General features: G+C 42.6%; 2 protein-coding genes and 1 pseudogene across 8 annotated transcripts in view; 2 read left to right on the plus strand and 1 right to left on the minus strand.

The window, feature by feature from the left end:
* Rab3gap1 (RAB3 GTPase activating protein catalytic subunit 1) overlaps positions 1 to 16,192 on the plus strand; it is a 61,973-nt gene extending 45,781 nt beyond the window's left edge. Inside the window, exons 18-25 of one of the 3 annotated variants that reach the window (XM_015986496.3) lie at positions 1,271 to 1,408; positions 4,306 to 4,533; positions 10,241 to 10,337; positions 10,432 to 10,535; positions 10,810 to 10,925; positions 11,332 to 11,434; positions 13,896 to 13,916; positions 14,644 to 16,192. In XM_015986496.3, coding sequence (XP_015841982.1) covers positions 1,271 to 1,408; positions 4,306 to 4,533; positions 10,241 to 10,337; positions 10,432 to 10,535; positions 10,810 to 10,925; positions 11,332 to 11,434; positions 13,896 to 13,916; positions 14,644 to 14,880 — 1,044 coding nt within the window. In that variant the 3' untranslated portion in view covers positions 14,881 to 16,192. The remainder of the gene's footprint in view (positions 1 to 1,270; positions 1,409 to 4,305; positions 4,534 to 10,240; positions 10,338 to 10,431; positions 10,536 to 10,809; positions 10,926 to 11,331; positions 11,435 to 13,895; positions 13,917 to 14,643) is intronic. The other 2 variants (XR_013043212.1, XM_006992979.4) reach the window with 2 other exon arrangements.
* A 12,542-nt stretch (positions 16,193 to 28,734) lies between these two features.
* Zranb3 (zinc finger RANBP2-type containing 3) lies at positions 28,735 to 192,768 on the minus strand. Of its 5 annotated transcripts, none has more exons than XM_042258049.2 (21): positions 191,819 to 192,768; positions 183,003 to 183,170; positions 133,935 to 133,953; positions 118,598 to 118,776; positions 116,071 to 116,302; positions 106,549 to 106,634; positions 88,453 to 88,624; positions 86,194 to 86,310; positions 73,424 to 73,543; positions 69,884 to 70,003; positions 66,558 to 66,737; positions 62,223 to 62,375; positions 54,148 to 54,538; positions 50,872 to 51,069; positions 49,038 to 49,129; positions 44,502 to 44,603; positions 43,160 to 43,302; positions 36,107 to 36,217; positions 34,892 to 35,288; positions 30,756 to 30,887; positions 28,735 to 29,655 (listed from the first exon to the last, which is right to left on the minus strand). In XM_042258049.2, exons 2-21 carry the CDS (start codon positions 183,161 to 183,163, stop codon positions 29,545 to 29,547), a joined length of 3,216 nt encoding a protein of 1,071 aa, XP_042113983.2. In that variant the 5' UTR covers positions 183,164 to 183,170; positions 191,819 to 192,768; the 3' UTR covers positions 28,735 to 29,544. The 5 variants fall into 5 exon arrangements, with proteins under 5 accessions (XP_042113983.2, XP_076403400.1, XP_076403401.1 ...); XM_076547285.1 differs by having other exon boundaries at positions 54,130 to 54,538; positions 191,819 to 192,747; XM_076547286.1 differs by having other exon boundaries at positions 54,130 to 54,538; positions 191,957 to 192,642.
* Positions 100,262 to 100,756, plus strand: LOC121821196 (COX assembly mitochondrial protein homolog pseudogene; annotated as a pseudogene).
* Positions 192,769 to 230,434: the final 37,666 nt, after the last annotated feature.

Below are 230,434 nucleotides of genomic sequence, written 5' to 3' on the forward strand. Positions count from 1 at the left end.
TCAGAGAGCAGTCAATTGAAACAGCTTGACTCCGTGGCCTCAGCTTCAGTTTCTGCCACTAGGTTCCAGCCCTGAATACCTGCCCTGACTTGCCTCAGCCATGGATTTTGACTTGAGAATTATAAGATAAAATAAACTCTTTCCTCCTCAAGGTGGTTTTGGTCAGCATTGCTACAGCAAACCTAACTAGGACAGAAATATTCTTGGCTTTTGATGTGGGGAGAAAGGGATAAAGTTGAGTCAGGTTTCATGTAGACCCCGTTGGTGTTAAATTGTCGGTGAAGATCTTTTAGCCTCCATCTCCCAAGAGCTAGGATTACAGGCGTGTACCATCATGCCTAGCTACACGTGTGTTTATATGGCTAACCCTTTCAGCATAGTTTTATTTTGGATTCATGTATATTATTGTACTAGTGGTTCATTCATATTTATTATTTTGTATTTTTCTAAACCTTCTCTTCCCTCCTGTGACTTCACAGCTATAAAAATAGCTCCGTAATAGCAGGAGTGAAGACCTCTGCTCTGAAGTGTGGTGTTTCAGTAGAAGCTCATGTAATTTGTAAACCTGTCTGCTTAATAATCATACTTAGAGAGAGAGAATGAGGTTTATATGTATTTTTCTTACAACTGCTAGTGTTTACTAAGTGTGTACCAGGACTTAGCCTTCAGAAAGAGCCTCTGAAAGGAATGAGGTCCCATAATGGGATTCCAGTATAGACTTACTGCCTTGGGGACTGTTTATGTGAACCACTATGCCATCCTGCCTCACCAGCCATTGTCCACCCTGTGTGTCAGCGAGGCTTACCTGGTACTTAATTGTTGTTAATTAAAAGTGGTGGATGGTAGCTCTAGAACAAAGAAACAGACCTTTGTGACCTCCCATCAGGACTGGTCATTCTAACAGTGATCAGTCTCAGCCCATTTTTTGCACTAAAACCTTTTGTTGCATTTGTGATGACATAATCATTAGGACTTCATTTCTCCACCATTAATAGGCAGAAACGTATGCAGTAAAGGCCAGTCCCTGTCTTAGCTTTGAGTTCTTGACAGGGGAAACTTGGTAGTCTTGTCCATCAGGGATAGGACACCAGAGAGTCATTTATTCTTAATTTGTTACTTTTTAAATGGAGGGTTGTTAAGTTTTGCATTTCTCTGAATTCAATGTGTATGCTGTGGTGACATGAGCAGAAATAACTCTTTATTCTATTTTTATGGTTCCACTTTGTCTAAACGGGGCCACTGGTAACTTTTGTCCTTTGGTGCTTCACAGGAACCAGCACCCATGACAGAAGACCTGCTGGAAGAGCAGTCTGAGGTCTTAGCTAAATTAGGGACATCTGCTGAGGGGGCGCACCTCCGCGCACGCATGCAGAGTGCCTGTCTGCTTTCCGACATGGAGTCCTTCAAGGTGGGCCACACTTGAGAGCGCTGGGGCTACTGTCAGCTATTCTGGGATGAAACTGTGACATGGAGGCCGTGTCTTTTTTAAGTGTTTGGATTTATTACTTGTTACAAAACGCTATCTCAGCCCCCAAAGGACATATCAGACACAACTTCTTAGGTTTGAAAAAAGAAAATTAACCTGCTTTCCAAAATTGAGAATTGAATAAATTCTCTTTGTGGTAGGGATGTTTTTTTATTTATGTGTGCTTAACCAATTTAAGGCTTTTTGTTTTGTTTTGTTTTGTTTTTTTGTTTTTCGAGACAGGGTTTCTCTATGTAATTTTGGTGCCTGTCCTGGATCTCACTCTGTAGACCAGGCTGGATGGCCAATTTAAGGCTTTTAGGAAACTCTTGGGGTTTAATGTGAATTTTATTACTCAACAAACATTTGGGCGCCACACACGGAGTAGGTAGAGGGAGATACAGTATTTAGTCTATTGAGCTTATGAGAGGAGATTTATGTCTTATTAGTCATCAAAGACTGTGGGGTCAGAGACGTAACTGACTTGTTGACCAGTTATGGGAAGTTTCTCAGAAGAGTCAGTATTTGCTACCTGGAGGAGGTTATGGTGGGCCTGGATGAATGCTTAGATGTACAACACCCAGCATTCGGGTAACAGTGACGTTTGATTTGTCCTTAACTGTAAGATACTACGTGATCCAATATCTGAAACTTTTTAATTTTATGTGTGTAGCTGTTTTGCCTGCATATATATCTGTGTACCATATGAGAGCTGGGAATTGAACCAGTGTCCTCCGGAAGGGCAGGTGGTGCTCTTAATTGCTGAGCCGTCTCTCCAGCCCTCAGCATCTGACACTTTAAAGTGCTGGCCTAACACCAGAAGTAGAAATTCCACACTGTGAAACTTCCACACACAAAATTATCGTAGTGTGTGTAGATATATGTGGTGTACATTAAAAGTAAGTGAATTTCATGTTTAGACATGATTCTAAGCTCATTTTGTGTCTGTAAAAATTCACAAATCTAAAACAAGTTCAAAACACTTCCAGCCCCATGTATTTTGGATTACAGAATGCTCAACCTGAATGTGAACAAGAACTCAGACGGGGAGGCCAGTGGGCCAAAAGCTTCCCTATCTACTCGTGAAGTTCTGAACTTCTCTTCCATCACAGTGGCCTCTGTCTCCCCAGTTCATAGCCCGTCTCAGTCCACATCTGTCCTGCAGGATGGCCTGAGTTTGGTTTCTTTCTGAAATACTTGTGTTTTCTTTTTAAACATAAGCACCACATGACTGCCTTTCCCACTTTCTTCCCTACCTGCTAGAGGTCAGTGACAAGAAAAGGGGGCCTTTTCTTCTCGGCTTATTTTTCCATAAGAGCTTGAAAATAACAGAAATTGGTGGCTTTTATTCTGCTGTGCAGTATTGAAAATAGTTGACAAGGTGGATAAGAGAAGCCAAATTTCTCTCTGGATAAGACCAAGAAGAAGGGAGTCAGCTGGTGTGGATGGGTACAGCAAGAAATGTGCACCCCCGCTGCAGTTTTCCTCCCGACCTCCAGCTGTCTTCTAGCTTAGTTTCTCTGTGCAGAGGTATGCACAGGAAGATATTACAGACTGGGACTGTGCAGTTCTTTCTGCATTGTGCAGGGACAGAACTGCGGCTGTTCTGTCCAAAGCCAGGCACCTCCAAATCTATGACATTGTTTTAACCAGTAGGTAGAGGTACACGTGTAAGGGGGTTCTTAGAAACACAGCTATGTGGGAGAGATGCTTTTAAAAGTAAATAGTTGCTCTAAATATATGGATTGCCTTTCTCTTTCTGCATAGGAGCAATTTATTATTAAAGCTGCTTAGAGATTCCAGGGTGGAGCTGGATATGTGCCACAAAGCAGCCGTACATCATAAGGATGTACTCTGGGCCACCCCTTGTGATAAATCCTTTAACGGCTAAGAGAAGATAAGCCATGGCTGTCGTGTCGTCCGCCTGGTGTATTACTAAGAACTTAGGGCAGGGGAGGGCTGTAACACAGGAGTTGAATATTGTTTTCTATTAAGCTTACTTTGTGTATGAGTCAGGGTTCAAAGATAGCCACCACACTGTCTTTACTCAGATGCGTGTGCCGCCTGGGTAGGATCCAGACCTCTGTGCATAAATCCCTAGTCACTGTTACAGACTGTGGCGCTGCCTTACAAGAATAGATTCTAGAATTAGTGAAGAACTCCTTAGTTGAGGGATGCTCAGGCTAGACTTTAAACCCCATAAGTTTAGCCATCACATTTGAAACAGACCGTTCTCACCATCAGTGCTTACCATGCCCATCCTTAGTGCTCTGTGAATAATACTGGACACTTGACCACAAGCATTGTGAGGTTCTTTTATCTTCGAGGCTTGAAAGTAGAATTGCTGAAAGGAGTTTGGCATAGATAATTGTTAATTCTAGGTACTTGTGCAGTGATTGGAACTTTAATGTTTGCTTTTAGAAGCCTGAACAATGGTAGTGGGATTTCAGTTCCTTAACAGCATGGAAGCTTAGATGCTGGTGTTTTTCCACGAAACCATAGAGTTTGGTTGCATAATAGAACATGGGTAAGGCTAGCTGATATTTTTTGCAGTGCTGGTGTTGACTAACTGGGATGAAAAATACAGTGTCTGTCACTGTGGTATTCTGATTGAGCTGTGCATTATTTAATTTACCACCCTTGAGTACATTAACTGCTTTGTTAAGTACTGAGTAGCTATACTACAAAGTCATCATATGAAAATGTTCCTCCTGTAAACATCTCCCATTTTAAATGTGCTTATTCAAACTTAAAGTGTGAATATGATTTTGCAAATAGGCTTGTCAGTAAATGTTGATTTTTTTTTTTTTAAACTTTCTTTTGCTGAATTTCGGTCTTAGGCAGCTAATCCAGGTTGTGTTCTAGAAGATTTTGTGAGGTGGTACTCGCCCAGGGACTACATTGAAGAGGAGGTGACTGACGAGAAGGGCAATGTGGTACTAAAGGGAGAGCTGAGTGCCCGCATGAAGATCCCCAGCAACATGTGGGTGGAAGCTTGGGAAACGGCTAAGCCCATTCCAGCGAGACGCCAGAGGAGACTGTTTGATGACACCCGAGAGGCTGAAAAGGTAATAGGAAATTATTACTAAATCTTAGACATGAGAGTTTGCACACACTTAACCAGCAAAACACTGAAATTCTATAAGCTTTTGGGCACCTAATATCATAGTTAATGTTTTAGAGCTAGTTGTAAAGACAGTTGTGGTTTATATAGAACTCTTGCATCATAGTGTCTCATACTTTATATCAGAAGTGATAAAAATGAGCATGTCCTAAGAAATTCATTGAAAATTACTAGGGAAATATTGAGACACGGGGATCTGAGTACACGAGTCTTGTTCAAAGTCTTTAGTTGAAAAGGGAAAAACAATCAAACTTTATGTGTATAAAAATGCTTTCAGGCTGGATGGTGGTGGCACACGCCTTTAATCCCAGCACTTGAGGGGCAGAGGCAGGAGGATCTCTGTAAGGTCGAGGCCAGCCTGGTCTACAGAATGAGATCCAGGACAACCAGCGCTATGGAGAGAAACCCTGTCTCAAAAAACAAAACAAAACAAAAAATGCTTGTACTTCTAAAGAATAGTGGGCCTCCCTAGTTCCTGATTGACCCTTCCATCATCCCCATGGGTAAATTTAACAGTGAGTAAATCCATGCCTCCAGCATTATTAGAGATAGAAATGATAGAGATCTTCAGACTGACAGTGAGTAAGGAAATAAGCCAGATCCCAGTGGTGCTGCCTCTCCTGTAAGCTTGTGGATGCAGGAAGAGGGGCAGCAGTCCTCAAAGTCAAGAGAGGGACAACAGTGGAGCCTTGGAGAGAATCCATCACTGTTAGATTACTGCAGGACCCCAGAGGTCAGGATGGTCACAGAAGATAAGACCTTGTTGCCCCATTGTGTCTTAGTTATCAGAACATCAGAGGGCCAGGCTCCTACACACCTGTGTGAGGTTCTGCCAGCTGTGTGAAAGTATTGCACATCCAGCCTTGTGTGTACATGATACTTGGTTATAATAGTAGACAACTGTGTTACTGGGGTGCATTTCCTGTAGTGAACTAAGCCATGATATCGTGGCCCCAGCCTCAGATATCTGTTGTTCACGTGCCTTGGTTGATCAAGAGGCTGGACTGTGTCCAGTGATTGACACATCCTTTGGGTTTGTCCTAAGTGGTCTTTCATGTTCATGCATAATGAAGTCAGTGGTGAATTTCTCAGGACCTGTTTCCATCTTTAAGTAATACATGGCTGTCTGTAGAAAAGAGAGGGTACCCCTTAGGGACAGAGAAAGAAGTAAATAAGGGGAAATTAAGTACTCTACAGAAATGAAAGGTGATGGTCCACCTCCCACTGCTTACTTTGTTAAAGAAACCGCAGAAGATGGCACTTTCCGGTTGTGATGTTGCCAGAGTAGAGAAGGGCAGGGCACACATGTATAAAACATGTTTAAAAGCAAAAATGCAGCATTGGTATTGGAAGCACCACATATACATAGTTTCATTTTACGTAAGCATCATAGCAGACAAGGTCTGTAGGCCGGCACAGGCCTTTTAAAGAAGAAGAGGGAGGAGTGACAGGCTCGAGTCGTCTCTGCCTGAGACTTACCCTGGGCAAATCTCACTCTTGGGAAATTCGGAGCAAGTGTTCAAGTGTTACGTTCATACTGCAACCTGCCAGTAAGATGCCTCTTGACTGTGGGAAAGGAACTCTGCATGAGAACCCCACAGTGCTAAGGTGAAATGTAATCAGAAACGATCTGTAAAGAAATTAGACAAGCCGGGCGGTGGTGGCGCACGTCTTTAATCCCAGCACTCGGGAGGCAGAGCCAGGTGGATCTTTGTGAGTTCGAGGCCAGCCTGGGCTACAGAGTGAGATCCAGGAAAGGCGCAAAGAAACCCTGTCTCGAAAAACCAAAAAAAAAAAAAAAAAATTAGACAGGTTTCGAATGGTGTGCTAACATCAGAGTGACAGCTCAGAGGTGCAGCCGTCATTCTCCCCCAGGCAACTGTATGACTGTTCAGAGGAAGGAGCAGCATCAGTCACCTGACCTGTGGAGGTCACCCACCGACCGATCCAACATCAGTTACCTGAACTTGACCTTGAAAAGATTACAGACACAGTCCAGTCCCTCCAGATTTGTTCAGGGCTGTGACCAGCGATCTGTGAACTGATCTGAGAAGGCTTACCCAGGGGTATGACAAGCCTTGTGGAGCCCAGAAGGGAATGGCAAAAGAATCCAGGTTCCAATGAGCAGTCACAGTATTCTCTTTTCAGGGACATACGGGGGGCTGGGCCTCGTGCCTTGAACACCACTCTAGCAGAGAAAACCCTCCAATAACCTAGTCTCTCTTTAACATTGTAAACACGTCAGTGAGCAAATAAGGGTATTTAACTCCAGATGCATAAATCTCAACACAAAACACAAGAAACAGGAAGAAACCATAGCAACCTGAGTGCTTAAAAAATCATGAATCCAGTAGTCATGTCCTCCAACATGAGTGAATTAGGTGAGATCTGAAGTAATTAAAAAGAATGATTGTAAGTACGTTTAAAGAAGTCTTAAAGCTGGTGCTGGCGGCTCAGCTGTTAGTGGCACTTGCTCTTTAAGAGGACTGGATTTGGCCGGGCGGTGGTGGCGCACACCTTTAATCCCAGCACTCGAGAGGCTGGGCTACAGAGTGAGTTCCAGGAAAGGCCCTAAAACTACACAGAGAAACCCTGTCTCAAAAAAAAAAAAAAAAAAAAAGAGAGGACTTGGATTTATTTCTACCATTCACATGGTGGCTGACAGCCGTCTGTGACTCCAGTGGTGCACATATACACATAAAGTCAGAGGTCACAAAGTCCTAAATGAATTCCAAGACACCGCTAAAGAGCTGAATGAACTAGGAAGATAACAAAAGATAGGAAATTGAAATTCAGTAAAGGGAAAAAATGCTGGAAACAAAAATTTAGTAAGAAGGTGCTAACAGAAAAGACCACATCTATGAATTATTCATAGACGAAGAATTTCATGCTAAAGGCACAGAAAATACTTTCATTAAAAGTACAGCAGAAATTTCCCCAAATATAGGTGAAGAGGTGCCCACCCATAAACAGGAGGCCTTTAGAATTTCAGACAGACAACACCAGAGAACAACTGCTTTCCATGTTGTATGATAATCCAGATGTAAACGTGCAGGACCAAGAAGGGACATGGAGAGCTGCAAGAGAGAAATGACACGGTGCGTGTAGTCAGGCCCGTCAGTCACGCTGACTCTCAACAGAGGCCTTCAAGGCTAGCGTGGCTGGAAGAGTGTGTTTGAAGCTCTGAAAGGACAGCTGCCAACCCAGCTGCTGTACCCACAAAACTGTCTTTCATAATTAAAGGAGAAATTAAAACTCCACATGGAAAATCAAATTAAAGGGGACATGAAGTCAGGAGGGATAGACTTGGTGGGTCCTGAGTTGGAAGGAGGGAGTAGGGGTGGATGAGATAATAAATTGTATACATAGATAAAATTTTCAAAGAATTTTTTTTTTAATCAGTCTGAAGGAATTCATGGCCTCCAAACTAGTTCTATAGGAGATATTTGAAAGATTCATTTTGACTGAAGAGAAAGAAACACACTCATGGGGCTCCAAGAAGAATAAACCACACGTTAGTGATACCATAGAGAGGACTAGGAAACTACCACTCATCACGTAGTGCTGGGAAACCTGGATATCAGCATATGTAACAATGAAACTTGATCCTTGACTTTGACTATGTATAAAAATCAACTCCAAGCTGGGTGGTGGTGGTGCATGCATTTAATCCCAGCACTCAGGAGGCAGAGCCAGGCAGATCTCTGTGAGTTCGAGGCCAGCCTGGGCTACAGAGCAAGTTCCAGGAAAGGCGCAAAGCTACACAGAGAAACTCTGTCTTGAAAAACCAAAAAAAAAAAAAAAAGAAGAAGAAGAAGAAGAAAAAGAAAGAAGAGAAAAGTTAAGGGGAAACAGTTCAGGATAGAAGCATAAGTAAGGACTTCCTGACAAGGACTCCAGTCACTCAAGAAAGAGGCTAGCAGTTGGCTATTGAGACCTCATGAGAGTGAAGAGCTTCAGAAGGTCTTCATGTTTCAGAGAATTCATGTCTAGAATGTACAAAGAACTCAAAACAACTTAAACAGTAAATCAAACAGCCCAATCAGAACACGGGCCCATAACATAGTTGTCTGTATAGCAATTAGTAGAACTTCTGTATACAAATAAATAGCCACTCAGAAGATGTATATTAATTTTCTCATCATTATATAAGTGAGAGGAATATAAAATAACTAGTCATAAACTTAACAGGAAATACTTAAAATCTGAAGAAAACCATAAAAACACTTAATACATAGAACATCATTAAAATCTTCTTACTGGGCCAGACATGGTGGCGCTTGCCTTTAATCCCAGCACTCAGGAGGCAGAGCCAGGTGGATCTCTGTGAGTTCAAGGCCATCCTGAGTTCCAGGACAGGCCCCAAAGCTACAGGGAAACCCTGTCTCAAAAAAGGTCATTTTACCTTCAATTAATCAGTAAGTTCACCATAATTACAACAAAAATACCAAAAGATGTTATTATGTAGCCAGTTTAGTTGATACTAATGTTCATTTGGGAAAGTAAACATAACAGCCTCAGATGTGGAGTTGATACACAGTTGGCCTTAAATGGATTTCTTTTGAGAGTAGTGTTTGGCTGTCCTACTGACTGTACAGTGTTGAATTGTGTTAAGTGAGTGAACTCTTTTTAATAAGCATGTAAAAACAGCTCAAACTTGATTGAAAAGGAAGAATCATCAGGGAACAGGACTGGGTTTGTATTTAACAGTGTGGTATTTGTGTTTCAATATTCTAATGAAACAGACTACTAAATTTGCCAATCCATGTAGAAATCTAGTATGCAGTAAAGATGGCTTCTCGGCGTCTCTGTGACACATAGTAGTTGGTGCAACTAGATAGCTGTTTGTGGAAGGTCACATGGCATCCCGTCAGGAAGCAGAGGGTGAATGCTGGTGCTCTGCTCACTTCTTCAGCCCATGGGATGGTGCCGCTTACAGTTAGGTCCAGGCTCACACCTCAGTCAGCCTAGTTGAGATAGACAACCCTCACAGACGAGCCAAGAGGTTTGTCTTCTGAGTGACCAACAGTAATAAGAGTAATAAAAGATCATCATTAAATGATCAAACTATAAAAAGTACAATCATTATTCTTTAAGGGAGAAATTCCATCTGTATTTCTGTTTGAGTGGACGTAAGACAGAGGGTCCGCACGTTCTGGGAGATGCCTGTTTTGTGGTGAAGCCCATGAACATCTTCATAGCCCCACTGTGAGATGATGCCTGTATTTCCTGCTGCCAACTCAAGGGAGGGTCCATGTATTACACATGTCTCTATGTTTACAAGAAGAAATGATAGAGTTTCTGTTAGAAAATAAGCAGCTTGTGGGAGGCCACTGACAATGTTTAGAAATACTGAGAAAACAGTTACAAGATAGTATTGACACATTCAGCATTAGTGGCTATATCTGATGCCCTCAAAACTCCTAGGTTGGAAGCACTCTGCTGTTAGCTGTCGTGTCGTGTTGTGATTACAGACAGATCGTCCTCATCTCTCTGCATGGTCCTCGTTTGCACGCATACCATACAGACACAGGAGCTGTATGAAAGTAGTCACTACGTCCCCAGGTGGTTTAGCGCAGACCCTCGCCTCTGCCAGGCCGCCGTGCCCTGGGGACGCCACCGCAGTTTCTGTGTCCTTGCGTCTCCTGCAGGTGCTGCACTACCTGGCCATGCAGAAGCCTGCAGACCTGGCTCGGCACCTCCTGCCGTGTGTGATCCATGCAGCTGTTCTCAAGGTAAAGGAAGAAGGTAAATGTCGCCGCAATTGATTAGTCCCTAAGTGCGTTTCCAGAGAAGTGTTTTTGGTTTCCATTTTGACTGTCTCTTTATCTTTCCATAACAGAAAGTCTGGAAAACATTCCTTCAGTTAAGAAGATTATAAAGCAGATCATAGCCCATTCCAGCAAAGTTCTGCACTTTCCCAGTCCCGAAGACAAGAAGTTGGAAGTAAGTGTTGTGTCAGGGTCTTGCCAAGAGTTCTCTCCCCACCTAGCAGTAATTACTTTACAATTTTCTTTCTACATTTATTTATGGGATGGTGAAGATGGTGTGCGTACATGTCATGGAGGTCAGAGGTCAGGAAGGAATTGGTTCTCTCCTTCCACCCTTGACGTGGGGTGGTGAGTGCCTTTCCCTGCTGAGCCGGCTCCTTGGCTCCTAAAGGTTTTTAAAGGCGCCGCATCTCTGTTGTCCTCAGTGCTTGTGCCTCTCTCTCCACTAGGAAATCATTCTGCAGATCACTAATGTGGAAGCCATCATAGCCCGAGCCCGGTCCCTGAAGGCCAAGTTTGGAACTGAGAAATGTGAGCAAGAGGAAGAAAAAGAAGACCTTGAGAGGTACTGTTCTTTGTGTGCCTCAGGCTGTCTGCAGGACAAGCTGCTAGTCTACTAGAAAAAATATAAAAATTCTGAGGTGTGATGGCATGGTGACTCTTGGCTATAAACCCAGCACTTGGAAAGCTGAGTCAGCAGGAGGTTTACTTTGAATTTAAGGCCAGCCTGGGGTACATGGTTAGCTGTCCAGGTTAACCAGGGCTATTGATGGAAACCCAGGAGTGAAAGAACAAAATGAAGAAGTCCTGCCCCTCTGACTAGAGACAGAGACACTCAGTTCTCTTAGGATCAGGCATTTCTGTCATTCCCGCTTTCCATGGGTGGGTTTAGGAGTTGTCATTGGAATCCACCCGGATGAGGCTCAGGCCGCCTCACGAGCACCCACTTCCTTCCCATCTGCCTCCTCTAGGTTTGTCAGCTGCCTGCTGGAGCACCCCGAAGTGTCCGTCACCGGAGCTGGAAGAGGCCATGCGGGCCGCATCATCCACAAGCTCTTTGTGAATGCTCAGCGGGTATGTGAGTCCCTTGCCTGCCTTTGCCAGGATGACATTCTGAGTCCCACAGCAGGCTGACAGCACACAAGAGTCAGACTCCGGGGCTTCCAAGGCTTTGAGATCCACTGAGTTAAGGAAAAGGACAAGTGTGTTCAGACCTAAACTTTGGAGATTAGGAGGATCTCACACTCATTGTTCTAGAAGCTAGTGGGGACTTAGTTAGCAAGGGCAGAGCTATGGTATGGGAAACTGTGTTTATACCTTCCCGTTTCTAACTAGTCTGTGGTAGAGATTGACTTGAGAGGAAAAGGATTTCAGACTGTGAGGTCTGTGGAAACAGGCTTTAGCCCAGAAGGAAATCCAGTTTAGAAAATTATCTTCATCATCCCCTCCACTCATGAAAGTAGGAGGTTAAGATATGTAGCTACTCCACTACTGATTAAGAGGTAGTGGTCACACACACTTGCACACATATGCACATGCATACACACATACATGCACATGCATGTGCTGGTACCCACAGGTGAATACAGAGACCCAGGTGAAAATATTATGATGTGCACTAAATATAATTCTGGAACGTGACGACACTAGAAAAAAGAACACCAGCTCAGCTTTGAGACAGTCATTCTCTACCAAGTAGAATTGTCTTTGGTGCACACATAGGCTGTCTGAAGGTTGCTATTGCTGTGATAAAACACCGTGACCAAAAAAAGCAAGTCAGAGCAGGAAGGAGCTCAAGCAGGGCAGGAACCTGGAGGCAGGAGCTGATGCAGAGGCCACGGAGGGGTGCTGCTCACTGGATTGTTCCTCATGGTGTGTTCAGCTGCTTTCTTGTAGAACTCAGGACCACCAGCCCAGGGATGACACCAGCCATAGAGGGCTGAGCTCTCCTCACCAATCATTAAGAAAATACACCACAAGGTTGCCTGCAGCCTGACCTTAGGGAGGCATTTTCTCAATTGAGGCTCCCTCTGATGACTCTAGCCTGTCTCAAGTTGACATAAAAAAACAACACAAAAAACAAAACAAAACAACTTAGCACATGGGCTAAGAGTTGCCAGTCCGAATTGAGAAACTCAGAATTATAGTCAAATACATTACATTGTTCTGAGTTTATAGTAGTTGAAAGTTAATATTATTTATGGGGGTAGTTTAAGTTTTCAAGTTAAAGACCAAATTACTTGATTTGCTTATAAATGAATGACTTCTAGGAGACAGTAATGCCTGCCTTTTGTCCCTCCCCGGCACCTCTGCTCACATGCTGTGCATCTCCACCAGTGAAACACTTAATACCCAGAGGTGGACAGGCAGCATCCTCAACAGGGAAGACTCACTCTCCAGTGATTTTAAGAAGATCACGAGTTAAGGAGCCTTAAAGCCAGAACTGTCCAGATTTTCAGTGCTCGTCAGAGTGATTCCCCTAAACTGGAGTGGTCTCCTTAGTCTCCCCTAACCTCACAGAGGCTAGAAAAACAGGCCAGTCCTTCTTTCCTCCTGTCTGCATTCATTGCTGACATACCGACATGCGCTTCGTCACTCAGGCTGGAGACCCTGCTCGTCAGATCTCAGGAGGACGCTGGCTTGGCAGGTCTTCCTCATGACTAAGGTGACAAAGTCTCCAGGGTCCAGCCTGGTAGGGAGTGCTCTCAGGGGCCGTGTGATGACGAGCACATGGCTGCGTTTTGACTCAGCTCCAATGAACTGTCGCGTTTTATTCATGTAACTTTTCATGATGAGCTGATACTTTGTACCAATTTTACTAATGAAGATTTAATTATATGGAAGACTTAGCTAAATTGTTATAGCATATATTAACTTACATATTAGAACTTTTCTTCACAATTATAAACTGTAGGGACGGTGAGATGGCTCAGTGTGTAAACACTTGCTGCCAAGTCTGATGACCTTAGTTCAGTCCCCAGAACCTCCATGGTAGAGAAAAGCCACTCCTGAAAGTTGTCCTCTGACTACCAGATGCTGCTGTGGTGTAAGCATGTGCACGCACACACCCCAAAACAATTGTAAATATGAAAATCTGAACTGTTTGTTATAGAGTTGGCCCTGACTCTGTAGGTTTGGGTCTGTACACATTTAAATGGAATTCAGCAGAATTATCCAACTCTGCTCCAGTTTTGCTAAGTTGAATTGTTCCTAGACCCCAGTTCTTAAATTCATGGTTTATCTGTCAACTCACTTTTTAAACAGCATCTTCTTCAGAAAGAGTGAGGTTTTGAGTCATTTCCTCATAACCGATCCTGCACATCACCCATCGGGCCATCAGGTGCATGAGCCTGAGGCACTGACCACGTCGGCAGTCTGGTGTCCTTGTGGTGTGGCTCTGTGCACCTTCAGTGTCCCCCAGTGGAGTCTTGCCCACACAGTGCATGCTGTCCCCTCAGTGACCTGGAGTCGCCCAGCTCCTTAACCACCTCACCCGCTCCCTTTCATCACTGTTTCTTTTCTCACTTTTCTCAAGCTGACTGAGTCTTCTGATGAGGTAACAAAATGGCCTTTGTCCCTCATAGTTCCTCGTCCGTCCCCATCCCTCTAACTTCATAAGGTCATCTTAACTAACCGGCTGGATCTGGCATCCCCTGGCTGTGCAGCTTAAGGTGACTTCATGTTTCCATTGCCCAGAGAACTTCCTGAGCAATGGCATCATGAGTGGAGGACAGTACTGAGTCACGAAGGCTCTGTTGGGCTGCACTTGGTGCAGTGGATGTCAAAGCGGATGCCCTCAACCAACTTTTCCTTTGTGGCCATTGCCATGGGCATCTGTCAGCTCACGGTCACATTAGTGCCCAGCAAACAAAGCCAGTGTTTCTGGTTCTGATTTGGCAAGAGAATCTAAAAAGAACTTACTGAGAGAGGAGAGATTAAAAAAAAAAAAATCAGCTTTTCAGACTTGAGCAAGTCTGGCCTGTTAACCTCTGCCTGAAGAAATGCAGACCCCAGGGCAGCTCCACCATTGCTGAGGCGCCATGATGCCCTCGCTTTTCAGAGCAGAGTGCCCAGCCCCCCGCCTCTGCCTGCCTCGCTAGTGCTCACGCTGCCTCCAGCTTCCTGCTTCTCCATTTTGTTCTTTTGAGCAATCATAACACACAGTGGACATGATGCATTTCCAAGTCCCGCAGGACATTGTGTGTTTCTCGTGTTTACTCATCCGCCCTTCGGTAGTGTGGCTTCCAGCTGGCTCTTGAGTTTGGCATTTGGTTCTGTTCAAGGCTGCCGCAGTGGCTCTGCCAGAGGAGGAGCTGAAGAGGTCAGGCTGCCCAGAGGAGAGGAGACAGAACTCGGTTTCAGACTTCCCGCCTCCTGCAGGCCGGGAGCTCATCCTGAGGGCCACTGTGCCGCGGCCTGCGCCCTACTCCAAAGCCCTCCCACAGCGCATGTACAGCGTGTTCACCAAGGAGGACTTCAGACTTGCAGGTGCCTTTTCCTCAGACACCTCCTTCTTCTAGTGGGGAGGAGGAGAGGCAGCTCCTGCCATGGACACCTGAGGGCCACCAAGAGGACCTCGTCCAGCCAGCAGCAGGAGTCACACCAGCATTGAGGGCCATCTCCAGCACCAAGCTTGAGCCAGAGGGGCAGATTTGAGGTATCACAGACTTCTGCCTGGGGGAGATGGCCTGTGTGGAGGAAACCACACACAGTGGGCCTCACTTTGGGGGACAGAGTTTGTTCACTGTCCTGCGACAGTCATCTGTGTAGACACTTAGTGGTTGTCCTCTGTAGTATCACATATGCAAAATAGAGTATCTGTTAGCTCAGGTTCCGATAGTGCGGAGGTAGCAGTTAGTCCCAGGGTCTGTTCTCAAGCTGCCATGTGACAGTCTGTTTATCCAGTCACCGGAGGTCAGCTTATTATGCTATGTGATGAACATTGGAACATTCTAGTAGAAAGACTAGAATTGCAGCTTGGTTTTCCACGTCACTGTAGCCAAATGTATTCCTTCTGATCAATCTGTACCTGAGATGTGGCTGCAAATTAGCTCTGTGCGTGTGTCCGTGTGTCCATCCGTCCGTCTGTCCGTCTGTCTGTCTGTCGGGATCTCTCCTCCGCTGCACCCCTGCCTTTGCACTTTACTTCTGTGTCCTGCCTGGGGCGGTATTTAATGGCGTCCTATGAGCACATGCTAACCACACAGCCTGGGAACGTTGATCTCCCTGCAGTGAGCGAGCCCTGGTGTATGTGCTGACGCCAGAGGGCAGGACGCCATGGCGGCTTGGCTCCTGGAGCTGTGAGCGCTGGGGGCTGCAGCGGCCGGCACAGGGGGATGGCCCATCCCGCGTGCGGCTCAGCACGCCTGAGTGTCACTGCAGGACCTCTGTCTGGTGATTGTAAATTATTCGGGGACCTAAAATTCCCACTGGAATCCAAAGTAAAAATGGTTATGCTGAAGTGTAAATTCTGCCTGTGTGATTTTTAAAAACTGATAGAACTGCACAAACCCTGTGTTATTTTTGTAAAAAACAAAACAAAAAGCTATTTACATTTATCGGTTTAGTGTTCGCAGACACATCTGTGTGTGAATAGGGGCCTGTGTGAGGGGGCCAGGTGCTGACCCCTAGGCTTCACAGCACTTTTCTCTGAGGTGCTGGACTTTGCTTCTTAGAAACCCATAGATACTGATGAGGCCTGAGTGTCGGGCCAAGCAGAAGATGGTTCCCGAAGGACAGTGGCGTCTGCTTTCCTGGGTGTAGACGGAACTCTACGGGGAGGGTTGGTCTGAAGTGGAATTGTTTATCTAATAAAAGGACTGCTGTCTATGGCGTGCTGTGTTTCTCTCTCCAGGGCATTCCTGCCGCCTCACTCGGTTCCCACTGCTTCAGCTCTTCCTGGGTTACAAGGCACTGTCTCAGAATGTTCTTTATGCCTTTTGAAGTGTGGGTATCTGTTCATCTGGGACATTAGAAAATACCTACTGGGGGGGGGTGAGAGGGGGATCTGTGGTTGGCATGTAAAATGAATAAAAAAGAAAAGACCTCCCGTATCAGCAGCGCACTGCGGAATGACATGCAGGCAAATGCCGCAGTGTGCACAAAGCTTCAGTCGGGGACTGAGTTAAGGTCACCCAAGCACAGTTCGTGAGTCCACGGCACGTGGGGCACAGTCCGCTCTGAGGTGTGGTTAGAGATCCCTTCATGTATCACATGAGCCCAGCAGATACCACACAGTGGTGATCATGGGTGTAAAGTTGAGGGGGCTTCAAAGGCTTGGGACCGAGACCTCCTGAGAAACAATACCTGAGGCTGAAATCGCAGAGCGGCACTGCTGCTCTGGTGGAGGGCCCAGTCTCCGGCCCCAGCACCCATACGGTGGCTCGCACCCACCCCAATGCCGTTCCAGGGACCTGACACCCTCTTTCGACCTCTGTGGGCACCAGACACGCATGTGCACATATATGCAGGCCCTCACACACACGAAGTGAAAACATCTGTTAAACAGGTAATGTTTCAAAGTGTTTCGGAGGGTAGTTAGTTATCAGCAAAGACAAGTGTAAAACTAGGAAGGGCTGGAGCTCAGTTGTGGAGTGCTTGCCTACCAAGCACGAGGTGCAGAGTCTGTTCCCAGCACCAGAAAAGAAGAAAAGGCAAAGTGCCCCAGTGGCACAGTCCAGGAGGAGGAATGCCATGCGGGAGCCAACCTAGCACCCAGGGTCTGTATTTGCAGCTGCCCAGATGCTCAGTTCCACCACCTCAACAACCCGTCATCTCTACCCGCGCTGGCCTTTAAGCAACAGGGGGCTCGTTGATGGCAGTAGAGGGGTCTCAGCCCATCCTGACAGGTGGGCGGGGTGTGGTACGAGTCCATCCTGACAGGCGGGGTGTGGCTCACGCTCACACAGCTGACAGGGAAGGGAGGGAGGGAACAAGAACGTCTGCTCACAGGCTGTCTCCTTTTCCTCTCCATTCCTTGGGCCCCTGGTCTGTGGAACGGTGTCACACACACACATACACACACACCATTCACATTCTTGTCCTATTGGCCCTTCTGTAAAATCCCCCTAAACACACAGTCTCGTCACTTCTCAGTCCACTCATGGAGAATTTACCACCCTGTCCTCTCCCCCAAGCATCCTGAGCCTCCGTAGTCATGCTGTGGGGCAGGGCATGGGTGACCATGCTGTGATCTGTCCTTCAGTAGCTGACTCTGAACAACTTCTGCTGATGGCAAGAGACGGGTGTCTTCTTCCAGCCACAGCAGGGACTCAAGGAACACGTGACTGGAGGTTGACCAGAACTCCAGGTTCCCTCGCCCCTGGGCAGTTTCAGTAAGCAAAGACTTACAAGGACTATTGATCGACCTTTCTGGATTCTGATTTTGTCCCAGAACAGGTTTTACGTCTGCCAGTTATGTAAGAAGGAACTGTATTTTTTTTTTTTTTTTTTTAAGATTTATGTGTATGATTGCTCTGTCTGCTGTTGGGGGATATTATTTTAGGTGTGTTACTTTTGTTTGTGTTGTCCCAGTGGCACTGTCCTCTACGCAGAGCCCGGGGATTCACTTCTGTCTCCCCTTAAAAGAGACAGGGTCTTGCTATGTTGCCAAGGCTAGCCCAGTACTCTTGGGCTCCACAGACCCTCCAGCCTCAGCCTTTGAGGACTGGAGACAACAGGTAAGCCAGCACACCCATGTACTTCACCTTTCTTTACTCCTGTTACTCCAGGGGAGGACCGTAAACAGTGCCTTTTGTCCCATCCCCTCAAATCCTTGTGATTCACACAAGAGAAAGTCCTGGGCCGAGCCAGGGCAGGGTCAGCTCTATTCAGTTGTAGGCACTGGATGAAGCGTGTTACATCTGTAGCAAATGATCATGTCATTTGGCTAACAAAACTGGTCAGAGGCAGAAGGCTGCCCAGTGAATCCGGCTGATGCTCCAACGTGGGGTGGGTGCTTGGTGTCCACAGCAGCATCTCTCCAACAGGATCTATACAAAGACAGGCCCTTAGGCTGTCCAGATCTCAAAGCTGTGACTGCTTACTGCAGACCAGTGCACCTGGGAGATACCACCTAGCTAGAATATTAACCACCCCAGGGTGACCTGGTATGAATCGGGAGGGCAGGAATACCTGCTCAGCTAAGTGTTGCCAGCAGAGGCCGCTCTGGGGGGCATCACTTGTCCAATATACGTCAACACCAGCATAAGCCACAGGAAAGACATCTCATCTCTTTCTTTTTCTTTTCATATGAGATCCTGAAGCTGCCAGATGAGAGCATAAGCTTTAAAGCACTCAAGATACAGGCATATGCCAGGATTTCTTTTTTTTTTTTTTTTAAAGATTTATTTATTGTGTATACAGTGTTCTGTTTGCATGTAACCCTGCAGGCAAGAAGAGGGAGCCAGATCTCATTATAGATGGTTGGGAGCCACCATATGGGTGCTGGGAATTGAACTCAGGACCTCTGGAAGAACAGCCAGTGTTCTTAACCTCTGAGCCGTCTCTCCAGCCAGCCATGATTTCTTAGGACTTGAACATCACAAAAAAAAAAGATCCTAACCAGGCAGTGGTGACACATGCCTTTAATCCCAGCACTTGGGAGGCAGAGGCAGGCTGATCTCTGAGTTTGAGGCCAGTCTGGTCTGCAGAGCTAGTTCCAGGCCAGGTCCCAAAACTAAACAGAGAAACCTTGTCTTGAAAAAAAATTATCCTGCCGGGCGGTGGTGGCGCACGCCTTTAATCCCAGCACTCGGGAGGCAGAGCCAGGCGGATCTCTGTGAGTTCGAGGCCAGCCTGGGCTACCAAGTGAGCTCCAGGAAAGGCGCAAAGCTACACAGAGAAACCCTGTCTCGAAAAAACCAAAAAAAAAAAAAAAAAAAAAAAAAAAAAAAAGAAAAAAAATTATCCTAAGAATTGACATATAGAATTATATGTAACCAAGAAGTTTCTGCACCACAAAGCAAGCACTCAGCAGAGTAAAGAGGGCCTATAGTGCCTATGTCTGGTTTTTGTTGTGCTGGAGATGAAATCCAGGGCCTCGGACATGCTGGGCAAGCACTGTACCACTGAGCTAGGCCCCAGAAAAGAGGTTATGGGTTAGAAATCACTGGCTGTTCTTGCAGAGGAAGATTAAAGTCTACAACAGAAAATTTAGATCCCTCCTCATATCACCAAGAAAAACTGAACAATTCATGAGCCAGGCAGGAGGAGATTCCACCTCACACACAAAGGAGGCAGGAGCCGTGCACACAGGCAAGTCAGATGGCACTCCAGTGTGACAGCTTTCCACGGCTGGCTGAGGTGTAGTTGGTACAACTCCCAGAATGACTTTGTATTACCGAAGATGTCAAACAAGCACGCACACATCCCTGAGACTGGGCTGTGATTCTAAAGCCAGGGTCCTAGGCCAGCGGTCAGTATCACCTGGGTGCTTACGAGCAAGGGGAGATGGCTCTGTTGATAGTTTCTGCTGCTTAAAGACAACCCAATAAAAAGCTAGGTGTGGCGGTCGTGCTGGTGAGACTGAGACAAGCAGATGCTCACCCTAGCTCCAGGTTCAATGAGAAAGCCTGTCGCGAAAGGTGAGCGGGAGAAATGGCTTTTGGTTTTGTTTGGGGTTTTTGTTTGTTTTTTTGTTTTTTGAGACAGGATTTCTCTGTGTAACAGCCCTGACTGTCCTGGAAATCACTCTGTAGCCCAGGCTGGCCTCGAACTCACAGAGATCTGCCTGCCTCTGCCTCCTGGGTGCTGGGACTAAAGGTGTGCACCACCACGAGTCTTTATTCCCAGCACTCAAAAGGCAGAGGCAGGCAGACCTCTGAATTCAAGGTTAGCCTGGTCTATATAGTGAATCCAAGCCAACAAGGGCTATATAGTGAGACCCTGTATCAGGGAAAGAAAAAGGTGGAGAGTGATTGAAGAAGACACCCAGCATGGACTTCTGGTCTCCACACCTGTGTACACACACCCACACTAACAAGTACAAACACCCACAGAGGCAAAAGAAAAAAAAAAAAGAAAAAAAAAGGAAGGAAGGAAGAAGATACCAATTCCTCAGTCACCCAGCACTCCTGAGCAGGAAGCTCTGGACTAGGGCCCGATGTCTGGGTAAGCCCTCTGGAATGTAGGCTAGTCTGGGAGCCTCTTTGTTACAGATCAGGACAGCTCCAATACACTACATGACGTTCACAGTCTGAAAACCCTGACATCCTTGGACTGTGGCAAAGGTAATATCTACAAAGCAACAAAAAATAAAATCAACATGATATTAAAAGCATAGCCCTGGGCTGGAGAGAGGGCTCAGCAGTTAAGAGCACTGACTGCTCTGGAGGACCCAGTTTTGACTCCCAGCACCCACATGGGTCTGTAACTGACGCCCTGTTCTGGCCTCCAAGGGCACTGCATGCACAGTGCACAGCCATACACACAGAACACCATGCACATAATAACAAAGCAGAGCGCTGAGAGGAAAACAGTTTGTCAGTGGAGTCATGCCCAGAGGCCGTCCATCTGCGGGGACCCTCCACAGGAAGTTGCTTAGCAACATTGAAGGAGAAAATTCCTCCAATCAATTTATTTGAGCAAAACTGAATCAAACTGCAAATCTGGAAATTCCCTGCACCAGAGCACTGTGGGAACTCCAACCAGCAACAGGTTCACAGCCCTTAGAGAAACAGAGGTGAAGCCAATATGCTTCACACCTGTATAATCCTCACACTCAGGAGGCCACAGCGGGGTGGGGGTGGGGGGCTGGAGGCCAGTCTGCACTATCTAGCAAGACCCTGTTTCAAAAAGAAAACAAACAAAGCCCAGAAACAGTCACAACAAAAAGCAGCGTTGAAACTCAGAACAAAACTAGTGAGATGAGGAATTCAAGTCCAGCCCCCATCTGTGCAGCGATGGACCCTCTCCACGCCCCCGACACAACTGCTCAGTTCTGCACGCCTGTGGCACGCTCCTCCAGGGGAGGGGCTGCACTTATGCCCTCTGTCACCGTGTTCCTGACTCTAGCATCCTCAGAACACCGTGAGGTGACTATCTGTCACCTCAAGTGACTCAGACCACGGCTCAATATTTTAGTCAGGACACAGTCCACATTTCACACGAAGGTGGTGAACAGTTTTCCTTACACGGTTAGAGGGCGTGGCCTGTCCTGCTCATTAGGCGGTGAGGAAACCCTTTGCTGAGAACCACGTTTATGCCGTTATGAGTTTAACTTAAAAAAACGGCTCCTGTGCTGGTTCCAACATGAACAACCTTAAAACGTCAGGATGCTGAGAGATTTCCCCAAATTGTGAGCCGCTCACTTTGGTCGGCATCCGTTCACATTCACCTAATTGATGCATGAGTCGCTGGCTAAGTCAGTCAGTGGGCTTCGGGTAGAGCTTAGTGGTAGAGCATCCATTTGGCAAGTCTGAGGCATTGGGTTGACCGGCCCCCTCCCCTGCAGAGCATTCCAGGAATTCACAGGAATTATGCTGACACCGGAGAATGCAGCCCACTACAAAAATCATAAACTGAGAACATCACAAGTCTTTTTGCAATTTTTCTTTCTTTCTTTTTTTTTTTTTTTTATAACTGTGAGTCCTCAAGTGTGAACTTTTGTAGATGACAATACTTACTCCAACGCTCAAAGGCTGGACACACTTGCTTTACACCCAATACCCTCAGGACACACCAGAATCTAAGGTTCTGCCTTCTGCATGTACTTCCGATGGGTCTGGCCTGTCAGTCCTGTGAAGGCTCCTCAGAGGAGTCCCCCACGCCTCTGTGTCCAGCGTCTGTCCCCAGGCCTGTTCACTTGCTGATCAGATGCCATTCCTAAGCACGTTTTCCTCACTGCCCACTTCACAGTGCTGACTCGAAGGACACTCACCTCAGTCCTCCAGCCTGCTGCCCACCAAGACATGGCAGCATAACCAGGAAGCTGCGCCAGACTCCGGTGAGGCTCATCCGAGCCTATCCTCTTCCCACTGCAGTGGCTGCCCTGATTCCTGGTGCAGACCGGGACCCCTCCCTCCACCGGTGAAGCTGCCTCACCAGAAACACGCCAGTTAACAGGCAGCAGCAGCCAGTGCAGGGCTGTCCGGGCGTGCCATTCGAAGACATGATGGGTCCAAGTGCAGCGTTTTATTTGCAGAGAGGAGCTTGCTAAGCCGATTCCAAATTCCTGAGCTCAAGTGTTTTCAGTCAAACAGCTTTGCCTCAAAATTTTGTTATTTCTGCCAAGGTTAACCTATTTCTGTAAGTCAAGTGCAGGTTTGGATGCTTTTTTTTTTTTTTTTTTTTTTTCTGAGACAGGGTTTCTCTATGTAGCTTTGTGCCTTTCCTGGAACTCACTTGGTATCCCAGGCTGGCCTCGAACTCACAGAGATCCAACTGGCTCTGCCTCCCAGTGCTGGGATTAAAGGCGTGCGCCACCACTGCCCATTGATGCTTTTTAATTTTGTGTGTTTGTGTGTGTGTGTTTAAGACAGGATTTCTCTGTGTAGCTCTGGCTGTCCTGGAACTCACTCTGTAGACCAGTCTGGCCTTAAACTCAGATATCTGCCAGCTTCTGCTTCCTGAGTGCTAGAATCAAAGGCATGTGCCACCACTGCCTGGCTTGCGCTTTTTAACTTTTATTGTTTTATTTGTTTTTTGTTTTGTTTTGTTTTTTGTTTTGGTGGTGGTGGTAGGTTGTTTTTTTTTTTTTTTTTTTTTTGAGACAAAGTCACATATAGCCTAGGCTGGCTTTGAACTCTATATGTGGCTAAAGATGACCTTGAACTTCTGATCCCCCTGCCTCCACTTCTGCTAACGAGGCTGTAGGTGTGTTCTACCTTTTTTATGCAGCCTGAGGATCAGACTCGGGGCTTCATGCTTGCTGGAGAAGCTGCTTACACTCAGCTGCATCCTCAGCCAGCGTCTGGGGTTCAGGGAGAGTCAACCGTGGGGCTCCAGACAGCCTGGACACAGGCTAGTTTCTGCCCGGCAGGGCAAGTCACTGAAAATCCCTCAAGGCCTACTCACAGCATAGGGTGGCCTCTTCCCGCCCTTCCGTGTTCTTTGGCACCGTGAGACAGGCTGGGTGAAGTGGCGGGCAGTAGGCTCGCAGCTCCCTGGCTGCGGCTCACACTGGAGTTCTGTCTAGAGTAGTCTCCCCTTCTGAACCCGGGAGGTTCATTTTTTATCTGACCCCCATCAGACACCACGGCCTCTCTACAGATCAGGCCTGTTCCTGCTGCTCCCTATTCAAATTGCGTGTGACCCAGACAGCTTTTGTCCAGACCAAGATGGCACCTTAAACTCAGTTTAAAAACCCAGATCCAAAGAACACTTACCCATGCCCCCAGATAGGCAGGAAAACTGGGCCTCGCCTGGCAGGGTCCACGCCTGTGACCGGATGCTCATGGTTTGCCTCAGTCCTGCTTCAGAACCTGGTGATAATGTCGAAACTGTGAAGGGGGAAAACCTGGAGCAGCTAACCTGGGTAGAGTTGCAGCGAACCAAAATGGATCTGTGAACCCAAAAGCCGGCAGAGCGGATCCCGAGCATCTAACCAACGTGCTCAGAGAACACTGGCGGAAACCAGTTCAAGAGGCCACAGCTGGCCGACCAGCCAGCTGGAGATGGCTCAGCTGGGGGTTTCACAGCTTAATTAGCCACAGGCTCTTCTCCAGCCCCCCAGGCTCAGCCACTGAGAATAAGCTGCAGGGGTTCGGACATTCAGTTAAAACCCATGGCTTCCGCCACTAAGAGGAGCGCGTGCCTACGTAGGACTCAGCTGCAAATAATCAAGGAAAGACGTTCTCTTCCAGGACTGTGGTCTTTGTACAAGAGGAAAGAGGAGGTGACGGGAGAGCATTTGTGTGTGTGCGTGTGTTTCTGCATGTGTGAGGGTCCGTGGGGGTGGGGGTTTATGCACCTGTATGCATGTATAGGGATTGGTGGAATTTTGGCCACTTCTTTCTTTCTTGTGATCCTGGTTGATGAGGTGAGTGTTTGGCTCTGTCACATGAGTACCATGGTTACTATGGTTACTGTGTGGTACTAGGATTTCCGTGATGTTGTGTGCTGTGTCTCAAAACAAAGGGGCCAAGTGAGCATGATCTAGAAACTACAGCGTGATGGGCGGAGAATACTTTTGTTCCAAAGCTGATTACTTCAGGTTTTTTGTTTGACAGGAGGCTGACTAACCCGGTTACTGTAGAGATTGGTGTTTGAAGTTCTGCAATCTAACACTGAAATGTGGTTATATGTAACTGCAGAAAGGCTGTAAAATATACTAGTCATACGTGCATAATTATATTCATTCACCTACCGACTTAGCTACCCATCTCTCTTTTTGAGACAGGGGCTCACTATATATCCCTGGCCATCCTGGAACTCACTCTGTAGACCAGGCTGGCCTCGAACTCACTGAGATCCGCCTGCCTCTGCCCCTTGAGTGCCTGGCCATTCCCCACCCACCTCTGTTTGTGTGTTCATAGGTTCACGGGTGTCATGGCTGTCAGTACAGGTAGGTCGGAGGACAATCACCTTCCACCGAGTTTAGGACTGGGTCTCTACTGTTTATGCCTAGGTACACCACGCTGGCTTGCAAGCTTCTCCTGTCTTTACCTCCCTATTGCTGAAGGAGAGCTGGGATTATAGGTGTGCACTACCTCATTAAACTTTACCTGGGTTCTGGGGACCCGAACTCAGGTCCTTACACCCATTTCCCCAGCCCCACAGTGCTATTTTTGTGTTCTAATGGCCGGTTTCCAGGAAGCATCCTTACTGACTCCTGGAAAGACATTAGTCAGTGGCCTGAGAGTGAGGAGGAAAACTCGAAGGCAGAGAAGCAGATGGTTAGAACCCGGAATACGAGCGGAGACAGTGGCGTTTCTAGTTGCTAGATAAGAACATGCCACGGCTGGGAGCGCCCCCCCTCCCCCCACCCCACCCCGCTCCCAGCAGAGAGCAGCTGAAAAGCAGAGGAGACAGCAGAATGGTACCCCAGTGAGAAGCTTGAGTTTTCCAGTTCATAAGAATAAAAGGTGGCGAGTGAGAGGCTGGTAAAAACTGCCCCAGACCACGAGCTGCTGTTCGCGGTCTATTTTTGATGGCCGATTTCCATGGAACACCCTTTCCGTTTTACTCAGCACTGGCTTCCTCCACATGTGATCTCAAGTGCTTCTTCACACCTTTATTTCTGAAGCCTCCGTATTTTAGATGTTTCACTGAAGGGCCGGAAGAAGAGGTCTGATTTGTTAGGGGGATGTGTGGGCGGGAAGCTTTCCCATATGGGTGCTTATTCATTTGTCAAAAAGAAGATCTCCGAAAATGCCCCTTGGCTGTCACTGACTCTGAGCAGAAGCCTTTTTTTTGGGGGGGGGGCACGGGGGAGGGTGTCCATGGTCTCACTGTGTAGACCAGGCTGGCCTTGAACTCACGTAGATCTGCCTGCCTCTGCCTCCAGAGCACTGGCGTAAAAGTGTGACTTCCTTCCTGCCACAGGAGGGTTCCGAAGAGAGGCTTCATAATCACCCGAGACTCGGATTCATGTCGCTCAGACGCGGCAGCAGGCCGGTGTGACACCAGGCCTGGGGGGCTTGGGTGTGAGCCCACCTGGCTCAGGAAGTTCGCTCCCCTAGTCCACAGCAGCCCCACGTGGCTGAGCATCCACGCCAGGCCAAGGCCACACAGTTCGCACGGCAAGTGGGTTCGCTCCGCGGCTACCACGTCCCTTTCTAGTCCCGGGTCCCAGACGTGTTTCGTCTTCTTTTCTCAGGGTCCGGGGCCTTTCAGAGCTGAGCCATCCCTCTATACGGTTTGGTTTGGTTTTGAAGTCCCCGCGGGTTTGGCTCTTTCGGCACTGACTGGGCGGCCACAGCTGTCCCCTTCCACTTCTGCACACGGGTGTGCCCCCTTCCACGCTTTCCTGCTCTCTCTCGGGCCCCCCTCTCATTCTTTGTTAGTAGTTTCTTTGGGAGACAGAATCATGCACCACAGGCTGGCATCGAATCCGCTATGAGGTCAGAGACGACCCTGACTCCTGATCCTCTGCCTCGGGCTCTCCAGTGCTGGGATTACAGGTCTGCACCCCTCCGCCCCCGGGTCTGTGGTACTAGGGACGGACCCCAGGGCTCTGTGCCTTCTAGGTAAGCATTCTGCCGATGGAACTGCAATCCCAACCGTAAACAGGAATCCATTTTTCTCCCCCGCCGCCGCCCGCAGTCCTGGGGACTGAACCCAGGGCCGCCTCACACATCCTCCGCACTTCCTCTTCCAGTCCCAGCCCCCCAGTGCTCCCCTTGGAATACATGCAGGGCAGCTTTTGTTCAGACGGACAGGACATCCCTGGGGTCCCCCTCTCTGTATTTTCAGTCTCCCAACCATCCCTATCAGTGCACCTGGTGGGAAAAGCAGAGCAAACCAGCGAGGGGAAGCAGCTTAGCTGTGTCAGGGAGACGCAGAGCTGAGCAGCCGGGCGCCTGCAGGGCAAATGTTCCTCCTGGGTATTTCCCACCACAGAAGAGAGCAAGTCCCTGACTAACCCACTCAGACCCCATGCTGGAGGGGAGGGGCGGTGAGTTGGGCTTTCACCTATGAACCCCATGATGCCCAGGTTACTGGAAATGAGGCAGAAAACTGCCAATAGTCAAGTGTGTGAAGCAGAAAAGAGGCCAGACAACACCGGATCTCATTTACAAGAGAGAGGGCCACTTGATCTCTCAGTGAGTCCGTTATAGACTTGATAACAGCCTTCTAAAAATAAGGTGTAAACTACTAGCTGCTAATTAAGACGGTAAAATGCTGGCACTAAGCATTTTACATGGGTTTGCATCCCAACGGCATTTATAAACAGGAGCCTTGGGGATGTATTCTTCCTAGGACCTGAAGGTGATGTTCTTCCGACTCTTCCTTCGCTTTTCCTGATAGTGACATGCGGCAGGGATGGCTTCTCTGTTTCATTTCATTATCACTGTTTCCTTTTATTTTTGTTTTTAAAGGTTACTTTTTAATTCTATTTTATTCTTACGTGCATGGGTGCTTTGCCTGTATGTATGTCTATGCGCCATGTGTGTATGTCTATGCGCCATGTATGTATGTCTATGCGCCATGTGTGTATGTCTATGCGCCATGTGTGTGCAGTGTCCAAGATCAGAAGAGGGAACTGGATTCACGGAACTGGAGCGACAGATGATTGTGAGCTGCCATGTGGGGCTAGATTCAAACCCAGGTCCTCTGGAAAAGCAGCCAGTGCTCTTCCCACTGATGTCTCCTGTCCATCATTATCACTTATTTCTTTAATGTTACCATTGTAGTTTGTGTGTTTAACCTTCTGATTGTGTTATTATATAGTGGATTTTATCACAGTACTCCATTATGACATCATAGTGCTCCATTGTGACATCACAGTGCTCCATTATGACATCATAGTTCTACATTGTGACATCACAGTTCTCCATTGTGACATCACAGTTCTTCATTTTAATATCACAGTGCTCCATTGTGACATCATAGTTCTCGATTGTGACATCACAGTGCTCCATTGTGACATCACAATTCTCTAATGTGACATCATGGTGCTCCATTGTGACATCACAGTTCTCCAATATGACATCATAGTGCTCCATTGTGACATCACAATTCTCTAATGTGACATCATAGTTCTCTGTTGTGACATCATAGTGCTCCATTGTGACATCATAGTTCTCCATTTTAATATCACAGTGCTCCATTGTGACATCACAGTGCTCCATTGTGACATCACAGTTCTCCATTGTGACATCACAGTTCTCCATTTTAATATCACAGTGCTCCATTGTGACATCACAGTGCTCCATTGTGACATCACAGTGCTCCATTGTGCCATCACAGAGATCCTTCTGTTTCAGTCTACTCAGCATGGGGTTTTAGGTACACCCCACACCCAGGTTTTCACACAGGTTTGGTGGCTTAGACTCAAGCTATCATGCCTGTGTGGCCAACACCTATCAAGTGAGCCATCTTCCAATTCCATCATCACTTCCTTTTGGAGACAGGGTCTTACTACATTCCCTGCCTGGCCTGGAACTCAATATATAGATCAATCTGGCCTCAAACTCACAGAGACCCACCAGCCTCTGCCTCCTGAGGGCTGGATTAAAGGTGTGCATCCCCATGACTGGGTTGTCATCTTTTTAAAAGAGTACCAGAAATAAACTTAACAAAAGAGGATTCAGAAATGGAGAGATGGCCCAGTGGTTAGGAGCGCTTGCTGTTCTTCCAGAAGACCTGTTTCCAGAGCCATGCTGAACGGCTCGTAGCTCCCTGTAACTCCAAGTCTGGAGATAAAAGGCCTCTGGCCTCTGCAGGCACCTGCACTCATGTGCACATATCCCACACAGGGACACACATACACATAATTTTAAAAAGTTTATTTAAAAAACAAAACAAGATATACCAGGATTTTAAAACCAGAATGAAGACCAGGAGACAATTAGCCTGGTTTTACACATTAAAAAAAAAAAAAAAAAGAAAAACCAAACAGAGAACCAGACCCCAAGGCTTTGGTGGCATTATACTTTATGGTATATCATTTGTTCTCACGATTGCCCAGAGCACACAAATTCTACACGGATCCCATGGTTACAATTAGTTTATTTATGAAAGTATCTTTTTATTTTTTTTTTCTTTTTCTTTTTTTTTTTTTTTTTCTTCTTTTTTTTTTTTCTGAAAGTATCTTTTTAATAAAGATGCCTGGCCCAGAAGGAGGCAACATCCAAAACACACACCCAAGGTCATTTTGGAGGCTCTTGTACAGGAAGCAGGCTGGTCGTGGTCTGCCCAGAATTCCGTAGTAATGATGGCTTACCTCCAAAATTTCCCTGACTTTTCTGGAATGTTCCACACAATCCAGAAGCAAGACAAATCAAGAGGCAATTGTCCGGTGATTGGGAATAGATTTATCACATGTTACTGTGCACAATGCAGGGATGAAAGTGTATTAGGGAAAACAAAAGCTGAACAAAATCTTGCTGAAACATAATTGACAATCTGCATGAAGTTACAAGAAGCGCTTCCGGTCACACCTCAGTATCTGCTAGGTACTTAAGCACAAAATCTAAATTTCAGTTCTTGATTATGCTTAAAAGCTTTTCACTATTGGAATACTAGAGAAACATGAAGAGACGTCGTGTCGAATCCTTCTACCTGCAGGCCATTCGCTCTGTTTACACCTCGCTCTGCTTCTTCACCAGGAACCGAGTGATGTCTGACCCGTGCTTCGATGCCAGGGAGCGTCGTCTCGCCTGACTCCTTTCCCTGGCTTGTCGGGCAGTTCTCTAGAAGTCAGCAAATGCAAGGTGCAGGTTAGGGGAAGACTGTGCTGTAGTCTGGGAAATGTGCATTATCCACATGTGCAGAGTTGAACCCAGAGGAGGTGCTCCATGCCATGGGTGGAGTCTGCAGCACTGGCCAGCGCCCTGAGATCCTGGGTTTACTGGTCTCCAGAGAAAGCGGGTTTTCTCACCAGGTGAGAAAACGTATTCTTGTGGAGAATGTCTCACTGCCCAGTAGACTACGAATCCTGCGTTTGGGAACTAAGAGAAGCCATGCATCTCCTCATCTAACTAAGTAGATGCTTATAACACATCTAAACATCCCCAGCATTCAGTGGGTAAAAAGTTTGTCCTCTTATCATCTGGGCCCAGCTCAGAAAATTCATTCCCAACTCAATACTTAAGACACTGTAGAAAGCCAAACAGGATAGAATCAATTCTTCTGCTAAGTCTAAGTAAAAATTTTCACGAGAATCCAAAAAACACACAAACACAGGAGAGACAGCATCCCTTTTGGTGATGTCTGTATGCCTTTAGATACAGTCTCATGTAGCCAGCCCCACACTCACCAAGCAGCTGAGACTGGCCTTGGACTCTTTTTTGTGGGTGGTGGTGGTTGAGATGGGGCTCTCACTGTCTAGCTCTGGTTGTCCCAGACCTTACTATATAGACCAGGCTGGCCCTGAACTCAGAGATCACCTGCCTCTCGAGTGCTGCGCTACCATGTCTGGCTGACCTAGAACTTTTTCCCTAGACAGAGTCTCTGTGTAGCTCTGCTGTCCTGGAACTCGCTATGTAGACCAGGCTGGCCTCACTCTTCATCCTCCTGCTTCTGCCTCCCGAGGGTACTAACACAGCCAGTTTGTGCAGTGTGGGATGGAACCCAGGCCCTCATGTGTGTTCAGTGAGTGCTCTCCCCACTGAGCAGCATCCTCTGCCCAGAGAGTAAATTAAGAGGGTCCCAGGGTCCTCGTGTCTGTGACTACGAACTTCCACAGAGCCAAGAGTCAGAATGACGAAAGAAGCAGCGTGCGTTCCGCTCCCAGATGGGGCTCGGCCAGCCTCGCCCACTGTGTGCAGTCCCCCAGGAACGTGTCACTCACCTCCCTGTGGCACACTGTGCAGAGCGTCTGCAGGTTGTCCAGAGAGCACTGCCCCCCTCCCTCATACACCGGCTTGATGTGATCCACCTGCCAGAAGTGGCCTTCTCCCGGGTTCCTCAGCATTTCATTTAGCTGCAGGAAGAACACATGATCAGCAACTCCCCAGATTTGCCACAGGAACTGTGGGCTGTGCACTTTGCAGTCCCTTTATACAGCAAAATCACAGGGAGAAACACATTAGGATGCCTTTTATAGCTTTTGTTGTGAGTAAAAAAAAAAACCCACAAAATGCTAGGTTAGCAATTTGAAAAGCAATAAACTGTCTTCCTAAAAGAGTTTTTCCCCCTAACATATTTGGAAAACCTTAAAACCAAATATAAGATACCAAGGCTCCTGACAGATTGAGGGGAAAATGGTTGGTTTTTGACCCTTGAAGTTGCTTTATATATTTATGAAACCAAAAGTAAGAACAGATTGGAAATTAAAAGCTTCTCAATATTAATAACTAAGTAACCATTCATTGTTGACCTAAATACATTTGTTCCTATATCAACAGCAGGCTAACACTAGCATCCACAGTGTTGTGTTGCTTTTATTTTCTCGGTAAGATCTCTTGTGTCCCAGGCTGGTATCAAACTAATCGTGTAGCCAAGGATGACCTTGAACTTCTGGCCCTCCTCTCCCACCTCCACACGCTGGGCTTCCAGCATGCAGCACCATGCTGGGTTTATGCAGCGCTGGGACTAGAACCAGGCTTCCTTCCGTGCGTGCTAGGCAAGCTCCCTACTAATTGAGTCGCATCCCCAGCTCCGGCCAGAACTTGGTTATTTCCCAGATGGTTTCCAGCCTCCATGGACTGGCATGGCAGGAAATGTCCACAGCAAACTTCTGTGCCTTGCATATTTGGAATATTTGCATATTTGGAGCTACTTCAAACAGCCAGCAGCAGGCCAGGCTACACCCACACTTCGCCCTCGATCCCCATGCTATGACGAGATCCATCTGAACGTTTTACCTGAGATAGTAAAAGCAGCATGCACTAGAACACTGCAACTGTCTAGACATGAGAGAATAGTAAGTAAGATGTTTTTGTTTTTTTAGTCTTGGATAAGAAAGAAATTATAATTAACTTCATGAATGCTGGCCGTAGGAACCCATGATTATTTCAACCTAAAGCAGAAAGAAACACAGCCAGAGGCATCATAGTCCTGACCTCAGAGTGACAAAGACAGTATACTGTGGCACAAACCAGACACACAGACCAGTGGAACACAACAGTGGACCCAGAAACAGACCCATACAACCATGGACCCCTAATATTTGACAAAGGTGTTGTGGTGGTTTGAACAGGTATGGCCCCCACAGACTCATGTGTTTGACTGCTTGGCCCACAGGGAGTGGCATCGTTAGGAGGTGTGGCCTTGTTGGAATGAGGGTAGCTTTGTCGGGGAAAGGCTTTGAGGTCTCCTATGCTCAAGCTATGCCCAGTGTGGCTCACAGTCTCCTGCTGCCTGCTGATCAAGATGTAGGACTCTGAGCTTCTTCTCCAGCACGATGTCTGCCTACACACCACCATGTTTCCTGCCAGGACAATAATGAATTAAACTTCTGAACTGTAAGCCAGCCCCAGTTAAATGTTTTCCTTTGTAAGAGTTGCTGTGATCATAATGTCTCTTCACAGCAATAGAAACCCTAACTAAGGCAGGTGTCAAACATGAACCCTGGAAAAAAGACAACCCATTGAGTAAATGGTGCTGGCCAAACTAGACATTTATAAGGAAAGCACTTTTAAGAAAGTGTATAGGAGCTGGGCGGTGGTGGCACACTCCTTTAATCCCAGCACTTGGGAGGCAGAGCCAGGCGGATCTCTGTGAGTTCGAGGCCAGCCTGGATTACCAAGTGAGTTCCAGGAAAGGCACAAAGCTACACAGAGAAACCCTGTCTCAAAAAACCAAAGAAAGAAAGAAGGAAGGAAGGAAGGAAGGAAGGAAGGAAGGAAGGAAGGAGAGAGAGAGAGAGAGAGAGAGAGAGAGAGAGAGAGAGAGAGAGAGAGAGAAAGAAAGAAAGAAAGAAAGAAAGAAAGAAAGAAAGAAAGAAGAAAGGGAAAGTGTATAGGGCTCTGGGATGGACCAGTGACCTGACCAATAGTGCTGACCCCCAGGGAGTGTTTCCAGACAGCCAGCTGGTGCAGGGAAGTCTGTCCTGCTGATGTCTGTCACTGCCTGCCTTTTTCTCTTCTGTACTGAACTTGCAGCCTTTTGTTAGAAGGTACAGATTGAGTTTTAGAAGTAACTACAAATGTCATTCTAAATGGCATATTCTTAGAAGAAAAGAATCCATTTGGTTCTGCTTTTTGCAGCCAATTCTTTCTCTCTGAGCATCTTTAACTGACAGACTCAATGATCCAGAAGATGTGTCTTTATTTTCCCTGGTAAATGTGCAGTAGCTCCCTGGAGACCAGCTTTCAACATGCTGAATTTGCCTCAGGAAAGACTCCTGCTAAGACTTCTTCCCTCAGCCCTCCTGGGTGCGGTGTCTACCATGTGACTGCTACGTTCCTAGACAGGTCACTTTCAAGATGATCCTTAGTCATTTCAGCACTCAGCTTCAGGAAGCCCGCATGCCCAGGCAGCAGGCGGTATGGGAGCTTGACGGACATCCCTCCTAAGGGTTCAGCTTCTCCCTCATCAGTTAGAGCAAGGGGAATCTCAGGAATCGTGTTGGAGAAACATGTGTTTCTCTAGATCCAAGAGCTACATTAATTCATCTTTTAGAAATGAATGTTAGCTAACTAGTTCTATCATTATGTAGCAGGGAAATGAAAATATATAAAAATTTTAAAATAATACATTAAATTATTAATTAATTTTAGACAGGGTCTCACTATGTAGCCCCGGCTGTCCTGGGACTCACTCTGCAGACCAGGCTGGCCTGGAACTTGGCAGAGATCTGCCTGCCTCTACCTCCCAAGTGCTGGGATTAAAGGCGTGCACCACCATACCTGGTTAAAAATATAGTTTGTTGAGCTGACAGGAATTCATTGGATATTTCAGTGGGCAGAGATTGCTTGAGTGACCCTTTTTTGATTAAGCATACCACAAAATGAAATATTTTCCTTTAGTTGGCATAGTTTTTGTAAGATGAGACTTCTGATTGTGCTTTGGGAAGCTAGTGATTATTGTTGAGTGTGCTAGGCACAATAACTGGCCATACACTTTTACTAAAACTGTATTATACAATGGACACACACACAGCCTTCTCATCGTGAGCTGCATTTTGGGGTCCCCCTTAAGCCCCATCCTAAGATGCTGATATACCGGAAGTAGCTCAGTGTCTGTGTTTGTAGCATTCACCACTGCGTAACCTCTGCAAACAGAATCAGAATCCAAGCACGCCCTAGACCATACGGCCGCGGCCCAGGCAGCTGTTGGGACAGGAAAACATGTCAGGGGACACCGTGTGGATCGGTGAGACACACAGAGTGAAGGAAACTCCAGGGAAATGATCCCGTTTCCTTCCCCATCAAGGTAGAAAAAGGGAGGGGTGCTAGAGACCCAACAAAGACAACCAGCATTCCAACCAGAAAGAAGACGACGGATTTCCATCTTAATCTGAACAAAGTAAAGGAGACCGTCTGGAGACGCAAACGTGCACTTCCTGTAATGGAGGAATTCTGATTCCTAGTCGTGCACCGTGATTATACCGTAAAACAGGAAGAGGGAGAGAAGAGCGGGGGAGGGAAGGCTGAGGATGAGGGAGGAGCAGGGTGAGAGGCAGACCGGTGGGAAGGAGTTGGAAAGGATGGAGGGAGGAAGGGGAGAGAAGGAGGGGAGGAGAAAGAAAGGGAAGGAGGGAGGAGGGCGGGAGGAGAAGGCAGAGTGGAGACAAGAGAGCAGGCAGGCGTGACCCACGAGAGGCACAACCAAGATGAGCTGACTGAGGAAGGGAGACAGAGGGAAGCCAACACGGTGAGTGCGGATGCTGGATGATGGCGTGTGGTTTGAGTGCGGACGCCAGATGATGGCGCGTGGCTCCGTATTCTCCCCTTGGCCCGTGTTTTAACAAGGTTAGAAGCTGACAGAGCCGCCCGCACCCCACTGACCGCACCACTGCCCTGACGGGCCGTGACGACGTACCTGCTCCAGTGGGAGCTTCGCAGTCCAGGCAGCGTCTAGAAGATTCTTCCTCTGACTTTTAGGGGCATCTCTCACCCGCAGAAAGAGCTCCTGGGCATTCACACCGCACAGCTGACACACACCATGTTCCACGGCAAACACCTGGGCTCTCAGGTAGCCGTTACTGGATCGGATCCAGAATTCCTCCTGACATTTCAGGGAGCAGAACCGTGAGTCCCAGGCGCTGGCTTTGGACCCCTGCTCAGCCTGGCCGGTGGGATGCTGGCAGCGGAGACAGAGCGGCCTGCCTTCCTTATCCACAGCCTGGATGTAGCCTTTGGACGGGGATGGCTCAACAGTGAGATCAGCCGGGCCGGGATTCAGAGACGGGACGCAGGCGCTGTCCAGCTTTCTACAACTGAACAAAAGACCGCGGAGGTAAGCAACGAAACTGGGCCACTGCTCTGTGGAGGGGCCTCAGATCTGGTGTTCAGTCAGGAGGCGAAACAGTCAGGCTGTAGTCAGGACCCCATAGTCCAGCCAACTTGAGAAAAGCCATGGCACAAAAGTGAATTTGACACAAGCGGCCTCTTTCAGGCACTGAAGTGACCCACTGAGCACCTCCAGACACCAGAGGATGCTGCACAATGAGATCTACTGAAATGCTCATTCAAACTAATGTGAAAGCTCCAGAACCCTAGTGGATGCGCTGAGACTCACTCAGTGGCCTATACACTTCCTCAGCCTCAGGGTACTATGGGGTGAATCTTCCTGGGTTTTTGCTGCCTTACAAGGTCAGAATGACAGGGATTAGAACAGAACACTTGCTAAATACCGGGTTTCTCCAGGTAAACTCCAAGTTGATCAGATAACAAACAGAAGTGAAACGCAGCAGGACACGCTCACTTGCCCAGGATCCCCACCGTCCAGGCTGATATGACTGGAACAGTGCCAGGCTGGCAGAGCGTGCAGGTCTGAGATCAGGTCTCCCGGCATCTTTACTCAGGCTTGGGGCAGGCCACAGAGGCTCCTGGATTTGGGTATTCCTCAACTCTGATGTCTAAGATGATGAGCTCATGGGCCTATGAGGGTTGTCAGAAGGCCTAAAAAGCTGTTAAATCATGACACTGTTTTGTGACCGCTAAGTGGTCACACCATGGGGCTATTATCACAGAAACCGCTGTGTAAGTCTGCAGCAGCACTCTCTCCTATGTCGAAGTACCAGGGGGCACTTACTGTGAAGAAGGGTCCTGCGGCCTGGACTCCCTGGTGATCAGACGGATGTGGCCCCCGTCAGTTTTCACCTTGGTCATGGAGGCCGTGGCAACATCTTCTTTAGTGATGTATCTAGAACAGTTAGATGTTAAACAGATTTTTCTCACATAGGAGTTTCTGGGGGAGGAAGAGACATTGCTCGGTGTCCATGCTCCAGTAACTACATCAGCCATGCTCATATCAGCAACCCTGAGTAGGTTCACAGGTCACACACAGGTGTGGATGCAGAAGACAGACTAGTTGGGAAGAGGAAGGAGGTCAGTGGGAGTGGGAAGGGGACAGGAGAGGGTGATGGGGGGTGAGAATGAACAAATATATTTTTTGCATTGTATACATGTATGAAAATGTCACAATGAAACCCACTATTATGTGCAATTAATTAATAATAATAAAACATAAAAAGAAAAAAACATAAAAAGAAAAAGAGTTTCTATATACTTTTCTGTTTTGAGTTCTACTCTGTAGGCCTGGCTGGCTTGGAACTCCCTATGTAGACCAAACTGGCCTTGAAATCAGAGATCTGCTTGGCCCTGCTTCCAAAGTGCTGGTATTAAAAATATGCACTACCGGGCATTGGTGGCGCACGCCTTTAATCCCAGCACTCGGGAGGCAGAGGCAGGTGGATCTCTGTGAGTTCGAGGCTAGCCTGGTCTCCAAAGCGAGTTCCAGCAAAGCTACACAGAGAAACCCTGTCTCGAAAACAAACAAACAAAAAATGCACTACCAGGCAGGAGAGATGGCTCAGAGGTTAAGAGCACTGACTGCTCTTCCAAGGGTCCTGAGTTCAATTCCCAGCAACCACATGGTGGCTCACAACCATCTGTAATGAGATCTGGTGCCCTCTTCTGGCCTGCAGACATACAGAACATTGTATACATAATAAATAAATAAATCTTTAAAAAAATATGCACTACCATGATCAGTTATTTTCTGTATTTTCAGACACACAGAGGCCAGAGAGCATCAGACCCTGTCCCCCCTAGAAATGGCAGTTGTGAGCTGTCCAATGTGGGTGCTGGAAACCAAACCCAGATCCTCTGTAAGTAGCAAGTACTCTTAACCACCAAGCCAGCTCTATAGCCCCTTAAATCTTATAAGAAATGATCTCTGTCTCTGTCTCTGTCTCTGTCTCTGTCTGTTGCAAGTCAGGGGTTGGTTTTCCTCTTCTAACGTGGGCTCTAGGAACTGAACTGAGCTTCGGTGGCAGATGCCCTCCTCCCCCACCAACAAAGACTGACTCTGGAAGCTCCCTCCCTCACGCCAATCAAGTGTGCACTGAGTTACATTCTCAGGAAGTACCTGTCACTTACGTTCACAGTGCGTGCTCCTGGAGAAAGGAAAGGAACAAAGCAAGATGCAGTGATGTTTCCTGTGCTGACCACCAAGTTTGGAAACGTGCCTGTCCTTGTGGCTGCTATTTGTTCTGTGGAAACATGTAACTTTGCTCCAAATCAGTTGTCACAATATTTACTTCTCCAAGAAATTCAAGAGTCCCTCATGATTTTTAATTGTCAACTAGCCACAGTCTAGAATTATCTGAGAGGAAGGCCTGGTTGAGGAATTGCCTAGATCTGCCTAGCCTGTGGGCGTGTCCGTGGGGGATGGTCTTGATAGGCCATGGGTGTAGGAGGTCCCAGCTCACTGTATATGGCGATCCCACATCGTATAGGAAAGCCAGCACGCACACACTGCAGCAGGAGCCAGAGAGCTGACCAGCAAGAGCAGCAAAACCTCCATGGTTCCTGCCTCAAGTTCCTGCCTCAAGTTCCCAGCCTCCCTCCCTCACTGATGGAGTGTGACCTGCAACGATAAGCCGGACAAATCCTTTCCCGTCCAAGTTACTACTGGTCAGAGTATTCTACTGTAGCAAGAAAACTAGAATACACAATTTTTCAAAATCTGGGGGAAGAAAAGAGTGGCTGCCGGCCTAAGAAATGATCAACTCCGCGGCCGACCGACAGTCTTAAGGAGGCTGACTGCCTTCAAGCTGCACAGAAACTTCCCAAGTGTGCCCCGCTCTTCCGAACCCCTCACCTCTGCCGGCGACAACACCGCACAGCTTTGGTGCCAAGTGATTCTTTCAGAGAACTGAGTTCAACCAGATCTCCCATAAGCTCCAGGCCACTGCCCCTGGACTTGCCACAGCCTCAGCAGAACTGAATTACTTCCTTTCTGACTTCCAGCACCTAAGCCAGGTGTGCTCCTGCTAGTGTGAGAGGCCCTGGCTCCCACGTGGCATTGTTGTGCTAGTGAAGATGCGAGGACTCCGTTAATGTCTTCTAATCAGCACAGCCCAGTTTCTATGCTATTACCCTTATTACGGCTATGTTAAGTTCCACGTGAATTTAACATGAATTTCTTCATGCTCAGCGTTTTGCTTTGTTTTCTAACGTGGGTGATGGGGTTTTGAACACTGGCCTTCATGATGGCAGAGCAAGTTCTCTTGACTCACTGGACCGTCTGCCCAGCCCCACATTCATTGTAATGGTTCCAGGCTCTCTACCATGTGGAGGATAAACCTATGTGTGACAATCTATGTACCCAGTTTCTGATTAGTGGGCTGTTGGGCGACAGCATACATTTATACCCGCCACATTTAAAAATGCTCTAGACTCTACTCTATGGAGGACACGAGTCTCTTAAAATACTTTGGTTTATGTGTACAGCTGTTTTGCCTGCACACATATCTGTGCACCACTTGTGTGACTAGTGCATGTTGGAGTCAGAAGAGAGCATCCGATTTCCTGGAGCTGGAGTTACACATAGGCTGTTCTGAACTGCCGTGTGGGTGCTGGAATTGAACCTGGGTCCTCTGGAAGAACAGCCAGTGCTCTTAACCCCTGAGCCACTCTCCAGCCTCCACTGTATTTTTTTTACACACGAACTGTATATATAGGATTACAGTGACGGCTTAGGGGTTAAAGTGCTTGATGAGCAAGTGTGGGAACCAGGGTTTGGATGCCCAAGAACCCATGCAAATACCGGATGGGTGGCATCCCGCCTGTAGCTCTGCCTCAGAAGCCTGCCATATAGGGAAGCTCTGGGTTTGAGAAATGAGCCTCAATGAATAAGGTGGAAAAGCAATTGAGGATGATTCCTGACATCTCCACATGCACATACACACATGCACTCCCCCTACACACAAAATGGAAACACACACATGTGCACATGCACCGCCCCCCAAATGGAAACACATACACACATATATACTACATCCCCAGAACTAGAATCTCTAGGTTAAAAGTCTGGGCTGCTTTGAGTTGGGCGCAATGCCACACGCCTTTAGTCCCAGCACTTAGGAGGCAGAGGCAGGTGGATCTCTGTTAGAGGACAGCCAGAGAATACAGTGAGACCCTGTCTTGGAAAAAGAAAAACAACGACCAAAGTCTTGGCTGCCTTATGTGTGGGTCTCCTCTGCAATGCAGCAGTACAGGCACTCCATCAGCAGAGAATACTCATCTCCTCACATTTTCACTAGCACAGCAAAGCCACTAAGAATAACACGGTTGCAGGCATCTGGAACCCCAGTGCTCCTGTGGTGTGGTGGGAGACACAGACACAGAGACCCTGAGAGTCTCTGGGCCATCCAGTCAGTATGGCCAACGATGAACAAGAAGAGACTGTCTCAAGAGAGGCAGAAGGCAGGGACCAACACCCCAGGTTGTACTCTGATCTCCACATGTGTGCCATGGCATGCACACACCACACTCACACAAGAATATGTGCACACACTCACAGACACACTCAGACACACACATCTCTGCTAGCTGGTTATAGTATCACAGGCCTGTAATCTTGGTACTTAAGAAGCAGAGGCATGGGAATGGAGGAGTTCAAGGCCAGCCTGGGCTACAGAAACAAAGAACACCAACCCTCAGCTAACAGCTGTCCGTCTATAGCCTGAAGTTGCCCTTTTCTGTGAATCTGCACAGGAGAAACGTTTTATACGTTTATACGTGTACTTACATCTCTTTCTTAAAGCAAAGATCAGGTTAATTCACAGTGAATTACCTTGTCCTTTTAGCCCCCAAGCCTCCTTCTTGGCCTCCATCCCCCAACTGCTTTATTCCCGACAAAATCCTTTTGCCAGCACATTTCTGAGCTTCCAAATGAGCTCCAACTCCCTCTGCTTTGCAGAGTAGGGGCTATGAAGCCTGACCCACATTGGTCAATGGGTAAGGGGTCAGACCCTTGATTCAGTAATTTCAGAGGTGCTAAGACTTCTAGTCAGAGACTTAAAAACTGAAAACGACCACTTGCTTTCATATAAAAGGTTTAAACATAAGTTTTTAGAAAATACAAGAAAAAGACTGACTACAATGGAGGGAATTGACACTTTTTAAATTTTTCATTTTTCATTGTGGTTTGCAGACATTCAAGAAAGTATGCCAGCTCAAAAAAGGATTATGGGCTGGGCATTGGTGGTGCACGCCTTTAATTCTAGCACTTGGGAGGCAGAGGCAGGCTGGATCTCTGTGAGTTCAAGGCCAGCCTGGTCTACAGAGCGAGTTCCAGGATAGGCACTAAAATTACACAGAGAAATCCTGTCTTGAAAAACCAAAAAAAGGATTATGGTAAATCTCAATTTTGTCAAACAGAAAAGGAAGAAGCATGTGCTCTGGAAAGTAGCTCACAGTGATGGGTATAATCCCGGGCTGCTGACCTGCTGCTGGAGGACCTGCACGACAGGGCTGCCACTCACTTAGGCCTGGTCACTCAGAAGTGGAACTCATTCGGAACCGACGCAGTGGTTGCTGGTCTTGGTCATTCCTAGTCACCTGGACTGAGTGACCTGGAAGCTAGCTGCAAGGCCCCAGCTTGGATAAGGCCGATCACTGCTGGGGCTGTTTGCTGGGGCCTAATCTTGTGGGGACCTAGTCATTTGTTCAGGAGTCCCAAAACTGAGTGCCTATGTCTTGTTTGTTGCTCTTCTTAAGACATTTTGTGTGTGTGTGTGTGTGTGTACACGTGTGATTCTGTATCTGCGGGTCCACATGCATGTGGAGGCCAAGGGTTGTCAGGTGTCTTGCTGGATCACTTTCCACTTTACTAGAACAGGGTCTCTTGCTGCATCTAGAGTCACTAGTTTAGCTGGTCCTGCTAGTCAACTTGCCCAAAGGAGCCCTGTCTGCGTCCTGAGTTGGCTGCTGGGACAGCTCAGCTTCTATGTGGGTGCTGGGTAATGAACCCTGGCCCTCATACAAGCCATGTACACACTGAGCCATGTCTCCAGCCTGACATTTCATAGTTTAAGAAACGAATCCTCCTTGTGCATGCCTATGAAGTGAAGTGTGATGCCTCTCCCTCATGCCCACTGGGCTGAGGGCTTCTAAGAGGCGTTTGGGTTGAATTTCTCTAAGAAATAATCAGGTAGGACGGCAAGGGGAGAGAAAGAGACTTGGAGTCTAGCGCTGCCTCCGGCAGAGGTCTACCACTCCCAGGTCTTCCACACCTGCTCTGCGGACACCCCCCCCCCCTCCGCCACCTCCACCCACTGAGGTCCAGCACAGGACCCCAGTGCTTCTCCCCTCTGCGGCTGCAAAGGTTTACCTGCAAGACCCCCCTTTCTGTGGTCAGTCAGCAAGGTGTCTGGGCGAACCCTGGGAACAGCTTTCTTCATTCTCCTCCTTCTGTTCCCACGGCTGACCCCATAATCAAGGCGGGCGGTCCCTAGGTGTGCTCTGTGGCTGTGATAATCTAAAAGGGCTCCAGACAGTTTGACTCTCAGGAACAAACCTGACCCTTAGAGCAGTTATTTCCCACTTCTGGGAACATGGTGCCTATGGAGGCCAGAGGAGGGCACGAGATCTCCCTGAACTGGAGTTACAGGTGGTTGTGAGCTGTTACGTGGGTGCTGGGAACCAAACCCAGGTCCTCGGCAAGAGCAGCCAGTGCACATAACCACTGGACCATCCCTCCGGTCCCTCATTTCCTAAGGCAGATGTAGCCTTATGGAGGAAGGTGTACTGGGTAGGTCTGTCACTCTGTGGCTTCCTTCAAAGAAAGAACTTGACTACAGAGCAGCTGGCAACTTCTCCTGGCGCTCTTTGTTCCATGCTGAGAGAACCAGGGTTGAAGATCACAGAGAAAGTCACTGAAGCGAGGGCAGATGCTTACAAGGTCACACACAGGTATTAGAACTGGACTTCTGGTGAAGATGGCAGGTGATAGTGAAAATGTGTCACAATTAACCTTTATTCCAACCACAGACCTGACCGTTACCTTCCTCTTCTGGGAACATGATGGTGTGCTACAATAGGAACAGGCCCCTGCTGCATGGCAGATAAGTCCCAGGGCCTGCTCTGTGGCTCTCAGGTAAGAGGTCTCTCTGTTCTAACTGCCCGGGCTTAGCAGGTCACAGGTGCACCAACCTCTCTGTTAATGAGCAGGATTCCCAATAAGCAAAATCCAGACAATCTGATGTCTTCCAGCAGGTCTTGGTTTTTTGTTTTGTTTTGTTTTTTTGAGACAGGGTTTCTCTGTGTAGCTTTGGCACCTTTCCTGGAACTCACTCTGTAGCCCAGGCTGGCCTGCCTCTGCCTCCCGAGTGCTGGGATTAAAGGCCTGCGCCACCACTGCCCGGCTCAGCAGATCTTATTGAAGTCACTACATACACAACTATGTTGCTATGAAATGATGTAACTATTATTTTAAGTATAATTCTTTCTCCCTCCCTCCTTCTCTTAAAAAGGTTTCATATTGCCCAGACTAGCTTTGAACTCCCCATACAGCTGAGAATAACCTTGAATTCCTGATCCTCATTCCTGATTCCTCTGCCTCCTCCTAAAGGATGCAATTACAAGTGTGTGCCCTGCAACTGGCTAATCAGTGCTACAAAGGAACCCAGGGCTTGTATATGCCAGGCAAGCACTCTATCTACAAACTACATCCTCAGCATAATTTCTTCAACTTACTGAAATTTCATTCATGGTTCCATGCAGTGCCTCAGATGGCCCACAGAAGCAGCCAGGGAAAGCAATATCCTACAAGACGCAAGGGAAAGGCCACTGTCACCTTTGAGCACTGTTTCCTTTGGCCTGTTGTCTTGTGATCTCTTCCAAGGCCAGGGCTGGGCTGCGGAACAGCTGTCCACTTTTCCTGATCATCCTCTGCTTCATGGCAGTCAGACTATTCCATTCTCGGACAAACCTCAAAATCTGGTAGAAAAGAAATGACGCGGAGTTAACTGTTCTCCATGTCCCTTCCTTCGAAAGTCGGGTCGTTTACAACACGAGAAAACCGATGTCTCACAGCATCCCTCAACAGGTTGAGTCCTACAGTGTGTTGTTCTTCAACTTGATACTACGCTCGTGCTATGAATTGCCTATGCCAAGTGCAATCCAGAGTCTCTAACGGCAGGCACTTCGGCAGCCCAGCACACGCTCTGAACACAGGCGCCCACAGTGAGAATGTGCTCACAGAGAGCAGAGCAGATAGAAGAAGACCCCTGCAACAGCCCAGGAAAGCTGGCCTCAGGGAGGCAGACTCTGAAGGGGCCACAGGGGATGGTGCAACCTCCACGATCACTGTATTAGAGGTCGCAGACACCACAGGACAAAGCCAGCAATAAATTGAGGATTATCACAATTGTTCTTTATCAATCAGTTATAGATAATAGATTTTATTATCTATCTAACTATCTATCTATCTACCTACCTACTACTTATCATCTATGTAGCTCTATCATTCATATATCTATGTATCTGTATCTGCATCTATTCAATCTATCTAATCTATCATCTTCCTGAATCTGAGCATCAGTACTAACTGATACCAAAGACAACAGCTCCCTGCTCCCTCTTCCTACTAGAGGGGTGCAGCTGACCCCCGGTACTGCTTCATTTCCACTAACAGGGTAGTAAAAACACAAATAAAAGCCCACTACTTTCTTGAAAATGTAAATGGTGGCGTGCACATGGAGGGTGGAGGTTAAGGTCTACCTGGCAGCTGCCTGGCCTGCAGCTGCAGCACCCGGGTCACTGGCAATGAGTCCAGAGTCACAGTGTGCTGTTACCCTGGCTCTTGGAATGTGCCAGTGTTAGAATTTAGCCTTAGAAGACAGTGTGATTCTGACAGATGTGTCACAGCTGCTAATCCGAAGGATGAGAGTGAGGAGATGTGAGGATGACTCTGTGCTCAGCAGCCACGCCAGGTGTGATCACTCAGCAAGGAAACAGATTTATTCTTAGCACCGGTGGAATTAATAGACACTGCCTGGGTGGATAAAAATGCAGCCTGCAACCTGACTCTGCCACAGCCATAAGGTTTGCTTCATTTAACTAAAAATGACGTCTAAAATTACTAAAATAGTTTTCGTTCAGATAAATGCAAGTGTATTATTTAGAACTGTTCTTACCAGTGAGCGATTCTGTTTTAGTTGAAAGCTTGCTGGCAAGTCTTCCCAAAGGTCTAATTTTATATCCAAAGGAATGAAATTACAGCTCATCGGTTTCCCATCCTGATAACAGATGAGGAGACATTGTTAGGGCAATTAATCTGTAGGTACTAGTAACTACTGTATAAGAAAAGTTTAGTTATGATGTCGCATGACCAATCTCCTAAAAAAATCACTAGGAGGAACATTCTAGACAAGGGCGTACAAAACATGAGTCCCCTGCAGAGCTGAGGTGGCTGGAAGAGGCTTTACTCTTGTACCCAGAGTCCCCCAAAGACCATCAAGAGACCACATCTGATGCATAAGCAAAGAGTCTTTTTATTGTTGCACTCGGGTCTTTTTATTGTGAGCTCGGGCCTCTCCGTCCCTCTGAGGCAGCAGCAGAGCAGGAGAGATCCCGAGTAGCAATGGGGCAGGGTTTTTATAGGTGGTAAAGCAAGGAGAGGTCTTGGGGTCTACAGACTACATAGAAACAGACTCAGGATTGGTTTATGCGAGTGGCAATCAGGTTAGTAACTTTTAATTGGCTAGGGTCAGTTGGGGGCACAGTTATCCATTTTTGGGCAGGCCTGGACAGGTCCCAGGCTCTGTCCTTGAGCTGCCATGGAGGCTGGCTGGCCTAGCAATACTGACTGTGTGGGCTGATTCAGTGGCCCAGGCTTGGTGCATCCTATGTCCCTGTCCCTGGTGACAGGGGCATCAGTGATTAATCGTCTTTTGTTCATGACCCTCTCAGAAACTGCTTGCTCAGTCTCAGGAAATGGAAATTGAGGCCTGATCTCTGAGAAAAGACTGAGCAGCCTGTTATGGCGTCTGCTTGTTCCTCTCACTCGCCTGCACACAGTCCAAGCTTTCTGTCGTCAGCCTGGAGGCTGTACTTACTGCCCCGACATACTTCTCTACTGCCTGACCTTGGAAACATACATGGAGCTGATGGAAAACTGTAAGCCAATCCAGAAGAACTGCACATCCTTGACATTACACAACCACCTCCAAATCCCAAGTGATCTCCTTTATAGTATCAAAGACATAACTCCTGTCAAACAACAGCTCGATAAACATCTGTCTGTCCCTTCCCAGTGGGCTGACACAGCTGCCCATTGTTACTGGCAGGAGGGGAAGGGAGACAGAGAAGTCTAGAGACTTATTGAAAACGAGGCTTCTCAAAGTCATGTTACCCTGCTGCTCCATGAAGAGCAGGGGTCCATGCCCCTGCCTGGAGAGGAAACTGCATTGAGGAACGTCATCTCTCAAGCGCGAGTGAGTGAATGTCATCTCCTTTTTAAAGGGGGAGACGACTGCCATATGAAAATTCACTACATCAATAACACTTGCTCATGTTCACGTCTCTTCGTCAACAGTGCTGGTGGACCATTGGAAGAAGAAAACGATGAAAGCCTTTATGACATGGTATTTACTCGTGTATGTAATTACATAATTCTAAAGTTGCGAGATAGAATTCCAAACCTTGGATTTGGGATTCTCCTGGCAATAATCAGTTCTCTGTGACATAGGATGTTAAGCTTCTGTTACTGACTTCTCCTTTATGGGGTTCACTCATAGGCAGTGAACTAGGGATTTTACAGACTTCTAGACATTCTGGGGTGAAAAGGTAAACTTTCATCTCCACGCAGTCTCAGCTGTAAAAAGATGTCACATTCCATCCATCTACATCTGTTAGGAAACGGCAGTAGCTGAATGACGCCTTTTTATGGTAATGCATATGTCAGTATTTAGAGCAGCCATAAACACGTCTGTGAGACTGTGGACAGAAATGTTGAGGACAGGAAGCCCAGGCAGGAGGCTGGCAGGCTCTTAGCTGCTCCCCCTTTTATGAGGCTTGTTGTCTCTCCCTGTCCCCACCTCAAGGGGAGAAACACTGATGATATGATAGAGCGTTCACAGACCCAAGGGCTTCTGAGGCCCTGCTGTGTTCTGACTGGGCAGTCTCTTGGCTCCTCATCTTCACATATCCATGAGGGGGTCACCATTCTGCTCCCTCCCGGTGATGGCGAGAGGCACAGCCTGGACCCCCATGAAGAGGTTGGCACAGGCACTAAAGACTGCTTGGAGATGAGCGGAGAGGTCCCACGTGCTCTCCAGTCTGCCTCCCTCAGGTAGAGGCTCCACAGGGTGGGCTGGGATTCAGGCCCACAAGGGTAACAAGTACCGCCTTGCTTGGTCTCTGGTGACTCAAGGTCATTTTGGTCCAACAGTGGATGCTGTGTGGTGATTTGGTATCTGTACAAACCTTTCCTTCTGACTGAATATGATTGTACAGCACAGCATATATCAAATCTGCTTTAGCAGAAAACACAGTTGAAAGTAGTTTGGTTGTAAGTCTCTCTCTCTCTCTCTCTCTCTCTCTCTCTCTCTCTCTCTCTCTCTCTCTCTCTCTCTCTCTCCCCCTCTCTCTCTCTCTCCCTCTCTCTCTCCAGTGCTGGATATTAAACTTGGGGCCTTGTGCACGCCCAGCAGATACCGTTTCATGAAGCAGCACCCTCAGATCCATAGTCACGTTTTAAAAAGCATCTCACTTCCCTGAACCCACAGGACAGAACAAGAGAACGGAGCCCTGTGAGTTATCTTCTCACCTCCACACACTTGCTGTGGCACAAGAATGCCCCACACTAAAGAAATCTAATAGTGGAGAGACAAAATATTCTTTCAATAGAACAGACCATGTAGTTATAGAATTATAGTTTGTACAGCTAAACTTATTACAAGTTCAAAACTGAAGAAACAGGTATTTAAAATCTTTGCCAACTTCTCCATACTTCTATTGGTGTAGTTAGGATAACGATCCTCACATGGTCTCCAAGACCTTCTCGTGGGGGCCACAAAGTCGCACATTGTAATGAAAGACCTTAACCCTTCAGGCTTACAGCCCCAAGCCCCAGGAAATGAGAAACTAAAAATCTAGTTCCAAGGGCCACCTGACTCAGCCATTATTCAACCTGTAACAATGTAACAATGTAAAAAGATTTCTGTTAAGAGATGTGCTCAACTGTGACTGGGATAGTTGCAGGTGTTCCAGGAAGGACCACCGTGACCTTTGTGTAAACTCCACTCCCGCCCTGATACCCTCCTTGAGGTTTCAGGAAGAATGTACCTGTTGATGTGACTGTACCCCCTCTGTAACCAGACCATGATCTTAGGAAATTAGCCCTAGACATAAATCAATCGAGATGAAATTGTGTGGGAATTGTAATCCTGTGGGTTTTGTGGGTTTTTCCTTTAAAAGCACCCATGTGGTTACACTAAGATGCGACTCTTGTTCTCAGGACAAGAGTAGCCCATCTGTACAGATGCTTAAATAAAATCCTCCTGCTGTTGCATCAACTGGACTGGAGTCTGAGTTCTTGGGGCACCCACTTGAGACCCTAAACTTTGGGGTCCAACAGTAATATTGGGGGTTCTTATCTGCCCATCAAGCTCTTACTCCCTTATGACTGAGTTCTCCTTAACAGTCCTCATCTGTCTTGTTGAGACAAGAGCATGCTACAACAGCCCAGGCTGTCCTCGAACTGGAGTTCCTCCTGCTTCAGCCTCCCCATTGCTGGGGTTATAGATATGCACCATTACACCCAGATCCCAGTCTTCGACTGAAACTAGAGAGTTGCTGACAAATGGGGCTGGTATTACTCTTCTCAGCACGGTATTCTGCTTTAGAAAATATAAGTGCAGCTGGTAGTGGTGGCGGTGGGGCATGCCTTTAATCCCAGCACTAGGGAGGCAGAGGCAGGCGGATCTTTGTTATTTTAAAACAATAATACATGAATATTTTAAGTGTCTTCATTTCAATACAGAATGGAGTAAGTATCAAAAGGTATAAGGAGCTTAGGGTCTTCAACACATTTTCATCATGGACAGGGGTCTTCATACTAAAATGTGTGGCCTTTGCTAGCCAAGGCCACTGCAGGAGCCTTGTCACATCATGATGCCTTGTCTCTGATATTCAGCATGGAGGCTGGGATGGGGTGTGGGGAGTGGGGGTGGGGTGTTAGGCAGCTATAAAATGTTGCTTCAAATGCTAACGAGCTCATTTTCTCCTTGTAACAAACCCTCCCTACATTTTACAGCGGAGCAAATGGAAGCTGAGAGCGGCTGAATGTGTCCAAGATAGTGCAGAACAGTAACACCGAAATCCAGGTCTCTTCCTCTCAAGTCTTCATGACTCTGCTTTTGCCTCTCATTGTCTAAGCTACATGGGGGCAAAAAACCTGGGTGCCTATCTCATTGTTAAAGATCTCCACTGAGAGCTGGGCGGTGGTGGCGCACCCCTTTAATCCCAGCACTCGGGACACAGAGGCAGGCAGATCTCTGTGAGTTCAAGGCCAGCCTGGGCTACAGAGTGAGTTTCAGGACAACCAGGGCTGTTAGACAGAGAAACCTTGTCTTGAAAAACAAAACAAAACAAAAAAAGATCTCCATTAAAAAGGGAAGAAAGGAAGCCTGGCTTTATACTTTGAGGTGCAGAATCTGCGTGGCACTGACCTTGGTGTAGAGGTGGATCCGGTCTGTGTTCTTACTTGCACAAAACATGAAGGTCTCATACACTGGCAGGGCACCTGGGTTATTCAACTGCTCTAATGAAGAAGACAAAAGAGAATCTGAGCCCGGCATGCGCCTTGTGGTGGTGCACGCCTTTAATCCCAGCACTCTGGAGGCAGAGCAAGGTGGATCTCTGTGAGTTCGAGGCCAGCCTGGTCTACAGAGCGAGATCCAGGACAGGCTCCAAAACTACACAGAGAAACCCTGTCTCGAAAAACCAAGAGAGAGAGAGAGAGAGAGAGAAAGAGAGAGAGAACTGCAGTTTGATGCCCCCCACCCACTTGGGTGGCTCACAACTGTCTGTAACTTCAGATTCAGGGAATCTGATGCTCTCTTCTGGCCTCTCTGGGTATCTACACATGTGGTCATACACATGCTCAGACACATAGATAAACTAAAAATAGATCTTCCAAAAATAGCTTATTTCACTGTTGTGCAGGTTAGAATAATGAAACAGCTATGTACAGAAACCAACACATTTGGTAAGCAATTCTTGTCTAGGCCTGAAATAAAACTCGCAAGGCAGGTCTCTAAGAGCATTGGTATATCTGAAACCTGGGCCTTCTTTGCTAATGACTGGACGAGAAGCAATAGATTTGGAATCATCTGCAAAGACAGAGTTTATCAGAAGGGATGCTTCCCCACTACCAGAAACCATTACCAGACTTGAAGGGTTTAGAATTTCTCCCCTTTGCTGAGCATACTGCAGCTGGGACTGAAGAGTCCCCATTTGATTATGAACATCAGGACCACCTGGCTGAGTGCCACTGACGTGCCTGGTTCCCTGTGGCTGTTGTCCCATCCACAAGGAGATGACTAGACATGCTTATTCCCTCATCAGTCTTGAAAGTATTTTCTTGGTCATAGTATCCAGAATTCTTCAGGAAAAACCAAACTTGGAGACAAGTCTACATAATAATTAGAGTCAAAGGGGCTGAGGCTATAGTTCAGTGGTAGAGTATTTGTCTAAAATGCAAAGACCCCGGGCGGGATCCCTAGTACAACTAAAATCAAGCCCCCAACCCCCCGGTTAAATAATGAGTGCAGACAATGCCTCCTCAACGCATCAGTGGCCCAGCAACTGTGCTGATCACTGCCCTCAGTGCGTCTCTCTAGCTCACTTCAGACAGCCTTGAAATTATGGTCCTTAAAATGGTTTCTTAAAAAATGCTGAGTGTAGCCATCTCAAAGCATTCATTGTGGAAAAGATGAATGATTTGCTGACGGGCTGTTGGTTCTCTGTCAATCTGATTACTGTGACCTGATGTACTACCCAAATAAAAACAGCTCTCTCCCTGTCAGTGAGCTCACTGTGGCTGGGCGAGGCAACATTCTGGGGGCAGCAGCGATTTGGTGGTGGTGATACTATGTAGTGTCGATGCCAGCAGAGAGTCATCCGGTATTGAAAGATGTTTCTGAGAGAGGGAGATGTTTTTAACTTTCATAAAAGGGGACAAAACACACGTGGGAAAAGGTATCAATCACAAATGTAGTAACAGCATTACATATTAAAGTTTATGGTACTTATTTATTTAGTTGGTTAGTTTTGAAACAGGGTCTCATATAGCTCAGGCTAGCCTCAGACTCACTATGTAACCAAAGATGACCTTGAATTCCCAATGTCCTTGTCTCTTCCTTCTGAGTACTGGGATGACAAACTTTCACCACAGCTGGTGTATGCAGTGCTGGGGACTGAAGCCACAGACCCATGCTAAGAACTCTGCCGACTGAGCCGTATCCCTAGACCTCACACAGTTCTTGTCCGATCAGGACTTACCATTCCCTGCCTGGGACGTCACTCCGTCTTCCTTCTCATCTTCCGGTGTTTCTTCCTTGCTATTAGCTGACTGCTCAGGCTCTGGCTGTCCAGGGAGTTGTTTTACACAGTCCAAACTAGCCTGGTCCTGTTTGGAGGTGTTTTTCTGAGAGTCAACCTCCTCCTTTTTGTTGGCATCCTCCACCTGGTTGAGGCCAGCTAGAATTATTAAAATAAAGTAAGTTACATGTAACAAGCATAAATTAAAATGTCACAGCTCAATTTTATTAAAAAAGAGAGGGGGGGGGGGGAGGGGGAGATAGCCGGGTTGGTGGCTCACACCCTTAATCCCAGCACTAGGGAGGCCGAGGCAGGTGGACTATTTGCCTTGCCACCCGACGTATCCCTTCTAAGATGCACAGATACACAAAAGTGTAAACAAACAAATAAAAAATGTATCTGCAAATGAGGAGCGCCAGCTTGGGCTTGTGTAAGAGGACTAGAGGCCGGGAGAGCAGCTAGCAAAGGCGGAATCCAGAACTGTAACAGAGCAGTATCAGACTACCACACACAGAACAGGTTGTCAGGGTCATGCTCTCAGTCCCACCCCAGCTCGGAGCCGCTGCTGAGCCGTCAAGGGCTCACACTGGTGGACAGACTCGACACGGAACTGGAGGGGGCAGAGACCTTTACACAGAGTAACGATGGCTGCACTTTTGTTGTTGATTTTTTCCATAGGTCTCAGTAGGAAGCCTTGGCTGGCCTGGAACTCACAGAGATCCATCTCCCTCTGCCTCCTGAGTGCTGGGATTAAAGGCCTACGCTGCCATGCCTAGCTGATGCCCATTATTAAAGGGTGGTTCTGGCTGTTTTGCATGGAAAGGCTCCAAAGGGCAAGACTGGAGTGGAGGATGCTCCTGGGTCTTGAAAGAGTGGCTTTCATGTGGTAGCAACAGGAGGAAGTGCTTGGAATAGGGATCTATTCCGGGGAGGTTTAACAACTGAGGGGAGGTGAGCAGGAGATCAAGGATGCTCCCTTTATTATCTATTTTCATCTATGCATATGGGTATTTTGCCTGCATGTATGTCTGTGCACCATGTGTGTACTGGGTCCATGGAGGCCAGAAGGCTTTGTCAGATCCTCTAGGATTGCAGTTAAAGACTGTTGTGAGCAGCCATCTAGGTGCTGGGAATCGAACCTGGGTCCTCTGGGAGAGCAGTCTAAGCTCTTTCCAGCTGAGCCATCTCTCCAGCCCAATGCTGAGGTTTTTAATTTCTGCAACATGCACACACACACACACACACACACACACACACACACGCACACGCACACGCACACGCACACGCACTCACGCACACATGCACATAGACTGAAAGTTGACATCTGGTACCTTCTTTAATCATTTCCCACTGTATTTTGGTCTCTCACTGAACCTTGGAGCTTTGGCTTTGTTGGCTAGCCAGTTGGTAAGTTCCAGAAACCTGCCTGTCTGGACATTCCCAGGTGGGGATGTGGGCTGTGCCTGGCTTTCTCTGTGGGGGCTGAGATGCAAATCTGGGTCATAAAGCTTATGCAGCAAGCATCTGAGCAGCTAGGATCTCTGCAGCCCTCAGATTCTAGCCCAGACCTATGGAGCTTGAGACATCACTGAACTCCCAAGCAGAGTGGTTTGTAGGCTGCTTTGGACATAACCACTCTGGCATTCAAGTTAGAGATAGAGGACTGGGCAGTTTCAGCTGTTGGTAAATACGATCATGCAATGTAACCTATGCCATATTCCCTCCAGAGCACCAGAGGCCTCAATCAGCAGCCTCTGCAGACTGCAGCATCCTAATACGGCTCCTTTAAGTTTCTGGATTCTTCTGTTTAACTAGTATTCGTTCTGCCTTTTAATACTTTGGGAGCACAAACAAGTCAAGGTCGGTGATCCCTTTGCCAACTGTAATAATGTAAAGCTGACCACTGTAACGTTGAGATGACACTGTTACTTAACGTTTTTATTTTTCTACAAGCAGATTGCTTCATGCTCACAGTTGCTTATTGAAGCAACTTTCATAGTTGCTCTTGGCACCATAAGGGAAAATCAGAACTATCAGACACATAATCAACTATGATTTTTTAAAAAATATCTATTTTTTTTTTAAATTTTGACTCCCCCCCCCCCCCGCCCCCAGCTCATCACTTTATACTCTTCCTGTGAGCGGGCATTACTCTATAGTCACAGGTTGCTGTAGTTTGATTGTCTGCACCAGTCAGGGATTGCAGGGGGTCATGTTAACTGTGGCCAAGACCCTGCCTGGAGAAAGCGTGTGGTTCGATTGCAGAGAACAGGTGCCCACATAACAAAGAAAGCTACCCAGATGGCCACTTGTCAATTCCGAACGAGTTCTCAGAAGTGAGAGAGGAAAGGCTTAGCTGCTGATACACTTTTCTCTTAGATCAAAACTAAGAGAGAAGAAGGAGTAGGAAAAAAACAGAACATCAGAGTTCTCTTAGCTCTGTCTCTGCAAGGGTCAATTGTCGGAAGAATGAATATATATTGGAGAATTGACGTGAGCAACTATGTATGCCATAATAAAATAACCTGCTTCTAGTTTCCAGAACTGTTAACTTGGCATTTTTTCCCCATTGGCATAAAATGTTCTCTGAAACTGAAAACAGAGAGAATACTAATGACATTTTTCCCTGTTACATTGTATTTATCTTGTATCTCTGTGTGTGTGTGTGTGTGTGTGTGTGTGTGTGTGTGTGTGTGTGTGTGTGTTGGCAGATTCCTTTAAAAAAAACCTTGAGAAGAACTCATGACTTGTTAAGCAAAAAAACCATGGCACAATGTATGCTAAGCAGGCAAAGTCGTTACCCAAAGGATTCCATTTAAATATAGAAATCCTCTGTAATTTCCTTAAAAACAAGAATATCTACTTGTTTTATAACACAGGTCTGTTATATGGGAGGCACATCTGTTGCCATAGCAACAAGGCTTCTCATGCCCACTGAGCTCACATCCTGCTGACATTAACCAGAAATGCCCACTTGTGCCAAAATAATGCCAAGCCAGTGACATTCAATATATATGTTCTTGACAGAACCAGGAGCCACTCACATCCCACAGGGGATGGATTTACAGTCTTCACTCAGTGAAATTCTTACTTCGTTTTAAGGGCTGCAGGCTGCTGAGTCACAAGACAGTTGGGTAACAACAGTATCTGAAGACTTGGATGGCCTTCAGACCGCTGCCCCCCCCACCCCCCACCCCCGCCCCTATCCCTCCAGCTCACCTTCACCTGGGCACTCACCAGCTCTGCCCCGAGGGTTCTCACACATCTCACAGTGAGGAAGGGCTGAGTCATTGATGAACGTGCAGAAGCCACACTGCCAGCCCTTCCTAGGAAGAAGGGCTGGGGAGGCCAATGGGGGCCTGACCTCGTGGACACCTTCCCCGGACGAGGTTCCGGCTTGCATGGATGGTCTTTCCTCCAGTGCACTGTGGTGGTCCTTGGTGCTGAGTGACTTCGGTCTTTTGGTTTCAGGTTCAAAACCATTTCCATCATCAGTGCTGTAAGGGCCTGAGGCCACTACAGTCTTCTCTTTGAATTCCTTTGACTCGGCACAGGATGTTTCCAACTGTCTCTTTTTCAGTTTTGGTAAGAAGAATGATCGGATGTCATGTTGTTTTTCTTTTTCAAACTAAAAATCAGCCAACAGATATCAAATCAAATGAGGAAGCAATTGTTCTTCCTAAATGAAAGAACTTAGCATTTTCATTAACCAGGCTGACAGGAAATGAATCTAATTTATAGTGCCACTCTTCATAAAGACTTATAACTCAGTGGAATAATCACATCCATGTACTGAGTGAACACAGCCATGGACTTCCTATGTCTTTCTGCTTAGTGCTCACTGTGGGCTGAACGCATTGAACCCTAATGCAGCTCTGTGAAGCTGGCATGTGGGTGAGGAAACAAAGACCTTCTAGAGAAGTTAGGAACTTAGTTAGAGAAGTTATGAAATAAAAACATACTTTCTGAACTACCTGCCTTAGACACACATCAGATAAAAGAAGGAATTGCATATGTAAACATTTCAAGCATGTAAAGTAATATTTCAAGTCAATCAAGACCCTAAAAAAACGCTTTCATGGCCAAACTGTAAACACTGTACATGAACTATGACACTCATGTTAAAGCATTACATTGACCAGGAAACATGTTTCAAATAGCATTGAAATATCCACTCTGACCTCCACATGCACAGGCATACACATGAATGTGCATTCCCACATGTATTTCACATATCTGCAAACATACAAACACAGGGATATTTAACACAGACACACACACACAAATGAAAAATATAAAAAGAGAAAATCTTTTTTTTTTTTTTTTTTTTTTTAAGATTTATTATGTATACAATATACCTGTATGCCAGAAGAGGGCACCAGATCTCATTACAGATGGTTCTGAGCCACTATGTGGTTGCTGGGAATTGAACTTAGGACCTCTGGAAGAACAGCTAGCGCTCTTGACCTCTGAACCATCTCTCCACCCCAAGAAAACCTCTTCTTTAGAGGGTTTCATTCACTTCTATCTCTAGTATTCTAAAATTTCATAATTACCTCTATCTGTATGTATATATATATATATATATATATATATATATATATATATATATCATATTTATATGCCTCAAAATTCTGCTCAGCACTCAGAATACCTTATTTAATTTGAATAACATTTTTTTTGTTCTCATAAATTTTCATGGTTTTCTTTGGATAATTTATTCCTTCCCGTTTTGTCTTTATTTCCTGGAATCCCTGATAGCATGATTTTGGGTCTAACCCTGTATGTCTTATTAGGCTCATATTTCCCTTTTTGTCCTCTCCCCTCTAAAATATTAAGCTTTCCTCTGCTTACCTTCATTCTCTTCTACAGATTGTTTTTTTAAAGTTTGGTAGTCATGTGCTTTTCTCAAAACTTTGATTACGTGTATTTACTTACTATGTGTATGTGTGTGTATCTGTGTGGACACTTGGGTGCCACAGCACAGGTGTGGAGGTCAGAGGACAACTTGTAGGGGTCAGTTCTCTCCTTCCATCACGTGGCTAACAGAGAAAGAACTTGTGTCCTCAGCCTTGGTGGCAAGTGCCTTTATTGATTGGGCTGTCTTCCCAGCCTGGTAGTCACCTGTTTAACTTAACAGTGGTTTCTCGTTCCCTGTTCCTCTTTCCTGGTCCTCTGCTTTCATTGACATTTTCAAGATCATCTCAGGCTGAAGCTACTGACTAGTGTAGCTGGAGATTTCTCCAGTCCCGCTGGGGCCCACAGCCACTCAGACCCAAGTAAACACACAGAGATTATTTTACTTATAAACTGTATGGCCGTGGCAGGCTTCTTGCTATCTGTTCTTATATCTTAAATTAACCCATTTCTATTAATCTATAAGTTGCCACGTGGCTTGTGGCTTACCGGTACTTTACATCTTGCTTCTCATGGCGGCGGTGGTTGGCAGTGACTCCTGACTCAGCCTTCCTGTTCCCAGAATTCTCCTCTCTGCTTGTCCCACCTATACTATACTTCCTGCCTGGCTACTGGCCAATCAGTATTTTATCAACCAAATCAGAGCAACACATTTTCAGCATACAGAGTGATCGATATCCATAGCAGACCAGAGTTTTTTTGTTTTGTTTGTTTTGTTTTGTTGTTCAGGACAGGGTTTCTCTGTGTAACAACAGAGCCCTGGCTGTCCTGGAACTCGCTCTGTAGAACAGGCTGACCTTGAACTCACAGAGATTTGCCTGCCTGTGCCTCTCAAGTGCTAGGACTAAGGTTATCTTCAGTATCAATTTTTGTGTTTGCTTACTTCTGTTTATCCTTGTCATTTCCTAATCAGACACCACTGACCCTTGGTTCTTCCTTTACACAAAGAATGAGAAACAGGGAGAGGCTGGTGAAATGGAACAATCTGAGTTCATCCCCGGAAACCTCAAAAGAGGATTCCTGCGATCAACCTGGTAGACTCAGTCCAGGCAGGTCCAGTCTCTTCCTCCCAGACTGAGCCAAGTGTCCCTGCATAAGCTCCAGGTTTCAAACAGCCAACTCATGCAATGAGCAAAGAACTTGGTCCCACTGCCTAGTTGCCTCCCAAACTGATTGATCGCAGTCCTTGGGGGAGGACTTGTCTTGGAGGAGGTGGGAATGGGGGGTAGGCTGGGGGTAAGGGGAGGGGGTGGGAGGGGGGAGAATAGGGGAACCCATGACTGATATGTAGAACTGAATGGTATTGTAAAATTATATATATAAAAAGAGGATTCCTGAATGTGGTCCTCTGACCTCCACATGCATGGGGGTGATGATAATCGTGGGGTGCATGTGTGTGTAGGCCTGAGATTGATGAAGGGTGTCTTTCTCAATCACTCTTCACCTTATAGACTGAGGCGGGATCTCTTCTGAACCCGGCGCTCACTGTTTTGGCTAGTCTGGCTGGCTAGCCTGTCCTGATGATCCATGTGCACCTGACTTTTAGTGACTTCTCGAGACTCAAGCTCTTGTCATCACACGTGCGCTGTGATGGATTACCCTACGAGTCAGCCCCAGTCTCCTGGTCTACATCTTAAATAATTTGTTTCTTTGAAGAAAACCAAAAAAAAAAAAATCTGGAAACTACTGACGCAGGTGGAGAAAGCCAATAGGAGTGGATGTCCTGTCCGGCCACAGGAGGCAGTTTGAGAAGGGAAGAAAAGGTGAAATGAGAGAGAACACTGAACTCAGGTCTTCGGGCTGGCACACCAGGTACTCTCACCCACTGAGCTGTGTCCCCACCCACAAGGAAACAAAGCATGGATTTTCTCTTTTTGTTTTCTTTTTGAGAGATGGTATCATACACCCCAGGCTGGTCTAGAACTTGTTCAGTAGCCAAGGGTGACCTTAAACTCCAGATCTCGCTGCTCTTGCCTCCCCAGCATTGGGATAAGAGGTGGAGGCCACCATTTCTGGCTTTTTGTTTTGCAGAAGTATCTGAGTCCATCTTGCACATCCCTCTGACTTCAAGAATAATATTTTAAAATTTAATGGGTATGTATGCAGAGTCACGCCTGTGCAGGACAACACATGCCACTGTGGGTTCTCTGTACCCCACTGCAATGCGCTCTGGAAGAAGAGCTGGCTGGCACAGGAGCAAGAACTGGCACACAGCTGGAGGAAGTGCGCTGCATGATGGGGGTGTAAGGATTCTAGGAAACCATGGGACATACGGGATTCTGTCTTTTTTTTTCCCCCCAGAGCTAAGGACCGAACCCAGGGCCTTGCGCTTGCTAGGCAAGCGCTCTACCACTGAGCTAAAATCCCCAACCCCTGACATATGGGATTCGTATGTGGGAGCTGGAGAGATGGCTTAGGGGTTAAGAGCAAGCACTACTGTTGCAGAGGACCCAAGTTTGGTTTCTAGCACCCACATCACACAGCTCACAAACACCAGATCCAGAGGATCCCATGCCCCTGCCCTCAATGAACCCCTGCACTCACAAGCATATTGCCCCTCTTACACACACACACACACACACACACACACACACAAATCTTAAAGAAGAAAAAGAACTCAAATGCCATGCAGCTTAAAATAAAACACAACACACTGTCCCTCATATTTCAGCTGAGACACAGTGATGGCATTGTGTCCATCTGTAGGTAGGACATCCAGCAGATGGGTAAGTGTTTAGAAATGGCTGGTTAATTAGAAGAGAACACAGCTCAGCTTTTCACAAGATACTGATTTGTAGACACACTGTCTGCAAGATGCTGGTAGAACCAGGTATGGTGCACTGACCGGTGAAGTCAGGAGGATCAGAAGTTCAAGGGCATCCTTGGCTACACAATGAGACTGAACAGCTTAGGATACATAAGATGCTGCTTTAAAAAAAATGCTTCTAGTGATTTTTTTTTTGTTGAGACAATCTTATGTTGCTCAGGCTGGCCTTGAACTTGATATACAGCAGAAAGAGAGACCTTGAACTCCTGGCTCTGCAAGAGCAGCCAGTGCTCAAGCCCCGTGGTTTATTTTTAAAATGAAAGTCTTAATTATTTCCATTCTTTTTCTTAGAGAGGCAGCAACTCAGAAAGGCAAGATATTTTTATGAGCTAGTAAATCTGTGTTATTGAAGAGCTATGGTGTTCTTGCACTTAGAAACATCATTATAGTAGTATCATGGACAATATCCAATTCACCATGACTATTTATCCTTTAATCACAGCAAGGGATTCTCTTTATGATTGATGACTAAGGAACTTAAAAGTTGGCATTTCTAAATAGGAGATAGGATCTGACCTGACAGATTTTCTATCACCGATGAGAATCCAAGTTCCCAGAAAAAAAGCCACACCTGTGATAGAGAGTCTACAAGGCTGATGGGCTGATCAGCACGCCCCAGTCTGTGGGAAGATAAAAGTGCAAATGTGGAGGCCAAACCTTCTTGGGCAATCTGTAGTAACCCATCTCCTCCTTCTGTTGGAACTTTCTATGCAGACCAGGCTGGCCTCGACTTGCATCGACCTTTCTGCTTCTGCCTCCTGAGTTCCAGGATTACAGGCATGCGCCACCACGCCTGGCTCCCTGGCCTTCATAGGTGAGGCTTTCTGGGATATACACACACATTCCCCAGCTTCCACCAGCCCCAAAGCTCTTGCCAGCAGACAGCATTTGAAAACTACGGCACAGATCTCCCCACCCTGCTGTAAGCTGCCTGCCTCCTGGTTCTACTAGTGTGTCAAAATGCCTTGACTTACACTTGTTTTCGTTCTGTAACTATAGAAACCTCATGGAGCCATGTCCACACTGGACCTGGCTATTTGGAGGAACCCAAATGCACACTGCCAGGCTACGGCCACTCATATTTATCTCAAGAAAGCCTCTCTAATTCTTTTCAAGGAGAAAGCTTCTTCTTGCAAGGACAGAGAAGAAATTCCTCTCTTCTTCGGCTACACAACTGGCAGTTTCTGTGTCCCTATCCAGTGTTTAATCATTGTTCAAGAAAAACAAAAGGAAAACATTATCTTTGGTGAGAAGTGTGGGGAAGAAGAATTGCAAATGCTTATGCTGGTTAATGCGTGTTTTCTCTGAAAGGCTGGGGACCTCTATCAGCTCGGTTTTACCTCATGGCAAATGCAGGGTCCTTTGAGACAAATCCCCTGGCCTTGATGATAGGATTAAAAGTCAGTTATTAGAACTGAAGGAGTGGAAAAGGAAACTCAGACTCATAAAAACAACAAAGTGCTTCAAGGCCGGTGCTGCTCCAGCAGAGACCAGGCCACCGATGGGAGGGCTGGTGTCAGGGTTAGCAGACTCTGATCAAAGGCTCTGCAAGGAGCCATCCTGCCTCCTGTCACTGGGCCCCATTCCTAACAAAACTAATAAACCTGCTTTACAAATGATGACTGGGGCATCATGCTGACCTCCACAGAGACACTAATGGATGACTGGAACAGCAGCTGAAGACCCTTCACACCTGTCAACTCCAGGAAGAGTCTGTTTTCAAAGGAGGAGCGTGACAGAGTAAGAACTTAATAGTCGAAGTGGATTTTTCTTTTTTTTGAGACAGGGTTTCTCTGTGTAGTTTTAGTTCCTGTCCTGGATCTCACTCTGTAGACCAGGCTGGCCTCGAACTCACAGAGATCCACCTGGCTCTGCCTCCCAAGTGCTGGGATTAAAGGCGTGCGCCACCACCGCCCGGCTCCCTCTAGATTTTCCAAATAGACCATTCCCATGTAGCTGAAAAACCATTCAACAGTGACCCACTCTTAGGTACACCCAGCTTCTCTCTGCAAGCACAAAGAAAAGAGCAAGGCAAACCAACTCTACTCTGGTTTAAAACAAAAGCAAAAAATAAAATAAATATGGAAATCAAATGTGGGCTGGCCAGATAGCTGGGGTAGAAAGATCTGTGGCCGACTCTGACAACCTACATTTGACCCCTGACACCCACACCGTGGAAGGGGCGCACTGACTCCTGCCTCGTGTCCTTTGACTGGCGCGTGCAAAGTACGTATTTACTTCTCTGTGCAAATGTGTATGTTCCCATGTAGCTTTTCACACTGAAAAAGCGCCCTGAAACAGTGATATCCCATTATTCAGAACCAATTCAGCCAAAGTTACTGATGAGAGCTACAGCCCCCGGGGAGGTGTGGGAACAGGACCGTCCCGTGCTCTGAAACTGTCTATCAGGGACAACTCCCCACTGCGGCGTTTGGAAAGCAGCTGTGCTCACCACACAGCACCAGCCACACTTACGGTATGATCTGCCTCATTATAGTAAGAAGGTTTTTTTGTTGGCTGTGTTTTTGAGACGGGGTTTTGCTACGGACCTCAAGCTGGCTTGTGTGTAGTTCAGGCAGGCCTCACACTCGTGATCTTCATGGTTCAGCCCCCTCGGGTAAAGTTTTTTATTTTTCTACAGTCAGCATCTCAATCTTTTTATTACTTGTGTATTTTGAAGCAAACCACTATCCTTCCCCGCCTCCAAGGTCATCAAAATATTTCCCCAGTATTATCTTCTGAAGGTTAGATTCTATGCAGGTGTTTTTCAAGGACGGAGGATTAAGTTCTGAAACCGTTGGAAAATATAATCTGGTCCAGTAGCAAAGTTAATTTTGGTTCTTTGAGTTTTTCTAGCTTTAAGTAAAATAGCCTTTCAAGAGCATAAATAATTGAGAATTTCTGTTTAAAATGATAAATGATAAAGTACACTTCCAGGTATTAAAAATGTAGGAAAAAGGGCTGGAGAGATGGCTTCAGTGGGCAAAGAACTTGCTGTGAAAGCATCAGGACCTGAGTCTGGGTGTGAGCTCACACACACACACACACACACACACACACACACTCTCTCTCTCTCTCTCTCTCTCTCTCTCTCTCTCTCTCTCGCACGCGCACGCACACATGCGCATGCAGAAATAAGAAAGCAGAGAAGAACAAGTCACGTTCTCTTACGTGAGTGAACACAGCATCCCTGCTGAGCTCACACACACACACACACACACACACACGCACACACACGAGAAAGCAGAGAAGAACAAGTCACGTTCTCTTACGTGAGTGAACACAGCATCCCTGCTGAGCTCACACACACACACACACACACACACACACACACACACACACACGCACACACACACACACACACACACACACACGCACACACACACACACACACGAGAAAGCAGAGAAGAACAAGTCACGTTCTCTTACGTGAGTGAACACAGCATCCCTGCTGAGCTCACACACACACACACACACACACACACACACACACGCACGCACGCACGCGCACACACACACACACACACACACACGAGAAAGCAGAGAAGAACAAGTCACGCTCTCTTACGTGAGTGAACACAGCATCCCTGCCGAGCTCTTCCCAGCTGTCACTTGGGGTCCATGCTTCGGCGAACTGCAGAAAAGCCCACTTTTCCTTGTCGTCTTCTGCAGCCTGGAGTTTCTCCTTCCTGCCGTTCAGTGTGCTCCCAGTGACCTGAGCCTGAGACAGAGACACGGGGATCTTAGGGCTGTCACCCCCAGCCGACACTCCCTGACTGGTGCCTTGATTTTGCACTGAAGTCATAAAGTTACCCACCGAGAAAGTCTCATTACTTCAACAGATCATGGCTTTAGTAATGTGGTTACTCAAAATTACAATGTAATTAGCAACTGTTTGGGAGAGATTTAACAGAACCATGACACAATATTCACTTTCTTCGTGAAATTTTTATTTTAATGTTTATATACTTGGGAATTTTCCCTAAATGTGATTGGTCATTATGTATATTTATATTCACTACTCAGAACTCACTGCAAAAGAATGTTTGTTTATATCTCCCCCCCCCCAACTCATAGGGAAATCCTCATTCTCGGTGTGATGATGTGAGGATGCAGGGTCTTGGGAAGGATGAGGTCATGAATGTGAGGTCCACTTTCGGCAGATTAGTGACAGAATGCATTTCTATTTATTTCTATCGTAGTTTGTTGAAATAGCTCAAATTCCTTATAAAGAAGTTGGTGTCCCAAAGGTGTGGTTGCTGCCTAGAAGTGTGCGAGTATTTACAAAGGAGGGAATGGATAGAGGCTGGGACTTTAAGTGTGCATGCTAGTAATTTCACAAACGGAACTTGAACAGTATTTCCAGCCAACAAGGACAGCAGCAGAGAAAGCATTTCTCTTCTTAAAGAACACCCACATGATCACGAACAGAACGTTGCTGGGAATACAGACTGCAAAGGCCATTCTGGAAAGGTTTCAGATGAAAATGAGGAACTCGCAATTAGAAACTGGAGGAAAGGCCACTTTGTTCAAAAGCCAAGAATGTAACTGTGTGGACAATGTTCTAGTTATGTCTAGAAGAAAGAACCTGCAAGCATCTCTGAGATTCCAAGGATGTGCTGAAGGACAGGATGGCTCCTCTGACCACCTGTGGTAAATGAAAGAAGAGATAAACACCGGCAGCGGCGGAGTTGTTAAGAAAAAGGTAACAATTTCAATTTCAGGACATTCTTGGCTCATCAAGAATGTGCGAATGAGAAAAACTGTCCAAGTGGCCATTTGATATAACAGTTGGCATGGACATGAACTGCAAACTTAATCAGCCAACTGAATAAAAGTGAGAAGCAGACAGGCTGCATCCGTAGAAACAGTCAGCTGGGGGCGAAGGAATCCCAGACAGAATGACAGAGTGAGGGTCCGCCAGCCTTCCTGAACTGCACACAGCTGCAGCCCAGCACTACCTGGCTGGAAAACAAAACAGAGGAAGCAAGACCACAGAGGCACCGTGGGGGTCACCTGGGTGCCACTCTCGCCTCAGCCCTGGCAGGGTGGCGGGGTGTAGTGGTGGACCTGCCTACACGTGGATTTTAAAAACCAATGCCCAGGGAGCTGCAGGGTGTGGGGCTGCGGGGGGCGGGGGGGGGGGGGGAGCTCTGGAGGTAGGAGAGCTCTTTCCACCCTGACAGAAGCTGAAAGCCAAGGCAGGGGCGGAGCTAATACAGAGGGCGTGGCCAATGCCTAGCTAAGACTAGCTGATCTCTCCAGCACAGGGGATCCAGAAGGCAGGGCTCCTGCCCTAAGGGGCCTTGGACAACAGAGTACAGAGCCAAAGAAGATGAACACCAAGCCTTGACACTAAATTTGCCCTGTGAGGTTTTAGACTCGCTTTGGACCACCTAGCTCTTTCCCCCTTCCATTTTCTTCCTCTTGGAGTGTGAATGAGGACTCCAGACATTCTCCCACAGTTGCAGTTAGGAAGCATGTAACCTAGATGTAACCTAGTTGGTTTCAAAGATTTCACATCTGGAGAGGAACTTCACCCCAAGACGAGTCTCATCCATGTCCGAGTTAGATAATATTTAGATGAGATACTGGATTGTATAATTAATGCTGGAAGGAGCTAAGATTCCTGGGCCCCTGGGACAGGACGGAGGAATGCATTTTGCATGTGAGAAGCACATGGATTTTTGTGGGGACAGATAAATGGCTAGTTTTATAATTTGTAGCTTGAGTTTTCCTGCCTTGCCCACAGTCAGGACAAATCTCTGTCACCCACCAGTCCCACAGCCTCTCAGACCCAACCAAGTAAACACAGAGACTTATATTGCTTACAAACTGTATGGCCGTGGCAGGCTTCTTGCTAACTGTTCTTATAGCTTAAATTAGTCCATTTCTATAATTCTATACCTTGCCACATGGCTCATGGCTTACCGGCATCTTCACATGCTGCTTATCATGGCTGCAGCTGGCCGTGACTCTCTGCCTTCCTGTTTTCTCTGTTCTCCTCTCTGTTAGTCCCGCCTATACTTCCTGCCTGGCCAATGCCCAATCAGTGTTTTATTTATTGACCAATCAGAGCAATTTGACATACAGACCATCCCACAGCAATAGCTTGACACAAGCTAGAATTACCTGGGAAGCTCTTAATGAGGGTTGCTAGATCAGATTGGCCCATGGGTATGCATGTGAGGCTTTTTATTTATTTATTTATTTATTTTTTAATTGTGTGGCACTATTTCATGGGCTGGGTCCTGCACAGTGGAAAAGTGGAAAAGGGGAGCTGAGTAGTGAGCATGAGTTCTCTTTTCTCTGCTCCTGATGCGGATGGGGCATGACTAGACCAGCTGCTTCAAGCTCCTGCCTTGATTTCCTCCAGTGACTGGCTGTGACCTGGGCTTACACTTCCACACCATGGTTCTTCACCAGATGAAGTCAGGGCAGGAGCTCAAGCAGGGCAGGAACTTGGAGGCAGGAGCTGATGCAGAGGCCATGGAGGGGCGCTGCTCCCTGGCTTGCTCCTCACAGCTTGCTCAGCCTGCTTTATAGCACCAGGACCACCAACCCAGGGATGGCACCACCCACAATGGGCTGGGCCCTCCCCATCAATAACTAAATAACACAATGCCTACGATTTGCCCACAGCCCGGTCTTACGGAGGCATTGTCCCAATTGAGGCTCCCCGCCTCCTCTCTGATGACTAGCTGTGTCAAACTGACATAAAACTAGCCAGCACAAGACCTCATAAATGAGATCCCTGCCCTTGTAAAATGAGAGCATTCTCACCTTCTTTCTACATGGGCCTCCAACAGGAAGATGGCAGTCTACAACCCTTACCCAGCTTGACCATGCTGGCTCCCTCATGCCAACTCCCATCCTCCAGAACTGGGGGGATCCGAATCCGTTCACCACCCAGTGTATGGTATTTGTTACAGCATCCCCAACGACTAAGAAATCCTCTTCCATAAACATCCTTCCACGTGGGGAAAAGAGACAGCTGAGGAGAGGTACAGGCTGTCTTCTGGTAACATTAGTTGAAAACTCAAGAATCTTTTTGGAAAATATTCAGTAGTTTGGTCTCAGTCACAGAAAGGACATGGTCCCTCAAGTGTTAGGTTCCAGCTGATCCTAGCCTCATCTCTAAGCAGCAGGAGCAGTCATGAAAACACTCGTGAAAGCCTGTGTGAGGCATAGTGGAGGTGCTCAGTCAGTCTTAGCACATGAGAAAATGTGGAGGAATAAAAAAACAATAGAAAAAGGCTTCCACAGGAGCCAGAGAGGTGGCTCAGGAGTTAAAAGCTCTGGCAGAGGACTCACAGTTGGTTCGTAACTCCAGCTCCACGGGACCTGATAATCTTGTCTGGTCTCCATGGACACCAGCACTCATGTGTACATACCTTGACATGGACATACATACATACACAAAGTAAAAAATAGATCTTCTTAGCTGGATGGCGGTGGTGCACGCCTTCCAGCACTCAGTACTCAGGAGGCAGAGGCAGGTGGATTTCTGAGTTTGAGAACAGCCTGGTCTACAAAGTGAGTTCCAGGACGGCCGGAGCTGTTACACAGAGAAACCCTGTCTCAAAAAACCAAAACCAAAATCAAAAACAAAAAGACAAAACAAACAAAAACAAAACAAAAAACCAAAACCAAAACAAACAAACAAAAAACAAAACTTCTTTAAAAAAAGAAAAGAAAAAGGGCTTGGAAAAAAATAGCCATGGACCTCGATGCCTTGGTATGGTAGAGGATGGCAAGAGATGAAGCACCAACTGAATCCTTTATGATCATCGTAGTCTCTGTAACTGCTTTTTTGGTCTACCTAAGTCGCCCATGCCTGGACACACTGAAACTCAGCCTCTTAGCTCATGCAGCACACAGACCATTAAAACCCGAGCGCTACCTTTCGGTTCAGCATGGCCCACATCAGGCTGTCCAGAGTGCCGTTTGCAATAAGGTAGTGAATATTCACGGAACTGCACTGTCCAATGCGGTGAGCACGGTCTTCAGCTTGCTTGATGTGTCCAGGGTCCCAGTACAACTCTGCAAAGACCACGTGACTGGCAGCCGTGAACGTCAAACCCTAAGCAAAGCAAAGCAAAGAAACTGAGGCACACATAGCCGAGCATGAGGTGTGCACATGCAGTAAGAGCCTCCTGAACACAGGAAAAGGAGAGAGAATGGGCGTTCTGTCAGCATTCACTGTCAGCTCCACAGCCTGGAGTCATCTGTGGGCAGGTCCTTGGGGGATCGCCTTGACTGTAATTGATGAAGGGGGCCCGGACCCCTGTGGGTGGCAGGTGGTCCCAGGGAATGTAAGCAAGCTAGCTGAGCATGAGTGAGTGAGGCGGTGAACAGTGTTCCTGCTTCAGTTCCTGAGCGATGGACTGTGTAACCTGTTCGCTGAAATAAATCCTTTCTTTCCCTAAGTTGCTTCTGGTCAAAGTGTTTTTTACCACTTTGAGATGAAAGTAAAACACTAAGAAACTTAAAACAAGTGAGTCAGGCAATGTGAGATATATGAGGAAGATTTAACTGATGAGCAGCAGATAAAAGCTTCTTACTGCATGATGTAAAGTGAACTACAAGGGAACATATTTGAGAGACATTTCAATGGGCAGGTTTATGGGTACCAAACACACATACAAACCACTTTATCCCTTGGAAGAGTTAGATTCACTGTACTGCTGGAAAATCTAACAAAATACATTATAAAACAGGCTATAATTTGTAACACATGGTATCCATGGCAACTAGGCATCAAGCGCTGACATGCTCTTCATTTCATTCAGACTGCTGTGCTGGAAGTGAGAGAAACATGTCTCTAGTCATGCGAGTTCCGCCTGTGAAATCTCCCGTGCTACGACTCCAAGACCCTGAGTTTATTGTCTCTAGTCCCAGGGTGTCTGTGCACCTGCTGTATTCTCTGTGCAGCTGGCTTGGCGTGAACTTGAAACACTGTGGCAGAAAAGCATTCTTATTTTACACCAGATACATGAAAATGTGTCAAGATGCATCTCTTCTACAGTGGCGGGCTGAGTGAACTGGGAAGCATGTCTAACTGTGGCCACATACAGCCAAGGGTGTGGGCAGTGGAGGAAGTCTGCCTTGCTTTAGAAATGTGGTTTAATCCATGTTGTTCACACGTGGAGCTTCTGTTAGGGATGACTCTTTTTTTTTTTTTTTTTTTTTTTGAGATTGCTAAACTATTATTTTCACTTTAACTTAAAATATTTTTGTGTTATACCAAAATCATACTTTGTTGCCTACTTAATGATTATCTTTAATGAATAATTCAAATTCCCTGAAAATTCGTCCCTTCATAAAAACGGGTCAGAAGTAATAAAAACCAGGATAAAACTAAATACAATATTAAAGTGGTGTTGCTATTTAGGATGGCAAAGCCACATTAGAGATGATATTGAAAAAACAAGTAGTATTATCAGAGGGAGACGGTTAAGCCCGTCAGAAGCATGTATGACCATGGCCAGAGTGGACGGCTCAGTCAGGAAGGCACCTGCCTTGCAAATGCGAGGACCTGAGTCCTTTTCTCAGCTCGCACATAAAAAGCTGAGTGTGGCGGTGTGCACCTGTAATCCTAGCTTTCGGGAGGTGGAGACAGCCAGCTTCCTGGGATTTGCTGCCAGTCAGCCTAGCCTAATTGGTGAGCCCCAGGTCTCAGCGAGAGATCCTGTCTCAAAAACACCAGGTGCAAAAGCCCAGCGTGGTGGTGCACTCAGAAGGTAGAGGCAGGCAGAAGTCTGTGAGTTCAAGGCCATCCTCCTCTATATAGTGAGTTCCAGGACAGAGAGGGCTACATAGAGAAACCCTGCCTCAAAAACCCCAAAACAGAGAAACAAACAAAGACACAAACCAATCACCAAACAAACAAGGTAGACGATTCCTGAGCTACAATTCCAGACCCCTGAGACTCACACATGACCATGCTCGCAAGATCACTATCATTCTAAGAAGTAGTCAGTCTTCAGTATGAGCTATCACCCAGAACAACGCCTGCTCTTCCTTCTTCCCTTCGTTCTTAAGGGGACATCAATCTCCAAGTACACTAGTGTTGACTTATATAAGAGCTCCAGGAGCACAACCTTGAATAAAATATGAGTGCCCTGTACACTCTTAATTTCAAGATGTCATTTATTTTTAATCATATCTTAAGCTCATAATAGCCCTGCGTTTCCTGTCTGGTTTCATCTTACTTATCATGTCTCCTGACAGGGACACTCACCCGTTTCTAATTTTAGGTTCTTGGCAATATTCTCCATGGCTAGAATATTCTAACTGATACATATGTCAGATTTTAGGAAGTTTAATCCAACACAGGAAGTACTGAGACAACTCCTAATGGGTCCCTAAACTGTTTGTCCTTACAGTTTTTCTACACACAACATTTTATAGACCTCAACTAGCTGGGTAAAAACTGATCTTTAATATATAACAAGTGTATGCCATGGAAGTATGCTCAGACGCTCAGTCTCACACACACACACACACACACACACACACACACACACGCACGCACGCACGCACGCACGCATATGTGCATACACATACACACACACCCCGCCCCATGCTAAATGATGTGAGCCCAAAGCCAGCCTGGTCTACATAGTGAGTTTCAGGACAGTCAGGGATAATAAAGTAAAAACTCATTTCAAAAGACAAACAAACAAAAAAACAAAATGCTAGAAGGCATGTGGTCCTAAGGACTTTGTGGAGCTATTACTGGCAAGGTAAAAGAATCTGCATGATAAAATTACATGAATTAATTGTGTGTATGTGTGTGCATGCACATGCACAGAGGTCAGAGGACAACCTGAGCCACTTTTCTTTGGTTAGGGTGGCCACTGGCAGGATGTCCACACCCAATGGCTGACTCCACACCCACGTGGACATTGGCAGCACTGATTGGACACTCAATGGTTTATTTTTTTAAAAATGGAATGAATTTGTGAGGGAGATGTGCTGGAGGAAGGAAGGGGGTATGGGGCAGTCACAACAAAGATAAATATACACAAGTGTGAAATTTTCAAAGAATCAAAATAAGAGGCTGCCTTCTATTATATTTTCTAGCACTCTGAAGTAGAATGGATACTTATTACAGTAGACATCTAGATAAAAAAAATTACAGTTTTATAAACCAAAGTTAGTGTTAATGGACTTCTTGTTATTTCCATGACACTTTCTTATCAAACTTAGACCTGAATCTCTTACCTGGCCAGCAGCCTGAATGCTCAGGATAGCCACACGAGTATCGGGGTCCTTCTGAAACTGATTAACCAGGTGAATCCTTTCTGAAGATGGAACACTTCCATCTATTCTGATGTAACGAGCCTAGCATAAGGGAAATAGCAAAATTAGACAAGCCCTAGTCAGCCTTCCTATTTTACATATTTTATACCTTATTTTAATAGTCATATAAGATTCAAACAAGTTAAAAGGGTACATCAGCAAATGTTATACAGTAAGAATCGTAACAAAACATGATTTCTTACTTAAAGGTTTTATTATACATATTGTGTGTGTGGATGTGGGTTTGTGTGCATGTGCTTGCACACACATGAGTGCCATGGTACATATATGGAGGTTGGAGGACAACTTACAGGAGTTGGCTCTCTCCTTCTATCAGGTGGGTGTAGTGGGTAGCCATAGGTGGGGTTCAGTGACTGAACTCAGGTCATCAGGCTTGGTGACAAGCACCTTTACAAGCTGAACCATTTTGTCATTGCTGACTTTTTAACCTACTTAAAGACAGGTTTTATGTTTAATGTATCTTAATACCACTGTGATGGTTTGAGTGAGAATGGGCCCCAGTTGGTGGGACTGTTTGGGAAGGATTGGGAGGTGTGGCCATGTTGGAGGAGGTATGTCACTGTGGGTGGGTTTGGAGGTTTCACAAGCCCACACCATTCCCAGTTAGCTTTCTCTCTGCCTCGTGGTTATTGTCTCAACATGTAAGCTCTCAGCTACTGCTCCAGCATCATGCCTGCCTGCTACCATGCTCTCTGATATAATGGTCATGGATTCACCCCCAAAACTGTAAGCTCAATAACTCTTTCTTCTATAAGTTGCCTTGGTCACGGCGTCTTTATACAGCAATAAAAAGTAACTAAGACAGCCATAAATGTCAAGGGTAATTGCTTTTATGCAAGAGAAGGAAGCTCTATGAATATTTTTTTAATGAAGTAAATGGTTCTTCAGTAAAATTCTATGAAAGTTAGCACACAACCTTTAGGCAGTAGGTAAGAATAACTTTAGGTTACAGGATAAGTTCCTGCAGAATAAAACCAAAACCAGACGAGAGGGAAAGAAAAGACGATTTTGTTGAGGTATTAAGGAAGTTCAGAGAGTGGTACATGTGTTTCTGAAACACAACCAAATGTAACTGGGAAAATAACACTAAATCTACCATTCATGACCTCTTTTTCCACATTATTAAAATGGAAAGAACTATGTGAGATGTCTGAATCCATTGAAGTGAGGAATTAAGACACCCACACACACCTTTAAAAACGGAACCTCATTAAGTGTTAAACTGAATAGACTTGTCTTCAAGAACAATTTAAGCTGTGAAAAGAGCTGTATGTTAGAAATAGCTAAAAAGAACAAATTCAACCTTATAAAAATAAGTTAAGCTGCCAGGTTGGGGGTGGTGTGTGGCACATGTCTTTTTATCACAGCACTCAGGAGGCAGAGGAGGCCAGCCTGGTCTATAGAGCGAGTTCCAGGACAGCCAGGGCCACACTGAGAGACCCTGTCTTGAAAGACCAAAAAAAGAAAAAAAAAAAGTTAAGTTAAATTTCAAATCAGACTGTCCAAGCATTATGTGATATTTTGTTTGTGCTCATTAAATGAATCATTAAATGATTCTTTTTTTTTTTTAAACCTACCTACCCGTACATACGTGTGCATGTGGGTAAGTGGTTGCCCCTGAGCGGAGGTGTGGTAGGTAGGTCCTTGCTTTCCACCTTGTTTGAGGCAGTCTCTGGTCCTCCTGCTATACACAGCAGGCTAGCAGGGTTCTCCTGCCTCTGTTTCCCATCTCACTGCTGGGCGCTGGGGTTAGAATACCAACTACATCTCAGTCCTCAGGCTCACACAGCAAACTACTCCCGGATTCCTTGCCAGCCCTAAATTAGTAACTTTACGTCACAAAGCACACACAGCCTGATCAATGAACCACTCTGTATCCCTTGCAGATTACAAAATCCTCTCGGGGGCTTTCTAAAGAAAATACTTGGTCAGAATAGGGAAAGATGGGGAGAAACTTGCCTCGCTCCATGAATATCTACACTTGTAACTCTGTAAACTGAGTGAGAGTCCAACACATCAGCAGAATGGATGTGAGGAAAAGAAGTAAGTAGACTGCTGTGCCTGGAGCAGACTCTAGGAAATTTAAGATTAAATACATTCAGAATAGGAAAATAATATGAATCTATTTTTTTTGTCAATGATTTAAAAATTAGTTGTAAGGGTAATGAAGTCTTTCTTAGAGTGTAAAAATCAACAGAACCTCTCATGTTATGACATCACACTATGCTACCATAAGTCCCTCTGTGAAGGAAGATACCGGAACATATTACAAACACATTAGTTAACACCTAACATGGCTTCAGCTCTGATTTGGAAACACTGACCTGTACTGGCTGTATTGCCCTGTGTGTACAAGGCTCACACCACTTGCCAGGACAGTTCCTATAGCTGTCGCCACCGCACACCTGTGCCAGCCAGCGCCAAGCATTTACAGGGCAGATGGCAGGCAAAGCTTTGAAATGATCAATGGGAGAGGCCATCTCTGGCGTGAACACTGGAAACTGAGGTGGATCTCAGAGGATTCAGGGAAGATCACTGGCCTTGTGGATATGGCCAGGTCAACCACGTGGGTCAGCCACATGGGCCATACCCTTTAGTGAGTCCATATTCTTTCTTAATAGCGATTTTCCATAGAGTATATGGCCTGGGGATTTGACAGGTCTGAAAGTTTGGGGGCAGTGATTTTTAATGGATTCATTCTCTTCTATTAGTCACATTTAGGTGTGTTTATGAATATGCCACTCTCGTGTGCTATCTCCAGAAAGAGGAAGGAAGTCCCTTATGGAGTTAGGACAGAATAGCCTTAATCAACTCAGATCAATTGGATAAAGAAAAAGTTTAAGATTGAAAAAAGGAAGAAATCAGTATGCCATGGTCTTAATACATTACTAAAATTTGTAAGAAAATATTTAATAAATTACTGATAAGACAATGCATTTTAAAAACACCATCCAAAGAAGGTTAAAAAAAAAATCCACATAAACCATGAGATTAAAATATTCAGTATATGGGCCCGGCGGTGGTGGCGCACGCCTTTAATCCCAGCACTCGGGAGGCAGAGCCAGGCGGATCTCTGTGAGTTCGAGGCCAGCCTGGGCTACCAAGTGAGTTACAGGAAAGGCACAAAGCTACACAGAGAAACCCTGTCTCGAAAAACCAAAAAAAAAAAAAAAAAAAAAAAAAAAAAAAAAAAAAAATAAATAAATAAATAAAATATTCAGTATAGCTGGGTGGTAGTGGTGCACGCCTGTAATCTCAGCACTCGGGAGGCAGAGGCAGGTGGATCTCTGTGAGTTCGAGGCCAGCCTGGTCTACAGAGCTAGTCCAGGACAGACTCCAAAGCTACAGAGAAACCCTGTATCAACCCCCCCCCAAAAAAAAAGTTCAGTATAGTGAAAATATGCATTCTAAACATTATTTTATAGAAAAATGTCACAATACCTTGTTTTCGATGACTGCTTCTGTGCAAGCTTGGAGCATACTTAAATGGTGAGCAAAGACCAGAAATTTAAGTGACTCATTCTGAAGCAACATCTTAATATAGTCCTTCACTGCACCTGCCTAAATATTAAAGGCAAATTTCATTAACATCATCAAAATTTTTATTAAAGCACATGTCACTTTTAATAAAGGAAAAACAAAAGGCTCCTGATATCAGTTAGTATCTTTATATATCCATCTCCATGACCTTCAGCAGCTTTTTCTCTAGGCAGCCTACTAAACTGGAACCCCGATATGTAAGGGATGTGTGGTAAAGCTATCCAAGCACGGCCACTGTTTTGTTTTTTTATTGCTGTGACAAAATATTTAAGAGAAGTCAACTTAAAGCATGGGGAATTTCTTTTGGTGCCAAGTTTCTTTTCAGTCCCTGGTCAGTTCTGAGTACTGGGGAGGCAAGAACATCGTGGCAGGCAACCTGTGGTGGATGGTGCTGCCCACCTCACAGCAGCCGCAAAGCAGGGGTGAAGGCACCATGGACCAGACTAGATACACACCTTTTCAGGACACACTCCCATGATCCATCTCTTTCAGCCAGGCTCTGACAACCTACTCCACACCACTTCCCAACGATGGCACCAACTCACAGACCGGTGAATTCAGTCACTGATGGGATCAGAACCTCCTCAGAGCCCACGGTGAGCAAGAAAGCCTTTCGACAGGGGCCTGGGGCCCTTCAGATCAGAACAGCATAGGTGGAACGAGGGCGAGGGAAAAGAAAGAGGCTGCGTGGGAGGAGAATGGTACCGTTGTTTCGAAGATGGTTTCACACAGCGAGATGGAAGGGATTAAGGAGGAAAAGCTTTTAAAGACTGGGGCTGCTGTTGAAGGCCGAGGAAAACTTGGTCCACCTTCTTAAACTGAGATAGTGAGGCAGCCTTAGGGAAAGGCAGTTAGAGAAGCAGAAGGAGGCCGGGAGACACGGGAAATTAGTTGTCTCGAGAATGGGGAAGTGTGCCGGCTAGTTTTATGTCAACTCCACACAAGCTGGACTCATCTGGGGAGAGAGACTCTCAATTGAGAAACTGTCTTCATAAGACTGGCCTGTAGACAAGCCAGTGGTCCTGGGTTCTATAAGAGCAGGCTGAGGAAGACATGAGGAACAAGTCAGAAAGTAGCTCCCTCCATGGAAGAAAGCAGCTCCCTCCATGGCCTCTGCATCAGCTCCTGGCTCCAGGTTCCAGCCACGCATGAGTTCCCGCCCTGACTTCCCCGATGATGGACTTATGATCTATAAGGTGAAATAAACCTCTTCTTCCCAAGATGTTTTTGGTCATGGTGTTTCATCACAGCAATAGAAACCATAATAAAACAAGAAGGTTCTAGAAGAACCTGAAGAGACAGGCTCAAGAGCACAAGAGGAAGGTCTAAGATAACAGAATGAAACAGAGTTAATGTAGAGGAATAAAAATGATAAAAATTAACACTGAATGGGCATTCTTAGCTAAAGTTTCTCCATGTTATCCAGAAAGAGTAAGAAATAAGAATGGGTGACTTAAAATTAAAATATGAATATACTATCTCTTAATTGTTACTGGGAGATTGTGGTGGTATATGCTTGTAAATCCAGGAGGCTGAGCCAGGAAGATTACACATTTAAGACTAGTTACTGGTTATACAGTAACTTTCAGGCTCTTATAACAGTAGCCTGGGCTCCAGAATGGAAAATAAAAAAAGGTTGAGGGGCTTGAAAAACGGCTCAGTGGTTAAGAGTGATTTCTGCTCTTCCAGAGGACCCAAGTTCTGTTTCCAGCACCCATACTGTGTGGTTCACAACTGCCTGTAGCTCCAGAGAATATGATGCCTTCTTATGGTCCCCCCCCCACACAAAATAAATATAAATGTTTTAACAAACAAATGACAAAGATTTGGTTACTTAGACATTTTGGATAAAGATGGCAGGCTGAACTCACTCAGTTCCTACTCCCTCTTAGTCTAAGAATAGCAAAGGACATAGGCACAAAAGTCAAGAGCAAAATCTATGGAAGCTACGAAGTACACAACTCCCCATCCGGAGAGATCGTAAGCTGGCATATGGAATGGACAGGAGTACCTGGTTTCCAGTGCAGCCATGTAAAGGCCCAGGAGGGACAGGGTGAGGGGAGCCACAGGTATGGACTGTCCCTATCCTGGCAGCAACCTGGAGTCTATTCTTCAGATGGGGTAAAACAGAGTTTGTGTGGATAAGTGATACACTGAGGGCAAGCAGTGTGGTGTGAGGGCATGCTTAAAGAAGATGCAGGGCATGCTTAAATCCCCAGTGCACTAGTGATGAGTGCCAGGGCCCACAGAGAGGTGTCTCGGTCACGAGGGTTCTACACTCACGAGTGAGTTGACCTGGTTATAGAAAGGCTGGGGACTGCGAGCCGTCCTCTCTCTCTACTCTTTGACCCTTTGTCTCCTGCCGGGGGAAGAAGCAGCTTTACAAAAGCCTTCATCCTTGATATTGGACTGTCCAGCCTCCAGAACTGTGAGCTAAACAACCTTACATTGTTTATAAATGTTCCGGTCTCAAGTACTCTGCTATAGAAGCAACAGGGAATCAGGGAGGAGGCACAGTGCATAACAACTGTGAAGATTAAATTAAGGTTATATTAACTGATACTGAAAGACTGGGTGTATAGTTCAGTGATAAAGAGCATACTTGCCTAGTGCGTACAAATTTCTAGGTTTGATATCTAGAAGTTAGGAAGAGAAGGAGGGAGGGAGGGAGGGAGGGAGGGAGGAGAGAGAGGGAGGATAGGCGGGGAAGAAGAGGAAGAGGAAGAAAAGGGGGGAAAGGAGAGAGAAGGAAGAAGAGAGAAAGTCTAATAACATATATAGTGAATACTGATCAGGCAAAAATCAGCAAAATTGTACACTTGGAAGGATGGGAGTAAGAGACAGGTATGTATCTGGGGAGGGGGCAGAGACATGAAGAAACATTTTATCCTGGCTATTGATGAATCAATCGATGTAGCTGCAAACTACAATGAACGCAGTAATGTAAACTGAGATGCTACAGAAGCGGTGTGGAGATCTGAGTGAATCAGCAGAACAAAGAACAGCACTCGACTTTTACAAGAGCCAAGAGAGGTGGCCAATGGGGAATAAAGATAGACTTCTTTTCTGGAGTGACTGTTTTCTGTTGTTAACATAGCTTTAGTAATCTTTAAATTAAAAATTAAAAAGTACCTACCTAAAATTCATATGTTTTAACCACAAAGCCTCAAGGTTTATTCTGCAAGCTGTATTTTGCATGTCTAAGTTTTCTGAACAATGAAATTGATCATATGGTGAGCCTGGAGGCTGGCAAGAGCTTTGGATGTCAGTGCCTCAGGAAGTGGTAATGCAGTTCTCTCAGAACAAGCAGCTATAAATTCCAGCCATGTCGTCACGGCAACCGAAGCACTTTCATAAAGTGCATGTTTGCCTCACGAGCTCTATTTCCCGGGACAGGCCTTTTGGTAAGTACATGTCAAGTTGGAATGTGTAAAGGGTACCTCCATTACACTCCAAACGAGACCGACAGACGGAACACCTGCTGTAACCTGGTCTCACATGCTCTTCCCGAGGGAGCTGTTCCCACCCTCCTGTCATCAGCGCCCCTCACCAGGACCAGAGCTGCTGAGAGGAGAAGGCTCAAGCTCTCTGCACCATTCCTTCCAACCACTGCTTTAGAAGGCTTGTGGTGCGGGCTGAGGGCCGAGGCTGAGGAGACGGCTCACGGGCTCTTGCCACACGGGCATCTCAAAGCTGGGCAAGGCTGCACATGCCTGTAACTCCATTCTTGGGGAACAAAGATGAGCAGGATCCTGACAGCATTAGCTTAGCTAAATTGGGGAGCTTCCAGTTCAGCAAGAGACCCTGTCTCCAGGGAATGTAATGACCTTATTATTCCTTACTGCATTTTGAAGTGGGATTCTACTCACATTAAGCTAATAAAGCAATTAAATAGGAAACATACCTTGTACCTTAAGGGAGCATGCTTAAAGAAATTTCCCTTCAGCAATAAGGCAATGAAGAATGCTACTATTCCCAAAGTGACAGGAAATTTTAAGTTACGCTTGGTTTTAGTAATTTTCATTAAAAAATTGGCATTTCTCTTGAAATGGCTTTCTCTAAAAATGACATAACGTTGTAATGTGCCCCCAAAGAAGTGATATCTTGTTTTTAAAAAGGTTTATTTGAGGGCTGGAGAGATGATTCAGTGGATTAAGAGCACTTGATGCTCTTGTAGAGGACTCAGCTTTGGATCCCAGCACCTACATGGTGGCTTACAGCCATCTGTAACTCCAGTCACAGGGGATCTGACCCCCTCTTCTGTCCTCCATAGGTACTGCATGCACATGGTGCACATACATACATGCAGATAAAACACCCACACACAGAAGAAACAGATCTTTAAAAGGATTTGTTTTTTCCTGTGACATTTTTGGAATGCATTCCTAGCAGTTACTGGACTCTGCCAAGCCCAGAGCTAAGAATGTCACCAGACAACCTCTGGAACCTACAGTAATGTCTCCCACGTGGCTGTGAGCTGCCCAGCCAATGTCCCCAACAGTGTACTGAGTGAATGAATTGATCTGCATTTTGTTTCCTTCTGTGACCTTACTAGAGCAGAGGCCCCCAAAAAGGTGTTGGATCCTCTGGGGCTGGAATTACAGGTAGCTGTGAGCCAAGCGATAAGGATGTTTCATACCGAACTCTTGTCCTTGGCAAGAACAGTGTGTTTGCTCAACCTCTGAGTCATTTCTCCAGTCCTGCCTTTTCATCAACTGTGTCCACCCTAAGTATTATACAGTAAGATACAATAGACACAGGAAAAAACGGTCTTTCTTGTTAGGGATCGAAGGCTCAGTGGTAAGTAAGCTTAGATTGGGGTGCTTGGTCCTACCAGTTCTCAGTATCCCTGTGAGTTTACACTGTCATCTGCTGGAACCGTGCGGCCCCATCACCTTCTCCTTCCGACTGGCTGCATCTACTTACACGTTCCCCAAGACAGCTTTTCAGTAGCCTTCTCCTGGGTGCTCCCCTCGCATCTGGGATTGAAACCAAAGGTAAGCAAAGCCTTTGGAAGGTGAATATTTATTTCACTGGTCTCTCCAAAAGGCTTCGGATTCTCTGAGAAGTAGACACGGTCATTTTCACCATGCCCTCCAGCGGCCCACTTCATAACAGGGACTCGATGTTATCCATCAGGAAAACCACTTTTTTAAAGGTTTTGTTTTTTAAAAGGAAACTTCAACACTAACGCACACACTGTAATAACCAATCTACAAACTGTACAACTTCAATTTAATTTTCAAGCTGGTACGGGAGAACTCAGCAACACATTTTGTCACAGAAAACAAAAGTAGCCTATAACTAGTTACCTCATAATCAGCCCACGTAACCCACACAGCAGATAAACGGTATTATTCAGAGTTATAGACTCTGTTGGGATTCAATAACATGGGGGGAAATGTAGTGAGTGTCCCCATTTTGTAACAGCAGGAATTAATGGTTTCCGGCTGTATCCAGGAATAGAAAAATGTCCAAAATACATGGATGGCTGAGAACAGAGCCAATGTGAGAGAAGGAAAGATGAATAAAATTTCCACAAGCTGAGTGCCAGGGATGGGTATTCGCTTCACTTTATTTTTAAGAATGTAGCCGGGCGGTGGTGGCGCACGCCTTTAATCCCAGCACTCGGGAGGCAGAGCCAGGCGGATCTCTGTGAGTTCGAGGCCAGCCTGGTCTCCAAAGTGAGTTCCAGGAAAGGCGCAAAGCTACACAGAGAAACCCTGTCTCGAAAAACCAAAAAAAAAAACAAACAAAAAAAAAAAAAAAAAAAAAGAATGTGACTCAATTTCCAGACAGCTGATTTTAATCTCCTTTTTCCCAAGGGTTTCAGAGTTAGATTGTCAACTTCCTACTAATGACAGCCAGAGCATCCTAACACAGAAAAGAGTCACCTAAGGATTTTCTCTGACTTTAGAGACATCGTCTGTATTCAGCATCCAGCACAAAGACAGACAAGCAAACAACACAAGATGGTTATTAAGGACTAGAACAACGCCTGTCAGAGAAGCATAGTTAGATGAGTGTGATGTATCGACTGTCGTCACACTGTGAACAGTGATCACCATCAGATGTTACACACGACTAACCCGGAACTAACACAAGAAGATGGAGGTTTCCTTCCAACTTATGTCCTGCATTTTCAATCTCAAGAATACGCCTTTTGAACTTACTACTCAAAAATCTAACAGAATACGCATGAAAGTTTAATTTAATTTTTTCTTTGAAATCGAGTCCTTTATTTTATGTGAAAATTTGCCAACTAAGAGACGGTAGTTTTATTATGTTACCAAGAGTAAAATTCAGTTTTCATGTTAAGTTTACAACTGACTACAAGTTAATGTGAGTGTGCAGGCGTGTATGCACAAACTAGGACAACAGTCAGAGAAATTCAGTGAGAAAACAAATAGTGTTGTGCACACAAACAATGGGTACAAATTACGATTAAACAATAGAGCACTGTGATAGATCAATGGAGTACTATGATGTCACAATGGATATCAACATGAGAACTGTGATGTCACAATGGAGAAGTGTGACGTCACAATGGAGCACTGTGATAGATCAATGGAGCACTATCATAGCATGCTGAAGCTCTGTGATAAAACAGTGGAGCACTGTGATGTCACAATGGAACACTGTGATGCAATCATGGAGCACTATGAAAGAACAATAGAGCATTCTGATGACACAATGAAACACTATGATGTAACCATAGAGCACTGTAACAAGAATGGAGCACGGCATGTCAAAGTGGAGAACTGTGATGTCACAATGGAGCACTGTGATGGAACAATGGAGCACTGTGATGGAACAATGGAGCACTGTGATGTCACAATGGAGCACTGTGATGGAACAATGGAGCACTATGATAGAACAATGGAGCACTGTGATGGAACAATAGAGCACTGTGATGGAACAATGGAGCACTGTGATGGAACAATGGAGCACTGTGATGTCACAATAGAGCACTGTGATAGAACAATGGAGCACTGTGATAGAACAATGGAGCACTGTGATAGAACAATGGAGCACTGTGATGGAACAATGGAGCACTGTGATATCACAATGGAGCACTGTGATGGAACAATGGAGCACTGTGATGGAACAATGGAGCACTGTGATAGAACAATAGAGCACTATGATGTCACAATGGAGCACTGTGATGGAACAATGGAGCACTGTGATGGAACAATGGAGCACTGTGATAGAACAATGGAGCACTGTGATAGAACAATAGAGCACTGTGATGTCACAATGGAGCACTGTGATGGAACAATGGAGCACTGTGATGTCACAATGGAGCACTGTGATGGAACAATGGAGCACTGTGATGGAACAATGGAGCACTGTGATGTCACAATGGAGCACTGTGATGTCACAATAGAGCACTGTGATGGAACAATGGAGCACTGTGATGGAATAATGGAGCACTGTGATAGAACAATAGAGCACTGTGATGGAACAATGGAGCACTGTGATAGAACAATGGAGCACTGTGATAGAACAATGGAGCACTGTGATGTCACAATAGAGCACTGTGATGGAACAATGGAGCACTGTGATAGAACAATGGAGCACTGTGATGTCACATGGAGCACTGTGATGTAACAATGGAGCACTGTGATGTCACAATGGAGCACTGTGATGGAACAATGGAGCACTGTGATGGAACAATGGAGCACTGTGATAGAACAATGGAGCACTGTGATGGAACAATGGAGCACTGTGATAGAACAATGGAGCACTGTGATGGAACAATAGAGCACTGTGATGGAACAATAGAGCACTGTGATGGAACAATAGAGCACTGTGATGGAACAATGGAGCACTGTGATGTCACAATGGAGCACTGTGATGTCACAATGGAGCACTGTGATGGAACAATGGAGCACTGTGATGTCACAATGGAGCACTGTGATGGAACAATGGAGCACTGTGATGGAACAATGGAGCACTGTGATGGAACAATGGAGCACTGTGATAGAACAATGAAGCACTGTGATGTCACAATGGAGCACTGTGATGGAACAATGGAGCACTGTGATAGAACAATAGAGCACTGTGATGGAACAATGGAGCACTGTGATGGAACAATGGAGCACTATGATGGAAAAATGGAGCACTGTGATAGAACAATGGAGCACTGTGATGGAACAATGGAGCACTGTGATAGAACAATGGAGCACTGTGATAGAACAATAGAGCACTGTGATAGAACAATGGAGCACTGTGATGGAACAATGGAGCACTGTGATGGAACAATAGAGCACTGTGATGGAACAATGGAGCACTGTGATGGAACAATGGAGCACTGTGATAGAACAATGGAGCACTGTGATGGAACAATGGAGCACTGTGATAGAACAATAGAGCACTGCGATGGAACAATAGAGCACTGCGATGGAACAATGGAGCACTGCGATAGAACAATGGAGCACTGCGATAGAACAATGGAGCACTGTGATGTCACAATGGAGCACTGTGATGGAACAATGGAGCACTGTGATGGAACAATGGAGCACTGTGATGGAACAATAGAGCACTGTGATGGAACAATGGAGCACTGTGATGGAACAATGGAGCACTGTGATGTCACAATGGAGCACTGTGATGTCACAATGGAGCACTGTGATGTCACAATAGAGCACTGTGATGGAACAATGGAGCACTGTGATGGAACAATGGAGCACTGTGATGGATCAATGGAGCACTGTGATGTCACAATAGAGCACTGTGATGGAACAATGGAGCACTGTGATGGAACAATAGAGCATGTGATGGAACAATGGAGCACTGTGATGGAACAATAGAGCATGTGATGGAACAATGGAGCACTGTGATGTCACAATGGAGCACTGTGATGGAACAATGGAGCACTGTGATGGAACAATGGAGCACTGTGATGGAACAATGGAGCACTGTGATGGAACAATGGAGCACTGTGATGGAACAATGGAGCACTGTGATGGAACAATGGAGCACTGTGATGGAACAATGGATCATTGTGACAGAATAATAGGGCACTATGATAGAACAAGGGAGCATTGTGATGTGACAATAGAGCAATGTGAGCATAATGAACGACTCTGATAGCACAAAGAAGCACTGTGATGGTACACATACACACACACACACACCTTTAAGAATACAAAAATCAGCCGGGCGGTGGTGGTGCATTTCTTTAATCCCAGCACTTGGGAGGCAGAGCCAGGCGGATCTCAGTGAGTTTGAGGCCAGCCTGGGCTACAGAGCGAGTTCCAGAACAGGAACCAAAGCTACACAGAGAAACCCTGTCTCGAAAAAAACAAAACAAAAATCTGTGAATCTCCATCTTTATGTTATCCTGTGTAAAGAATTAACTCTAAACTGGGTGGTGGCACACGCCTTTAATCCAAGCATTCTGGAATAAGAATTAAGTGAATCTCTGCAGAGTTCAAGCCCAGCTTTCAGGCCAACCCAGGCTACCTAGTAAGATCCTGTCTATAAACAAAAATAAAAAACAAACAAACAAAACAGAATTAACTCTAAAAACTTCATAGACTTCATAGAGGTACCTATGCACTCCAAATCTAGAGCATTAGTAGAAGAAAATGTGGTATCTTTGTAAACTTGTATTAGGCAAAAGTTTATCAGGACTCAAGAATCAAGAAAAGAAGAATGAAAAGGACATACGGAAATATTTAAAAATTACAAGTTTCTGTTCTTTAAAATAGTATGTTATGAAAATCAAAATGGGAGCCTGTGCAAAGGTGGCCTACGCCTTTAATCCCAGCACTGAGGAAGCAAAAGCAGGTGGGTCTCTGAGTATGAGGCCAACTTGATCTGTGTATCACTCCAGTTCCAGGACAGTTAGTGCTATGTAGAGAAAATCTGTCTCAAAAAACCAATAAATGAATGAATGAATGAATGAATGAATAAATAAAAAGAATGTACAGGGTTGGGAACAAAATTTACAAAGATATATATGTATGTATGAGGATCCATTCCTAAACATAAGGAATCATTATAACCCAATATAATGATTTAAGTAAATAGGTCACAAGAGAAAATAAATAACTAAAAAGCACATTAGAATATATCCAGCATAATTTCTACGTGGGAACAAACAAACAAAACACAAAATCAAAAAGCACTTCCTGTCCACAGAAAAGTAAACATGACAGTGCCCTGTGCTGACAAAGACGTGGTCCACTGGAGTCCTCATGTATGCTAGCAGACACGCAAAGTGGTCAAACGCTTGGCAAAGGGTTTTGGAAGGTAAGCATGTGTTTCTCTGACACCACAGTCCTATCTATGTTTAGATTTCTGCCCTCAAGAAACAAAAACGATGTCTAGGGCCAGAGAGATGGCAGAGTAGGTAAAAGTGCTTATTATGCAAGTTTGATGATTTGAATTTGATCCCTAGAATCCAAGTAAAACCTGGATATGGTGGCACACATCTGTAATCTCAGTACTCCTAAGGAAGGATGGGGTAGAGACATACGTAACAGGAAAGGAAGCCTGCGGCCAGCTAGCCTGGAATATGCAGTTCAGTCTCAGAAACAAGAGACCTTGACTTAGAAAAGGTAGAAGGAGAGAACCAACTCCTGAAAGTTGTCCTCTGACTTGTACATGTGGCATCCATGTCCTCCCCATAATAACAATAATGTAACAAAATCAAAACTTTCATGAAAGTGGTGACTATATAAACAGCCACATGGATTATCACATTATTTTTATTTATAATAGCATATTCTGCTATCAAGGGACACCCTAAAATTTGGAATACCTTAAAAGTCTAATAACTAGTGAAGAAACCATAAAAAACTAAGCTGTATTTCTATACATTGGAGGATACACAGGATGCAACAGAAAGAAAAAAAATTTACATAACACCCTGGGTTAAACCAAGAGCTTTACAGTACATGAAAAATCTAAACTTAAGGCTTCATACTGTGTCCTGGAAATTGTGAAAATTTAGTGATTGAAAGCTAATATGCAACGGCCATAGTTGGGGTGAATGGAACAGAAATGGCTGGGGTAAGAGACCTTTTGGTGTAACAGAAATAGCCTCCAGATTGACTGACTATATACATCTGATAAACCTTAGTGACTATAGAATTCTAAAGATTCATTTATTTTTATTTTATGTGTATGAGTGTTTGCCTGCATGAATGTCTGTACACCACATGCATGCAGTGCTCACAGAGGCCAGAAGAGGGAGTAGGGTTCCCCGGAATTGGGACTGGAACTGGAGCCACAGTGCTCGTGCTGGGACTTGAACCCAAACAAATCCTCTGGAGCGCCAAGCAGCCAGTCCTCTTAGCCACTGAGTCATCTTTCTGGTCCCTATCTATACATTTGTTTCCCGAGACAGGGTTTCACTGTGTAACAGTCCTGGATCTCGCTCTGTAGACCAGGCTGGCCTTGAACTCACAGAGATCCACCTGCCTCTGCCTCTCAAGTGCTGGGATTAAAGGCTTGCAACACTACGGGCTGGCTTCCCATCTATACATTTTAAAAGCATACATTTCAAGTTATGTTAGTTATAAATTAACAATCTACACTTATATAAATTTCTCAGAACTGTGGGCTGGAGAGACGGCTCAGGGGTTGAGACCACTTACTACTCTTGCAGAGGACACAGATTCGGTTCCCAGAACCCATGGTGGGCAGCTCACAACCATCTGGAACTCTGTTCCAGTGCACCTCATGTCATATGGGCTCTGGGGGCATTTGCATGCTGCATAAGAACTCATGCAGGCACACATACATGGACATTAAAAAAAAATCTGCCGGGCGGTGGCGGCGTACGCCTTTAATCCCAGCACTCGGGAGGCAGAGGCAGGCGGATCGCTGTGAGTTTGAGGCCAGCCTGGGCTACCAAGTGAGTTCCAGGAAAGGCGCAAAAGCTACACAGAGAAACCCTGTCTGAAAAAAACAAAAAAACAAAAACAAAAACAAAAACAAAATCTTCAACGTGCGCTCCCCACACCAGCCATGTGTAGTGTTGTCCACCTTTGACCCCAGCACTCCAGAGGCAGAAGGAGGTGGGTCTCTGTGAGTTCAACACCAGTCTGGTCTACAGAGTGAGGGGTCCAGGCCAGGCAGGGCTATATAGTGAGACTCTGCCTCAAAACAAAACAAAAAAGCAACAAACAAACAAAACCAAAACCAAAAAACAAACAAACAAACAAAAACAAACAAACAAACAAACAAAAACAAAAACAACAAAACGCTAAAAGAGGAATCATAATATTTACAAATACTACATTTGTCAAAACAGTAACATACAATAAGTTTATCCGATAGTCACATGGATTCAAGAACTCCCGATAGCATTTAAATTTTATGTAAACGTGAGTGTATCTAACTCTTTAAACTCCAGAACACAAATAGAAGATGATTGGCTCAACTTTTTAAAAGATTATTTGCAGGAATCATGTAGAGAAACCAAGCCAAAAGCTAATAAAGAGGACCATCTGTACCCCTTAAGTAAGGTGTATACGGGGAAACTACATTAAGGAGCGTTTTTCACACTGCTGTCTGTTTTCAATGCATTCGGGTTTTCAGTCATAATTCAAAAATGGCAGAGTCATGTTGTAGTATATAAGTAACCTGTTGGGTTAATTAAAACACATTGAAAACCTTTTATGAAGACAAATACATAGTGGCCCAACAAGGAGTACCTTGGCAATTGCAGTCTGTTTAAACATGCGTGTTATCAACCCCATAACCATCTCTGTGGCACCTGAGTTTGGATCTCTCATTAATTTTTGCCATTCTTCAAAGCTGGCATTCAGTTCCTATGTGGAGAGGAATAACATTGTTCATGAATACAGGATCAAGAATAGAACAATTAATTCAATCATGCATCAGGTCCTATTTTCTCCTTCTCTGTATAGAGAGTTATAAAAAGAATTTTTATATAATTCCCATAGATATGAATGTGTTCATTTAAAACCACAGTGCAGACAGGTCACATGTCTATGCTAATGAGAGAAGCTAGCGACAAGTTACGTCACATCATAATTCAAACAACTGAATTATGACTTCATCTTGAAAAACAGTGTATGAAGTGAAAAATAACCGAACATGTAGGAAACAGGGTGGTGAAATTTATTTTTGTAGTAAGATGTATTATTTAAACAAGTATAAGGATGCCAGGCAGTGTGGCGCACGCCTTTAATCCCAGCACTCAGGAGGCAGAGCCAGGTGGATCTCTGTGAGTTCGAGGCCAGCCTGGTCTACAGAGTGAGATCCAGGACAGGCACCAAAACCACACAGAAAAACCCTGTCTTGGAAAAACCAAAAACAAATATAAGGATGAAAGAAATATTAGTTACATAAAATATAATATGATCATAAATTGATTCTTCATTTCATTTTTCTCTTTAATGCTAAAATAGCAGATAAAGAAAAAGAACATTCTTTTTGATTATTAAGAAATTTTTCTCCGGGCAGTGGTGGCGCACACCTGTAATCCCAGCACTCAGGAGGCAGAAGCAGGTGGAGGGATCTCTGTGAGTTCGAGGCCAGCCTGATCTACAGAGCCAGTCCAGGACAGGCTCAAAGCTACAGAGAAACCCTGTCTGGAAAAACCAAAAAAAAAATTTTATTCATTTTACATATCAATCACAGATCCCCCTCTTCCCTCCTCCTGCCCCTCCAGCCTCTCGCCTCCAACTTATCCCCCATTCCCACTTATAAGAACATAAGGCCTCTCATGGGGAGTCAGCAGAGCCTGGTACATTCAGCTTAGGTAGGTCCAAGCCCCTCTCCCTGCACCAAAGCTGTGCAAGGTGTCCCATCATAGGCACTGGGCCTCAAAAAGCCAGCTCATGCACCAGGGATGGATCCTGATCCTATTGCAGGGGCCCCTTGAGCAGATCAAGCTACACAACTGTCTCCCTTATGCAGAGGGCCCAGTCCAGTCCCGTGGAGGCTCCACAGGTGCTGGTCTAAAGTTCCTGAGTGCCTACTAGTTTGGTTTGGTAAGAAATACCATAGTATCCAATGTTTACAGGACACTCAAGATTTAACAGTGAAAAATTCCTTGTTCACTCAGTCACATCCAGAGACTGTACAGATAATGTGCTCCCCAAAAGTAAATCTAGATGACGATCAGGGAAAATAAACATTTGGCTTTCAGATATGTTAAATATTACATCCTGCAATGTTACCACAGGGTTTCAGACTTCAAGAACAGAGCCACAAGTTATTCTGCAATATAGCTATTTATACTTACAAAAAGAAATCTTCGTGTGTAATGTATGTGTCTCTGTGCGTGTGCATGCATGCATGCATTCATGTACTCTATGGCATATGTTTGTGTGTTGGGGGTCAGGGACTGCTAGTGTGTGGGTCTCACCTCCTCCCTTGTTTGAGATCTATGGCCTGACAGCTTCTGGGGACTCTCATGTCTCTGCTCCCATCTCATTTCAGCAGCACTGGAATTACAGAGGCACCTATCACGGTACCAGTTTTACCTGGCTTCTGAGATACCCAAGTCAAGTCCTCACACTTGCATGGCAAGCATTTCACACATGGAGCCATTGCCTCGGCCGCATCTTTAGGTGTGTGTGTGTGTGTGTGTGTGTGTGTGTGTGTGTGTGTGTATCCAGGGAACATGAAACACAGTATTCCTCACTAACTACTGGGACTTATGTTGTAGATAACCTGAATCCTTAATACTAAATAGTTTCATCACTGCGCTTTTTCCTATTTTCAATAGAAAAATTTTTAATCACTAGGAGCTATATCTGTTCACATATTTGGTAATTAAAATCTTGTGTTTTTCCTGAAATGATACAAAACCAACAGACGTCCTACTATTCAAACCTGTTTCAAGAAAGCATGCTTTTCTGTGAAGCGTGATATACAGTCTTTAACAGGATAATTCATAATGCTTAAAGGAAGACTTTCAGGTAACCCAGGCCCGCCCTCACCTTGACTGCTGCTGGCGGCAGGTCAAAGGGAATGCGCTGTCTGACTTTAGGGGGCAGCTGGCTCAAGACTTCACTCTTTAGCCTTCTGATCATCAGGTCACTGAGCAGCTGGTGGAGTTCACCAAGGTTTGACGCTCCTCGGCAGTCCCACTGACGCCTTTTACCAAAGTACCTGGTAGGATGAGAAGACAGACAGCAAAGCTGAGCGCGCCAGGAGGACATCCACGTACGCAGTCCGGCCTTCCTTGTAATAACAGGGAGCAATGGCGCTCTCTGTTATTTCCACATGAAAACCGGCTTCAAAAAGCTGGCCTAAGGGGCTGAAGAGATGGTTCCACGGTTAAGATGGCACACTGCTCCTGCCGTGGACCCAAGTTCGGGCTCCAGCACTCACATCAGATGGCTCACATTTGTAACTCAAGCTCCAAGGGATTGATGGTCTCCGAGGGTGCCCCCCCCCCTCAAACACACACACACACACACACACACACACACACACACACACACACACACACACACACACTTTAAAAATAAATCTTTTAAGCCGGGCGGTGGTGGCGCACACCTTTAATCCCAGCACTCGGGAGGCAGAGCCAGGCGGATCTCTGTGAGTTCGAGGCCAGCCTGGGCTACCAAGTGAGTTCCAGGAAAGGCGCAAAGCTACACAGAGAAACCCTGTCTCGAAAAACCAAAAAAATAAATAAATAAATAAATAAATAAATAAATAAATAAATAAATAAATAAATAAATAAATCTTTTAAAAAAAGAGCTAATCTAAGTAGTGAATGTTGACTCACAATTGTAATTCTAGGACTCAAGAGCCTAAGGCAGGGGGATCACTATGAATATATACTAGGCAGGCATTCTACCAAATGAGCTACTACACAGCCTGATATATTTTCATGCCACTGAAATATTTTGCTTCCTTTAATGTTTATATGCTCATACTTGAAGATTTGTGTACATATTAAACTGGGGAAATGCTGGGCAGTGGTGGCACATGCCTTTTAGGGTGGGCAGAGGCAGGTAGGTCTTTGTGAGTTTGAGGCCAGCCTGGTCTACAAAGCAAGTTCCAGGACAGCTAGGGCTACACATAGAAACCCTGTCTTGAAAAAAAAAAAAAAAAAAACAGAACAAAACCCTGGGGAAAATGCTTGCCAATACCTAACTCTGTCACCTATTTTTCCATTCACCATACTAGGTACGCTTTGACTACATCATTAACAAAAGAAACCTAAGACTCCAAACTGCCCACACAGAAAGATGATGTTGGAAGAGCTCTTTAATTTTGTTTTTAGAATGAAATATCTGTACTCACTTATAAGTGGATTCTAGATATAAAGCAAAGAACAATCAGACTGTAACCCACAGAACCAAGGAGGCTATATATATAGCAGGGGGGACCCTAGAATGACTGTGGCTTATAATAAGTTTTGGTTTTACCCAATTACTGGGCAAGCCTCAATCAAACATTTCACTATTAGGATAAGAATTTATACTGTATCAAGCTGATAATAGAAAAATAAAATAAATAAATAAATAAAAATGGGGAGAAAAATAAAATCTTTAAAGAGAGAAGTAAAATAATAATAAGAATAAGGCACATAAATATGGAAAATATGGTGGGCGGTGGTGGCCTACGCCTTTAATCTCAGCATACAGGATGCAGAGGCAGGCAGATCTCTGTGAGTTCGAGGCCAGGTTGCACTACAGAGTGAGTTCCAGGAAAGGTGCAAACCTACACAAAGAAACTCTATCTGGAAAAACAAATGGAAAATACACAGGACTCTGGATCTTATATAGTGTTGTGTTGACTTTAAATTGTTTGATTCCTGATGAATAACTGATAGCTACTGAGACACATTGAATTATGGTGGCAACTGGATTAAATCAACCTATACATTTTTTTAAAAAAGTGCAAGTATTGTGAAAAAGATAATCTTCATGTAGAATGCAACACAAACACTAATATCCTACATTACTGATGGCTATAAGTAGTACTACTTTGGTTTAAGTCCTATTATTTTAAATCATTTTGCTTTAGTTAATTTTGACATGAATTTACCACCATTCTATGAGACAATTTCTGTATAAAAAAAGAATGAACTGTCTGAATTAAAATGGACTCAAGCGCCGGGCGGTGGTGGCGCACGCCTTTAATCCCAGCACTCGGGAGGCAGAGGCAGGCGGATCGCTGTGAGTTCGAGGCCAGCCTGGACTACCAAGTGAGTCCCAGGAAAGGCGCAAAGCTACACAGAGAAACCCTGTCTTGAAAAACAAAAAAAAAAAAAAAAAAAAAAAAAAATGGACTCAAGCACACTATCTGAAATTTCATGGGATAAGGTTGTACACAGACGGGTACAGATCACCATACATGTCTTATCTGCCTCCTGCATAAACCAATATCTGTGTTTCAGAAATGCAGATGGCTGAGCTTTTTTTCTTCTTTGTGGCATTCAACCCAGGGATTCAATCCAGGGCCTCACATATGCTAGGCAAGTCCATCCCAAGCCTAAAGTCTGAGCAATCTAATATCAGAATGCCAGTACAGTGTTGAGTGTCATGGAGAAGCTTCTCCGCTCTTCTTGGAGACTGTGCATTACAGAAAGAAGGATGAGTAGTCGCTTTCTGGGTGTTTCACCTCAGGCTTATTGTAAATTGTATCTTGGCGTTGAAGCAGGGATTACCAAAATTATTTCTCACTGCATCCTACCTCCACTTCATCTCTTTTCAGAAGACATGAAGGAGCCAGAGGTGACACTTACTCTCAAGCACAGGGGAAGCTCGGGAAACAGGGTGGGGGTGGATCCCGGAGGAGTTGGGGGAAGGCAGGGGGGTGAATATGATCAAAATACATGGTATGCACACATGAAATTCTCAAAGAACAAAAACATTCTATTAAAGAAAAGAGGCTGGAGGCTGGGAGTGGTTGCACTCCATCAATCCCACAGCTTAGGAGGTGAAGGCAGGCTTATGTCTGTGAGTTTGAGATCAGCTGGGTCATGTCAGGAGTTCCAGGCAAGTAAGGGCTGCAAAGTGAGACACTGTCTTAAAGCAAAAGAATTCCTAACCTCATATTTGGGAAGCAAAGGGAAGTGCAGAACAGGGGCCAGAAGAGCTACCACCCGCCAACAAATGATTACTTGTCATTATATTTGATAGTGATTATATATAACTTTACAAAATCACATTTATTTGGGAGGGGTATATGCCATGGTGCACGTGTGGAGGTCAGAGAACAAGGTGTGGGAGTCAGTTCTCTCCTTCCATCATGTGGGTTCCTTACCTGCTGAGTCACCTCACCAGCCCAAATATTCAAATTTTAAAACCAGCCACATTGAAACAGAATTCATACTTCCATACAAAACATGCCAAATGCAGGATTCTATGGTTTTTAGTATATGCATAGATTTGTAGCAATTTAACTGCCACAAATTTTAGAACATTTTTATCACCTCAAGAAAGAATCCTCCGCACGTGCACCATACTCGGTAAAACATCATTCTTAAGGCCACATAGACTCTTGCAATATTAGTATTCTTGTCAGGGGCTTTGTACATGTTGGTTTTATAAAAGAAAAGAGATTAAAAAAAAAAAAAAAGAATCCTTGGGCCAGAGAGATGGTTGGTTTGAGGTTAAGAGCACTGACTTCTCTTCCAGAGGTCCTGAGTTCAATTCCCAGCAACCACATGGTGGCTCCCAACCATATGTAATGAGATCTGGTGCCCTCTTCTGGCCTGCAGGCATACATGCAGGCAGAACACTGTACATAATAAATAAACCAAAGAGGAAGGAATCCTATGTCCTTGGCTAGGACGTAGCTCAGTTGAATGCTTGCCTGGCATACATAAGGCCCTGGGTTCTAGGCTCTGTATATCAGGCATGGTGGCACACACCTGTAATACCAGCACTCAGGAGTTGGAGGAAGATCAGAGGAAGTTTAAGGTCATCCTCATCTACATAATGAGTGTGAGGGCAGCATGGGCTATATAAGACCACTTCTAAGAAAAGGGAGGGAGGGAGGGAAGGAGAAAGAAAAAAAGAAAGAAAGAACAAGAAGGTAAGGAAAAAAGAAAGAGAAAGAAAGAAAGAGAGAGAGAAAGAAAGAAGAAAGAAAGGAAGGAAGATGAGCCCCATGCCCTAATCAAACACTACTTTACCTCTCTCTCTGTCTCTGTCTCTGTCTCTCTCCTTCCCTCCCTCCCTCCCTTTGGTGACAGGGTCTCTACTGAGCACTGGCTACACTGGGACTCACTATGTAGACCAGGCTAACCTCTGACTCACAGAGACCCTCTTGCCTCTGCCTCCTGAGTGCTGGGATTAAGGATGTGTCTGCCTTACTTAGATTACTTACTTAGACTTTGTCCCAATCAAGTTGCTTGTTGACTCTTATTTATGAGTGGAACCATATACTGAGTGTTCCTTTATGGCTGCCTTCCTTCCCTAAACACTGTTTTTTAAAAATTCCTGTGTGCAGAAGCATTAATGGATCTTTCACTCCTTTCAATGGCTGACTAAAATTCCATTGCACAAATAGACCATGTTTGTTTTAGCCATTCCCACTGACGGACATCCGGGCTGTTGCCAAGTTTTGTAATTACAAATGAAGTTGCTCCAAGCACCCAGGAAGAGTCTGTGCAAGTGTGCACTTCCACTTCTCTTGGGTACATGCTAGGCACGCAGAGACTGGAACAGTAACTCTAAGTCCTGAGGGACTCAGTGGGTTTCCAAAAGCAATTTACATACCTATCAACAGTGCAGGGGGAGAACCCAAGGACACGCCTCATGACACAGCCACCTATCAACAGTGCAGGGGGAGAACCCAAGGACACGCCTCACAACACAGCCCCCTATCAACAGTGCAGGGGGAGAACCCAAGGACACACCACACCACACAGCCCCCTATCAACAGTGCAGGAGAACCCAAGGACACACCACGCAACACAGCCACCTATCAACAGTGCAGGAGGAGAACCCAAGGACACACTACACAACACAGCCACCTATCAACAGTGCAGGGGGAGAACCCAAGGACACACCACACAACACAGCCACCTATCAACAGTGCAGGAGAACCCAAGGACACACCACACCACACAGCCCCCTATCAACAGTGCAGGAGGAGAACCCAAGGACACACTACACAACACAGCCACCTATCAACAGTGCAGGGGGAGAACCCAAGGACACACCACACAACACAGCCCCCTATCAACAGTGCAGGAGGAGAACCCAAGGACATGCCTCGTGACACAGCCACTGGTGGTTCACAAGAGTTGCCATTTCTCCACATCCACTTGTGTCTGGTTCTGTGTGTCCTGCCAAGTAAACAGTATCTTTCTTGTAGTTTTGAGTCACACCCTCTGATGAGTGACAGGAAGCATTTTAAAGTATGTTTGGTGGTCATTTATATATCTTTTATTGAGAAATGTCTATTCAAATCATTTGCACATTTTAGCTGAGTTGGTTTTAGTACCTGATATTAAACACACGTCATCTATCAAGGGCACAATTTGTAAATATTTTTCCCATTCTGTGGGTAATGTTTTCAAGGTACCCAGGCTGGCTTCAAACTTGCGATCCTCCTGCCTCCGCCACCTAAGCATTAGGACTATAAGCATGTATCACCATGCCCAGTTCAATTTCTTGACAGTTTCTCTTGTCAAATACTGAAGTTGTTAATTCTGATAGGATAGACTTCATCCAGTTGCTCTTCCATTGTTCCTGATGTCAGCATCGTATCTAGGAATGCGTTATTAAATTTGAGGTGTGAAGATTTACCATGATATAAGCTCTTCTCTCTAGGTGCTGATTTTTTTTTTTAAAGATTTATTTATTTATTATGTATACAGTGTTCTGTCTGCATGTATGTCTGCAGGCCAGAAGAGGGAGCCAGATCTCATTACAGATGGTTGTGAGCCACCATGTGGTTGCTGGGAATGAACTCAGGACCTCTGGAAGAGCAGCCAGTGCTCTTAACCTCTGAGCCATCTCTCCAGCCCCATCTAGGTGCTGATTTTACATTCAGTTCTTGGACACATTTGGAGTGGAATTTTATATATGGTGTATACACCCTAGCTTTTAAATGGCTACTAAGGTGTCCCAGAACCATCATATGAATGTCTTTTGTTAAAAGTCCATTTATCATAAATGAAGGGTTGGTTTCTGGGCTCTTCTGTTTCACTGATACGGACATTTATTCTTTCTTAAACTAGTTTTTACATTTATTTACTTTACATATGGTGCAGTGTATGTGGAAGTCAGACAACCAGTGTGAGAGTCACGTCTGCATCAGGTGGATCCTGGGGATCCGAGTCAGGCCATCAGGCTTGGCAGCGAGTAGCCTCTTGCCTCTTGTCAGCCCTAGCTATCTATTCTTGTATGACTACCACACCGTCACGAAGAGTCAGTATCACTGGGCCTTCCAGCCAAGTTTTCTTTTTAATGTTTGCGTTATTCTGGGTCCCTTAAAATTCCATACAAAATGAAGCCTGGTGTGGTGGTACACACCTTTAATTCCAGCAGCACTCTGGAGGCAGGGGCAGGCAAATCTCTGAGTTCCATGCCAGTCTGGTCTACAGAGTAAGTTCCAGGACAGCCAGGGCTACACAGGGGAACCCTGTCTCAAAACAAAACAAAAATTCACACAAAATCAACTTGTAAAAAGACCTCAGTCCCAGTACTGAGGAGGTGGAGGCAGGATTATTACAACAGTGAGGCCACCTGGTCTGCATAGTGAGTTCTAGCCTAGAACTAAACAAGAAGGAAACGTAGACTCTCTCAAAAAAATGAAAGTAAGGTAAAATACATAAGGCAGTAATTAGATACTAATTAGACTCAGGATATTTTTTATTTTTAATTATTTATTTATGTGTGTGTGTGTGTACACATGGGACACATGGAAGTCAGAGGTCAACTTTTGGGAGTTGGTTCTTTCCTTTTATGCAGGTTCTAGGGATCGAACTCAGATTGTTAAGATTGTGTGGCACACACTTCACCCACTGAACTATCTCATAAGTCTGTGGTGATATTTTAATTGTACTGAAATGTGATTTTATTTGTATGTTACTAAAGTTTGCCTGGAGATCAGGTCACATAGCGAGGTCACATAGCGAGCCATAAGGAGAAGTCAAGCGGTGGTAGCACACGCCCTTAATCCCATCACATGGCAGGCAGAGTCTCTGTGTGGTCAAGGACACAGCCAAGCGTGGTGAATCCCAGTACCAACCAAAGAGACCTGGAGGTCTGCATATCAGGAAGTGACAAGGAAGTCATGTGGCTGGGCTTAGAGCCAATGAGAAGGCAGAACAGGAAGGCAATAAAAACACAAGTTAGATGGGAAGAAACTCTCTGGGGGAAGCGACGGTGGTAAGATAAGGTAGGCATGGCTGTTCACTAGTTCTCTGATCTCTGGCTATTACCTTTGTATTTTGCTCTATGTTTCTTATTTAATAAGACTGTTTAGAAATTCGTCTACATAAGTCCATCCATAGGTGCATTACAAAAAAAAAAAAAAACAGTTGGAAGCACTATTCTGTACTGTTTAATCAATTTCATGAGAATAGATAGAAATTTCACTAACCAAGGGGAGTAAGCTCTCAGTTTATTGTCCTAAAATTTCATTCTTCCAATGTATACTTCTGGACGTACAATCATCACACTTATTTCTTTGTTCCTACTGACACCTTTGCTTATCATTTATTTTGATATTAAGAGACAATGTTAAGACATACCATGTCCAGACAACCTGGTTACAGAAGTTCTCCCCCCTCACCAAAGAAGCTTCTTTTTGCAACGGACAGAGACCACTAGAGAAAGCCAGATTGGTGAAAACGCAGAGAATAACTGAGTGTGGGGTGCCCAGCCCCAGTTGATACATTAAAACATAACCCAGCACCTAAGGGGGCTGGGAACAATCATAAGAGACGGAGGGCCAGGGATTCTATAAGACTGTGTCTTCTATGGATGACAAAGAAGAGAAGCCCATGAAATCTCAACAATAAAGCTGCCTGAACAAGACCGGGCAACGACAGTGTCAACAGACATGCCGAAGTGGATGGGGCATCTCACGGGCCCACCCTAGGTGAAGAGCTACAGTCACCAAGCAATGCTGAGTCCAGGAGAGCTAGTCCTCCCCAGGGAGGAGCCCCTAAATGATGACTCAACACCCAAGCGGTCAGCCTAAAAACACACATGCAAGCAAGCAACACTAAACAGACTGCGGCTGTACTTCACACTTGTTTGTTTATATCCCGCTGGTACTCCTCATCTCTTCCTCCCTCCTCCCCCATATATACAAATCTAAATACAATAAACATACAAATACATAAACGTATAAATACAACCGTGTGTGTGTGTGTGTGTGTGTGTGTGTGTGTGTGTATGTGTGTGTGTGTGTGTGTGTGTGTAACAATAATAATTAGGGGGAAAAGAGCTTATGAATTTAAGAAGCAGCAGAGAGGGGGAAGGAATTGGAGGGGGAAATGATATAATTATACATTATTATTATTATTATTATTATTTGGTTTTATGACACAGGGTTTCTCTGTGTAGTTTTGGAGCCTGTCCTGGAACTCATTCTGTAGCCCAGGCTGGCCTCAAACTCACAGAGATCTGCCTGCCTCTGCCTCCCAAGTGCTGGGGTTAAAGGTGTGCGCCACCTACCGTCCGACAATTATACTTAATTTAAAATAAAATAAATTAAAAACAAACAAACAAAAGCTATATTATTTAGCTTGCACATCATACCATGATGTGGATACTTACAGTATGTATCTGATATTAGCACTAATGACGGACGTAGTGGGGTGGAAAAGAGCTGAACCGTCTATTTACTATGTAATGTTTTCTTCCTTATTTTATTTCTAACCTATATCTATAAACATAAACAATTGGTGCTGGAGAGACAGCTCAGCGGTTAAGAGTACAGATTGTTCCTTTTTTTTTTTTTTTCCAGAACTCAGGACCGAACCCAGGGCCTTGCACTTGCTAGGCAAGCGCTCTACCACTGAGCTAAGTCCCCAACCCCCAGATTGTTTTTCTAAGACCAGTGTTTGGTTGTTAGAACCCGTGGCTGGCAGCTCACAGCTACCTGTAACTCCAGCTCCACGGGATCTGAAGCCCTCTTCTGGCCTGAGGTCACTGCGCTTGTGCACAAACCAATACACAGATGCGTATACACACATAATTAAAAGTAAAATATCTTATACCAACATAAAACTTTCATATGTATGGAGAACCATGTACAAGTACCATTTTTACTATCTGCTTCTAGCAACAAAGGGTTGTGGTGGTATTGTGTTCCCCAAAATATTGTGCACCCTAATAAACTTATCTGGGGTCAGAGACAGAACAACCATAATATTAAACATAGAGGATAGGCAGTGGTAGCACACGCCTTTAATCCCAGCACTTGGGAGGCAGAGCTAGACAGAAATCCATGTGTTCAAGGATACAGCCAAGCATGGTGACTCACGCCTTTAATCCCAGGGAGTGGTGGTAGAAAGCAGAAAGATATATAAGGCGTGAGGACCAGAAACTAGCAGCATTTGGCTGGTTAAGCATTTGGCTGGTTAAGCATTTGGCTGGTTAAGCTTTTAGGTTTTGAGCAGCCATTCGGATATGAGGACACAGAGGCTTCCAGTCTGAGGAAATAAGATCAGCTGAGAAGTTGGCCAGGTGAGGTTAGCTGTGGCTTGTTCTGGTTCTCTGATCTTCCAGTTCACCCCAATACCTGCCTCAGGTTTGATTTTATTAATAAGACTCTTTAAGATTCATGCTACAAAGGGTGAAGGCTAAAATAGCAGTATGCAGCCGTGCATAGAAAAAAAAGGTGTGGCCCAGGTGTCTGCACTAATCTCTGCAGACCTTCATGCAAATCAAGAGTTGCTTTTGTAGCATTCACAGGCCTTCTTCTGGGTCAGCAGGGGACCGTATTCACATTTTGTTGCAGCCACTCTCCATCCCTCCACCACCCCACCCCACCGCATTACCTCTCCTCTCTCTCCCTTTCTTCCCCTTCTCTCCCTGCCTCCCTCCTTTCTTCCTTTACTTCCCCCTCCCCCCACGGAGCTGAGGACGGAACCCAGGGCCTTGCTCTTGCTAGGCAAACCAAGGATGGCCTGTCAAGGGCTGAGATCACAGGAGTGCCCCGTCAAGCCGAGCTCCAGAGACTGCTCGGCACTAGCACATGACATTTAGCTCCTGTTTTCAAAACTTCAGAGCTATATTTTAAAAGAATATTTCTATTAAAGCACTACATACACATAGCTTCAAAAACTAAATGAAAAGACTTTCATACAATGTGGAGACTCTGATGTATGATCTTGGCTTCAAAATCAGGCTGGATAAACATAAAGAGGAAACAAAAGTTCACATTTGAGGACAAAGTCAAGACAAATATCGCTGCAGCCCAGAAACAAAAGTGGAAAGTGAGCAGAGCTAAAATAATAAATCTACTCCTTTTATATCTAAGAATAGGCAACAGCAGCTAAGAACTTAGGATTGTAGCAATGAACTATTCTTGTACAACCTTATTATACACTGAATTTTTCTAGAAATTGTATATAATGCTAACTAAAAGGGATCTCCTACATTGTTCTGTTGAAAACTCAACTCATAATACTTTGCTAATGTGGAAAACCATGCCACCGACCCCAAAAACACTCTGGTAGCTAAGCTATAATACACATAACTGTGATTTATTAAACACTGTTTGAAGATATTAGTGAAGTACTGTTTACCATATGAACACACCTGTGGTGTACTGTCTACCATATGAACACAGCTGTGGAGCACTGGCTACCATATGAACACAGCTGTGGAGCACTGGCTACCATCAGAACACAGCTGTGTAGCACTGGCTACCATGTGAACACAGCTGTGGAGCACTGGCTACCATCAGAACACAGTTGTGGAGCACTGGCTACCATATGAACAAGCTGTAATACATTAGCTTCCATATGAACAGCAGTATCCACAATTCTAAACACAGTAAATTTTCATCAATTTATGATTTATATTTCTCTAACTTTATATACCTGGAATTTACAGGTGTGCAAATCAGTGTAACTACAGAAATTATCCTTTGGAGGCATATAAAATAATAGTGGATATATCACAATTGATGAAGTTTTAGATTTCATATAACCATAAATATAAACTTATTTACTACATTCATTTTAAATTGTATTCTAATGTAGTCTCAACCTACTTACATATTAGTGTACATGTTTATAGTTACCTTAACTTTTATTTTCTCTCTGCATTATGCTGGAATCTTTCTTTATTTGAAATTATATGTGGCTATATAGGGTTATGCCTATGAATTTCCTTCCCGTGTGACAAGGGAGTAGTGAATATTTAGTATGGAAAGTGGGCATTAGGACAACAGCGCTGAGAAACGCTGATGCCTGACGATGGCCGCTCTCTCCACTACAGCTACTGTGCGGTACACACACAAGATGCAGTAGGGTTGAGAAGAGATGCTCCAAGGAGGTCTGCATTTCTTGAAAAACTTCAGTTGCTAATTAATATTCTCCTAAAGCAGAGAACACCAGGCCCAGGTGGACTCACTCCTGAGTTCTACCAAACATCTCAGGAAGAAATGATACTAGCTGTCTCAGAAGACTGTTCAGTAAGCAAAGTGCTTACCATACAAGCTTGAGGACTGGGGCTTGAGCCCCAGGACCCACTGCTCCAGTTCGACACATATAAGAATGTATAGTTGTAAAGTTCTCACACTAAAGCCGAAATCTAAAGCCCAAGGACGTTCCCAGCACCCGGGGCAGACGGCTCTCAATCACCCGTAATGGAGTTCCAGGGGAATCTGGTGCCTCTGGCCTCCGAGGGCACCAGGTACTCATGTGCACAACCTCCTTTCCCCCACATACACAGAATTTAAAATAAGTAAAATAAAACCAATCTGTTTTAAAATAGCTTCCTTTCTTCTCCAGTCAAGCGGCTGGCTTCTCCTCTACCTGCCAAGATGCTGCCGCACCCTGCAGAGGAGCCCTCAGGCATGCTGTAAAAGATGTTCTGATCCCCAAAACAATGAGACAAGGACAGAGAGAGGGGTTCTGAACAAGCTGAAGATTTCACTGCATGTTACAAGGATGCCAAAATCCATTCGTTAGTAAAATGCCAGAAAGAAAATTCTGCATTGAAAGAATGACTAACTGCTGATTATAATGATTCAACCTTTTATGAAGGATACAAACTGGAATATCTCAAAGAGAGGGAAGAATTCAGAAAAACAGGGATTCCTACTGAGAAAAGGTTACAGGAGCTTCCAACAAGCATGTAGGCAAATATTTAAGTGAGTCAGGAACTTTTGTATTAATGGAAACATTATAATGTTAACTACAAGTAGCAGAGAAAACAATGTTTACTTTATTCCCATCATGAAAATACTGATATTTTATGAAATAAAAATCTTTATTTCAGAGTTCTGGTTTAATAAATACAGGATAGAAGATAAAACTAAAATAACAACAACAATTCAGGTCTCTATTGATTCCTCTAGGGCACCCATTCATTTACCTAGCACTGTACACTTCTCATTACGATATTCTGGCCAAGTGACTGTTATCCTCTTCCTGTCCCCACATTTTCCTTGCCCATGCTGACTTCTGAGTCTTACCAGGATAACTAATCCTCCTTGTCCTTCAACCTCTACAGCTATCAGAAGTTGATACAAAACTCCCAATATCAGACAGATCCAACTCTAGGCCTACTCTAGGCCTCTACCACATTGCTGTGGAAATCTACCACTGAGAAGACTGGGCCCACTACTAATCCGTGTTACTCTGGTGGTAGATTGTGTACCCTAATAAACCTGCCTGAGGATCAGAGGACAGAGCCAGCCACTAGATTAGAAACAGAGCCAGGCAGTGGTGGCACACACCTTTAATCCCAGCATTTGAGATCTCATGCCTTTGCTTGGGAAACACACATATTACTCAGGAAGTAATATGGCAGGACACAGGAAGGTATATAAGGCATGAGGGTTCAAGTCAGGGTTTCTCTCTGTAGTTTTGGTGCCTGCCCTGGATCTCACTCTATAGACCAGGCTGGTCTTGAACTCACAGAGATCTGCCTGGCTCTGCCTCCCGAGTGCCGGGATTAGAGGCGTGCGCCACCACTGCCAGGCCAACTTTCAAAGTTTTAATCTCCTACATCTTCATTTCTTTGAATTCAACAAGCCATCTATCTCTTTGATAAGAAAATGTCATGAGATACAAGCTCCCTTAAGCCCCTATCCCTCCAAAAACTATGGTAGATAGAGCCCCAATAATACACCACGTAATGAATGCAAACTCCCTCATATCTCTGACATCTCTGAAACCACAGTATAATCTCAACAATATGCCATGCAACTATAAAAAAGGATACAAACATTTATGTAGAAAAAAGGGTCAAAATTCAAATGTACAAAAATGTTTATGTTTTTAATACACTAATCTCTCTTCCAAAAAATATGCATTTACTTACTCTTCTATTAGTTTAAGATTTTGAATCATGTAGAAATATAATCCTAAAAATAATATGATGTTAGGCTGGGGGTAAGGGGAGGGGGTGGGAGGGGGGAGAATAGGGGAACCCGTGGCTGATATGTAGAACTGAATGGTATTGTAAAATATATATAATATGATGTAAATCTTCTCACACATGACTCCCCCATACTTCACCACTTCACAGTGCAGAGGCTGAACAAAGAGATAAAGAGATGGAGGACACTGTTGAATGGGTAAAGAGACTTAGATTAGGGACGGTGAAATGTGCTAGAAATGAAAAGTTCTGGTGCTTTACAGCAGTGTGAATGTATCTAAGGCTACCAAACTTTACACTTACAATGGCTAAAGAGTAAATTTTCTCATGTATTTCTATTGCAAAAGAAAAAAGAAAAAAAAAAAAAAACCACCCCACAATAGCAATAAGCAACACCCACAAGGAAACAGAAAAACGGAAGACACCCACCATGTCTTCCTATTCCCTTTCTGATGAACAAGACTGTAATTTGACTCCTACCTAACTCTATCTTTGTCTAGCTCCTAACTAACTGTCTTTGTCTAGAGATCTTGATTTAGCTCTAGAATGTTCAGCTGAGCTGGTCCTGCTTTAGTTCCTCAAGGGCACAGTGAGTTCTCTTGTTCTAGCTTTAGCAGACAGAATTCACACTTCCTGAAAAGAAAGGAAATAGGTTGACTCACAGGATGCTTCTGAGCTGTCTCGACTGCTTCACTCTGGCACACTCGGCCATAACACCCTTCCCTTCCTCCCCGCAGCCCCCCATGACATTCATCAAAACTGAAACTACCTAGTTAGGACCGGAACTGACAATTCAGTGACATTTGGACTATTTTTGTTTGTTTGCTTTTCGAGACAGGGTTTCTCTGCATAGCCTTGGCTGTCCTGGAGTTTGCTCTGTAGACCAGGCTGGCCTTGAACTTGGTAGATAGATAGATAGATAGATAGATAGATAGATAGATAGATAGATAGATAGATAGATAGACAGACAAACAGATAAAGTTTTGCCTGAATGTATGTCTGTGCAACACAAGCATGCCTGATGTCTGTGGAGGCAAGAAGAGGATGTAAGATCCTCTGTAAGTGGAGTTGTACACAGTTATTAATTGTCATGTGGATGCTGAGAATTGAACCTGGGTCATCTGAAAGAGCAGCCAGGGCTGTTAACCACTAAGCCATCTCTCCAGCCTCCTAAAAATGCTTTTTGAATGGATGGATTAATAAAATCAAACCAGAGGCAGTAGATGGGCTGAAATGACCTCATACACCAACTCGGCACAGGATGATTCAAAGTCAGAAGTCTGTTGGAACTGAACTATAGACTCTATGTTCTCACACCTCTTCAACACGAACCTGACTTTCCAAACACAAGTGCAGAATTTATCCCGCATCTTCTTTAACTATTCCTCAAACATCCCTTGAGTACTCAGTATGTTAACTATCATTTCAGATCTGAGCCATCTGCACATGGAACAGACAGTCCTGTATGTAGCCAGAGGAAGAACAGTAAGTAGTAGAGTGCTGGAGATACATGGAGGTAAACATGACCCTGACCATGCTGTAAACAGACACAACACCTTGAGTATATATTATCAACCTGCATTTCCCCTCTCAAGAAAGTTTAGACAAATAATTCTCCTAAGTAGTGGAACTGGCATAGAATTTGATGTCCCACACTGAAGACTGAACCCAGGACCATGTGCATAAGAAGCAAGCACAATTTCCCCAGATCTCCCTAGGATAATTTAAGTTTTAGGCACAACATAAGAAAGGACAGACCTCTTCCCAAAGCACATCTTTGTTTTTAATTTGAGACAGTGTCTCACTATGTAGCCCTGGCTGGCCTAGAATTCACTGTGTAGACCAGAATAGCCTCCAACTCAGAGATCCCCTTGCTTCTGCCTTCCAAGTGCTGGGATTAAAGGCCTGAGCTATAACACCTGGCTCCAATGCTCACACTAAGGAGAGCTCCTGATAGAGGATGCTTGGCTAGATAAGGCACATGTCTTCTTCTTGAAGTACAGGAGTATTTATTAAAGTTGCCACTTCTGAAGAAAAATGGGAAGAAACACAAAAGAAAATAGCAAGATAAAAGTAAGCGATTTAACCCCTGGAAGTGTGCAGGGGGATAAGTGGGCTCTAGACCTCCCCTTGCTCGAGCAGTGTTGATCAATTTACTCACTGTGCTTCCTTCTCCAAATCCTATGTGTATTTATAGCTGCCTCTAAATAGAATTCAGTAGCATGACTAACATATGGCATTTGGGTAAGGGTATCCTGGTTAAGTAATCCCCTTTCCCGATGTCTCTCAAATCAAATGGGGTAGGTGGTATTTGGTTACTTACACCCTAAGTTCTTTCTTCAGATTACATTTGCATTAACATGCTTCTTTAGGCCATTCCTTAGGAATTTAATAAGCTTCTTAAAGACAAAGTAATGTTCTTGCTCAAGCATTTCACTTAACTTTATTTTGAATGCAGCATGACATTTCAAATATAAAATGTGGGTCTAGGATGGAATAACGATCCATAATTTGCATTCTGTAAAATTATAGTGTGAAAATGACACCTTTCCAGAATAAAAACGCTTTGGAAGAAAATATAGCATCCCACAGCCTAACTTAAAATGTCAGGCAATGCCTTGATCTGAGTCAAAGCTTATGGAGCCTGAGTGCGCTCAAGGTAAAGAAATCAAGGATTAGAAAGACTTCTGAAAGGGATGTAGAAGAAAACATCTTCAAAGGCTGGAGATGGCTCAGCCCTGATGAGCACACACGGCTCTTGCAGAGGACCTACGTTCAGTTCCCAGCACCCATGTTAGATGACGGAAACGCCAGCTCCAGGAGATCCGACGCCTCTTCTGGCCTCCATGGGTACCTGCACTCATATATGCATATACTCATTCACAGACATACACAGGTACACATAATTTTAAAAGAAAAAGAAACAAAATGCCTTTGAGAAGCACAATGCTGCCCTTGAAATGACTTTATCTAGCAAATAGGAAACGTAAGATAGGTTCCACGTCACACAACATTTCACAAAGATGAAATACTTCTCTTTGAAATACTGTTTGCGCACGCCTTTAATCCCAGCACTCAGGAGGCAGAGCCAGGCGGATCTCTGTGAGTTCAAGGCCAGCCTGGACTACCAAGTGAGTTCCAGGAAAGGCTCAAAGCTACACAGAGAAACCCTGTCTCGAAAAACCAAAAAAAAAAAAAAAAAAAAAAAAAAAAAGAAATACTGTTTGCATTAATAAGTGAGGTACATACTTCTGTTGTCATCGACAGATACTAATCAAGGAACAGACAGTAGGGGGCTGGAGAGGTGGCTCAGCAGTTAAGAGCACTGGTTTCTCTTCCAGATGACCCAGGTTCAATTCCCGGCCCCACAGGGCAGCTCACAGCTGTTTCTAACTCCAGTTCCAGGGGATCTGACACCCTCACACAGACTTACATGCAGGCAAAACACCAATGCACATAAAGTAAAAATAAATTTTAAAAAAGAAACAAAGAGTAGGACAGACACGTAGATTAAACATTTAGCCTGTTCTGGTTGTCCAATAGTAAATCTAGAAATATATATCATGCAAATAAACTTTGGCATCTCCAGTGCAAGAATCACCATTAAGGTTTTCTGTTTTGTTTGGCTTTTTGCTTTAATCAATACCTAGACTCATACCAAACAGACCTATCATGAGAACGACACAAATATTAGGAAGGATCATGTATGGGAATCATAATTCTTTCTAAAAGGAACTGAAACTCTGAATCGAGATGGTTTCCTAAAACAAAAACATTACAACACATAACAAGAACCGAGTGCAGGAAGGCTCTTGGACGGACTGATACCAGGTTCCGTACACCTCTTCACTTACGGTGGTTTGAATGAGGATGGCCCCTAGAGACTCATACATTTGAATGTTTGATTCTCAGTTTGAGCTCTCAAAGTCCCATACCAGGCCCTGTCTAGCTCTCTTCCTCCAACTTGTGGATCAGATGGAGATGGGAGCTCTCAGCTACCGCTCCAGCTCCACACCTTCCTGCCTGCTGCGTGCTCCCTCCACGGTGGTCATGGACTCACCCCCTGAAACTGTAAGCACGCCACTAATTACATGCTTTCTTCTGTATGTTGCCTTGGTAACGGTGTCTGTTCACAGCAACAGAACAGTGACTAAGACATTACTATAACACCCAAACCTGCCTCACCGAAGCCTGACACCCCACACAGCCAAATGAAAAGCAGGACAACACACCTCCACGTACATACTCATCTCCAGAACAGGCACATTGTTTTTTCATCCTCGACAGGGACTCATTATGTAGGCAAGTATGGCCTCTAGCCATTCTACTGCTTTACTTCCCAACTGCTGGAATGAAGGCATGTGCCACCACACCTAGCTATTTCTTTTGCATTATATGTAGGTCACCCATACAAGCTTTTACTTAAAGAAATTCTTTCACAGCTGCAGCAAGTTTGAAAACCACTGGAACAAGGAATGGCTAACAGTGTTTAATGTTTAGAGTTTAAAGCATGTGCAGATAAAGGCTTATGGAGAATAATTATCCTACCTGACGTGTGCATTGCAGTATCTTTTAGCGTACTCGATCCAAGTTCCACATTTTTGTGGGAAGAGAGCCTCAATCTGCATGAAAAGCTGTAACAATACAAATGTTCTTAATTTATTGCAATATTTTCAAGTAAGTTATTATGATGACAAAAATTAACAGAAATAACAAGAGGTATAAAAGCAAAAATACTTCTTCCTCAAGGCATTTCCTTCCTCTTTACCCCCACCCCATCCATTCTTCAGGGATAACATTATCTGTTTCTAAATATGTATATATTTGTACAAATATGTATATATCCTTATGTATATGTATATATATACTTTATGCATATGTGTATATATGTATACTTTAAAAAGGATTTCTCTCCAGCCTCTGTATATATTAAAAAAATCTCAGAAGAAAATGACCTATTTATGAATGCTAGATGCAGTGCTAAATTTAAAGTCTGACTAATTTTTTCAAATAGATATGTAAGACAGTATAATAAAGAAAGAATATATTAGAAATCAAACTGTGAATGTTTATTCACATATAGACAATCATAATATTATGGTACAATGAAAATTTTACTGAGAAATATGTCACAGGCAACTTTTTTTTAATTTTAAGAAGTGTATAAGAAAAGAACTAGGGCTGGAGAGATGGCTCAGACTGCTCTTCCAGAGGTCCTGAGTTCAATTCCCAGCAACCACATGGTGGCTCACAACCATCTGTAATGAGATCTGGTGCCCTCTTCTGGCCTGCAGTCATACATGCGGTATACATAATAAATAAATAAATAAATAAATAAATCTTTAAAAAAAAGAACTATAATAATAAAGAACCTTTTTTTAAATCTTGGAATCTCGGCATATTTATCATATACATCTGAAGGGGGGCATGATTATTGCATACAGCTTAATCAAGGAAGTAGAGTTATTACACACAGATAAACAAGGAGGCAGGAGTTTTATTCATAGCTGGACAAGGAGACAGGCTTAGCTAATCTCGGTAGGAGCAGTTTCTGTGGGGAAGCTGTCTTCTGGATGGGCATAAACATCCAAGAGGAGAAGATATGGTAGACATTTTCTGCACACTGTCAACATTTGCACTCAGAGCACAGGTAGGTTTTGCCAACCTTCTTAGCCTCACTGGATAGGTACTGACATGGCCATGCCTATGTCAAACAATAGAAACAAACACATTCACTCAGGACTTCACTAACTCCCAACATAAAGAAGACCACTGAACAGCAGTTTAAAAAGTATGCTTAGGCTATTTCTTGCATATTGCATTATGCATATGCATTATGATCAGCACATAATCTTCCAGGGCATATCTTGTGAAGAGAAAGCTAAAGTTAAAAAGACAGGAAGGCTTACACCTTCCATACAGAGTTTCCTTATGCCTGTGGTTTGCTTGGAAAGAAAGCTCTATCTCTGATGCCCTAAATGTCACTTATTAAAATCCTTATCGAATTTTATGCCTTCTCTATGACTGCCTAAGATTTGTATTCCTTAAGTCCCATCCTTGAAAACAGTAACAGGCACAGGAAATTGTTTTACATACATTTCAATTATCTTCTTTCATTTTCATTTTCTTTTTCTTTCTTTCTTTCTTTTTTTTTTCCGAGACAGGGTTTCTCTGTGCAGTTTTGCACCTTTCCTGGATCTCACTCTGTAGACCAGGCTGGCCTCGAACTCATAAAGATCTGCCTGCCTCTGCCTCCTGAGTGCTGGGATTAAAGGCGTGTGCTACTACCGCCTGGTTTCTTTCACTTTCAAACAGACTTATTAACTTGTTTTGAAGTGCTAGGTAAAGAATACAAAACCTCACACAAGTCAAACTAGATATAGCTGTATAAACTAGGGTTAAATGTCACCGAATACTAAATATTACCATGATTTGTAAAGAAATTTCTTTCTTTTTTTTTTTTTTTAAATATTTATTTATTATGTATACAGTCTGTCTGTATACCAGAAGAGGGCACCAGATCTCATTACAAATGGCTGTGAGGTGCCATGTGGTTGCTGGGACTTGAACTCAGGTCTTCTGGAAGAACAACCAGTGCTCTTAACCGCTGAGCCACCTCTCCAGGCCTAAGAAATTTATTTCTTATATATTCCTTCTTTATTATAATGTCTTATATGTCTAGTTGAAAAAAATTAGTCAGACTTTCAATTTAGCATTGCACCTAGCATTCATAAAAATAGGCCATTTTTTCTGAGGTTTTTTTTTTTTTTTTTTTTTTTTATTTGTTTGTTTGTTTTTCGAGACAGTGTTTCTCTGTGTAGCCCTGGCTGTCCTAACACTCACTCTGTAAATCAGGCTGCCCTTAAACTCACAGAGATCCACCTACTTCTACCTCCTGAGTGCTGGGATTAAAGGCATGTGCTGCCACTGCCCAGCCTGGCTTTTTTCTGATTTTCTAAAGTGCTTACTCTTAAAATAAAATTACATTCCATAATTGCAACATAGTTCTGTACATCAGCAAGGAAACTCCTTTGTGATTTTCCTTTATATTAAAAACATAATTTTAAAATGTAAATTTCCAAGAGGTATTGATTATGGGGAATGCATAGTCTTTAATGATTAGGTTATTTGAGCTAACATTCTACTAAGTATGTTTATGTTAAGAAATGGATTATAAATATAGAAGGAAAATAACTACTATGTTGCTTCATTTTGTTTCCATGTATGCGTCTAACCTACACTTTAATTTTGAATGGATTATTAGTAATTATGTGATGGAATCAGCCTGAGACAATGTAGACAGAAGCCGTATTTCAGGATACTTATATATGATTCACATTATTGTCATAAAGACATGTTTAGTTAAGACTAGAAATGAGTCCTTTACTTGTCCTACCAGAATACAAAGAAACTGAGTGTGTACTTGCGTCACTTACAGGACTTGCATAATTTGTAGTTCAGATAGACATCAAAGTTTTATTTTTATTTTCTCTTTCACATAATACATCCTGACTGCATCTCTCCCTCCCTCGAGTCCTCCCAGTCCTCCTCCACCTTCCTTCTCCCCCAGATCCACTCCCACCCCAGAAAAGAGTAGGCCTCCCAGGAATATCAGATGAACACAGCACAATACAATAATACTAGGAACAAAAGCCTCATATGAGGGCTGGGCGAGGCAACCCAGGAGGAGTAAAAGGGTCCCAAAGGCAGGCACAAGAGTCAGAGACACCCCATTCCCACTGTTAGGAGTCCCCCCAAACACCAAGCCAACTACCATGACATATATCAGAGGGTGTAGTGCAGGCCCATACACGTCTGTGATTGTCACCAGTCTCCGCGATCACCCGGGAGCCCTGCTTAGTTCATTTCCTGACTGTGCTCTCCTGCTGTCCTCCACCTTTCTGGCTCCCATAATTCCTCCTTCCCCCATTCTGCAGGGCTTCCCAAGCTCCTAAGGGAGGGACCAGATGAAGACCTCCAATCTGAACTCTCTCTCGGCTTTTCTTCGGCTGTGGGTCTCTGTGGCCACTCCCATCAGCTGCGGAGGCAGCCTCTGGTGACAACTGGACTAGACACCAGTCTATGAGCCTAGCAGAATATCATTAGGATTGATTTTGGTTTTGGTTTTTGGTTTTTGGTTTTTTTTGGCCAGTCATGTTTGGTTCTACCCTTAGTCTGGTCTTGAGGCTATCCAGCCTCCAGTTCCTGGTCATCCAGGCAGGGTTGGACATGGGCTCCCCCTCGTGGTGTGGTCCTCAAATTAGACCAGTCATTAGTTGGTTACTGTCACTAGCTCTGTGCCACCATTGTCTGAGCACATGTTGTAGGCAGGACAGATCGAAGGTCGAAGGTTCTGTGGCTGGGTTGGTGTCCCCATCCCACTACTGGAAGCCTTGCCTGATTATAGAAGATGGATGGTTCGGGCTCCTTATCTTCTATCACTAGGAGTTCTCAATAGGGTCACCCTTGTAGATTCCAGGGAGTTTCCACAGCACTAGGTTTCCATATCTACCCTCCCCCATGCTCTCCAATTCCAGTTGTCTCTTCCCATACTCTCTCCCTCTATTCTCCGCATCCCTCCTATTCCCACCCCCACCTGTCTTGAGTCCACCCACAAACTCTATTCTATTTCTCCTTCCCAAGGAGATCCATGCATGCCTGCTTGAGCCCCCCTTAGCTCTCTGGTTACTTAGCCTCTCTGGGTCTGTGGATTGTAGCATGATTATCATTTACTTAAAAGCTAATAACTACATATAAGTGAGTACATACCCTGTTTGTCTTTCTGGGTCTGGGTTACCTCATTCAGGATGTTTTTTTTTTTTTCTATTTCATCGCTTTGCCTGCAAATATCATTTCATTACTGTTGATTAATACTCCATTGTATAAATATACCACATTTTCTTTGTCCATTCTTTGGTTGAAGGACATCTAGGTTGTCTCCAGTTTCTGACTATTATGAATAAAGCCACTATCAACATAACTGAGCAAGTGTCCTTATCGTAGGATGGAACTTCCTTTGGGCATATGTCCAAGAGTGGTATAGCTGGATCTTGAGGTAGACTGATTCCCAATTTTCTGAGGAACTGCCATATTGATTTCAACATTGGCTGTACAAGTTTGCACTCCCACCAACAATGGAGGAGTGTTTCCCTTATTACATATCCTTGTCAGTATGAGCTGTCACTTGTGTTACTGATCTTAGCTATTTTGACAGGTGTATGATAGAGTCTCAAAATAAGTTTCATCTGCATTTCCCTGATGGCTAAGGATGTTGAACATTTCTTTAAGTGTTTCTTAGTCATCTGAGATTCTTCTGTTGAGAATTCTCCATCTAGATCTTTATTACATTTTTAAAAATGGATTGTTTGGTTCGTTGATATCTAGTTTCTTGAGTTCTTTATATATATTTGGCTATTAGCCCTCTGTTAGATGTAGAGTTGGTAAAAATCTTTTCCCATTCTATAGCCACTACTTTGTCAGATTGACAGTGTCCTTTGCCTGACAGAAGCTTTTCAGTTTCATCAGGTCCCATTAATTGTTGATCTTAGTACCTATGCTGTGTTCTGGTCAGGAAGTTGTCTCCTGTGCCAATGTGTCTAAGGCTGTTCCCCACTTTCTCTTCTATCAGGTTCAGGGTATCTGGTTCTATGTTGAGGTTTTTGATCCATTTGGAGTTGAGTTTTGTACAGGTGATAAATATGAATCTATTTACATTCTTCAATGTCTTACTTAGGGATTGCTGTGATAAGCCACTATGACCACAACTCTTATAATGAAAAAATTTAATTGGGATGGCTCACTTACAGTTTAGAGGTTCAGTCCATTATCATCATGGTGGGGAGCATGGCAGCATGCAGGCAGATGTGGTGCTGGAGAAGTAGCTGAGAGTCTTACATCTTGCTGGCAACAGGAAATGGTCTGGTATACTGGTCAGTATCTCAAGAAAACCTTCCTCCAACAAGGCCATACCTACTCCAACAAAGCCACACCTCCTAATAGTGCCACTCCCTATGAGCTTATGGGGGCCAATTACATTCAAACTACCACATTCTACATGCTGACATCCAGTTTGATCAGAACAATTTGTTGAAGATACTTTTTTATTCCATTGTGAATGTCTAGCTTCTTTATCAAAAATCAGGTGTCCATAGGTGTATAGATTTACTTCTGGGTCTTTGATTTGATTCCATTGATCAATGTGACTGTTTTTATGACATTACCATGTAGTTTTTATTACTATAGATCTATAGTACAGCTTGAAATCAGAGGTGGTGATACCTCTGGAAATTCTATCACTGTTTAGTATTGGTTTAGTTATTCTGGATTTTTTTGTTTTTCCATATGAAGTTGAGTATTGTCCTTGCAAGGTCTATAAAGAATTGTGTTGGAATTTTGATGGGGACTGTGTTGAATCTGTAACTTGCTTTTGGTAGGATGGCCATTTTTACTATGTTAATCCTACCAATTCATGAACATGGGAGATCATTCCATCTTCTGACATCTTCTTCAATTTCTTTCTTCAAATCCTTGAAGTTTTTGTCATATAAGTATTTCACTTGCTTGGTTAAAGTTACCCCAAAGATATTTTATATTATTTGTAACTACTGAGAAAGATGTTGTCTCCTTGATTTCTTTCTCAGTCTGTTCACCATTTGTATATAGGAGGGCTATTTTTTTTTTTTCAGTTAATCTTGTGTCCAGCCTCTTCACTGAAGGTCTGTGGTAGGATTTTTGGAGTCACTTATGTATAATATCATATCATCTGCAAATAGCAATACTTTGACTTTTTTCTTTATAATCTGCATCCTTTTGATCTCCTTCAGTTGTCTTATTGTTCTAGCTAGAACTTCAGGTACTATATTGAATATATATAGGGAAAGTGAACAGCCTTTTCTTGTTTCTGATTTTAGTGTAATTGCTTTGAGTTTTTCTCCATTTAATTTGTTGTTAGTGATAGGCTTGCTGTAAACTGCCTTTATTATGTTTAGGTATGTTCCTTGTATCACTAATCTCTCTAAGGACTTTCATCATGAAGGGGTGTTAGTTACATTTTGTCAAAAGGCTTTTTCTGTATCTAATGAGACGTGTGTGTGTGTGTGTGTGTGTGTGTGTGTGTGTGTGTGTGTGTGTGTAGTCTTTCAGTTTGTTTATATGGTGGATTACACTGATTTGTGTATGTTGAACCATACCTTCTGCATCTTTGGGATGAAGCCTACTTGGTTGTGGTGAATGATCTTTTTGATGTGTTTTTAGATTTAGCTTGTAAGTAATTTATTGAGAATTTTTCCCTTGTATCTTTTAATATTCTTTGTTCTGTATGTTTAGTATTTTGATTATTATGTGGTGATGGGACTTTCTTTTTTGGTCCAATCTATTTGATGTTCTGTATGATTCTTTTACATTAATAAGCATCTCCTTTAGGTTAGGAAAATTTTCTTCTATAATTTTGTTGAAAATATTTTCTAGGCCTTTAAGCTGGGATTCCTTTCCTTCTTCTATTCATATTATTCCTAGGTTTGGTCTTCTCATAGTGTCCCAGATTTCCTGGATGATTTGTGTCAGGATTTTGTTTTTAGATTTAATATTTTCATGGACTGATGTATCTATTTCTTCTATCATATTTTCAATACCTAAAACTCCCTCTTCCATCTCTTGTATTCTGTTGGTGAAGCTTGCCTTTGTAGTCCCTGGTGGCTTACCTGTATTTTTCATTTCCAGAATTCCCTCAATTTCTGTTTTCTTTATTTCTTCTATTTCCATTTTCAGGTCTTGAACAGTTTCATTAATGAATTTCCAGCTTTCATTAACTGTTTTTTTTTTTTCTTAGCTTTCTTGAAGGGATTTATTCATTGTCTTGGTAAGAGTTTCTATTGCTATGAGGAGACATCATGACCATAGCAACTCCTAAAAAGGAAAACGTTTAATTGGGGCTGGCTTACAGTTGCAGAGGTTTAGTCCTCTGGCAGTGTGCAGGCAGATATGATGCTGGAGAAGGAGCTGAGAGTGCTACATCTTGATCCTCAGGCAGCATGAGACTGTGTGCCACACTGGGCATAGCTTGAGCATATGAGACCTCCAAGACCACCTTCACAGTAAAACAAGTCCTCCAACAAGGCCACACCTACTCCACAAAGCCACCCCTCCTGATAGTGCCACTTCCTATAGACCAAGCATTCAAACACCTGAGTCTACAGGGGCCATACCTATTCAAACCACCACATTCATTTCCTCCAATTTTTTTTTTTTTGTTTGTCATTTCCTTGATTTCTTTAAGATTTATTCACTTCTCTTTGTAGGTACTCTGTCATCTTCATAAAGTTGGCTTTAAGGTCTTTTTCTTGTGCTTCTACTGTGTTAGAATATTCAGGGCTTGCTGTAGTAAGATAGCTAGGCCCTGATGGAGACATATTGCCTTAGCTGTTGTTGACTGTGTTCTTGGGCTGGCATCTAGGCATCTGGGTTTGGGGTGATTATAGGTCTAGGTGCTGATTTCTGAGTTTGTCTTGGTTAGATGGGTGTTTTGTTCTTCAGCTTCTGTTTCCTTTCTGGTCTTCTGGCTGGTGTGGCCTGTGGTTGAGCGGTGGTCTCCACCTGAATTGTGTCTGGGCTTCTGGTGGCCAGCATGGCCTATGGTCGTACATGGGGTCTCCACCTGAGTTGGGGGCTTTGACACAGCAACAAGAAGGTAGGGGAGTTGGGGGTGGATGGAGGGCACACAGAGAGTCAGGGGGTGGTCCATGGGCAAGTGGTCTACTTGGAATTCTGGTGGCTGGAATCACCTCTTGTTGCACAGGGGGTCTCCACTCAAGTTCAATAATAAAGAACTTTTAAAGTGCTGAATAATCATCTATTATTGTGTCTGTATGATAAAAATATTTAAACAGATGCCTGATATTGAATAACCATGCTACTTCTATCTTTTATGCAGTCATAAAAATTAATAATTTCATATAGTTATATTTGTGAATATATGCTACACATGAGTATCTATCAGTCATCTATTTATCTATCTATCCATCCATGCATATATATTTGATTGTTTGAAATGAGGTATTTATATAGACATTATGTAGCCACGCTGGCCTCAAGTTTTAATCCTCCTGCTTTGGCTTCCTGAATGCTGGGAGTAAAGGCATGTGCCTCCAGACCCCCACCCTTCCAGCTGCATTCTTACTGGATGAGTTTTTTTTTGTTTTTTGTTTTGTTTTGTTTTGTTTTTTTGAGACAGGGTTTCTCTGTGTAGCTTTGCGTCTTTCCTGGAACTCGCTTTGGAGACCAGGCTGGCCTCGAACTCACAGAGATCCGCCCGCCTCTGCCTCCCAAGTGCTGGGATTAAAGGTGTGCGCCACCACCACCTGGCACTGGATGAGTTTTCTATAATTTTAGAGATGAAACAGTTGGCATTAGTGGTTAAACCCAGAGCCTTAGGCATGATAGGCAAGTGCTATACCACTAAGTTTAATCTCTGGCCCAAGGAGCATGCTTTCCCTTTTCTTTTGGCATATATATCTGTGTGTGGTGTGTGTGTTCATGTGGAAGCTTGAGGCAAACATCATGTCTTGTTCAATCATCCTGCACCTTATAAACTGAGGCAAAGTCTCTTATTGAATCTGGAACTTGCATTCCTGCAGGTCTAGTTAGCCAGCTTGTTGGGGGATTCTTTGAATCCTCCTCCCACGCTGGGATTACAGTCTACTGCCACACCTTCCTGACTTTATACAGGGTCCTGGGGATCAAACTCTGGACCTCACATTTGCGCACTAAGCATTGTACCTGCTGAGCTAACTTCCTAGCCTAGATGTATCCTTTTAAAAATTATTTGGGGTAGTGGTAGCGCACACCTTTAACCCCAGCACTTGAGAGGCAGAGCCAGGAGGATCTCTGTGAGACCTGTAAGTATAGGATTTTTAAAACCCAGTTATAATAAAAAATAGTGTTTAATCATTACTAGTGCCCTGGAGATTCCCAATCTCCTCTTCTGGCATTTGAAGCACCTGATTTGAGACTAAAACTTGTCAAGCAGCAGACAGTCAGTTTTCCTATACACTGAGAGCACAGAAGTCCTCATACCTCCTCAGGCCTTCCCAGAGCTGGGGTTCCTGTAAGCAGAATGGCTCGCCTGGCTTTCTGTACCAGGGGCAGGAGAATCCTGCTGCGGGCAGCAGTCCTGGACTTCATGTAGTGTGATTCGTCTACTATCACAACTCGGAAGTTCTGGCTGTTCAGTGCATCTATCAAAGTCTCTGCATCAGTGGTTATGAGACCGTAGCCTAGAATTGTCACCCTGCTGGTCGATACTCTCCTAGAAAAGAAAATCCACCGCTTAAGAAATATCTATCTCAGCAATGCAATATCACAAACAACAGTAGTGAGAGAGAGAGAGAGAGAGAGAGAGAGAGAGAGAGAGAGAGAGAGAGAGAAGAAATAAGAGATGGTCCTACTGCTAAACCTCAACTATTAAAGAGTTCAGACTTTACATTTCTCCAATATGTTAAGCCAAGACTTACAATTCTGGCCAAGCGGTTTTTGGAAGATCATTTTACTAGGATAAGAATATTACTTTATGACAATATTTTCTTCCATGCATTCATTTTTCAACCTGGGTGCTGTTACATTTTGTCAAAACAGCACCTAATGGAGCTGTCCACTGCACATTCCTGGTCTTCCCCGTCTTATCTAAGACAGCCCTCAGGCACTGTGGTGCTGAAGAGATGGAACAAGTTAGAAGAAGGACCCTCCCCTTAGAGAGGCACCGAGCTAAAATAAAGTGACCCTCTGAGCCTTTGCTCTCTATAATACACATCTGCAAAAGTCTTTAATTACTATTATGAAATTATTCCGATACACTTTTCTTACTATGTATGAGAGCAGTGAGGGAAGGAAATGCATGTTACTTGTCTTTAGACACACAGTACTTTGTTCCTAGTATAGAATGAAGTAATGAGACAAGCGTGTTTTCATTTTCTATTATCACTAACAATACAGGACTTCACCCGCCACTTTCTTACTCTGTGCATGTGTGCTTGTAGGCATGTGAAGAAATGTGCTGGTTTCTATGCATATGGATGCCAGAGGTTGATATGAGGTACCCTCCTCCATCACTTTTCAATTATCCAATATCCAAGGTATCTTGCTGAACTCCGAGTTCTCCAATTTGGCTAGTCTAGCTAGCCAGCTTGCCCTGGGGCCTCTCGTCTCTTCTCCACAACTCAGGGACTAGGATTACTGGCAGGCTAACATGTTAGCTCAGCATTTATGACAGATTCCTCGTCTCCACCTCTCTAGCGCAGAGAATGAAGGTAGGCAACCATGCCCACCCCACTTACACTGAAGTTGGAGATTAGAAGTGTTTTACCCTCATAGTCATCTCCCAGCCCCAGCCCCATTTTCTTTCCTCCCCGGAAGAAGTGAGAGCTCTGAACTTGTGGGTAGCATTTGAAGGTCTGGACACATCTAATTAGCACAGAGAACTATGGCTTCCTCCACGTGCTCAGACACAGAAGAGCCTGCAGAAGAGAAGTGTGGGCTTAGCATTACCAGCTAACTAAGGTATACTGTGAGGAATAATATCCACCAGACAATGGTGTTGAAGGTCACTGCAGCCGTCTTAATGGCTTCTATTCTGATGTTTCCGAACTGGGTGATAGTTCAGCAAAAGCTGGCACTGGAGTCATCTCTATATGCAGTACACACACACAGGCTGGTACAGATACAAAACTGCTTCTTTAGGGATCTAGAAGACACCACGTCATTTTTCTGTCCTTGGTTAACATCTTCCAGAATGAACACTTCTGGAGTTGGGGTCCTATCTAATACATGCGGACATTCTATAAACAAAAGCCACTACCACTATTTAATCACAGGAGTGTGGCCTCCTAAATAATAATGAAAAGTGGATGATCCAATGCCAAAAAAGATGGCACAGGATAGATTTTAAGAAAATGTCAATATAGACATTTAAATTAAGGTAAGAAAGCCTTAAAAATTCAACATTCAGTTTCTGCATAATATTGAAAAGACACAAATTTAGAGAATGTTAATTTTTTAAGGCTTTCTTACCTTAATTTAAATGTCAATATTGACATTTTCTTAAAATAAGAATTGCTTAAATTTTATTATAGTAATGCAAATAGGCCTAATTTTTCTTGGATTCATACATATAAATGCTAATGAATTATGGCTCCAAGGATAAAAGAGGTAATATATCCTATATCTATGTCGTCTGCTTCCTCCTTCTTCATGCAAGCCCAAGTTATCCCTACAAAAACTATTTATATTCATAGTGTTAGATAATACAGTTCAGAACAATATTACCAAGAATGATCTAAGAACTGACAAATACTTATTTCTGGTAGAAGTGTTACTTTTAAAGCCAAGAAAGTGATAATTCTGTGTTACTTGTCTCATTTTTTTTATCTCCCAAGACAGGGTTTCTCTGTGTATCCCTGGCTCTTCCTGGAACTCACTCTGTAGACCAAGCTGGCCTTGATCTCACACAGATCTGCCTGCCTGAGCCTTCCCAGTGCTGGGATTAAAGGTGAGCAGCACCACCACATGTGACCATACCTTTTCTTCAAGACAAATCAGTTCTTCTTACCCAATGTCAGTTTTGTTCATGATAATATTGATTTCCTCTGGCTCGAGCTCTGGGATCCATTTCTCTAGTTCTTCTGCCCACGGGTACCGCAGAGATGAAGGGACGACTATCAGCAGGGGCCATTCCTCCTTGTAGAAGTAAGCCACTGCAATTGCTTGGATTGTCTTCCCGAGCCCCATCTACACAAAAAATTTAAAAGTGTATATTACAAATAAAGCCTATATCCTGAAAGAAATGATCAAATATTGAAGAGTATTACATCAAGAATTTTATTTTACCAGTTGGAATATACAGTTAATAAAAAGTTCAAGATTACTAGAAACTTGAAGAGTCATTAAGGAAGTTACACTATTTTAAAAATCATTTGTGATTTTATACTTAAAGACAGATGACCCTAGATTATACTGATTTCATTTGTAGTTTTTCCTTTTTGAGAACACAACAATAAATGCATTACCTACCAAGCAGAAATCAAGTTATTTAGAGTTAAAGTAACTGTGAGTCATACATGTTGAGGTATTGAAACCACAGCTAACTGATACAAAATTGGGATGAGATTCCAGGCTTGAGGTGTCTTTTTCTTTGACCATTTCTATGCTATTTCCATCAGCCCTTTCTAAGCTGTTTCCACAGAAAAGACGCTCCTGGTGAACTGTTAAAGCGGTGTTCTCCACAACAGTCGGAAAGGAAGGACAACTCAAATGTGCTTCACCTGGGGCGTTCTAGACCAACGTTCACTGACGAAAGGGAGTAAATGGTGCTGGGGTGGGTGTGGCTGAGCAAGTGGCAGGATGGGCTCAGCCTCCAGCAACCCAGGCCCCGATTTTTAAAATAGCAGCAAATTACTGCTTTCTATGATACTGCTTACCTATCACTGTGGAGAAGGCCCAACAGCAGGATGGATATACAGCGGGTCAAGGGCAGCTGGAGGAGAGCAGGGGGGAGGGAGGCGGCAGGGCGGAGCCATGCCACCTTGATTTCCGTGCAGCGATGGGACCGTACACACTTGCCAGAAGTCATGGGTAGTTTAGTAAACACAGTCAGATGGGCTGCAGAGATGGCTCAGGGGGTAAAAGCACTTGCTATGTGAGCGGAACTGAGTTTGAGTTCCCAGCACCCACGCAAAAAACCCAGGCTTATACACACACAAGTGCGCGCACACACACACACACACACACACACACACACACACACACACACACACCACACATACTGTGTTGAGGAAAAACTGGTCAGTGAGGAACCAAGACAGCATTTGGAGACTTTTTATGCCAGCAGGCCTGGACAGAGCCAGTGCTCTGAAGAGTCTGGCCCGGAACTGCAGTGGGCACCTGCAGACGGCCTGTGCTTCATGGTCACAGAAGGGAAATTCCAATGTATTTAGGCATGTCTTCTGAAGCAGGGTGGTATGGGCAGTTTCTGCAAGGCACCTATTTTCTTAAAATAGTATTGTGTTTGTTCTCTCAACATAAGGGATTTGGATAGGGTTTGCAGGAGTATGAAAGCACAATTCAGCACTCCTAAATATGTTGGAAGTAAAATTTTATTTTATTTCTACATAATACTAGAGCCTTTAAGCAGGAATTGTTATTTAAGCTTCCGTACAGCAAGACAGTAGTCTGACTACACTAGGTGTATATTCAAGGTAATAAATGTGTAATATATGTTTCTGCTTCTCCTTCAACTATTCCACTCTCACCCATAATAATTAAAAATTTTAAAAAGGGAGCACACATAAAACAAAAACAAAAAATGGGTTAATTCACCTAATTTACCCTCCTGAGTAAATTACACCACAATGGTCCTTACATTTACAAAGAAAAAATTACTACAGTAAATAGTTGTGAAGAAAAGGACTAATAGATATAGGCTTTGCATGACAGACTATTAAAAAAGAGAGAGAGAGAGAGAGAGAGAGAGAGAGAGAGAGAGAGAGAGAGAGAGAGAGAGAGAGAGAAACCTAAAAGAGTAAGTTTCAAGGGCCGGGCGGTGGTGGTGCACCCCTTTAATCCCAGCACTCGGGAGGCAGAGGCAGGCAGATCTTTGTGAGTTTGAGGCCAGCCTGGTCTACAGAGCGAGATCCAGGAAAGGCACCAAAACTACACAGAGAAACCCTGTCTCAAAAAAACAAAAAAAAAACAAAAAAAAAAAAACAAAACAAAAAAAAAAAAAAAGAAGAGTAAGTTTCAAATGCTGAGTGAGATTAAAAAGAGAAAAGGCAATTTTGGAATTTTAGCAAGTCTATTACAGAAAACTTGTATACACACACACACACACACACACACACACACACATAAATGATTTTATTTTTATTTTTCACTTAATGCTATGTGCATTGGTGTTTGCCTGCATGTGTAAGGGTATCAGATCCCATGGAACTGGAGTTATAGATAGTTATGAGCTGACATGTGGGTGCTGGAAGTTGAACCCAGGTCCTCTGAAAGAGCAGCCAGTGCTCTTAACCACTGAGCCATCTCTCCAGCCCCCTATATATTTTCCTTTAATTAAGGCTATTAACAACAAGAATCAGCCGGGCAGTGGTGGTACAGCACACCTTTAACTCCAGCACTCGGGAGGCAAAGCCAGGTGGATCTCTGTGAGTTCGAGGCCAGCCTGTTCTATAGAGTGAGGTCCAGGACAGGCACCAAAACTACACAGAGAAACCCTGTCTCAAAAAACCAAAAAATCAAAACAAACAAACAGCAACAACAACAAAAAAGAACAAGAATCTTGGTTATCTCACTCACAACAATTTTTTCCAGCTTCATTCATTTACCTGTGAATTTTATAACATTTTTCTTAAAAGCCAAATAACATTCCATTTGTATAACCCAGACACAGGAAGACAAATACCATCTGTTTTCTCTTATATGTGGATGCCAACTTTGGATCTTTAGACGTGTGTGTTTCATTTGGAAGAAGAGAACAGGGATCTAGTCAAGGACAGTGGGGGAGGCTCTCCAGGGAGAGGAAAGAGAGTGCAGTGATACACAGGGGGAAGAGGAGCACTCAGCTACAACGACTTGCCTGGCAAGACCAGCAACAAGGACAGAAATGTTACAGAGGTAACCAAACACAAGATGCAACTTATATTTGGGACTATTACGGGATCCAAGAATCACGCAGAGGCTTAATATTAATCACAAACTGTATGGCCAATGGCTTCTTGCTTCTTGTTAGCTCGCATAACTTAACTCAGCCCATTTCTATTAATCTATGCACCACCACGTGTTCCGTGGCTTTACCTGGTCCCATTACATGTTGCTCCTTGGATGGCAGGTTGGCGTCTCCTCCCCAAACAAAAAAGAACAAGAAAAACAATGGGAATGACTTAAAGTTACATTTATAACAACTAATCTTCTATAGTAATGAGAAAATAAGTGTGATGTTTAAGAAAATGTTCTCTTTTAAGAAAAAGAGTATAGAGAATAGAATTTAGGAAGTAATGTTTGTGACCTATGACATGGCCACTGCTACAAATATTATTTGATCTCAAGAATGAATGGATACTTTAAGGAAAGACAAGCAATCTTACATTCCTTGGAGTTGAAACTACAGAGATGAGGAAATGTTTACAGTTCTAAATGGGCAGCACAGAAGCCGTAAGTCCAGCAGGGTAGTATGACTAGTTACCATTCAGCTTCAAGCCACGGGATGTGCTAATAGGGAACTCAAGTCTAAGTGCTTTTAACAAATACTGAGGGAAGATCCAGCCAACGATCAAAATGTCTGACCTAATCTTTTAAGGATAAAATTGAGGTAGCAGATAGAGTGGTGCAGGTTGAAGCAGGAAGGCTCTGGGTTTGAAAATATCCTGGTCTACCTGGCAACTTCAAAGCCAGCATGGGTTACAAAGCCAATTCCCATCTTTAGGATGTTAGGGTCTGTGAGAAATCCCATTAAAGACCACCAGTCATGTATGTAATCAGCAAGAACATTTAATAAACGTTTAAAGAACGTTTAATAAAAAATTCCAGCATGCCATCTGACAAAGTGGCAAATGGCGACCCCAAGAGAAGCTTGCAGGCTCCTTTAAAGCAGGATTAGGGGAATTCCAACTGTGGTTAAGTATACTTTGAAGTGACTGGGTATAGACCCTTATTGGTACAGAAATCATTTATTTAAAGACTTATTTTATTTATTTATTTATTTATTTATTTATTTATTTATTTATTTATTTATTTATTTATTTATTATGTATACAGTGTTTGCCTGCATATATGCCTGCAGGCCAGAAGAGGGCATCAGATCTCATTATAGATGGTTATGAGCTGCCATATGGTTGCTGGGAATTGAACTCAGGACCTCTGAAAGAACAGTCTATGTTCTTAACCTCTGAGCCATCTCTCCAGCCCCAGAAATCATTTATGATTGGCTCAGGACACTTGATCAGCAACGGTGTTTGTGGTGTCAGGGGTTTGCTTGACTGAAAATAGCAAGACCAGTTCCTGCTTGTGGCCGGGTAGGACCCTGATTGGCTAACAGACTGGACATACTTCCTGAGGGTCTGACTGAAGCCAGACTTGAGTCAACATAGGATGGTGGGATAATATGGGGCAGAGGTCTTAGCAAACTGGCCCCTGGAGGGGCGGGGAGAACAACTGGCCCTGTTATAAGAGGGGACAGTTGCAAATTTGTTCTAGAAAAAAAATTGCTAGCAGGAAGATGACTGTGTGTTACTGTGTTTTATTGTTGTTGATACAAACTTCTAAATCACGGACTTAGGAGTCAGTATATAGAGGAGAATTTAAAATAGCATATAACACTCAATTCAAGCAATAACTTTGGGAGGTGAAAATAACTAGACTCAATAGGTAGCTCAAAGCCCTTGGTCTTAACCAATTTCAGTTTGTTAAAGTGGAATCCTGCAGTATTTCTTCACTTGAGGATAAACCACTATTAAGAACTAAAGCTGACTCAATGATCATGCAGATGTCTACATAAGAATTAAATAGAACACATGAACCTTAACAGCACATCTTATCAAAGTTTTCAAAATAGTAAATCATCATGTAACTTGGGAGAATAATTTCAAGTTTTCTCTTAAAACTAAAAAGAATAATTAGCAATGATCTCAATATGGAATTTTAGTTTCATTTATTTATGCTGTGATTGCTTTTATACAGCAAATTTAAACACAGATAATGCCAGGTACTGAGAACCTCTTGAATTTGGAAAAAAGTCAAATTTTAGAGTTAAAAGCAGTTAGCACCTTTTTAGTGTGGAAATGGAGGAGAGAGGTTATTTTTAAACTGGATGTCCTATTTGTCCTGGAAGAGGCTCCCTGGGGAAACCACTTCAAGTAAGCAGGTCTAAAAGTCTTAAGAGACTTAAATTAAGGAAACCCACATAGGGAAATATGAGACTTAAAGTCTATTTTCCTCTCTCTCTCTCTCTCTCTCTCTCTCTCTCTCTCTCTCTCTCTCTCTCTGTCTTCTTTTCTTTTCTTTATTTGAGACTAGTTTTCTCTGTGTGACCTTGGCTGTGCTAGAACTCGCTCTATAGATCAGCTTGGCCTCAATCTCAGAGATCTGACTGCCTCTGCCTCCTGAGTGCCAGGATTAAAGGCGTGCACCCGCCTGCTTATTATTTATTATTTTAAGGAGCATATGTTTTAGCAGAACTATGTCTTTGTGAGTTTATTTTTTAATAATTAAATTACAATTTTCCTTCCAATTAGGAGTTTTAGATGGTATATGTGAAAATCACTGTTCTTAGAACTTTGTGTGTCTTCTAGGAGACCTGCAATAGAGCATAACCAAAGGATACATTTAGGCTCCATCTCTTTTTCTCAATACTGAAGAGCCATTGAGGCCATACTTCAGGAAATCTATCAACAATTCACTGCTAGTCGGCTTAACCTTAGGCAGGGACAAGCTTTCTCTTATATAGAGAGCCCACTGATTAAAAAGGTCAAGGGCTGTGCAGAGTTAACAGAAGGGAAGAATAAAACACCTATTTCTCTCTCTCTCCTCCTTCCCCTCCAACAGCACCACATTTGGGGTGATGAAAAGTCTCAAGTGGGCCGACAGTCTAAAGAATGGCGTTAGGGAAGCTCTGCTGGGCTGTGGCAAAGCAGAGAAGGCTCTAGAAAGGCCATTTGTTTTTTAATTACTCTTTTTTTAAAAAAAAATAATTTACTTTTAGGTTCGTTACTGTTTTGCCTGCATGTATGTCTGTGTGAGGCTATCAGATCCCCTGGAACTGGAGTTACAGATAGGTGTGAGCTGCCATGTGGGTGCTGGGAATTGAACCCGGTTCCTCTGGAAGAGCAGCCAGTGCTCTTAACAGCTGAGCCATCTCCCCAGCATTCTAGAAAGGCCATTTGTAAAGGTCTGCGAGCAAAACTGTCGTAAGAGAAGTCATTTCTCAGAGTAGTCAGATGTTAGGCTTTTAGGATGGCATTCCTAACTCAAGTTTCTAGGTAGCTTTATTAGAGCCCCCTTACAAATGGGATAAAAGTTATCAGTATGAGAATGGGATAGAGATGAAGAGATAGGGATAGGTATAGAGAGACAGATAGGCATGCAGACAGACAGACAGACAGAAGGATAGAATTATTCATCACTTTTCAACTCTTCTGTAACTGTGAAATGACTGATAAATAAACGACTGGAAAGCAGGAAGACGCAGCTCTAGAAGACACCATGAGCTGTACTCAGAGGAACAGTACAAGAGCACTGTTCTATCAGGAGTGGCCATGAAGAAAGGACACCAAGCTATTTCAGCTATTTCAGACACTGATCAGAGAAAACAGCTTCCAAATTCTTTCAAAAAATATTTTAAAGTCAGTGTAATATTGATATTAAGACAAGAAAAGTAGCATAAAAGACAGAGACAAATAGTGGGTTTTTTTTTTGTTGTTTTTTTTTTTTGTTTTTCGAGACAGGGTTTCTCTGTGTAGCTTTGCACCTTTCCTGGAGCTCACTTGGTAGCCCAGGCTGGCCTCGAACTCACAGAGATCCGCCTGGCTCTGCCTCCCGAGTGCTGGGATTAAAGGTGTGCGCCACCAACGTCCGGCCACAGTTCTATTCTTACTACTTGTGGATCAAGATGTAGAATTCTTACCTCCTTCTCCAGCACCACGTCTGCCTGCACACTGCCATGCTTCCTGCCATGACGATAATGGACTGAACCCCTGAAACTCTTAAGCCGGCCCCAACTAAATGTTTTCCTTCATAAGAATTGTCATGGTCCTGCCGTCTCTTCACAGCAATAAAATCCTAACTAAGACACTGACCAATAGTTCCAGTTCAAACTGTTCAACATAAGAAAATCCATATGCATCATATTAGTAGCAAAAAGGAAGAATGTTTATGTGTCTATGTGTATGTGTGCACATGCCACAAGTATGCAGGTACCTTCAGAGGCCGCAAGAGGGCATCAAATCCCCTAAAACAGTATTTCTCAACCTTCCAAATACTTGGATCCTTTAATACAATTCCTCATGTTGTGGTGACCCCCCCCCCCACCATAAAATTCTTTAGTTGCTACTTCATAACTGTAATTTTGATACTCTTATGAATTATAACGTAAATATCTGACACGTAACCCCAAAGGGTTTGTGACCCACATGTTGATAACCACTGCCCTAGAACTAGAGTTACAGGTGGTTATGATATCCACCTGATGTGTTAGGAACCAAATTTGGGTGTTCTGGAAAAGGAGGAAATGTGCTCTTAACAGCTAGCCCATCTTTCCAGCTCCCACATGATAATCTTTAAATGTTGAACAGGCAACTAACAAAAATTCATTTTCATTCCTAAGATTTAAAAAAGCTCTTAAATTGTCAGGTGGTGGTGGTACATGCCTTTAATCCCAGCACTTGGAAGCCAGAGACAGGTGGATCTCTGTGAGTTCAAGGACAACCTGGTCTACAGAGCAAATTCCAGGACAGCCAACACTACACAGAGAAACCCTGTCTCAAAAAAACCAAACCAAAACAAAAATCCTCTTAACTTATTAACTATTACTAAGAAGATAATCTCTTCATATGAGGAAGAAGTATGTATCTTAACCAAAAATAATAAAGACCCTTAAAGGAAAACTTATACAGATGGTGATGAGGCTGCATTTTGGGGATCAATAATGATCAAAACAAAATAAAGTCTAGGAAACAAAGAGCAGACACTAAAATCTTGCATTTGATTGTCAACAACCATAGATCAGTTCAGCTAGAGATTTTACAAAAGATCAAATGCACAGTACTATGAATAATCACAATGTGGTGTGTTACATTCTTTTTGATGTGGCAACACTATAATTAATTTGAACATAACATCAGAATTAGGAATAAAGAATGTCATATTGAAATTCAGATCAGTCTTTTAAAATAACATTTTAGCAGTTTTATATAATGACACATACAATTATGGTGGAACGAAGTAAATAAAATTGAAAGTTATTTTTGCTTCCATAACAAGAAGTCAAATGCAAATTAACCAAAAGCAAGTTAATCAGACATTTAGAGAGACAAACTGTTTTCAAGGCTGTTAGGATGCCTGTAGCTGAACAAGTACTTGGACTCATCTGTCAATTCTCGTGTTTATACATAGCAATCAGTTTAAAACCCAAAACGATCTAGAAATTTTAATTGGGTACATTTTGAAAATTTTGATTAAGAAATGTCAAAGATTCACTACGCAGATTCAGCACTAAAACATTTTTAAAAAATCACACACACACACACACACACACACACACACACACACACACACACACTGCCCACCACCAAAGTGACAAAGGAGGCCTTATTAAAGAGAAAGGGCTAAAGGGCTGGAGAGTGGGTGAGCTGGTATTCTGGCCTCCCTGGGGACTTGCACACACATGTGCATACCCTGACATACGGACACACAATTGAAACAGTTTTCTTTCTTTTTGTTTTAATTATAGAAAAAGGATTGAAAGAAAAGTAAGAATTAGCTGGGTGTAGTAGCACAAGCGTTTAGTCTCAGCACTTGGGAGGCAGAGGCAGACAGACCTCTGTGAGTTCAAGGCCAGCCTGGTCTACAGAGTGAGATCCTGCCCATGCCCACTCCCCCAAAACTAAACCAACTAACCAAAAACAAAACAAAACAACAACAACAAAAAACCCAACAAAACAAAAAATTTTAAAAATTGATTTGCTTAAAAGGTTACAAAGGAAAAGGGGCTAGGGATGGGGCTTAGGGGGTAGAGTGCTTGCCTAGCATGAAGGAGGCCCTGGGTTCCATCCTCAGCAAGGCATAAACTGAGTAAGGAGGTACATGCCAGTAATCCCAGCACTCAGGAGGCCAGACTGAGCCTGTTTCAAAGAGAACATGTTGGGGTGGGTTATTTGGGAGGTGTTAGAGGAGGTATATGGTGGATAGAGATGACCAAAACACATTGGATACATCTATGAAATTCTCAAAAAACAAACAAACAAAAAACAAAAAAACAAAAACCAGAAAGATGAAAGAGGCAAGCAATAAGAAAATAAAATGCTACCTAAGGACATCCTTAACTGTCACACCTGGCTAGAAGGTAACCCCAGTGAACTCGGTGTATTTGTAAAGGCTAAAGCATAAAGGAAGCCAGGAAACCCAAGGCCAGAACTGGAAATGAGAATGTCAAGTAAGTCAGGTTGTAAGATCAACTTTATCATTCTAAGTCAAGGTTATGAAATATTACAAACAATAATATTTGCCATCTAAATGGCTTAAGCTGCAGAGGAAAAACAAACAAAAACTGGACACCTAGGGAAAAGAAAGAGAAATCAATGCTTTTTAGATACCTGCTAAAATTAAATTTCATACATTTAGAAAATATTTGCAGTTTTTTTTTGTTTGTTTTTTGTTGCTGTTTTGTTTTGCCTCAAAGTAAACCATTCCATATCAAAGTATGTTTTTTGGGATCCAAACAGGATAGTTTTTTCTTTATGAATATGTATAGTATAGGAATAAGTTACCTTGGTGGTTAGTTTTTAACTGTCAACCTAACACAATGTAGAATCACTTGGACAGGGTCCCAATCAGGGAAACCGTCTATATCTGGCTGATTGGTAGCATGACTGAAGGACAGCATGCCTTCATTGCTTATTGACATGGAAAGAACTGGCCCCTTGGGGGTAGGGGATCCTGATCTGTATGGCGGGAGAACACTCACACAAGTCAAGGAAATGTATGCATTTCTTGCTCTCTGCCCTTCACTGTGGGTACAATGTAATAGGTGTTTCCAGCTCCTTCCACTTGGAGTTTGTTATGATACATTGTAATCTGGAACTCTAGGCTGAAATAAATACCTTTCTCCCCTAAATTGCTTTTTCTCAGGGCATTTTATCACAGCAAAGGAACAATTACATCTGTGTTAGACATAATTACAGGCAATTTCTCCTATAATGCCAAGTCATCTTGAAATCTGCTTGGTTTCCCATACTTTTCTTGGGGAGGAACAATACCACAATTTCCCCAATATTACCTAGTAGATCATTAAGTAACTTCTCTCTTCTTTAGTAGGATTAATAATGGTTTCAAGTTTCCTAAACAACCCTAAGAGCAGAACCGGCTCAAAAGTGCATAGGCTATCAATTATTACTGAATAATTCAAATTTGATCTATAAAAGTAAATAAGATACATCAAATTTATAAGGTCATTAAGTCTTTCCAACTCTTTTTCAACTGTGAAAGTACTTCCAAATAAATGACCGTGAAGCAAAAAAGCTGGCCACGGTACTTATTTATAAAATATTATCCATGTCAATAAAAAAAGTGACTCTGATTTTAGGGAACCAGTTGAGCAGAATGAAGGGAAAGAATCTGAACTTCAAAAGAAAATGTCCGTAAGAAAATCTTCCTAAGAAATAAATTTCAAGTTGGATTAAGAGTCAAAATAAATGTTATTTGAAAAGTATTAGCCATGATAATACAAATCAGAAATAGGTGTACATGAGTTTATGCCAGGAATCCTAGCACTCGAATTTTCAGCCAGTCTGAACTATACATTGAGTTCCAAGACAGTGTCAGCTACAGAGGTGAGACCATCTCAAAAAACAAAAAAAGAAAAGAACAGAGGAAGGAAGGGCTGGAGGGGGAAAGGGAGGGAAGGAGAGAGAGAAAGAGGGAAGGAGGAAGGCAAAGAGAACCTTAGCTACATACTAAGTTCAAAGCAAGCCTGGGATACATGAGACCCTAATCTCAGAAAACCTAAAAAAAATTAAATTCATACTATGGTCTAAACTAGTAAGATTTTAAAAGTTATGAAAATACTGAAATAAAGAAGTAATACATGATGGGATGAATGCTAAAATAAAAAAGTAAGATAACTAATTCAAGCTCTGAATTAATGATATATTATGAATTAAACTAAAATGTAGCTGTGGCTCATGTCTTTAATCCCAGCACTCGGGAGGCAGAGGCAAGTGAATCTCTGTGAGTTCGAGGCCAGCCTGGTCTACAAAGTGAGTTCCAAAACAAACTAACAAACAAAAATCACCATAAAATACAGACCTCAAACAAGTATTCAACAGTGACAGGAATACTTAGCAGACAGGACTTCTTTATATATCTACTCTAATACTGCTTATCATTAATGGGTTTAGGACGAATATCAATAACAGATAAAAGAGTCACGGTGTTTTAACTCATAACTCACTTAGGGCCAGGAAGAAAACAGAACTGAAGAAGAAAAAACACACAAGGAGCTTAAAGCAGCCAGAGATTCAATAAGACATCTCACGTATGTCAACAGCTGGTAACCCCAAGTAATAAGAAAAATTATATTATACTCAGTGTACAGTGCTAAAAGAAGCAAAAATCATATGGAAAAAATCATTGCAAAATTATTGTGGTCAAAATATATTAAATGGCTGTTCTAAATTTTGTGAGTAGTGGTTATGATTTGAACCGGGTCCTCCCACTCAAAAGATCTAGTGAAGTCCTAACTTGAGAACTGCAGGATCTGACCTGACTTGGAAAGACATTTGTTGCAGATGTAGACCAATTAGCTAAGATGACTTCATCCTAGAAGTGAATCCTTAATTCTAAATGATTAGTGTCTGTGTAACAGAAGACAAACTGACACACAGAGAGAACATCTTATGAAGATGGAGATAGAAAATGAAATGATAACATCTGCAAGCCAAGAAATGCCAGACACCCAGCCCTTACAGACAGCATGTTCCTGGGAGCTCTGAAAGGAACAGCCAGGCTGACACCTAGCTCAGGTTGTACCCTCACCATCAAACTACAGCTCCAGCACTGACACCTAGCTCAGGTTGTATCCTCACCATCAAACTACAGCTCCAGCACTGACACCTCGCTCAGGTTGTACCCTCACCATCAAACTACAGCCCCAGCACTGACACCTAGCTCAGGTTGTACCCTCACCATCAACTACAGCTCCAGCACTGACACCTAGCTCAGGTTGTACCCTCACCATCAAACTACAGCCCCAGCACTGACACCTAGCTCAGGTTGTATCCTCACCATGAACTACAGCTCCAGTACTGACACCTAGCTCAGGTTGTACCCTCACCATCAAACTACAGCCCCAGCACTGACACCTAGCTCAGGTTGTATCCTCACCATCAAACTACCGCTCCAGCACTCTGACACTGACTTCAGACTTCTAACCTTCAGAATGTTGACATAATATGGCTTTAAACTTACCCATTCAGTAATACTTTATTATAACAGCAACAGGAAACTGATACACCATGTAGTACAGCAACTCCTTGATTACCATTCAACCCATGTAAAAACTGATGCCCACAGGATAACCTGAAGGGAGGTGGCTCTTGCACCCATTACACTCATGTTATGAGCCACACGCATAATTATTAAGCCCTAGAAGAACCAACATATTGCTTCACTGGGGTCAACAGAAAAAAAAATTGTGGTGGACTGGCGAGATATATCAGTAGTTAAAAATGAGCAGTGCTTTTCCAGGTGACTTGAAGTCAGTTTGCTGGTGGCTCACAACTTCCTGTAACTCCAGCTCCAGGGGATTTGACACTCTCTCCTGGATTCCACAAGCATAGTCACAACACACACACACACACACACACACACACACACACACACACACACACACACACAATTTAAAAATTAAAATGAAGCGTTTTAAAAAAAGAAAAAAATTGTGGTATATCCACATTACAGAATAAGAGTACTCAATAACAAGAAAGAAAGAAAGGAAGGAAGGAAGGAAGGAAGGAAGGAAGGAAGGAAGGAAGGAAGGAAGGAAGGAAGGAAGGAAGAAAGAAAGAAAGAAAGAAAGAAAGAAAGAAAGAAAGAAAGAAACTGCTAATCTAGAAATGTGGGGAGAAGCTGAATACAGTGGTATACGCCTTTAATCCTAACACTCTGGAGGCAGAGGAAGGATCTCTGATTTCAAGACCAGCTTGGTCTACACACCAAGCTCCAGGCCAGTCAAAGTAACATGGTGAGTCCCTGTTTCCAAAAAACAAAACAAAGCAAACAAAAAGATATGGAGGAATCTTATGATGGTTAAAACTGCTCACCAGCTTGAAAGGGTGAAGAGCAAATGAAGAAACTGACCTCTGAGCATGTGAGAGATTTTCTAGATTAGGTTAATTGAAGTGGTAAGATCTGTTCTGAATATGGGCAGACACTGCCTGTAATCCCAGCATTCTGGAGGCAGAGAAGGAATCCCCAGGGCAGGCTGACCAGCTGATGTAGGTGAATCTGTGAGCTCCAGTTTAGCAAGAAACCCTGTATCAGTATATAACGGGGCAAGCAAGCTAGGAATATACCTGACGTCAACCACTGTCTCTATGTATGTACATGTATATGCACATGCGCCACACACATGTGAATTATGCATATATGTACTCCTGAATATCACACACATGTATGCACACGAAACAATAAAAAAAAGATTCATTTTCAAAAAGCTACAGAAAAGAAAGAAGTGATTATGATGTATTAAAATGGAGGTATTCTTTTTTTAAGTATTGTGGAATTATTAAATGGTTCTTAAAATTCATTATACTAGGGCTGGGGATGTTGGTGAGTAGTAGAGCACTGGCCTAGCACACACAAGTTCCCAAGTTCAATAACCAGAACACACACACCCACACTCCCATACACACACAGAGAGGAGGGGAGAGAGAGAGGGAGAGAGAGAGGGAGAGAGGGAGGGAGAGAGGGAAGGAGAGAGGGAGAGAGAGAACACAAATAATCTCATTAAATAGTTATGGGGGGGGGCTGGAGAAATGGCTCCGTGTACAGAGCTCTGACTGCTCTTCCAGCACTTTGTGGCAGTTCATAACTGTCTGTAATTCCAGTCCGAGGGGACCTAATGCCATCTTCTGGCCTCCACAGGCACCAGGTACAAATTTGACAAACATTCGTATAAAAATAAAAAAATAATAAAAAATTTCAGAAACGTTTGTAAGAAGACAAAACAGCATGAGAAGTGCTGTGAAGCTAAATGAGAAAAAACAAACAACCCAGGCCAGGAAAAGACCTCCAGGTTAGGAGTTAATTCTGAGAACAGTGGAGACTGGAGAGGTGAATCGTGGTTAAGGAACTGACCAAATGTTTGTCCTAGTCCACAAGAACTTTTGTATATGTGTGCATGTGTGTCTGTGTGTTCGTCCGTGTGTGCGTCCGTGTGTGTGTGTGTGTGTGTGTGTGTGTGTGTGTGTGTGTGTGTGTGTGTTAAATCTCTACGCCATCAAAGTGAAAGCTAATCTGGCAGCGTGAGTGAGAAGGTCCTCCCACAGACTCATATATGTGAACAGCTGATGGGCAGTGCTGTTTGGAAAGTGCTGTTGCTAGCGGAAGTACACAACGAGGGCCAGCTTCCGGTTTTACAACCTGGTCTCACTTCCTGCTATCTGTTTCCTGTGTGCAGATGAAATGTAATCAAGCAACCAGCTTTCTGCTTCCACTACAGCTCCCTTACCTGTTACTATGTCTTTGCTGGGCCCAATGGACTCCATCCCTTTGAAACTGTAAGTCTAAATAAACCCCTCTGTCCTCTAAGTTACCTTTGGTCATGATACTTTCTCACAGCAATGGAAAAGTTACTAATGCAGCCAAGGGACAAAAGCATCCTGTGGCTGTGAACTCTTACAAGGACTTCCTTGTGAAGACTTAGCATAGTGTTAAGTTTGTATTTTGTGTGGACAAAACTGTTTTTATTTTTTTAAAGTTTATATACACACACAATTATATGTACTGTACACAGATGTATTTAAGAGGAAATCACCATTATACAAATAAATTCATTTCTGTTTGTGTCTCTCTCACTACATAGACAGATACATGGTCCCTTGAGAAAACAGAGGCAGATTGTCAATACAGAAAACAGAAGATAGTAAACACCAGAGTAAAGACTCTACAGTACTTACTTCATCAGCCACCATACACCTGGAAAAAAGAAAAACAAAATAAATTAATTTCTTAATCATCAGAGTGAAGGCTATTCAGAGTGCTGATTAAGTAACTCATCACAGAACACTTTACAGATGCTGAAGGATTAAGGCAGAGAGGCGTCTGTAAAGGCACGAGAGCACTGGACAGTGATGATTTCAACTCCACAGCTGCCAGTGACACAGAGGACCAGTGCTTCAGATAAGCTGCTGTTGGCACTGCCCACCGTGGAGGAGCTGCAAAGACCCCTGAGGACCAAGCAAAGTGGAAGGGATTGTGCAGCAGGCCTTCTGCCTCCATCCTTAAACTGTGAGCCTGGCTGTTCCCACAGCCGAGAACGCTGGGTCCAAGAACAGCGTGATGGGACACGCCCTTAATTCCAGCACTCTGTAGGCAGAGGGAGAGAACCTCTGGGTTCAGGGCCAGCCTAGGCTACATAGTGGGCTCCAGGGCAGGCAGAGTTACATAGTGACACACCCAATTAATTAATAAAACAAGAAAATGGAGGGCTTCCTGTCATTTCTGTTTCTGTAATGCAGCACCCTGACAACTCTAGTACAGTCCATCACAGAACAGAAGTCAGGGAGACAAGAACCCAAAGCAGCCGCATCTCATCCGCAGGCAAGAGCAGAAAGCAATGAATACATATCTGCTTCCTACTCATCCAGCTTCCGCCACACAGTCCTTCCTCACACAGTGCAGGACCCCAGACTAGGAAACAGAGCTGCCTGCTTTCAGGCTGGGTCCTCTCATCAACGAAGGCGATCCAACAAAAGGCCACAGTCAGGCCCACAGGCCAACCTGACGTAGACTCACAGAGACTCTTTCCAGGTGACTCTAGATGTATCTAGTTGACAAAACTAACCATTACAGTGACCAGCAACCACATCTGGACACAAATCTGATATCTAATTTTATGTGACACATCTAAGTAGGTGTGCTAGTTAAGTCTATCGCTGAGGTGAATTTGATTTCTATTATTTTGCTAACTTTACTTTATTCTTGTGTAGGAGAGTGGGGAAGTGAGGGTGTGTGTGTGTGTGTGCGTGTGTGTGTGTGTGTGTGTGTGTGTGTGTGTGTGTGTGTGTGTGTGTGTGTGTTTTCTCTATGTGTCCCCAGGCCTGCAGAGGCCAGAATGAAGGGCCTCTCCACCCTCCTACTTTGAAATAGTGTCTCTCACTGACCTGGGTAGTCTAGCTGGCTACTGAGCTCCCGAGGGGTCACCTGTCACCATCTCTCCAGGGCTAGGATTGCAGACATACACCACCTCGTCTGGGTTTTTAGACAAGTGTGGGGATTTGAACTCAGGTCCCGAAGCTTATGCAGCAGGCACTCCACCAACAGAGGCATCTCCCAGCCTCTATCTGCTGGATTCTTTCTCTTTTTTCTTCATTTGGTTTTATGAGACAGGGTTTCTCTGTGTAACCGTCCTGGCTGTCCTAGAACTCACTCTGTAGACCAGGTGGCCTCAAACTCCACTGAGATCCGCCTGCCTTTGCCTCCCAAGTGCTGGGATTAAAGGTGTGCGCCACCACCACCCAACTGCTGTATTCTCTTTAAACAATTGATTTCTAGAGTTAAATTTGATCCACTGACAAGTGAGGCTGGGCTCATAAACTGAGTTTCTAAGTAGAAGAAATAAAGAGAAAGAGAACATGGCAATCGTGGTCAGGGTAATCAGTGGCTAGTTTCGGACAGCAAACACATCATGAGAACAAAAATAATCTCAACTAAGGAAAAATTAAAATTCAAATAATTTAGTAGAAATCGGTTTATTACACTCTTTAGAGAAAGTAGAAAATTAAGAAGTAACATGGAATTTTTCCAGATGGACTCATGAATATCGACTTTTTCATTTGAAAATCCAAGTCAAAGCCTGGGGACATGCTCACCACGCAGGTGTGAGGATCTGAGTCCAGTCTCTAAACACACACAAAACCTGGGCATGGCTCACTTGCAACCCCATGGAAAGAGTAGAGACAGGTGGATGTTTGGGGCTCACTGGCCAGCCAGGCTAACGAAAATGGTGAGCTCTGGGTTCAGTAAGAGACCCTGTCTCAAAAAATGAGGTAGCGAGCAACAAAGGAAGAAAGATAGCAGATGTCAGTCTCTACAAGTGCACACTCAGGTAAGTGCACTTGTCTCAAGTAGGAAAATAAAAACCAACTGAAATTAGCTGGAGAGGTCTCTTGAGGAGTATATTAGAGTCTACTGTGTAACTATCACTGTTCTGGGGAGATAGTGAGCTTGAGTCTTTCCCTTATGTGCAGTGCCTAGAAGAAAAAAATACATGATTTGGTGGCCGTAAATCAGTAAATCCTCTTTAAAAACTAAAACAAGTAAGGAATAATAGAGAACAGGGAGTGAATGGAGGGAAGAAGTCACGAAGGAGTCCAAGGGAGGAGTATTTCAACAGGGACCAGCAAGTGCAAAGGCCCTGTGCAGTTTAGGAAGATCAAGGAAGCTAATGTGGCTGGTGTACAGGGAGCAAGGGAGAGCGGGAAGAAGGAGGTCAGAAGGCAGCTGGGGGTCCAGTCACAGATGGTCTCAGAAGTGATGGCGTGAAGACTGGACGGTCTTATAATCCTTTGAAGGGAAGCAGTGTGTGTGTGTGTGTGTGTGTGTGTTTGTGTGTGTGTGTGTGTGTGTGTGTGTTTTAATGACCCCAGGGGCTGGAGAGATGCTCAGCTGTTAAGAGCACTGGCTGCTCTTGCAAAGACTGTGTTTCAGTTCCTAGCAGCTACATGGTGGTAACTTCAGTTCTAGGAGTCTCACATTCTCTTCTGGCCTTCAAGAGTTCCTGCACTCATAGAAACTCAGGTAAGCAAGCACATACACATAGGCATACAAATTATAATAAAATAAAAAATAATTTTTAAGATATTACTCTAAGCCAGGTATCATGGCACACATCTTTAACCCAGCACAGGAGGAAGAGAGATCCCTGTGACTTCTAGGCCAGCCTGGTCTACACAGTAAATTCCAGGTCAATCAGCATTAGTAGTGAGACCCCTGTCTCAAAATAAAACAAACCCTCTGAACTGGATGTGTTGACACATGTCTATAAACCCAGCACTTGAGAGGTAGAGGCAAGTGGGATAAGCAGCTCAGGTTTATCCTTGGCTACATAGAGAACGCAAGGTCAGCCTGTACACCATGACACCCTGTCTTTTTTGTTTGTTTGTTTTTTTCAAGACAGCATTTATCTGTGTAACCCTGGTTCTTCTAGTCTCCCTTTGTAGACCAGGCTGGTCTCAAACTCAGATCTGCCTGCCTCTGCCTCTCAAGTGCTGGAATTAAAGGCGTGCGGCGGCACTGCCGCCGCCACCACCTGGCTGACAATCCATCTTTAAAAAAAAAAACGAACACAAAAGATTACCTAAGACAAGAGAAGCACAGAAAGCAGTTAGGGACATCTGAAAAGAAGCAATGGTATGGATGAGGGATGGGGTGAAGGTGGAGAGGAGAGGCTGGTGTGCGGGTGGGCAGAGGCAGAAGTGAAGAGGAGTGGCTGGAGTGAGGCACATTTTGAAAGAAGAGCCAGTAAAATTAGCTGATCAGTTGGAATATGGACAGGTAAAAATAGATATAAAGATCAGTCAAGAATAAGTCAAGCGACCAATGTGAAAAATGGTGGCCATGCCATTTACTGAGGCAAGAGTGACTGAAAGGGAGTCAGTTTTGGAGGTTATGGTAAAAAATTCAGTTCTGAAGCTGGGCAAGGTGGGACACGCTTTTAATCCCAGCACTCAGGGGGCAGAGCTAGGCAGATCTGTGAGTTCTCAGCTAGCCTGGTCTACAGAGTGAGTTTCAAGACAGCCAGGCTCTTAAAGAGAAACCCTTGGGACCACAATAGCTGTTAGTTACCCAAGGCATGGTCATTGCTGAGCAGACCACTGCATATGGGTCAGGATCCTCCTGACACTCGAAACATTAAGTTTGAGCATCAACAGGATGCAAGCAGTACTGGAAAATGAGGATTCAAGATAACCTGACTGTGGCTTATTCCTCTCTGTGCCCAACTCCAAGTTTCTTACGTCTCTAAAATGTTAAAAATTTGCGGATATATGCAGGCGAGTGGGTGAGATTACGGCTCTGGTCAGAGACCTTCAGAGAAAGCAGTAAGCTGCTAAATTTCACTAAGGTTTATTGAGAAGCAGTTTAGAGCTCTGGGTAAAAACTGAGAGCTTCGAAGGCCAGGCGGTGGTGGCGCACACCTTTAATCCCAGCACTCGGGAGGCAGAGGCAGGCGGATCTCTGTGAGTTCGAGGCCAGCCCGGGCTATCAAGTGAGTTCAGGAAAGGCACAAAGCTACACAAGAGAAACCCTGTCTCGAAAAACCAACCAACCAACCAACCAACCAAACAAACAAACAAACAAAAAACAAAACAAAAAAAAACTGAGAGCTTCAGATCACATGGCTGGAATAGCTGACCTTTAGGTATATCAAGACCTTCCCAGTAACATCAACTTGAATCGCTCTGAAAATGCAAGATTTTTCCTAACAAAAGGAGAGATCTCTCCTGCTTTGGGAAGTAAGAGAATTCCAGAATATTACCAATGGGGCTAAATGCTCTTAAAACTTTAGCCACAAAACATGTTTGGACCCCTGAGATTTTTTTCACCCTGTTTTGTTTTGTTGTTTTGAGGCAGGGTCTTATAGAATAGCCTTGGCTAATCTTGTAGCCATGGAACTATGTAGCCCAGCCTGATTTCAAACTCATGGTGACCCTCCTGCCTCAGTCTCCCAAGTGTTGGGATTACAGACATGACACCTGGTCAACTTCTGGGACTCTTACTCTTAAAGATAGTTCAGCAACCACACTGGATCTCCACCAAGCCGTTATCAAAAAACAGCTGACTATGAGAGAGGCCCCATATTCAAGGGAGGTCAGTAAGAGTGAAATCAACACATATCTAGAAGGAAAATGAAAGAGGTGGGGGAACCTGCATAAAACTGTGAGACAAATCAAATATACTTTAACTACACACACGCCTCTAAAGCTTAAAAGCATGATTTTCAAACCAATTAAAATTCATGGTTTTACAATAAAATATTTTATTATTACACATCACTAAATACCGAATTGGCGTTATATTCCAGGGTCTTGTGTTGGCAATTTGATAAATCAGGTTTTACTCATCAGCTTGCTGCACTGTTTCTTTTTCAGAAACATAGATAACACCCAAAATTTTTCCAGCCTCCTTGCTTTTTAGCTGTTGTGGCTTGCTGAATAAGTAAAAACAGCTGAACTCAAAATGAGTTCAATATCATTTCCTGTAAGTAGCAACAGGACCTTCGGGGCTGATGTACTGAACAAGCAGTATCCGCTGTCATCCAAACCCTGTAGATCTATTTGTTACCCAGGAAATTTCAGATATCCTGGAACTTCTGAACAACAATGCTGATGGGGAGGTGAATGGACACAGACCCCATCTTGACCAGAGCACACTGTAACAGCCATCACCATGTTCTGTTCGTGACTAGGTAGCACACAGCAGTCAATTCCTTTCTATTGCCCATCATTTGTCAATCCAGAGACAGACCTTGTTCCTTCCAGGAGACTGAGTTCCACACTGATGTGACTCAAGTCCACCAGTGTGGCAGAGGAGTAGAGACAGAGAGCAGCATCAAGATTAACCTAAGAGCACTTGCTGCTCTGCCAGGAGGGCCGAAGTCAGATCACAGCACCCACGTCAGGCAGGCAGCCTGTAACTGCAGCTCTGCGGGACCCCACGCCTTCTTCCACCATTCACGGGCACCCACACTCGCATAACATGCCTTTTGTTTTCAAAGATTGACATATGAAAGAAGCCAGCTGAAATAAGGACTGGACACCCTTCCTTCCCCACCTGGGCTACAAGTAACAGAGAATGCACTGGAAATGTTATGCCTATACAGGCACAGGAGAAGGCAGATGTTATTTAAATGATCTAGAAAGGGTCATCCACATCACCACATAGATATCAAAGCATATGTCTTTCCATGACTCAATGTCCTACCCACATTCTCAGGAGTACCTTACCGTATGTCCTTGATTTGATTTGATTCTTTGTCTTAGGATACAAGAATCTGGGAATCTCAGTGTGTGCCCTCCAAACTCAGACCTGCACTGATTAACACCTGCATGGGTGATAATGCAAGAAAGCTGCATGCTGCAATTTCCTGCATTGAGAGCATTTGTGCTGGTTGAGGAGTCTTCTCTCCCCAGCTATTGTTACTTTTTGTCTGATCTAGTGGGAAGGAGCACTGTAAATCCTGTAAGTTTCTTCTGAGTTTTATTTACTTCCTGAGCTTTTGTTTTTGTTTTGTTTTGAGACAGGGCTTCTCTGTGTAGCTGTGCACCTTTCTTGGAACTCACTTGGTAGCCCAGGCTGGCCTCGAACTCACAGAGATCCGCCTGGCTCTGCCTCCTGAGTGCTGGGATTAAAGGCGTGCGCCACCACCGCCCAGCACTTCCTGAGCTTTATATGTTTCCTTTACTTCTTGAGAAGCCTCCCATGGGGGGAATGTTTCAATTCAAAGGATTACAGCTACAAAAGCAATTACTAAGTAAGCATCTTATTGACTTTATGAATGTGGCATCTGGCAGGCATTTATAATCAGGAATGGAAGAGTCAATTCAAGACAATGAAATAAATGAGAAAGTCTCTACATGTGACGGTAACAGGAAAGCAGAAATGGATAGGATTCTCAAGTACAGTTATAAAAACAGGGGAAGGGAGGTGGCGTGGTTCTCAGCCAGAATTTTAGGTTATGCTCATTAGAAACTAAGATAAAAAGAACTATTAAAGGAGGAGAACAAAGGTCTTGGTTGAAAGTCATTTACCACAGACTAATGTGTTTGCGAGGTCAAATGCTGCAAGGATGCGGCACGGGATGAGAGATAAAAAGGCCTTCGGACTCATTAACAGGAAACTTGTAAGCGTCATTCCAAAGTGGCTAAGGAGACAGCAGACAGTGGAAAATGGAGCCAGCAGCTGTGGTCAGAAAGCAATTTTGGTACAAAGAAAAGATTTTAAATGGGGTCACAGACACTTAACCAGGAAGCTCCCTCGAGCCCGGGGTTCAGAACCAGCCTGGGCAACACCATAAGAGGAAATGACTGATCACCTTATATATACATGGCCAGCCAATCAAGACTCACCCGAATCTATATTACACCCCCACCCCCACCCCAACCGCCACCTCTTCATCCTCAGATTTACTAGTCTGCCTGTCAGAGGAAGGTGACATTGTTCAGACACCGCTCTGCCTCCAGCAGGGAACCAGCTCACACTCACGCATGACTAAGGCCTCGGGGAGGACACTCATTCTGGCCTTGAGGGTACTCACAATTCTTCCCTTCCAGATCCGCCACTTTTGCTGTAATTGGCAACCTGTTCTGTAACGCATTCCTCAGAGGCCTGCTCTTGGATGGCATCCTGAGGACCACTGAGAACTCGGACCTGTACCACCTCCTACAATCACTCTAAGTTGGTGTCTTAGTCAGTGTTCAAATGCTATGTAGAGATACCACAACCATAGTATATATAAAAAAAAAAGCATTTAATTGGGGCTTGCTCACAACTTCAGAGAATTAGTCTATTATGCAGGTGGCATGCAGGCAGACATGGTGCTGGAGAAGTAGCTGAGAATTCTGCATCCAAATCCCCAGGAAGCAGGAAGAGAGAGATGTAACTAGAGTTTTCCTGCCTGACCCACAGTCAGGACAAATCTCTGTCACCTGCCAGTCCCACAGCCACTCAGACCCAACCAGGTAAACACAGAGACTTATATTGCTTACAAACTGTATGGCCGTGGCAGGCTTCTTGCTAACTGTTCTTATAGCTTAAATTAACCCATTTCTATCAATCTATACCTTGCCACGTGGCTTGTGGCTTACCGGCATCTTCACATGCTGCTTATCCTGGAGGTGGCTGGCAGTGACTCCTTCTGCCTTCCTGTTCTTTCTTTTCTCCTCTCTGTTAGTCCCGCCTATACTTCCTGCCTGGCCACTGGCCAATCAGTGTTTTATTTATTGACCAACCAGAGCAATTTGACATACAGACTATCCCACAGCAGAGAGAGGCACTGGGCCTTTTGAAACCTCAAAGTACATGGTCCAATGACACACTTCCTCCAACAAGGCCACACCTCCTGTTTCTTCTCAAGCAGTGCCACTCTCTGATGACTCAGGATTCAAACATGGGAGCCTATGGGGGTCGTTCTCATCAAACCACCACATTGGCATCCTGAGGCTACCGCTACCAAGAGTTTGGGGCCTCTCTCCTTCTGTCCTAACTGCCCCGTGTGGTGAATACAGGCTCTACCATTTGTTCACCTTTGTCCTCTTTGTCCACAGGGGAGGGTCAAGACCAGAACCTACCTGAGCGCGCCTCACAGTGCCATGGCAGACATGGGAAATACAGTCGTAGTAGACAGTTCTCTATCGGGAGACAAAATACTCAACTAAACCACTTAGGCGAAGAGGAGTTTTTCTTGGCTCACAGTTTTAGGGTACAGTCTGTGATGGCAGGAAAGTCATGGAGGCAGGAGCATGAGGCAGATGCTCACACTGAACACACAGTAAGGAAGCAGAGAGATGAATGCCAGCATGCAGCTTGCCTTCTCCTTTTCATTCAGAGATCCCAGCTCGTGAAATGCTTTTCTCAAAATTCAGACTTCCTCTGTGAAGTCTTTTTGGAAACTCTCACAGATAGATGCCGAAGCGTGTCTCCTAGGTTATTCTAAACACAGTTCATTGGACAATCAAGAGTTACCAATATAATAGTTCTTACAATTTTTTACTTTACTGGAAACTTTCCTACCATGTTTGATTGAATCTAAAGTCTACTTTGTAAAGGGGGAATGGGCTGCCAATAATTATAGTTACTCAGAGAAATGCAAACAACTTGTTTTCTCTATTGGAAAATGGCAGATATGACCCAAATTTTGGTTATTCAAACTACAGTTATAAAAAAGCAAAAGAACTTCCTGGCATAAAAACTACCCATTGGCCGGGCGGTGGTGGCGCACGCCTTTAATCCCAGCACTCGGGAGGCAGAGCCAGGCGGATCTCTGTGAGTTCGAGGCCAGCCTGGTCTACCAAGTGAGCTCCAGGAAAGGCGCAAAGCTACACAGAGAAACCCTGTCTCGAAAAACCAAAAAAAAAAAAAAACTACCCATTGTGGCGGCTGGAGAGACGACGGCTCAGTGGTTAAGAGCACTGGCTGCTCTTCCAGAGTACATGGGTTCAATTCCCAGCACCCACATGGTAGCCCATACCTATCTATAACTCCAGTTCCAGGGCTTCTGACACCCTCACACAGATGTACATGAACACCAATGAACAGAAAATAAAAAAATAAACTATTAAAAACAACAACAACAAAACTCTATGTATTGTGTTTGCCAAACAGTAGGTATGCTAGCAGCTCTACAATTCTATTGGTTTTACAAACAACTTGGCTTTCCACTACTAATTTTTTTCCTACATTCACTGTTAATTGGTTGCACTGTAATTTATCCAGCTTGACTGTAGATATTAAAAAGCCACTTTCCATTTCACTGAGCCATTTCCAAAGTCCGGGGCTCCTTATATTCATCATCTACTTACGGTACCAGTATGAATATCAGTGTTTGCAGGAGGCCTGTCTTAGGGTTCATATGTTCAGTGTTGGCTGTTTTCAATTCAGATACAAATAGGAAACAGGAAAGTGAATAGCATTATACTTTCTGAGAATCATTTTATATACTATCCAGTTTCTATTCAGACATGTTTAACTGAATGATTTATATCCGACTTGAAGCTATTCAATTTCTTGACATAGAAATAACTTTTCTATCATCACCATATCTCTTTTCAGTAAATTACATCTATAGATGGCAAGAGAATACTATAATCCGCAGAAGATTCTGTGAGGGGCACAGACATAAAATGGGCACTCTTCCTCTGTGGGGAGTCCTAAGTACTCTGAGCTTGCTACCCGGGAACAAGATGTGCTTCATCAGTTATCATATAAACTTGAGCCTCAGAAGAAGGCTATTGTTGCAGGGAAAATTTTGGTCATGCAGGCACTCATAAAATCATTCCAATAGTAGGAATCAATTCCAAATCATGTGTGTGTGTGTGTGTGTGTGTGTGTGTGTGTGTGTGTCTGAATGTGTGCAAGCATATGCTCACACTCATGTACATTTGTATTCTTACATAGCAGATGTGGCTTGACACTGTAGTTATCCCAAGACTCTTCCAAATTCTTGTGTAGCTTTCTAGAAATATCATCTATGCATATGTTATTATATATCATAAAGAGCCTATCTGCTATATCTTTCCTAGTTTAAAATCTGAAATATATAAAAAAATACATAAGACAATATTGCAGCATCATGAAAACTAAGATAAAGAGAAGTTAGATTAAAATAAAAATGATCCCTGGGTGCCATTGCTTTGGCAAATGGAAATATGCCCTGTCCTCCAGTCTCAACTGTTCTGAGCTTGGCATCTTTGAAGTCTTGGATAGAAGCACCATTTCTGGGGAAAGTGTGTGTGAACTTCAGCAGCTCTTGGTTCTCCTAGGGGCTCTGGTTCATGTTTTTTTCTCTTCCTACCCTTGCTGGTGTTCAGCCTTTACACATTTAAAAACCTGTTTGGGGGTTGGGGGATGGTTCTGTGGGTAAAGCGTTTACATGCAAGCCTGAGGATATGACTGTGAATCTTCAGAGCTGCATACAGCTGGTCAGGGTAGCTGACCTGTAATCCCAGTACTCCAATAGAGGGATGGGAGGCAGAGACAGGACCCCCCACCAGAGAAGCTTGCAGCCAGGCAGCCTGGCACGTGCAGTGGCGAACAACAAAGAAGAGACGATGTCCTAAACAAGGTGTAAGTGAGGGTGGACACCCAAGGTTGTCTTCTGATTGCCACATTCATGTCCTTACACACACACATACGCTGTTTAGGGGCATGCTTTCTTAACCTAGAGACTCTGAAGTAACTATGACACAGAATGAATACTGATCATTTGACCAAAACAAAAAAACTACAACAAAAAAGAATGATTTAGGTTAAACAAATTGTAAAGAGTTATTTGAACAATTGAGTCTAAGATTCTTACTTTGTTCTCAGAAATTTCAATATTGAAAACTATGAGGGTTTATTTTGCTTCCATATCAAATTAGTTGTTGCATTTCTGGAAAAGCTCAAAAAACACTCTTATTTTCAAGCTTATAATTATAAATTCCTTACCAAGCCCCTTTTGAAAAAATTACTTATTATTTGTGTGTGTATGGGTACTTTGCCTTCCTGAACATCTGTGAAGCACAGGCATGCAGTGCCTGAAGAGGCCAGAAGAGGGTGTCGGGTCCTCGGGACTAGCCACAGGTAGTTGTGAACCATCTTGGGTATTTGGAATGAAGCTGGGTCCTTTGGAAGAGCAACCAGTGCTCTTACTTGCCAAACCATCTCTCCAGCCCCTAGACTTAGCTTCTTAGTCTCACACATTCTGTAAATTAACCAAGTAAAATACACCAAACTATGATCAAATGACAACTGGCCTGTGTAAATGAAGAGCACCATAAACCCTTTTGTTGCGGCTTGGATGGTGAACTAAGTCTTGTTTGACCCAAAACCAATGGCTCTCTATGCTGCCTTGCCCAAGCAACGGGTATATTGGAGTAGCAGAGAATGATAGCTTCAGAAAAACGATTGGCTTAGAAATAGTTCTTAGAAACTGTTTCAATCATACTGCAGACCAAAAACCAAACCCAAACTCAAAATGGCTCAATCGCTAATGAGAGTTTGCTCATTATCATGTAACAAAGACCAGGAGGGGACAGTCCAAGGTCCATTGATTCTAGAAGCTCTGGCGGCTAGTTTCAATTGTTAAATTGATACAACCTACAGTCATAGGGGAAGAGAGTCTTAATGAGGGACTTGGTAGATCAGGCTGGCCTGTGGGCATGTCTGTACAGGACTGTCTTCATTGTTAATTGATACAGGAAGACCCAGATCACGGTGGGCAGCACCATTCCTTATGGATTCTGAACTGTAGAAGAGTAAAGAATGCCATCTGCAAACACAAGCGAGATACTCTCTCTTTGTTCTTGACTGTGGATGTGATGTGACTAGCTGCTTGAGGACTTGCCGTGAATCCCCCCAAATGATGGGCTGTAACCTGTGATTGTAATAAAAAATAAAGCCTTCCTTCACTAAGCTGCTTTTGGTCCGTGTTGGTCACAACAACAGACACGGAACCAGAGCAGAAGACTTATCAGCTTATCCCTCCAGGCTACTGGTCCAGACTGGTCCTCATCCATCAACCTCAGGAGCACATGGAAGGCACACCCACCCACCCCTAAAGGAGAGGAAGAGCTGAAGCAGCTATAATGGCTGCCAGCTAGAGCTGAAAAACAAGTTCAAATAGCATGCAGTGTTTTGTTCATTTTAGCCCTTTGTTCATTTAGAGATTATAACCATTAATATCAGCCATGTATAGGAAAGATATAAAAGCTTCTGACGATTTCTGAGTGAGTGGAGAGATGTAGAGCAATGCAAATAAATCTTCTGTATGTCCTGAAAACCTAATGGATGTTTAAAAGAATTGCCTCTTCTAAATTAGCTTAAAAAAATTAAACTAGTCTCTAATGCTTGGTAATATCACGAAAATATTATGCTTCATTAGTCTGACCCCATTAGCACAAACTGTAGCTTTTACCCATAAAGAACAGACAAGAAACTAGTCTCTTTGTCCTGCTAGACAGCTGGAGGAAAAGGTGTATCTCACCTGTTTTGAGAAGATACACAAACATTCCCACTGAGGAGCTGGAGACATGGCTCAGTGGGTCCTCTTTCAGAGGACCCAGGTTCAGTGTGGTGGTATTGTGTTCCCCAAAATATTGTGCACCCTAATAAACTTATCTGGGATCAGAGAACAGAACAGGCACTAGATATAGAGGCCAGAAAATGGTGGCACTCACACCTTTAATCCTAGCATTCCAGAGGCAGAGATCCATCTGGATCTCTGTGAGTTCAAGGCCACACTGGAAACCGCCAGGCGTGGTAACAAGAGCCTTTAATCCCAGGAAATGATGGCAGAAGGCAGAAAGGTATATAAGGCATGAGGACCAGGAACTAGAGCTGGTTAAGCTTTTAGGCTTTTGAGCAGCACAGTTCAGCTGAGATCCATTTGGATGAGGACTCAGAGGCTTCCAGTCTGAGGAAACAGGATCAGCTGAGGAACTGGCGAGGTGAGATGGCTGTGGCTTGTTCTGCTTCTCTGATTTTCTAGCATTTACCCCAATACCTGGCACCAGGTTTGTTTTTATTAATAAGACCTTCTAACAATTCATGCTACAGTTCAGTTCTCAGAACTCATATAGTAGCCCACAATCATTTGTAACTCCAGTTTCAGGGGATCTCATACCCTCTTCTAACCTCTGCAGGCACTAGGTACACATATGGCATACATATACATATGCTGACACTACATTCATACACATAAAATAAATAAATCTTAAAAACATCCTCCTGAGCCAATAGCTTATATTACCTTTTACACAATTATTTACTCTTGTTTATAAAACTTTAAGTAAAAAAAAAAGGTTGATTATTCCTGAGAATAATCATAGAGAATTTTTATAGCCCAATTAGACAGTAACAATTATTTGAATATTATGGTGTTAAAATTAAAAATATAGTTACATAAAAATATTAAGGCAAGAGAGATAGCACAATGGTTAAAGGTGCTTGCTACCAAGCCTGACGACCTGAGTTAGATTCCCAGGTCCCACACATGATGGAAGGAGAACAAACTCCAAGTTGTCCTCTACTGAGCATGCTCCTGACCACCCCCACTCCCAGAAAGGCAAAAACAATGTTAAATAAAAAGTAACTCAGGCTGGGCAGTGATGGCACACGCCTTTAATCGCAACACTCGGGAGGTAGAGGCAAGAGGATCTCTGTGAGTTCGAGGCCAGCCTGGTCTATAGAGTAAGTTCCAAGAAAGGCACAAAGCTGCACAGAGAAACCCTGTCTCAAGAAACCAAAAAAAAAAAAAAAGTAACTCAGATATGCTTGATTGAGTTTATGAAACTATATAAGTAAACTAAAACAACGTACAGTATTATAACTGCTTCATTAATAAAGACAGATAAAAGAGCTTCAATTTCATGGACAGATACAAGGATAGGACAGACAGTGTTGGTAGAAATCAAGAGCCTCTCGGGGATATAACAGGGTCACTAAGCTTTCTGACTTTGGCCACAGTGTGACCAGCCTCATGCCCCGGTCGCCACCTTCCAGGACTGATTATTTTCTCAAACTGTAAACCAAAACCTGTCGGCAGCAGTAAGTTTGCTGCCTTAATTTTAAATGCCCTTTTTTGTCCTGTCCTGGTTAAGTTGTTTGTGTGAAAAATGTGCAGTTGGGTTTGGGAGGGTGCTGGGGATCAGTTCCCCTGTGGTTTTTCCTGTTTGGAAAGCAGTGTCCGGCTTGCCTACCGATACAGAGTAACCATTCCTTGACCCCTGCTGTTGGAGGGGTATATAGGCCCATGTTGGTAGGAATAAAGAGAGCTGCTTCCCTGACAAACTGAAACTGGGTGTCTAGAGTGCTGTTTAACCTTGGCGTCCCTCACCAGATTTCGTGCTCCAGCTGCGCCGGCCGCAGCAAAAACCAACCCTTCTATCCTTAAGTTGCCTCTGTCATGTATTTTATTAGAGTGATGAGAAAAGTAACTCATACAGTAGAATAAATTTTATATTATGTACATTTTAACACAACAAAAATTATTTTTAAAAGTAACAAGAGCATGTATAAATGCCAAAACATGAGGCTTTCAAAAAGTCGAGGATACAGACATGAGACATCCTGAAAGGCACACACGGAATACTTATGTTCCTATTTCAATTACATCATTCATTAACTGCAGGTGTTATCTATTGATTCCTGCAGAAAGAAAAAAACCACAAACATATATCTTTCCTTTCATCCTTACCAGAAAATATTTATGCTGGGGCCAGAGCCTTGGGCCTGAACAAACTGTTGTTAATGAAGAACTTTTGAAAACAGGACACAGGTTTTTGAAAGGCCCCCTAGTGGTTCAAACTTGCAGCCAAGGCTGGTTGAGGCTGAGTCAGAGACCTACCCAACTACCAGAATTTAAACCCCAGACTCACATAGCATAAAAGAGAACGCTGTCCACAAATTGTCCTCTGACTTTCACACATGTGTTATGGAACATGTACACATGCACACATAAAAAACAAACACACATAATTTTTTTTAAGTTAAAACCCAGGTCTCTGAATTCCCAGTCTAACAGACATTGTAGTTTGCAGATTATAAGGTAATCTAGGCTCGAAATTTACTAATTAGCCAGGGATGATGACCAACTTTCGATCCTCTTGCCTCTACCTCCCGAGTGCTCATATTCAGTCATGATCACCACGCCCAATCTGGGCACTACTGGGGATCAAACTCAGTGCATTCTATATGCTAGGAAAGCATTCTGCTGACTGAGCTGTATACCTAGCTTGAGATACTTTTACTTTTCTCTGAAGCATCTGTAAAATGGAACGAGAGCATTCATGCCTTTCTTTTCTACATGTGAATAACTCCCAGGTTTTCATAGTTCAGAAAAGCTCAATACGGCAATGGTGGAATCAGAAGCTAGATAAAATCCTGAATCATGCACTCTGAGCTGACCCTTTTGCCTTATTCTCTTCTCAATTAAAATTTATACTTAAAATGCTTTGGGATGCAGTACCATCACTATAGCCGTAAATTAATCTCTTTATCTAGCTTTGATACATTTTCCTCACATTCACAGTGTCCAAATTATCCAGTAAAAGCTCAGGTTCAAATCAGAGAAATAAGAAAAAAAATCATACTCTGGCAAGAGAAGAATGAATATCACATCACTGTAATTTCCTCTTATTATTAATGCCCTATTATTATTCTGTCAAAGGAAGATAAAAAGAGACGAAACCACGATCCTTTGTTCCACTGGAGAATAGTATTTGCTTTTTTGATTAAAAAATAATCCATTTTGTCACACTACTTGTCATTTAAAATCTGAAAAAGAAAGTGAACGTCTAAAAAAGTGAGAGCTGAACAAAAGCCAACGAGTTCATCTGCTTCCACCACTGACTATCTCTGTAAATTCCCCTAAGAAAGAAAACCTTGTAACAATGTTAACTAAGTGTGGAGCGGCTGATCCACATGCTGACAAGCCTTCTGGAACACTCACTTTGAAAACAACCTGAAGAAATCATGTTCATTTGATTCACACTAATTTGACAGTATATAAAAAATTCCAAGTGGCAAATCTTCTGTTGATTTGTCTCAAAGATGAGTCTAAAACCCTGGCTTTCGGCTTTTTTCTGCCTTCCTCACTCTTGGGAACCTCATCACCATGTGGCTTCCTCACTAAATGAAGTTGTCTTCACAGTAAGGGGAAGGGATGAGAGAGAATGTGATAAACAGGGAAAATGTTGGGGTACATGAACATTTCAAATGTCCCTCCCTGACTTGACTCAGAATTCCTGTCACATTGCTTTACACACTCAGCCACACAAACAGTCTATACTCCAGTGACCATTTTAAGTTCTGCTGTATATAGATAGTGCTGAATCTAAATATATTATGCTTCTTGTCCAAATCAGATTTTCAGAAACACATTAAATTCAGTATTGTATTTTTACATTAATATTTTATGATATAATTAATCCAATATAAATTATAGTTCAATAGAGCTGTACTACCCAATGGGGAGTCACTAGTCATTCATGATTAATTTTAAATCCAAATTAATTGAAATGAAAAATTTAGCCCCTCTGTCATGCTCAGTAAGTGCAGTAGCCATAAGGTGCCACATTAGACATCAGAACAAGTCTGTCACTACAAAAAGCTGTAATTCAGAGGAGGACAAGAAATGATTATGGAGCCTGACATTCCCATTAAGAGTGAAATTTCTCCATGGTTACCATCATCGTTTCTGGGTAACTCATACACATACTATTCTTTCATTTATGCTATAAATAAGAGTGATGGTAACACTGGATAGATCTTTACAAACAAAATTAAGTGATAAACAGCATACATAAGCCAGTATCTTTGTGATAATAAACTGCTTAGGACTAAAAATAAGTCTAAAATTATGAATCTGAAATGGGAAACACTGTACCTGCATTGAGAAATAGGTCCCTTTGTGCTGGGGAATGATGAATCAGTTTTAAGTCATAAAACTATTCAAATATAGCTTCTGTTACTTTCTGGCTGAGAAACCTTAAATTGACTGAGGCTAGTTCCTTCACTCAAAAAACCTTAGATATCAGTGCATACCTCAAAAGACTTAGCAGGATTAAAATTTTTTAAATATATAAACCATTCAGCAGGTTCTCTATGCAAAGTGAAAATTTAGTGAACATTCCTATCCTGGAAGAGGACAGAGTGGTACTAGTTTTAAAGAACATTCAATGGGATAACATGTGAATATTATATATGAAAAAAAATCAATGTAATTTAAATGGAATTTAATTTAAATAGATTAACAGTATTGCCTTATTTATTTCAGAATAGTTATATACCTATCATATCTACATCTATGCATTTATCATCTACTTATCTATCATCTCTTTTTTTTTTTGGTTTTTCGAGACAGGGTTTCTCTGTGTAGCTTTGCGCCTTTCCTGGAACTCACTTGGTAGCCCAGGCTGGCCTCGAACTCACAGAGATCCGCCTGCCTCTGCCTCCCGAGTGCTGGGATTAAAGGCGTGCGCCACCACCGCCCGGCCTATCATCTCTTATAACTATCTATCAATTCCATCATTTATCCATCAATCATCTATCTTATATCTATATATCTATAATTTATCAGTCTATTTTATCATCTATTTTATATCTATGTATCTATCATCTATCTTCCTATTCATCATCCATCTTATATCTATATCTACCATCAATCTATCCATCCATTTATCTACCATTGTTGTGCCAATAATAAACACTCTGAGGGCCAGGCGGTGGTGGCGCACGCCTTTAATCCCAGCACTCGGGAGGCAGAGCCAGGCAGATCTCTGTGAGTTCAAGGGCAGCCTGAATTACCAAATGAATTCCAGGAAAGGCACAAAGCTACACAGCGAAACCCTGTCTTGGGGAAAAAAAAAAGAAAGAAAGAGAAAGAGAGAAAGAAAGGGAGAAAGAAAGAGAGAGGGAGAGAGAGAGAGAGAGAGAGAGAGAGAGAGAGAGAGAGAGAGAGAGAGAGAGAGAAGAGAGAAAGAGAGAAAGAAAGGGAAAAAGAGAGGAAGAAAGAGAGAAAGAAAGAAAAATAAACACTCTGAGGACAAGATAAAACCAAAACAGGACTGACAGTTGTTCCAACATATCTCTTAGGAGCCTTAGGAGCGTCTCCTTCCTATAAATGAAATCCTTAATGGTCACTTTAAGGACTTGTTCCCATGATTCAGGATCAGTGAACCATGGTAGTAGAGTGATTGCTAAGCATATGTGGGGCATTGGGTTCAACTGCCAGCACTGCAAACACACACACAGACACACACACACATACACACACACACACACACACACGTACACACACATACACACACGTACACACACACACATACACACACACACATACACACACATACATACACACACATACACACACACATACACACACATACACACACACACATACACACACACACACACACACATACACACACACATACACACACATACACACACATACACACACACACACACACACACTGATCCCTAGCAATACAAAAAGCTGTAGCAATAATCTACAGTTACAATTCCATATAAATAATATATACAATCATCCATAGTAAAAGCACCCTATTTTCAAGTGGCTTTCATACTAAAATTCTCTTCCCTTAAGTACTTCCTTTATCGTCTTTTGTGGAATCTGCACTCAATCAGTCTTAACAAGTCTCTCACCAGATGAAACTAATTCAAACATTCTGGGAATCAAGGCCCCTTATGTTAAATTGATATAAGTCTGAGATATGTTTTGAAAAAGCATCAGTTAAGGGTGGAAAGAATGAGAGGTGGTGGGTCTACCGGGTTGGTAAGTTGCTGAGGATGGAGACAGCTCTAAGAACGCTCACTATTAGACCAGGTGAGGTGGTACAAGCCTTTAATCTCTGTACAGGAAAGTAGAGGCAGGAGGATCTCTGTGAGTTCAAGGCCAGCCTGGTTTGCATGGTGAATTCCACAGGATAGCCAGAGGTTGTGGATAGAGAGCCTGTCTCAAGAAACAAAAACAAACAAAAATGCTCACTATGTTACTTCCATTCTGTTTCAATATTTAAGTCATTTTAAACCAATATCTAAATATTCAAAAAAAACAAGCTTTACTTTTCATAGTCAGTTATTGCTACTCTTCCTCCTATTTTTCTATAAAAATGATCAGATAAATTATTAGGTTGAGAACTAAATTTAACTTGAAGATATTAGATATTAGAGGGAAAAGTTGCAGGTTCATTCATCCACAAAATCATGAACTTCTATATTTTAAATGTGTGTCTAAGAAGATGCAAATTGCTGGATGTGGTGGTGCACACCATGATCCCAGTACGTACTCAGGAAGCAGAGGCAGACAAATCACTGAGTTCAAGGCCAGCCTGGTCTACAGAGTGAGTTCAAGGACAGCCAGGGCTACACAGAGAAACCTGTTTGGAAAAACAAAAACATGCAAATATCTGCAACGATCATAATTTCAAGAAGTGAAGAGGACCCGCTGGTGGCATCCTGGCCTGCCCCTTGGGGACCCGCCCTTTGTCATGAAGTAAAGTCCCCTTTAAGAGGAAAATCCCCTCCCTGTCCTTCTTCTTCCCCTTTCCCTCTCTCTTCTCCAGGAGGCTGCACACCTCTCCTTTTCTCTCTCTTTTCCCCTCTCTCTCTCCGTCTTTTCTTTCTTCCCTCCCCACAATAAAATTTCCACATGGATGCATATCTGCATGGTATAAGTGACTTTCCACCACCACCACCACCACCACCACACACACACACACACACACACACACACACACACACACACACACACACAACCCGCCCTCACTGCAGCATCTGCACATTGTGTCTCCCCTGGGGGGAGGGGAAGGCGCATCCCACCCCCACAACACACACAAAAGGTTGAATCATAGTCTCCAGGATGAGCTTAGGTCATTTTCAACTGACAGGGTCAGTTCTTAGAACAAAACTGAGTTTTTGTTAATTGAATTTATCCAAAATAGGGTTTTTGAAAATAGTTCTTTTTTTAAGTGTGAAGAAAGGCTTTATGGCTCCAAAAAGTAAAGAGCTGAGATAATGCCAAGAGCTGACATTCCTACCTCCTACTGAACAGCCCAGTAGCCATTGAGTAACCTGGAGCCCAACTACAGCAACTACAGTGGCTGATGAAACAGTATACAAGCTAGAGATGTAAGCCATATTGCTTCCCTGAGAACAGAGTGTGCTAAAGGCCATGTGTCTTACAATGGGAGCTGCTTAGACCCTAGTGTGATTCTGGAATTAAGATTTAAAAATCTGAATATAGCCGGGCGTGGTGGCGCACGCCTTTAATCCCAGCACTCGGGAGGCAGAGCCAGGCGGATCTCTGTGAGTTCGAGGCCAGCCTGGGCTACCAAGTGAGCTCCAGGAAAGGCGCAAAGCTACACAGAGAAACCCTGTCTCGAAAAAACCAAAAAAAAAAAAAAAAAAAAAAAAAAAAATCTGAATATAAAAAAAAAAAAGATCAGAATATGTCATGAAAATTCTTAGAGAAAAACTTGAGAAATCTAGCAAAGTTGGAAGGATCATATGACTTGGCAATAACTGGATGAAAGCAAAAAGCAGCTTCTCCCTAAGTTATAAGGCATATGCTATGCTACTTTGGAATCAGCCCCTCGCACTTAAATGGGCTACCTGCTTAGTTTATGTGAATTCGTTTCAAGAAATGTTGACCGGTCCTTCTAAAGAGCACATGCAGTACCAAGGGTAACCAGACCCAGTGCTGAAAGCCCAAGTGGACTTAGTCACCTGACTGATGTGTGACTGATGTGTGAAAGGGTCTTTCTCTCAAGTGATATTTTAATGGCCAAAAAAAACCCTGTCAAATGGGAACCTGTTTAGATGCGTTGGGCCACTGGCCTTGTGTACACACACACACACACACACACACACACACACACACACACACACACACACACGATGTAAGGTGGGTGGCATACAAAACTCTTCTATGCCATTTAGAAGCGTTTGGAGTTTGAGCAGACATAGGCACTAAAAATAGTCTCAGCCTATAGTTCATACTATCTCCAAGAAAAACAAAACTCAGAGTAGAAGAAAGCATTTTAGTTCACAGAAAAGCAAAAGTATAGAACTAAATTTGTTAAGAGCTATAATGGTAACCCAGTTCCCAGGACATGGCAGATATTCTGTAAATAGTTGCAAAAATGTTGAGATCTTTGGGAAAAGGACACTCAGGCAGAATCCTTTAGATGCACAAGGCGTTGGTCTGTGTGTCATCTTCAAGTTCTCATTCGCATTCTCCCTTTGGCTGTCATTATTCCGCCACTGGTTCTTATGACAAGTTAGTGAAATCTGTACTCAGGACTCTATGTCTGATTTATTACACATGGGCTGTCAGCTTCAAATACATATCCAGTTTCATATTCTGAAAACTGATCCATTCCACCCAAAGTAAGAAACACAGGAATTTAGAAAAATGTCAAATGTCCTTACAGTGTTTGTTGCTAAGTTCTTTCTGAAATCCTCAGTTTGATTTCCTCCTGACAATGATCATGATGATAACTGTTTCTAGACCTGAAATTTTGGACTTTTAAAAGGTTTTCTTCCAAACATTGCTAGGGACAGCAAGATGGCTGTCCTAGTTTGCTTTTATTGCTGTCATAAACACTATGGTCAAAAGAAATCTGGGGAGGGAAGGGTTCATTTCATCTTAGACTCTCAGGTCACAGTCCATCACAGAGAGAATCAGGGAAAGACCCTGGAAGCAAGAACTGACGGAGGCCATGGAAGAATGCTGCGAACTGGCTTGTTGTTCCCCATGGCTTGCTCCACTCCGTTATACAACTCAGGATGAGCTGCAGGGGCCAGGCCCTCTCACGTCAATTGTTATCCAAGAAAACGCCTCACAGACTTAGAGACAGGCAGTCTGATGGAAACATTTTCTGAGTTGAGGTTCCCTCTTTCCAGCTCGTGTCAAGTTGACAAAAACAAAACAAAACAAAACAAAACAAAAAACCCATGTTGCTCAGTGGGGGAAGGTGTCTGTCTGTCACCGAGCACAATAACGTAAGTTTGATTTCCAGGATCCACATAATAGAAGAGCACTGACTCTTACAAATTGTCCTCTAACCTCAACAAGCACACCTTGGCAGATGTGTGCCTTCACTCGAATCAATGAAATAAGAGTTACAGTTTGCATGATCACATTCTAAAAAGGAATTCCTAAATGAAGAAAAACATGGATTTAAAAAGGAATTTGTGTATGATCCACGTATATGAGGGCAGGAGGCATATGTACCTCATCACATGTGGGAGGTCACAGAACAACTTCAGAGAGCAGATTCTCTTTCCTGCCAGGTGAGTGCTGGGGATGGAACCCAGGTTCATCAGGCTTGGTGGTGGTGAGTCCTTTCATCTGCAGAGCCATCTCATTAGCCCACCAACATAATTTTAAACGAAGATAATCAAGATGTTAGTCTCCACATACTATGAGGATGTGTAGTCTATTGCATCAAAAATAATAACTGACATGAAAGAACAACTTAGAGTTGAGAGTGTTATCCAAGAGATATTCTGCGAATGTAGCTGACCATCTAAATTAGATATCTGAAGAGGGACATCAATGAAATGCTGAGGACTAAGAAGAATCTGCTGAAGAAAACCAGGACATGAAGAAGAAATGAATAAGCACTATAAGTAAACATGTTTTAGACATGCATCAGGCATGACAGCCATCCTAAGTACATACGCAAAGGCTCTGCAGTAACAGTTCTAGAAAGACTCTAAAATGAGAGGGGCTGTAGTGTGGCTAAAGTACAGGGAACTGTGAGTTAGGAACATGTAGTTTGGGATGGGGGTGGCCAGTGAGTGAAGTGCTTTCCCCGCAAGCCTGAAGACCTGAGTCTGATGCCCCAGAATTCATGAAACGAAACAAAACAAAGCAAAACAAAGCAAAGCAAAGCAAAGATAGCTGTAGCTGTGCATGCCTACAGTCTCGGCACTAGGGAGGCGGAGACAGAGGATCACTGGGGTTCAACACTCAGTCAATCTGACCAAATTCACAAGGTTCAGTGAGAGACCCTGCCTCAAAAAGTATGAAGGAAATGTACATGTGCATACTTGAGTGAATATGTACATATATACACAACTATGTATACAGAGACAAAAATATAATAAATTTTTTTTTTAATGAATAGAACTTGCAAAGTTCTACCAAAAGCTAGGTTTGAGAATCAAGTAGTAACTATAGGCACCAATTTTCTCTTCTATTAAATGGTCCATAACATTATGAAAGCTTTGGAACTCTATAATCCTGTTATTTGAAAAATGACTGCAAATACAAGTACTCAGAACAAGTTCCCATTCTTTTACTTTTTTTTTTTGTTGTTGTTGTTGTTGCTTGTTTTGGTTTTGGTTTTTCGAGACAGAGTTTCTCTGTAGCTTTGGAGCCTGCCCTAGAACTTGCTCTGTAGACCAGGCTGGCCTTGAACTCACAGAGTCTCTGCCTTCCGATTGCTGGGATTAAAGGCGTGTGCTACCACCACACAGCCAAAGTGTAATGTGTACTATTACACATTCTTTAAGTGTAATGGTACTGCTGTTTCTCTGGGTGTGAGGACTTCACCTTCCTTGATGGACGTGAGCTGTGGCTTCATGGGTCAATACAATCCTTCTTCTGGTTGCCGCACTTCTGCTTCACTTTTCCTAGCTGATGCTTTGCCAAGCAGGTTTCATTATCTGCTTCCATGGAAACACTTCAGCAGAGCATCAGTCCACTTCTTTATACTAGGCAGTTACATCTTTCTCCATGAAAACACTCAGAAACCAACCCTCCATCCAGTTGTGAAGATTCCCAGATGGATTTCAAGAGCACTTCCAATTAGTGAGAGGCTCACACAGGTATAGTAGACGCCCTTATCTCTCTTCAGGGATACACTCCAGGGACCCCAGTGGATGCCTGAACCTCAAACAATACCAAACAGTAGATAAATGATGTTTCTCTCCTATACCTACAATAAAGCTTAATTTACAGGTTAGACATAGTAAGACATTAATATGAAAAATAGCAATTATGACGATATGAGATAGTGAAAGCCATATGAATGTGTTCTCTCTTATACTCTTTTAATGGAATTACTTAAACACAAGCGTGGTCATTCTGTGACAGTGGATCTGAAAACCAACATGGCGAACAGGTAGGTAGCGTATACAGTGTAGACATACTGAATAAAACATCATTCACATCCTAGCTGGGTTAGGGTAGCACGCTACAAGATTTCACCATATTACTTCAGAATGTCATGTAATTTGATACTTACAAATTATTTCCTTTTAGAATTTTTCATTTAATATTTTAAAAACACAACTGATACAAGTGAAATTATGGAAAGGAAAATTGTGACAAGGGAAGATCATCTTCTGTTAGTGACTACTTAAAGCACTGTATGTACAAGCAAAGCAGTCCAAAAAGCCGATCCAGAGATAAACTAACCACAGTTAATTTGGCAACACCAACCTTAGCTCTGTATCTACACCGCATTCATGTCCCTCCATCCTAGGTAGTACTCCTTCAGGCCCCATCTAACTCAGCACTCCAGCTCTCTCTTCTTACATTCTCGTCATAGTTCAGTATTGACTATCTCTTCTTTGACCTGTTTCTTCTTCCCTTTGCTGAATAGTTTTTATTAGCATTCACACATGCTGGCATTGCCACTGCAGAAATAAACAGAATCTCTCCTGGTCCTTACTTTGCTTCTCCAGCTTCCAGCTGCTTTCCTCCAGTCCCTCACGACCAAGCTTCCAGCCTCATTTTGTGCTTTTCTCAGTCCCAGTTCTCAGACCCACTGAGCTGGGAAGAGTTCTTTAAGCTCAGGCTCTGCAAGCAAATGGATGCAGCTCCTGGCATTTCTGTTAGTATGCAGAGCTGGACCAGCTCCCCTCTGTGCCTTAGTTTTCTAGCACATCAAGTGGGGCTACCAACTCAACAGATTATGTGTTGATAAATGAATCTGTGCCTAACTTGTATTTTTAAGACATGCAGTAATAGTAATAGCAGCACTCATATAGCTGAGGTAGAAGGACTACAAATTCCAGGCCAGCTGAACTACACAGGAAGCTGAAAGCTGGCCTAAGCAACATAGGGGACCCTGTCTCAGGCAAACACACACACACACACACACAGAGAGAAAGAGAGAGAGAGAGAGAGAGAGAGAGAGAGAGAGAGAGAGAGAGAGAGAGAGAGAGAGAGAGAAAGAGAGAGAGAGAGAGAGAGAGAGTGTTAATGTTTCAGTATAAACTTAGTAGACAAGTAGGCATCTCATCATTCTATCAGTTGAGTGCTATCATTAATGCTTAACATTTATCAGTGCAAATACAGTGCGGTTAAGGTTGAACTATCACAAAGTCTTTCTTAAAAAGAAAAGAAAAAACAAAACAAAACAGCGGTATTCTTAACAAACATCTGTGGACTGGTGAGATCGCTCAGGTGAGATGGTAAAGGTGCTGACCACCAACTTTAATGACCTGAGTTCAGTCCTTGGAACCTACATGGTGTGAAGAGACTTAACTCCACAGAGCTGACCTTGGAACTAAACACATCCCCTATGAGATACACACACACACACACACACACTACAAAAAAAAAGGCTATTCTACACAAATAAGAGAAAACCTTCTAAAATAACATGTGCATTTCTCTTTAACAAATCTCCCTACATGCAGTGTTCCTTTTGCCTAAAATGATTTCAGGAAAGTTCCCTTCCTATAGCCTACCTTATACAGTTAGTAAAGCATATTTGACCTTCACAATCCAGTCTGGAGCAGTCCTCAGAGAATTCGTTCCAGATCACATGTGCCTCTGTCCCAGCTGCAGTCAGTCCTGTCTGCTGTCAACACCCTTCCACTGTGGCGTCACAAAAGAACAGTCTCACGGTTCTTTTGTGCACGTTCTGCTACTGGACAATGAACTTCTTGACTATAAGGCACTATCTTTCAATTCTGCATCCCAACAGCCTGTCTGTGGCCAATACCCAGAGAGTCATACACTTATTTGAAGTCATCCCAGAAAGAAAGCAAAGTATTTCAACACCAACTTGAAAATACAGGTTTAAGAAACACATCCATTCTTTGCTGGTGGGGAGGGGGGGTGCATACCTTTAATCCCAGCACTCAGGGAGGCAGAGGCAGGCGGATCTCTGTGAGTTCGAGGCCAGCCTGGACTACAGAGCAAGATTCAGGACAGCTAGGGCTACATAGAGAAACCCTTTCTCAAAAAACCAGAGAGGGGAAAAATACATTTAATTCTAGAAAAATCTCTCTCTCTGTCTCTCTCTGTCTCTGTCTCTCTCTCTCTCACACACACACACAGAACCATATATGCAAACAGTTAACATCTTTAAAACAAAAATCACCAATAACATTCTATTGTCCAGATCTAAACACCAGGTTCTTAACAGTAAAAGCTGCCCTATATAGCACAACTTTGTTTGTATGCCTCTTAGGACTTTTAATGGGTATACTATTATTATCAGTCCTTTAAACTTTTGGTCAAGTTTGTGTTCGTTAGGATGCAAATAATCCCATTCTCAAGTTAATGAGCATGTGCCCATACCAATGACACTTCTAGCCCATAGCAAATGTGAAAATCTAAGACCTGTCAGTGGGGCCTTGGAACAGGCATCCAAGGAGCTGGTTTTTGCAGCAGCAGCATGGCCAACAGTTCCACACAAGCTTTCAACATACCCACAAGTGCACCCATACCCCTCAGCTCCCCTTCAGAATAAGAAGGAATTAGTCCTTGAGGGGTACTGTATAGGACCCCGTAGCTGGCGCTACGGCACTAACTACAACGTGAGAACAAACAAAACTTTCCTAGGCCACAGCCAGGCAACTATACTTCTTGGGTAAGTGGGTAGAGAAAAAGGAAGCCATGGGCAAACGGTTCAGACCAGTGACTGCCAAGATGGCTAATGTCACTGAGAACTGTCCTGGAGCTTCATTAGGCCGTCTCTGTAATTGTTAGTCTTTGTGTAGAGCCCTGTGTAAAGGATGCATGCACAGGGTTGGGGATTTAGCTCAGTGGCAGAGCGCTTGCCTAGCAAGCACAAGGCCCAGGGTTCGGTCCTCAGCTCCGGAAAATAAAAATAAAATAAAATAAAATAAAAAAAATTTAAAAAAAAAGAATGCATGCACAACAAAAGGCCTCTCCATACCAAGAAAACCATCCATAGCCAAATCTTTCCTGAAAGGGCAGGACTACTGAAACTCTTCACCACACAATGCACCGACCATCTTTGCTGTGTAGCTACTCGCCAGCTGTGCCCTTCTGCCCACAGCTGTTCTGCCTATGATATAACCTGCTGTGTTTCTTCTCTGTAATCAACTTTCTCTTCAGAACAACAACACCTAAAAACCCCAAACCAAACAAGCAAAAGAACACCAGAAAATTCTCCATATAAACAAAATCTTATTTATGATATTCAACTTAAACATACTTGGGGCAACAGAAGAAATATAGTTAAGATTATTTAATGCAGCCGGGTGGTGGTGGCACACGCCTTTAATCCCAGCACTCGGGAGGCAGAGCCAGGTGGATCTCTGTGAGTTCGAGGCCATCCTGGTCTCCAAAGCGAGTTCCAGGAAAGGCGCAAAGCTACACAGACAAACCCTGTCTCGGAAAAAAAAAAAAAAAAAAGATTATTTAATGCTATCATGTAAAAGTGTGACTTTATTAAAATTAAACTCTCAGAAAGACTAAATCTGAGACATGAACACTAATACACTGTCAGTAAAATAGCTTGGTCGGTTTATCAGACTGGGGATGTGACTTGCTAAAATATTATTTAATTGTACTAATATTTTATTTTAAAAATATCCTAAAATACTTTCAATGTTAGTTTGCTTTATTCTCTGGATTTTAATTAACAAACAAACAAACAAACAAACAAAAACCCTGAAGCATAGCAAACTGATTCAAATTTGAAATAGGCCTTTTGTCTTAGTAAAAATGTTCAAGATTGCCGGGAGGTAGTGGCGCACGCCTTTAATCCCAGCACTCGGGAGGCAGAGCCAGGCGGATTTCTGTGAGTTTGAGGCCAGCCTGGTCTCCAAAGCAAGTTCCAGGAAAAGCGCAAAGCTACACAGACAAACCCTGTCTCAAAAAGCCAAAAAATAAATAAATAAATAAATAAAATCAAGATTTAACAGATTTTAACTTTTAAAAACAGAAAGCTATTCACCAAGGCAATGAGGAAATTACTGAAATGTGTTTAATGAATACTGTTCCATTAAGCAGACTGTTGGAATGTGGTATAAAGAAAAACAGCACATATTGGCTTCCTCTAGTGTGGGTGTCCTGGTATCCTTGGGATCTTTCCCCCACTCATGAGTCAGCTTTACATAACACACTAACGTATAATTTCCCTCCTACTCACCAGCCAACACTTCGGAGATAACATTTTACCCTGTGTTATTTAAAGAACATGGTAACTTGCAACATTTTAATATTTTGCAAAACGTATAAACAACCAAATTATTATCATGTCAGTAACAAAGCTCTTTGGCTTCAAAGAATCATTCCAGTGTATTTTAACAATATAATGATTTAGAAAAAAGTATTTGGAAAATATATGAACTGTTTGTAACGAAATAAGTGTTTTTTTAAGGTTTTATATTTGATTCTATGTATGCATGTGTGTCCATGTGGTGCATGTTCATGAGTGCTGGTGCCAGTGGCCAGTTAGATCCCTTAGATCAGGAATTGCAGGCGGTTGTGACTGATGTGGGCACCGGGAAACAAACTCAGGCCCTCTTGAAGAGCAAGTGCTCTTAACCACAGAGCCATCTACCCAGCTCCTAGACCCCCCCCCCCCCCGCCCTTTTTAATCTAGGTAAAATTAGTCATTTTTTGTCACAGAGAGATTAAGAAAATAAACAGTAACTTAACACTTATGTTTAATGGAGAATTGTTTCCATACATATCTACTAAAGATAAGTAATATGTTCCAGAAAAGTAGAGTTGGGGGCAGGAGGGCAGGATGGACTTGGTTTTCTCCACAGTGTGTGTGTGTGTGTGTGTGTGTGTGTGTGTGTGTGTGTGTGTGTGTGTGTGTGTTTTGTTTGTTTGTTATTTCAAGACAGCGTTTCTCTGTGTAGCCCTGGCTGTCCTGGAACTCACTCTGTAGCCCAGGCTGGCCTCGAACTCACAGAGCTCCTCCTGCCTCTGCCTCGCAAGTGCTGGGATTAAAGGCTTGCGCCACCACCGCTGGTTTCTATGCAGTATATCATATATTCCTTTTCTGAAGGGCAGAGGTGTGTGTGTGTGAGTGTGTCCCACAAATAATAAGTGACTATCTAGATCATTTTGTGTCCGTGCGTGTGTGTGTGTGTGTGTGTGTGTGTGTGTGTGTCTGTGTGTCTGTGTGTGCGTGTGTGTCTGTGTGTGTGTGGTGTGTGTGTCTGTGTGTGTGTGTATGTGTGTGTACCACAAATAATAAGTGACTATCTAGATCATTTTGTTGTCTATGCTAAAACTCTTATACTCACAGTATTACTAGAATTGTGTTTCTTGACAAAATTTTGGAAATCACGACTATTGTTTAATTATTTATCATGGGGGAAAATTTTCAGTTTTCTATTAGTAGAAGGAAAGAATCTTCCAGAAGGAAGGAAGGAAGTAGGAAGAAGGAGAAGAGAGCACGTAGGAATGAAGGAAGGTGATTTGGAATGGCAGACAGGTCTAAGAATGGCAGCCGTCCCTCACAGAGGGCACAGACTCAGGCACTGTGAAGAACGACATTGTCTTGGTTCTCTCACTGCTGGGACAGAATGCCGGACAGAGCCACTTAGAGGAGAGAGGTTCACTTGGACGGCACAGCCCATCGTGTGGAGAGGTCATGACGGGAGGGATGGGAGGCAGCTGTCACACTGGATCTGCAGTCAGGAAGCAGAGATGGTGATACTCAGCTCACTTTTTCCTTTTTCTTCAGTTCAAGACCTCAAGCCATGGGATGACACCTTCTACAGTTAGCGTGTATTGTCTACTTCAATTAACCGGGTCAACAATCCCCCACAGGCATACCTAGAAGCTAATAATCCCTCAAAAGCATGCTTGGACGCTTGTCTTCTAGTTTCCAATGAACGGTGACCATCACAGGAATCAACTATCAAATAACGACAACAAACTGTTGCAGCAGATGGCATCAGAGAACACATCAAATGAAGTGTTCTCGTCTTACATGTCCTACACAAGATAGCCATGACGACTTGCTTGAAGGCACTAGAGGCTGGTGTTATCTCAGGGTGATCAAACTGCCAAGAGCAGATTTCTTTTCCTTCCAGTGAAGACCCATGGCATCTCTTCCATTATAATCTAAAGCTGCAATTTTCTCATGGAAGGTGGGCTGGCAGTCAAGGAAGGAGGTATGGGAGGAAGGGGGAGAAAATGGGGAAATCAACCAAAACAAAATACGCATAAAAAATGCCCCAAGGAAACCTGTTACTGTGCAGGTTAGTTAGTAACAAGGAAAAAAAGAAATGGGTCCAAACCTAAGCTATGTTTTCCTGTGAGCTTATGAGTCCTGAAAACATACTATCTTGAGAGATAAGAAATTGAAGCTGCAGCAGTTATGATCACTGGCTGCTCTTCCAGAGGACCCTGATGCAACCCCAGCACCCACATGGCAGCTCACAGCTGTCTGTAACTCCAGTTCCAGGGGATCTGGCACTTTCACACAGACATACATGCAGGCAAAAACAGTAATGCACATCAAAATCTTTTTTGTTTGTTTGCTTGTTTTTGAGACAGGGTTATAATCTGTTATAATAAATCTTTTTTTAATTAATTATAAAAAAAAAAAAAAGAAATTGAAGCTGGGCAGTGGTTGTGCATGACTTTAATCCCAGCACTCCGGAGGGAGAGGCAGGTTGATCTCTGTGAGTTCGAGGCCAGCCTCGGCTACAGAGTGAGTTCCAGGACAGGCCCCAAAGCTACACAGAGAAACCTTGTCTCAAAAAGACAAAAACAAACAAAAAAAAAAAAAAAAAAAAAAAAAAAGAAAGAAAGAAAGAAAGAAGAAATAAATTATTTTTAAAAATTGAAAGTGATAGTAAATTTTCTATAATGAAATCTCTTTGACCTTTGGTTTCTTTACAGGTAAAGGAGAGTTAGTGGTAAGTATCTATCTACCTGAAAGGGTGGCAGCCTTGCACAACACAGGTTCTAGAGCAGTGGTTCTCAACCTTCCTCATGCTGCGGCCCTTTAATACAGTTCCTCATGCTGTGGTGACCCCAACCACAACATTATTATTTTTTTAAAGATTTATTTATTTATTATGTATACAGTGTTCTGCCTGCATGTATGTCTACAGGCCAGAAGAGGGCATCAGATCTCATTACAGATGGTTGTGAGCCACCATGTGGTTGCTGGGAATTGAACTCAGGACCTCTGGAAGAGCAGTCAGTGCACTTAACTGCTGAGCCATCTCTCCAGCCCCCACAACATTATTTTTATTGCTACTTCATAACTGTAAGTTTGCTACTGTTGTGAATCATATGTAAATATCTGATATGTGACCTGAGGGGTCACAACCCACAGGTTGAGAACCACTGTTCTAGCGCATAATAAGGAGAGTTACCAGTGAGTATATGCCTGATGGGGTGGAAGTATCATAGGCTCATTTGAAAATTAAACTCACTTACCTAATTCATTTCTATGCACTAAGGAAGTAGTACCGCTCACTATTACTGGTAGACTCACAGATTCCTACTGCGGTAAAATACACCTAAAGCCTTCTATTTCAATTCCTTCAAGTTCGCAGTTCCATGCCATTAGCCACGTCTACTTTACTGTGCAATTACTGTTACAAGCCATCTATTAAACCTTCTGTCTTAACTCTGCAGGGCTTCTTCTCTTGCCCCAGATAAACACTTATTTTCTGTCTTTGTGAATGTCAGTATTTTATGGAACTTATCAAAAGGAATCCTATTTATCTTTCAATTGTATATATTAAGTATCAAACAGTCCAGTAGCAACACACTTCGTAATGACAACTCACCCCCACCCCAAATATATGTGTATACAAACAGTTCAAAGTCTTTATATAAGTTAAAATTGGATGTTGGTAAAAGACATTTCATTTGCAGGTCAATTTTATGGTACACACGGCATTCAATACTCTAAAAGTAGTAAGTAGCACTATTCCATAAAACGTAGGTAATATATATTACCTTTGTTTCAAGATTATAATATTCTTTAAAAAAAAAAAAAAGTTGGGTAGTGGTGCAGGTCTTTAATCCCAGCACTTGGGAGGCAGAGCCAGGTGGATCTCTATGAGTTCAAGGCCAGCTTGATCTACATAGTGAGTTCCAGGACAGCCAGAGCTACATAGAAAGACCTTGCCTTAAAATAGCAACACCATCCCCCACCTCTTGGCCCACACCACCACTCTTTTTTTTTTTGCAAGACAAGGTTTATCTGTATAGCTTTGGAGCCTGTCCTGGAACTCACTCTGTAAACCAGGCTGGCCTCGAACTCACTTAGATCCACCTGGCTCTGCCTCCTGAGTGTTGGGATTAAAGGTCTGTGCCACCACGCCCGATTTCCCACACACATTTTTGTGGTGTTGAGGATCCATACAACTATTTTGTTCTCATTGATATAAGTTTTCCATTATGTAACATATCACAACTACTCCCTATTTTCTACTAATGGACAGTTTAGGTAGCTATTATGAACAGTGCTACTATGAACAATTTTTTGGTAAACATATATATACTCCAATAAACTCAGAGAGATGAACTACTGGATTTCAGAACATACTGACCAATGTACAGTAGAAATAGTCAATCTGCTTTCCAAAGTAGTTGGCACAATTTCCCCTTTCTAACCATTGTGTAACATACACTTTCAGAGACATCCTTACTGGAAGGATAGGTCTATATCTCTCTATAGAGACATTTAAGCCATTAGGTGAGGGTGTTGTTTTCTCATTTTGCTCTCATATGTATTCTCAACAAAAAGCTATGTATGTTCAATATAATTTAATATTATTCCTTAAATTTGTAGATTACAGAATTAAAGAAGGCTATTTCCTAACAAGAAGTTAAAAAAAAAGAACAAAAGTCTAATGAAGGAGATTAAAAAAACAGTATTAAGTTCACTTATTAAAAAGTAGAATTATGGGGACTGAAGAGACAGTTCAGTAAGTGAAGCGCTTGCTCTAAAAGTATAAGGACCTAATTTTGGATCCCCAGTACTGATATGAAAAACAAGTAAAGCAAAGATGTCCGTAATCCCAGCACTGGAGAGGCGGAGGCAGGAGGGTACAGGGGCATGCAGGGCAGCCAGTTTAGCAGAGTCCAGGTTTAGTGAGAAACTCTGTCTCAAAGCACAAGATGGAGAGTGAGTAAGAGAGAGAGAGAGAAAGATTCCTAGTGTTGCTTTCTGGACTCCACCATGCATACCTGCACCCTCAAACATGTGTATACACATGCGTACATCACACACTCACAATTTCTGACGTATGCGTCAACAAGGCTTTCAGAAACAGGAAGCCAAATCTCTCACTAGACACTCTGTGAAGTTCTATACTGCTTGGGGACGAGGGAAAAAAATGAAGTCATTCTACAAAACGATTGTTTAGAGTGCGAGGATTTGGTTTCTTATCAATGACACGATTCAGACTGCATGCAATCAATTAATACATTTTTTCCAAAATTACTTCTTCCACATATTAAGAGTCATACTTGAATGTCACTCATACTTATCCTAATTATCCTTAGATTATTAAATTCAAATGATAGGGAGGAAAATTAATGCCTTAATATTAAAATAATTTAACAAAGGATCTTTTTTTTTGTAATAAAATCACCAAATGCTTCAAAATTGAATGTTTCCCACCAAACAAATAAGGATTACAGCACTACACTTAAATGTAACAGAAAACTTCAACTTTAGGAGAAAAGGAAAAAAAATAAAGGAAGTTAGTTCATCATCAGTGATCCATTCCAGGGCCCAGAGTTACTATAAATGATTCCCTTATATTTTTGAACAAGCGCTAAAGTCTTCTCTATGTAGACAGAGAAATAAAATTAAATTACCCCACCAGTACTTCCAGAAGAAGTGAAAATACATTTTATGTCAGGTGATATCTACACACAAAAGCTAAGGATGAAGGCAACATCACAGGATGCAACATCAAACCTTGTATCAAGTCTTTCAGGGACAGACAGGCTTCTTCTGTCTCCTCAGATGTAAATAAATAACAAATTTTGTTCAACTGTGTGCTAAAAATTCATAGATTGTTTCTCAATCACATATACTCACAAATACAAACATGTAAACCTAAATATGTACACAGAAATAGCTGTTCAATAATTCCATAATTCACTTCATACTGAGCATGGTGGAGCAGAGGTGGAAAGATCTGAAGCATGGCTACGGATCATCTTTGAAATCTAAGAGTATCTAAAACTATAAATGATAGAACAGGAAGACAGTTACAACAATATTAAATATTGGACTGCAAGGCAGCTCAGTATAAAAGCACTCACAGCCACACCTGGTGCTATAAGTACAATCCCTAAGATGGACATAGTGGAAGGACAGAACCAAGCCCACAAGTTGTCCTCTGACTTACACACAATTGCCACTGAATGCTTTCATGCACATGTATATGGAGACACACATACATAAAAAATTAAGTATTATAATTTAAAAAACAAAGAAGAATACTTTTGGCTATACACATGAGGGAAACAAAGCAAAACAATACAAAACCCAGTGGGTCACAGATCCAAGCTTGGGAGTTACCACCATTGCCAAGTTCAGAGACTTTCTTTGCAATAACAGAGGACTTGGAGAGCTGGAAGCCAGAATGTGCCTAGACCCAGTCAAGGAGGCAAGGTTCAATGGCACAGATAAGTTTTACCCACCTGGCTACCCTAGAAGTGTCAATTTCTTTTGATTCAGGAGATATATAGTTGATAGCCCTAAATACTCCTGAAAGGAATACACTAAAGACAAGGTGTCAGAATAGACCACAGCTGTGTCTTCTGCAAGGGGCCCTTGCAACTAACAAGATCAGGAAACGTATACTTCTCCTTAACTGGTGTTGGGAGGAAAGCTAAACCAAAAAAGGAAAAGAGAAGGAAACATAAAAAACAAAGGAAAAAAAAACTATTATTTTTTATTTTAATTTTTTGGTTTTTTGAGACAGGGTCTCACTGTGTAGTTCTGGCTGTCCTGGAACTCACTATGTAGACCAGATCAGGCTGTCTTTGAATTCATAGAGCTCTGCCTGCCTCTGCTTCCCAAGTGCTAGAATTAAAGGTGTGTGCCACCATACCAGACTGAAAAAATTTTTTTTTAAAGAAAAAAGTTATCATGGAGAGATTAAAAAAATTTTTATTTATTTATTTATTTATTTATTTATTTATTTATTTATTTATAGACAGGGTTTCCCTGTGTAGCCCTGGCTGTCCTGGAACTTGCTCTGTACACCACCTCGCTTCAAACTCACAGAGCTCTGTCAGTCTCTGCCTCTCATGTGTTGGGATTAAAGGTGTGTGCCACCACTGCCTGGGGAGAGATAAAGATTTAGTTAAAAACTTTGTCATGAGTTTACACATAAAGAAGCATTTGCCTCTATAATCAAAGAGAGAGAAAGCAGGGGTACAGGGGCTCAGGGGGCCACTGGAAAAACTGATAAATAAATGAAATGTCAGCAGACAAGTCACAGATAAACACACATAACTGAAATGAAGTTCAGTCCAGTTTCGTGGTGCCTGCTGTGCCCAGTGCAGCTACCAAGGCAGAGCCAAATGGAAAACTGGAGAGAGCTGGGAACAGTGGCTGGTCAGGGGAGACTAACCCTAGAGCAGGAGTGTACCCTCCAAACAAGAAAGGACAAGTGGGGTCCAAGTTAGCGCTTCCTAGAGGGTCTAGAACCTTCCAGAGCAAGTACCCAGAGCAGAAAACGAATTGAAAGTCTTAGTGCAGAACAGATCAACACGGAGTCAGAATTTTAACCACAGAGCCAAATGCTGAGTTAAAGCCCAGAGGTCAGAGAGCAGTAGCCAAGAGCTGAGACCAAGACCGCCTTCTTGCCACCCCATTCTGCTGCCGTCCTTCCCTGAGAAAGAGACCTACTTCCTGTGTGTCTCCATGCTGGCTGTATCCTTGAACTTACAGAGATCTGCCTGTCATGTGATCGGGATTAAGGGTGTGTGCTACCACTGCCAGACTTCTGCTAAATGGCTTGCTATTAGCTCTGACCCCCAGGCAACTTCATTTTTTAACATACAAATAAAATCACATTTCAGCACAAATAAAATATCACCCATAGTACTTAAATACGTATTATTTAAATACATATTGTGGGTGATCTTAATTGTAATACAACTGATACATTGTCTAGGGGCACAATTGGAAAATCAGAAAATGACTGGTGGAAAAAATTGCTAATAATCAGTATTCTCAAGTAGCTGACTGTTAACACTGGCCTTCATTCAGCAAAGTTTTGAAAGCAAATAGAAGGCTGACACATTCAAAATGTGAAATGGGTCTTAGTTTCTTTTTCCTGGAAAATGATGGGTGTGACCAACTTAAACATCAGCGTACTGGCAGTTGAATCACAGCTTCCTATATCTCAGGATTTTGGAAGTCAAGCCAGTAGGATTAGAGTTTAAGGTCCATCCACTAAATAGCAAGTTTGGGCCAGCCTGACCTACATAAGACACTGCCTTAAGCAACAGAAATAAATAAATAAGTTGCAACTTACAGAAAAAAAGAAAATGTTAGCCAATGGCAAATCAAGAAAAAGAGAGGCATAAGGATTTCCACCAAGGCACACTATGCTCCTAGACTGCCAAAATGGGAAGTGAGAAAGAAACACTGATCACTGTGGAGGAAAAGCAGGGAGCTGGCTGTCTTATTTTTTTTTTTTATTTTTTTTTATTTCCACGAAGAGACACCATGACCAAAGTTAGAAAAGAAAGCATTTATTTGGGGACTTCCTTACAGTTTCGGAGGGTTAAACCATGATCATCATGTTGGGAATGTTATGGTACAGAGGCATGGAAATGGAACAGTAGCTGAGAGCTTACATCTGATTTAGATAAGCATAAATCTGACTGAGAAGCATAAGATGTGCACAGACACACACACACACACACACACACACACACACACACACACACACACACACACACACACAGAGTGGGCCTGGCATGGACTTTCAAAACCTCAGAGCCTACCCCTAGTGACACACCTCCTCCAAAGCCACACCTCCCAATCCTTTCTAAACAGTCCACCTACTGGGAACCCAGTCTTCAAAAATATTAGCCTATGGGGGCTATTCTTGTTCAAAACACTGCACACACTAAACAAAAATGTTATTAAAAAGAAAAACACATTGCCAGGCGGCGGTGGCACACGCCTTTGATCCCAGCACTAGGGAGGCAGAGCCAGATGGATCTCTGTGAGTTCGAGGCCAGCCTGGTCTACAGAGTGAGATCCAGGACAGGCACCAAAACTACACAGAGAAACCCTGTCTCAAAAAACCAAAAATAAAAAGGAAAAGAAAAACACTGTGGTGAAAGAAGTCAGGGCAAGGTTGCCAAATTTAGGGGAAGAGTTGATTAGGAACAGGTGTAATGTGGTTGATGGACATATTTTGTGGTTACAAAACCTATCAGAACCTTTAAAAGTACACACAGAAAACCAGAGAATTTTATTAAATTAACCCTTATCTAAAGTTTAAGTCAAAAAAGCAAATCCATCTCACATGATTTGGTAATCAAAATTCAGAATTGTAAAATGCTAAAGTAGTGACCATATGAGAGAGCCTAGCACTTGGGAGGCAGAGTTGGCAGGTCAGAAAGACAAGACCTGTCCTGAGCTACATAGAAAGTTCAAGGCTAGCCTGGGCTATAGCAGATCATGTCTGACGAAAACAAAGTATCAAAATCACAACCCTAAGTTTCCCTGAAAGTGAATTTGATATTTATGTTACATGGCTGACCTGGGAAAGCCCAAGGGAAGTTCTCAGTTTTGCTGACTTCATTATGAGAACTTACTAATCATTGAGTTTTCTATACAATAAGATTCTTAATTACTGAGAAAATTTATGTAACCAGAAAATACATTAGGTATCCTAGTTTTCACTGTCGAGTTGATACATCCTTAAGAATACATCACTGAAGAAGGGTTATAACTGAAGCACTGCCTGATCAGACTGGCCTGTGTGTGCATGTGCGTGATGTGTGGGGGTGTGTGGGGGCGTGTTATTAATTATGTAGGAGAGCCCTGGAAGTGTCATTCAAATAAACCTTTTCCTCCTATAAATTGCTTTCAGTCCAACTGTTTTATCACAGCAACAGAAAGCAAACTAGAACATTGAGAAATAAAGTATATAGAGCAACAAAAAACAAAGTAGCCTTCAAAGAGTATATAAATAAAAATGTTCTAAATTTATACAGAAATCAAAGCAGAGCTAAAATATGACACGGAAGCCGGGCGGTGGTGGCGCACGCCTTTAATCCCAGCACTCGGGAGGCAGAGGCAGGCGGATCTCTGTGAGTTCGAGGCCAGCCTGGACTACCAAGTGAGTCCCAGGAAAGGCGCAAAGCTACACAGAGAAACCCTGTCTTGAAAAACCAAAAAAAAAAAAAAAAAAAAAAAAATATGACACGGAACAAGACCCAGCAGACTCGAACTGGATATGCTAGGATCTAAAAGCACAATGCTGGAGGAAGAGCGAAGTTCACAATGCTCCTATTCTCTAACTGCAGGAAAGGGAAGGACTGACTGTTCCTTGACGTTAGTCAGCTAATCCCTCAGCTGGACACAGAAACCAGCCAAGCCTTCAACACTTCCCCTATGAACGTCTGCATCATGCTTCCCGAAGCCTGGTGTGATGGCAAGTGTCCTGTGCAGAGAATATTTAATAACCCAGCTCTCCCATGTGAGCAGCAAAAACCGAGTGGTTCTAGTGTCACAAGCACCAGTAGTGTCCTTCTCAGGACAAGAGCAGCAAAAGGCAGTAAAGCAGAGTGAGGTGAGCACACAGAGTGCGTGTGAAATGCACACAAATAGGCGAAGACAGAGGAGGCGCAGCTACACACATGCTTATATACACACAGAAGCAAAAACTAAAACTAAACAGGGGAGGCGACGGAGAGGACACTGAAGGAAGGGCTAACACTGATGTAACAGAGTCCAGGGAGTACGGGCGGAACAAAGACCACACTGGAGCTGGCCAGATGGCTCACCGAGTCAAGTCACTTGCTGCCAAGCCTGATGACCCTAGCCTGAGACCCAAGATGCCACATCGTGGAAAGAGAGAACGAAAGTTGTCCTCTGACCTGGATAGTACATTGTGGCAAGTGCATGCATACACACAAACCAAGTATGAATGTGGTTCTTTAAAAAGATACTGGAACAGGTAACAACTGTAAAATCTTGAATGTGAATGCCTAGCTAGTATCACCAAGTCAAGAAGAGCAAAGGAAACCATACCAACTAAAACTTCTGGATAATGAGAGAATAGAAAAAAATTACAACAGAAAGATAATTTATAACAATCAAATATATTGATTTCCCAGGAATAACTGTGGTTGTTGATATGAAAGACCTAGTCATTGTAGAGTACAGAAATTATGGGCTTGTGGGAAAAGACGTTGCAATTAAACTTTCCTTTGTGGGACTGTGAATGCAAGTTGGAACCACACGGAACAGAGTTCTCCAAAGCCAGAGAGAAAAGAAAAGCATCGGACAAACAGAATGTCTATCATCAAGCAATCAAAGGCTGCTGAGGATGTGCAGGACATGGAGAACTATACAACGTTAGTAGGAATATAACTAGTGCAGATACTATGGAGGCTCCTCAAAGTACTAACAGTACAGTCAGCATCATGGTACATATCTGTAATGCTAGTGGGTAGGAGGACCATGGGTTGAGTTCAGCCATGGCTACATGGCAAGTTCCAGACCAGATTGGGTGACAGACATAGTGTGATCCCCTCTCAAAATCACTTAATTAACCAAAACTCTGCAGAACTAAAAATATAATCCTGGTATGGTCCAGATCTTCCAAATCTGGGTACAGAACTGAAAGAGCCAAAGATAGCAGACAGGAAAGATAAATGCACAGTCAATTTTACGGAAACACTATTCACAATAGCCAAGTCACAAAATCAGCCCAGGTGCCCTGCAACATCTGAAATGGTAAAGGAAGTGTGGTCTGTAAGCATAATGCAGTTTTAAATCACAAACACCAAACATATGTCATTTGCAGGAAAATGATGGAACTGGAGGTTACCATGCTAAGCAAAATAAGCACAACTGAAAAAAGTAAAGACCACATGACTTCTTTCACATGCAGAATCTACATAAAAAGCAGGCAGGGCAGTGGTGGCGCACGCCTTTAATCCCAGCACTTGGGAGGCAGAGCCAGACGGATCTCTGTGAGTTCAAAGCCAGCCTGGGCTACAGAGTGAGTTCCAGGTAAGGCACAAAGCTACACAGAGAAACCCTGTCTCAAAAAACAAACAAACAAAATAAAGTAGAATGGGGACTGCTTGGGAAGAGGAAAGGTACCAAACTGGAGGCTAGGCCAGGCAGGCAAAACTATTGGCCATGCAAACTTAGTGACCTGAGTTCAATCCCTGGAACCTATGTATAAAAAGGTGGAAGGATTAATCCCAGAAGGATTAAGGCTTGGGAGGCAGAGGCAGGCCGATCTCTGTGAGTTCGAGGCCAGCCTGGTCTACAGAGCCAGTTCCAGGACGGGCTCCAAAACTACACAGAGAAAGCCTGTCTCAAAAAACAAAAATACAAACAAACAAAAAAAGGTGGAAAGAAAGAACCAATTCCACAAAGTTGTCCTCTGACATCTACACTCATGTAATGGCACATGTGCCTTCCTTGATAATTAAAATAAATAAAATTAATATTAAGATTAAAAACAAAGTCTGGAGAGATAGCTCAGCAGTTAGGAGTACTTCCTGCTCTTGCAGAGGACCTGAGTTCCCTCCACCCAAGCAGCCAACAACTGTTTTTAACTCCAGCTCCAAGAAATCTGATACTCTCTTCTGGCCACCTTGGGCACATGCACATACATGTCATATACACAGACATGCAGGCATATACATAAATAAAAATAAAATAATTAAAACTAAAAGTGGCGGCCTAAAGAGAGGGCTCAGTGGAGAAGAGCACATGCTCTACAAGCCTGAGGACCAGAGTCCAGATCCCTGAACCTACGTAAGAGACTGTCTGTCAGTCAGAGCTGTCGGGGACAGAGGCAGGAGGATGGCTGGGACTTACTATCTCCCAGTCTAGCTCCAGGTTCAATGAGAGGCAGTCTCTCAAAGGACTATGATAAGGCAGGCTATCCAATATTTTCCTCTCACCTCCAGGCATGAGCACAGGCGTGCACGCACGTGTGCGCGCGCGCGCACGCGCACACACACACACACACACACACACACACACACACACACACACACAAAATGAAAAATAAATTTTAAAAAAGGCACCTAACAGATAAATAGAATAAATGTACAACTGCATTATAACACGTCATAGCCAGATGATACCTATTACTCTTCAGATTTAAATTTAAATTAATTCCAGCTAGCCAACATTTAAAATGCCCACTTTACTTGCATTAGCTATATTTTTCGAATCCAATAACCACAGGTTGCTAAAATGGGTATTGATTGGCTTGTCTCTGTACAGAACCTTTCCATCCTGGCAGAACACTCTGTTAGACAGCAGCACTCACCTAGAAAGAGGAGCCTGATTTATGACAGTGATGTCACTACATACCAGCGGGCTAACTCAGCCTTCTCAGTAGATTGAGGACGAGCAACTGGATGTGCACATGCAAAAGGAAATGAAAAAGTAATTGTGACCTTTACTTCGTACCAGGAATAAAATTATTCCAAGTGAACTGTAAATCTAATTGATGTGAAAAGTAAAAACATAAACATTTTAAAAGAAACTACTGGCAAAAACTTGTCCTTCCACTGAATCTGGGATTCCCATCATGTCCTGCCTTGGACAAGGGAGCTCCTGGTTATCCAGGATTCGGAGGCAGGATTTCTGCCATGAGTTCCCTGGTTCTCAGGTCTTTGGAATCATAGTGGAGAGTGTTACCCATTTTTCTGGATCTCCAGATAATAAGATAGCAGGTGCCATATTGTTTCTGTACAATTTAGGTCCCCTTACATAAATATGTTCTTATTCTCATTAATAAAACCATTCTTAAGCCAAGACAGGTGGCATGCAGCCTATCCTCTTCATTACTGGGCAGCAGGCACAGATTTCTAAAAAAAAAGATGTGCAAAAAATGCAAACCATAAAAATACTACTGGGGGCTGGAGAGATGGCTCAGAGGTTAAGAGCACTGACTGCTCTTCCAGAGGTCCTGAGTTCAATTCCCAGCAACCACATGGTGGCTCACAACCATCTGAAATGAGATCTGATGCCCTCTTCTGGTGTACAGGCAAACTTGCAGAAAGAACACTGTTTATATAATAAATAGAATAAATCTTTAAAAAAAAAATACTACTGGTAAAAACTACTTGAAATGGCACTAAAATGGGGGAATTTTGGGTTCTGGAGGAATGGCTCAGTGGTTAAGGTGCTTGCCACCAAGCCGAGCAACCTGAGTTCCATCCCTGTGACCCATATGATAGAAGGAAAGGAACAACAGCAGCAAACTGTCCTCTGACCTCCACATACGACCCATGGCATAGATACACTTATGTGTACACACATAGAGAGAGAGAGAGAGAGAGAGAGAGAGAGAGAGAGAGAGAGAGAGAGAGAGAGAAAGAGAGAGAGAGAGAGAGAGAGAGAGAGAGAAAGTAAAATCTAAAAATCAATATGATTTTTAGAATTTTAAAAGGGGGAGGAAAAGTGAGTAAAAGATAAATAAGAGTAAAAGCAGCTGCTATCAATCCTGACCCGGAAGTTGGACGCCCAGGTTCCCCATGGTGGAAGGAGAGAAAAAGATTCCCAGAAGGCATCCTGTGACCCCCACATGTGCACCATAGCACACATGTACACTCATGCACAAGAAAATAAATAAACGTGATTTTTTTTTTACAAATATAAAGAGCTGGAGAGATGGCTCAGCGGTTAAGAGCACTGGCTGCTCTTCCAGAGGACCTGAGTTAAATTCCCAGCACCCACATGGTGGCTCACAATCATCTATAATGGGATCTGATGCCCTCTTCTGGCACGTAGGCATATAAGCAGACAGAACATTCATATGTTAAAAACAACAACAACAATTAAAAAAAACCCAAAACTATAAATAAATAAAATTATAAAAACATATGGTCTGAGTTCGATCCCCAGGACCCACTGGTAGGGGAGAACCAACTCCCCCAAGTTGTCTTTTGACCTGCATGTGTGTGCCAGTGAGCACACCCACACAGACACAGCAAATAAATAAATATAAAGTTTCAAAAATGGGAAAGGTTATGATAGATCTTTTCTTCACAGCCCTCAGAAAACATCAACTTGGCCAAAACCTTGATTTTGGACTGCTAACCTCTAGAGAGTGAGAGATAATACATTTTTCTGTTAACTGCATTAGTGGTGGTACTTTATTATGATAGCCCAAGCAAGCCATGCAAGTGGTATTTAGTAAAGCAAAATACATGATCTCTTATGATCCAATAACTCTTCTTGGGAGGTGAATATAAGAAAAAATGTAAATATATTTACCTAGGTATTTGTGTAAGAATTACTACTGTTAAGACTTTGAAACTCAGAAATAACCCAATGACCATCACAAAAAAAGTGAACATGTTTTGCTGTAGTCATACAATGGAATTTTATATTATGAGAATTTATAAACTGTAGTCACATGCAAGAATACAGATTTATTATCAGAATGCTGTGAAATGGGAGACACAGACACAAAAGAAATTTATCACATGTGTCCAACCTGCAGCCTATAGGCTACATGCACCCTAGGATAACTATGAATGTAGATAAATGTAAAATCAGAAACTTACTTTAAAACTTAAACAATTTTTTGGAGGGGTCACCTTTTTAAAAATTGTTATTGCTACTTATCTGCATGCCTCTCAAGTGCAACCTTTTAAGATAACACGTTATTATGTCAAAAAGGTGTCAAAAAGCTGGACACATCGGCACTAGAAAAACAGCTGGGTGGCTCCGAGCACTTGTTCTTGCAGAGGCCCGCAGGTTTGGTTCCTGGCACTCCTGTGGTGGGTTAAAACCATATGTGAGTGTAGTCCCAGCGGATCGAAAACCCTCTTTGACCTCTGAGGGCACCTGGCATACAAGTGGTGCACCTACATGCGGGTAAAACACTCACATACATAAATTAAATGAAATAAATCAGTCTTTACTGTTTTAATTTAAAAAGTTGGATACACCTCATTGTAGATGAATAGGAAATAGCAATCTGTGGTGTTAAAAGTCAGGACAGTGCTCCTTTGAAGAGGAGGGGAGAGTAGGAATTAGGAGGCAAGAGGACAGTTTCTTGCTATTATTGGCTTGTTTGTTCTTTGTTTTGTTTGGTTGGGTTTTTGAGAATAGCCCTGGCTGTTCTAGAACTCACTCTGTAGATCAGCCTGGCCTTGAATGCAAGAGACTACCTGCCTCTGTGCTGGGATTAAAGTCGCTGTGAGCCACTGCCACCACCCAGTACTTGCTATTGTGTTGTCTCTATTGAAAGATGGTCTCAGTACACATCCCAGGCCGGCCTGAAGGTCACAGTTCTCATACCTGAGCCTCCAGAATTCAGGGATTACCATGTGTGCCATCATGCAGGGTTCATGTTCTCTTTTTTTGATCTGGGAGATGGCTACACTAAATTTCTTCAAGATTTACATAATTTGTATACCTTTCTACACATATGCTATAGATCAATAAGAAAAATTGCTTTTCAAAAACTGAGTAAGAGAGCAGATTAGAGCTGTGAGAGAAAACTAAAAGATGACACTATCTAACCAGGAATGGTTGCACATGCCTTAATCCCAGCACTCAGGAGGGAGAAGCAGGTGAATTTCTGTGAGTTCGAGGCCAGCCTGATCTAAATAGAGAGCTCTAGGAAAGCCAGGGCTATGGTAGAGAGACCCTTTCTCAAAACAAAACAAAAACAAAAACAAAGCCATTATCTAGCACACAGACAGTGTAAGAGACATTAATAGAAACAGGATAAAGTAAAGAATTGCAAGTGAAAGGCTGGAATTATAGAAAAAGGAGAGGGTGGGAGGGATATGAAGAGGGACTGTCTGAGACCCTCTTGGAATCAACAAACACTAATCAGATTTTCTATGTTTAAAAATCCAAAATGGGATAAATAAAATGGAAAGCATGCTGAATGAATTATTCTGAGAATGCAAAAACCCAGAGACAAACACTTCCTTCCAATCAGGAGAATGCCACAAACAAGAAGTGGAGTGACTTACATTACTCATTAAAAAAAAAAATCAAATCAGGGGGCTGGAGAGATGACTCAGTGGCTAAGGGCACTGGCTGATGTTCCAGAGGTCCTGAGTTCAATTCCCAGCAACCACATGGTGGCTTACAACCATCTGTAATGAGATCTGGTGCCCTCTTCTGGCCTACAGGCATAAATGCAGGCAGAACACGGTATACATAATAAATAAATAAATAAATCTTTAAAAAAAATTTTCAAATGCAAAGAAGAGCCACAAATAAAAAATACATTCACCAGAATTCACCACTAACAATTAATACACTCACTATATTTACACTAGTAACATCTTGGCTTATGCACCAAGTTCCTCTAAACATACACATGTTCTTGTATTTAAGAAAACAAGAAAGTGAGCCACCAATAGCATAGTTCTTCACCCCAAACTCTCTTGTTTTGTCAACAGATTCTATTTCCTTATTCATTTAAAAAATATTTCAAAGTCCAATAAACAAAAAGTTAATGGGAAACCAACACGACACTGTTCATATTCATTTGCTAAATAATACAATTTAAAATTTCAGCTGCTCACAACCTATTCTAACAAAAAAAAAGGACAATTCTAATTACAAGAAAGGAGAAATGCTATGCCTTCAAAATGAATGTAAGCTCCACTTTTTATTTAGTTTTCTTTTGTTTGGAGAAAGGGTCTGTGGTGCTAACTCACCTGTCTCCTAAGGGCCGGAATTATAGGTACACGTCACCACAGCCTCAAAATGAATAAATTTAGCGTTGTAAATAGCTCACTTCTTACTTTGCCATTTTCCTGCATAGACTTATATTTTCCTAAGAATAGTGAACAGTCTAAGGACAAGTATTTGGAAATTACTAAGATTAGCTCACTAAAAGAGAACAGGCACCAGGTGAGCACTACTCTATGATAAAGCGGAAGGATGAACTGTTGAAGACGCATGCCCAAGACCACAGAGAGTAAGTGGCTCAGACTTCAGCACTCCGTGGGCTCTGAAGCACATGTTCTGTTTATCCAGCTTTCACAGACAAGCACAAAGAAACAACGGCGAACTAAAGAAGCTAAGGCCATCCAGTGGCAGTTTTGGATGGCATTTACAACTGAAATCTTCAGGAACCTGAACACAGACATTATGAATATAGAGAGGTCTCACCCTTAAAAACGAAGTAAATCTCCAAAGGAGATGTTTAGCTAGGAAAAACTGGGAAGACACAGCGACAAGGTGAAAGAGCCCAATAATCTTAGGTTTCATTTATAGCCATGAATACAAATGCACAAAAGAGGAACTACTAATACGTTAAAAGAGATTAACTTCTAGAAAGAAGTCTTCCACATACTGTCATCCCACTATCAGGAAGTCCTAGAACAGGGAAAACACACCTACTGCAGAACTGGGCCTGGCATGGGAGCGCACGCCTTTAATCTCAGCTGAGAGAGAGGGGCAGAGGCAGGTAGATCTCGGCAAATTCAAGGCCAGCCAGGGCAACACAGTGAGACCCTGCCTCAAAACAACGTCAAAAGCAAAATACAAACCACCAAAAAGCGTAGATTGGGCTAGTGAGGTGGCTCAGTAAATAAAGGCACCTGCCACCAAGCCTGACAGTCTGAGTCCAATCCCTGAGACCTACACCAAGGTGGAAAGAGAGAATCAACTCCCCCAAAACTGTCCTCTGACCTCCACAAGTGCATAGGTGGTGTAATCACACCTAAAATAAATAGATGTAAAAAAGATAAACAAGTCAGCTGGTGGTGGTGGTGGTGGTGGTGTATGCCTTTAACTCCAGTACTTAGAAGGCAGAGGCAGGCAGATCTCTGAGTTTGATGTCAGCCTGGTCTACAAAGCGAGGTCCTGGACAGCCAGTGCTGTACAGAAAAGTCTCAAAAAACTATAAATAAATAAATAAATAATAAAATAAAATAAAGAATAAACAAATATGAACTATGTAGTTAACCATACACACACTTAAGTATTTAGGGGTATAGAAAAATATCTGTAGTTTACCGCGAGACGATTTAAAAATAACTAAGATGGATTGATGTGAAGAGAGGACAGAGGGATAGATAGTGAAATTTGTTATCATGGATTGGTGAGAGGACCACGGGTGGCCACTCAGCATTTATTCAATGCTGTTTTATGTTTAACGTGTTTCATAAGACACGGTGGAGAAAGCACGTGATACTTGAACTACGGGATCAAGGGCACACTATCCCTGAGACCAGAGAAAACCCCGGGATGGCCTGACCTGACAGAGAAGATGACATGAATTGTTACAGTCCAGACACGAAATGGCCCCAGTGAGCGGTGCGGCTCTGGGAGGTGGCGAGCCTTGTGGCGGCGGCGGTTCGCCTGGCTGGGGCGGTTCAGCTGGAGGAAGCAGGCTGCTGGGGTGAGAGTAAGGCTGTCCGTGGGCCCCCCTCCCCTCTTCACCGCACCACAGCTACCCCTCCCTCTCATGCGCTACCCCTCCCTCTCATGCTCGCCCCGGCTGCAGGGACCGTTCTTTCTAAACCGGGAACCCAAAGAAACTTCTCCCTCATTTGGCTTTCGTCAGGTATCTGTCACAGCAACAAGGGAAGGGTTAGCCAATACAGTGACCTTTGAAAAGAAGTACAAAAACAACAACTAAATTAATCAATCAATCAATCAATCAATCAATCAATCAATCAATGATGTAGACATAACATAAACACCAAGAGGTTGCTATTTTAAACTGAAGAAAAGAATAAAGTGTGATAGATGTGTGTGTGTGTGTGTGTGTGTGTGTGTGTGTGTAATGAATAGTATATATTCAAGAAAGCTGTCAATATGAAATCTTGAGAATACCTAGTAACTCAGAGACTTAAGATACCTGACTGAAGCTGGGCATGGTGACCCACGCCTTTCATCACAGCACTTGGGAGGCAGAGGCAGGCGGATCTCTAAGTTCTTGAGGCCAGCTTGGTCTACAGAGTGAGTTCCAGGAAGGACAGCAAGGGCTATGTAGAGAGACCCTAGCTCAAAAAACAGAACAGAACAAAACCAAACCATAAAAACAGGTACCAGAAGACCTGAGTTCGATCCCCAGAACTCACATGGTAATTATGGCAAACTGACCTGACCTCAACAAGTACACTTTGGCACATATGTACAGCAAGCATAAATATATCAAATGCAGTTAAAACGCAGCATTGTTCAATGTCTTTCCACCTCAAGTATAAGTAAATTAAAGCTTATGGATAAAGTCTATTTCATTAAATCACTCTATAGAAAGCTTTGCGATATTTGAAAAGAAAGGATTAAACAGAACTTGGCTTTTTAGCACTTTTTTTTCCTCAACAATTTTTAGCATGACTTAGCAAAGTTCTTTACCTGCCATCTCTTCTGAGGGCAAAAATGATGCCATCTTTTTGGAATGGGAGCAGCTTTTCTCTGAGCTTGTCAGGTAAAAAATCCAGCTGTGTATATGGTTCGCTTGTTAAAGGAGAACTCTGAGGCGTGGGGGTCTTCTTTTTGTCACCAGCTGCAGGCATGCTGAGCCTGAAAAAGGAGGAACACGACACACAAAGGATGGGGGAACATTAGTCACCACACTGCAGAATCCCACATGCACGACCGTAAGTCACTTACACCCAGCTCCGGGATACTGGCTACACACAGACTAGCTAAACCACGTTCCCTGAGTGAGCTACCAAGAAAACGCACGGCACTGAGTCCAGAAGTGACAGAATAATTCACTGTCCAAGAACAGTCCTCTATTTCATTTTGAAACATAATATAGCCATACCCATTTCAAGCAAATAAATACAACACTGAAAAAATCATGCATCAACTGGATTTTTTTTTTTTTAAGATTTATTTATTATGTATACAGTGCAGAACACCAGAAGAGGGCACTAGATCTCACTACAGACGGCTGTGAGCCACCATGTGGTTGCTGGGAATTGAACCCAGGACCTCTGGAAGAACAGTCAGTGCTCTTAACCTCCTAGCCATCTTGCCAGCCCTCAACTGGATTTGTACAAAACTAGTAACATTATAGCCTTTTGAATCTTTTCTTGATGTTTGTTACAGTGCTGTGGACTAAACCCAGGGCTTGCAAATACTATAAAGTACTCCATCACAGAGTTTAAATTCCAGCTCAGATAATTTCTTTAAAAAAAAAAAAAAAGAAAGAAAGAAAAGAATGCACGTCTTAAGTGATTTACAAATTCTTTGGGAAAACGGTAAAAGTGTTTGACCCACAAGTCTGAGGACATGAGTTTGATTCCCAGGTCCCATGTAAAAAAGCAAAGAATGGACTACAGTTTTCTTTGAGTTTTGTGTATGCCCCAACACATAAAACAATCAAAACAACAGTTACTGTCTAGGAAAACTTGGGGAAAGAAAGATTTAGTAGAACTCACTTTTAAATAATTCTCTTAAACAGTTAACATTTGGACTGGGCATGGTGGTGCCAGCACTCAGGGGACCAGCCTGGTCTACACAGAGTTCCAGGCCAGCCTGGTCTATACAGTGAGTTCCAGGCCAGCTAGGGGATACATGCTGTAAACTTGTCTCAAAAAGAGGGTGTGGGGAAAATGATGTGCCAGTGAACACTGAAAGTCTAGAATGATACAATCCAGAAAGGCAAAATTCTCAGACCACATAGCTAAAATAAGGAAGACGTGAGACGAAGGTGTAGATCTTTCCTCTATTCATCACTGGAAATACGCCAGGGTGGTAATTCTTTGTGGTTAAATTACCGTAAAAATTCCTGTTTTTAATAGAATATTTGCCTTAAAGACAGCCACAGTTAAAAATGCTTAACACCCAACCTCTTGAATTCCATGGTGCTGTGCACTCAGAAATATGAGTCTCAGTGTACACACACAGTAGACCCCGTGCTGGACTCTGGCTACATCATATGAATACAGATGCTCTTGGAAAAATCTACTATAGACAGGTACTTGTTATTAAGCTGGCATAGAACAGGGATTTTTTTTTTTAAGATTTGGGGGTTTAGAAGAATTTTAATGTATTATATGCATATGTTAATATACATATATTAAAATTGAAGCCTGAATAATAAATTTACTAACCAAAGCAGAAGGAGTCAAAAAGGGTTATTGGAAGAAGTATAGCATACACAAAAACCCTAGTTTGGGAAGGTCTGACATGGGGGAAGTGTTGCTACATGACTGCGCATGTGCTGGCAAATGATTAGTCATCCCAGGGCCTTGCGTCCTACCATGCGTGCACTGCATCGTCATGTAATTTGCCAGCAGCGTGATCACATTATGTATGCGCATGCGTGGCATTGCTATGTGAGCCCATACGTGCAAGTGGGGAGGATCCATAAAGAGTGGGCCACAGACTCTCCCCTCCCCCCACAACCATTTCCATAGGCCTAAGCACCCCTCTCTTAATAAACTCTTACAGTGGGTTTGTCATACCTCGTGGTTTTCCTCACATGGTAAACAGAGGCACTTGATGAATAAAACAGCGCCACATAAAACTAACAGGAAGAAGCATGAGTCTGTACCTTCCTGCTCCTTCCAATGAACCACCCCTCCTCATTTCATATTGTCACTAGACTCTAGAACACAGACCTCTCACAGTTCTCATCCCAGCTCACTGGTTAATTCTTCCAAGTCTGAACTTCACTCCTGGTCTACCTGCAAGGCAGATGGACCAGGGCTCAGTTCCTAGTAGCTTCCTTTGTTCTTGAGTGTTACACATGGTTTTAAATATTATTTCTCAGACAACAACTTCCACATTTACATGTGAGGAACTCTCCTAAACTTCAGATTCACATACCTCACTAGACATCTCTACATCCCCAAAACAGAATTCTTAACTCTCTTCCCCAATCTTTGTTGCATTCATTGCATCCGTCCAGGGACTTGCACTCCATTCTGTCTCAAACTGCACAGCTCTCTATCAGCAACTCCTGTTGACTCTACATTCTAATTATACCCAGAATCTCACCATTTCTATTCATTTACAATCTACTGGCCTGATCTGAACCACCACTGTCTCTAGTCAGAATTTCTAGGAAAATTTACCTGGTATTGCCCATGTCTACCTTTTCCTTGATCCTTTTTGCAATACAACAGACAGTGAGGTACTCTGGCCTTGACTCAGACCTGTCTCACTACTGCCTTTCAATCTCTTAAGCCATCTTTCCATCTCCCCCACCCGACCCCAGTTACCTCTCCATCACTCCCCTACTTTTATCATGCTAATGTTCTTGTACTTTCAGGTCTGAGAACACTGCACTAGCTCATCTGAATATCAGTCTACCCCAGATGCCTGCAGGAGCACCTTCCTTGTGTCCTTCACACTCTTCTAAATGGCCATTCTACCAATAAGTAACTTAGCCACTCTATTTAAATTCTAATTCCTCATAGCTCTACCCTTCCTCACTTTTTTTCTCCTTGATAGCCCCTATCAGCTTACAAAGTACTATACAATTTACATCTTTTGTTGTTTATTCTATTTCTCTTAATGAGGACATAGCTTCATAAAGACAGGGTTTTATTGGGGTTTTTGCTTTTTTTTATAATGAGGATTGAACCTAGGGCCTTCCTTGTGCATGCTAAACAGACACTCTGCCCCTGAACTGTATCTCCAGTCGTTTATTTTTTATTTCAATACAAGGTCTAAGTCAGCCAGGCTGACCTTGAACTTCTGATCCTCCTGCTTCATCAGCCTCTGAAGTAGGTGACTCCAGCAACTCCAGATTTCTTTGTTTTGTTTACTAATGTTAAACACCCAGAAGTGCCTGGCACTGAGCACTCACTATTACTTGTCTTTAAACTTTCAAAGGACAGCCTGGGTGTGGTAGTGTGCACGCCTTTAATCCCAGCACTTGGGAGCAGAGGCAGGTGGATCTCTGAGTTTGAGGCCAGCCTGGTCTACAGAGTGAGTTCCAGGACAGTAGGGCTAATATAGAAAACCCTTGAAAAACAAAAACAACAAAAACCAAATCAATCAATAAAAATAAATAAAGTTTCAAAGGTCAGGAGGACCATGCTGGGTCCAGAGGCAGGACAGGAGCTAGGACTAAGAAGATCTAAATTGTGGCCATAAGTACGCATAGTGCTAGTGTGCAACTCGTGCACAGCAAGGTAGGAATTAAGGGACTAGAACAGTGATATGAATGCTTCCATGTAGAAGTCACCGTAATACAGAAAGTATATACTAAATTCAAATTATAATAAATAAATTAGTATATTTTGCAGAGTGATTGAGAGTTGAGCCAGTGCTCTTAACAGCTAAGCTATCCTCCAGCCCTGATATAACTATATTTATAGGTCATCAGTAAACTAAAGCCTAAATTTAATAAGTTGGAATGTTTAATTTGCAAAATTTAATATTATAAGACAGTATATTGATTACAATAAATATAAAATTACATAATATTTTCAGACTCGCTTATCACAAGGTTTCCTAAGCTGCCATATCAAATATCAATTACTTTAAAAGCAAAGACACCTTTCATTCCATAGGCAACTGTTTTCCGACGAATGACAGAAGAACTCCCATTTATTGGAAGGCAGCTGTACTCAGCTATACTCACTAACATACCATCAACGCCACACCAACTTCCACTTATTGGATATTCTCTTCCATGGAGGCACTATGCTAAAAAAAAATTATAACATCTCCTAAATTCTCAAAGCAACTTACAAAGCATTTTTTTACATTTATTTATTCCATGGTGTGTGTGTGTGTGTGTGTGTGTGTGTGTGTGTCCCCGTCCTTGAGAGGACCGTGCACCCATGTAGAGATCAGAGAATTTTGGGGAGTCTTTCCACCATGTAAATTCTGGGGACGAAACCCAGGTCCTCAGCCTTGGCAGGAAGTGCCCTTATCCACTGTGCCATTTCACTGGCCCACAAACTCTTGTTATCTGCATGATAAAACTGAGATTCTGAGCTAATAAACAATTCACACAAGTCTTAGAACTGACTGGTTCTGAGTCCAGGACTTATGCTGGTCTGATGTAAAAGTCTGAACTTTTCCATTCTACAACACTGCTTCCAGATCACTGACAATATTTAAGGAGTGCCTAGCATGTGCCTGTAATGCCAGTACTAGGGAAGTGGAGGCAGAAGGATCAGGAGTTCAAGGTCAGTCTCAGCTACATACAGAGTTCAAGGTCATCCTGAGCTACTTGAGATCATCAGAAAAATGAAACAGGATGAAAAGCTAGTTCAGTGAAAGAAAGCAGAAGCTCAGTGTTAAATTCCCAGCACCTCACCAAATGATCCCAATTTTGTACTTTACACCAAAGAACAATATAAGTAACCATAAAATATGGAAAAAAATTTAACAATACATTTGTGTGTGTGTACTGGAGAGGAGATAGACACTATAAAAGAAAAAAACAACAGATTTGAAAACTAAAGTAATTTAAATTCATTTTGGGAAAACAGCACTTAAAGTTAAAAAGAAAATTTTAAATGTGAGTAAAGCTTCCCCAAGCATGTGACAAACCGAAATAAACTGAAGTATTTCCTTAAAATTATAATGCTAGGCCTTTATAGCAACAGTCTATTTAAAAGAAACTAGCCATCACCGGGCAGCATACATATAAAGCATATTCAGCCTCAGTGAGTTCAAAGAGATACAAACTGCATTAATGAGTCACCCCTTTCCAATCAGACTAGACAGAGAAAAGAGATGGGAAACGGGGAGGGGGGGGGCCCCCCGCTCAGCACATGGCTCAGTGGGTAACATGTTTTCTGCACAAATCGGAGGACCTGAATTCAGACTCCCAGAGCCCATCTAAAATTAGGGTGGGGTGGGGTGCCTCAAAGACAACAGGGTCCTGGCGGCTCCCAAGCCAGCCAGTTGAACTGATAGGGGAAGCTTCTGGTGAGAGACAGTGTCTCAGAAAGCATGGTGGAGTAGAGATTGGGAAAGACACCCCAGAGTGAAAGTCTAGTCTCCACATGCACCCACCCGAGGGGCTGCAGCTGCATACCACACATACACAAACCCACATGGAACTGGGAAGCAGGTTCTCTCAAAGAGTCCTATAGTAAAGAAAGTGGAAATCTTTCTTCTGGAGAACAATTCAGGAATCACAGAGGCTCTGCAGCTGAACCTACTTTCAAAACGCTGGGCAGGCCAGACAGCTCAGGAGGTAAAATTCCTGCAGCTGAGCCCAATGGCCTGGAATTCGATCTCTAGCTCCACGTGGTAAGAGAGAACCGACTACCACAGGCCAAGCTCTGGTCTCCACGCAGATCTGCAGTTTAGTTGTGCACACATATACAAAGAATTTGCACTTCCACGTTAGTTAGCTGCAGCACTGGCCACCAAAGCCAAGAGGGGAAACCAACCTAAATGCCTACCAACGGATGAACTCCTTTACCAAGTGTGGCCTGTAAGTACCAAGGATTCAGCCCTGCAAAGGAAATCCTACCACATCCTACATGACTGAACCCTGGAGACATTAAGTTAAATGAGCTAGTTACGAAATGTATAACTTTATATGAGGTATTTTAAGATAAGCTCTTAGAAACAGAAAGGAAGGGGTCAGGGAAGACCGAAAGCAGAGTTTTAGTTGTGTAAGACGAAACATTTTACAGCTGTATTGTATAATGAGATACAAATGGTTAATACACTGCAATGTCCACACGTAAGAACGCTTAAGATGGTAGATTTTGTTATACGCTTTCACTGTGGTAACAAAAAAATTTACTAACTGGAAACTGTAAATAGCCATTAGCAAGAAACAGGTTACATTTGAGCGACACCCTGGAATACAGGCAGCTATAAAAAGTGACAGTGATATTGCCACAGTCAACCCATTGAACTTTAAATAAAGCAGTGGCATTCCATTAAAACAGGTCTTCCTTGAGATGCTGGAGCGATGGGTCAGTGGTTAAGAAAACTGGCAACTTTTGCAGAGGACCCAAGTTGGATTCCCAGCACCTACACAGCTGCTCACAATCATCTGGAACTTCAGTTTCAGGAGATCCAATGCCTTCTTACAGGTAAGTTAAGTATAAGTGTACATACATGTAAGTGGTGTACATACATACATGCACTCATACATGTAAAATAAATAAATCTTTAAAAAATAAAACAAAACAAAAACAGTGTCTTTCTGCTGGGCGTGGTGGTGATGCCTTTGACCTTTTATCCCAGCACTGTGGTGACACAGGAAGGCAGAAGTCTATAATTCATAAACATTTGAGAAACAATGTTTAGGGCTGAAAAATCAAACAGACCTGGATATTTATCTCAGCTTCAAACTGTCCTGCCTAAGGGGTCAGACTTTAAAGTCTTTTTTTTTTAAAGATTATTTATTCTTGTATTTTATGCATATGAGCACACTGTCTTGATGAACGCCAGAAGAAGGAATCTGATCCCATAAGAGATGGCTGTGAGCCACCATGTGGTTTCTGGGAATTGAACTCAGGACCTCTGGAAGAGCAGTCAAGTGCTCTTAACTGCTGAGCCATTTCTACAGAGACCGACTTTAAAGTTTTATTGCACTTACTGACCCCCAATTTCTTCAATTATTAAACAATATCAAGGCTGAGGATGTAAAACAATGAATGATAGAGTACATACCTAGCAAATGCAAGGCCGTCTGTCTCCAGCACTCAAAAATAAAACTCAGAACTGGGCTTTGGTGGCACACACCTTTAATCCCAGCACTCTGGAGGCAGAGGCAGGAGGATCTCTGTGATTTCAAGGCCAGTCTGATCTACAAAGTGAGTTCTAGGACAGCCAGGACTGTTACAAAGAGAAAAATCCTGTCTCAGAACCAAAAACAAAACAAAACAAACAAACAAACAAACAAAAAACTAAAAAAAAAAACCCAAACAACAACAAGAAAATAAACCACAGATGTGGCACAGGAAATATGTAAATACACTTAACTGATTTTTGGCTCAGATAAAACACTTAGTAATATGATTGTTACTATTACTACTTATTGACTTGATTTACTCTGGAAGAGTTTATGAAAAAAAAAAAAAAACACCAAAAAAACCAAACTAAGCATTTAGGGATCATAATGCTAAACATCACTGGAAATTCTAACTCCACGATGGGAATGATGCAGCTCAATGGTGCCTTCTGCTTAATATGTCTATTGTACAGGAGGTGAGGAGTTCATTGGCTCACACACAAGCACCCTCCCAGGCAAAAGTATTTCATTAAAAAGCAAAGACAATTTTTTTTCCTTAAGAAAGAGAAAGTAAGACTGCTTTGGCTCTCGGCAAGTTACAGATTATTTCTGCATCTAGAATTGCACTAGTTAGGTGTTTTCATCCACGTGGTGTATAAACAACTCTTTATCAGTACTGGACACAGACTTGATAATACTTCAATAAAAATAACGGAAATAGACAGTCATAGTTTTTAAATCTAAAAGTAAAAAGCAAAGAGGAAACCAAATCAACACACAAAACATGACTATGAAGATGCTGGATTTAGGGAGATATTAAAAGACCAATAACATTAGTTTAGTTTAATCTTTCTCTTCCTCACTCCTTTAAAAAAAATTACCTTTCTGGGCACTGTTGAACCCTTTAAGTCTGGTATACTCACTACTAGTGTAAATGTTCAATAAATATTTACAAGAAAAGTTGTAAGACAAAGTTTCCATAAAAAGCATGGAAGAGACTTCGAGGGGCATCAGGCTTGAGGTGATCAATCAATCAATGCCTCATTTGATAAGTTTACTAGGTTGTGAATTCTGAAGCCTTTTTTGATGTCTTTTTGTCACTGGAGTATTACAAGTGTCACCTGGTCGCCACTTAATATGATAGACGGGTTACTCAAAGAGAGAATGGCAACAGGATCATTCCATTAGACTAACAACCCTGAGCTTTCTTCCTTTAAAGGCAACCTCTGGAGAGTGTTTGTATAAATCGGAGGAATTAGCTCAGGACTTCCAAGTCCTTCCAGTCTACAAACCACGCTCCTTCCCATACAGTGGATAAAAACAAATTAAAGTGTCCTCTACAAACTCAAAAGAGGTGCAATCTACTCGTGAGCGGATCTGATAGGAAACCTTGGGTCCGCAGAAATAAAAGCAGGATAGGAAATTACATTAAGGGCTCGAGAATTACACCCGCGCCGTTTCACATTTCTCTCTCTGTGTCTCTCTCTCTCTGTCTGTCTCTGCGTATTTTAGACAAGGTCAATACTATAGTCCCCGCTGTTCTAAAACTCACTCTGTAGCGCAGGCTGAGAAATCGCGGCGATCTTTCGGCTTCCTGCTGTGACAGGCATGAGCCACCACGCCCGACTTTTACCAACTCTTTTCTTAAAACGCAATTAAAGTATATTCAATTTGCCATCTCTTGCCCTACCTACACAGAACTCCCAGAGCGCCAAAACTGGTGCCCTAGCTTCAGAATCTCCAACTCCCGCCAAGCTTTTTGCAAGTGTCCGCACCTAAGCGGAAGTGACGTTGGGATGACCTGACAGTGGGAGAGTTCAAATACCAGCACTCTAAAACCCTGTGGTATCCCGAGAAAACTCCCTACCCTTCTTTTATATTTTTGATCCTCCTTAAGCGAGGCGAGAAGACCTGACTAGAACCTTGGGACCTCGTTCATAAATCCAAATTACTCAAAACTTTGCCCCTACCCATCTGGACAAGAAGGGCGCATGGTAACCTCTCAAGAACTACAATTCCCATGAGATGCAACAGGAAGCAAGTGGAGGAAAATGTTACAGGGGTCGCAAAGCATCTTGGGAACTGTAGTTCCATAAGCCAAAGCACTCAGTAGTCCTGCCCTCCACTACTAAGACTGGAGAGACCAGGTGTTCCGCTTGGAACCCGTTACCGCTAAGGGGAGGAGCCACATCCTTAGAGCCTTCCCCACATCTCCCACATGAAGGACAAAATCCCCCTTTCATCCTTAGAAGCGCTACAAATATTCCCTGAAGGAATATAGTTGTCTCCCATATCTCCAGTGATTAAAACCTCCCGGAACTCGACTGCCTCAGGGTCCTACTCGTGGGAAAAGGTGGTTCTTTCACAAGTGGGCAAAATGGCTGTTCTCCTAGCCCCATCATTGGTCGTCTTTTGCGTCCTTCAAGGACGATTGCTTGTCAGGGATTGGTTCTTTCTCTTTTGGGGGTGGAGATAGATTTAGCCCCGTTCTCCCGCGGCCCCGCAGTGATAATAGGGCGGAGCGAGAGGGGTTCTTCAACCTCTGATTGGATCAGGTCTGTGTCACTCAGTGTTCATGTAGCCTATGAGGGAGCCGGCTACCCGTCAACGCGAACGGAGAGGCGGGGCTAGTGCGTGGTGGGAAGGGGCGGGATCCTGCCGCCGCGGCTGCCGCTGGAGCCGGTGTCCGGGCTGGTGATGGGGTTAATTCCCTTCCGTGAGACTCTTCCTTGCAACCAGCCGGCCCCGCCGTCGCCCCGCCGCGCCGCGCTCACGCCGCCTCCTCCTGCTCCTTCTCCTCAGTAACGCGGGTAAGCGATGCCGTCCCCTCCCCCGCGGCGTCCCGGGAATAACGCGCCCGCTCCCCTCCCCCGCTCGCCGACCGGTAGCCCTAACGGAGCGGGAGAGTGAGGCAGCCGGGGAGGGACGCGCTGAGGAGACAGCGTCCCTCCCCGCCAGCCCTCCGGGGGCCCCGGGGCTCCGAGGCGAGCCCGCCCGCCGCTTCCACCGCGCTGTGCCCGCCGCCTCGCCGGGGGCCATGTGCAGCGCCAACCCCTTGAGGCCTAGCGGGGGAACTGGGGACAGGTTCCCCGAGCGTCCCTGAGGCAGCGGCTGCTCCCGGGAGCCCTGGAGATCCGGGGAGGACCGAGGGGAGAAGCAGCCACCGCCAGGCCGGGCTGGAGCTGGGGCCGTTCACGGAACTGGTTTTCCGGGGCCCGGCGCAGATGCCCAGGGCTGCTAGCCCCCGCTTCGGGGGATTGTCACACACACACCGAAAAGGAAACAGCATGTCGTGCCTATCTATGCTGCTAGAAAAAAAAAAAAAAGCATAGTGGAGAAATTAGCAAGAAAGTTGAATGACTGTCAGAGCCTTGGTCGCTGATGGTTTTACAGGGACGTTAGGTTGTTCACTCCCCTCCCCCCGTTTCCACCCCCGTGTGTTGGAAGTTTTTTTTCTTTTCTTTTTTCTTTTTTGGTGGTTATTACGTGCAAGATAGTGTCACTGTTGTTTGAACTTGCTTTTATAGATAAACAAATTGAGTCTGGCTGTTGTGACCCCTCTGAATTGGGTCCAGAGATAGCAAGTCTCCTAAATCCTAAACTAGCTAGAGGTGAAGAGGTATCTTCCAAAACAGTATGGCTTAACTAAATAAAATGTTGAATTCCTGAAGGAGAAAAAAAGAATTTCCAGCATGAATGAATACGCACAAGCACGTATACCTCAACACTAAGGTTATAGTTTGCCCGGGTGAGTTTAAAAAATCCCACCACCCACCTTTTGTGGTGGTGGTGGGTGTTGGAGACAGGGTCTCTCTGTGTAGCCCTGGCTGTCCTGGAACTCACTCTGTAGACCAGGCTGGCCTCGAACTCACAGAGATCGCCTGCCACTGCCTCCCAAGTGCTGGGATTAAAGGCGTGCGCCACCACCACTGCCCGGCTAAGAAACTCCTTAAATGTAAATGTCATTGATTTCAAGAGCATTGTGTTATTAAAAGATGACTAAAGTCAAACTGGAAGTCCCTTTTTGCAATACTTACTTATTTATTTTTTTTTTAGATTTATTTTTTATTATGTAGACAGGAGAGGGTGCCAGATCTCATTACAGATGGTTGTGAGCCACCATGTGGGTACTGGGAATTGAACTCAGGACCTCTGGAAGAGCAGTCAGTGCTCTTAACCTCTGAGCCATCTCTCCAGCCCCCCCTTTTTGCAATACTTGATCGGTAAGGTTCATGTAGCTACACATTTAACTGAACAAACGTCATTCCCCAAATTTTTCTTCTTTAACTATATTTTAGGGAGTTTTCTTGTAATTGCATCAGGTTTTGATAGTGTGCCTATCTTTTCAAGTTTCACTCTGCTTTTTGGCCTAGGAGAATATGACTTTAATGGATCCAGTAATCTGTAATAGACATGGCTACAGATCACCTCATTTCTAAGACTTACTAGTTTCTAGAGTAAACATTTGTTCTTAAAAAAAAAAAAGTCTGTTCTTTGACTGATAGACTATTTAGGGTAGGAGAAGTCTATAGTAACTTAGGAACCTGCCATATTCTCAAAATAATGCAAGTAGATACCAAAGTGAAATAGATCCATTAATTTGGATCAAGAAGGAATCTGGTTATGTGTTATTATTATTATTTTAAGTGTGGCTTTGGGAGATAAGTTCCCTTAGCTATTCCGTGAAGTTCTTATAGCATATGTTGCCTAGAATATTCCCCCAAACTTGGTAATTAATTGGTAATTTATGTAATTATATTTTTAGGTATCATGAATTCTTTGCAGGGAAGGATTGATGAAAATACAGGGGACTGCATTCTTTTACTAGTTTTGGGATCCTTTCATGAGCCTCCGTGAGGTTTCCTCACCTGTATAATGGGGAAGGGTAATGCTTAATCTATGGAGTTGTGAGGCCTAGAGAGAGAATATGTAAAGCTACTGGGATTGTATCTCATACGTATATATTTTGTTACATTAAATTTAATTTTTGTTTTCTCATTTATTTTCATATTTAGAGAATGAATTTGTTGTTCATGTGCCCAGGGTATTATTGCAGCCTCAAAATTTGTTCTGCTGTTGAGTATTGTAGTAGTAGTGTTAATATACACAGTCGCCTAAAATAGCCATTTTTGTTTTATTACATTTAAGTAAGGTGGGGGCACACAAGTGCCATAGCACATTTTGGGAGGTTAGAGGACAGTGGTACAATTTGCAGAAATCATTTCTGTCCTTATGTCATGTTGGTCTCGGGGACTGAACTCAAGCAGTCAGATTTGAAGGCCCAGTCAGTGCCCTTTTGCACTAAGACATCTTGCTGGCCTCTAGTCATTTTTTTTTTTTTTTTAAGCAGAAACAGCATGAGAAATTGGTCATTGGGTACCTAAGAGAATTTTTGCAAGATTTTTTTTTTCCTTATGTGTAGAATTTCTGTATTTGGAATGTATTTCAAATACATTGCCCATAATAACAATTTATTGTGTTTTGTGATAGTTAAGTATTGTAAGATCATCTGACTTAGTCAATATGTTTCAAGAACTAGTTTACAGTTGCTATCCTAGTCATTGTGCTACCAGAGAAGGCAAGGGATTCTTTGATACAAAGTTAAGATTGAACAAGTTATTTGAATTGATGTGACCAAACCAGACTGTTGCTTTGTGTGCTCTTGAAGTGTGTTGGTTTGGTTTTGGGGTTTTTGTTGTTTTTGTCAGTGATTGAACCTCCAACTTCACATATGCTAGCGAGTATTTTACCAATAAGCTAAATCCGTGCTCTTTAGTTGTAACCCATTGTTTGGCAGTCTTTGAGTGTTTCTTTTCTTTGAAATAACATGTTCTTTTCATTCCCAAACGTTTTTTGAAAATATAGTGGGTTTTCACACATAAAGGTGTCTGTCCTTGGAGTTTGTACAGTTGAGGTCATTTAAGATGAGCATGCAAACAGTTATATCCTGAAGTGTTGCTGACAATAGTAGCCAAGGTTGACAGCATCTCCACAGTCAGATGGCACTTGGGTGCTTCTCTAAGGGATTTACCAAGTAACAGAAGAAACTTTCTTTTAAATTGGTGTTTTAAACTATCCAGTTATAGCTGGGCGGTGGTATCACAGACCTTTAATCCCAGCACTCAGGAGGCAGAGGCAAATGGATCTCAGAGTTAGAGGCGAGCCTGGTCTACAGATCATGTTCTAGGACAGCCAGAGCTACACAGGGAAACTGAGTCTCTGGAAAAATCCAGTTATAGCCATTTGGGTTAATATTAAGTTTTAATTCTCAGAAGTAAGGATGTGTAGTAAGAGTTGATAAAATTTTTTAAGTGTTACATAAATCATGCTAAAGACTAATGGGTCTGTAATACACTGTTGTTCCTACTTGAATAGAAAACTTCCTTATTAACACTAGTGAACTATTGTAAAAATGTCCAGCATTCATATGTTATAGAGGTGTGGTTACAAGTGGGAATGAAATTTTCAGATTGCTCTTGTTACAAACCACAGAACCAATGTTCTGTTTCTATAGTCACTCTTGCCTAGAGGAAGAAGAATAATGTATTTACAGCTCTAGGTAACTAAATTGACATGGCAGATGAAAGAAAAAGAAATGTGTCAGTTTTTCCCAGGATAAACTTAAAAAAAATATTGAATTGCCTTTCACTTAATCCTTGGGGCTCACTGTAATCTTTGTTAGTAATACAGACATGTACCATGCATCAAATAACAAAAATAAAATTTCTATCAAATTAACTTTGGTCCTCATATAAGGGACACATTAAACAAATGTGCTTGTATCTGATGTTAGCTCACATATGAATATGTGTAATCTTCAAAATGTAGTTTGATTAGTCACCGATGGACAAATTAAATAAGATACTAAATCATGGCTCAAAGCTAGTTTTCTGCCTGAATTTCCCAGCAGTTTGATTTTTCCAGGTTTTTTCTGCTTACCTGTTGTTAGTCTTCATATTTGTTAAATTAAACATTCCCTTACATTTTATTTTGTTCTTTGCTTTGTTAGTTGTTAGGTTTGTGACTTTTTTTTTTTGGGGGGGGGGGTTCAAGACAGGGTTTCTCTGTGTAGCTTTGCGCCTTTCCTGGGACTCACTTGGTAGCCCAGGCTGGCCTCGAACTCACAGAGATCCACCTGGCTCTGCCTCCCGAGTGCTGGGATTAAAGGCGTGCGCCACCACCGCCCGGCCGGTTTGTGACTTTTTTTTTTTTTTTTTTTTTTTTTTGGTTTTTCGAGACAGGGTTTCTCTGTGTAGCTTTGCGCCTTTCCTGGAACTCACTTTGGAGACCAGGCTGGCCTCGAACTCACAGAGATCCGCCTGCCTCTACCTCCCGAGTGCTGGGATTAAAGGCGTGCGCCACCATCGCCCGGCCGGTTTGTGACTTTTAAAAAATTATTTATTGCTACTTTAGGTGTATGGATGTTTTGTCTGCATGTATGTCTGTGCACCTCTTGTATGCCTGGTGCCCTCAGAGGTCAGAGGAGGGTATCAGATCATCTAGAACTTGAGTTATTGACTGTTGTGAGCTGCCATGTGGTGCTGGGAATTGAACCTAGTTTCTCTGAAAGAGCAGCCAGTTCTCCTAATCCACTGGGCCATCTCTCCAGCCGCCGTGACTCTTAATTTTGACCATAAGCTCACTTCTCTAAACAAATTGTACATTTTGAGCCTCTTACTCTGTGAATACTAGATCACTTAGCATTCCAAAAGGGTAGCTCTTGGTCTTCTTCACTTATGTCATCCACAACTTGTTGTCATTGCCTTCCAAAAGAAATTAAAATCGAGGAATTGTTTGTATTCCTGACCTTGAGAGGCAACTGTCTGATGTCTGATGCAAGGAAAGTTCTGCCATTTGACTTCCGCCAGTGCTGGTTTACTGAGTGACAGATCGAAGCTGCCTTTGTAGACTGGTTGTGCAGTTAGCTCTACTACCTGTCTTCTACATGAAAGGGGCTCCATAACTGCACTCAGGTGTCACCTTGCAATTTGAGGTAGACGTTTAATCAACTGCAGGTTCTTCTTGATACGGTGGTCATCATACTAAGGGGTGATCTAGAATATAAAGAATAAAATGAATAGTTTTAATGTAAAATTACAATTTTCTGCATATATAGCTTTCTGGGAGAAATAGCTTAAATGAGTGTTAGCCACCACCACCCCTTTTTGTCCTAAAATATGAACTTATATATTATAGAATTGTTGTTTAAAAGAAGTAATTGGGTGGTGGTTGTTTTCTGGAAATAATCCCAATGCCCTTCCCTCACTGAGTAAACTGATGTATCCATAGCACCTAAGCATGGAATACTACGTATAGATAAAGGGGGCAAGCTATTGGTACAGCAACATCTTGGATATATCCCAAAGAAAAATATGATAACTTAATAAAAAAAAATCTTAAAGGCTACATACCATATGGTTTGGTTCATGTAACATTCTTGAAATGAGAAAATTAGGATGGCGATGATGATGATGGGGATGTGTGTGGTGATGAAACAGCTCTATATCTTGATTGTGGTGGTTGTTGGTTACATAAACCTATACATTTAATAAAATTGCACATCACTACATTCTCAGATAAGTAAAGTCTTGAGTGTGGTTTTGTTTTGTTATTTTGGTTTGGAGTTGTGGTTTTGAAACAGGATTTCACTATGTAGCCCTTGGCCTGACATTCACCATTTGGACCAGGCTGGCCTCAACTGAGTAAGATTTTAAACTAAATAAGTAGCAACATCTTAGCTTTGATAGTAAAAGATATTCCTATAATGGTATTAGGGGAAACTAAATGAATGGTACATTTTAGACTTTACTATACTATTTTTTCAATTTCCTGTGAACCTGTAAGTATTTAAAAGTTAAAATATATATGTTCTCATCATTTTACAGGCAACATATCTGTTTTTAAACACATGCCACCTGTTAAGATTTCTTCATATGTTTTGTTTAGTTTATTGCATGATTTTTATTGGTAAGCTTACCAAATATAAATCATTTCAGGAATTAGTCTGTGCTTTTCTTTACCCTAGAATATAGTGGAGGCAAGGTTACTAGTTAGTACTTCAAAATTAAACTCCAAAGGTATTTTATGGTTTGTTTGATGTTGTTTTACATTTTTGTTGTTTATATGGGTGTGGTACTTCCTGTGGTGCATGCATGGAGGTCAGAGGACTACTTTCAGAAGTTGATTCTCTTTCCATCCTAGTGGTCCTAGGGATAAAACTCTGGTTAACAGGCTTGGCAGCAAGCACCTTTATCTGCTGATCCATCTCACTGACCCAAACTTCATGTTTTATTATTCCAGACTTTGTAAACACTGTTCTTAGAAGTACCAATTGCATACAGCTAAATATTAATATTCTTCAAAACTGCTCCCATTGTCTATACGTTTTATCATTTAGATTACTTAAGGCAGAGAGAAAAAAAAACTTACCTTACTAGTGAATAAATGACTGGCATATCATGCAAACTTTAAAGTTCTTTTATAGCTAGGTAGCTGAGGTAATTTCTGATTTACCCAATATTTAGTTTTAAGAATGAACCTGTTGTGCTGCAAACTAATATTCACTGCTATCGTTAAATGTTTTTCTAGCCAATATCATGGCACTAGGTTGAGGAGATTCACTAGGCAGGTAAGTTAAGTTTTCCTCTTGCAAGGTCAGAAACAAAAATTAGAAATATGAAAGGCTGTTTGTTGCAGGAACACTAGCAGCAGGAAAAGACAACTCAAAGTAGGAAATGAAACTATGAAAAGCACTTAGAATACTCCAAAAGCACAGCTATTTAGGGCCATTTAAGTGTCGAGTAGATTTTTCCTGTACCTAATTTAAAGAGTCACTGTATTCAGTATACTACAATCTTGTTTTGCTGTTGTTGTTAAATGGTGGTTTGTTTCTTTTGAGAATGATGCAAAAAGGGCAAGGGACAGCTTCAAAATTCATTCACCTTTGATTTGATAATCAATTAGGATATTACAGGTATTTTGGAGTAGGCATTAAACCACATTATTTTGCATTTGAACATAGCAGTTTCACACTTAGCCAAGTCATGTGTAATTGTGATTTTGTCTGTTACACTGTGAGGTTTGAGGTGAACATGTTTGCTCAATTGAGTTCAAGGAAATGTGTCTTTCTGATTCTGTTGCTTTTTTAATTTGAGTGGCATGCCAAAAATAATTCCTAACCTGATTTGAAAATGGGTTTTATTATTTGATTCACTAAGCTTTAGATTTTCATTCAGTATTACATTGAAGGTAAATGCTTATTTTATAAGAAAATGACAGCTCATTTGTTAGTATTAATAACTGATTATAAACCAGGCATGGTATCACACAGCTTTAGTTCCAGTACTCTGGAGGCAGAGGAAGACAGATCTAAGTGAGTGCAAGGCCAGCCTAGTCTACAAAGTGAGTTCCAGGACAGCCAGGGTTACACAGAGAAACCCTGTCTCAAAAAACCAATTAACTACCACCATCAACACCAAAAACTCAACAAGATTATAAATGAATCTGAGCTGTTCAGTTCTGGTAATTGCAAAATAGCAAAGTTAGCATAACATGTCCATGCTGTAACTGAGAAATAATTTCAGGCTATTAAGTAAAGAGGTTTTATCTGTGCACATTTACAAATCCCAATAGAAGAGATTTCAGCATTGGGAACTAAGAAAACCTAACCAGGGGTATGTCACTATCTTTAATGCCAGCACTGTGATCCCAGCACTTTGTCACCTGGGGATCTAGAATTTCGGGCAAGCCTGGCTACATAACAGGACAGTATTGTCACAAAGGGGAGGGGTGAGCACACATACATGAAAAAGGAGTGTGTACACTGCAACAGTTATGAAAGTGTGCCTGTGTCTTTTATATTAATGAGCTAGTGCAAAATCTTCACACTGTAAGTCAACCAATCATAACTCGAACAGAGTGAGAAAGTCAGTCTGGTTACTTGGTGCTAGGTACTTAATCAAGCCCCAAATGCTGGTTCTAGATGATATGGTTGTTAAAAGATGGTTTTGAAGGACATTGGTAGAGATTTGGGCACTTAAAAACTAGATCAACTGGGCATGGAGATGTGCCTATAATTAATTCCAAGACTCAAGTGGCTGAAGTAAAAGGATTCCAAGTTGGAGGCCAGCCTGGGTCTGCATAGCAAGAGCCTGTCTAAAAACCACCAAAACCACCAATAGTTTATTACTTGGCCCTTCTTATTGAGGTAACTGTAATGACTTTAAAAATAGTTTCTTAAAAGTTGTGAACTGGATGTTGCTATTTAAAAAGAATTTAAGCCTGGTGTGATGGCCCACACCTTTAATCCAGTACTCAGGATGCAGAGGCAGGTGGATCTCTGAGTTTGAGGCCAGCCTGGTCTCCAAAGGGATTTCCAAGACAGCCAGGGCTGTTACACAGAGAAACCCTGTCTGCAGAAACCTAAATAAATAAATAAATAAAAATATGAAAGTGTAAAAAGCTTAAGTTTAAAGAAGTAAGGCTTCTTTTGATGTTTTGATTTTACTTGTTTTTGGTAGTGCTAGAGATCAAACCCAGAGCAGTGTGTATGGTGGCAAGTACTCTGCCACTGAGCTAGGTCCCCAGCTTTGTTTTTGTTCTTTTTCCATTCGGTGAGAAAAGGTCCACTCTGTTGCCCAGGCTGATCTTAAGCTTCTGAGTGCAAACAATCCTTGTTACCCACCCCTCCCACACACATACACACTACAGGGTCATGCCATTGTACCTGGCTGAAATAGAACATTTTAATAACTGGTTTATTGTAACCAGTGCTTCGCATCCCTTCTATGAATACTTTTCTTGGTTATCTAGATAATTTTCATGTTTGAGAGTCTTTGTGAACTGAAGTACATCCAAACTGGAAGAAACTCACTAGATTTCATTATGAAGTGAAGTACAGTACTTGATTCCCTTTTCATAATGTTTCTTATGAAACAGGAAGATTGATGGAAATTTCAAGGCCAACCAAGGCTGTATAGTGAGTACCAGGTGAGCCAGGGTTACATAGCAAGTTAAAAGAGTTTGCGTATAATGTAACATTAAATATATTGAGATTGGCCAGTATAGATTTTCTTGTTTTAAACAACTTTGGGGAATAATTCACATACTGTAAGAGTCATGAATTTGAAGTATACAACTCACCGGGTTTAGTATGTTCATAGGTTATATAACTATAGCCACAATCCAACTGTAGCCTCTTCATTGTTCCAGATAGAAACCCTGTACTCGGGCCGGGCGGTGGTGGCGCACGCCTTTAATCCCAGCACTCGGGAGGCAGAGATAGGCGGATCTCTGTGAGTTCGAGGCCAGCCTGGGCTACCAAGTGAGTTCCAGGAAAGGCGCAAAGCTACACAGAGAAACCCTGTCTCGAAAAACTTAAAAAAAAAAAAAAAAAAAAAAAAAAGAAACCCTGTACTCATCAGAGGTTCACATGTGTACACACACACACACACACACACACCCCCATACCATTTCAGCTTAGCCTGGCATAAGCAGGAATCCTTCTGTCTCACATTTGTCTGTTCTAGTCATCATATGTACATAGCATTGCACAATATGTGGACATCTTTCACTTGGTGTGTTTTCAGGGTTCACCCATGTTGCAGCATTCATCAATTTCTTTTTTTTTTTTTTTTAAAGATTTATTCATTTATTATGTATACAGTGTTCTGTATTTTTTTTTCTTGTATTTTTTTTTCTTGTATTTTTTTTTTTCTTCTTATTTTTTTTTTTTATGGTCTGCGTGTATCCCTGCAGACCATAAGAGGGCGCCAAATCTCACTGCAGATGGTTGTGAGCCAACATGTGGTTGCTGGGAATTGAACTCAGGACCTTTGGAAGAACAGCCAGTGCTCTTAACCACTGAGCCATCTCTCCAGCCCCCGTCATCAATTTCTTGTTATCTGTCTTATTTTAAATATAATCATGCTAATTGTGCTAGTAGATGTATAGTGGTATCTTCTTATTTTGATTTATATTTGTCTACAGGGTAAAGATGTCCAATAGCTTTGTATATGCTTATTGGCCATTGTTGATTTTATGTAGACTTTGATATCTAGATGTTGTCTATATAACTCTTACCTGTTTCCTCAGAATTTTGAATGTGTATTCCATATATAATTACAGGTATGGGTGTGAACATATCAAAAGCTAAAACAGAATTGGATAGTTCTTGTTAGGAAGTACATTTCTTTTTTTTCTTTTTTCTTTTTTGGTTTTTTAAGACAGGGTTTCTCTGTGTAGTTTTTCACCTTTCCTGGAACTCACTTTGTAGACCAGGCTGGCCTCGAACTCACAGAGATCCTCCTGCCTCTGGCTCCTGAGTGCTGGGATTAAAGGCTTGCGCCACCACCACCCAGCCAGTACATTTCTTAATGGGCATGTGTGATATGTAGAAGAAAGTAGAATATTTTTTGCAAAGTTTGCAAAATCTCAGTTTGGTGCCATGTAAGAAGACATGAGCAAAGCTGAGCTCAGCAATGTTTTCCATCTAGTCATGAGTGTAGAGGATGTTCCTCATATATATGCAAGAAATAAGAATCAATGGGGAACAGGAGATAGGTAGAAGATGCAATTTTAGATTCTGAGCCATCAGAGAATGAATATAGAATGGTATCACTGTTTTTTATATGGAAGTCAGTAGAGTTTTGTAATACTTAGACATGGGTCATTTGTAAGCTTAGCACTTTTCTTTTTTTCTTGAGACAGGGTTTCTGTCTGTAGCCCTGGCTATCCTGGAACTCACTGTGTAGACCAGGCCGGCCTTGAACTCATAGAAGTCAACCTGTCTCTGCCTCACAAGGGCTGGGATTAAAGACATGTGCCGCCGCCACCTGACAAGCCCAGCACTTTTTAAGATGGCTGTACTTGCATAGAGGTTTCTGCCTGTCTGGGTTTTCAGATGTATGTTTCTTCCTTTCCTTCCTTCTTCCTTCCTTCCTTCCTTCCTTCCTTCCTTCCTTCCTTCCTTCCTTCCTTCCTTCCTTTCTTTTTTCTTTGTACTGTAATTGTATAACTATTGTTTTTTTTTTTTTTTTTTTTTTTGTTTTTTGTTTTTTTGTTTTTTCGAGACAGGGTTTCTCTGTGTAGCTTTGCGCCTTTCCTGGAACTCACTTGGTAGCCCAGGCTGGCCTCGAACTCACAGAGATCCGCCTGGCTCTGCCTCCCGAGTGCTGGGATTAAAGGCGTGCGCCACCACCGCCCGGCTTGTATAACTATTGTTGAGAGAGAATACTTTGACTTAGTATAAATGCACTAAAAATTGTTGATGCACTGATTATTGTGGAAAGATTTGTTTTGTGCCATTCACACTTTCTTATTTGAATGATTGAATAATTACCTTTTAGAAACAATGGCACATACTTAAATGACTATCTGTGTCTCAGAATTGTTACTGGTTTGTGATTATGCATTAGCTAGGAATTCAAGACAGCTCTTCTTAGGCCATAATACTAATCTATATACTGTCTTCAGTATAATTACTTACACAGTATATTTTATCCCAAAACTCTTTAGACCAATGAGAAATCTGTTACCAACTTTTAAGGTTTAATTAGCATGCAATAAACTATATGAATCCAAAATGTATACTTTGAAAATTTTTTGTTATTTTTTTGTTTTGTTTTGTTTTTCAAGACAGGGTTTCTTTGTGTAGTCCTGGCTGTCCTGGAAATTGCTTTGTAGACCAGGCTGGCCTCAAACTCAGAGTTCCACCTGCCTTACTTCCTTAGTGCTGGGATTAAAGGTGTGCACCACCACCTCCCAGCTGAAATATTTATTTATTTATTTATTTTTTTATTTATTTTTTTATTTATTTATTTGTTTATTTATTTTTTGGTTTCTCGAGACAGGGTTTCTCTGTGTAGCTTTGCGCCTTTCCTGGAGCTCACTTGGTAGCCCAGGCTGGCCTCGAACTCACAGATCCGCCTGGCTCTGCCTCCCGAGTGCTGGGATTAAAGGCGTGGGCCACCAACGCCTGGCCCGAAAATATTTTTTTTTTTTTTTTTATAAAATTGGTGCAAAACATTGTAATAATGTTACAATACCAGTTTTAAGAGTTCAGTGACTAATGGGGAGCCGATGGGATACATGCAGAACTGTGAAAGCGATCTCACTTAGCCAGCTGTACACGTAGACTGTAAATCTACATTCAGATCATTTCTGAACTAAGGCTATCATCTCAGTTTATCTGTTGAGGTCAACTAGGAAACCCTAGAATATACCTTGATTTTTGCAAAAAAACAAAATAGGGGGAGGGGTTTCTTCAGCATTTCAGTCCACGAGTAACAGTATCCTAACAGGCAAAGTGTTCTCTCACTGTCAGCATAGAATGAACTGCTGCTGGAGGTCAACTTGGGCTTTAATTTGCATTAGCACTTACATGCATAGTAGTCCAAGTTGTTGACCTCAAGACTTTAAAAAGTAACTCTAAAAAAGTAAAATGGCCCTTCTTGGAAGACTAAAGAAAGACATCCAGCCACAGTTGTAAAAAGTCTCATCAAAACAATATACCCTTTTATGAATTACGCCTCAATTAAAAAAAAAAAAAAAGGTAGCCCCAAATATGAAGCAGCTCTGAAAAAGAAAATATAACTTAAGATATTTGAAAAAAAAAAACAAGGTGAATACAGGTTCAAAAGTAATTAAGATATATTTTCTTAAGGCTATCTAGAATTAGGCTTTAAAGAATTCTACCATTTCAAGTTTACCACTAGTTACTAGATACCTATTTACAAACAAGATGTTCACCTTTTTTGTTTCTTTATCAAGAGAAAAATCTACCTTCAGACTATGAGGGTGGTAATGGGGAGGGACTAGAAAACAAGATTCAAACAATCCCATGCAAATATCACATTTTTCAAATGGAAGAACTCCAAACTGCACTAGAAGTTCCAATCACTAAGACACTTTTTATTGAAATGATTTAAGTACAACTACATGGCACCAAGGTTTAGGCCTAATATAGGCCTGACAACCAAATCCTTGTTTTCTGGAAGAAAGGCCTCAAAAGTCCCACTCAATTCCATATAACAATACTTCAAAGATCAATTAGGTTTTCCTTTCCTTAATATTTTTGTTTTTGACTTCTAATCCTAAAGACTAGATTAAAACTTAACTCATTTCCCAGAAGGCATTGCTTCCCTTTGCTCTATGAAAGAGTCCACCAAGACCTCTTCCTCAAAACCATCTAGCCCCCAGCCTCCAGCCTTTGCTTGTGATGCATCTTTCTCAACATCCTGAAAAGGTAATGTAGGTAAAATATGCACATAAACATTAAAACTAGTTGTTAGAAAGACGTAACTAGCTTTATAATTTAAGTTTTAAAGCATAAATACTTGCAGCTTAATCTGCACTGACAATGATTGTCGAAGCCTAGAATTCAGCATTTACAAATTCTCATTCACACACACATAACACACTATTATCACACAACTTGTGTCTTGAGAGAATCTTCTGCTTTTTAAATCTTTGGCCTCCCAGTCAATCCCAAGTTCAACCAACTTTTCCGAGTTCTGGTAGTTACCTGGACCACTGAGGCATTGCCACAAGACTTCTTCTCTTTTGAAACATCCTTTTTCTCTAGATATTAGGATAGCTACACCAGCTTGTTTCTGCTGTGGTGTATGTTGGTGTGGGATTATCTATTGCTTGATTTTTCATGGATGTGTTTAGCTTCTTTGGGTTGAATTTTCCCTTCTAGTGCTTTCTGTAGGGCTGGGTTTGTAGACAGATATTGATTAAATCTGGTTTTATCCTGGAATATTTTGTTTACTCTGCCTATGGTGATTGAGAGTTTTGCTGGGTATAATAGTCTGGGTTGGCATCCGTGGTCTCTTAGTGTCTGCATGAGATCTGTCCATGATCTTCTAGCTTTCATAGTCTCTATTGAGTAGTCTGGTGTTATTCTGATGGGTTTACCTTTATATGTTACTTGGTCTTTTTCCTTTGTGGCTCTTAATATTTTTTCTTTGTTCTGTGTGTTTAGTGTTTTGATTATTATGTGGCGAGGGGATTTTTTTTTTTTGGATCCAGCCTATTCGGTGTTCTGTAAGCTTCTTGTATCTTCATATGTATTTCTTTCTTTAGGTTAGGAAAGTTTTCTTCTATGATTTTGCTGAATATATTTTCTGTGCCGTTGAGTTTGTATTCTTCTCCTTCTTCTATCCCTATTATTCTTAGGTTTGGTCTTTTCATGGTGTCCCAAATTTCCTGGATGTTTTGTGTTATGACTTTTTTGTCTTTAGTGTTTTCTTTGACTGACGAATCTATTTTCTCTATCGTGTCTTCAGTGTCAGAGATTCTCTGTTCCATCTCTTGCAATCGGTTGGTTATGCTCGTTTCTGTAGTTCCTGTTCGTTTTGTCAGGATTTCTATTTCCAGCATTCCCTCAGCATGTGTTTTCTTTATTGTCTCAAATTCATTTTTCAGATCTTGGAATGTTTCTTTCATCTGTTGAATTGCTTTTTCTTGGCTTGATTTGATTTCTTCCCATTTTTTGTTCTTTTTTTCTTCCATTTCTTTAAGGGAGTTTTTAATTTCCTCTCTAATGGAGTTTTTCATTTCCTCTTTAAGGGACCGAAAATATTTTTTAATATATAATTTTTATTTTCTGTTCATTGGTGTTTTGCCTTCATGTGTGTCTGTATGAGGGTGTCAGAAGCCCTGGAACTAGAGTTATAGACAGGTGTGAACTGCCATGTGGGTGCTGGGAATTGAATCTGGATCCTTGGAAAAAGCAGCCAGTGCTCTTAACCACTGATTCATCTCTCCAGCCCCAGAAATAATTTTTAAATTTTATTTTATATGCATAAGTGTTTCACCTGCTTATATGTCTGTGCACCACTTGTTGGATCCCCTGGACCCTAGAGCTAGAGTTACAGATGGTTGTGCGCTGAATTAAACCCAGGAAGAGCAACCTATGCTCTTAAGCTCTGAGCCACCATTCTAGCCCCTGAAAAGATTTCTTCTAATAGATAGCATGGTCAAGATGTAGATTATAGTTTGTCTCCTGTGCATGTAGGATCTAGATAGAGAGATAAAATATTTCCTATGTTAATACTGGTTGTCAGCTTGGTTAAGACATGCCTAGTATTAGTAAGTCATACTTGTGATTATGACTGTGCAGACATTTCCAAAAGGATTAAGAGAGGAAGACCATTACTGAGTGTGGGTGACACTGACTAGTCGGCTATGTACTCAGGTGGAATAAAAGGGAAAGAAGGAAGCAGCTCACAGACAGGTGTATTCTTCCCATTGACCTTCCTTTCCTTCCTTCCTTCCATGATGTGCTGTCTTCTGCCATGCCCTCCCCACAAAGATGGACTAAAACTTAGGAAACCGTGAGCCAAACTAAATCTCTTTCAGGTTGTTTTCTTGGGTATTTATCTCAGCAGCACAACAGTTAAGTAACAACAGAAAATCAGTTTTAAAGAAGTGAGATTGTTGCAATCAATAACTGACAATATGTTCAGAGGTCTTGGGGACAGTGTTGGTGGAGGCTCGAAAAGCTGAGTGAGTGATTCTGATGGGGGTTCAGAAGATGAGAATGTGGATATGAATGTGAAGAGTGAAGACTTCTCATGAGGTTTAAGATGAGAATAAGACTTCTATTAGAAATTGAACAAGAGAGCATTCATGTCTTGTCTGCATTTCCTTTGTGCCCCTAACCTTTGTGTGAAACTGAGTTTAAACATGACAGAAAATGCAGTGAGGAAATTTGAGAGTAGCCTAACATTTAGGCCGCTGTATGGTTAGTGCTGGCTGCTTTTAACCATTACTTACAGTCTGAATTTAGAAACAAAAGCAGAGCAGAGCGATTTGGAAAACTTGGGAGTTTGACTAGGAAAGAGGTGTGGTTAAAGTTGTGGACAAGGAGAGCATAGTTGTTAGAGAGATTAGAGCCATTAAAAGAAGCTAAGTAAACTAGGAGGTGGTGGCACACACCTTTCTTTAACCCCAGTACTTGGGAAGCAGAGGCAGGTAGATCTCTGAGTTTGAGGTCAGCCTGATCTACAGAGTGGGTTCCCGAACAGCCAGGGCTACACAGAGAAACCCTGTCTTGAAAAATCGAAGGGTGGGAGTCAGGGGGTGGGGGAGGGAGGAAAGCCAAGTATTTGACATTGATACAATAGAAAATTTTCATTGAAAACATCTTAGAAATTGGCCATACCCTACTCATGGCAAGCAAGGAAGTAAAGATTTTAACTCATTTAAAAGACTGCTCCAAGGAGAGAGTTCCAGGGCTGTCTGCTGGCACAATGCCACCCATGAGAATATTTATTGGTGTTCAGCCATATAGACAGAGGATTTGCTACACTGGTCCAAGGGGGCTTGAGGAGTACTCGAATTCACATCAGACATTAGCATTATCCAAGTGATGCTGATTTTGCAGGCATACAGGATACAAAATAATGTGTCGTGGAGGCCTCCACCCACATCTCAAATGATAGTTTTAGTGGACAGGTACCATAGAGTCAAGACTCCTTCAAGGCAGTCCCTGAGAAGGCAATACAGGAGACTGTGGACAAATCCAAAAAATACAGTAAGGAGCCCAGGAATTTAAGAGCTGCCAGGAAATCAAACGATTGCTGAGGAAAACCATAGGACATGAGCAGAGCCACCCCACAAAAGATACCATATTGACCACATCTAGAAAACCGTAGAGGCAGTGCTGCCCACAACTTCTGTGGCTTACCTCCCTCTACCATGTGCACAGGCCCCCAGACTGTTGGGTATAATGTTTGTCTTGCGGGGATTTGTTCTTACTTTGGTTCCATCCTTCCTGTGCCCTCATCCCTCCCTTTTGAAATAGGAATGTTTACTCTATTCCATTTTGTCTTGGGAGTATATAACTTATTTTGTAATTTCATATAGGCTTACAGCCAACAGTTTGCCTGAGCCAGAAGAGGCTTGGGGCTTTTGAGGAATGCTGGAAGTGTTAAGACTTTAGGGACTCTTGCAACTAGATTGACTACATTTTGCATTATGAGATGGAGGTGAGCCTTTGGGGAATGGGCAGAATGTTGTGGTGTGAATATGAAATGTTCATAATGATGGGTTTGGTTGTCAGCTGTTTGGTTTTTGCAGAGTGATTGGACCCTGAGAGCTCTGAGCTAAAAGGGGATTGATGTCTTGATGAATTTATAATATGATGGCATTATTAGGAGATGGTTAAAAAAAAAAAAAAGTAGGAAGGACTTGGTTGGAGGAAGTTGGTCACTGAGGGTGTATGTATCTTTCCTCTACCTGTTCACCTCTCTTTCCCAGTTGCAGTGAGGTAAGAACTTTGTCTTCTTCCATCATGCTCTGCCTCACCACACAGGCCTAGAAATAGAGCCAGCTGACCGCAGGCTGAAGCCTCTGAAACCCTGAGCCAAAATAAATTTTTCTTCCTTCAAGTTGTTTTTCTTAGATGTTTGTTACAGTGATAGAAAGTCTGACTGACCCAGCTGTTAATTGAGAAAAGTCACCATTTGTCCAGAGGATGATATTTTACATTGTGTTATTTTCAAGATTTGTCCATTTTTATGGAGGACGTACTCGGCTACCTAACTTCTGTGCTAGTGGCTAGTGTCTTTTAATGCATACTTTTTTTTTTTTTTTTTTTTTTTTTTGGTTTTTCGAGACAGGGTGTAGTTTTCGTGCCTCTTCTGGATCTCGCTCTGTAGACCAGGCTGGCCTTGAACTCACAGAGATCCGCCTGGCTCTGCCTCCCAGAGTGCTGGGATTAAAGGCGTGTGTCACTGCCACCTGGCTAATGCATACATCTTTAAGTGAGAGAATGTTAGTAAATAAGTACATGTCAAATTGACACATGAAATAGTAAATGCTCAAAAAGCAAATGGTGGCTAGACTGGAGGATTGGGGGTATTGTGAGACAGACAGGAGATCATGAAACAGAAAGATTGGTAGAAGAATCAGTGCTTTGAGCCAGAGCCTAGAGAAGAGATGGGGACTATGGCTGGAAAGGGGTCTAGATAACAGTCACATGGCGTGGAAGGTGAGTGCTCTAGTGTGGCTGCAGTTCAGGATGAATGAGAAGTAATGAATGGAAAGTGAGGTGAGGACATGACTGTAGAGGATTTTCTATTCCGAAATGGCATACTTCTCTGATGGTAATTGGAATAAAGTGATAGTAATAGATATCACTGTGTTTCTAGGCCTTCGTTTCTCTCGAAACACTTGATATCACCTCTAACTCTATGCTCTGAATCATTATCCTTCTATAACTGTAGTTGTAGTGATCAGGAAGTTGGGTTTTTAAAATGTCATTTTTTTTTATTCAGTCTATCGCTAATTTTCTTAGTTTTATCCAACCTCTTGACTTAGTAGCTTTTGAAGAAAGAGATTATCAGTACTGTATTTAGAGTTAAAATCTGTCTTAATTTAGAAAACACTACAACTTCAGGCAAAATGCATCCTGGGCAATCAAGTCTGGAAAAATTAGTGATACTGGCCCTCCAAGAATGCAATATGCCAGCATTATACTGTCTCCTTATTTCTTCAGCCTTTATTTTAAAATTTAAAGAGCATAGTAGATTGTTACCACCCCCATATGGCTTTAAAATCAGAAAAGGCAATCCATATAGTTTTATTTTTTTTCGTTCATAGGTTTTTGAGTGTGTATTGAGGACTTTTTTGAGACAGTGTCCCACTATGTACTCTAGGCTGGCCTTGAATTCATGATCTTTCTGCCTTGACCACACAATTGCTGGAATTATAGGTGTGTGCCACCTTGCCTGGCCAGCATTAGAATTTTGATAGGGATTATTTTCTTTATTTTGCAGGTGACTCGTTTAAGGAAATAGCCATCTCTTCCTGGTTTTCTTTATTGGTGGCAGATTTGTACTATTTTGCCTGAGATTCTGCATGGGCCACCACCACCTAGTATCATCACTAGGCAGGAAAACCTTGGTGGTGTCTGGTAGGTTGTTCTGTGTTCTGGGGTTAAAGTGTACTGGTAGCTGTACTCTGTGGTCCCATGAGATCACACTGACTGCACTCTATTGGATAGGGATGCTGTGGGGCTTCTTCAAGTCATCGCTGAGCAAGCAGGTTGTCTCTGTCTCTATGGAACTGTTTTGGAGTTGGGTTGGGTTGTTTTGGACGACATTGTTAGTTATACTAGTTTACTGAGTTCTGATGCTAGCTAAGGTCTCTGGGTTTACAGCTTTGTTACCTGCAGTGAGCCACATCAAAGCATACTCCATAGATATGTGTATACTGAAGCTTGCTTCCTGTTTTGAGGCAGGTGTAGTAGAGCACCCACGTGTGATTGAGTTACCACTTTGCAGCTAGGATGATACTGGCCACATACTTGCTCTACAGGTAATTGCTGACCTAGAGCTGTCTTAATTTGGGAACTTAACAATAGCACCCAGACATGGGTTCTGTCTAGTACTAACTAGCTCGAGGCCTGTGACCTAGAAGATCATGGACTTTGTTTCTTACCACCTAATGCTTTGACTAGTTTCCTTGGAGTGACACCTTTGTTAGGCAGATACAGAGAAACTGTTAAGATCCCCAAGATTGTAGCACTGACTGAACTCCACCTCTGTCTGTTTCTTATTGAGTGGGGTGACTTAGCCCTGTCAGTATTCCCACTGTTTCTTAGGGATTTAAACCTGAAAAGGTTCTTAGGGTGACTGCAGTAGACTGTCAGTGATACTTGAAAAACTCATGTTTCTGCCCAGAGTTTGTTTTGAGTTCACTGGTTAACACTGCCCGGTTTTAGATTCAGGTGTGGGGAAAGTGACAGTGTTACTACTAAGGATACTACACTTGATCTTAGCCAGAGGCTGAAAAGTGAATAATTGTTAAGGGTAAGGAAAAAAAAGTTTCTCTGTTAAGCTGTACATAAAATTTTCCTTAATAAGAATGTATCCAAATAAGAGATTTGCCTCATTTTTCTCTTCATAGTTGACTGAATCCAGTGCCTTGACCTTAACTTAAAACTCTTTCATGGTCCCCTTACTGTGTTTCTTCTGGGATACCAGTAATACTTAGCCATGAGTGTTTTTAAATAACTGTCTAAGTACCTATTGGAAGAAGGTGTTGCTCCCCAATTTCAGGTGAATATATGCCTCTCTTTTTCAAACTTACTTCCCAGCTTTCCCTAGAATTTGTCAATTCCTGACCACATGTAGAGTGATGGACAGTAGAAAATGCTTGCCCACAGGACTGCATTTGTGATCCCATTTCCATTTATCTATTGTTCTCATCTTTAATTTATTTACTTTTTCTTTCTAAAAACAAATTTTTAAATGGAAGAAAGCTTGCTTTCCCTTGAGGAGATAAAAGGAGGAAGTATCTTAAAAAAAAAAAGTTGGATTTTTTTTTTGTTTGTTTTGTATTTTGAGACAGGGTTTCTCTGTGTAGCTTTGCACCTTTCCTGGAACTCACTTGGTAGCCCAGGCTGGCCTCGAACTCACAGAGATTTACCTGCCTTTGCCTCCCAAGTGCTGGGATTAAAGGTTGGAGAGATGGCTCAGCCGTTAAACGCTAGGCTCACAACCAAAAAAAAGTTATTTTATGTGTTTGGTGTTTTCCTGTATGCCTGGTGTCTATAGAGGACAGAAGGCATTCAGTATCAGATGCTCTGGAACTGGAGTCACAGATGGTTGTGAGCCACCATGTGGCATCCTTCACATTGTACCATCTCAATCTTCTTTGGAGATTTCTGATAAGAAAATGTTATGTGTGGTAGCAAGAAGACAAAAGAGATGGAGAACCCTGTGGTCCTTCGTATTAATCCTAGCCTTGAATAAAGATTAATTCCAACTCTTCTGTGAGTGTGTTTTATATATAGATCATTCCTTTCTCATATAAACTAGTCCAGTATCTTGTAATACAGTACTAATATAGAATTAACCTGAGCTGTTCTGCTTACTATATGGGTTAGGGTTGGTGGGTAGGTGAGGAGACACATATGCACATAATGTATACAGCCCTAAAACTAAAAGAGCATCTTGATACTGTGAGTGGTTGGAAAGATTTTATTTTTTAATGTAGTAAAACACATGTAATGAAATTTACCATTGTAACCATTATATAACCATTTTTATATAACACTTGTAAGTATTTAAGTTGTAGAAAAGTATACCTTGATATATGTTGCAAATTGACTGCTAGTTGGGTTCATATGTCGATCTCTTCACAGTTACTTTTTTATGGTTCAGTATATTAACTTAGATAGTATATTAACTATCTCATCATGCTGTATATTAGTCATCTAAAACGTCATCGTATTTGTGCAGCTGAAATTTTATAATCTTAGGCAGGTGTCTTCCCATCTCCCTGACTTTTGGCCTCTTTGCCTTCTGTAATCACCATTCTGTTACTTTTTATGAATTTGATTTTTGTAGCTTAGACATAATCATGACTGTGCAGGTTTTTACTGTGGTTTTTTTTTTTTTTTCTTCTGTGTTTGGCTTATTTCCCTTAGGGTAATACCCTTTAGGTTATATTCTTATTGCAAATGACAGGATTTCTTCTTAAGCGATAAAGAAGATTCCTTTTTATGTTTGTGTGTATCTTTGTCCTTCAGCATGTGTTGGAGATTGGTTCCAAAAGCACCCTCTACACCCAGATCCACAGCTGTCCTAAAGCCCCTTATGTTTGTATATACATTATACACATCCATCCATATATTTTACATCATCTCTACATCACTTATGATGCCTATCATAGTACAAATACTGTGTATGTGCTTGTTATACTATACTGTTTAGAGAATCATGACCAGGAAACAGTTTGGCTATATGTTCAGAACCGTCCAAATTCTCACTTGATATCATGTGGATAGCTCACAAAAGAAAACAGTGCTTCTGTGAGTCCTACAGAATCACTAAGGCTCTCTGAACTGCTTGGTGGCCACCATTGTATGTGCATATATACATGACAGATGCCTGAGAGATACACACTTTGCTTTTCAGAATTATCTTGAATTTTATTTGGTCCTCAGTTGAGGTTATAGGTGTGTATTCTTAGATATGAAAAGCTAGTTGTCTATTGCAATTTCTTATCCATTACTGATAGACACTTAGGTTGTTTTCATATCTTGCTACAGTGATTATGAAAACATATGTATAGGTTATGTGATTTTTGAAAAAGTATGAACAATACACAAAATTACTCTTTAGCATTGGCTTGGATTTGATTTTGCTGGATCTGAAGAAAAAGCACAGGCAACAAAAGCAAAACTGGAACAATAGGGAGAATGTCAAATAGTAAAACTTCTGTACACCAAAGGAACCAAGGGGAAGGCAGCCTGTGGTAAGGCAGACTGCAAACTCTGTCAAAGGGCCAGTATTTCAGTTTGTAAAGAACCTTTACATTCAGTTAAAAACAAAACTAAGAAGATGGGCAGATGACCCAAGTATTTTTAAGACAAGAAGATATCCAATAGGTTTATGAAAAATACTCAGAATCTTTAATTTCCAGGAACATACAGGCTGAAACTACAATAAAAAGAATATGGTACATACACTAATCCTGACACTAGGAGGCTGAGACAGGAGGGTTATTTGAGGGCAATCTGGGACACATAACAAACTATGTCTTTAAAAGCGGGGAGGGGTGTGGGCTAAGCATTCAAGAGCATTTGCTGTTCTTACAGAGAACTGGATTTAGTTCACAGTACCCACATGGCAGCTCACAAGTGTCTGTAACTCCAGTCCAGGAGATCCAACCCTCTCTTGTGGCCTGCATAGGTATCATGTATACATGTGGTGCACCGTAGATATAATTCTGAACGGTTTTATTAAATAAAAAACACAGAGCCAAATGCAGAGTTACAAGCCCAAGAGGTCAGAGCAGCAGCCAAGAGCTAAGACCACCTTATCTTACCACTCGCTGTGTGTCTCCATGCTGGCTGTATCTTTGAACACACAGAGATTCTGCCTGTCATGTGATCGGGATTAAGGGCGTGTTCTACCACTTCCAGACTTCTGCTAAATGGCTTGCTATTAGCTCTGACCCCCAGGCAACTTTATTAACATACAAATAAAATCACATTTCAGCACAAATAAAATATCACCATAGTGCACATACATACATGCAGATGAAACACTCATATATATAAAATAAAAATAAATCTTTTAAAAAGACTTCACTAAACTGAAATATCAGTTCAGACCTCCTAGACACAAGTTAGTGAGGATATGGAAGAAAGTGTCCTCATAATGTTCTTGGTAGAGATATGACTTGATATGGGAAAATAGTATTTAAATTTCTTTTTAAAAATTAAAAAGTAAGACTGTGTAAGCTTAATAGCCTAGCCTCCATCTAAGAGGAAAGCCTCAATTGAGGAATTGCCTATATCAGATTGGCCTTGTGGGCATATCTATGGGAGACTGTCTTACGATTATTAATCAGTGAAGGAAGACCCAGCCCACTCTTGGCAGCCTAAGCTAGGCAGTTGGGGTAAAGCTACAGAAGAAAACTAGCTAAGTGCTAGTCTGTGAGCAAGCCAGCAAGTAACTTTCCTCCATGGTCCTTGCTTGAGTTCCTGTCCTGACTTCCCCCAGTTATGGACTGTGACCACTTGGAAATGAAAGCCAAGCAAACCATTTCCTCTCCTGAATTGCTTTTGGTCAAATGTTTTCTCACAGCAACAGATTTTGAGGAACTAATATACTAATTTACATAGTGGTTATACCATTTGACATTATCCCTAGCATCCACAAAGATTCCAGTTTTCTGGATATCCTCACCACTGCAATTTATATTCTGGATTTTTAGTAGTACATATCCTAGTAGATATACATTGGCATCTTTTTGTTATTTTAATTTATATTTTCTTTATACTTAGTGATGTTTAGCATCCTTGACTATTGACTATTTGTATATTTTCCTTAAGGAAATTAAAGTCGAGTCCTTTTATGCTCAATTTGTAATTATGTATTTTGTTTATTTTTAAATTGGATTTCTGTTATGTTTATTGTAATTTTGTTTATTGTTTTTAATCAGCTTTGTTGAAATTCAATATTAAGATAAAATTACATTTTTTCTTATTAAGCATGTTAAAATGTGCTAGCCATATGTCTAGAAGCCTAAGCATTAAATACTTAATGAAGGAGTCATTAAATGAAGATTACTAGTATCTTTACTTAGCAGCAGTTGAAACTATTTATCATAAATGTAACCAGATAGTGTTTAACTTCAGTGTGTTTTCAACAGACTAGATTCTTTTCTTTTCCCTTTTTTTTTTAAAATTTTTTTATTTTTTTTTATTTTTATTTTTTATTTTTTTTGAGACAGGATTTCTCTGTGTAGCTTTGGTGCCTGTCCTGGATCTCTCTCTGTAGACCAGGCTAGCCTTGACTCACGGAGCTCAAGCCTGGCTCTGCCTCCCTAGTGTTGGGGTTAAAGGCGCGTGCGCCACCACCGCTGCTTCAAAGGACTGTTAGACATACAAAACTACTTGTATTCAATAAATTATAGTTTTCCATCATTTCTCAATGGGTCAGTCTAAGACTTGCAATTTCATATAGAATTATCTTAATAGATGACATTTTAAAGAAGCTCTATAAACATTACCAGTTTTAATTTCTCAAAGTTATTACTTGGTCATAATTGAGCTTAAAAGTAGTAAACATTTGAAGAATACTCATTAAAATTCTCATAGCTGTGTCAGCCATTTTATGAGTGTTTTAGTCTACATAGGGTAAGTTCAGTGTTTTTTAAAATCTTACCATTCATTTCTAATCCTTAAGATTTTATCTTTAACAATTCTGTATGAAGAGGTTTTGTATTTTTATGGAAAAATTAACAGTCATTAAAATACAAATGGGCCGGGCGGTGGTGGCGCATGCCTTTAATCCCAGCACTTGGGAGGCAGAGCCAGGCAGATCTCTGTGAGTTCAAGGCCAGCCTGGGCTACCAAGTGAGTTCCAGGAAAGGCGCAAAGCTACACAGAGAAACCCTGTCTCAAAAAACGGAAAAAAAAACAAAACAAAACAAAAAACACAAATGACAAAAGATGGTGTAGACCAAAAAGATGAAAGCAGATGAAATATAAAGATGACTTTGACTAATCTTTTGATTTTTGTGAACTGGAATACTTTATGAGCTCCTCCATTTTCTTACACCTTGAAAATATTCATCGTAATACCATGTAAAAAGGCGGTTTTTGTTTTGTTTCGTTTTTTTTTTGTTTTTTTTTTGTTTTTTTTGTTTTTTCAAGACAGGATTTCTTTGTGTAGCTTTGGTGCCTGTCCTGGAACTCACTCTGTAGCCCAGGTTGGCCTTGAACTCACAGAAATCCACCTGCCTCTGCCTCCCAAGTGCTGGGATTAAAGGCGTGCGCCACTGCTGCCCAGCCAAAAAAAAAAAAAAAAAGCCTTTTTAAAGGTATATAAGAGGACTGTTATTTTTACACCATCACCATTTTTAAATTACATTGTTTATTACACTTGCATATTGAATTATCTAAAACTGGTATGTTGACAGTCCAACTCTCACTGCCTCCAAGTGTAGCCTTATTTGTAAATAGTCGTTAGTTAGTTACGATGAGGTTTTAGTAGAGTATTTTAAGTTACCAGTCGAGTATAACTGATGACTCCAAAAAGGAAATTTAGAGGCAGGTGTTTGCTCAGTAAAACATCATATGAACATGAAAACAGCTGTTGGTAAACCGAGCAGAGAGGCCTGAAACAGATCATCCAGAGCCCTTGAAAAGAACCAACCTGCCACCATCTTGCTTTTGGATTCAAGAACTATGGATATTACATTTCTGTGCTTTGCCCTACTTTGTTACTGTAACCTTAGAAGACTAATAGAAGCTTTATAATAAAGGCCCTGTCCTTTTTGTCTTAGAAATAAACTTTCTCCTTTGTGCTGATGACCATTCCTTCTCAGGGAAAACACTTGAAAATCAGGTAGACAGACAAGTTAGACACAACCTTTGCCATCAGCATATCCAGCATAGTGAAGTCGGCCAGTACCTTGACTAGTTAAACATTTAGATGATTGAATGTGAGTTCCCTTATGACTAAAGAATTCTATATTCCTAAGTAAAAATTAAAATATATGTTTTTGTGAACATATATTTTAAATATGTCTATAAATATCCATAATGAAATAGCCTTATTTGTGATATTGAGGAAAGTAAAACCAACTCAATGTCAATTAACTAATACGGGAGCTCAGAGGTTAGGAGCACTGGCTGCGCTTCCAGAGGTCCTGAGTTCAATTCCTCGAAACCATATGTTGGCTCACAACCATCTATAATGAGATCTACTGCCCTCTTCTGGTGGGCATGGGTATGTGCAGACAGAACACTGTATAACAATAATTAATCTTTAAAAAAAAAAGTGAATCCCTGTCAATTAACTAATACATAAAATATGGCTACATGTGTACATTGGAATAATGTATGGCTACAAAAATTAGTGAAATAGTGTTTCTTTCTACAATATGGTTGCATCTTGAAAGACATGCTAAATGAAAAGTTCAGGTCATTTGTAAATCTCTGGGTATGAGATCATGATTGAGAGATTTAGGTTCTGACTTACTTGGAGAGAGAACACTTATAAAATAAAAATATTGTTATTTTAAAACACTGTATTAGAATTCAGATTTTTTAAAGTGTATTAAAATTGTAATACATCTTAAGATCTTAACAGCTACCTATGTACCAAATCATATCACTCGAGTGTTTTAGTTCTATATTTATCCTTTCTTTCAGAAGAGAGCATTGTTTAATGATTGAAAACCATAAAAAAGACTGAGGCCTAAAGACCGCACAGCTCCCCCTCCCCTCAATGACTTTCAGACCCCTGCTTGACGCTAAAGATTCAGAATGGGGAATTTGGGCATCTGCTGCTTGGTTCCACTTGTTTTTTAGGGATAATTAGCAATAAAGCAACCCTGAAGGAAGTAGTTGTTTGTTGTTGACTTACTTCTGTCTCTGTCTAATTTAGAGGTTATTTACTCTTTTTTTAGTAGTTATCCCTTTTTACCGCATATAGCTAATACAGATGCATTCTTACTCTCCTTTTCAAATAATATGAGACTCAGAGCTCTTATAGCTGACCATTCTACCCTTGTTCTTCTTCATTGTGTGCAAAAGAAATCCAAAACATCCTAACTCAGCAAAGGATGAACTTATTAATGCATCTGAATGCTAGCTCCCAAAGTTTAAGCTACACCTAGACCCAGGTGGGGCCTAATCTTACTTTCATCTATTCTCTGCAGGTGTAATGCAGCTTCATGCTTGTTGTCTGGGCAAATATCCAGGCCTTTCTAGACTTTATGGCTCTGATCTAAGTAGAAATGAACTGATGGCAGGAAAAATCGTAAGATACATTGAGTGACCCAACTTAAGACACATGTTCAATTCTGAACTATGGCCAGAATCATTTCTGGGCTAGAAGTGGAGGTTGAGTTCAGTGCCAGGCAAAGCTGTTAACAAGAGTGATATACTATTCTCAGATGAAAAGGAACTGAGCACTAAGGACAGAATGGTAACAAGGGTCAGTGTATATAGTGAGGATTCTTTGAACAAAATACATGAACCCATGTACAAGATAAATTTTTGACATCAGCTCTTAGAATATACATTAGATGTATGTGATTCTTGAAACTGGGTGGGGTATGGAATCCACAGTGCTAGAGAAGTATGCATTTGAGCTGAGTTGGTGGCAGGTGCCTGTAACCCAGTATTTGGGAGACTGAAGGCCAGCCTGAGTTCCACAGTGGAAGGAGGGAAGAAAGGAGAGATTTTAGAAGAGATATTGTGGATAATGGTAAATAGCAGTCAGTTGGGAGGGATAAAACATTGGAAATATTGAACCACTACTAGTTGAAATATACTGCTGATTTGTAAGTATGTGTTTGTTTTCACCCTTAAGGCATACTACATGGTGGTTAATACCATAGAGCAGTATTGTCCATCTGTATCGTTCCACATAATAGAAACATTCCATGTCAGTGCTTCCCAGCATTGCGTCTATCAGCACATTGGTGCTGAGCAATTGAAGTGTATGTGATGTAACCAAAGAATTGACTTTACATTGATATTTAATATTCATAAAATTTAAATAGCCACTTGTAGATAAATATGTACCTCAAGAGAAAAGTTGAGACTTGCACTTTGTTCTCTCCTCCTCCCAATATTCAGTACCTGTAATATACTAGGCAGCTTACTGAACTTTCCTTGCCCTAAATTTCTGCATATGTAAGATGAAGAGAAATATTATTTGTATCTCAGGTTAGTTATTTTGAAGATCTAATGGCTTAATTCATGTAAATGTGGTTGACATTTCTCTGGCATATGGCATTTAGGTGTTAGCCTTTGTTCCTGTTGTCATTGGAAACAGAGGGCCAGCTGGGAGGTGGTGGCGCACGCCTATAATCCCAGCACTCGGGAGGCAGAGGCAGGTGGATATCTGTGAGTTTGACGCCAGCCTGGGCTACAGAGCTAGTCTAGGACAGGCTCCAAAGCTACAGAGAAACCCTTTCTTTAAAAAACCAAAAGAAAAAGAAAAAAAAAAAGGAACAGAGGGCCAGCAACTCAACCGCTAAAGGCTTTTGGCATATAATACTTGATCCACTTATTGACCATGTACTCATCCTAAATATAGAAGACAGAGTTGAAATATATTTGGGGGTATTTAGGGGTTGTCATTTCAGTATTAAACATTACCAGCATGTAAAATTCGTTGCCAAAAGAGATGATGAGATTTTTATCAAATCATAGTTTGGGGATGGCTTGATGTATACGGAACCCTTCAAAAGAGTCTCATCTTGAAAAAAATATTTTAAAGCTATTTGCTTGCAATACCAATTTATCTTACTAATTCACATCTTTATATGTTGTATTTGTAGTGCTAGGGTTGAACCCCAGGTCTTGTATGTAGGATATAAGTGCCCTACCACTCCAGCCCTTTAAAAATTTCCTAAGTTCCAAACGTTGTCTTTGAAGTTGCTGATATCCCAGCTATGTCTTAAACTTAATCTTCCTGCCTCAGCCTGCCGGCTAGCTTGAGTTATAGACTTGTTCCCACAGCTGCCTAAAAGGAAATTTGTATAGTTAAATTGCCAAATTACTAGTCGTTAGATTCTTGTACTGAGCTCCTTGGGCTTTTCATTTCCCTGCCTCTCACACCATAACTTACTGTAATCTTCAGACAGTTGTATAGGGGTTGGTTGTCTCTCATTACTGCTTAGGTATAGTATCTGCTTATCCCTAGGCATGTTTGAAGTATGCCTTGCCAGACCCTGAGTTTTAGCTTTTCTTGGTAATAGTGTTAGACTTTATTTAATAGCTAGGTTATCATATATTGAGGTCCATCTGCTTCTATGATTTTTATGTCTTTCTCCACTTGGAGTATTTCCTAAGATATGCCATCTTAGGAAAAACAGGGCTAAGTTTTTTAGTTTGATTTTTCAGATATGGACTTAAAAAGTGTTTTTCAGTCTTCCTGATCTGTTACAAGTAACTTTCTCTTTTTGTCAGTTAGCATTTTGGGGTTTTAAAATATTCCTTGTCATATAGTTTGCATAGAGGTTAGTATTTGGATCAATATGCTGACCTGTGGTTTTTAGATTTTTGATTTAATCAATCTTGAGTTGTGAACTAATTTTTTAATGCTTGATGTGTTTTTTTTTTGGGGGGGGGGTTAAGATTTATTTATTATGTGCACAGAAGAGGGTGCCAGATCTCATTGTTGATGGTTGTGAGCCACCATGTGGGTGCTGGGAATTGAACTCAGGACCTCTGGAAGAGCAGTCCGTGCTCTTAACCTCTGAGCCATCTCTCCAGCCCCGCTTGATGTGTTTGTAAGTGAAATCTTCTGACCAAGTTATAAAACAGACACATTAAATTAAAAGGAAAAGATAATGCTTTAGTATGCACATTAAATACAGATGAACAATGTAGAAAATACTTCATTATCATGTATAATTCAGCATGTATCTCTTCCATAATTTACTACATCAGTTCAGTGAGAATGGTTGGGATTTCTTAAATAGCTGTTTTTCTCTGTAGTGATGACATAGAAATTGTTTTAACACATACATACTTCCCTTCAAGACTTGAAGATCTTCATTTCTAAATTACAGAATGTTTAAAATTTCAGCTCTTTATGATTCAGTAGTAACATGTGGGCATTAGATTCCTTTGTTTTTGTTCTAACCCAAAGCTTTTATTTTTGCTTTACTGCCAGCTAATATTTTGATACATTACTTTCTGAATCCAATTTATTTTTTTAAAGCCATGTCATTGAATTTTTTGTTAAAAATGAAAATTAGAGTTGAGATCTTTAGAATTGTACAATATTTGAGTACAGATAAAAATAAATCATGGTGAGACATGCAGAACTTAGCCATACCAGGTGCTCTTCTGCTTCATGGGCATCTGGAGTCATACACAACCGCGCCTTACTGCAGTTTGGTAAAAGCATGTAACATTCTCTGTAGTGAGCAGGGGACTGCGTAGAAGCTGTGGCTTGAAATGGCAGAGTCACTTAGAGAAAGATACTGGGAACCAGACGATAGAGTAAGCCTGGATCAGAGTCACCACACGGAAGTCACAGAGTAAATATTTCAAGATTATAAACCATGTTCTTTCATTAATATCTGTTGCATTGATCTACAATATTCATTAATATCTGTTGTAGAGAGTCACTAGAGTGATACCAAATCTGTAGTGTAGGCAAAATGGAAGTCTGTATGTTTATCTGGTAAATTAGGTGTTTATCATCAGCATAACCTAACTAGCACATGGCTGATATCAGCTAGCTCATGGCTCTTGTATATCCAAACTGTGCAGTCTGTAAGATGGCCTGTTCTGTTGTTGGAGACTCCATTTACAAAGATCTTTATATTGGCTCAAGTCTTGGTCCCATTTGACCTGTGATTGTACTTATGCTTCTGGATGAAAATTACATGTCCTGGAAGCTTCACTATCCTAAGACATTCTTTGACTCTCTCTTAATTTGTCAGTCTAGGAAGAAAAAAAATATGTATTAATATTACTACTACAAAACACTGAGCTCAGAATCAGTTATTAACTAAAATATAATAAAACAAGCATTTAAGTTTAGAAAAACAATTACACTAGTGTTAAAAACACATGATTCCCAATTCATGAGAAGCTATCAATTCAGTATGAAATCATAAGATCACATTGATAACACTGAATTGTAGTTTGAGGGTTTTTTTTTTTTTTTTTTTTTTTTTTTTTTGGTCTGGTTTTGTTATTGTTTAGGACAGTACTAAGTATCAGTAGAACTGTGTAAGGACAAACTAACAAAATTGGCCTACAGAATTGGTCACCAGAGTGGCTAGGCGGAAGTCTGGAAGCCATATCATCATAGAGGGAATTATTGAAAAGAATTATGAAACCTATTTATTTGTTTGTTTAGGTTTTTTCGAGGCAGGGTAGCTTCTCTGTGTAGCTTTGGAGCCTGTCCTGGATCTCACTCTGTAGACCAGGCTGCCAGGCTGGATGCAAACTCACAAAGATTCACCTGGCTCCGCCTCCCAAGTGCTGGGATTAAAGGCATGCGCACCACCACTGCCTGCTGAAACTTTTATTTTTAAAGAAAAACAGGGCGATACTGATTCTGAGATGATTAAAATGAAATTCCTCTGATCTTCACAATAGCTAACTAGTGGCTGTTTGTTAGAATGAGGTGTATAGGCCACCCAAGCTTTGTTACCAATAAGACTTTTCAAAGTTGGGCTGGAGAGATGGCTCAGAGGTTAAGAACACTGACTGGTCTTCCAGAGGTCCTGAGTTCAATTCCCAGCAACCACATGGTGGCTCACAACCATCTGTAATGAGATCTGGCTCCCTCTTCTGGCCTGCAGTGATACATGCAAACAGAACACTGTATACATAATACATAAATAAAAAAAAAGGACTTTTCAAAGTTTTTGAACTTTAACATAGAATAAGCACTTTAGAATAAGCACTTAGTCCCAAATTGATTGTTAGGTACTTTCTATCATCTTCTCATGTATTTGACCATCATCCCCAAAACTTGTAAGAATATTTAGTAAAGATTTTTATTTTTGAGACAAAGTCTCTCCATGTAGCCCTATCTGTCCTGTGCCACTCAATGTAGACCAGGCTGACCTCAAACTCACAGAGATCCTCCTGCCTCTGCCTTCCAAGTGCTGGGATTAAAGGTGTGCGCCGCCACTTGATCTGGTAAAGAATTTTTAATTGGAGTTGGGGAGATGTCTGATTGAATAAGAGTGCTTGCTATGAGAGCAAGACAGCCTGATTTCACATTCCAAGAACCCATATAAAAAGCTAGGTATGGCTGTTGGTGCCTATTATACAAGCCTTGAGGGGTAGAGACAGTGGATCACAGGAGTCCACAGGCCAGCTAGCTTACCCTAAAGAGCTTCTCTCTTCTCAGATGGCCCTAGCTTGTGTGAAGTGGATTTAGAAAACAAAAAAGCCTATCATACCAGTATTCTCTCCTTCAAGTTAATCTACATTGGAAGTTAAGTTAGGTTAGAAATATGTTTGGTGGTTGAAAAAAAAAATATGTTTGGTGAATAGGAAGAACTGCAGCTGAAGGAAAAATAATTAAACAATCTAATAGAAATATGTTTGTCCTAGAGAGAGAAAAGCCACCAAATGCTTTGTCCTTGGGTAGAATGAAGCGTGAAAGAGTGTCTCTGTAAGAGGATCAGGAGTAGTGCTTGCATTGCTGGTGGTTGTGTGAGCCTTGCAGTCACTCTGAAGGATCCTAGAGTATACAGCACACAGGCTGAAAAATCCCTGTTATTCTTTTTATAGACTCCGTTCTCTTAGGACCCAGTATAATTAACTTGTACTCCCTCCTGAGTGTTATACACCCAGGCACTTTGAATACTGTTGGGCAGTAACATGATTTATTCCCAAACACAGATGATTACATTGTGCACATAGATAATGTACGCAAGCCTTACTTTCTACCTCCAAAGCATGGTGTACACCAGTGTAGGGAACTGACTGCTTGTTTGCACATATCAGAGCAGTTAATATCCTTAAAGTATAGCCACATTTAGCCATTGCATCTTACCTTTTGAAAAGCAAAATGGAACCTTTTTATTTTTAATTAAACGCCTAAATGGAACAGTATCCACAACAGCTTCTTTTCATTGAAGCCTACCTAAGCCATACTCTGGCTTAACTCCTGGCTTAGGTTTCTACTTCATCTTCTTCTGGGGTGGAAACCCTGTTTTGCTTCCTTTTTTGCTTCATTGACCCTCTGTTTCTCTTCTTTTTCAGCGGTCCTGTCATTGTCTCTATAACTTCCAGTGCTCATCCACTCTTTCTCTCTTTAGAATAGTCTCTTTCCCTCCCTCATTCCCTCCCTCCCTTCTTCTCTCTCTCCCTTCCTTCCTTTCTTCCTTTTATTCATTTTTGTTTTATGTGTATGGATGTTTAATCTGCATGTATGTTTGTGTACCACATGTATGCCTGGTGCCATTGTAGGCTAGAAGAGAGTGTTAGATCCCCTGAAACTAGAAATACAGATGGTTGCTTGTGAGCCTCACCATATGAATGCTGGGAATCAAACCTGGGTGCTCTGGAAGAGCAACAAGTGCTCTTAACCACTGAGCCATCTCTCCAGCCCCAGTCTGTTTGTTCTTATCCTGACTCTTCTCATTTAGCAAATCACAGAGGCAGCTTGTACTCCATCTTATCCTGGAAACCTGTGGCTGACTTCAATGTTCTATCTAGGGTGTCTGAGTAGCTTTTTGGAAAAAAGGTGGAATTTGATGCCTATCTTGCTCTGTGTACAAGAATAAACAGGAAAGTGTCTATGTAAGTGTTTATAACATTGTTTACAATAGAAAAAAAAAGGAAGTACCTAAGTGTTCCTCAATCAATAATTCAATAAAAAACATGATCTATCCATCCAGTGAAATATCCACAGCAAATGAATGTTGAGGGGAGGAAATTGCTGCGTGGCATCAAATTATGCCTTAAGATAGCTGGAGAGTCATTTTAACTGGACATGGGTCAGGCAAGAAAGGGAAGAAATCTATGAAAGAACCTTCTTGGCTCACAAACCAAGTGAACTCTGCTTCATGGGATCCTAATCCCTTCATGTTTATGTTACTCATATATGCAAATCATCGAGTAAGAGTAAACAAGCCAACAGGTGAAGCCAGGTTTGTTGGAGGCCATCTCCCAAGTGGTTTGTTGGGAGCTGTTGGTATAGAAGAATCTCATTAGCTGGTTAATCTTACTGCTGGCAGACTTGCTCTAAAACAGGGATCAGATGCCTGAGTTTTAGTCATTATCCTGTAAATAGGCATGGAATAGAATGCTTCTGGGGTTTTTTCTAGCTGAAGTTGCTGTGTTACCATGTTATTTCCTGTCAAAGCATCATACTACAGACATGTGTACCTTTGTGCCTTTATTGTTTATTGCCAGTTATTAAGAATCTTTGTTTTTATTGAGATTATTATGCTGTTTGAGAAATAAGAAGTAAATTAAAAATTATTCAGTAAGACTACTAGAGTGTCTGCATAGTGGTATAGAAGCCCTGGTTTGGTCTCCACACTCGAGAAAAAAGACAAGAAAATAGACCTCAGAAAGTAAATTTCTTCCTTCCTTTTGGGTGTTATAATTTTCTGTTTGGTAAAACAGACATTTAAGGGATGAGGGAAAACTTCGAAGGTCCAAAAGCCTTGATCAGTCATCCTTTGGGTTCCCATAGTGTCTGCTAAGCACAGGATGCCAATTGGGTGTGCTAGCATACTCAGTGGAAGACCCACAGCAGGGCCAGTGCTGCCTGGAATCAAGTAGTGGGGAGCCTTAGCAGGACAGTGCCATATGCTTCATTTTAGATTGTCAAGTGAAGTATTCTACTTCACATCTATTCCAAAAGTAGAGTGTATATGTGCTGATAGGGAAGTATTGCTATATAGTGGTTTTCTTGTCCATACATTATTTTTAAATTTGTGTGGATTTGCTGTATACACATATTAAAAAAAAAAAAGAATCCTAATAAACATACTGTCACACTTTAAAAACTATTTTGACTTAATAGATAAAGGATTTTACCTCACAAAGGAAAAGAGAGCCAAGGTTGAGGAATGAAGATTCTAAGTTCAAAACCTGAAATCAGGGCCCTTTCAGGTTGTCAGGGACACACACACACACACACACACACACACACACACACACACACACACACACACACACCCCTTTTTCTCGTTCTTCCTCTCATCTCTTTCCACCCCTCTGGCTTTTTCTCCTCATTTCCTCCCTCTATTTTTATCATACCCAAGAAATTTAACATTGGTTAATAGTTTTCTTGGTTAATTTTTTCAAATTTCTTTAATTGGTAAAATACATTTTTAATATACTAACCATATTTATACCATCTCTGTTTTTCCACAGTTATCCTCAATTTTTAAAATCCAATCCAATATGCTTTAGTTTACTTCCATGTCTTTTTTCTTTTACAAAGTTTATATATATGTTATGCATACATATATTAAGAATCATTTATGTATTTTATGTATGTGAATCTGTTTGCATGTATGCCTAAATGCCAGAAGAGGGCTTCAGATCCCATTATAGAAAGAAGGTTGTGAGACTCCATGTGGTTTCTGGGCATTGAACTGAGGACCTCTTAAGAGCAGCCAGTACTCTTAACTGCTGAGCTATATCTCCAGTCCCCAAAATTTTATATTTTTAAAAGTTTAGGCTCACTTTCTTTAGAAAATGGTCAATAGTCTAAACTGTACGATTATGATGTGTAGGGATAAATACAGCATTAGTGACTATATTACGTCAGGAGGCAAAGAACTCATGCCCGAGTATCTTGTCTGAGGAATTTCATATTTGTTTGTCTACAGTTTCCTTCCCGTTCTCATTTCTCCATTGTGCCATCCTTTATCATGTATGTTCTGTTCAGCTATTTTAAAAATATAAAAATCAAATGCTAGCCTATGTTCCCCCAAAGCAATCATCCCAGCTCGAGTTTTCCAGAAATAGTTGCTGCTTCTAACAAAGGGTACAAGTGATTTTTCTCAGATAAAATCTTTGCTTCTTATGTATGGCAAGCACAATTTCAAGGCAGCTTTACTTCAAAATTATAACAGAAACTTGTTAAGAAACAGATGGACACGCTGACATAGATAATAAAACGAAGCAAGCCACTTACAAAATGACAAAAACTGAAATGCTTCAAATATTCTCTCTCTCTCTCTCTCTCTCTCTGGTATTTCGAGACAGGGTTTCTCTGTGTATTCTTTTTAAGATTTGGAAATGATTAGGTCTTATAAATTCAACATTCAGAATTAGTGAAAACTCATAATTAAAATATTTTCAAATAGTTTTATTATTGTCAAGTAGAAGCTTTCATCTAATTTGAAAAAAGGCTGCTGATAGTAAACCTCAGTGACACACAGTGCTTGTTGAGTAGCTGAGTTAAGTTGGACTCAGTTCTCAGCACTGGAAGGGGAAAAGCAAACTCCAGTGATAAATGGCCTTTATTCAATCTTTAACTTCCAAGTAAGACATAGAACCTTGTTTTTAGTGCTACAGCATTAATTACCTAAGTTGACTTTGTTATCCTGTCAATGTTAAACCAATTTAGACAGGTTGCTTCCTTTCTCCCTCTCATTTCTTTCAGGAGTTATCAAATCATCTTTGTTGAATAGCAGAGGAAAGTTTGTAGATTTATATATATTTAAGTCTGTGAACCTGAACCGGAGCTTGTTCTTGTTTTGGGGGGAGGTGTTTGTTTGTTCGTTCGTTTTGGAAAGGAATATTATAGTACTTACACTATAAAGTCTCTTATCTTTTGTCCCTGGCTGATCTCATAGACTGTAGGATTGTACATTTCCTACAAGACATTTAGTGGCAAAGTAGAGTCTTATTCCTAGGTAGTGGTGCACATATTTTTCTTCAGTTAGTGCAGGTAATATGTGAGTATTGTCTGATAGGATCCTTAAAGCATTTCTGCATGCTTGCGGAAATATGGTCTTTGTTAAACAGAATAGCAAACTAAGGCAGATGAGAATAAAAACTTGTTCCAGTTATTCAGTGTTTTACCCCAGAGATGAAAATAATTGTCTTCATTTTATATTGTCTTCTCATGCTTAATGAATACCAAGTTTCTTTTCATTTTATCCTTTTCTTGTAAATTATCCTTGGGCTAAGGTAGACAGTGAACATCTAACAGCAGGCTGAGCCATCCTG

This window comes from Peromyscus maniculatus, chromosome 11 (assembly GCF_049852395.1).
Source record: "Peromyscus maniculatus bairdii isolate BWxNUB_F1_BW_parent chromosome 11, HU_Pman_BW_mat_3.1, whole genome shotgun sequence".
NCBI lineage: Eukaryota > Metazoa > Chordata > Mammalia > Rodentia > Cricetidae > Peromyscus > Peromyscus maniculatus.

Bases quoted from the DNA above. Each gene is read 5' to 3' on its own strand.
- Zranb3 (XM_076547285.1), bottom strand. From the start codon at position 183,163: ATGCCTGCAGCTGGTGACAAAAAGAAGACCCCCACGCCTCAGAGTTCT. The intron at 88,625-106,548 runs GTAGGATAATTA...TCATCCTACCAG, and splicing joins TACTGCAATGCACACGTCAG to GTACTTTGGTAAAAGGCGTC. The intron at 51,070-54,129 runs GTGAGCTGGAGG...TAATAATTCTAG, and splicing joins TGGTGAGTGCCCAGGTGAAG to CTGGCCTCAACCAGGTGGAG.